Source organism: Glandiceps talaboti, chromosome 7 (assembly GCF_964340395.1).
Source record: "Glandiceps talaboti chromosome 7, keGlaTala1.1, whole genome shotgun sequence".
In the NCBI taxonomy this organism is placed as follows: domain Eukaryota; kingdom Metazoa; phylum Hemichordata; class Enteropneusta; family Spengelidae; genus Glandiceps; species Glandiceps talaboti.
In genome coordinates this window covers 10,113,266-10,382,588 of record NC_135555.1, presented here as the reverse complement: position 1 = coordinate 10,382,588, position 269,323 = coordinate 10,113,266, and the positions used below count along the sequence as shown (strand labels likewise).

Below are 269,323 nucleotides of genomic sequence, written 5' to 3'. Positions count from 1 at the left end.
AATCTCTCTCAAAACAGATTAAACTGAATGCTCATGCAAATGTACGGACAGATTAACTGAACCGTCAACATTCCCTTGATTTCAAAGTATGACTGGATTCTGTGTCCTCTTGGTGTTTTCTAGAAGAGCGCCACCTAACGACAGAAGTTCCCACCCTCCCATAGTCATGTTTTCGTCAGATAGCGAGGATGAATTTGAAATCATCGTCGTTTCATTATTGTATGGAAAACTAATGACTGTTCCCCGTACGTCTGATGACGTGGAAATAAAAAAAAACACCAATAAATGAATATTTCATTTTTAAAGAAAATGTTAAATGCAAAGAAAATGAATGAGTCACATAAGAAAAGGATGAAAGCCATGTACACAATCCGACACGATACAATTAAACATAACACAACACAATCTAACATTTACAATATAAACAACTATACTGTTTTCTTTTTGCTTCGCACTTAGCTCTACGCTTGAAAGATCTTTACATGTAAAGTAAGTTTGTTATGAAAGCCCGTCAGATATTTAAATTTAAGAGACACCGGGGATGGAACAAAATGATGGTAACGTGGTGTGACTATTCGTTCCTGCCTAACAATACCAGTTACGAACTTCTTATAATATTATAACTTCTTACAATTTCTCGGTTTGGAGCCTGGCATTATTAAAATACAACGACAACGTCTTCTCCACTCTCCACTTTTACACTGTAAGCTTACTCATGAGTCAACACACCACAAGTCTGTGTGATTCAAACATCATATGAAAACTGAATCAGATGATGTCATGTTGCAATGGGTAAAAGTTTTTACAAGGTAGGGCATTTTGACGAAGTTGGTATTCGGAAACATTTGTCACAGAAACTGTCTGTTTTGTCGACTCAGAGAGACATTTCTTGTTGCGTAAATAGATGTATAAAACCACCGTGACAGTCCTGTTATACTTTACTATCAGATAGCGGGACTACATGTCATAAAACCTTCAAATGCTATTTGCAATTTCAATGAATTTTGACAAGAACTTGAAGTTTGTGATTTTCAGACATACCGTGAAGTGCTAAGTATTTATCGAGTGTAATTTCCATCAACATTTGCAATGATATATTGTGCCCTAAATGTCATAAAGATAACAAACCACAATAGACCATGGGTAAAATGTGACAACGTTACCCCATAGACCATGGAGTGAATGTCCTTGTTTATGATTATCCACTATGCGGAACCACATTAGTATAGACAGGCTGAGGGATTTCCAGAAAGGGTGCGCCTTACACCGTGCATATGTGCTGAAAAAGAGAGTTTTGCACAGGACCATAAACTTCAATCGAAACTGAAAACTGAGTCGAATTTTAATAGTACATTAATACTCAAAGTTCGTTTTCAAGTTCACGTAACCTATATAAGCTTAGTACTAAGCTTTTACGACGAGAATATTAAAATATCGGATACTTTGTTGGCATCGGACGTGGAACATTGAAGTGTTTTTTTTCTTCCAATGACCCCCCAAAGTCACGTAATATATAGGTTGGTTTTTTACAGGAAAGAGCTATCACCGCCATCGTTCTCTACCCTGTGAACTTCCGTAGAGTTGAAGGTCACAGACTCGTAGTCGAAGCTAGCAACCCAGGACGACTTAGATACCCAGACAGTACTTATACCATATTGGGAAATGTATAGCGCCCTCAACCGAGTGTAAGTGTGGAAAGGTAACTTATTGCTATTCTAGACATGATGTCATAGAAATGAGTTCGGCGAGACGATATCCTTTAAAATAGAAAAATACATGTATAAGTCTGTAACGTTATAGTAACGAAGTTCGGGGATGCGGAACACAGACAACAGTATTCAATTTGCCGAGTTTCATGAAAATTCGCGATTAGCCCAAATTTGATATTCTCCACGGTCAGATAGGAAATTAGAGGAAGCGATAGCATCGAAGTCTCAAAGACCCCGACCACGAAAGTGGTTGTTTGCAAGCATGACGACCGGCATGGCCAGATTAAAGTTTACTGAAAATTATGGAAAATTCAAACTAACAAACCGTGTTGTAAGAAATGTCGTCTGGAAATATCAAATAGATGTACAACATTTTATATTAGTAATCTTTTATTTTATAAACGTTAGACGAGAAATTCAACACCTGTACGCTTATAAAATGAAATCGGTAGAAGACTGTTTCTTCCCTATGGTCTTGAGAGGTACCATGTATTTCAACCCCCTGTCAACGCATTCTATAAAACAAAGAATGGTTGTTTTTCTTAATATAGCCATCTTCACCATGTAGTTAAAATGCAGGAAAACTCTCTCTCTCTCTCCCCCCCCTCTCTCTCTCTCTCTCCCTCCCCCCTCTCTCTCCCCCCCCCCTCTCTCCCTCCCCCCTCTCTCTCTCTCTCACTCACTCACTCACTCACTCACTCACTCACTCACTCACTCACTCACTCACTCACTCAAATAACTTCAAAAGACGAACTCTTTATACAAAGTCAGGGTACAAAGTGTATACATTTATTGCATACATGCGGGTGGTCACGTATTACGTTGTTCACTACAGGCTTCTAGGAACGTTGTGTTTATATATGCCCTCATGTAATCAACCTTTGCTCCGTATTAAAAATCATATAATCGTCGAGAGGATGGGTATACGAACATACATATATAAACCAATCAATCAAAACACACTCAAATTTAGACACAAGCTACTTACACGTGATGACAATTTAAGACAAACCTAGCGACATTTGTACTGAACTTAAAGAGCCCGGGGTGAAAAGTTTCATCGCCTAAAAACCAGTGACCTGAGATGAACCTGGTGTACATTAGTTAAATGGCGGTTGTGACCCGGTAAATCAGGAGGTTGCTAATCCGAGTTACAACCCATGCGTGACATGTGTACCAGGTATTCATTCGGTCTAGACATGTAACTACCGCCGTCTCAACAGATTGAACGTTGATTCACCTGTGACGTTTACGCATTATTCAGATTCGAAGTGTCATGTCATACGGCGGGTTTCATTTTCGTTACAACTTGGCAGGATTCAATCATGTCAATTAACAGGAATCGGTCAAGAGACGACGAATCTAGTGCTCACTTGAACTTTCGTAGAAGATCTAGAATGAAGGTGCGAACGCAGTTCCCAAAGCACTGTGATACAGGGGATGTGGTACGAGAAAGAATGAATACGAACATTGCAAGTTAGGTCACAGACCGACAAAGTAAATTCTTTACATGAAAGAAACGACAGAACAGTCAATACATGATGTATATTCAGACCACTTCTATCTTTCAAAACAATCATTTAACATACAAAGCGTTAGCGAATAGGATATACGTGTACATGTATCAACACTTTTTTGAGACTTGGCATGTTGATATCTACACCATCAAATTAAAAGCCCCCTCCCTTAAAAAAAAACCGCCAATCACGTGACTAAAGCATGTGTCGTGCAGTACGTTCTTTCTTTCTTTGAAAATAATGTTGACAAAATCTGTATCAGGCATATTAGTAGTATATAATGTGCTGTTCGTTCCATAAAAAAGTGACAGGGAAATTATCGGGTGTTTAAATCATCGTAAATTTTTAAAGCGACATGATATTGAATATTTATTTTATACTGATCAATATTTACTCCTTAAAAAATAACAGATTTGATAGTTAAGTAACAATATTCTGTTGCCTAGTTGACATTCTCAGCGAATGACGAGTGAATTTATGCAAAAGTTATATCTTTAAGTTCATACGTACGGCTAGGCTTGATTTCTCTATTTCCTTCGCATATAGTCGCTTGTTTTCTATTTTTGTTATTTTTGTTCCATGAGTGAGCACCTTTTCCACGCTCACTCACGGACCAAAAAATCGAAAACAAACGACAATATACAAGGAAATGGAGATAGATAAAGAAATTAAGCCGTAAAATCCTACGAATGCATCGAGGTCCGACGGCAACGGAGCCGTATAATCCTACCCGAATGCATCGAGGTCCGACGGCAACGTTTCCTCATGCACACACCCACCCACATGTGTGCACCATGCACCGTGTGCGCTGTGTTTGAAAACATGGGGGAAATACACAAGTTATCGCATCAAATTCTTTGAAGACTTAGTTGGATTAACAAACCCATAAATTGTGCAAAATTGTCACAGGTGGAAGCAGCTTTCGCTTATGTAATGCCCCGTTGTGATGTACATTACATAAAATAAAACTATTGTTCGTCCATCTATATACCCTCTAGCCAAAGACATATACATGTCAGACATTCGCCCAAGTCAAGCCATAGTAAAATATCTGAGCTATATATACCTGTTTTTAGATTGACATACTAAGTACTGTCTCTTTGAGACTTTGTATCGGGGTTTAGTTTAGATTGCCCATCGCTGTACATATTGATAATTATAATATCAATAGTGAACGTTCAATAATTTTGTGATAAAGTAGCCCATAGCCAATACCTTTCAGTGACCTTTTCCTCCTGGTGAATAAATGATGTAATATTTTCATTTCACACTGACCTATAAACCCAACTACATTGTATGTTACCGTGTCGGCAAAGTGTCAGGCTGTGACTGTCATTATTTCATCTCAGAACACATAGGTGGCTAGACGGTATACGTTGGAGCGACGTCTGCAAGTCACCAATTATGTTTAAATATCATACATTTCGTCACTTTTCGTTTTAAAATATAATTTTCGGTACGTAACCGTAAAACCGCATCCCTGAATTCAACTAGTACGGTACTGAACATGTGCGCAAAAGGCGCATCCAGACGTCAACATTTTAGCACTCATAACTTTGCATGTAGCACTCTGATGTATCACTTGGATAACCAAGGTGAATTACATTTTTAGCAGTATTGGTTACCTTCATGTGAAATTTTCGTTTTCGTTTGTATTTTGCAAGGGTAATGCCATCATTTGGTTTCTGTGTCCTTACCATGTAACGGTACTTTGACCTTTTATTTGCCAATATTAACAGTTCAAGCTCAAACAACAAACTCACAACGACGAGAGAACGATACATCTTCCGCCTTAAAGAAGACGATAGCTTGATTTCCCTTGTGTTTATCACTCAAACCGACCCCGTCGACATTTAAACGCGCAAATGCTTTCCAAACAAATCGTAATGCACATATGAACAGTTGACCGGGTGTCGATTTGCGGGTCATTTCACATCGCTAGAAAGAATTCCAGAGACATCTAAATCATACACAGACACACAATGCTCAATTTACAAAATCGATAGCAAAGCTTACTCTTACAAATAACACTAAGCAATTTATAAATAGACATGGGATAGGCCATCGATGAAGCTATGATAACATCCCATTCGACATTGCAGCAGCAACAGTGTGGTGGTTCTGTTCACTCCGAGCAGCATGCGTAAACCAAACAGCATAACGTTCGCGTTCAGCTTTCCACAATTGCTACTAATCCAGATTCACTCTTTAGTTTCGTAGATAAGAACCATTTCTCAAAATCTTGGGCTAATATACACAGTAACACACGGGCTTCTTATATGGGTTCCATTAAACGTAAAACAATACGATCTACATCGTCCTTATGTAAGTTCGCAGGTCCCATAATTTCATTACTTTTGATTGGATGAAAGTTAACGGTGCAAACAAGTGATTTGCATAAACAGCTTTCGATAATGTCGTTTAAAATCCTTCAAGAACCTAACACAACATGTGAGTATTCATAGCTCTGTGTCTACCTACATTCGCTTGGCGTCTTGCATAGGACCTACAAATGTCTTGACATGTACACGGTTCCAGACATGCTACATGATTACTCATTTCACGAAGAATGTACATTTCGCCGGGAGTTAAAACTATATATCGCTTTAAAAATAATACCGGTATGTTGGAAATTAACCGCAAAATGTACATGTATATATATATATATATATATATATATATATATATATATATATATATATATATATATATATATATATATATATATATATATATATATATATATATATATATATATATATATATATATATATATATATATATATATATATATATATATATATATAGTCTTGGCGTCCGTTCAATAGTGTAAAACTCGTGGTGATGTCCACAATATTAACGTTCATTATGTTGGTATAGTAATAAGTAGTTCTGTATCATGGCCAGGGAAAAGCCAACAAACGGATAGTTATACAGCAAAACGTCACTCGTAAGTAATTAGAATGAGACCTTGGTTGTGATACAAAGAAATAATTATAGTTACTAGTTGAGACAAGCTTCCAATTAAAGCTTACAACCAAACTGTCAACAACAAAAGTAGCACATCCTTTGTTTTATCTTACATAAGCCTAATTAGTAAGCTCATTTTTGTCTTCATAATTACTATTGTTTTGATCATAATTACTACTGTTTTATCGCAACTATTATGATGGGGATCATAATTGTTACAGCTGTAATTATTAATATTGTTTACTCAATAATATCGTATCTGACTAACAATATTTATCACTCACTGCAGCTGTTCGCTGTTGTTGTGCTGGGGCGTTGTCATTAATTTACATGAGGTCGATTAAATACGGTAGCAAATACAGAAAAAGACTTGAATGCAATCGTAGTGCAGTGGCATAAACTGTTTATGTCGAAGTAGCTCTGGATGTATATGCTACGAGGTTCGACACGTCTTCCCTCTCCCATGTCAAACCTCGTAGCATATATATCCAGTGCTAATGTCGAAGATGTGAACATTTGTTGTGCATTGGCCATAAAGGAATTTTGAAAGCTTTTCTATAGTTTCTCAGTTTATCTATCTATCTATCTATCTATCTATCTATCTATCTATCTATCTATCTATCTATCTATCTATCTATCTATCTATCTATCTATCTATCTATCTATCTATCTACCTACCTACCTACCTACCTATCTATCTATCTATCTATCTATCTATCTATCTATCTATCTACCTATCTATCTATCTATCTATCTATCTATCTATCTATCTATCTATCTATTTATCTATCTATCAATCTATCTATCTCTCTGTCTGCCGCCCGTCTATCTATCTATCTACCTACGACCTAGGCCAATATTTTACTAAACACATACATACATACATACATACATACATACATACATACATACATACATACATACATACACACACACACACACACACACACAGTCACTGTACTGCTAACGGGAGACTTTTTACATAAAAATGGGGCGACGTGACGTAGCTGATACTTGGTCAACTGTAAACAGTAACTTGTCAATTGATAGAACACAATAAGGATGGAAATGGTGAAATTGTGGTATCGTCGTGTTTTATTCTTTCCTCATAATATGGTCATGGGTTCTGATGTTGATTTCCCTTGGGTTCAGTGTCACGTCCAGTGTTTATTGCATTTTACATTCATTTCCGTTGTTCCATAACTGGGTGCATAGTAATATGTTTCATGTCGTCATCCACGTTGTAACCATGGGAATAATTTACATAAAAATTATCACCCCACACAAACAACTTGAATTTTTATAGTCAGGCCATCATTACCAGTCGATATGGTAATCTCTGTTTACTTGGAAACAGTTGTTTTAGCCGTCAAATTAAACAATTTTGAAAGGAAGATAACCCCCCAACACACCCCCCCCCCCGTACACACACATAAAAACGTGTATTCGTAGCTGCAGTAGATTTGAATTGCAAATGAAATATGACTAAAAAATAGCTGGCTTGTGGCAATACCAAAATGAGCAAAAAGTAGGCGCACCCACTCACATACACAAATAACACACACACACACACACACACACACACACACACACACACACACACACACATACATACATACATACATACATACATACATACATACATACATACATACATACATACATACATACATACATACATACATACATACATACATACAGAGACAGTGTATTAGTAACAGTTTTATATTTGAAAAAAAATCATAGAAATAAGTAATTTTAACAATTCACAATACACCATGTTTTGTGCGTGGGTTTCTCATCACGTGGTAATACGGAGGCCTGGACTCAAACAAAAGTCGCTATCTTGAATGCATAATTTTCACCGTTCCGTATCAATGGTTTTTCTACCATACAGTACTTATTCAAATCAGTCTGAAATTACTGAATGATTAAAGTATGACTATCTGTGGATGGACAGAAAGTACACAAATTAAAATCGCCACAGTGCAGCGTTGTTCAATATGGCGTGTATGTAAACAGCCCTCCCGCCATTTGTCATAAAAAATGAATGTAAATGAACACGACAGCGAAGTCAACAATGATATATGCATGGCAACGCCGGTAAGATGTGAGGTTTTTAATAAGCACTAATCTAAACTGTAAACGTTGATATTACGTAAATATATTATTCAATGGATCAGATAGCTTAGCGTCTTAATGTGTGCGATACGGCTTTCTGGAAGTTACAAAATCGGGAAGGGAACAATCATTCATCTTATTCATCATAAATTTTTCTCTCTCTCTCTCTCCCTCCCTCCCTCACCTCCCCTCTCCCTCTCCCTCCCTCCCTCACCTCCCCTCTCTCCCTCTCTCTCTCTCTCTCTCTCTCTCTCTCTCTCTCTCTCTCTCTCTCTCTCTCTCTCTCTCTCTCTCTCTCTCTCTCTCTCTCTCTCTCTCTCTGGCAGTCTGCCTGCACATCTGTAATTTAAAAAAAAAATCGCCATCAAATCGTTTACTTTTTTACTGGGAAAGGCACGAACATCTCCACGAAGCGCGGAATTGGGAACTTTAAAATGAAGAAGCGATTTTACATGTAAATAACAACAAAATTGTACTTTAATGTTAATAAGTCAACGCTCAAAACAAAACACTCAGGTCAGTAGCCAATTTAGATTTATATAAAACGAACTGAGAATCAGCAGTGAGATGCACCAACACAACATAAAATCCTAATTTCGGTGTTAGCTTCCGAGTTTCGTTACGCGACCTCGGGGGAAATCTTGGTTGCTAACTGACATACCACCAAGTCCAGTAAAAGGTCTTTAACTGTTATTATCCCCTTTTCTCTCCTTGCATCTCTATAACAAACTACCAAGTACATTCAAAATGTTAAAGTGATTCTTCATATGAAGCTCATAATAATATTTTAAATTCCAATCATATTTACAGAAACCTGAGCCCAGGCCGTAATGCTAATGGTTATTTCGTGTCCCCTGAAATTCAGAGAAAAACAATGATTAAAATTTATGAATAGAAATCCGGCCTAGCAATAGTTTAATTTATATCAATTGCATTGGAATACAGTATCGGATATAATGTGAGACAAATGCTGGTAGAGCGGGTTTTTTTGGCCATTGTCAATGCCAAGGTTGTCAACATGTTTCAGTAGGTGTGTAATATATTGGCGATTGGCAGTAAATACCACGCTATGGGGGGATGAGGCGGGGTTATGATAGTTGCCACGACAACAGAGATTGCCGACTTTTTAACGAGCGCATGAATCTACACAGTCCGAAGTCATTCGGCCCTCAACGAAACTACACCTTGTGGAAACGTTGATAGGCATTATACATTTGTTGGGGTAGTGGGGAATTGTATACATACGTAAACTAACATGTAAGATGACAGAGTGGTTTCATTTTTGCTGTGACGTGGGAAACGTTAAATGAGATGTTGTCGTGGTCTTATTAATCGTTGTAAGCCTCCATGTAGGCGCAACGGTGTTACGTAATCGTTATGACTAACGATTGGAATGTAGCCAAAACTTCCAAGTTGTTTAAATGTATTAAATTTCAACACCCGCTTTTTTCCATCGATGGCGACAGATGTGATTACATTAAATATTGTACATGCAATATCATTGGACACATGTTTTATGGCGATATCATACGAAAATAACCCCAAGTTTTTTCTCGAGATATTTTGGATGTTTGCGGTTACTCGTAATGTGTGAAATGTAAATCACGTAACAAACGCGTGACGTATATTTGACATGGGTGGTACAAAACGTGATGTGATGTGTCAAAATCCTACACCGGAAATCAAATGTCCTCTGGAAATAAACTTTTTGTTGTGAGTCATGCTTGATGTACCATACGCGTGCATTAGTCGCAGTCAGTAACGGGCAAGTTGGCATCAGAATTGTTCATTCAATGACTTTTGCATGTACGTGTGGGCGATATGAATGAGTGCTGTTTATTCAAAAACGTTATCTCGCACTTTGGCAATTGTTACTTCTTCATAGGGAGTAAGGGGTAAAAAGGAGGTACTACCCCATATTATGTACGTCCACTAAAGTGTGCCAACTTTATCAATGACCTACGGTTGACATCAATAGCTGTGACCTAATTTCAACGGTTTGTATACACCGTTACTACGCATTTATTTTGGTCATAGTGAAGGTGGTAATGTGTCGGAATTCTGCCTATTTTGAAATCGAACTTTTCTTGACCTTGCCATTGACTTTGAACTCTGTCAACCCCCCCTAAGAAATACCTACAACAACGACGTGAATGATTGACACCTGCTAACAAGACATAGTGCGCATGTGCATGTCGTTGTGCCGTTAGTTCTCCACCCACTGCATAGACCGCCTGTATGACGCGGAGAGAGCGATACAAAGAAACTTCCCCGGCCTCCATGTTCAGTAAATACTGGTAGGTGACAATCTCTATGTACTCCCGAACCCATCGAGTAACTCAGGGTCATGTTGGTACTGTGTTAGGGAAGCAGCTGGCAAGATATCACGGACAACTTTGAACGGGTTGGGCGGGGAACTCCAGCAGGAACAGCAACACGACCAGCTGAGGCCGCAGGAGTTTCCATGGCCGTGGTTGGAGGGGACTGAACAAGCTGCACAAATTGACCCAACTTTACGTAACAACTGGAATAACTGCTTAACCGTAGCGTCCAACGCCCTGTTTACTGTCGACCCATGTTTCACATCATCGATGGCCACGTTTTCGGACGAGCTGAATGGACAGTTGTCATGCCCTATATGTCTAGATCGTTTCCACGACCCGAAAGTATTGCCCTGTCTACACACTTTCTGCCGAAGATGTTTGGACGGGAAAGCTGAACCCGGTTTGCTTATCTGTCCGTCATGTCATCACGAGGTGCCCCTGGGTGACACGGGGATTGACAGCCTGCCTTCCAATTATCTCCTTAATAACATCTTGGATGTAGTGGGAACGCAAGAAGACGACACAGAAAATGGCATCGGTGACTTTCCCGCTAAACGTAGCTCGTGTAATTCGTGTGATGACGGTCATATGGCGACATCGCTATGCAGGGACTGTAACGAAAATCTATGCGATCGTTGTGTTCTCGCCCACCAGCGAGTTCGCCTTACGAAAGATCATCATATAGTACAGCTGAACATCGCTTTTCAGTTCAATTCTAGGTCAACGTCATTGCAGACTTCGTTTCTTACTTCGTCACTCCAGGCTCTCGCACAGCCACTTGCTGACCCACAGCAGAGCTACTGTGAAGTTCGCGGACATGAAAACGAGGTGCTACGTTTATATTGTGATACATGTTCGAAAGCAATATGTCGGGAGTGTACCATGCTGGATCATCGTGGCCATAGTTGTGTTTATTTGCAAGACGCCGTGCAGAACTGTAAGGCGATCACTTCACGATTAGTTTCCGACGCGAAAATGGGAGTGCGGGCAATGGAAGAAGCGATTACAATGGCACAAAACATGGCAGAACGGGTGGAAGTACGAACGCAAGCAGTGGCTACCGAAGTTCGAGCTACGATACGTCGACATATTAGCGCACTGGAAGAACGCGAAAGGGAGTTACTTCACAAAGTAGAGAAAATACGTCAAGTGAAAGGGAAGTCACTTCATATGCAAGCTGAAGATTTGAAACAAACCTTGACGGCAATGACACGTTGTTTAGAAACGGTGGAAGCGGTGCTACAAACTGGTAATGACATTGATATTTTGAAAACCAAAGATCGAATGGTTTCACAGCTGCAAGATTTGAAAGCTTTGCGTGGACACTTACAACCACATGAAGACGACTCGATATTATTCACACCACCGGATGCTGCACTACATACCGCTTTAAGCTCAATGGGTATTGTCAGTAGCAGTGCCTATGCATCCAATTCAACAGCCACGGGTGATGGTGTTAAGAGAGCTCTTCGAGGCAAAATTGCCATGTTTATGGTACAAGCAAAGGACCACCAGGGTGAACCAAGATGCGTAGGTGGCGACCAAGTTAGTGTCATCGTCCAAGGCCCAGAGGGTGGACTTTATCATGCTGAAGTTATTGACCGACAGAATGGTACCTATACAGTCAGTTATAGACCCCAACTGGAAGGTGAACATCGAATCACTGTTACCCTACGTGGAAGACACATATATGAAAGTCCTTTCAGGGTACAGGTGAAAAGTGGACGCAACTATGCCAATATTGGTCAAATGGTGAAAGTGTTTGGGTGTGAAGGAGAATCAGAAGGTCAACTTTGTCGCCCCTGGGGTGTGTGCACAGATAGGGATGGTCGCATCATTGTCGCAGATCGCAGTAATAATCGCATTCAGTTCTTCGATACAAATGGGAGATTCATATATAAATTCGGGTCTGCAGGGTCGCGCAATGGGCAGTTTGATCGACCGGCTGGGGTTGTCGTTGACAACAAAAATCGCATCATCGTTGCTGATAAAGATAACCACCGCATACAAATCTTCACCATAGAGGGCCAGTTCATGTTTAAATTCGGAGAGAAAGGTGTGAAGAATGGCCAGTTCAACTATCCCTGGGATGTTGCTGCAAGTCCAGAGGGAAGAATACTTGTATCTGACACGCGCAATCATCGGATCCAGTTATTCGCTCCTGATGGCACATTCTTGAATAAGTATGGCTTCGAAGGTGCCTTGTGGAAGCACTTTGATTCGCCACGTGGTGTCGCGTTCAACCATGAAGGGCATATGGTGGTCACCGATTTCAACAATCACCGGTTGCTGGTCATTCATCCCGATTTCCAGTCGGCTCGTTTCCTAGGGTCAGAGGGCAGTAGCAACGGTCAATTCCTACGTCCCCAGGGAGTTGCCATTGACCCCGAAGGCCACATAATCGTCGCCGATTCGCGCAACCACCGCGTGCAGGTGTTTACACCAAATGGTAACTTCCTGTGTAAGTTTGGATTACCAGGTACTGGTCCAAGTCAAGTGGACCGTCCATCGGGTATATGTGTGTCGCCGGATGGACTAATAATTGTTGTTGATTTCGGCAACAATCGAGTGCAGATCTTCTAAAGCAGCGGCCTAGCCAGCTGAATGTTACGTCTCAGGGAATCTACCTCATACCAGCAGTGGGACTGATGACAAATGTCGTCTTTTAATTAATCAGAATACGGGTACCACGGGCTGAGCCTACATATTACAGAGAGAGAGGCAAGCCTCTAAACTACTACTAGAGAGGGTGCCAGTGTCCTAAGCAGTTGATCTCAGTTTAAATTAAGATTAGAATACGATGGCATTTTTGTAGTGTTGAAATTTCCGTTCCTTCACCAGGCCTGGCCAAGGTGATGGAAAAAATACACAGTAAAATTTTACTATATACATAGCTAGGAAATTCAAAATTTCTCCAATATTCAGAGATTTTTTCAAGAGTCCGAAAATTGTTTAAATCCAAAAAAAATTATTGTATAATAATTCCAGTGAAACTTGGATGAACATTGCAGCTGCTCTGTGTTTTTTGGCATTGAAAATGTCAAATTGCTTACTTGAAAATTGTATGTTTGCAATGCATGCTTTGCCGCAAAAATTGTGAAAATTGCTTGCTTGCTTCAGGGGGACAGTGTCCTCAATGTGTTGCTTGCTAAAATGGCTTTATGTACAAAAGCTTCAGCTTTGTTCCAAGAACTAGCAGTATTGTTGGTTGCAAATTATTTAGTTTTATTTTTTAAAAATTGCACTGGGAGATAAACCAAAGTTTTCTTTATATTGTCACATCATTTTTGTAGTTTTTTTTATTTTTATTTAGTTGTGATATCTGTAAACATTTGAATGACATTTCCAAGCAAAATGACCAATGGTCAATGTGCTCTAAAATGTTTTGCTAGAAAATAGAGAGAGGGCCGTTATTAGACGGTACACTACCTCAATTCGACAAATCTACCTCACCGTGATAATGTGCACACATGTATAATAAACTCAGGTAGAAAAACAAAAATTTGGCTTCAGTACAGTTACGCTCCACACTGCTATTAATAATTTGCAGGTATTTTTTTTTCTTCATATTTTTTGTTTGCTAGATTTTATTGTGTGAAGTTGTGTACAATGATTTACAAAATAATTTGCTGTCTAAAAATGGCTAAGTAGATTTGATTTTTTGCAGATTTTGCTAACATAAATGGCATATTCACACAAAATTTTATGGTGCAAGAGAAATTTTAAAAAGTTTTTCAAAACTAGTTACATAACTAAGAGCACAATTGAAAGATGGTTAAAGTTGAGCATTTTTACCATTTAGTTTTCCTGGCGTGATGTATGTGTCCGTGTTTCTAGCCAAGTGTTTCTAGCCTACAACTTGGCGAACAAGTGAACTAAAATTACATAGTATTTTTTAGTATCTGGTCACTCTTTTACGAGAGATTACAACATCTCTGCTATCTGAAGTTATGCATTTGCTGATAAAAACTGAATTTTGTTTGTTCAAGCAATCTTATTCAGTCAGTGGTCAATATGCAAACTGCTAGAGCTTAACACAAAACAGCCATTACACAAGAGAATGCAACGATTTTACCTCATTGGTGAATGGCTTTCCCAGAACAACAGATACTGTAGTATCACCACCACCAACAGCACAATTCAAGATATTTTGATGTGTATTTTTTTTTAAAAAGACATCGAGCAAAATCAATACATGTATACCTCAATGTTATGTTTCAAAGACAGTCATAGTCGACAAAAAAAAAATTTGTTTTGCTCCTACGCTGCCAAGAATCAATTTCTGAATACTATACCAAAGATGAATGATAATAGGGTGCTGCATATCTTTTTCTCCTTCTTTACAAGCTTTGTATTTTCTTTGTATCTTCTGACAAAAAAAGAGAAGACTTTTCCAGTTTTCCTGCGTAAGTGATGTTTTTTGTGAAAATGTATGTCTATGCCGAAAATTTAAGGAAAATTGGGAAAATCTTTGCCTCGGATGATTTTGTTGATCAAAAATGAATAGATGTATGTCTGTAAGGTTATTGTCAAAAAGTATACATGTTGTAGTGTAGTGTCTAACATTGTAGCTGTGATATCAAAGTTTTGTAGATGATATAAAAAAAAACAAGCCTTAATATTTAGACTAATCATTCTGTGTTATGTAGTGCTTTAGAGTTAGAAAAAAAAATTTTGTTGTGTAAATTTTATGTAATTTCAGTGTTGTGGTATTATGAATGAAAATTACTACTACAGTGTATAATTGTTCCGTGACTTCAGTCAAACTTCTTGATATCCAAAAAAAGAATGTTATATATTTGACATGACTTAACTTCCGCGAAACGGTCTAAGACCAGCTTGCTTTTCAAATTGGACAAAATCCGTTATTTGCCGTTATTTTCCTTGTCATACTTCTTTTCGCTCAAAGCGAAATGAAAATTTTGGAAGATTTTATCCTGTGATAATAGTGCATCTTCCCCTAGTACACTGTCAAGTCAGGTCAGTTTAAAATTCCAACCAAGTGTAAACACACATTTTTAGTATTGTCATTTTTTTTACGAAAAAAAAGGTATATATAGTATACTTTCTGTTGTAAGCAGAATATTCAACATTGAAAAGTACATGTAATGAGCTCTCTCTTTAGAGAAAGTTCATTACTTTTTTTTGATACCTCACCTCATTTGGTCGCTAGTATAAAGTCCCAAACTTGCAATTTGTCTACACCTTAGCAGTAGTATTAAATAATTTTTTGAAGTGTAGATAAATTCCAAATTTGGGCTCAGCATCCATTGCATGACATTTTATTGCAAGAAACTCCATAATAGTAACGTTTTCTAGAATTTTGGTAGAAAAAAAATCAGTCATGATTTTACATGAATTTGGGAAAAAAAAGAAAAATGGTCGTATGTGAAGAAAATATGGAGTTTCATGATTTTGGAAAATAGTTGGATATTATTGGAATGTCGAAATTTGCTGAAAATTGTATGCTCAGGAAGAAACCCCCTACTTTCATGCAATGTTGTTGCGCCATGAAAAATTTGTTGCTCAGGTATATCTGCCATAGTGGACATTGTGAGTGAAAGGCTTGCCTTTCCTTGTTTGCAAGGCATTACAGTAAAACATAAATAGGGGTTTTTCTTTTGGGTGGGGGGGGGAGGTGCTTTTGAAGGCAGCTACATGGCTGAGTAGTAAAAAAATAAAGAATATATAGATGTAGTACTGTACTAATAAGACAGTGTGAGATTCCTGTACGATTACTTGCAAATAAATGCAACCACATGAACAGCGTTGCACTTTGCTAATCAAATTGAGATGTCTGGCATGTTTCATTGTGTGTTTGTCTCCTTTCCCAAATTCAGGAGGTGTAATGCAATTGATGACAGCAACTATCATGACTGGGTCAGTTTCACGGACACACGTGGTCAAAGCAATCACTTCCGATTTTTTTTTTAATGTTCCAAGGACAAGGTCTGATTCTAACGGATAAAACCTAATACCCGATATTCAATTTCTAACAAGAATTGAGGTGCATGAAAATTTGTATTTTGTTGGCAGTCCCGAAGACAAGGATACTGTTTGTCAGATTTTAAAAAATTCAGTGAAGTTAATTGAATTAATAGCCTTTTTTGGGGCCGTTTTATCGTTTTGTGAGGGACATAACTCTGCCTCTTTTCAAGCATAAATCAGCTTCACTGGCCCTTTGTTGTGAAGTCATCCCCTAACAAGCACATTTCTTTTGTAGGAGACCCCTTTGTGTTGCGTCATCAATTGCTTGCCCCCTATCAATACCTATTTGTGTAAGGTGCCCCTTCACAGGTGGGAATCGTTGACCTCTTGTTACTTAGGCAATTAAAAGCAAATCTTGGATATCAAGACTACCAAGCCAGGCATTGAACGGCAGAAGCCAACATGGACACAAAAATGACTTGTGTCCTGTTTCACATTATGGGCACACACTGCCAGCATTGTGTTTGTTTGAGTTGTGTATTCATGTTGAGTGTCAATGGAATGGTATGGCTGATTACATAACCACCAGTTAAGCTGCTCTAAAAGAAAAACTGCTTGGATCTGGTTGTATCTTTCCGAATAGCTTAATTTTTCCAAATGAGAAGACCAGACTTCCCGTAATTCCACAAAAACGGAGGATTTGCAGTACGACGATAACCAGACGTTTGCTGTTATCCCTAAATTTTAATAGTATAATTTTAAAAATTGTCAAGTTTCCTGCTCAGTTTTAATCCACTTCTTGCTGCATTATTCTGTTTGAACATTTTCAAAACCATGGATGGCTTCGTGAACTCTGTAATATATCCGTGGTCAAAACCTGAACAAAACATTACAATGTACAGCTTGTGACAGAAAATTGAAGGAAAAAACAAACCAAATATACTGCAAGTAGCATCTCTCATACCAGACACAGACACAACAAACGTAGCAGTTACCGATACTGACCAAAATCTCCTGCTGAATCCATCCATAACATGAATCAGGATTGAATTTGCCAACTTTAATATGTAACCGTTTGAGTTGGACTAGATTGCTTTCAGGCACAGAATCAACTGTGTTACATTTACAAATTGAATACAAGAATTATGGCAAAACGAACCTTTGCAGAATTAAGGAGAAATGAAAAAAAAATGTTAAATAATGAATTCACATTCAAATGTTTCCAATTTTATTGGATATAAAAAATATGACAACAAATTCAGAGTTTAGCTATTTCTAAATACATCCCGAGCGACTACATTTTTCTGCCAACATCATTTATTTTTATGTTTTGATCTGATTAGATGTGAGCGATTCAGATTAACTCCGCATTCCAATCATAACTGTATGCACAGATAGAGGTGCACAGATACCCATCATCCTTTTTCTTCCCATAAAGAACTGCTGTTTGACTACCGAGGAATGAAAAACTGGCTGCAAGGGTGCGGTGTGTAAGATGTTGATGTGTTATGAGTGGGGACTAGGTGGTACAGTACTTGTGTATGGAGACGACAAGCACTGGAGGTGTTTACAACATCTAAGTGTTACATAACAAGCCTCTGATAGGTCGGTTAATGACCCCATAGTTTACATTGTGGAGTGTCACAAGAAAGGAAAAAAAAACCAGTAACAATAAGTACGATGATTATACAAGTAAAAATGGCTCTCATATTACTCATATTTGCCAGTGTTGTTATGAGGAAATCAGGCAGACTATAAATTATCAGATTTTTTTGCTCAGATTAATGCAGTTGTTTATCTAAATATCACAGCTTGGTATTTATTTTTCACTTTGTAGGCTTCTTTTTATTCTGTTTCCACATATAAATTGACCTCTTCAGACTGACTACCAGACCACATACTATATATCTGATGTCCATTTGATACTTTACAACTCGTCTTTCTCTCACCCAACTTTACTAAAATTTCACCCAAATAGTATTTATAAGTGAATGTTCTCACCACTCCAAATTTTTCACATTTGGTGATGACAATTTCATGATTTTTCTTTGTTAATTGGTATTTTGATCATCAAAAATGATTTAAGGGACCTAAAAAGAAAGTGAAATGCTGAAAGAATGTACCCAAATGTCGGCAAAATTCAAAGGAACAAATTTTCCTTCTTTCCCCGTTAACCTTCTGTGATTTTTTGAATTTTGGAAATTAAGAAGATGGAGTGGGTTTAGCAATGAATTATGTATGTACAGATGTCATTTTTACTTTGCTTTTTTAGAGTTGAAAAAAAGTGGGGGCGTATCCAGCAACATCTCCTTCCATTTTCTATTTCCAAAGATTGTCAATGGGAGTACTTTTTTTCATACAAAGCCAAAAATTTTAATAAGTCGGCTCTGTATGGGGTTTGATTGTGAGTTGAAATGATGTTTAGATGATAAATTACCAAAAATGTTGTGAATTAACAGTAAAGAGTAACTCTAACAGAGAATTTCGTATCTGACTGTGATAACCCCCCTCCTACACAAGTCTACTGTGAAGACTACAAACCCAACCACAAACTTTAAATGTGAAAAGATAGCGAAACTGATACTGGCTTATGTTCACATCTGCCGTGGATAGAAACAACCACTTGGTGCAAATCTGCCCCAAAGATTATCAAAATTTAAACTCTGAAAATCCTTCTAATTTTCGAAATTGTTCAGGTTTTCAAGGTTATATGATAGTTTGCTAATGGAAAGATCTGTGATGGCGTAGGTGTGAAGGCTCAGCACATAAAAAAACATATTGTGTGTTCGGTATGATTCATTCTATTTTCTGTATTGTTGTATATTGGCAGATGGCACAAACAACAAGCTTTAACAAAATCAAAAACAAAAATTGCATAAAAAATAAACTCTTCCTTAAATAAAACTATTGTTTCGACTTCTTCTAAACAACCATAACAGGAAACTTATAAACCTTACAAAATTAGGAAAAATCAAAATACAAAAAAATGGACATTCAATTTGACAATCGAGAATCTCATATAAATTAATGTGAGAATGAAATAAAGTAGTGATTTGTCTCGGTGTTGATTATTTTAATCCACCAGCTCACAATGAATGAGGACCAACAAGGTCATTTCAACTATTGTTCTCTCAAAGGTTGGTTCGACAGTTCGACAAACAATAAATTGTTCATACTGAATTTGAAATTTTCTATCTCTTTTGACTATTCTCATGAAATTTTTTGAAGGAAGTATAATCCAGTCAAGATTTTGCATTTTTGGGAGTAAGTCTCAGCGAAGATTTTCTTTCGCTTTCTTTTTTCCCCAAAAAAGGCTCTCTTTTACATTCCTTCCTTAGCTTGTTCTGATACAGGACTCAAAATTTAAAATATGCCCCCAGTTTCAGATGTTTTTCATTTCTAAATTTGGAATTGGCAAAATGTGGTTCAATTTTGACATATTCCAGCAGAATGCCTTCATAACAAGACTATCATTCCCTAATTTTTTCTTGACTGCATAGTTTTAAATTATTTGCTATGTTTATTTATTTATTTGTTTGAGTGTGAACATTTACTTCTAACCCTTGGTTCTTTCTACCACTCCTCCAAATCACTGAAAATGAAGTCTGTAACAGAAAAAAAACGACAACAAAAAACAATATGTCAAAAACAAATAAATTATTCTTTTTATTGTTAAATGTTGGGAAAACAAGTACGGTTTTTTGATAAAGAATATGTCTGGACTTTGGCTTCAAAGTAACAAATCAAAATTTCTACTCCAATTCAAAATAACTTTTGGTCCATTTTTTGGAAACGAGTCGCAAATTTTTGCTGATGTTTCATCAGTATCACCAGGTGTGTACTACAGTTACAGGTTTAGTCATTGAACATCAAATAAAATTGAAAATATTTGGTCAAGTCATCTTGAAAAAAAAACCAGCTTCCAAAGTTTTCACTACAAGTCTGCAACATCAATTAAGACATGCTGAAAAAAAAGACAAATGACGTCGGTCTGTGGCTTAACACTCTCTGATCAGTTAACTGGTCAACCGATGAATTAATTTTCACAAGTTTTTCAAATGCAATGATCAACACACAAAGACATGTCTTCTCTTTTAAAAAGAATTGAATACACTGTTTAAAAAAAGTTAATTTCCAGACTGCAGTTATACTGTGTTTAATCATATCATTCACTCAATAACACACGGTGACAAAAAGCAGTTTTTACTTTCCAAACGAGGTGGAAATTTGCTGAGGCTTGTTTAGGAAATTACAAGAACTAATTTTCATTGCAGTTAATTTGGGTATTGATTGTGACTTTCGATGGCTTGGGATATTCCTTCAAAATAATCTCTGTTTGTGTAGTTATACAGTAAAGGTACATCAGATATATTTTGAAAATCTGTGAAAAGTGAAAATGCAACTCTAAAATGAAACAGAAATTCCATGGATAACTCTGTGTGATGTGAGTTGTGCCATTGAAAAGTATTAAAATAAACTTGAGTTCTATTCTGAAAAAAATGGCTCCCGTTTACCTGATTAGAACCTGACGGTCATTTCTATGCATAATCAATGTCAAAACCTAAATTAATACCCTAAAATTAGATCTGAAAAGAGCAGATGAAAAAAGAATATATGGAAAGTGGGAATTTTGAGTCATTTTGTACTCTGATATACTCACAATGTATTGAATGTAGTACACGGATTAGAACAGAAAGAAGCATGATTGCTTGAAAAATAGAACCGAAGAAGAAACGAAACAAAGGTAAAATAAAATGGCATATGAACACCAGTTGAATAGGGATTATAAGCCTAATGAGTGGGCTTAAATGAGGGGGAGGAGAAGAAAAAAGAACTGGTGGGGTATTTTTTACTGAACTTGTCTATCCAAAATTGAACAGAGAACACTTGTCGGAGACACTGTACACAACTACATCCCTGGCTAAGTTGCTAGTTGCTGAACCCAGGAAGGAAAGCTTCCAGCATGCATGCAAAAAATTTGATCTGTAAGAAGACCCTGAAATGGAAGCGCAAGGTAGGTTTAATTCTTATCATTAACTTGAGATAATTTTAGTTGTTAAGCTCCTGTGCTGTTGTTTGTCCTGTGTGATTAAGTTACTTCTAGGAGGTAAGATGCTCTATAAGAATCAAACAGATTCCAAACACACACATACCAAAGTCCTTCTTAATCTCTTACATTGGAACACATTTTTTTTGAAGTTAAAAATTGAAAATTTTGATATGAAAATTAAAAAAATGTTTATTATTTGCCTTAATAAATGTTCCAAAGTCTTGATTTTGTCTTGCCATTGGTGTTCTTCTCGATGTGTAGGCCGTCGCACAATCAGAAAGAGTACAGCCGACACGCATGGCATTGTTCATGCCAGCCCACTGGATACATTGTACCTATACAGCGCTGCTTGAAGACAGCAAAGTGATTAGTACAGTGTAGTCGACACCAAGTAGCACATGTCTTTTCAGTGAATAAATAGACCAGGATGAGAATTGCACTTATATACTTTGTACTACAGATTGCCAAAATTAGCAAATTTAGAGAGAAAATTTGCGATAGAGTTCAACAAAAGATGTCTAATTTTACAGTGAAAAGCGGGTACTTGTAGCACGAGTTGTTCAGTAGCAACTGTATTGTGTAAATTTCTGTCCCTTTTTCATAAGGCTGTTCAGTTTGACTTGCATTACAAGGTGAAGGTCGAGGGTCATAAATGAACGATTTAACCTTGAATGGGGACGGATTGGATTGATTACATGTTCCACTGCAATGACGGTGAATTAAAAGTAGGCGGCTGTAGCTATATAGCTATAAATGAGAAAGCATGGGTATAACCTTGAGTCTTACTGTACAAGTGCAACTGTCACGCTGACGGAACAAGTTGTACATGAACTTGATGCCACGATTTAAGATATTTGGATTTAAGTCACCACTATCAGCCGACCAAATCTGTGGATAAATGAAAAAAATAGAAGATTATGGGTTATGTGAGTATATAATTTCTACTTGACCAAAAAGATCAATCTATTCAATGGGGGGTTTCAAATTGTTCTGACTCATGTTCAAAGCTATACCTCAGCCAAGTTAATATTAGAGCTAAAAATTCATGATATCACTTTTGACATCATGTTTTTGTGCATCGTAAAACAGTATATTATATGCGCATATGTGGCACAAGGTCTCTTCCACACAGTGAATTGAAATGTATAAACTATCATTTGTTTGCAAAACGACCTTTGTTATCTCCTGATTGCAATCACATTCTTGTTTTTTTGTAAATTTTCCCGACAAACTGTAGAATATGGAAAAATGAAGCAAGTGTGTTTATTTGGTAGAATTTTGTTCCAAATTGCAAGGTAGATTATGTAGTCTTTGTACATCGGCCTCCATGTTGGACAAACCATTTGTCTATTGACTTCCCACACTGCGATGATGTAACCAACTCAAGGTCAATTAGCAGAGTCAATAAACTCCCTTTGGTTAGATTATAAAATTTCTACAATTTTCCCTCCTCGTTTAGAAATTTGTGTAAAAAACTAATTTGACAGAAAATGTTCCAAATAATGTGTAAAATGACACTGAAAGCAAGGTGAATTCAATGTAAATTTCTGCTGTTTTGAAGGACTTCAAAAACTGCAAATTGAAATCTGCTATCTAAAAATGACAAAAAATATTCATTGTTAAAGGAATTATTATATTTAGAAAATTACTGATCACTCCGTAATTTGAATTTTAATAGAGAAAGTATTTCCTGTTTCTCAGAACATAGCCTTGAGTTAAATATTTCCATAAAATCCTTTTTTTTTCTTCTCAAAATCAAATTCTATCAATGATAAAAATGTATTCAATAAAACCAGAATGGGTCACAATTTTTCCACCTTTTCAAATATTTGAGTCAATAACTTTAAAATGTCTCAGCCAGGTATCTTTTAGAAAATGAAAACACAGAAAAAAAGAGCAATTTTGTTAAATTGTTGATGTGTATTGATTCTTCTGTAAGGTTTTAAATTTACACAAATATTAGAGCTGTTGTTACCTAGTTACAGCTTTTGAAATTATTTTACGCAAAACACTGTCAGTGCTCTTAGAAAAGGCAAGTTTTTGTATTATCGTAAATGAAATGTTTGAATAAACCATCTGATCTGTATCTTATGTATGGAATTTCACTGAAATTACTGTATTTTTATACAAAAAAGAAACAGGTAAATGATTAAATTCACAGGAATTACAGTCAGGCAGATAGATAAACATTCTTATTTTTTCAAAATGTTTCTGTGGAACGTGATAGGTACGTAAAATCTACCAGAATTTCACATTTTGTCGGTTTTCTTTCTTAAATCCTAGTGATCGGGTATTGTAACACAACAAATTTCCAAGTTCTTTTCCCACTCTAAAATTCTAATTTCTACATCAAATTCACATGGCTTTAAACAATTTGTTATTTTAAGATATTATTTATAAATTATATTGCAGTTAGGGGCACCAGCAAGATAAAATATTTTTCATATAAATGATCATTACAAGCATATTTTGTCATTTTTTTTCTGTTCTATCTCTTGTCAATATTTGACTACACATGCATAGAAACACTGTCATTAGTTCCCTTGTCAACAACACAAAAGGGTATCAGAAATATTTGCTAACATGTAAATTCATCAAATCTAATAAAGTTTCTTATATAACCTGATAACAAGAAGAAAACTACAAGATGTTCAGATGACTAAATTTAGTGCAATGTTATTAGGTTATGTCAAACAATAACAAGGTCGTTGTGTAAGACTACAAATATCCCAATAGCAAAACAAGGACGTGTTACCCGACATCTGTACTTTTCAAATTTTTTCCCATATTTTTTCACTAAAGTTGCATTTTTTTTAAAATAAAAAGCTGTAATTACTTATAGTTTCTTTGTATTTTAGTGAAATTTGTTGTAAACTATCAAAAATTACTAATTTCCAGACAAAAATTTGAAATCAAAATGAAGTACACATACTTGTGAATTACATATATTTTCCCTCCTACGTACTAGTGCAAAAATTTACCTTAACCTGCTTATATCTTTATTCTTTTCTCTTTTTTTAGTATTTTAGTGAAATTTGTTGAAAATTATAGAAAAAAATGATAGAACTTAATAACTGTTTCCAGAAAATGAAGTATATTGTTTATATGGGCTTGAATTACATTAGATTCCTAGAGCATTTCCAGATGCAAAAATTTACCTACGCCTGTGCTTAGATCTTTATTCTGTCTGTCTCCACCTTTCTTGTTGTTACTTTCAAAATTGAAAACATTGTGCACATTTTGTGTGGATGTAATTTTCTATAGCAGACAACAGTTTGTTTAGCCATCGCAAACTCTATCTACATGGTGTTGTCATCTTCTATTGTTTCCATTTTGCCTTACAATAGCTACTTAACAGAATTCTAAACATTTCAGATACAAATGTCGTGAGTTTTTATTACCTTATCTCTTCTTTGTCTAAAAAAGCCACAAAAATCAGAAGAAAAAAACCCAAAATTTAAACAAGGAAAATAGTATGTACAGAATTCAACTGATGTTTTTGAGGTTGCAAGTAACAGATGCAAAATGGCTGTCACTGTTTCATTTTCCACTTATTTGGTGGTGTTTGATTTCCACAGGAAATTGTTTTCATAAAAGAGTAAAAAAGGAAGGAAATCACTGATTTTAGGACCAATAATTGCAAAATAAATATCAAATGTTATAAAATATGTAGAACTAATGACATACCCAGGATGTATTTGATAGTTTTACAAAAAACAAGATGGTTGACAGTGCAGTTTGTTTATCTGGCTAATTCTAGTTTTTTCTATTGACTGTAGACACATGTTGTTGGTATGGCATCATGTTATCACATATTTGAAATACTCATAAAAAATTTGATTTTAATCGTGCCTTGATTGTTTAGTTACTAGTATTATTGGTGAGTGTTAATACATGTAATTATAAACTTCTTTCCACATTTTGAACTCTGATCACTCAAAATACTGTATAGTTTACACACTCCGACCTACACATTACCAGCCATTTTCTTAATAATTTAGCCAATGCATGTTTTATACTCTAAAAATCATATAATATAAATATGAACCAAAATTATTATATCAATTCTGTACATATTACTGACATTCTAGATAATTATCTGTTGAGTATAGAAAAGGAATTTCATCTCAAACAGTAATAATAACAATATTTTGAATATAATATTTGCGATGTTTGAAATGAAAGATTTATTTGTTTGGTGCCTCTAAACTGTTTCTGATGATTTTCAAAGTGATTCTATTTTTTTGAGTTTTAATGAGGAAGGAAAGGAATGAAACCTGCACCTTTTTTAAATAAAGGAACATGTACACTGAAGTCCAAGCCATGTTGTTTATCCCTAAAATTAGTATTTCCTTCCTTTGCTTTAAGGAATAAAATTTGTGTGTAGGAACTACGCAAATGAAGTAAATAATAAAACATAAAATTCACTTTTCCTAGTCAAATTCAGAAAAATAAAAATTTTCCACCAACTTTAAAATTTCACTTATTTTTGTTGTCAAAAAAAAGGTGGAATTCTTGCTCCTGTTAAAAACAGTCGGAAAAGTCGGATTTGAAGCTGTTAGTGTACAGGATTAAATGGTAGTACCTGAGACAAAATATCGGCACTTTCTGCCGTGATTTTCAACACAATCATAATGTTTGGGAAAATTTTCATCGATTGCACTCAATTTAGTGTATCATTGTCGGATTAATCGTTGAGAATTTAATTTCGCACCTTGTTGAATCTTGGCATTTTCACCTGCGCTGTACTAATGACATCTCGTTACTCTTTCAAACACAGGTCATGTTATTCAAAGTGTATATTTCTAACGGAATGTCCAACTCTATATACTCGCATCATTTAAGTCAGTGGCATTTTCAAGCCTCCATCTGTGTGACCTGTTTGATAGAGTTTAACACTATCTAAAGATGGGGAGATGAACTGAATATATTTCTTGATGCGAGGGTCTAAAAGGCCGCGATTTTAACGTTTAAGAGTTCATTTGTTTTAAGCTTGACTGATCTTTAGTTGGAAGTGAAGGCAGGGCTAAAGTGCTGTGTTGTCATTAAAACAGTATTCAAATGTAGTCTTACTAGCAATGTGAATATGGACAAAAAGCCATGAATATTTAAGAGGGATCAATTGTAGCCGATGTTGAAAAGACCTGGAGAAGTTGATACTGAAGTAGAAGCCCATTGGGAGGTGTTGCATTAGACATGGGAATTCTTCACCGTGAAATAGTCATGAAAAGTCCTTGCAGACAGAGGAACCTACAGCCATGCTAACAAATTACAGCACATGCAACCAGCACGCGTAAAGCCCAATGAGAAAACAGTATCAATTCAAAACTTTCCTGCGGCACGATGGAGCGGCACGTGCGCATTGTGTAAGATTATGTCAGTAGCATCTCAGATGCATTGATCCTTTGTGGACTTATTGAGACCATGCCATGTGTAGAGGGCACTTTATTATAGCGTATTATGTAAAGCCATTTTGTCAAGCCATTCTTGTGTAAATCTAGATAGAAAAGAAAGTTTAGCAATTAGGGTGCCTATAGGAAGGACTAAGGGGTTAGTCACACAGCTGTCCTGTACTACATACAGTTCTGCCTATCTGTTCAGTTGATAACTATAATCTGTTTCAGTCATTCCATCATTTTTTACACTTCGCTGATTTTAACCTGTTCAAGTGAAACGTTTCTGCTTCTTGTCCTCGTGGCAGGCGTTTTATTACTTCAACTCATTACTACAAATTAAGCACAAACGTCAGAATGATTCGGCATTTCTCTTCCACTAGTGTGCGTTCTAGTATATGTCCCGATATGTGATCTGACACTGAATGTAGTCCACTTTACAGTAAGATCAAAACTTTTCAAGACCTTATCACAGTTCACAAAATACTGATCAGAATCGATTTGGAAATGAAACAAAAAGTTGTCACAGCCAAACTTTAACCCTGCAATTATGCTGTCAACATTTTCAAAAGATAGTTTGTCAGTAAAATTCCAGGCTTTTTTTTATAAATCATTCTTGTCAGCCAAAGTAATTTTTCTACTCTCGGGAGTAAATTCACATCAATGCAAAGCAGTGGCAGTTTTCTGACAAAGGATCCTAGGATCAAATCGAAAAATATTCCACCAACTTTTTAAAATTTCACTTATTTTTGTTGTCTATTTTTCAAAACAGAAATACAAGACTCAGTGTTTATAACAGAATTTAAAAAGGGGAAGTCCAGTAAAAAGTGTCTCTTCTGTATGTTTATGTTATGAAGTAAAAAAAACCCAAATACAATCCTTCACAATGATGGCACTTTCAATTTCATTTTCAGACCACTGTTTTCAGTTTTACTATGTTGATTCGTTTTCCTCTAAGCAAACATAACTTGTAAATTTGGTCCTGGAATGAGTTGACTATAAATTTGTTTCAGGGATGAATTTTTCATTCCAAAAGCTGGGCCTGTATTTTTCAACAACTTACAAACAGTCTAAGCATCTGTCCCCAAAGTCAAAGTATCAAGGCCACATTGTGATACAAGTCTTTTTGTTTCTTTTATTCGTTTGATACGGGTGTATTTGATAAGTGACGCTTTACAGAATTCTTCATCATTTGTCATGAAATGAATAGTTCTTCTTTTGGAAACTACTTAAAGTATTAGAGTCGGGTCTTGGCTGATGAAATGCATGGCTTGCCTCAATATGACTCCATGCAGGCAGCAGTATCAGTGGTTATCATTGGGCTAATTTGATTCCTCAATGTTGTCTTTTTTTTTAATTATCTCTTGTTTTCAGGTTTGTAGCTGATGACCTACTGTTTAATTTTCATGCTGTTATATCTAGGTAGGATAAACATGTTAACAAGCGTCCCAAAAGACACTGAATACATCAAGTCAATTCAAGCCTATATAGTCATTGATGAACAATTGTTCACATCGGACAATGAGTTCTTCTTTCGTAGCCCATCATCATTTGGTATCACTTTTTTTAGACTGCATAGTTTATTACTGCATTTTCACACCTTTTGAAGACCTTGGAGACAACTTGGAAATTTGTGCTTTATAACAAAAGAACTCGATGCAAATTTCCTCAGTTGACGGTTTCTTGAAGATGTGTTTGCGCATTGATGTATTGATTGGTGCCAACATTGCATTGTAAACTGTCTGAATTAGTAAGTAATAATAGTGAATCGGTAACAACACAGAAACTAATTTCCTTCAAGAAGAAAATTACGATTTGGATTTACAAAGAATTCAGCTAAATTTTAAGAAAGACACTCAGATTTCTGACAATTAACAAACAACGTAAAAAAAACCCAGTACATACAGTATTATTCTCACTTATTTGTTTTTCACTGTTTATAGTGCTGACAGGGCTGTGATTCCATAAAAAATTCAATTTTTTTTCAAATATTTGAACACTAACATAAACAAAAGATCTACCTAAATGTTCAACTCATGAATTTTTGAGAATTTTTGTCACCAGAATAAAGTCGTCTGTTAGATGTAAAAAAAAATTGTGTGGTTTCGATTACATTCAATTTTACAATAGGGTAGGTAGATTTTTTATTTTATTTTAAATTTTTTTTTGATATGTGAGTGTCTAGGTCAGGTAGTTATGTTTTCCGTTGTTTTCCATAAGGTCTCTGTGTTATTGGTTTCTTCTCATCAGATGTACAGCCATTACAGATTGGAAGAATAGTTTTATATTGTCTTTTTAAGTTGATGTCCACTATTTCTTGAGAGACTGCACAATTTTCGTGATTTTGTTATTTTTTCTCTTGAATACATACAAAAAAGTTTAGAGTCATCAGTGAAAAAATAGGTGGGGGTTGGGTAACCGGAACCAAACAATTTTTTTATTAGGCCTTAGTATGGTGGCACAGACAGCAATGAAGTTGTATAATATTATGAAGGAAACTGTGATTCTGAATCAGTCTTACCAAAGTTATTGGTATTTCTGATAAACGACACAAATGGAATAGAAATCTCCATTCTGTTTCTTTCAAATCTGTACTGTTTTGTTATATTGGAATATATTACAGTTTCCATGGAAAGCTAAGTGACTACTATTTCTGATGAACTGCACAAATTGCACAGCATTTTGGAGCCTGTTTCTTTTGTATCGTTTTGTGGAAAAACCTGTATAGGTGTGAACATAGTTGAACAATGAAAATGTTTGAATGTGTACTCAACAGTTTAGGAGATATTTGAATCCTAAACAAAATCAAAGTAACAAAAAATAAAACAATGTAAAAAAAAAGCCTAAAAAATCCTTGAAATGGTTGGACTTTGAACATGTTTTTGTAGTAAATTACAACAATTATTGAACCCTTAAAAAATCAAAGTAACAGAAAACGAAACTGGTGAAAAAAAGTATAAAAATCCTTGCTTAAAAGCGTGTAACTAGCAAGGCATTTATTCGTTTTTGTAGACAGTTTACAACAAATATTTAAATCATTTACAAAATCAATGTAATGGAAAATAAACAGTGCAAAAAAAAGGAGAAAAAAGCAAAAACAAACATCCTTTATAGGACAATCAAACTATTTTATGTAGTCAACTTGATTTACAACAAATATTTGAATCTCAAACAAAGCAGAAGTTCGTGAATACAGTCACAGTAATGGGAAATAAAGCAGCTAAGAAAAAAAGTGTAAACACCCTTGACAACATTTAGACAGTAAATTGAATGAATAAGCTAAGGTCAGATGAAAGGTGTCTGTATCCATTGATAGAATTGGTCATCTACAGTGACAGATTGCATTGAGGTAGCACAGGTATACAGTTGAATGCAATGATTATAGAACCGTATCCCCAGGCAATCACTCTCAAATGATACAATCAGGAAGTCCTGCGGGTCACTGAGGAGGGTTAAATCAAGGGGTAATGTCACATGGCGAAAGTGTGGGGTAGTGTGGAAGGTATTTTATGAGAGGAGAGTGCCAGAAGGCCAAAATTATGGGGTGTATACAGTGCTGAAGGGCTTCGATACTATGGATCTGGTATGTGCAGGGTGTCAAAATGAACGTCTAAAGTGTTGTTGAAAATGATGAATTGTGAAGTCGTGATGAAAGACTGAATTGTGTGAAAGGTTAAGTTGTGGAGTATAAGTGCTGGAGGGTTGAATTGTAAGGTTGATAGTCACACAACTAGATTTTGAGGTATATTAAAAGCCTTGGAGAGGGGACCTGCTCCCGGGGAGGGCCTACACCATGGAGATGTCACATATAAAGCTAAATTATGGGGCATTTCTGAAGGCTATTAAAAGAGAAGTGCTGAAAACTAAATTATGGCCAGTTCTGAAGGTATACTATGCCCAGAATCTACTGACAATGTGTTGTCCTGTTGGGGACAGTTTCGATTACAGGGCTATGCAAAATGGCAAAGTTGAAGACAATGATTATAAATCAGTGTTACATGGCAATGGTGTATACCAAGTGTTTGGGAATACATTTATACCATCATAGTCAGAAGTATACAGTTTGTTCAAATCGTAACATGAAATACTTGCATTTTCACAATCTCAATATTTTTGTAGTATAAAGTATATCATTTGTATTTTGATATCTTTTGGGTTTTTTCCTTGTTTTCTGTATCTCTTTTAGGCTTTTAAAGCTCTTCCCTTCAGTTTCTGATTCAGTGTTGCGTAACATACTTTCCATGATGCTCTGTTTCTGTTTTTGAAAAAGTGATAAAATTTAGTCTTCCGAAAAATAAAACACTTTATAAATAAATATACAGCTTCAAAGTCAGAGCTATATCAGTTGTTCACACAGTAACATTGCATTCTTACAATAGTTATTATCTTACAATTTTCATGAAAGTAAAATAGTTTGCATTCCAGTATATCTTTGCTTTATTTTCTTCTTTTCTGTGTTTCTTTGAGGCTCTTCTGTTCAGTTTTTGTTTCAATGTCATGTAACTTTGTGTGATACTCACATTCCCTTTCTGAAAAGTGATAAATAATTCGTCTTAACAAAAAGCAAAATACTGAAAGTCGAGAAGGTGTCTCCACACATTGTGTTTAGCTGCAGTTGTATGATATTGTTACTTTTGTGTTAGTGTTTTTCTTGTTGATGCACTCAAATACTATGGCGACTGAGACAGCGGTGGGTCTTTTGTGTTTGTCTGTTTTGTGATGACACATTTCACAAATTGCTGACAATCCTTCTACTATCATTATTAATACCCGTAACACTATAAACTTCACAATACTCCTAATTCCAAAATATTTCTAAAGTGTTAAAAAATTTATTTTCTACATTGAAATAACTGATACCTATCACATCCTGCACACAAAAACGGAGTATTCAACATCATAATACTTCACAAATTGTAGAAAAATTCTGTCTGCCATGTTAATTAGTCATACAATGTGAGAACACAAAAGTCGAATTTTTCACCTGATTTTCTATAAAACTGTCTACCAATACAAACAATACCTTGATGAGGCTCTTGTTATTGGAATCGAAAGATTTCTTTTGTGTGTACGATTGATGTTTTGTACAGACGTCTGGGCACCATTCAACCTGAACTTGGAACAACAGTCACTTTAGATCATTAAGTGCTAAAAGAGAGTAGAACATTTGGGCAATGTAGTCATCAACTTGGGTGATTACCTTGCAGTTAACAATACACAGATAAACCTAGACTACAAAAAAGGGTGTAACAACAGAATTCGACCTTTGATACCATCTGTTCCACTGTGGCCAAAACTGTTTGTATCCTTCTCAAAAAGTGACAACATTCGACAAAATATTTTTCTGAATGTAAACTGAAACCTACAATTCAACTTATTCGAAAGTTTGGAAATATACACACTACACTATTGCAGACGATATTTCTATCTCTCTTCCTAAAATTGACAATATTCGATAAAAATGCATACTTTTATGTGAGCTGAGACCCACAACATATTCAACAATGTTGAAGTTTGCAAATGCTAAACACTACACTCTAAAGATTGATATCTTTTATCTTTCTCGATTATTCAACAAAAAGTTATTTCTGATGTGAAGAGAAACACAATATTCAGTTTCTTTGAAGTTTGCAACTACTAAACACCACAGTAATAGTTTGTATCTTTTCCCCCCAAAAGTGACAACATCTAAGAACAATGTATTTGAAATGTGAACTGAAATCAGCTTTAAGTTTGCAAACACTAAACCTGACACAAGTAAGGATGGTAGTTGGTATCTTTACGTACAGTGACAATATTTGACAAAAATTTAATTCTTAATGTGAACTAAAAACCTTACATTTCAACATTTACAAACAATGAATACTACGAACGACTCTGTTAGACCTAAAAAAATAATTGTTTGGTTCCATTTACCCGAGCCCACCAAGCTTTTCACTGCCGACTCTCAACTTTTTTTTACGTATTCAAGAAAAAATAAAATAAAATTGCAAAAATTGTGAACTCTCACGAGAAATTGTGGATGCAGAAACTGACATCAACTTAAGAAGACAATATACAACTGTTCTTTCAATCTGTAATGGCTGTATATTTGATACAGTGATAGAAAGAAATAAACACAGAGACCATTTGGAAAACCTGAACTAGACACTCACACTGAAAAAAAAATAAAATAAAAAATCTACCTACCCCACTTATTCTAAAATTGAGCGTAATCGGAAACACACTTTTTTATTAGCCCTTAGTACCTTCACCCTAAATCACAATACTCACCAAAATCCACCACAATTTAACTACCATACTGTGGAATTGTGTCATAAACAATAAACATGACTTTGTTTGTCTCTTCCCCATAAATGACATGAAACCACCATTTTCACTTTACATGTTTACTGAAACCCACAATTCAGCTCCATAATTTAATGTTGTGTGGCAAACAATATTCAGTATACACAAATGTTTGTTTGTACACACTCTCTCTCTCTCTTTCTCTCTCTCTCTCTCTCTCTCTCTCTCTCTCTCTCTCTCTCTCTCTCTCTCTCTCTCTATCTATCTATGTCTTTTTTCGCTCTGTCTGTCTCTGTCTTTCTCTTTAACTCTGTCTCTGTCTCTGTCTCTCTCTCTCTCTCTCTCTCTCTCTCTCTCTCTCTCTCTCTCTCTCTCTCTTAAATAACAACATTCAACAAAAGTTCACTCTAAACATGGACTGAAACAGTAATAATTCAAATAACTATTACATTTCAAACATGACTAAAGAACAAAATGAAGCAAATAGTCAATTTTCCCATCAGAGAGCCGAAAGAAAACTTCTATTAAGTTTCTACAAAACCAAGAGTAGATGACAATTGCATGAAATGGCAAATTGCTTTAGAGTTACCGATACAGTTGTTTAAGTACTTATTTCAAAATATCCACGGCAAAATGACCAGTCCTAGATTAAATTTGAAGTGAGGTTTATTTTATCTTTTTACTTTAGCAATCAACAAATCTAAATCAGATTTACTTCATCATTCCACAAGAATGACAGTGCTCTCTCTCTCTCTCTCTCTCTCTCTCTCTCTCTCTCTCTCTCTCTCTCTCTCTCTCTCTCTCTCTCTCTTGCCCTGCCTCCTTTCTTTCATTCCTCTCTTCTCTTTCTTGTTCTCCCTAACTTTCTCTTTCGCCCCACCCCACTCTTTCCTTTCAAAAGAAAGAAAGACAAAGCAGAAGAAAAGAAAAATTACAAAAATAAAACACACCATTTATATTGTACACACTATAAACTAATATGTGAACATCATCATCACATCATAAAAAGCAACATGGGAAATGTAAACAAAAAAGTTTTCAGGAAACAAAACACTTACAAAGTGTTTATAAAGGTAACTGAAAAACAAATGTTCATACTTTTAACATTTTCCATCTCTTGCATAGAACTCGATTCCCCCGTCCTGTCTGTCACAACCTTCACATGATTGAAAAGGGGGACGACCTTCTACAATTTACAATCGCAGATAGCAGTTTTTGGTGATTAAAAAGTGTAACCAGTCAGTGATCCAAAACTAAGGTCTCTACTAAGTAGCTTCATCAATAAGAAGGTAAAGGATGGTTATCTGTTGGAGACAGACAATAAATGCGGAGCCTAAGCATTCATCATTTTTTTTATTTTTGGACCATGTTGATCACGAAACAGACAAATGAGAAATAAAAATTGATTGATTCTGTGGAACAACACACCCATCACTGTCATATAATGTCGTGTGTGTGGGAGACAAAATTGGACACTAGAGAAAATGATTTCGAAATGCACTCACAAAGACCATTAGGATTATAGCGAATTGTAATGGAAAATTTTCAGGAATGACCACCCTAAAAAGAAAGTATTAGAAGTCAAGTTTATTTGATATATAGATATGAAGCATATCCGTGAATGTATGAAAAATTACCTTGGTTGTGAAATATAACTATTTTTCTCTAGATATGAAGCAATTATGTCTGAACACTTCTTATTTTCGGAAAACTTTACTGGAAGGGGTCATTCTCAAGGACGTCTTTCAAAAAAGGGAAAATTTCTTATTTTTGTTGTGGATATCTCTTTAGAAATATATGAAAAAATTCAAGTCATATGTTTTCTTTTGAGGAAAAGTTAAGGTGGAGATGAAAAAAGGGAGATGAAGTTAGGATGAGAGGAAAAAAAGGGAGATGAAGTTAGGATGAGAGAGGGGAAGGACTTGAAGAAAGAAGGGGGAGGGGGAGAGAGTGCATGGGCATTGGAGTAGAAGTGATTGAGAAGTAGCCCAGAGACTTGACTATCTATCTGGCTTGACATACTGGTTCAAAAGCTCTTGTCAAGCTAGTCAGCTATTAAAAGTCTTTGGGCTAAAAAAGAGAAGAGAGGAAGGGAGACCGAAAGCCTGGATAAAGTCGTCATAAATGTGATGTGAAGTCTAATTTGTTAACTTCTCTTAGGCTAAGTAAAAATATTGTGTGGTTCTGATTATGCTCAATTTTAGAATAGGTGGGGTAGGTAGGTTTTTTATTTTATTTTATTATATTTTTTTTTAAATGTGAGTGTCTAGTTCAGATTTTCCATTGTTTTCCACATGGTCTCTGTGTTATTTATTTCTTCCTATCAGATGTACAGCCATAACAGATTGGGCTGGCAGTTTTATATTGTCTTTTTAAGTTGATGTCAGTTTCCACATCCACTATTTCTTGTGAGACTTCACAATGTTTGCGATTTTATTATTTTTCTTGAATGCGTTAAAAAAAAAGTTTAGGCTCGGCAGTGAAAAACTAGGTGGGGTTGGGTAACTGGAACCAAACAATTACTTTTTTTAGGCCTTGCACTAAACGTAGTCTGTCACTATTTCACTAGCGTTCATTTCAAACAATGTAAAGTAAAATTTGCTAACTTTTCTTCTACACAATGTAGTCCATCACTATTTCACTAGCGTTCATTTCAAACAATGTAAAGTAAAATTTGTTAACTTCTTTTCTACACAATGTAGTCCATCACTATTTCACTAGCGTTCATTTCAAACAATGTAAAGTAAAATTTGCTAACTTCTCTTCTACACAACGTAGTCTGTCACTATTTCACCATCGTTCATTTCAATTGAATTTGGAGTAAAATTTGTTAACTTCTTTTCTACACAACGTAGTCTATCACTATTTTCACTAGCGTTCATTTCAAACAATGTAAAGTAAAATTTGCTAACTTCTTTTCTACACAGCGTTCATTTCAAACATTGTGAAGTAATATCTGTTAACTTCTCTTCTACACAACTTAGTCTGTCACTATTTCACCACCGTTCATTTCAATTGAATGTGAAGTAAAATTTGTTAACTTCTTTTCTACAAAACATACTCTATCACTATTTCACTAGCTGTTCATTTCAAACAATGTAAAGTAAAATTTGTTACCTTCTCCTACACAACGTAGTCTGTCTTTTTTTCACTAGCATTCATTTCAATTGAAGTAAAATTTGTTGGCTTTTCTTCTGTTACACAACCTGGCAACCTGCTTCACTGTTGTTCATTTACATGTCAAACGATGTGAAGTGAAATTTATCATTTCAAATTCTCGTAGTCAAGACCACATGTCCTTCCTGCATTGTTTTCACACTTGCTAAGAGTTTATATTTTCACTCGAGGCAAAACTCGTTTCCCGTTCTATTTTCCTATTTCCCTACTTATTCTGAGTTAGACTTTTGACAATCTATTTCAGACCGGAAATTCACAACAGGGTTTTCTTTTCACTCTGAAATGCTGACTTTCCATTTGTAATTGGTCAATTTTTTACCTGAAGTGTTGCAATTGAAATTCATTTGTTACTTTCATGTCGTATTTCAAAATCATTAACTCATGCCAGCACATCAGTGTTTCTAACTTAGCGCAACAATAAAAATGAATGGTATGGAACAAAGAGGTATTCTGGCATTTTCATTACGTGCATTATTAAGTTCTCCTTCTTTTATTTACAATCTTTATTTGCATGTTGATTAGTGTGTCCAGTAGGACAGAAATCTTAGCTAATGAGATGGTACTCCGTACCGAAATAGACAACACCTCAACTCTATGTATGTGACATGTCATTGTAAATTACAAAGAGTGGAAATTTATTATGATGGTCTGTTTTTCAGCCTGTCATGTCGTTGCTTGCTGAGGAGATAAATAACACTCCCTGTTAAATATATATAGCCCCTTGTACTGTCTGTCAGTTATCGATGTCAGACCAGGCTAGAATTTAGATTTAAAGTGCATGTCCTGAAAACAGAGTAGGGCACTACAAATAAAATTTACATACTTGTAAGTTTTTTGTTGTGTTTTTTTTTTTAAATCCCCAAAAAACAGAAACTCTAAAAAAAATATGAGGTTGATTATAGCCAGAATTATCAGCTGTTATCTTTTTGACAACTATCAAGTAATCAGAAAGGCAGATATATTAAGTGAACGAATAATTCAATAAGTTGATAAATAAAGTCATGAAATTTTTTTTATCAAATTAACCGGCACACATAATGAAGTATCTGTGTTTTGAAATAGAATCAATTCAACAAGAAATAGTTGCCGTTTTGACATAGTTCTGAGATATTTTAAAGTACAAATATGTTGCTATGGAAATAATAAATTTGAATCAAGTGAATGAATTTTTCAATATTTTTCTATTAGTATAACATTTTATAGCATAACTATTGCTAGCAAACTGCAACACAGAAAATGACTGCCATAATCATGAAACTGTTATTATGTTTTTTGTATGTGCTTAGCCTGGACTACATGCGGATGGGTTTTTTAAATTTTGGTAAAAAGAAAATTCAAAATCCATAATAGCCTGGATTCTAGGCTAGTGTATGATATAAGATAAGATTAGATTAGATTAGATTAGATTAGATAAGATATAGCTTTTTTACAACCCAGTATATAAAATTGACAATTCTATTTGGGTATATATACATAAGTGTACAAAAGATATTATTAAGAACACTACAATGAAAAAGGCTAATATTATAAGTATGTAAGTAAAATAATTTAAAGAAAAAAGTATAAGGAGATATAAAGAAAAGAGTTTGATGTTCTGAATGGAGGAGATCAAACTTTCATGTTTTTAGTGTGTGATATATGAAAAGAGTTTTCTTGTTGTGATAAGATAATGCAAGTTAGGCAATCCTAAAAGTGCCGGTAGTTATAACTTAAAACTATATTATTTTGTGTTATTATATTTGATTTATTTGTATTGTTGTATGTAGTAAAGCCGGTGTATGATTGTCCAGTGATCAAACCTTATCAGCTAAGCTTCTCATAAACCTACTGTTCGTTGACAAATTATACCTCTTACATGATTACTTATACTCGGACAGATGCTAACTTTTACTTGAGTATCATCACTAATCAAGTAGCAATGGTACTGTTAAAACCTACATATTTTCACCACTAGAGTGAAAATATTGCAATTTTACTGTCTTCAACTACTTCTCAAAAGACTAATTTTTATGAATTACTAAGCCTGGTGAACTGTTTATGTACAAAGAAACATTATAACCACTAGTTGTTTTTTGAGTTTTTTGTTTTCTAGTGAAATATGCGAAAATGAAAATAAAAATATGTCTTTTGTGAAAATTTCCAGGTTTACAGAATAGAAAAGAAACTTGAGGGCATCCGTTAAGAAAACTACATTTCTTCATTGGATTTTCTGTAATAAAGTTTTGGTGCTAAAACAAACTAGTAAATATATAAACTAGAGTAATAATAGTTAACAAAAAAATAACAAAATAAGGTTTATATGAAAGTGTAAACTTTAGGTTAGATAAATGGAATGTATATTTTTTTTAACTCTGTAGAATGTCTTTCCTTTTGATAAGTGCTGATTTTACTAACTTTACTGATATTAGTAGTTAGTGTAGTAACTCAGCTAATCAGAATGATTGAAGCTTTCCTCATGGGGTAAATCACTATTTGGCCTGAGGAAGAATCCGGGACAGGACGTCAAACTGTTGTCACTCAAATCAACGGACAAGCACAGTACAGTAGATTGTAATTAGTTCATTATTAACTTCATACCTGGATGATCAAGAATGTTTATAAATTTGAGTTCCTAGCAAAGTGATTTTCTACAATACCTTAGTCAGTAGCATACTAAAAGTACCCTTTAATGTGAAACAAACTTTACCCCTATAAAAAAAGAGAAAAAAACAAACAAACAACAAACATTACCCCTATAAAAACCAAGAAAGAAAAACAAACACACACACACAAATAAACAACAACAACAACAACAACAACAACAACAACAATACATAAACTTATAAACTTAGCTTCCAAGGCAATTTCATTTAATGTATTCCAGTCTTGTCAAATCCCAGAATCTCAAATTATCTTACAAAGACAGGAAAACAAACCTCCTCCTTTCCCCCTAATTTTCAAGAGGGGAAAAAGTACCATCAGTGATTTACATTGCCTATCATTTCCTTCACAGTGTATTTTGTTTCACTTTCCTTTTGCATTGAATCTTTTATTAACCTGGTGCACAGTGGTCTTTGTCAGTGCCTTAAACCATCTGAAAATTCATAAAATAATGAACAGTTCTAAATGTTACGAGTTGCCATTGGCTAAGCGGTTGGGATAAAGTGATATACAGGAGAAAAGATTTATTGTTCAATTCGTAGATTCTCGACGGTGAAAAGAGTTGAGGTTGTTAATACAGTTGTAAAAACAGTACATTCACCATTTTGAAAAAATTGAAAATTTTGTAAAAGTTGTTTTCAATACACTTGATGTTTTTGCAAAAGTTATATAAACATTGCCTATCAATATAACCATTTGAAAAAAAATTGTGATTTTGCAAATGTTGTAGGTAACATTTCTTTAGCCGACACTAGCTGCAACTGGGAGAGTTTTTTCATCATGTATTAAACCAAAGATATATTCACTAAAAATTGGTCAGTTACAAATAAAAAGACAATGTATCTGTCTGTTAATTAGTGGTCAATGTTATCTGTAGGTAGTGGACTGGCATTGAGTGAAAATTCAGTTTTGAATTTATGTCATGATTTTAAAACTATACTGCATATTTGTATTAAACTGGAGTATCACTTTTCGCTCAGACAACCATACTCACTGAAAATTTTCAAAGCAATTAGAGACATTGTGCATGTTAATCAGCGGTCCATAGTACAGAAACAGGTTGAAATTATGATTGCTGTTGAGGGTGCTGATTTTTGGGTGTGGATCCTAAGATCATTTTGATTTGATTTATTGTGTATATACAGCTACAAAACTATATGTTCACCGACAGGTGATGCCAACTGTTCACGGTGTACGATATTTGAGTATTAAAGTTATTGTACCTAACAAAACATTTTCAAAAAAAAAAAATCATTCCAGTTGCATGCAGCTAGTCAACAGTAAAATCACCATTTTGAAAACAACAATGGAGATCTTGTTTTAGTTGTTGATAACGTAGTCCCTAAAAATAAGTATCGGTAACATCACAATTTGAAAATGTTGGTGATTTACTAATTATGAGACTACATTGTCGATAAATTTTGTCCCCCCCCTTTATTTATCAGTCTTTAGCAACATTTTTGATTACATTATGACTTTTAGAGTCCAGATTCTTCAAAACTAATGTAATATAATGATTATATAACATATCCTGCAAATTTTCATGAATTTTTTGAATATTTATTTAAAAATTCAAGTTATTTTTGTTTTCTTTTAATGCAAATTATTTGCAGTAAAAGAAAACAAAAATAACTTGAATTTCTGACTAGTTTAAATTTACAAGTCATGTCAGTATGCTTTTGATTCAAATATTGAATACATTTTCATTTATTCACGTTTATTGTAATTTCAGAACTGTTTTAGCCAACTATAGGCCATTACTCCAACTATTCTAATATAAAGTGAAAAATATATCTCCGAGTATAAAATGAAATGAAAAATGTGTTGCTTTTTTGGGTAATTTACAAACTTGAACTTAAAACTGTTTTTTTTTGTATAATTTAAGGTACATTTTCATTTTAATAATATTCACTTGTTATTTTAGGCAATAGGCAAATATAGCCAATATTCATACTGTTTTTAGGTGAAAATTACACTGAAAAATTTGGCCCTTTTTTTAAAATTACAAACATGAAATCGAAGTGTTCTTAAATTTACCATATATTTTCATTAATTCACTTTTATTTTAAATTTAGAACAGTTCTTGCCAACTATAAGCCAATACTGCGACTATTTTTATTACATGAAATAATATCTGAGTATGAAAATGGAATGAAATTGTTTTTCATAAAAGACAAACTTGAACTTAAACAATTCCTATCAATATCTGACAAGTCCATCTTCCATCTATGCAAGCACTATCCAGAACTCTAAATGTAGCAATTCTGAGAGAAGAGTTGATAAATTTTTGAAGAAGGTGTTCAAAGTGAAAGTTATTGGTAAAGGTCAAAGTAAGAGTTATACATAATAGAATGTGTACACCGTGTTTCAACCGAGATTGTTCACATAAAATAATCATCACAGATAAAACATTTACTCTCTAAAACATGTTCAATTTGAAAACCAAGAAAAAGTTACGATAAGGATTTGAAAATAATTGCTGCATTATTACCGATAGACCTTTTGTTTTTTTGTCAACAGTTTTTATTTGCAGGCAGAACGATATTAGGTAGAAAAAAAATAATTGTGTGTTTCCAATAACATGGCCTCAGAAAATAGGATAGGTAGGTCAGGATTTATTTTATTTTGTCGTATCTTCTTAAGTGTTTTTATTTCGAAAAATATTGCTTCAACCGAAAAACAAACAAAATGTTGATTAGAATACCTTTTCTGTGATAGTTTGATGAAATATTACAGACATCACCGGGGAAAGAAAACAAACGTTCATGAAGGTCAAGAAGACAAATAATTTCTTATCATTTTGTATTAAATGTTTCAAAGAATGTTTAAGGTTGGCAGCTTAAACTACGGTCAGTTGTGTTATTGGAAATACACCATTTTTATTATTTGGCCTTACGTTAACTTACAAAGATGAAAACAGGAACACCTCATTTAAAAATGTGTATTTGTTTATGTCAAATTACAGATAACAAAGTCTTTTTCTTTTTTTCCAATATTTGCATATCTTTTAAGAGTTATAATCTTTTGAAGTTGATTTCATATTTTATCGGTAGTTTTTACAATTTGTAAGTGATAGAATAATGATAATCTTTGGGATGGGTCCTCGTTTGAAAGTGAACCGTCAAGGAGTCCATGATGCCCTGTTTGAGGCAAAACACAAAATCCAGAATTACAGAAAACAAACCTGGAAAAGTATCATGTAAAAATTTATACATTTATACATGTAAAATCTGTGTTTTTGGACTCACAATTGTAAAATTTAAAATGGTGCACCTGTGCCTACAGCATAAAGTTAAGATTTTGTCGAAAGCAAATATAAGCGCAATACAAGAACAACTATTGTCGACAGTTGCGAGTCTCACATTTATCATAAAACATTTAGGAATACAGTGACGTCAATATTATGACATCATTTGTTTGAAGGATGTTTTCAGAATAAACTAACTTTAGTTTAAAAAAAAATTTCTCCTCATATTTTTCTCAAATGCACTAAATCATTTGCAGTCACTGAAAGAATAAATCAACTTCGCAAAATATTCTAAAAACTTTGTGATTTTCAAATTTGTAATAGTTTTTTTTTCAAGTGCATATTAGTTGCAGTCTGAAAGAGAGCTGAACAATTCAACTTTACAAGATACAGTAAACCTGGAATTTTTTGCTAAAGATTTTAATTTTCACTTATTTCACTGGAAAACAAAAATGACTAAAATGCTTTCTTACACATGAACACAATATACTAGTCTGGTAGTTAGTAAAAATGGTCTTTGAGAATTAGCTGAAGACTGTAAAATTCTGAAATTTTCTAGTGACAATATCTAGGTTTACAGTATTCCATAAACTTTCCCTGATTTCCCCAGTAACAAAGCGGGGATGAATGGAAAGTTCAACAAAAGCTACGTTAACTGTAGCAAACATTTTGCATGCAGCAACTATCACAAATTGACAGACTGGTTCATATTACATCAATTTTGTAACCGTTATTGAAAATGACCGTCAGGTCTGTGAGGAAATTCAGATAAGAACAACCCTTGGGTTATGTTACTATAAAACAACTTTAGCATACAAATGTAGTTTGACAAAATGTCAGTATTGGACATGTAACATTTTTCTCACAAATACAGTATAAACATCAATGAATTATCAGTATTTAATCATACATTTTGAAATCATGTATGTATATGAGGTTGTTGGTTGTTGTTTTTTTTGGGGGGGGTGTATATTTTTTATATCTATGCACCTACCTTTCAGAATTTGAGAGTTACAGTACCTACCTTTCCGCGAAAAAAAATGTTCATTCGAAATACGTCCACAATCACTTTTTTTTCCATTAATTACCACACTGGTCTGGAAATGTGAACTGGATTGACAAAGTGAAAGTGAAACCCAATGAAACTGTGAATATATCTCTCGTGCATCCTATCCTCATCCCTTTACTTCACCTCAAAACAATAAATGCGAGGCAAAAATGAAATATTTCATAGACAATATTACCCAAATAGTGATCTGAAAGCTCCAGTTCAGGTTAGGATTACATGTAAAATTTCAGTTTGAAAAACAGTCATCTTGCAAAGTTTAAAAGGTTCTGAACAAAGTAATAATCTTGTATAACCGATGTAATCCTTTTATGGATCCACTAAAGACAACTGATTTGAGAAAACTTGGGATTGAAACTCTGGCCTTTAAAGTAAATAAAAAATAATGATATTGGAATACACTAAACATAAAGTATCAACATATTTATGCAGTGTGAAGTTTCGATATATGGCGAAGCGACAGATACATGCACAGACAACAGGACATAATGTGATTTCTTGTTTGTACCCAGTTTATTTACAAATCACGTCCTGTATATACAATAACAAACTTTTTTGTACACATTTTATTTTTTACAATTCACTCATCAGGTGACAAAGATACACGTGTTATGATGTTTCTCATTGTTTTTTCAAGGACTAGAAACACATAGTATAAAAGCCGTTGTATTAAAAATCTTGAACAATTACTAATTTCTCATCCATATGGCCACTTTAAAAAGAGAAATGAGTATTTCAAGGTTCTTGTCCTGATTATTGAAATTTCACATAATTATAAAAAAAATTGCCATCCTCAAGGTTGTTGTTGCAGTATGAAATCAAAGCAGTGACAAACAGTGTCCATTTCTTGGCAATATGCCAGGTTACACAACAAGGATGTGCAGATATTTAAACAACAGCTCATTGATATTAATATGGGATGGAACAAATGACTGGTCATCAAAAAGAAAACCACCCACTGACAAATAAATTGCTTGCGACATCTATGGATGGCAAGGGATTAATGTCATTATTAAGAATGACAGTAATCGGGTATTTATTATTTGGCGAGGTGTCCATATGTCGCTGACCTCAGCAGGGTGGACGAAAGAAAATAAAATAAATGGTGACCTTCTGTTGCTGTGTGTGATGATATATGGTGTGATATAATCACAAGCTGGTTTTATGTACCATTGTAATATATCAAACCATGGTCAATTATTTTTTGGTGTTTTTTTGTCTTACATGAGAAAAGAAATCATATTGTTCATATTATGTCTGACAGAGTTATCATTGTACAGACGAGGCCGCCTCTTTGAGTCAACTGTAAAAACACATGCCAGTAATATTTTTCATTTTCATCTATTTAAAAAAAATATGTGTTGGTTAGTGAATGGGCAGGGTGGACAAAGAAAAAATCCAAAGATACATCATTCTGTTTTTGTGATTTATAGTTGATGATGGAGCAAGTCAAAGTGTTTTTACACTACCCTTGGCACAGACCTATAACAGCACACCCCTTTATACTTCCTCAACTCCTTGGGTAGTATACAATCCATTGCAGCCTCTATTAGCACATAGGATTAAAGCATTCACATTGCAACCTTTATCCTACCAGGTTCCCAATTATACAGCTGGGGTGACTAAGGCACAATCATGGTTCAAATCTTGCCCAAGGACTTTAATCATTCAGAAACAACAACAGCAGTGGCCGCGAGGCGCGAAGATTCAACTTGCAGATGGCCATTCTTACTATTTGACCATCATGACTCCATCATGGTTAACATTTCAGATAGATTTATTACATTGACATACTGTACAAGATATTTTACATTAATCTTACCTGGCGAAGAATGAGATATGATTGTGTTATTTTACTGCATTCATATCATTTATAGTTGTCCTTTGTTTAAAGGGAAACACCAATGAATTTTGTAAACTTTTGGTTCTGGAGAGTCATTTCTTGATTTCAATGAATACTCATGACTTTCTATCTGAACGTAAAAAAGCACTTAAAAGTAGTGAATATGCATAGTTCATCTAATGCATATGTATATCTGCAAAGTCCCATGATGCAACAGTGGACTACTATGAGCACAATAAAGCTGAACTAAAGTTTCAGTTTGGTATGTCTAGGTAATCGTGCAAAATTTATGATAGATATCAAATGATTCTCCAGAACACAAAGTTTATGAAAATATGTTTATTTCCTGGAGTGGTGTTCTCCCTTTCACCCTATTTTGAACATTTGCCAGTTGTAAGATTTGACATTTTGATCTGATCAGATCTTAGTGCATCGTCATAACCACAGCCTCTTTTACGACACCGTCCAAGACACACAGTGATGAGATTCTTTACTCCATTAAATGATAGTAGATGTGATATCAACTAAAATTACACTATACTTGCATCACTTCATTTTGTGTTTTTTGGGCCAGCCTTGAAATTTTAGGTTAAACGTTCTACCACAGTAAGAGCTGGATTTGAAGTGAGTCTAGTCAACAAATATTGTATATTTTTACTTGATCGGTTGGTATGACATCAACATTCTCAAGAAAGTTTTCTTTCAGGTATACTCATTCTGTAACCATGGTAACAAATAATACCATGTCTACATAATTGTGCAAAATATAAGTTTGGGGTATCAAAATGCATCTAAATTTGATATTATTTGTACCCATATTTTTTTAATTAATTTTGTTTCATTTATTGTAACGCATGGTAATTTTTAAACGATAACTACTGTTGGTGTGCAAAGCATATCAATATTTGATAGAATTATTTTTCACTTATTCTTTTATCTATTTATTTATTGTTTATTTATTTGTAGTTTCATTTATTGTAATGTCCGCTATGAATACCAACCCTTGGTGTAGTGATAAGTCCTGTATGTTGTATTTGTTTTGATTCCAATCAATTCCTGTAGAGTTCCATACAACACCTCCAAGTAAGAGATTTATTTCCGTACTCTGTAATCTATTTCCTTAGTGCGAATCTTATCTGACTTTCACAATGAGCCTGTATCACGCCTTGACGACATTCACGCAAACCAAGATCACACATGTGTATAAATTATGCCTCAAACTGAGAACTAGTAATGGCTGAAAATCATTCATCTTCATGTCTAGCCTGATGTTGGGAAATTGTGTCACCTTGGGTCATTCACAATAACTGTCTAAACGAGGTGTTTCAAGGACGCACTTTTTCTACCTTTATGTAGACTATGTCGCATTTTCCTCTGGAAAAAAAAACATGATTTGAGCATATCCGTGTTATTGACGTCAGTCGTACCACGCCAGACAGGTTTCACAAAATACCTGAAATATCAAAATTATTGATTTCTAAATTACTTGTGAAATACTTATTATGACATTTATAGATGATTCTAAAGCTTGAAAAAATTTCCAGAGATATGTTGTTATATTTTACAGTTCAATCCATCGTATTTACTTTTCTATTAGTACTAAGACCTTTGACGGGGGAATTATGGCTAGCAAAAATTGACAGAGATGAGATCATAACTGGCAAGTATTCGATCTGCTTTAAGCTTACATTGAATATAAATTGAGAGACAGTCCATACTTGTTATTCATACATGCACTCTCACTACATATGTTATGCTATCATGCCAGTTTCAATGTTTGACTTTATTTGTTGGTGTTTGTGTATTAGATACTGCTTCAAATTGCAGTTTAGGTTTCAAATACAACACAATATATGTATATTCAATGTGTTTTACTTTTAAAAATAACAAAAAATTGTATGAAATTTTCACTTTCTTTATCCATCCATCCATCCATCCATCCATCCATACATACATACATACATCCATGTACACACACACACACATACATACATACATACATACATACGTACGTACGTACGTACGTATATGTATGTGTGTGTATGTGTGTGTGTGTGTGTGGGAGGGTATGTATGTATGCATGTATGTATGTATGTACAAACGTACATAACTCCCTCCCTTCCTCCATCCATCCATATATACATACATACATACATACATACACATACATACATACATACATACATACATACATACATACACACACAAATACATACATACATACATACATACATACATACATACATACATACATACATACATGCATACATACATACATACATACATACATACATACACAGACAGACAGACAGACAGACAGACAGACAGAAACAGACAAATATACATAAGTTTGCCATATAATCAGTGTAGCCTCCAAAATTATTTAGTTCAATAGTTTTAGTCATAGCACTTTTAAATGTCAACTTCTGATAATTTGGTGAAAAAAATTCCAAGGTTGCCAGGATATGTAAAACAAAGGAAGAATAGAATATTATTGGCAAAGAAAGTTTTACACTGACCTAGATTTTAAAAGTTTGAAATTTAGTCATGCTTCAAAATCAGTTTTATATAGGGTTCAAAACAAATCAATGTACATTCATTTCATTGAGATTCTTCCTCTTTCAATCTGGAAATATCACTTCAGTAGTGTGATGTGTTTGAATTTTTCGTGATAAACTTGTCTGTGGATGTCATGAAACAAAATATTTCCAACATCAAATATTTTGAGCCGCTCTTCTTCATTGGGTATAATTTAGTAGTTCTATTGGTGTTGTTTTTCTGTGTTTTTTGTGTGTTTTTTTTGACAGTACTTGTGAATTACTCAAAAAAGAGGGGTGCAGTGCAGTCAAATACTTAGGCTAAAAATGTATGGTTTCATATATATAGACAATTTCTCAGTGGAAAGTCATAAATCTATCCAGATTAATCCGTCTTAGGTTTAGAAAAGCGATCTTTTGAAATAGCAGGACATATCAATCATGATGTGTGTTTTTTGATAGTGGACCAAAACACACATGCTACTGTAAGCATACAATGGGGTGTTGAAGTTATCAATACAACTCACCCAAACACAAAGCTCCTGAGTCTTGTACTCTGAGTAATACCCTAAATATTTCCAGACGTGTACTACAGTGTAATACATCGCCTCTTGTCGGACATTACAACAACGTTATTTGTGCTTGAATTCATTTGAAAAGAAGTATAAAGAAAGAAAGTACGTTGTACTCCAATAATGTATTGCCTACTGACCTTCACACTTCAAAGTAAGTCAATTTACTGCAAAGTATTTAAAGCATTCTGTCTCGAAAGTTTCACAGTATGACTGAAAAACTCTCCAGATTAATATTTCAAAATAGAGATCCCCATAATCCCATTTACACTTTGGTAGACTATTTTACTTACAAAACATCATACACTTTGAAGTTGTACGTAATTCCAAGGTTATTGGCTGCCATAGAAAGTGTTAAGCGCAGCTAAGGTCATCGTCATACAGAGGGCGCACTGACCTCAATTTAGTTTTAAGTTTTACTATCAGTATACATTCTGTATGCTGTTGATAATCTTTTACAATTCCACAGCCTGAGGAGTGACCTCAATCCATTGTTAGTGTGCAGAGTACTTTGTAAAGTAGTAACTGTGTCGTTGACATGAAACTGTAACATGCATTGAACCCGCTGATATTAAAGAGATTTTTAGCAAGAAACAGTTTTATTACCTTTTCAATATTTGATTCGCTGACAGACATACAACTCTGCAAAGTTAAAATTTTTAAACTCTTAACTTCAAGGTACTTTAGAATCAAAAACTGTAACAGATGATGAACCCATGGAAAGGTGATAAAAAACAATAAAGAAAGTTTTATTGCTTGTTATGGTATTTTCAAAGTTCACACTCTACTAAGACACGTAAAAGTTCAATCTTTTCTCATGATATTTTAGAATCATAAAGTTACTATATAATATGCAATGATTGCATTGAACCCTCCAATATAAAGTTTATTGCAATGCCAAGAAAACTATGATTCAGCTGCCATTTCATGACATTATCAAACCCAAACATGCACTCTTACAGGCCTTGTAAATTCAGTTAAGCTAAAAGTTCAAACAAACTCTCAAAACTATAATATTTGATGAACAATTTGAACCCTTCAAAGTACAGGAGGTTGAACATTGCCAAGACACTTTTAAAGTGGCTCGTTTTTATTCTACTCATAGGAAAAAACTCGTTTTTACCTAGGACCTTCAGTTTTATCAATACCTTGCAAAACGTTGACATATTTTCCAGTCTCAGTAATTTTACACAAAAAGTGTCCCAAATGAAATAGTTGATAGGTGAATTTAACGAAGTTTTGGTAATATTCTCATACCTATATTTTCATTTTTTTATTTCTTTTATAAATATTGAATGCATTTTAGTCTTTTCCAATTTCAGAGTGTCTGTAAATGGGATAATCCTGTAGACATCTCAAATAAATAAATAAATAAATAAATAAATAGATAAATAAATAAATAAGAAAACTATGATTTTGTTGCCATTCCATGTACATATATCATCAAACTCAAAATGCACACTGTAAGACAATAATGCTATTTTGACACGTTCTGCCACTGGTGGCACACTTACGCTAGGTAGGACGCAGCCACTTCCGATTTGCGATTATAATCGATTGCAGTCATGGCGGCAAGCGGTACATGATATAGCAAAAGCAACTATAAGTTCCTGTCTTAAAAAATATGCACCTATCATGATATATAGAGATATATTAGTTGTATTCAGTGTTTCAAAATGAAATAATCTTGAGCAATATTGTGACGAAGGTCATACGATCAACTCTGTTTTCTGAAAGTATATTCGCTGGATCGCATACCATGGCAGGCACTATCGCAGACGTGATTGATCATAATCGCAAAGCGGAAGTGACTGCAACCTACCTAGAATGAACGTGCCTCAAGTGGCAAAACAGTTCGAAATAGCGCCATTTAAAACCTTGTAAACTAAAGGTTCGATGTTTCAATTGGAGAGGTAATTTTATAATCAAAAATACAACTTGTGGTGATGAACTACTTGATAAAACACGCTCTTACAAACACAAAATCTTTGAGAAATCGATCTCTCAACATATTTCAGAAATTATCAAAACAGTAACATACAACGATCAAGCCCAGATCTGTTAAGGAGTTGCCATGCAGTTGATGTAATTTTCAACCTCAACACTTTTGCAGGCAATATAAGACCTTTAAAGCTAAAAATCCAATCTCTTGCCACATTTCAGATTTTAAACTGTAACAGGCAATGAGCCCTTTGATAGTAGAAGGTTAAACAAGGACATGTCTATATAGTTCTCCACGCATCATGATTGGTCGTGTGCCTTTTTATTGCCGTCTCAAGTCTTTTCAAGCTTGACACTCTTAAAGACATTAACCCTTGTCAAGTAAAAAGTTCAATCTCTCAACAATTCTGAGTTGAAACAGTAACATGCAACCCCTGATGTATAAAGGTGACACAATATAATTCACCAATTAATACTGTCTAGATGACTGTCACACATTTCATTCCTTTCCCCCCCCAAATCATCAACACTTTTAAACGACTGGCTACTCTCAGTACAGACATTAATGTATTAATTTCAAGACTGCTGTCTCAATAATTTCTCAACAGACAGATTATCGGTATTTTTACTGTCATTTATTTTCTATTTTCCAAGTAGGGTGAGATTTCACAAAAGAAGAAAAACATTCCTGCTAATACAAAAAAGGAAAATGCAAGCAAAATAAAAGGTGACAAGATTGAACTGAACAATTATAGCCATCATAGACATCGAATTTTAATGGTCCTTCCAATCAGGGTTAAATTGTAAATGTGAAAAGGGGTTGTTTGGCTACAGAAAAAAAACTTGGAGAACAGAACAAAAGAATGACCCTATGTAATCCTTATTAGACCTGAACTAGCTGAAACTGGGACATTTTTTTCATCAAATGACTGAAGATATATTCACTAAAAATTGGTCAATTTAATACTTATAAAATACATTGTATCTGTTAATTAACGGTCAATATTATCTGTAGGTAGTGTAGTGACAAGATTAAATCTTGAGCGAAATCTTGGTTTTGATCTAGCCACCTGATGTTAAAACTGTACTCGTTGTTAAACTGGAGTATCGTGTTTCGATCAGACAACCACAATATATTCACTGAAAATTGTTAAAATGCAAATAATTAGACATTGTACATTTTAATCGGTGGTCGATATTATCTAGAAACAGGTTTGAATTGCGATCACCGTTGAGGGCGCTGATTTTTGGGTGCAGACCCAAAAATGAATTTGATTTGATTTATCACATGTATATGTTTACCCACAGGTGATGCAATACTCTTCACAATGTACACTATTATGAATAAATTGTTGTGTCTAGCAAAACACTTTAAATAAAAACAAAAAAACATTCCAGTTGCAGCTAGTGCAACTTTAAGATAATATTAATACAATGACCGAGGACTGACACACACCCCTTTAATCAGATTCATAGAGAACTTAAGGTAGAATGATTGGGAACTTGGATTTTAGCAATACCACCTGTACAAAAATACTTGTATGGAAATCTGTCTCTATGGCTGGTGAATTCAAGTAGAATTTTATACAGTAAACTGCTTGCAACAAAAGTTGATGATGAATGATTGAAGAATCAATGACAGTAGAATTCACTAGCTGGTAGAGACATCCAGATTTTAATGACAGGGGTATTGAATTTGCTATTTTACTCCTCAAAATGTCTGGTACACATGTAGAATGGTAGAATTAATTGTATAAATTCCTCTTACTTACAAAAAACTTGATTTTATTTTAGTATTCTGAAAGAATGACTGTGTAAACTATAAATGTGTAAACAAAAAGAATAAACAAGAAGTAAACAAAAAGAATAAACATGTAAACAAAGAATCAATATATAAACAGAATATCTGTGAGAACAGGAAGAATAGATATGTAAAAACAATCAATGATCACTGAGAACAAGGTTGAATTTACAGTAAACTCAAGACATTATCAGCGTTCCCTGGTAGAATGATTGGGGAACTGATCCCTGTATAATTTACGATAAACAATTCAAAAACACCTGAGGTTGAATCGTCAGTGACATTTTAGTCCATCCGATACTTTGTTTTGATTTCAAATTGATTTTGATTTTTGTATGTCTACCTAAGCAACTATGAATAGTTCACTTCCATTATAGAATTTATCATTCTGACAATTTACGTGTATTCAATCTCACTTTACTTCATGCTGTTTGAAAGCATTGTATTATAGTAATGACATCCTATCCTCAGTAGTTAAGTGAATGAGACACCGTGATTGAAAAATCTGACTCACAAAAGCTCTAAATTTTCTTTTATTTTATACCATGTTTAATATACCTCATAAGTTTGTTCTTTGTGTCTCGTGTTGTATGGTTATATTACATGGAGAAGACAACAAAAGTTCTCAATTTACCCCATTTCATGTCTCATTATGTTTGTCGCACGTGTCTTGTGTCGTAGTAAAACATGGACCTGATGTGACGTCATCGAACTATGATGGCCTGCTGGTTGAATGGTTAGAGTGTATTAAACCTGGTTTCATATTGTTATGTACATGGTGTCAATTTGAACCACAACTGTTCTCCATTCGATCCAGCTGTATAAATGGGGACCTGGTAGGATAGTGTTGCTATGTGAAGGTTTTAATATTACATGTTTACAGAGGATGGGGGTGTATGCTCTACAGTCTGTCCCCGTCAACCCCTGCTGTATTATTTATTGGGGACCTGGTAGGATAGAGGTTGCTATGTGAAGGATTTAAACCTACCTGCGTACAGAGGCTGCAGGAGTATACTCTCCAGGGATGTGACAAACCATTACTGGCCTTAGGTGCCATTAGAGGTCTGTGCCAGGGGTAGCAATTGTACAGTAGTTTGAGAACATGTGAGAGAGTGCTATTAATGCACATTATTATTATTATTATTGTATGAAACACAAAAGATGACAGAAACAGTAGATGTGAAATATTTGTCAAATTTCATTTCCCAGACTATATATTTATATTGCTATCATCTTCATAGTCTCAGTTACCCAGACTCTTGCTGCTGGAGGCTCTGGGGAAACGAGATTCCTACTCACCCATGCAGAAAGTATCTATTACAGCAGTGCATGCTGGGAAATACTTCAGGTCTAAACATTGTAGGCTAAACAATTTAGGTACTCAAGTTTCGCAACAATTTTAGTTATCATTTCTCAAGCAAGTGATACATCTAAATACAACAAACAGGCCTCGTCAACCCATTTTTTATGACTAGGAAGAAATGTACTGTGAAACTGCCAGGGTGGGGTAGTTGAAACATGGTTTTCTCAGACTCTCGTCTGGGTGATCTCGTAGAAGAGCCCCCAGCAATGAGAGTCTGGGTAACCCAGACTATCATATACATCTAGTTTCTGTGTAATTCAACTAAAACTTTACATTCATTGTATGCATTTCAAAATCTTTTTTTTTGAGCTTTGTTTTGAAAACCAAATAGGTGACACTCAGAAATGTAATTCCTTGAGTCATGACATGAAAACTCGCGTTTATTTGTCACATGCAACAGCTTTACCCATCTAATAGATAAAATCAAAGATAATATATACTATTATCATCCACTAAAGTAAAACATGGAATTTTGCCTTGGGCACCAGGCGATAAAAGCAACGAAACTACTTACAAAGGCAAATGAGTACCAAAACAAACAGAATAGAACACACTACAATTGCACATTGTACTAAACAGTCCTTCTAATATTAGTAACTAGCTAACAATTTCGAGTACATGAGGTCGGAGCCCTGCCCCCCTGTGAGTGATTTAGACATGTTCATATTTAAAACAGCAACAGCCAACGGGATAAACGATTTCCTGAAGGTGCTTTTTTCAGCCCTAGGCACATGCAAACCGTCAACCTCCAGCAGATCTGCAAACCTGTGACAGCACATCTGACCAAAACCTTATGGAAAATATTATATGCATGTGCAGCCCTAAAGTTATTTTCCAGCATATCCATGGCATCAAGATGGAAATTGACAAGGAGGGAATTCAGACCATCACGTTGTCATGGTAACCACACAAGGAAAAGGTCCTTGGAGACAATGATTAAGGTTTTTTCCTCTTAATTGGTACTGAGTTTGAGCTGACCAGTAGAATTGCATCTATAATACAAGAATCTGTGCAGGCTTCGCTATATAATGATACTTGGAAATATAAAAGTGGGAAAAAAAGAGCCATGATCTTTTGAGTTGAAAAACTGTACATTAAGCCACTATGGAACAATATGTCTTCTGATTAATTCGTTTTACTGATAAGAACTTTCATTAAATGATCGTTTTTACTTCTAATGAAGTGATTTATATAAATAAAGATGTTATGTAATTGACAAGATCAGGGTATTTGTCGCCTACGATTTTAGACAGTGATGGATGACCAACACGGTGCAAATTAATTTACGAGATTTACTTCCTGATCTTGTTCATATGGTTCACAGATTGGGGTTTAATTTTCAACTGACACTGACTTTCTCACAAAGTCTGAAATCTCGTTAGACTAATTTGATACTTGTTTCTCAGTAACTGCAATGAATCTGAGAGTTTGCACTGATTTGAAAACATCTGAACTGCGGAAGAACATTTCTCAGGCAATAACCAACCCTCTCGTAGAAATTACCATTTGATAATTCTCAGACCAAAATGAGTTTAGAAATGTATATAAGAAAACAATCATAACGGTATCTAATAGACAAAATGGTTATTTTCTTTGTATGACCAAGTGACTGACTTACTATTATGAAGTTTTGACCATACAAAACAAATATGAGCACACTGTCGCCATGGTAATGATAATGGTGACATACGGAGAGGAGGGTAGAGAGGGCGCTATTCATGTTTTCGATAGCAGAATAGTGTATTTTTAGTAGCCTTGGATGACAATCATATGAAGTCTACTGATAACAAGTGAGATTTGAATAACCTGGTATAATGACATTCAACAAAATTTACAATTTCCCTAAACTTTTGAAACTGCAACCTGGTATTTTTTTAATGGCTACAAAAATACTTATTGGTGCAAAAGTAAATTTCAAACATTTGACCCTTGACCCTAGAGTTGACAGATTAGTGAGTTTTGATGGTGAATGACACTTAGACAGTTTCCATTGTATATGTCGGTCATATTGTCAATGTTACGGCTGTCTTTAAGTTAACCAAACATTCTTTACAATTTTTCAATGTTAAAATGTCTTTTGATGAAATGATGAATTTATCCGAAGCATGTCTGTTGGATTATGAGTCTTTAGCAATGTTTGAAAGGACAAAATCAATTTGGTAAAGCCTGAGGCTCATTCAATTTTACATTTGAAAGGACTTTTTAAACCTTAGATCTTGCTTCTGTTCCTGAAAACAGTGGAATTCATATCAAAATGTGACTCTTACACAAAATAATTTGGACCCCTTATTTTCCTACTACAGCCATTCTATTGTTGCTAGGTTAACACCCATTTTGCATACTATGGTCATTTACTGTTGCTATGGTCACACCTACATTTAATTAGCATATTGTGGCTCATGTGACATTAATTTGCATACTGTGGCTATCTATTGTTGCTATGGTGATCACACTGATTCATTCAAGTTTGTGTTTCTGAGTAAAGAAATGTTTCTATAAACAAAAGTCAATAAATTCATTGGAATTTCTATTGCTTCGAGTTTTTCCTATATTTTATTAATTTTTGCGGATAAATAGTTAAAGAATAATGGTAACTATACTGTGAAATTTTAATAGAAATAGTTGTAATAATGAAAAAGTTAAACTGTTAACTGTATTTTATATTCTGTATTCATGCATATATTTTGTCTCCCAGGTGGATATTTGCAACAGACAAAAAAATATGTCAATCAAATAGAAACATAGTTCTATGAATGACAATGTATTAAAATAGGAAGCAAACCATAAACAGAATTACTTTCTACATAAAAATCTTTTAAAAAAAATTTAAAAAAATAATTAACAGAATTACTTTTTAAAATAAAGAGGTATTCTACTTTCTAATTGTTTACTTGTTGACAAGGGTAGCAATACTTGGAATTTTTTACTATTAGTTTTAAAAGTTCCAGAAAATGGCTATATTAGTAGAACTATACATTTTCATAAATTTTAATTATTTTCAATTTATTTGTTTGATTTGTAAAGTATGTTATAATTACCTTGTGACCAAACCCCGTCCCCTAAAATTCATAATTTTTTGACAAAAAAGTAAAGGATATGAAATATTTATTCATACAGTCTGAGTGTACAAGCCAGTGTGTACAAATATATCTAATACAAAAGTTATTTAGCTATTGAAGGAAGAGAATATGTTTTTGGTGTATTTTCCGAATGACAAAAATTAATGAAAAATAACAAAAAAGTTATAGCGAATCTAGCTTTAGTAAGAAGTAACATACTGAATTCTGATTAAGTGAAAAAATATACAATAAAATAAAGGAATTTTTAATACAATAGAGACATGAATTTTTGTAACAATAAAAAAGCTGAAAATTTTTTATCTCTGCTGTCTCACCTACATGTATTTCTAGCTTATGTATACCGGTATCTCTGATAGTGATTGATAGCTTTATATACAGTACACTAAAATTCACAGACATATGATTAAGGTTACCACTTTTGTACTTATAAATGTCAACTGAAATCCCGCTAACACTTGGATCTACTTTATAGCAACATATATGGTACATGTAATGTAATGTGTCATTCTAAGTATTGATCAATTCCAAAACACACTGATATAGTGTTAGCCAAGATTACATCAAATCTAAAAATATCAAGTCTGAAACAAAGATAACCTCCCAAGAGGGATCCACACCTGTGCTGATGTATGCATTTTTTATCCATTAATTTCACACAGGTTTCACTAAGTGGAATAATTGATCTCTTTAAGTGGAGATGTTGACTAACATTTGCAAAGTTTGTAAACGGTTTCCCTCTACAACATGTAAATCAAACTTTGTGCACGTATGTCATTATGTTAAAGTCAAGCACAGTATGGCGGTATTAAGGTGAAGTCTCTCATTTACATAATTACATATATGTATGATGCATTAATTTTTTCACCAATGAAACTCTAATGTTATTGGTATGTTTTTTCCCTAAGCATTTTTAATTGAATAAAGGGAAAACAAATTCTTTTTTTAGCAATTAGTTAGATTTATGAATATTTGCATATCATTAGTGCTAATTTGCATATCCATACATAAGACAAACTCAAAATTTGCATAAACCATAATTTTTCGTGTGATATACAGAATATATTTTTACTGTTCTTCTATTTGAAAAATATGTTAAACAGCGTTGTAATTCAATAATTAAAATTTTCTACATATATACCCCCAAAATTATGTCATAAATACATGTTTATTCTGCTGTCACTTGCTTTACACCTTGTGGTTCAACATGCAATAGTAGTTTTAACATAATAATATTTCGACACCAAACAAAATACATCAAAAAAATCGTAAATGATTGTGCCTATTTCAAAACAGTCCTGTCATATGATGAAAAATTAATTAATTATATATTGTTTAGGTATAACAGAGAAATTCTATGAAAATCTATGAGTATTTACAAGTGTCAACAGAATATTTGAATTACTTCAGATGTCTTCTTTTTGAGAACTTCTTGGCTATTTTTCACTTTTTAAAGTTGTTATCAGAAAAATTTCTCCTCCTCCAATTCTTACCTATACTTCTCCAAACTTTGAATAATTACATAGAAAATACTGAAATTGAACTTGTTCCAACTCCAGTACTTTTTCTTACAATCTCTCAAACTGTTTCAGCTATTTACCTCTAAAATTGTCTCTCTCAGAAGATTTCTTGACTATATCATAGTGTTTAACAGTTTTGTTGCATATCAAACAGCTAATTTGCATATGTAATGAAGTATTTTACATATCTTTATTACAGATCTACTTTAATAGTAGAGTTTTTGACATTTTGTAATGATAAAGTAGTCCTCCAATTGAAAAAATTACCTTAAAGCTGATAGAATATTGTTTTCTTAAAACCATAACTGTAAAAATTTTGAAATCGATATTGTTTTCACATTGCCATGAGTTTACAATCCACGGCGATGTATCAACAAGAGCCATGGCAACCATTTGGCTGTCGTGGCAACCATTTTGTGTTAAGAAATATGTAATTGATTTCAATGTAAACATTGATGATAGCAATTAGGAACATGTTTTCTGCGTTTTCAGTTTCGTAAATGGATATTGAGTATGATGACATTACATTAGCCACTCAGGTGACTCGCTTCACTTGAAAATCACTTTCAGAAATTGGAAAGTTATGATAGATATCTGACCGTGTAATCTGCATAGAAACCAGACAGTGTGGCACATAACCTAGAGATGCTTTGAGTCTGGACAACAATAAGATTGATTGACTGTAGTGTGTGTCTGATCCATATCTGTTGAAGTCTCATGATGATATTTCTGTTTATAGTACCATGGCAATTTGAGGCTGTCATGACAACACGTTGTGAGTGCGTACCTACTTTAGGGTGAAAGACCTGGGGAACTTAATATGAAGATAGATTGGTTTGCAGAAAAAACTTGCCTGCATACAGTGACATCACTAACTTTAAAAGTAGCTGGTCAAATGTAACAAGTAGGTGGCAAACATCTACAAAGGAGACCCATCATTTGCCTAACAATGAAAGTACACTGATTGAAACAGAATTTTTGTCAAATTCTTTAAAAAAAGTAGCCAGCAAAACATTGAGAAGTAGGCAGTTGTTTTTGCTCTTGAAGTCCTTATCTACATCCCTGGCATAGCACCCACAAAAATATGAATTCATTATCTAAAACTTGTTAAACTTTATTGTTCTATCATTTCTCAATGGTTCATTACTTTTATTATGAAAAATATCAGTCTGTTTGCTGAGACCACCCAATTTTCTGTATTTCTACAGCACATAATAGTATATCCTTCCACGGAGATGTTTGTCTGTGATAAGGTCTCGGGAATAACGATAAGTACATAAATTTAGTATTTACATATAACAATGACGATAAGAAAAGATTAGCACATGTTGATTTCCCACAGAAATCTCCAGGATGTTAATATTACAACGTTCGTAAGATATGTATAACTTTCAGAGTACAATGTCCCCACTCTTCCTGCCCATACCTATTCATTACAGCTGTACTTTTTATTGTGTACCTTATTTACATACTGAATCAAAAGGTGATATATCAAGGAGATTATAAGTACAAAAACCTCAGTCTTTCTTTGTTCATAACAATTTATTCTGGCAATACAAACATTGTATAATTTCATCTTGTCAAATTAATGCCTGATTATTACCATATATCAAACACTGCGCTTTTAAGCCAAGCTTTCGTATGCTATCAATTCATGGGGCTTTAGTGATGTGTCCATTTATATTTCTTTACTTGTGTAAGTTGTAATCTGTTTTGAACAGTGAGTATAGGTATAGCTGTAACTAGAACGGTGTACTTTTAGTTTTGTGTTCACTGATCGAGGCATGTATGATTGCCAATTGTAGATGAAGGCTATAAGCTTGTCAATGAAATGTAGATGTAGAGCCAGTTAGGAGACGAAATCTCATCTACTGTAGATGAAACTTCATCAACTGTGGATGAAGTAGTGCCTTGAGAACTTGGTAGATGAAGTGTCTTGTCGAGTTTTCATCTACTGTAGACAAAAATGAGATCTACTGCAGACAAATTTCATCTACAGTAGATCGACATTTGGTAAGCCAAGTGATCAAACCCTATCTAAGTGTATGATTTTGGGTGATAAAATAGCTTTTCCCTAATTTGCTAAACTTTGAAATCTTGTAAAGAAGCCCTACAGCACTTGACATGTATTCAGTCATTTTGGGGATTTCCTGCAAGGGATTATGGGAAAACCACTGGTGATGACATCATGAATACCTTACCTCAACTTAAATACATTTAGAATATCAGAAGAAAGATGAGCACAAACCTGTTGAAATAAGCCTGACTGGACTTTTTCCCTTTAAATACATTTCTGAGTAATAAAATAATTATTTACGTCAATATAAAATTAAATGGAAAGATATTCATATATGGACTATTGCCCTATCATAACTCATTGTCACATCATTTACAGGTATTTACAACCTATAGGTTACTCCTGATGCTCCAATTTTGAATTTTATTCTCGTAAAATAAAAGTTACGAAATCAAACGATATTTGTCACGTAATTAACAACTACTTTGACCCCAGAACATCTTCTGTTATTAATTTTTCTCAGAATACATATATTTTTATGCTAACATCTTTTTTATGAATTTAATATAAAAACCATATATTACACAATCTATATACTATTCGTGGGTTGTAGTTTTGTAATTTTGTAGTCATCACCATAAATCACAATATACTCTTTGCTTTGACTGATATTTCCCTGTTGATTTAAAGTTGTTCAATTTTGAGATCGAGTTTGAAGTCATAAACCATTCATCATGCACATGACAGTGTGTAGGCACATGATAATTCTGATGAAAACACCTGGTCATGATAATCAGCATTGCGGATGAACTACCTCAGGAGTGCCATAAATTTCTGATTTTTACAAAAAAAAAATGTTATTATTCTGACAACAGCCAGACTGCTGAGTTTGAGAGCAATGTACTTCCTAGGGAAGGAATTGTGTAGACATACAACATAGCTAATGCATACAAACATCATACACTAACTCATCTAATATGAAATTAGTGTTTTGTATGATTACCTACAAAAATAATCCTTAGAAAAAAAAATGGGTTGAAATAATAAATATAGACAAGCTCCTTTTTCAATATTAATGACAAATGGATAAAATATGATGATTTTACTAAGTGGAGGATCAATGAAGATTTGTTTTGAACAAACTTTTTGTAAAAGTATGAGTGAATTTATGATCATGCAGTCAAGCTGTATGGTCATGGTACATGTTGGTCTGTTTGGCTGTCTGTCTGTCTGTCTGTCTGTCTGTCTGTCTGTCTGCCTGACTGCTTGTCTGTTTTTTTGTCTGTCTGTCTGTCTGTCTGTCTGTCTGTCTGTCTGTCTGTCGTTCAAGACTGTCTGTCTGCCTGCTTGTCTGTTTTTCTATCTATCTATCTATCTGTCTGTCTGTCTGTCTGTCTGTCTGTCTCTGCATGTGAATGTATGTGTTTTGTGTGTCTATATGGATGTGCATTTGTAAATGTAAGGTGTGTTTGGAGGGGGCAGAAGAGAGATTAAAAGTTTGTTAATTTGTTTATGATTCAAACTTTTAATAATGTGAAAGTAAAACAAAGAGAGGTATGCCAAACAGTATGGTATGTTTTGTACTAGGACATCAAACCACTGACTCAGAAGTAAATAGTGTTGAGAGAAATTTCATTCACTAAAAACTTAGTTTTCTTTCTTGTAATCTTGACTAAAACGTTTAAAGAAAGTCAGTTCATATGTGATATATATAATATATGTCATAAAGTGAAATAAAGGTCAAAGGTCAAATTCATGTTGTAGTGATTTACAAAGACATATGAACTGTTTCAATATTTCTCCAAGATCATTCAAAGCAAACAAAACAAAAACAAAAACAAAAACAACAACACTTAATTTTCCCCTGTGTGAATTGTTACAACTGGAAACATCTTTGCTATGGTGGATTGTTAAAAAAAATAATGGGCACAGCTAATCAGAAATATATAGAGAGAAAAAAAATGTAACTATTACAAATAAAGGCCTTATATATAGAATTTACTTAGAGAGGACCCTCACATGTTTGCCATCTGGCTAGGTAAGTAAATAATTTATGAGAATTTTGTGAGTGAGTGCAGTCGTGACATATATCATATTTTGCATGATCTAAATATGTATACCATCATAGTCTACAAGTTTATACACAAGCTGCTTTACCAATGAGGCCATCATATCTTGTGCAAAGCATGTAATGTGGGGTCACAACTACCCCAGTTTGCGTGATTAGATCTCTCAGAGTGGTAATTTTATATATGCAACACTAATATTCTTTTAAGTACCAACCCTTCGCCAATTTCATGCCATTATACTCAACATTGCGCGTGACCAATTTTGTGTTGCCACGACAACAGCTGGTGTCCCTGACCAATGGCGACCTTACATACTTTGCAAAGTAGCTGAGTCAGCAAAAATGGCAGACATGTGATGTAATGTCCTTCTTAAGGTCACGCCATTTATTTTCCATTAACAGCGTTCCTTGACCGACACATCTGTTGTCTTGGCAACTGGAAGGGGCCCAGACCACTTACTCAAATATTGTAATATCTGATTGTGAGAATTCAAACTTGGAAAAATACAGGGAGAATTGAATGCAAGGCATTAAACTTGGTTATTTGGCTGATAACATTAAGAAGTCACTTATTTACAACCACAGTTTCCAGTATCCAGTACCCTTGTAAGTAAAATTTTTTTGATAATTTTGTTTCTGCTATTTGACTTATTTGTTGATATATTGTGGTATTTTAAATCCTATAATCACTGTATCAACACAAAACAAAAATTAAAATTTGTTGACAAATGTTAAAATTGTCTAAACAAATGCTAATACTGTTTACACATGGACATCAATTCAATGCACATGGTACCATTGATGATACACTAACAGGCAATTAATTCAGCTGTTTTAAAGACCCAATGAGCCAGTTGAGGTAATAGTTTGGTGTATTTTTCAATGAGTAAAATTTATGAAAAAGAAAACATTTTAGTAGAAAAGACTTAGACATTGGCAAGTCATTTCAATTTTTGCAGAACAGTAGTAATTCTATGGGCCCTTTCACACATGTACTTTTTTTTTTAAATAAATAGATTTAAGAAATAAATGGACGTCTTTGGAGAAGATTTGTGATTCTTTGAAGGCTCTTTACAAGTATCCATTTCTTGCAGAAGATTCGTGCAATTTCTGTGAGTTATTTTCACTTGAAACTAAAACCTTAAACAGACCAAAAATTCCCCCATTTTGAATATCATCCAACGAGCCAAATGAGAGAATACTGTCAGAGATTTGATAAATTTGATGAGATCTTGACACTTGATCTATCTACCTTGACCTTATCTTCTACTGACAATAAATTAATTGATTAATTATTTGATGTTAATTAGCATACAGTGGTCAAATCACCTGGGTCTTCAGATAGCAATAATGATGAAGTATCAGACGTCATCATTTAGACATTATGCTAAAAATTAATCAAAATATTGTCATCTTGAAAGAGAATGGGTAGAATTTCATCATATCAGGATGTACAAAATAGCCGGAAAATGCAAAAAAATACCCCTACCCCCTCGCTGCAACCACATTCAAATATCACCTATCAAAACATTTTTCCTTTGTCACAAAATTTTCTACATTCCTGCATATGCTGAATTGTTAAGTACCTTTTTGGTGAAACTTTTCCAACAGGACAAAAATTTACTAAGAAATTATATCTGCGATAATGGCATACGTATCCATGTCTGTACAGATAAGTAGAAATTGTATCCTTTTTGAAATTTGACAATGATTACTGGAGTAAATAAATAACAAATGTTGGACCCATCGTACTGTAATTGTACCCACTTCAGATTAATCTTATCGGCCAGAATATTGGGTATAACCCAAGTTAGGTACATTGTACGATGAACGTACGTGGTTACTTTTAAAGGGAAGTCATCTGTATGGCTGAGGATATTGAGAAAAAGACTGTAAATTCTCATATTTTCAAATATACATTACGATTAGGTGAATATCTGTTAGTTTACTAATACAATGACTGAACTTAAGCAAATATATTCTCAGAGCAGATCCACATGTCAAGTTTTCAAATGCACTATTTTTGGATTTTTACTGTTCCAGCAAGGGTGTGATATTGTCAATTATTGCATGGCTGTGAACTCACTCACTACTGAAGACTTATCCAATAGCATATAGAGAGTTAAACTCTAAATGAGGAGATTTTCATCAAGGCAAATTTTCACTTGTTTCACGAAGGAGTGGAAAATGGAAAATCTGTTATAAGGCATTTTGTAACCGATGCGTTGTATAAAATGTACCAACTTGAAGTGTATAAAATTTAGTCTCGGGGAGTCATTAATTTCAAGAATTTCTGGTATAAAAAAATGAAGATTTACACTGCGACCCAAACTGTCTGTACGATCATCCGTTATCCCTCACTTCTTGACAGTCAGAATTGAGTCCCGCCTAAATACAAATTTGTCTGCAAGCAGAATTAGATGGCTTTACATTCACATATCAAGCTATCAGATGACAATCTGTAGTTGGTACACTTCAATAAAGAGGAGTAAAAGTCAACAATTGATGACAAACAAATACTACCATAGCCAGGTCATCTCATTCCCTAAATTAAACGACAACTAATTTAAAGACAACCTTGACCAACTCGCCATAAAACGGAGAGTCATGACGCGAATGTTTAAAACTATACTTGTTCAGTTTTCTCTCCCAGTTTTTGCTCATTTTCTTTCAAAATTGTATTTTTATTTTGAAAAAATGTTGATCCCTTGTTTTATAATAAATAATACACTACATAATGTCTACAAATTCCTATGTAATTTCATGTGACCATATCAATGATATATTCAAGAAAATCACAATATTACATATTTACAATTTATTTTTATTTTCAAACCTAAAATTCTGAATTTTGTGCTTCATATTTTTTTTTCTCCTTCTATTTCGTGTTTATTACATAAGTATACCAAGATAATTTGTATACACAAGTCAAAGCTTAATGGCCCATAATTCAATCCCAGGTTCTCACATTATTGGTATGGATTGGCCATGGATTACACAGGATTATTCTTTTATTCAGGACCAACTCTTTCTACTGTTCTGTAGATATTAAACAGTTGTTTTTTTAAATTTTAAATTGTTACTTTGGTGAAAGAGTAGTACCAAAAATTGCCGTTCTTAGACTTTAAAGTGGCCATATGGATGAGGATTGGGTATTTATTTTGGATTTTTAATTTACAAAACAATTTTATAGTAGCTTCCTACTTGAAAAATCAATGTGAAACAACATATGCCAAGTCTATGTTTGTAACTCAATATTAAAATTGCAAAAGATTAATAAAATGTGTAAAATGTTTTTTATTGTACATATAATAACAAACTTCTTTTACACACTTTATAGCTTTTTGCAATGTATTGAGTTACAAAAACATACTCTGTCAATGTTGTTTCACATTGATTTTTCAAGTAGGAAGCCATGATAAAATTGTTTTATAAATTAAAAATCCAAAATAAATATCCAATCCTCATCCATATGGCCATTTTAAGATGTCTTTATATCAATAATTTTAATAGAAAGCATTTCAGTGATTTTCATGGTTTATACACTTAAAGTTAAATAAAATTCCAGGACTTTCCAGGAATTTTTAAAATCAGTTTTCCAGAGTATTCAGATCAACTTTGGTAATTTTCCAGGAATGTTTACCAGCAAAACACATGTTTTTTTGTCAACACAAAAAATAAATGAATATGTATTCAATTTGACTTACGTGAGGTATAATCTGTAGTATTAACTATCCTATTACTCATAAATCCAATCTCATTCTGCACAAGGTAGGAATTTGGAGTACTGTTACTAACATATCACATAGAATTGATCAACCTTTCTGAGGACTCATTTTTTTTTTTAACTCTATGGACAATTTTCAAAATGCTGAGTTGTTTGGTGATTTTTAGGAACATTTTAAATGATTACTTATTTTACCATCATTCTAGCAGTCATGGTGTTTTTATTTGCGTACCGGCTCTGTAAATAGCAGTTAAATTATCTTTTTCCAAACCTTAATTGGGGCAAACTGTTGGTTCATAAAATGAATGAATGAATGAATGAATGAATGAATGAATGAATGAATGAATGAATGAATGATGAATTATGGTGAAAGATAGCTAGATTGATAGATAGATAGACAGATAGATATATAGATAGATAGACAGATAGACAGATAGATAGATAGATAGATAGATAGATAGATAGATAGCTAGATTGATAGCTAGATAGCTAGATAGATAGACAGACAGACAGACAGACAGACAGATAGATAGATAGATAGATAGATAGATAGATAGATAGATAGATAGATAGATAGATAGATAGATTAGATAGAAAGAAAGAAAAAGAAAGAAATATGTGTACATGTACATTGTATAGGTCACACTGAAACGAGGACAAGGTCTGATGTTTGCATTAACTACTGCTGGCTAAGATTTCCTTTAAATATGCATGTATCAGAAGGAATAAAGGATTTATCAAGGTATAAGAACCATGTTCATCTGCATTTTCCCTGTTGTCGCATGCCTGGAGTGCAGATTTATAAAAAGAAAATGAGGAAAAATAAATTTGTTCATATTAACTAATGCTGCAGATTTCCTGTATCAGAAGGACTTACACAAATCTGATTAGTTAAGATAGATGATGTTTATCACCACTTTCCCAATTGTCACATGTTCATCATGACCATAAAATGAGGACAAATTTGCAGGCGGATTTCATTTAAATATGCATGAATCTGAAGGAAGTATCCGTTAAAACTCAATTCCAATGCCATTTCCCTATTGGTTCATCATTGTACTTGAACTGACTACAGTTTATCATGTCAATATGCTCGACAACAGACTCATTAAAACTGATTTGTCAAGGCATGATGACCGATTGTTCACCAGTTTTCACGTGTATGAGAGGAGCTTATCTGAAGAAGTTCATCCCAGTATTTATGTTATGCACGCTTTGATAATACAATTAATATTCTTAAATCTTAACTGCTTTTGAGAAGAAGTATCTGAAAATCTTCTTTCTCCATATTACTTCACAGTGTTTTCCAGAATTTTCGTTTATTTGAAAATTACTTACTAGTATTCTGTGCAACCAAAAATGTTGTTTCCTACCTTACTTTAATATTGTGGATGTACTAGTCAGTAAGATTTGATGTGTCATGTCACACTATCAGGTATTAAAATCACTGATAGCATAGAAAGGCTGGTGTCATGGTCATGTTGACACCTTTAAACACATAATTACATTTGATTGGCTGCAACCAAATCTGGTTGCACTGTGCTGGGTAATGGGTCAGTACATGGTTGACAAGCCTGATGGCTGCTAAAGCAAAGATGTATGATTCTAATTCTGTAGTGATCAAACTCTAAAAAATACAGTATCCTTAGAGTTTACAATTTGTTGACAAATGATTTAATGGTCTTGACTGTTTAATTAATTGCTGTTTACACATGGACATCAAGCCTGTGTACATATCGTTACCATCAATGACTAGTAGACAGGTTTTTCAGCAAATAAGAAGGCTAAGAATGTTCCTGACCAGTAAATGTTTGATCTCAATGAGCACTGAAAAAATTAACAAAACGTGACAAAAGGTTGTGACTATACTAAGTAAAGATTCCAAGCCATCCATTTGGTCAAATTTCTCTCATGCAGGGCTGACGAAATAGATGAACCTAAAATCCAGCCAAAAAGTTATTTCTCATTGTTAAGTTGACAACAATAGTATACAAATCATGTACTGAATCGGCGAACCATCAAGAAAATAGTCCATAGTACATTTTCACATTGAGTATTCACATGTTTCAATTTCCCTAAAAAGGTCATTTGTAATCAGACACCCTTAAAGTCCTAAGGACAACGGCGAACAATACAAGATTAGTATGTATAGAAAAATTAGGCTGACAATGAATCATGGAATTTGGCGTCATTTTGCAAGTACAGGTCACATAAGGGGAGACCTTTTTTATTTTTGTGTTTCTCTTCGTACACCTTAAACCTGCACTAGCTGCAACTGGGACTCTTTTTTCATAAAATAACCAAAGACATTTTCACTAAATTATTTATAAAAAGTTATTGTATCTGTTACTTAATGGTCAATATTATCTGTAGGTAATGTAGTGGCCAGTTTAAATTTTTTAGCCTGGATGATTTAGAAATAACAAAAAGGAAATAAAAAAAAAAAAAAATTTCAGGGATAAATCATAATTTGCACCAGATATGCACTTGTGATGCCACTATCTTACCGTAAGACATTGTAATTTTTCTCTTGTTATATCATAGAGGGAGTCAGTTTTTTTTTTTAATCAATCAAAGAAATATCGGTTTGTGGATCATGAGAAACTTAAAAGTAAAAGAGATCGCCCTAACTATAAACTTGCAAGTTCTTTTCATTTGGTCTCCATTTAATTTACAGACTTGCCTACAGGCAGAGATGATATGTCTTTTGAAACAAAGACATCTAAATGCTAGCACAATGACAGTCATTGGTTTTGCATAACTTTTAGCAAGCCGGCTTTAACAAGATGCAATTATAGACTGAATGCTATCAAGTTTATCCGATCTAAGTCTTTGTCCATATTGGACTATATCTTGAGGCAGTTTTAGCTCAAAGTATTGATGCATATATCACCCTCATTGTACCGCTAACAGTTCAGTCAAAGTACTTCAATGTATGCAAGGGAACATTTTGTGCATGAATATGATGTTGTGTGATTTCTCTCACCGCATGATTTTGCAATTGCCAAATATGTCCAGAAGAATTTTTTGAAGTTCACAGTTTTACGTACAGTATATATACCTTTGTACATTTTCAATAATAAAATGTAGAAGTCCACGATAGGTGATTGGTTTAGATAAGTCGTGATTTTCACAATTGTTTTAAAACCATATTTCAGGATTTTTTGTCCATTGAAATTTAAATTTCACAAAAACTGAGAAATAAGTATGTGTAGTTAATGAATTTCCTTTAAAATTCAAAACATCATTTCTAGATAACTTAGCATGTAAACCAGGATTTTTCTTGACATAAAGTAGACCAAACATGATTATTGTTATAAAGGAAAATACTTCAAAAAAGGTAGTTTTTTTCAAATGCCACCATAAATGAACAGAGCACAATGCCATAATAAATGTTGACAATTTCATTCAAAATGGCTGCCAAACTAAACGTATCTCTCCATCTTGATATAAAGAATTATTCATTTTCCGAACGTTAACACCTTATTTATTTTTATATCCCTACCTAAATCTTAACACCCAAATAAGTTTTGGTGTTTCTGAATATTGTTCATAAAGAAATTGGTAAAAATTCAGTCCCAAGCTTATAAAAATGGAGAAGAACGACCAACATTTCATCCATTCTATTTATATCTCCATTTCCTTTCAGAATAGGCAAAAGTAAAATTAAGATTCTAGCACAACCCTGCATAGATAAATAAACCACAGAAAGTTCACACTTAACCGACTCGTTGTGCAGTGTCATTATTAGGATAGGAAGTGAGTTTTTGTAGAATTTCAAGCAATTTGAAAGTGATGAAAAAGTGCCATTTGATGGTCATTATCAATTCATGTCAGAAGTCTCAAATGAGATTACATGGCCAGTCTGGTGCCATTTTCTTGTGTGGCAACCATAATAATCATGTCCATTATGACAATTTTCATGGTCAGACTTCTGAGGGAGCTGTTGTTATTCTAATGAAAAAGAAGAATATCTGATGACCAATTCTGATGCTTTCAAGTTTTTAGTCACACTTTCAAAGCTTCTGTTTAAAAAATAATCCTTCTTAAATACACTGTTTATGAACATGAAAAAAACCCATTAAAATAATCTTTTGCTGTTTTATTTATTTCATATTGTATAGTTTATATCCACAATCTTTAAAAAATGGAAATCTTTGTGTAAATATTACAAAAATTTGTATTAAAAAGGAAAAAAATATACATGTTGAGAATTTGCTAAATTTCGCCTTTATTTCCATAAAACTTTTATTTTTAGTTCGTATGATTTATTCAAGGAATACAACATCCCTTTGGCCATTAGATAAATAGATTTGAATATATCACTTAATGTAGTGTATACATGACATGCCTGTGTTATATTGATATTAATCTGTACAAGAATAATTATAACACTGTCTGGGTATGAATTTTGTAGATTGAAGTTGTATGCTATAGATGTCCGGCTCCACATGGAAAGAGTTAGTGAAGTTTGCACATTGCAACTTTAGTCAGAAAAAACACTTATTTTGATCCTGGTGATAAATAATTTCATCATTCAACATATGATTATTATGAGGAAAAAATTATTTTGCATTTTGTTATTAAGAAATTTCAGATAGAATATTTGATTATTGTTAACCTAAATTTTTCCTACTTGCAATGTTTGTTCAATTTAAATTGTTCAGAAAATATTTTGCACTTTATTCAGTCTGGTGCATTGCATAGATGTAGAATTTGACAACAAAAGAGATCATGTGTTATCATATCTTTCTTTTTTTCTTTTTTTTCATGAAATATACAAAAATTTGTCTTCAAGGAAAATTTTAAGGTTAATTATTCGTGGGCCATTTATTAATTGTTTTTCTATATTTTCATTTTAGATGCATAAATTATTTGATATTTGGACATCAATTTAAATGGTGCCAGGCAGAGCACCAATGGATGTACCATTGACATGTACTGCAATTAGAGACATACCAAAATATGATATTCCCCTATTTCTTACAGTGGTGATATTTGACTCTATTGGTCTGCTCAGTAAACAGGTGTCCAATGCCTTCACAGTAAGATTACACAGATAAGCAATTAATATGTGTAAGATGATGGCTACTATTAATCAAAAACCTTAAGTTGGTGCTTCATCAAAGAAATAAGAATGTGACTGTCTACAGGTTTTTGAACAGTTTACTGAAATGCAACTATGGGATTGTGACTGTTATTTAATTCATTATCAATGTTTTGATATTCTGAACAGTTTACTGAAAAACAACTATGACTGTTACTTAATAAGAATGTTTTGATACTCCAAACAATTTACTGAAATGCAACTATTGGATTGTGACTGTTATTTTAAATAAAACTGTTTTTGTTACACTGAACAACGTACTGAAATATCTGTAAGATAAGTTTTAGATGCTTTAAACAACAAAATTGTGGCTATTTTTCATACACACTGGTACAACTATATCTGAAAAGAACTGCAGCCAGAGAAGCATATTACATGTACATGGCTATAAGTACAGTCTGAGCCATGCCATACACATTCCTAAATTGAATATACCGCGACAAACATTTGAAGGAGTTCCAAATCGACAGCCGACCCTTTCTTCTTTTATGTACATGAGTGCCTCTAACCTCACGTACAAACTGTCTGGCTTGTAAAAATGTTGGTTATGTTGATCTAACCAGTTATTTATAGCCAGTCTGAAATAACCTACTCAGACTGAGGTCATGAACCAAGAGTTCAAGGGTCATGATCCTGCAGGCCAGCGGTATACTCCGAACACCTCAAAACATGTACAGTGGATGGACATTTTCCTTAGACGACAAAGTTAACTCAACATAAAAATGTGACATCACATATTTCACATATTTGTTTGTGCTGATGGTTGAAGGAAATTGCACTATAACTTTGGCTTGTATGTAGTTATTTCCAAAACTCAAAACAAGTTAATAATTAACACTTTCACAGAATTTGAAGACAACCCTTTCCTGATAACTGTGATTTATTTCATGATTTATTTCCTGTACATTCAGCTATCAGCTATCATTCAGGCACAGAACTTCTGCTTGAACCAAGTAAAATGTGTGGAAACAGGCATAGAAGCATATTACAGGCATAGAAGCATATTACATATATATATATATATATATATATATATATATATATATATATGTATGTTTCAATCCCAGGTCACCGTATGTGTGTAATCTAATCAGTGGAGCCATGATTAACACATGGGATAATAGTTTTGACTTTACCCATCAGTAGTACAGTAACAGGTTGAATTGTGATTAATTGGGGGTGCTGATTTTTTGGTGTGGATCCAAAAATTTATTGGATTTGATTTACTGCACCGTATTATGTTTACAGCAACAACATTTTGATTTTGAAGATATTACAAATAAGTAGAAATGTTTCACCTGCAGCTAGCACAGCATTTAAGTGATGATTACATAGAATAAGAATGACACATTTTATACAATGTGCAAGTTGAACACATTCAAACAAAAAATACAAGATTCATACCCTGGTTGTTCTACATCATGACAGCATTTGTCTATAAATCAGTCATTCTGCAGTGTTTGGAATTTGATTGAAATATTCGAAATTATTTTATAAATTTTTCATAAATTATGCTCACACAGGTATACTTATTTTATTCTTATTAAGGGGTTTGTCGCTACCCATCTTTAACTCATAGTGACAAGGCCCCTTAGGTCACACATATTTTACTTGGTTGAAAAATATTGGAGAATAACATCTAAAAGTAAGGAAAAAATCATGATATGGATTGTGTTCTCCTGTAATGACATTCTGCTTTTAATGAATAATGTATTTTGAACTACACACTTTAATCTTCTTTTTTTTTAAACAGGAATATACTTGAGAAGAAGATGATAGCAGATATGTACAATCCCGTTTTTATCCATCTTTGAATAACTATTGAAAGAGGAGATTATCTTTGAATGTGAACACCTCTTCAGCTACATGATGTATGTGTCAACAGATAGTTGCCAGGTGATTACCACTCATTTGCATTGTCAAGGGCAATTCATTTGCATATTGATAACTTATTTGCGTATTAGATATATCTTGATGTTATTAGTTGAAAACTAAACATTCTCATTGAGGAGCACTTTGTTCTTCTACCTCGTAGTATTTGCATTTGCTTCTGACTTCTGAGTCATTATTCCTTGTTGATAAATGAGTGAAACAGATGGTTGTCAGGTGATTACAACTCAATTGCATTGTCAAGGATAATTCATTTGCATATTAATAACTTATTTGCATATTAGTTTCATGGCTCACATTTATATCATGATACTAGTCATTGAGAACACTAACCCATTCTTAGTGAACTATTATTACACCTTTTTTGTTTATGCCTTGCAACATTTATACTCTTAAGACTTGTGAGTCAACTTTTATCTAAATAAATGTGTGAACAGATAGTTTCCAGGGGATTGCCGCTCATTTGCATTGTCAAAGATACTTCATTTGCACATTGATAACATATTTGCATATTAGTTTCATGGATCACATTACTAACCAGTCTCAGTGAGGAGACATAATGTTTTTGTGCCTTGAAGTATAATTGACCTTTAACTTGTCATTTTACCAGACAAATATGTGAACAGCTATTTGCCAGGTGATCACAGCTCATTTGCATTATCAAAGATAATTCATTTGCATATTGATAACATATTTGCATATTAATTTTCAAGGATTACATATATATTATTTTTTCTACAAAAACAAAACCTTCATGTCTTTACTGAGATAGCTTAATCACATTTTACACCCATGCCATGTAGCAGTTACCAGTGAATTAAGTTTTTATCTACCCTTGGGCTTACCGTCATACAAGACAACATCATTTGTTTGTGTCATGTAACATTTTTGTAAGTAAAATACTACCTTTTTCTTTATTTATAATTTATAGCATTGGTTCAGTCTCTAAATTCATTCTTTATTGAATCTTTATTACTGTCTTTATCAATATATTCATGTTTATAGTGTGTATTATCAGTAATTGTATTTTCAACTTGTTTTGTAATTTCTTCTTTCAGAGTCCAGACTCATAATAATGTGACAAGTTTGAAGTTCAACAATGTTGTGTGAACTTTACATCTTCAGCTGTAGCTATAGACTGGTAATGCCTTTTTTTCAGCAAAACTGAACTGATATGGTTCAGTAGTGCTATAGGCATGGTGCGATGTGTGTGTGTGTGTGTGTGTGTGTGTGTGTGTGTGTGTGTGTGTGTGTGTGCAACGTTTTTTTTTAAATGTCACCAGAATGAAGAACTGTAGGGTCAGTCATGAAAAACATAGAATTAAGTAATGTCTATCATAATCTGAGTGAATCTAATTTTCACTTTAGTTTGTCTTGAAACAGCAAATTTCTTGCCGAAATATGACACTGACACTTTTAGATGATTTTGGTATAATTTTCCCTTTATCAGCAATATTTGCCTTCAAATAATAACAAATTCTACATTCTAAGCCGTATCAAAACTTGAGTCCCCCCCCCCACCACCACCACATGATTATAAAAAAAAATTCACAAAATCAATAAATCACTAAATCAAAAGCTTTATAATTAGTCTAAAATTTATTTTGGAAATATTCAAAAAGTTCCAGAAAAGAAGAATTTTTGATCAGCAAGTTTTGGCGGGAAACCAATCTTCTTTTTCAAAAATCTTACACTTTTGAGTACAAATTATTTCTTTAATTTAAGTAAACATCACTTCACTCCTTTATCTCAAAATTGTAAATAATTTAAATGTATTTTATCAAATTAAATCACAATAAATCTACTGAAATTAAATCTATTTATAAAACTACATTGCATGATCACTATCATTTTAATTTCATCAAGTCGGTGTCTAATTCTTTCTAGTAGAGACCTGTTTCTATTACAGCAATGTGTCATTTTTCAATGTGATCGGGTAAAGGTTCCAGCTAGTTGTGTGTGTTGAAATGTGTCTATCTTGGTGTTAAAAAGCATCACATCCCACGAGTGAAATACCAAGATAACTTCAAATTCTTCTGTATTTCAGCATTCTCCTTCCATGTCTATGTTCTTGTTAGTGTTGCAATTATTGACCATTATTTTGAAGTTCATACTCAACATGGATTTTCAAATATTTTTGTTTTATACATTTATGATATCGTGGAAATCATTAACGTACGGGAGTCCTTTCAATTACATATTAAATTTCATTTATGGAGAAGTTTCGATTTCTTTCGCTATTCTTATTTTGCTTGTACTGGGCTCCGCTAGCTCTTGGAATCGTCAATTTTTAGTCATATAGAATCCGTCAAAATTCATAGTGAGAGCGAAACTATATGAACACGATTTCCCCTGTATCACGTATCACGTATCACGTCTTGGGTGATAAAAACAGCTGAGCCTAGCCTTGGAATAAGGACGTTGTTAACGAAGGGTCAAGGCCCTTTCCGTAAATTTTCTGTTCGTACTGAACCGTGAACGCCTTGTTTTATACGAGTGCGGTTTACCTACTCAGTAATGAACGATGTCCGTGTAAACGGAGTATTATCAACTGAATCTGGCGACAACACGTGCATAAAAGTATATCAAAAAATAACCGTACGTTTGTTACAATGGTATATACTATACGGGCACCGACCGACAATACAGGATAAATTTATTTGAGAGAGAAACAACGCGCTGACTCATCGCTAGCTTCATCTAAGTGACGATTCGTGAAAATACACTCATTTACTATGGAGTTACAAGTGACATTTCCTAAATAAGAAGTTTTTTTAGTTTATCATTTTGTCAACTTTTCTTACCGACGCCAGAGTATGGTTTTCGAGTATTAAATTTTCAATTTTTGTGTGAATTGGCTTCGATTTATCCGACATCTTTCGGACTTACTCCTACCCCAATTTCGCTCTATATTATCTGTAATATCGACGGCGCGGCCTCTCTGTGACATTGGCAATAAATTACCAATGGAAGTAAATTGCAATGCAAGTTGGCTGAAGACGCTACGACAAGAATAACAATATAACGTGGCTTACTGTGCATACTGGATTTCCTCTTCTGAAACACCGTCTGGTTATCCACTGTATTTCAGTACATTGAGTTCATGTCACACCCTTGGCCTTGGAAATGACCTACAATTTACTGATATTGGGTCAAAGGTTATACAATATGCAGTATGGCCGCTTTGTACGTATATTTCGTTACAGTGTATTTTTTTTCCAAAATAAGGGCGGTATAGGGGAAGTTTATAATATATAATTATATATTTTTCAAACGAAAAAAAAAGTGGTTCTTTATTTCTATTTCTCGTAAATCGATACTCAGTTTTTTCTTGCTCAGTTTTGTCTGACCAGATGTACATGTAAAAGTGCCATGAAGAACAGGGCTACAGCAATCTCGGAAATATACCTGTAGCTGGAGTTATTATTTTATTTTTTAGTCTGTTTCTTTTTTTTCTTTTCTTTTTTGTATTTCCCGTAAACGCAAAAGTTAAATGAAAATATTTAAACTGGCGATTTTGTTAAGTTTTTAATTTGAAAGTCTATCATTTATAAAGCTTTTGAGTAGGCCAACGATCGCAAAATTTGAATTGTTAAAGTTCGCGAACTAATAGTTTACATTCGTAAATGGCAACACCTACCTATGTTTGCCCGCTAACATGACGAAAGTTATAAAAAAAAACATTTTCACTGTGAAATACTTGAAAGGAACATTACTCATTGGTTTGAGTTGTACCTCAGCCCGGTTAAGTTATTTTAGGAACATAAGTTGTCGGTTAATGATATTTATTACACGTACACCTATTCCCAAGTTGGCTAGTAGGCCTCCCCATTTCAAATTCAATGACCTTTCAAGAGCAATCGTTTTAGGGCTTAGGCCTGCGTTCGGTAAATCATAGTCTTGTAGTACGTCTGTTGTCTGTCATTTCCACACACATAATCACTAGGCCTAATGCTGTTTTACATCTTGGAACCAAAGATAGTTGAACACAAGTAACCTATAAAACTTTACCTTGATTGAATATCACTACTCTGCTCTCTCTCTCTCTCTCTCTCTCTCTCTCTCTCTCTCTCTCTCTCTCTCTCTCTCTCTCTCTCTCTCTCTCTCTCTCTCTCTCTCTCTCTCTCTCCTCTCTCTCTCTCTCTCTAATGATTGAACGTACTACCAAATGCTACTTCTATTCTAAGCGTTATCAATCGGTCAGTACAACCATAATGTCGCATTTTAGCATTTGAACCATTGACCAGAACACGGTAATATTGAAAAGGGTAGCATTTGTGGATGCCTACTTTGAACCACTGTACATGAACATGATAACACTATAAATAAAATAAACACTCGAAACGTGTGGAAAAAGGAGAATATACGTATTAAAGCGCTCTCCGTGACGAGTCCTTCTTTTTAATAAATCCATTTTGATCATTTGCGTTATAATTCGATAAAAGTGGTACATTTTCCAGTATTGATGTGTTTGATTGAGGTGTCGGTAAAAGTTTTTAAAGTTGTTGTCGACCTCTTTTATTAAATGTCTTCCAATCGTCATCGTAGTTGAACTGGACTGACTGCAGTTATTATGACAAGCTCAAAGAAAGTTTACACCATCAGCAAAAAAATTCCCAGTGTTATGTTTCATCTAATACATGTAACTTAACCTGGTAACCTTTATCTACGAAAAGGATATGGACTGTTATAGGCCTAAGCCAGGCTATCCGCTTCTCAGGTACTATATACAGAGATTAAAACTTGGAGCAAGCATGGTTACTTGTACAAGTAACAAACACGAGTCGCTTATTCTGATCTCCGTCTGGAAAGAATAGGCACGTGGTTGCTACAGAAATTAGTGTCAAAGGTCACATTAAAACTGTAAGCGTCATTGAGTGGGCGTGATGTCTGTGTTCGCTTTTGAATAGTTCATTTTCCTTTTTTCTTTTCTTTTTTCTTTTTAAGTTTTATTACCCAGAATTAAGTTAATGGGGTGTAATACATAATACCCAATATTCTATTCGCGCTACAAGGCCGGTGTTTTATATATAGTTTAATTCACGAGTGATTTAAGTTATTAAGCTACTTACAATGGAAGTGCATTGAACAGTTCTTTTCAGCTTCACAATGATTCAAGCTGGTACTACTGGTAAAACCAAGCAAAGAAATTGTGTTGTTTTAATATGTAGTCTGAAGAAAAAAAATCAAAATGGTATGAAAATCATTCATTCTGATAACATAACAAAAATATAGAGATAGTATACCCCTAAACAAAATTGTCATCACCTAGGTTCTATACATTTTGAATGGTAAGTGCATAAGGACCTCACAATTCGAGGGAGAAACTTGAAGAAGTAGGGATTCTACTGACCAGGGTAGTGTTTTTTCGCACTCTTTGGAAACAGTTGTCGCAAAGTTGTCTCTGTCTATCTGTCTCAGTTTATACAGACATATTTATCATGTTTATAATAACATTATCTCATGGCCTTACCTTACCTTACACTATCGATGTATCCCTAAAACTAGTGACCCTGCTGTCTCACATACTTTGGTTACAAGCACACACAGTGATACACACACACGACTTGTTATCAGGTACTGTAATCAACGTGTCAAATTGTTAGGTTAGGGTTAAATGTCGTTGATCTAAATGTCAATGACCGGTATTTGACCCCTATATCGTAAAAACTGTGACAATAACCAGGCTACTTGTTGAAGAACTGGATCATGATACAGTTCAGCCGTTAAACTTCCTTCCTCAACAGATTACTTTGATACTGTGCAGCATCCCCATAGCAACTAACGTATGTGATCCTGTTGGCGGCGCTCTTAAACGTGACGAATCTTTAAAGTAAAGTGGTGATATAACTTAAGTAACGGTAAACGAAAACGTTACAAACCAAGTACACACAAAACAATATTATGTACGATACTGGTAATAAATTATTGAATCCTGATCGCTGCTTAAAAATAACATTATTTTTTGCTGAAAATAAATTTACAATGTAATTTGGTGTTCAGGGATATTTGCTCATTTCTCAGTAGCTAGTGACGTGATGCATGCATAGAATGGCGTCCTGGGAGTGACGTATATGCTGTAGTGTATTCAGTGTCGTACACTCCTGCATAATTTGCCTTGCGGGTAAACTCATTAAGCACTTGGTAAAATTATATATGTCCTGGGTCTAAAGACTTATCAAGTGCGAAAGCAGTCGCTAGTCCCTTCCCGGCTTTCGTAAAAGTCCCTTCCTGGCTTTCGTAATCAGCTTTTGATTTAGACCATATACATTTCATCTTACCATATTTTTTTACTATATTCTGGCCCTTTATGTAATTCTAAGACGCAATAATTGATCACTTCAATGATATGATTACATCATCGAACGATCTTGTAACTTAGTGCTTATAATGTAATATTAAAATGAGGGACGAGGTTTACTGTCAATCTACGACAGACAGCTTACAAACCACTCTCCTCCCCAACAGGAAAAAAGATAAGCGTGATACCATGAAAACAACAGGCCCTTGTAAATTGATCGAGTGAGGGCGGTATGCCACTCTGAACGATTATACTTTAAAGGGGCACAATACAATACTGTGAATCGCAGTCTTGTGATCCAGTCATACTCAAACGAAGCTTAAGAAGTTTTTTTCTGGCCAAACAATGTTTAAATTGATCATGACCTTTTAATTTTGAGAAATATTTTTTAAATATCAAGAATTATAACAGATACGAAACAGAGGTTGTTTTTTAAAGGTGAAGTTGGAAGTGTCAACGCTGTCTAGCAAAAGATAAATAAAACCTGTTGACCATCATTAGAGTGAAAATGTCATGGTTTACTGCAGCTAAATATTGGTGTTACGCCCCCCCCCCCCGGGGGGGGGGGGGGTAACGCAATATGGAATCTTCGTCACAAATGTTCTACCGACCCGATGTCATGAGCTGAAATTTGAATATTTTCTGAAATTGCATATACTTTCTCAAAGCTTTGGGGTGTCGTTTGCAGGCTGGTTTGTATATAGCAATATTATACAGTTATGTACTACTGTGAAGTTGTACGCACAGTAGGTCGCAATCAGGGTCGCAATAACACGTCAAGGAATGGTTAGTCCTATGTAGTCGATGAGGGCGCACAGTACAATGGTATTAGATAGAGGAAGATAGCGTAAAATTCGGTACATACAAAACATCCTGCTACAGTGCTAGCGACGCTTCTGAGGCTTTGAGAGAGTCTACTACCCCTAACGGTTAAATTCTAAACTTGTCTAGTATCATTTATTCTTATATCGCATGTTACCATGACAACTGACTAGATCGTAGATTTACATAAAATGCAATAAGCTTAAATCGTGAACATCTTAAGTTTCAATTAATAACGGACTAGTTTTCACTGTGGGTGTAAACCAAACTTGTAAACCAATAACCGTCTGGTAATCTGTCCTGGAGATCAGTCACTATGGATACAACTTTAGATGAAGAACTCACGATTCAAACTCACATATTTTGCATGTGTAATTAAAATACAACAATACATGCATTCTATATACGAAATAAACCATTTTCAATTCCTGAAAAGCAATGTTGTACGATTGGTATGGTAGTCCAAAGGAGACACGGGAACACTAACTTAGTGGAATACATAATTTATTTTTGGGAGCAAAAACGGAAAGGTTTTAATGTTTACAGCTTATATATAATGGTGGGATCTCCTAAAATGGCGACACATGAAGAAAATGGTGTGTGTAAACCAAATTATTTTCTCTTTGCCCCCCCCCCTCCACGATATCACGTCTGTTCACCCCCTTTCAGTTTACCTAAACACTCCTGTAGTTCATAAACAAATGCATCATATACGATAAACGTGTGTCATTCAAACTGAAATGAATTTACAAAGGACAAATCACTAGCATATTTTCCATTGAAATGCATCTTATGTATCCTTTATCAATGCAACCTTGAATATTTATTACTTTTAAAAGTAAATGAAACAATTAATTCCATCTCCGTACTTTATATGTATACTCGTCACGTTACACTGGAAGTGACCTGTGACCCCAGCTGGATCACTCGTCTTTTTCCACGCCTTGTAACACTGACAGCACGACGTTGTATTACTAGTATATTAAAAGCCCGTGAGCTTCATTGAAAGATCACGTGTACATATTGTTACTACATAACTCTACTTTGAAGTGAAAATCTGTTTTCGCGAGAAGTCTAGTCTACAAGTAACCCGGTAAGTCTTACACTTATTCAGCATTGGTGTATGAGTGCACCTACAAATCGAATCCCAGTGTCCCGAAATGCATGCCTCGACTGGCCTTCTGTCAGTGATATCGTGGTGATTTTACCTTCTTGCGAATTTAGCCATATCATGAGTCATGGCTTCATTGCAGACAGTTCTGAGATGTGTTTGATGATTAAAAGCTTATATATGGCTGCACGTTCATGAAATAACATATATCATTCGTAAGTAGAAGTAGTTTGTGATCACATTGTACTGCTAGGACGGTCCTGTTTAGCAGACCCAGGTATACGTCGGGAATCCAAAATCTTACTTCGTTTGCAAGACAAGCAAAGGGACAGTACCTCAACCAGTCCAGACTCACTCTGTCTTGGACAGTGCTAGACGGTATACTGCCAGCTGACGGTATTTCCCAGGGTTGAGTAATCTCAGTCTAATAGTATAGTCTAAGACTTTAGACTTGAAATTACATGTAAAGACACTCAATGTGTGGCCCTCAAAGATTATAAGACGATATACCATTATAGATGACATTCAAGACAACACAGACAAGTGTAAAAAGACAAAATACGGCAAAGGTTATCGTTTGTTAAAAATTTCATTAGCAAATTTCCTCAGGTTGTTATTAATCCATCTTTGTTATTTGATATTTTTTAAAATTATTGTTGAAACATTCCCATCACATTTAGTGATTGTGTTTTAACAATTTGGTTCTAGTATTATTAATTATTTTGTTTTGACCCTTCATTACTCAAACCTGAGAAGTGTATGACTGGGTTCATCGCCAATTTATATCCTGATTGGTATGTATAGTACATTACAGTAACGACGTGAAAACAACCGTCTATAATATTAATTTACCAACACGTATTAAACTGATTTCTCAGTAATTTGCCGGATTAATAAATATCGTATTCCATAATTTTCAAACCCAAGAATGGAAACAGAGGTTGATTTTACTATTAAAAGGCTCGTAAAATAGGAAAAAGAAAATACATTGTCTTTGGACTCTCATTTGTCAGGGCGGGGAAACACAAAAAAATTGTTGCCATGAAGATGTTGAAAGTTGAAACCATTGAAATTGAATTTTCGTGCGTGTCTCTGCCAACGGCAAACGGTTGGTAACAAGGAAAACATGGTTTTGCTAATTTTAGAAACTGTAAACATGATGAAATATGTATCTTTTGTCAACAGCTGGTATGAAAGAGATTGTGGATGGCAGGGGAATAGGATTGTTTTCATTCTTTTTTCAAAATTAAGGAAATCTATATTCTCTGTCTGTCTGTCTGTCTGTCTGTCTGTCTGTCTGTCTGTCTGTCTGTATGTATTTATGTCTGTCTGTCTGTGTCTCTGCGTCTGTCTCTGGATGTTTGTCTCTGTCTGTCTGTCTGTCTGTCTGTCTGTCTGTCTGTCTGTCTCTGTCTGTCTGTCTGTCTGTCTGTGTCTCTGCGTCTGTCTCTGGATGTTTGTCTCTGTCTGTCTGTCTGTCTTTCTCTGTCTGTCTGTCTGTCTTTCTCTGTCTGTCTGTCTGTCTGTCTGTCTGTCTGTCTGTCTGTCTGTCTGTCTGTCTGTCTGTCTGTCTGTCTGTCTGCATGCATGCATCACTGTCTCTGTCTGTATGTCTCTCTGTCTCTGTCTCTGTCTCTCTCTCTCTGTGTCTCTATCTCTCTATCTCTCTCCCCTCTCTCCCTTCCTTTCCCCCTTTCTCCCATTCATACATCTCCCCATCCAGACATACCAGGTCTACATAGTATGAAAATCCGATCGCGAGCTGCGACCTGCGACCTGCGAGTTGCAAAACTGCGACCTGCGACATACGAGTTGGAAAACTGCCACCTGCGACTTGTCAGCCTCAATTTCACATTTTCTCGTAATACTAGAGATTAGGGTATTTATTTTCGACATGGGCGATTTGGCCAAGTGGAATATACCATGCAGTTTTATCCGGACACGAAGGAGACTCGAAAAGCTATTTATAACCCCGTGAGCTAGCTTTTTACTGTACTGTTCGTATTCTCGAAGTGATCTGTGACCTGAGTGTGACCTAGCGTTGGGTCAACACACTCTCTGTGGAATGATTACCAGTACACATGTATGTTTCGCTGTGGGGGGTCACTCAAAAACTGGAGCGAGTGAAAGGGGGTTACTCCAAAATTGGGGAGTGAAAGGAGGGGGGGGGGGGCTACTCAAAATTTTACATGTTAAAATAGCACCAGAAAGCATTCTTTTAGTCCTTGAAATTCAAAAATCTCCCCACTTGGCTCCCTCAAACTTTGATTCAACTAATACCACCTAATTTCAAATTTTACCTATGGTACTACTTTGGGAATAAGCTGCATTCATTGTTATCCCTTCCTCTTGAAATATGCTACATCCATAACGTTATAAGAAAATTCAAATTCAAAATAAAAATGTACACGTATGTATGTATGTATGTATGTATGTATGTATGTATGTATGTATGTATGTAATAATGTATGTATGTATGTATGTATGTATGTATGTATGTATGTACACGTACGAACGTACGTATGTATGCATATGTATACATGTTTGTGAGTCACGGTGTGTGCATGTGGTGTTTCAATGGAACACTCGACCTTAATTTGGATAATGTTTGTTTCGCACCATTAACAGTTAATGAGTTATGATGACGGTAAAATGGTGAGGGGGGGGGGGTTATGAAAAAAAAATTGTGTCAAGGAGGGGGGGGTTACGAAAAAAAATTCAAGCCAGGTAGGGGGGTCACTCAAATTTTGTGGATTTTCGAAGTAATTCCTCCGACCCCCCCCCCCCCGGGTCGTAAATAATGACGGCTCCCTAAGCACGGCGGGGCAGCCATCTGGCTTTTCGCTGGATCGGCAAGTCATAGAAAAGTGCGCACGCCAGCGTTGCATATAATTATACGGGAATTAAGTCGCAGTTTTGAATTGGCAGTCGCAGCTCGCATGTCGCATGTCGCGATCGGATTCCGATTACTGAGTATACATGCATTCTCTTCTCAGAAACGGCGCTATGAACAATAATGTTATTACAAGGGGTATCCTGTGGACAGCACCACGATGTCGTTCGACAGTATTCGAACGTTCAATGAGAACACTCGAGGACATCAGGGTCTTTCATGAATACTTTTCCATATCAGCTTATGCGGGTGAAGAGAAGTTTTTTCAGCGATACACGAACACAAAACCGATGACCAATTTCAAATTCAGTGACGTAAAGAACCTTTATGAAGGCAGGTTTCCTGGGTACAAAGGTGTGTTTGTCAAGGATATGGCATATTGTATGGTTGGTAAGGAAGAACATATACCAGAGGGTTACAACCACGCTATCCTAATACGCAATCCTGTACATGCCCTCACTTCACTGCATCGCACAATCACCGAAGGAGACATACCAGAATGGGCCGACGGTTTCTTCCCTGAAGAGGCAGGTTTCCGAGAATTGTGGAATATGTACGAACATCTGACAAACGTCAAAGGAATAAACCCAACGGTCATTGATTCTGATGATTTGTTAAGCGACCCAGCTTCCATGATGAAGAAATATTGTAATATTGTTGGTTTCCAGTACACAGATGATATGCTACGATGGGAGCCAGAGAACGACTGTGAGAAATGGACGTGGGAGACAGATCATTTTACTTGGGAAAAAGATTGGTATGGCACTGTGCTGGCCAGTAGTGGTTTCATCAAGAAATCCAAAGAATCGATGAAAAAAACTATAGATGTTTCGTCACTTCCGGAATATGTTCAAACTGCGATACAAGATGCACAGCCATTTTATGAAAAACTGTACAAATATCGTATTGTACCATAAACACAAATTCTTAATTTCATACACAACAACTATCTCATAGCTGTGATCTTTTGCCATTCCCCACTTCTTCATTCTTTATTGTTCACGAACTTTCACTGTTCAGCAAAGAAAGCGTTTATTCTGAAATAAGTCACCATGAAGTACAGTCTGTATGTGTTTCGTTCAAAGGACACCCAGAAAACTTCATGTCGAATTTTGACAAACAGCTGTATTTATCACAACTGAGGACAGGACATTGTATGGAAATTCAGATAATCTAAACGTACAAGCTGTTATACTTTGAAATATTTCAACAGAATTTACAAACAGTATCATACGAACCACACTACCTTCGTGTAGTGATGTACTGATATTACGTGATACAACCCTTCTCACTTGACAGATACAACCCAATTCAAGATGGCGGTTTTTAAGTTTAGCTTGTCAAACAAAACATGACGGTATGGTTGATAATATTCTGCTAACAAACAGTGAATTGGTTTTATCAGTGCTGTAAATATTTCCATTAACCTTAAAAATTGTCTTTTGAACTAAAAAGCAAAAGAATTTCTAAAAGTTGACTGAAAATCGTCGTCTGATAGTATAAATGCTGACAAATGCTATGTGCACTGCATGATGGGATCATTCATGGAATCGTAACAGTTCATTGAAAAGGGTTGTATAGTGATTTCAAGTGTAGCAATCACAGTGGTATGACTTTGATCTGAAATGACTTGATTTTCGATTAAAACAAAGAATATGCAAAATGAATACTTCTAACAAAGTACTTTATCATGTGTTACTACTAATTTATAAAAAAAAAGTTATGATCACTGAATTAAAATGAATTATACCAAGAAACAATATTTGAAAAAATTATATACTACTTTAATATTCGAAGTAACATTTCAGTGCACAGCATTGTTCTCCCAATGAACACTATTTCGAGATGTACTCAAATATATCATGAGAAAATGTGATGCAAAGGGAAACACGTCTTTCTGTGTTTATTGTATAATAAGGTAGATTTAGAATAGTGGTATCCTACTGCATTGACGTTGGATTTACGTATCATTATTCACATTGGAAAATAAGCAGCTGTATATAACTCATTTACATATTTACTGATCAATGTACTAAGGTTACTCTTCATATTCATGACGTAATGTGTACACGACATCAGAATTACCCTTTGGGGTTCGTCGTAAACATTACTCAGAACCTACAAACGTCCATCAGTAGAACATGGATGAAAGATAGGGTCGTCATTTTGTGCTAAGGATATATATATAAAATAAGCTTTCCTTTGTTTATACATTGATTTACGCAATAATTATACAACATCGGAGTCATTTCGTGGTTTCGTCAAAAAAAAAATCCTCAGACCCTAGAAACATCCATTTTTATAAACACGGATGAAATACAGGGTCATCGATTCCTTTTGTCAATAAAAGGTATTACGATTACATACACCCTTATTGTCGTCAGAAACCAGTCAACAATTCAGAGTTGATGTCAGGGGGCCAGAAAGCAGTTAGTTTGAAATTGCTCTCAGAGAGAACTTCAAAATTTTGATATTGTTCGCAGAGACAGTCAACATTTGGAAATTACTCTCAATGAGCATCCGAAATATATGGATCAACCTTGTTGCCAGACTAGCCAACATTTTGAAATTAATATTCAGTACATTAAAGGCATCATGATATAATGTTATCATAATGACCAGTAAAGTACACGATAAATGAATAAAACAGTTAAAAGTAGAATTGCTGTAATGGCTTTAGGGTATTGGATGTTATTGATAGTGGTAATGGAACAGAATACTTTATTTCTGTATAATTATGTAAATTCTGTCTTAAAAGCAATCCATCTTGTAATAAATCATTATATTAATGTTCTGTTTAAACTTTGACCAACTGGAGTCGTACATGTAGGCAGACTGAAATAGAATGATTCAGAATAAAAAGTTTCCATCTCATTTAAATGTCGGATTACGCCTTACTATTATGTTGAGTTGATGATGAACGATTGTTTAGAATGAACCTGGGTCAACGCTTATTTTGTTTGTGAAACGTCTGAAATGTTAACTTATCACACTTTTTGTAGAAAATGATATCGTGGAGCGCCCGCAACGATGAAAATTAAATACTAATGACAAGGAGTGCGTAACACTTTATGTATGGAGAACAAAGGCGCTGCATTTCTGTATGAAGGACCCCGGAAAGTCATTTTCTGAAACTTTTATTTTCTCCAACCTTCCATTGTGCGACTTCTCTCTAAAAAAAAAAGGGAAGTTCTAAAATTGGCAAACCTGACCTGCTGCACTATTCCCTTTCTAGGGAAGCAAAGTTAGGAGATCCAAATCTCCAAATCTCTCACCCTTGCCCAAGGAATGACGAGGCTATTGTTGAAGAGATTTTTTAGCCCCTAATTTTGTTTCTATCCCAGAATGCCCCATTGCACAGAAGGCCTCTTCTGAGAGAGATTCGCCAATTTTCACAATCTATATCACAGAGGTTGTGCCATGCAAAATTGGTGAAAATGATTGTTCTGGATATCTCTAAGTATAAATATATGCAGCTCGCCATTGTTCTCCTTTACAGATCATTTCAAATATAGGTCAAGACAATGGGGAACTTGCAAACTCGCCATCTTGAATGTTGCATCATGGGAAATATGATGATAAACATGAATTACCCAGTATTGCAAACAATTGTGTTACATTGTTTGTACCCATAAACAATCTAGTAATGGTTATCCTGACCATTGCAGGAGGTGTATTTCATCAATAGCTCCAGATTGGGTACTACGATAACTACGGACAATCCCATAGTCCTTTGCGTCTGAGCATGCTCAGTCTGGATTGCAAGTTCCCAATTGAAGTCACAAATTTAAGTGTCCAAAATTTTATTAGAGCATTAAAGACTATGATTCAGAAATTTACAATAACATAGAGGGAAATATTGTAGTGTCAAATGTACTGAAATATATTGAATAACATCGTGACGTGTAAGTAAAGAAATATTACTTATGGGTATGTTAAAGGGGCACAGTCTGTTACTGGACGTATACTTTCGCTTTGAATCAGTGTAAAATTGCAAACACAGAGGAGACTTTTAAACTCGTAAACGTGAGCCTACGTAGACGTAATGTGACAGGGGTGGTTATAATATATGCACAGGGAGGCTTGGAAACCGAGACTTCGGGGATTTTAAAATTTAGTGGTAACCAAAATATTATGTCATAATGGCAGTTTTTATATCATCTTATATCAACCTGTCTCATCAATAGTTTTAGTTTGTGTCTATTTCACTTAATTAACTGGAAATTCGGTTCTTCTATTGTCATAATATATGAACTGCATTGACACATGGACGGAAACAGTAGGTAGCATTCGTAATAGTGTTAAAATAGGTAGATCTAGCTTTTATGCGATGGTGGCACAACCTGAGATAACAACTTGACAACTTGACATGGTAGGCTCCTGCCTGCAAGGAAAGAATGAAATATCGAATGGTAAATAAGAATAATTAGTATTGAAGAAAGAAAACATGCAAAGACCAAACTCGGCATAGATAAAAAACATGTCAGTGTATGGTTCTAGTAAATGTAGGAATTGAAGTCATGTTCTTATTAAATGAATCTTACCGATTCGTTGTTTCTTTTATGTTACGGGACTTCCCCATTGTCTGACTCGGCTCCCTACTTTAAAGGTGAACGCCACTCATAAACTATGGGTTCTGGAAACTCATCACCTACAATTACTTGCGATTTCAGGGGAACATAAAATTTGAATATTCATGATTCCTAAGTGTTTATCCTTAGTGTAATAGTTTGTTCAACCATGAATTGTTATTTCTGAAATGTGACCCACAGCAAGATACCCTATAAAAGGCACAACATCAATTTGACGTTTCTCTGAAATCGCACGTAATTGTAGGTGATGTAAAATCGTGAATGACTCTCCAGAACCCGTAGTTGATAAAATGTCTCTATTTCCTGGAGTGGAGTTCCCATGTGACAAGAGTGTGATTGATTGGCTGGTAATTACACTGGGACAAATAATGTTTTCATTGCAATATAAATCCAAAATCATACATTAGTATACTGTTTTTTTTCTACGACCTCCATTTTAATATAGTTACCTACTTGAAGACGAGATTTGATGAATTTTGATTTTCAGAGAAATTGTCCCCGAGGCACATTTTAGTACCGTTAAAGTAAAAATTCTAAAATGTTGGTAAAATAAAACATTTAAACTTACGAGATACTCTCACAGGCGTGGGTTAAGATAATGCCGATAACACTATCATCGCCAAAATCAGTAATTCAGAACATTTCGAAATCTTGACGCCAGATTTTTCTAAAAAAAAACCAGAAAGATGGTTATTTACGGTCAAAGTAATTAGAATTATACAAGCAACAACAAAGTCTTCAAGAGTGGTTTGTATGACATGGCTACATAAGGACACGTAACTGAACTGGAAATAGGCCGCCTCAACAAACCGAAATAAGTTCAATCTGAATATTTTGGTTGTTTAGCTTTCCAACTAACTAAAGAACAACAATCATTTTAAACCACTGACGTAAGTTTGTTGTCAATCACACAATTGTACACCATTCCGCAATGTTTTTCTTTGCGCCGGGAATGGTGTACACTCACACAATAAAAATACGAGTGGCATAAGGGGCATTGTCGCACCGACGAGTAGTAACAAAACTCACATATTACGAGGTATTTTCCAAATGAGTGATGGAAAATACTGGCGAGTTATATAATTATACCCACAAAAGCATAATTATTAAACATAAGGGAAACCACCCGGTTTATCGTTGTTGGCAAATTTACATGTAAAACCGATTCATATTTTAATATTCATCTTAGGTGCGAAACCGGTTGGTGGTAAAAGTTTTTGATTCAATTGCTATGAAAGATATTTGGAAACTGTGTAATTCTTGACTTACCTGTCGGTTTTAGTGTTGTAGGCGGTTCTTCTGTTGTTGTTACAATTACTGAAATGATCAAGTTTTAACAAGTCATGATTGCATCGATAGACATCATTATAAATGTTTAAAACCTCGAACCAAAACTCGAATATATATACAATAATTATGATCGTACGTGGGCTTGCCCTCAATAAAGGCAAGGAAATGATATTCATTATATCAGCTATCTCCATGTATAGTATGTGTTTAGGCTTATAATTATGTAAATACAATGTATTTAGCAGTTTTACGAATGAAATGTAACTAAAATTTCGATCAAGCAGGCCAACTTTCCTTCAGGTATATATTACTTAGGCTAACAATAGACTGTAAATTATACGTTTGTCGTGTCGTTCCGCCCTCACCAGCCACATGCCCGGGCACGTGTTATTGCTTAGATTGCCGTTTTCTTCGAAAAAATATCGTACGAATCCTGCTGCTACAAATGTATCAATCTCTATACTAGTAGAAATATTAAACTGAGGTTGTTATATTTAGTCTGTAGACCTGGAAAACAACAATCTATGAAACATTACACGCCCCTATGTCACAAACCTCCTGAGGAGTTGACAGACGTGTGAGGGCGCCCGTCATGGCATACCTTACAGACTTGGCTATCAGATATAATAAAACACTAGTTTTCTTGCTGTGCCTTAGATTACCGTTTTCCATCAACTGAAGTTACAAACGTGTTATCTTGTTTCCAATTATCTTTCAAATTTGAGACACGTCGTCGTCGTAAAACCACATGCCTCTTAAAGCACTGTCTTAGACACATCGCGACTTTCTGAAAAATATATATGCCCCTGGTTTGCGAGAATTGATGTAACAAAACAAAACAAAACAAAACGTTTCTGTACAGACTTCGGGATAATATATAGATAATACACAAGATAAGTTTTTGTCATATTACATAATAGTGTGCTTATGTAAAGAGTTCACCCACATGTAAAAAAAGGTGATTTTTCTAATTTTCACCAGAACACCTACCATCACATGTTGGCACTGAGTTGTCCCACTGTCCGACAGTACATGTAAGTACACCAGGACTACTTAACTCATAGCCAGCATCACAGGTATACTCTACAGTCGATCCATGGGTATAGTCTGATCCTGCTTTTTGGCCATTTTGTGGTGCTGCTCCTGGGTCAGTGCAGTTGTTTCCTGAAGAGAATCAAACAGAAACATCACACATAATGAACTGAGAAAACAGAAATGAAAAAACCCACAAACCCTTCCAGTAGTATCTTATCAAGATTTAAATATGTTGAATCGTTACATGACATTATATTTCAAAATGGTTGGCGGCCTCTGTATTCGTCGTCACAGTTCAACGTTACCACCTTCTCCACAATAGAGCTTATTTGTACTAGTATGAAGAGGAGCTTTCTGGTTAGACAATACGTTGCAAAATAGTGACATATTTGGTCGTGTGGGGGCGTGATACATAAAGACACCACATCAATGAAAAGAAGTCGAGTCGGAAATTCAAGATGAACTCTAGATAAATCACGTAGTAGCTACATACCTTCACACGTCGGGATATCGTTGTCCCAAGTTCCGTTTGACAAAGTCAGATTACTAGGTCCACTCAATGTGTAACCTTCGTCACACTGGTAGACTTCATAGGCCCAAATCTTTTGACCATTGTCCGGAGGTGACCTTGGATCACAGTCAGCTATGTGCGGTATTAAAAAAGAATTACATTCTATATTTCTAAGTATACTTTACACTGTAGGATTTACAAAGCATCTCCACCTTTTCAAGCATCTGAGAAAATAAAAACGTTTTCAGACTTGCTTCGCTTTAATATGGTAAAGGGTCGGAAGCACAGGGGCGTGTATTATTGCTTAGATGTCCGTTTTCTTAGGAAAATATCATACGAATCTTGCTGCTACAAATGTATCAATCTCTTCGTATACTATAAATATTTACCTGTACAGGTAGGAATATATATTCAAAAGGTTGTTATATTTAGTCTGTAGACCTGGAAAACAACAATCTATGAAATATTACACGCCCCTGTGGTCGGAAGGATTTTAACAAAAATTGGTCTCCGACGCTCTCCTTACATATAAATACAAATCGCTCCCGACGCAATAAAGAACATATACCAACAAAAGAGCGCCCACTACTACGAATTTCTCAATCAACGTAAAAAAGGTTCCCAAGCTTCATTCTTGCAAGCCAGATCACATATTTCTTCTGACGCAACGTATAGACCTGTTGCCAGTTCCAAGATGCATTGCGCGTCTCAGGTTGGCGGGGACGTTTTGGATGGTGCCGTAAAGGGGTGTGTGGTTGACGACGTTTGATAAGCTTGAGAGGTTAGCAAGTAATGTCTATGGAATACTCATACTGAAAGTAAAGTAAAGTGGATGATCTCATTCTGATTTACAAATTTAGAATCCATCATATACATTTATATATATACAATATCTAGGGACATACAGGGACAGTGCAACTGTGGTAAAAACAAACATTGATGCAATAAAAGTCAAACGGTGTCAACATTTTGCGACATTCCACTCTTTAGATTTTTTTTTATTTTGAGCAAGACTGGTTTATAGTTAAATCGATTTTCAAAGTTGTACTATAGTGGTACTTTGGGGGAACTAAAAAGTGTTTTCTGCAAATGTAAATTAAATGTACCCGGATATGTCTCCGAGCATACAACATACATTTAGCAATTTACTACACGTCCGTTTCTATTATTACGGTATATTACCATAAATGCTATGAAGGTATAATATACAATGGTTGTCACTTGAAACAAAGCTTAGAGACCGTCCTCGTATAGGAGATTCTAAAGCTGTAAAATGATTTGCGTCGACCCGATAACAATTGGATTTCACATGAAGAAAATGTAACAATAATGTTTGAACGATTTTTTTTGGAACCAAAAAAAAATGTAAGATTTTTGTCGAGTCAGCAAACGTTGTGTTCAGATCTGACATGGTTTTCACTGTATTAGGTGAAACTAAGGTACAAACTTCCCTGGCGGCCATGCACGATACAAGCATTGATTTTTCATTTATACTAAGTCTTCCAGTGTTTATATTTGTTTGTCGTGTTGTTATACATCTTACCTCCAGTAGCTTGGTCAAAGTAGAAACATATCAAGATAAGAACCGGTAGCATTCCAAAGCCTCTGCGCAGAACAACACAAAATACAGCAATCAGTGACATGTGTTATATTTTGCTGACGAAAGCATATCTAGCTATTAAATATGCAAACAGAGCAGTATGATTTTCATTTGAAACGTCTGAATGTGGCCGTTTTTCTGGTAAAAGAGACATATGTAGATAAACGCTTTGACTACAGAAACAAACTACTAGTAATTTGTACGATGCGATGGCTTGCTTATTAAAATCCACGCCTTTTTTATTGGATCTCAGAAACTGGCATTGGGACATCAGAGCGAAGGAATAAACTTCAAGTTCGCTTGTTTTAAGCACGGATGTCAGTATGGCGCCCATGCATGCATGGTTGTTACTTTGCATTTGAGTAATCTACTTGCATTGAGTTACATATAAACTCCTTAACCTATCAACTTCAATTGTAGGAACTTGTTGACTTGTTAGAAATCTATACTTCTGGAATGGTTTCACTCTGTAAACAATCCCTGGACATCAATCTTACCATAAAGTGGTATAATACAAATATATTACGAATTCGAAACTTAAGAAAAATACAGTCTTAATACGAGAACATGCCAAGCCCCAACGCAGAAACTTCGTCAACTGACGGAAAAGAAAAGGGATAACTTGAATGTACTAAGAAGAGCTTTGACGTGGTTGTGTGACCTTCAACAAAGTGTCGTAAATTTTTGTCTGACAGGTACACGGTGTACACAAGTTTGTTTGTTATTTATATTCAATGTTTGCTGTTGTACGACAAGGAGGCCAAGAATGTCACAAAGTCACATTTGTCAAATAAGGAATGAATTTCAGAAGGCAAAGTCATATATCATGATGGTTACAGGTTTTATTTACACCTATAAAGTGGACAAAACCAAACCAGTTCACTACAAGTCTATGCCATACCATTGTAAAGTAGTAGAAAACAAACAATTTTAATTTTACTCTCCTACTATTTCCCCTTCCCTTCCCATTTGTTCTCTTTCCGTTTGTTTCACTTCCTCTATTTCCCTTTCTTCCTGTTCTTGTCTTTCCCTTCTTTTCCTCTTATTTCCACGCCCCTATACCATATTTTCGTTGTGTGCACTGTGACGACGTGCGAGTGCTCAGACCACTATAGTGTGGTGGTCTGAGGTGGGAGGTGTGTAAAAACATAACTTGAAATAGCTGCTATGTTTGGTAACTGCATTATTTGAGTTACTTATCTACGATCATCTGGAAACCTCGTTGGTGGATCCGGCCGGACAAGGATAAGTCCCAGGTGTTATCATGCATATGATTTCGATTATGTGTGTGTGTGTGTGTGTGTGTGTGTGTGTGCGTGTGTGTGTGTGTGTGTGTGTGTGTGCGCGCGCGCGTGCATGCACGGATGGTTGGTTGGTTGGTTGGATGTAAGGTAGATATGTATGGCACGTGTTTGCTTGTTATGTATGTAACATCAGTGTTTTTTTGGTATATTTCCTTGCCAATGTCACTTCTTGTGTACACGGCTTAATAAATAAATAAATAAATATGTATGTATGTATGTATGTATGTATGTATGTATGTATGTATGTATGTATGTATGTATGTACATGTATGTATGTATGTATGTATGTATGTATGTATGTATGTATGTATGTATTGTAAACAAATTTACTTATTTAGGGTTAGTATTCACCCAAGGAGGTTCTTTTGAGGAGGCGCAACGAACATTGGCAGGTCAAGCACAGAAAGCAGTTTTTCAACTGAACACATATCTTTATAAGTTTGAAAATCTCACCCTAGGCATGTTTTATATTTATTTGACACTTTAGTTTCTCCTATCCTAAATTATGGGGCTGAGATATGGGGTTTTGCTAATGCTGATGCTATTCAGACTGTTCATTTGTCATTCTGTAAAAAGCTTCTTGGCGTTAAGCAGAGTACACAAAATGATTTCATCTATGGTGAACTTGGTAGAGTCCCATATCGTATAGTGCGCTTTTATAAGATTGTAAAATTTTGGTTGAAAATAATATGCTGTAAGCCAAACAAATATATAAGGAGAATTTATGATGTTTTATTGACTGATCTGCAACAACATCCCAGATGTAACAGTTGGGTGTCGTCAGTAAAAAATATTTTAGCTGAGTTGGGAGTGACGTATGTATGGTTGCATCAGGGGGTGGGGGATGAGTTTAAATTCTTGGCTTTAATTAAGCAGCGACTATTTGACAACTATATACAAACTTGGAACAGCAGATTGAACGATTCATCCAGAGCAAGACTATATAGACATTTTGATACTTTTAATTTCAAACCGTATTTAGACATTGTATCTATTACAAAATTTAGACATGCTCTCACTAGATTAAGAGTTTCGTCACACCCACTGCAAATCGAGGCTGGCCGTTGGACTGACCAGGCCGAGAACCTCACCTGCGGATAGGGTGTGCAGCAACTGTGGGGTTATTGAAGATGAGTTTTATTTCGTTTTAGTGTGTACAAAATTTGGTCTGCTCAGGGATAGGTACATACCACGATATTACTGGACTCACCCCAAATGTGTTCAAATTTATCGATCTGATGTCCTCTGACAAAACTTCCATTGTACAACGACTAAGCCTTTATATTTACAAGGCATTCATGATTAGGCATAATGGCCAATAATTGCCACTGGTGGCGTGTTAACATGTGAACATGTAATCACAAATTTGTATCTTCTCCACTAAGTTATGTAACAAATGTATAGTTATTGTCTATGTATTTTTGACTTGTTAGCTCATGGGTCAGTTGACCTGATGCAATAAACCTATATATATGTATGTATGTATGTATGTATGTATGTATGTATGTGTGTGTGAGTGTGTGTGTGTGTGTGTGTGTGTGTGTTTGTTTGTTTGTTTGTTTGTTTGTTTGGTTGCCTTAGCAATACCGACTGTCTCGATTGCATGACGTCGTCATAACGTGACTCTGGTCGACTGGCATTCTTCTCCACAACGAAGTATGACATTCCAGTCTTCAGATCAATAAACAAGACAGCTAACACAATCACAGTTTTTAAGGAACTTTTGGGGCCCACAACCAGAAAATACAAGTCTTCAAGAGTATGGCGTAAAAAAATAGCGTGTGAACGCCACTGACATCTTCTTTAAACTGTAACTTCCAAACTCAATGAAAACAAAATAAGTTTGTTTCCCATATTCATTATTTTACAATAAGATGGTTTGTGTACAATATTATATTGTAAATGTTTCTCATCAAAATCGATAGACATCGTCAATGGAGTTGAACGAACAAGAAACTTCTAACTACATGTAGTACTGCTAGCTATTCACACTCAAAATAGTGACCTGCGTCTCGTACATACAGTTTGATTACCTACGAGGGGAGGCATCAGGACAGCAAACGTGTTTTACCGTAAAAAGGTTTTTTTTCACGACAATGACCTCCACCTGTAGTGCTAGAGGTTTGATTCGAACCATCGGCGATTTTACTCCTTTTAGGAACTTCGTTACCTACAATTTGGCACCCCTAGAAAACTACTAAGGATGTGCAAATATCATGGAGAAAGAAATGTCACATATACGGTACGTTACATTGCTTACATGACAAAATAGAATTGTCAAAGAACAACTTCTTAAGTACAAACCTCATTTTGACGACGACAAAGACAACCACAGAGACAACAACAACAACAACAGACTTGGCTTGGTGCGTTACAAACTGCAAAGTAGATAAACTTGTCTGAGGTAAAAATTATTCCACTAGGACGTAGACTGGTGTGATAGGCTACCAAAATTATTTCATCGGGATTTAGGCCAATATGATTGGCTCCGACACACATTACTTCATTGCAAATACTACAATTAGATTATACATGTACGTCACATCTGACTCCTTCAGTGACCGTTGAGTGCGAGTTTCTAACTTTGCTGTAAAGCGAAAGAATTTGGGTCGCGTACACAAAACTGTCATGTCCAATCTGTACTTCTGTGTTGTAAAGGAGATTTATGACATCTATGCAGGCAACCGTGTATAAGCTTTATAACTGACAACACACACCCATAGACTTGGGTGTTTAAAATATAATGATATATGACGAATATGAATCATAACTTGTCTCGTTATCTTGCTGCATAGTCTCATTATTTGTAGCAGTGACTAGTACAGACAAGCACACGCTGCACTGATTTGAAATATCTGTTATTAATCAAAATTGCTTTGCCCATTCCCCGGATGTAAGGTCAAAGCCATCATATATGAATAGCTAAATTCTACAAGGACCAATGTTTTATATAATTATATACTAAATAGTACTATTAAATCCGATTATGTAAATTGAAACCCGTACAGTCTGTCTGCAATTCAACACTCGAATTTTTTCCCAATGACATTTCGGATCCTCATTATGAGGGGGGTCTTATGCGTCGGGATCACATACTTGTCGCTTGTCACATGTAACAATGACTGACACACAGAAGTAGCTTGATCACGGCGATGTGTATGTTGAACCGTAGCTGTTCACATGGTACTCCCGCTTCTATATGGATTCAGGCTCAGAAAACGCCATGTAAGGACGGTAGAACAATTTTGGGGAACATTGCCCCCCCCCCCCCGAATATGAAGAATAGAAAGTGCGTTAATCAATCAATTTTCATCAAAACAACCAAAATACTACTGGTTCATTGCTCCTTCATGTTTTTTGTTGTTCTGTAGCTCTACAAATTAGTGAAAGCACACAAATGCTTAGTCAGGGATGGGTCACATCTTATGGGACTGATTTAGTTACCTAACTTTGCATGTTTTTGTTATTTGACATCCCATCATCACCATCACCATCACCATCACCATCACCATCACCATCACCATCACCATCACCATCACCATCACCACCATCACCACCACCACCACCACCACCATCATCATCACCATCACCATCACCATCACCATCACCATCACCATCACCATAGGGCAAAGCCATTGCCATAGCCATCGCCACCACCACCACCACCACCACCACCACCACCACCACCACCACCATCGCCATAGGGCAAAGCCATTGCCATAGTGATCGCCACCACCACCACCACCACCACCACCACCACCACCACCACCATCACCATCGCCATCGCCATAGGGCAAAGCCATTGCCATAGTGATCGCCACCACCATCACCACCACCACCACCATCACCATCGCCATAGGGCAATGCCATTGCCATAGTGATCACCACCACCACCACCACCACCACCACCATCACCATTGCCATAGTGATCGCCACCACCACCATCACCACCACCATCACCATCGTCATAGGGCATAGCCATTGCCATAGTGATCGTTACCATCATTTCTCTATCTATTATTTAATATCAAACATATTAAATACGCTACTGGCGACCATGCTGCAAAGAATCGTTGTTAATTGTGGTATGAGGAGAGGCGTTGGTCTCACGAGAGAAGAGTAAATATTGTGGTAAGACACTGAGGATTTGGAGCAGTGCACAGGGGCACGTATTATTGCCCAGATTGCCTGCTGCTACAAATGTATCAATCTCTATACTACTAGTAGAAAGAACCTGTTTTTCCTCACAGGTAGGAATATATAGACACATGTTGTTATGTTTAGCCTCTAGACCAGGAAAACAACCATCTAAGAAATATTACATGCCCCTATGAAGCGGTGTAGACTCTCTCACAGCCCTCGGAGCTTCGCTTTACTAAAATTAAAGCTAAGCGAATTATTTTGTGTGTACCGATGTCAGCTATATATTAAAACCTTACTCGAATATCCTTGTACTTTGCGCCCTCATCGACCATGATAGAGATAACCATGAACCATTCGGGCTTCGCGAAAACACGGAGCGTCGCGGTCACATGTCAACGAATAGTTATCTCTATGTGGTCGATGAGGGTGCACAGTACAAGGTTATTCGAGTACGGTCATGGAATACGTTATGGAGATGGTATCGGTACAAACAAAATAATTCATTTAGCGTGAATTTTAGAAGCTCCGAGGACTGTGAGAGAGTCTAGGAGCGGTGATATCGACCCTAGTCCAGACAGTGTCGGAAGAGAACCAGTAAAGCACCCGTCTATAGTCTTAGAAGAGCTCTGGCAAACGCAGGGATTAATGCAATGCCTTTACACATCACTGTCACAGTGGAGATAATAGTGGGAAACAACCAATGTCATTACAAATATCGATCGATCCTTTTGGCAAGGGAGGGGGTAATATTTAGAGAAAGGAAATTAAGGGAACCTCGGCCAATTTTTAGAAAATGGAATTGGGCGAGTGTCTAGGTCCTCCTCCTTTTAAAAACATCAACACCGTCCCAACCCCACGATATCACCAAAATCATTATATTTGTCACTTTGGTATGAATATATGGTATTTTTCACCATCACCATCGCCATAGGGCATAGCCATTGCATAGGCATAGTCATCGCCAACACCACCACCATCGCCATAGGGCATAGCCATTGCAGTAGCCATCACCACCAAAAATATTTTACTATAGCACCACGCTACCAGTGGCAATCGACCAATGTGACCTGGTGTGAATGTGAATTCCTTTGACAGTTGGGTACATAAATTAAAGGTCGGTTTCAATTGTGGAATTTTTAACTGTGTCAAAACAAGCGTGCTTGATGGATATGATATGATATGATATGATATGATACGATATGCATTTTGCAAGTGGGTACATGCATGTTCTTTCAACAGATGTTTTTTTTATTGACTCGAGAAGAGCAGTGTGGCGGATTTTCACTAATAGCAAATTGGATCATACGTTATCTGGCTGTGTCGAATGCTAAATGTCCAATGATAATCCAACACATTTATTAGTATGTCACTTTGACAATGATAAATTTACTCTTAGGTTATCTCACATAGACAAATACTAACACATGGCTCTTTTCAGTAATTCTTCCTTTGAGCCTCGCCTCCTGTGCAGAGTTCACATCCCTATCTGGGCATACAGCGATTCGTATTCCATAAGTTAGTACTGCTTGTGAACAGTTTGAAGAAGAAAAGGAAGGAACCACAGAAGTAATATCAAGTTCTACATTTGAGTAATAAAGGTGAGTATACGGCAGAACTTGTGTAAATAACAGCTATTACATGGGTTTATATGCCCAAGGGCCAAGAACAACGTACACAACGGATGTAACATTTGCACTTTGAATTTGACCTTTTCCCATATTGAACACATAATTGCACATGCACAGTTTGGCAGTTTTGTCTTCTTTACACATGTAGCTAGCCACAGAGAACTCAGGCTTAGATAGTTATGCTTACGGAAACAAACAAACAAACAATACAATAAATAAATAAATAAATAAATAAATACTGACAAGCATCAGCAAGAGAGTAATTACAAATCGTTATCAACTACAAGAATTACTCTATGTTTTCCTATATGCGAAATGGTCACAATTGTAGGGTATACGTACGTAGGTACAATTGCAATCTGATTAAAATCCGATGTAGATGTCGGCTAATCGGAGGCGATCGGGATATAAACGTAAACATGTACCACGAAGGTCAATTCAGGCAAAATAACGAAGGTAAAATAGCAACGAACGATTAGCCGACATCTACATCGGATTGTAATCAGATTGGTACACTTGTGACCATTTCGCATATATGAAAACATATAGTAATTCTTGTAGTTGATAATGATTTGTAATTACTCTCTTGTTGATGCTTGTCAGTATTTATATATTTATTTATATATTTATTTATTTATCGTTTGTTTGTTTGTTTGTTTGTTTGTTTGTTTATTTATTTATTTATTGTTTGTTTGTTTGTTTTCGTAAACATAACTAACTGAGCCTGAGTGTCCTGTGGTGTAGCATGCAGACACTGGGGTATACTGTACACTATGCTTGTATTGTGGCAAATGAACGCCGTGAATTAGAGTTATCACAAGCTTTAAGAGTTATTACAACAAGGACCAAGTTGAATATACTATATCATTTGCTATTATATCGTTTCAGAAGCATGGGTGTGGAGAAAAATGACATACCTAAGTCCATCCTTTGGTCAGCTCTCAGATGTCGATCAACTGCATTTGAGCGTGCTATCAGAAATCTAGAAGGTGTCCGAGTATTTCACGAGTATTTCACAGTCGCATGTTCCTGGGTTTACTGGTGTCTTCTTGAAAGATATGGCTCACTGCATGGTTGGCAAATGGGATTTTTTACCTGACGGCTACCACCATGTATTTCTCATTCGCAATCCTGTAGATTCACTCACTTCACTGCATCGTACAATCACCGGTGGAGGCATACCAAACTGGGCCGACGGTTTCTTCCCTGAAGAGGCAGGGTTTCGTGAAATGTGGGAGTTGTACGAATATTTGAAAGACGTAAAAGGCATTGATCCGATGATTGTTGATGCTGATGATTTGGTGAATAAACCTGCATCTATTATGAAGAAATACTGCGACAACGCTGGTTTTAATTACACTAATGACATGCTACGCTGGGAACCACTGATTGATTGCGAATCATTTAAATATGGAACCGAAGACTTCGACTGGGAAACAGATTGGTATGGTACAGTGTTGAGAAGTACTTGCTTCATCAAACCGTCTGAGAGAATACCCATAGACGTCTCAACTCTCCCAGAATACGTCCAAGTGGCGATAAAAGATCCACAACCATTTTATGAAAAGCTGTACACGCACAGATGTCATGTGGATTAATAGCTATCATCTCACTGTACAACACATCAAGATCTTGAAATGTTCTTTTAAAAACAAATCACATATTTCTATGTATCTTCAGATGTTGAATCTATAGCTGCTAAGGTTATCGGCGAGACTAATCTTACAGAGGTAAAAACGTACCATCACATCATGTAGAATCAAGTTGACGTACAATCAACGTTTACTATGGAAAGCCATATGACTGTCTTATGTGGTTGTTATCCAATATATGAAGCCCCTTTCCCCCTTTCTCAATATACGGTGTTAAAATATTAATATGGTATAACATCATTATATAATGGTATAACTTCATTATATGGTGGTATAACTTAATAATGGAGAAGGGGACTCCGAACACCGTGATACTATGAAGCTGATATGTTTTGATTTCTTTAAATTTTGAAATTTGAATAAATATTTCTGAAAACATTGCTGTCATAACAATCCTTTATTTAATACATGCTTTTGTTTATTTATAATATTTCATCTTGTTTTCACGTTCATTTTTACATTCATTCATTTTTTTTGTTTTCATCATTTGTGAATTCACTCAAAGGTGTTATGAAGGCTAAGCGTGCCACACTCAATGGTGTAAACCACAGGCCTCTTACAGGCACCGTTCGAAACATACCTGCCAAGAGTACTTCATTTCTTCAGCAGAAATACGTGCTTTAGCTTGCGCATAGGACCTCCACCCACAGGATACGCAACGAGAATGACAACACGGTATTTGCGACGAAAAATCAGCCCATGAGCACATTTTGGCTATCTTATTGAACACAATTACAGTAATGATGACGTGGCAATGCTGAAATCACGTATCATTACATGTAAAAAATATAGTCATTGCAATTGGCCACAACGTTCGTACTGAATCCAAGGCCAAGCTATATTTCTAACAGGGAAAAACCTACTTTCACGCCCCTCCCAAGTTCAAAGATTACATATCTATGCAATAAACAACGTCGAAACCCTGTGTTCCACTTTTCATGCCAAACTACTAAGCTTAGCAACATGCTTAGGGAACGAGAACTATTAATGGCAGGAGGCCAGCTGAAGAGAAAATACGTGGTGGGGGCGCTGTAGTGTCCTGGTATGTACTTGCGTATGCTCATGGCATTGACTGTGACATCTATATATTCCATGATTTAATAGTTGAACACAGCTGACGAAATAGCAACAAGTATCCTCCCTTTCTCTGAACCTGAATATGTCAAGTACATTAACATATTGTACAGTAATGATTCATTTGTACATTGGTCCGAAGACTGTCCAAGAACAACATGCACTGAAGTTTTCACCGCACCGCACGAAACTGGTCATCTATGCTATGGTACTCAACCAAGCAGTAAAGAACCCTTTTGTGAGTAGACTAATACAGCTCTCTGGCGATGTTGAACTAAACCCTGGACTGGACACTCGCCAGTCAACATTGACTCCCACACTTCGTCCAGCAGAGTCGAGTGTAGATGAATCTGTTATGAGGGTATTACGAGACATACCAATCTGATTAAAATCTGATGTGGTGAAAGCGGCTAGATGCCTTTATTTACCCATATTTCCATCGTTTTGTGTCGTTTGTTTTGTTCCGGGTGACATAGAGGTAAATAAAGACATCTAGCCGCTTTAACGACATCAGACTTTTATCAGATTGGAGACATGCAGAAATCATGTGTATGAGATCTAAAGAAAGACACGAACTCCATAAACAAGAAAATAGATAATCTCAACTAAACAATATGGAAGAAGCCTTTGATGACGTAAACAAACGACAGATGAAAATAAAGAAAAGCTGAAAATATTAGATACATCTACATATTATATAGTTCAGAAGAGGAGATTGCCCGGCTCACAACAGTAACGACAAGTTCACGTGCATCAAACTCGGAACTGGAGGATCGGCCCAAACGATGTGGCTGAAGATGAGGAGAGGATCTAGGAGATCAAACAAACGTGAAGAAAAAATAAGGCTCTGATAGCAGAGAAGATGAACGTTGATGATGACATTGAATTAATAATAGCCCATACAATGACAACGGGGTCAAGGGTCAACAGTTCGAACATCGTGATGTGCTCTAGAAAAGTTCATATCAAAGGGCAAAGCTTTGCCCGGGACGAACATTTACGAACATTTATCTAGGTAATTCATCAATTGGCTATTTTTAACACTTTTCTCAAAAATTTTCAATAACTAAGATTGGTCTATAGTTACCCAAATCGTCTTTGTTACCTTTTTTGAAAAGAAGCTAGATTCGAGCGATTTTGAGGTGATCTGGGGATTTTTCGAAACAAAACGATAAATTAATTATGTAGGCAAGAGGAATGGATATCTCATCTTTGGCCCGTGGCTTTATGGATATCGATATCTCTAATAATTTGTTGGACATCATATTGTGTGACTGGCTTAAGGAAAAATGATTGGGGAGATCTTGGAATGAGATATGGTCATTATGAGGTATTTTGTTTGCCAGATGCTCACCTACTTGAACAAAGAATTGAATGTGTTAAAATCTTGTACAATGTCCTTTAGTTGCGTATGAACTTCCTCAGTACCAGTATAGTTGTGAATTATCTGCTTTGGCGTGATAAATTGCTTGTGTTTTGTTTTACCAATAAGTCCATTGATGACACCCCAAGTCTCTTTCATATTGCCTCTACTTGAAGACAGACGTATTGAATAATATTCTTGTTTAGCCTTCCTAAGAATGTTTGTGACGATGTTCTTGTACTTTTTGTAATTGATATACAAGTCTTCATTAAAATAACTTATGATCAACTTCTTGTAAAGTTTATGTTTTGTCCTAATTGATTTTTTTAATTCCGATAGTCATCCATGCCTTTTCCTTCTGTCTTTTTTTTGCTTTTCTTTCTACGTTTTAGAGGGCATGGATTTCACAGATGTCAAGAAATTTTGAGATGAAATTTTGTAGCTGCTTGGACATCGTCACAAGTTAACATCTGGACCCATTTTTCAGCTTTCAGATCAGTTTTGAGGGCCTGCGCATGGAATGTAGAAAAGTCCCTAAAATATGCATGATCTGTAGCCTGTTGTGTCTGAATTGATTAAAAACATGCAAATATAGGAAAATGGTCTGAGATATCAATTATAATTGTACCCGAATCGGTGTTTATAAGTAGTCTGAGCCGAAATTAAAAATTGTTATACTAGAAATGTCAATAAAGAGATCGTAGAACTTAATTCTATTCCTCCAAGATCAGAAATGTATTTTATAAGTGTATGGAATTTTCAGTACAGCAGCGTGGCTCATGATTTCATTTAGTTGTTGAAAATAAGGTGACCCCCCCCCCTTATTCCTTCTTTAGTCCTAAATTGAGGTGACCTCTCTGATCCCCCCCCCCCTCGCCGTAAAAAGCTGATCGCTCACTTAGGCGTCTAGGATAATAATCCCCAACCCATTGAATAAACATGGTTCAAACGGCAAGCCATGGGACCAAATACAATCGGCAATATAATGAAGAATATATCATCAGAGAGCGCTCGCGGAACTCGACAAGAAACTCACCCATACAAGCGCTAGGAAATACTTGTTGCAGAAATTAAACGACAATGGTACCACCAACGCATACTATGCAGAAAAAAATTATCCTTATAATGGAAGAAGAAGAAGAAAAAGAAGAAGAAGAAGAAGAAGAAGAAGAAGAAGAAGAAGAAGAAGAAGAAGAAGAAGAAGAAGAAGAAGAAGAAGAAGAAGAAGAAGAAGAAGAAGAAGAAGAAGAAGAAGAAGAAGAAGAAGAAGAACTAGGACTATAATTCCTGCTACAGCCATAAATAATTTTGTTAACTTTATACATAGTGACTACAGTTGGTGAATGTACACAAGTAGAAAGTGATAGTGTACTTGTTTGTGAATGCCAGGAAATGTCTGTGAACTTTTTTGTCACAATATATATGTAGCCACCCCCACTTGGCGCCCTCAAACTTAGATTCAACTAATACCACCTAATTTCAAATTTTACCTATGGTACTACTTTGGGAATAAGCTGCATTCATTGTTATCCCTTCCTCTTGAAATATGCTACATCCATAACGTTATAAGGAAATTCAAATTCAAAATAAAAACTTTGATATTGTATGTATGTATGTATGTATGTATGTATGTATGTATGTATGTATGTATGTATGTATGTATGTATGTATGTATGTATGTATGTATGTATGTATGTGTGTGTGTGTGTATGTATGTATGTATGTATGTATGTATGTATGTATGTATGTATGTATGTATGTATGTATGTATGTATGTATGTATGTGTGTGTACTGTATGTATGTATGTATGTATGTATGTATGTATGTATGTATGTATGTATGTATATGTGTGTATGTATCATTGTATGTATGTATGTATGTATGTATGTATGTATGTATGTATGTATGTATGTATGTATGTATGTATGTATGTATGTATGTATGTGTATGTGTGTGTATGTGTGTGTGTGTATGTATGTATGTATGTATGTATGTATGTATGTATGTATGTATGTATGTATGTATGTATGTATGTATGTATGCATGTATGCATGTATGTATGTATGTATGTATGTATGTATGTAGGTATGTATGTATGTATGCGTGTATGTACATGTGTGTGAGTGTGTGTGCATGTGGTGTTTCAATGGAACACTCAATTTGTGTAATGTTTGTAGCGCACCATTAACAGTTAATGAGTTATGATGACGGTAAAATGGTGAGAGGGGGAGGGTGTTATGAAAAAAAACTGTATCAAGGTGGGGGGGGGGTTAAGAAAAAATGTCAAATTTTCTGGATTTTCGAAGCAATTCCTCCGACGCCCCCCCCCCCCCAGTTCGTAAATAATGACGGTTCTCTTGGGAGGCAACATGTTGGGACAATTAATGGCAGTTATGATTTCATTTGGTAAAGGACAATGGACCACATTCTAGACCGAGCAAAATAAAAAATAACGCAAAGTGGACCCCATTTTAGACTCTTCAGCTCGAAAAAAACAGACCCCATTTTAGACCAAAGGGCTAGAAATCGCACCCAGGGAGGCACATATACGTATACTCAAATAAGGGGAGTAGCCCCCCCCCTAATTATCCCTTCTGAAACTGGGGAGTTGTGGGTAATTTTTGAGGTCATGGGTCCAGAGTATTAAACACTAGCGGTACGTACGGCGGCCACGTACACGCAGGAACAGAGCAGAGTTACGCTCAGCTCCGTAAGTCAAACTCTCAGTTACGGAACGGAATGTACTGGTAACTCCTCTACACTGTGAATAACTCGGCGGAGTGTACTTCGAAGCAATTCCTCCGACGCCCCCCCCCCCCCCCAGTTCGTAAATAATGACGGTTCTCTTGGGAGGCAACATATTGGGACAATTAATGGCAGTTATGATTTCATTTGGTAAAGGACAATGGACCACATTCTAGACCAAGCAAAATAAAAAATAACGCAAAGTGGACCCCATTTTAGACTCTTCAGCCCCCCCCCCCCCCCCTAATGATCCCTTCTGAAACTGGGGAGTTGTGGGTAATTTTTGAGGTCATGGGTCCAGAGTATTAAACACTAGCGGTACGTACGGCGGTCACGGTCACGTCCACGCAGGAACAGAGCAGAGTTACGCTCAGCTCCGTAAGTCAAACTCTCAGTTACGGAACGGAATGTACTGGTAACTCCTCTACACTGTGAATAACTCGGCGGAGTGTACTTCGGAAAAATAGATGTACCGTTGTACCAGAGAAGCTAGCAACAGCGAAGGTACACGGGAGCACAGGCACTCGAATCAATGTCAAGTACGTACGAATTAACCTTTAAGGGGTAGACCATTCGATATCCTGGGGGGGGGGGGCTTGGAAGATTGGTGGAGAGTCATTATTTTTTCCCCACCTGCTTGCCTGAGAATTATTTTTTTTCTCCTTCGCCTATGCTGGCAACTTTTTTTTTCTTTGCTTCTTTGAGATATCCGGATTTTTTTTTACGTCAACGTTGAACACCTACATTTGTTGCCACAATTTTCTGTTTGGTTTTCACACAGGGTAATACAGAGAGTAAAAAGATGCTGTTCTATCACACACATATTTTATTTAGAAAACTACATATTTCATACATGTTTGATTTTCAATTAAATAAACATCATTGACAGTTTTTATGCCATGTTATGATGACACACTGAAAATACAAATCGGAAACTTGATTGGTGAGATCAGACATTCAGATAGACCGGTCAGTTTCTCCAGCTTGGGGGGATGGGGGGTGTCAGTGTTATTTTCCATTGGGCCAACAAAAAGTCACTGATCCCGTGAATAAAGTTTCATAGCATCTGACAGTAAGCTGTAGAGGGAAGAGCTTTGAGACTGGGGGGGGGGGTGAATGTGTGAATGGGGGGGGGGGGGGTTCTAGGGGGTCTCCCCCTAGAAGCCCTGGAGGATTTTTACTTCTAAAGGCAATGTTTAGGCCATTCACAGACACTTTCAGACAATAATTTACAAACTTTACAAGACAGCTCTAACTTTTAAAAAGCAACTATGTGAGGTTGAAACATTTTTTAAATAAAGTTTCATAGCATCTTGACACTAAGAGGTGGAGGAAAGAACTTTGATTTGAAACTGGAACATGTCTACCTCTTATGTGGGAGGGGGGTTGTAGGGGGTGTCCCCCTAGAAGCTCTGGATGATTTTTACTCTTAAAGCCAATTTTCAGGCTATTAACAGACACTTTCAGACAATAATTTGCAAGCTTTACAAGACAGCTCTAACAATTGTAAAAAGCAACTACACATGGTTGAAACATTTTTGAAATAAAGTTTCATAGCATCTTGACAGTAAGAGGTGGAGGGAAGAACTTTGATTTGAGGCTTGGACATGTCTACCTCTTATGGGGGGGGGGTCCTAGGGGTCTCCCCTAGAAGCTTTTCAAGTTTTTTTTACCAATTTTGGTGAATCTTATTGTTGGTTTAACGAATGAGTGGCCTCTGGGGTGATGGAGTCCAAGGGGTCTCCCCCTGCCAGATCTGTAGTTTTTTGTTTCTATTTAGGCAATTTTTAGGTTATTCATAGCCTCTGAGATATATATTGCCAAGCATCGAAAAGCTAAAGTAAATATAACCTTTTTAAATAGGTTTTCCATGTTATAAAGGTGGGCCTGTAACATTTGTATAGGGGCATTGATATTGCATGTATAGTAAAGTTACTGATGTGTTAGAGCACTTTAGGAGGTCATACCTAGTGTACAATAGAAACTTGAATTTGAGTTGTGGTGTCGATACATGTAGTGTCTGAAATAAGAAGTATATCATCCCTTCTGACAAATTCATATTGAAGAGACTAGAACTATTTAGATTAAGTTCTTTTAACTATCCAATAGTAATAGTAATAGTATGAAGATTACCATTACAAAACAGTCAAGTTCACTTTTGCCCCAAAGTGCAAGATAAGTGAAGCACTGATTGTGAAACAGCCAAAAAATTACATGGCATGTTATGTAACTAGTTTGGTAGCTGGGTAATACATGTATTATATGTATAATTTTATGTATAGTTATATTTGAACCCTTACATGAAGTAATATTTAAACCATTTATGAAAGAAACAGAGACAAGAACAAATATATATATGTACCACAGGCTAACGAAACTGACTGGTCCCTGACATGTGTTTGAAACTGTTTGTCATGATTTGACAAGTGTCCTGGTTGGAGAGGAACGAGCAGGTTGAACAGTATACTTGATCCTGTGCATCATTTCCCTGTCAAGATATTTTTTTTCTAGCAGCAGTGGTCCATCTTTTTTTTTCCATCACCCACTCATATCCGGATTTTTTTTTTCAAGCAAATCCACTTGGCATCTTTTTTTTCCCGAAATCTTCCAAGCCCCCCCAGGATATCAAATGGTCCACCCCTAATGGCGGATAGGCATAAGGCCAGAAAAAAAAGTTGTTCACTTCAATTTAGTACATAGTACATGTAACAATATACATTTGAGTCAATTCCAAATTATGTACTATCAGTGGTTTACTTGGCTCTGATGATGCATACAAGCATGAATTGAGATAAAATTAAACTGTTGCATATCCAATATTCACTAAACGAAATGAGCAAAACTTTATGACCATGGGAAGGGCAGTCATTGGGCCATCAAAAGTCTGATAGTCTGAAAGTCTTCAAATGTTTTACTCTTTCTTTATTCATGATTTTTTTGGAATCAAATTAAAGTTCAGGAGAAGTCATTTACCACATCTGCAAAATATCTTTCAGCTTTGCCACAACAAAATACACTTCATAGCCAGATAAAATGTACTGCATGTCATAATTGTCTCTCAATTCTGGTATTTTAAAACCACATTCAAGCTTTGTAAGACTTTAAATTATGTTTTTTGTTTGATATTTTATGCCTCTAAATGGCCTCCTATATTGTCTTATTTTCAAAAAAGTTTGTATTTTTGAGGATGTATCCTTCCAATGAGTAGCAATCACGGTAATAATTGTCTTTCTCCCAAAACAAGATGGAAGGTGGCTGACTAAGTACCTCCCTTCATAGGTCAGAGCTAATTATGAGACATCTCCTTACAAGTATCCAATGTGAAATGCACATCCTTTGTCAAGTAATATCATTTGGACTGTTATTGTAGTTGATTATCACTTATTTTTAATGCATCATTGTACCTGTGCTACCATATATAATTTTATATCTCCTCTATAGTGGAGGTGACAGAACGAGTGGCTAAAATAATTCTGGAGTTTCATTTAGCGGGTCTTAACATATTTTGAGAGGCGCTACAAAATATGTTTAACCGTAAATTGTGCACATTTCCTAACTAGAGCTGATGGAAATCAATTGCCATACAGACAAATTGCAAGAGATAAAATCAAAATGAATGAATAAGTACAATGTAAACTCAACTTCAAATGTTTTGCCATCATTACATGTGGTTTGTTTTTAAATCCTTTGTAAAAAAAAATCGACCTACCTACCCAATGTGTCGGATTATGTTGCCCGTTGAACAGCTTTTTTTTTCTGGCCTAAAGTACAAAACAAAGGAAAGAGAAATAATGAACACACGAACTAGCGTTCATATGACATATAACCTAGGTCGTTGTGTGATGGCGGTGTATGATTTAAAAAAAATATATGTATGGTCAATAAGACTTATTTACCATACATATTTTTTTTTAATCATACACATCGGATTCGAGTGCTTGTGCACGGGAGTTACGAGTTAGCTAGAGTTACGCTTGTGGGGTGCAAACCAGAGCTGTTATTTATACCGCTACACTTCGAAATAAATCAGTGGGGGGGGGGGGGCGTTGCCGTGAAACAGGCCATGGTTTACGACGATGGGAATTTGCGTTTAATATGCGAAATGGTCACAATTGTGGGTATGTACAATTGTGGCCATTTCGCATATATAAAAACATATAGCTTGTTGTTGATAATGATTTGTAATTACTCTCTTGTTGATGCTTGTCAGTATTTATTTATTTATTTATTTATCTATTTAGTTATCGTTCGTTTGTTTGTTTCTTTATTTTGTTTGTTTGTTTGTTTGTTTGTTTGTTTGTTTGTTTGTTTTCGTAAATTGGGAGCTTTACCTTTTTCACAACAAGGACCTAGTTGAATATACTATATCATTTGCTATAATATCGTTTCAGAAGCATGGATGTGGAGAAAAATGACATACCTAAGTCCATCCTTTGGTCAGCTCTCAGATGTCGATCAACTGCATTTGAGCGTGCTATCAGAAATCTAGAAGGTGTCCGAGTATTTCACGAGTATTTCACAGTCGCATCTTATGTTGGAGAAGAACGAATGTTCCAACGGTACAAAAACCTTAAACCAATACCGAATTTCAAATATGGTGATGTAAAGGGTACCTTAGAGGGCAATGTTCCTGGGTTTACAGGTGTCTTCTTGAAAGATTTGGCTCACTGCATGGTTGGCAAATGGGAATTTTTACCTGACGGCTACCACCATGTATTTCTCATTCGCAATCCTGTAGATTCACTCACTTCACTGCATCGTACAATCACCGGTGGAGGCATACCAAACTGGGCCGACGGTTTCTTCCCTGAAGAGGCAGGGTTTCGTGAAATGTGGGAGTTGTACGAATATTTGAAAGACGTAAAAGGCATTGATCCGATGATTATTGATGCTGATGATTTGGTTAATAAACCTGCATCTATTATGAAGAAATACTGCGACAACGCTGGTTTTAATTACACTGATGACATGCTACGCTGGGAACCACTGAGTGATTGCGAATCATTTAAATATGGAACCGAAGACTTCGACTGGGAAACAGATTGGTATGGTACAGTGTTGAGAAGTACTTGCTTCATCAAACCGTCTGAGAGAATACCCATAGACGTCTCATCTCTCCCAGAATATGTCCAAGTGGCGATAAAAGATGCACAACCATTTTATGAAAAGCTGTACACGTACAGATGTTGTGTGGATTAATAGCTATCATCTCACTGTACAACACATCGAAAGCTTGAAACGTTCTTTTAAAGACAATTCACGTACTTTCGTGTATTTTCAGATGTTGAATCTATAGCTGCTGATGTTATCGGCAAGACTAATCTTACAGAGGTGAAAACGTACCATCACATCATGTAGAATCAAAGTTCACACCATAACACCACGATACTATGATATTATGAAGCTAGTGTCTATATTGTAAAAGACAAAGTTTTACAGTTGTTGAGGATGAATGTCATTTTATATTGTTTTGCCCCTTATATAACGACCATAGAGTAGATTTTATTCCTCAAAGATTTAGAGTTCACCCCACGAAAGAAAAATATTTTTCCTTACTGGCATGCAAGAATGAAGTAGTCCAATACAAACTATCAGTTTTTGTTCATAAAGCTTTCAAAACTCGTACTAGTTTTGTTCAGCAAACATAGATGTATATGTTCTCCCCTGTCATATTTTTACCTTTAATTATTTTTCCGTTAATTATTAGTAGAATGATATTCAGTTCTTTGTTCTTTTTCTTCTCTGCTGTTATGTAAAATGTTTTGTGCGATGGGCTGAGGCCTTAGCATTTGAAATAAACTACTACTACTTAGTTATGAAGATAGTGTGTTTTGATTTCTTTAAATTTTGAAATTTGAATAAATATTTTTGAAAACGTTGCTGTGATAACAATCCTTTATTTAATACATGCTTGTTGTTTATTTTTAATATTTCATCTTGTTTTTAGGTTCATTCTTACATTCATTCAAATTTTTTTTTCATCATTTGTGAATTCACTCAAAGGTGTTATGAAGGCTAAGCGTGCCACACTCAATGGTGTAAACCACAGGCCTCTTAAGGGCACCGTCCGAAACGTACCCGTCAAGAGTACCTTCAGCAAAAACACGGTATTTGCGACGAAAAATCAGCTCATGAGCACATTTTGGCTAACTTATTGAACACGATTACAGTAATGATGACGTGGCAATGCTGAAAATACGTATCATTACATAAAAAATGTAGTCACTGGCCAAAAGGTCGATCCGAATGACAGAAAACGAATGACAGCATTTCCAGTATGTAAACAGTGGAATGACACCCTTTGTACATGGTGGAGGGTCTATGATTACTAGTATGACAGTATTACGAGACATGCCAATCTGATTAAAATTTGATGGAGTGGTGGAAGCGGCTAGACACCTTTATTTACCTATTTTTCAGCTCATATGAAGATCTATGTAAAATTAGGGGTGTTTTTTTTTTTTTTTAAATGTTTACCGTTTCTTTTGAATGGTAACAGTTGTGCCCTTCATCCTTAAACCCTAGTCTTGCTGCTAGACGTTCGGGCTTTCTTTCGATGCTATAACTATAAGCGAACGAAGTTCGCATGTGAGGGCAGCAACTCAGACAAGGAATTGGTTATAACCCGCTACACAAACTTCAAGTTAATATTAGCTCCGGTAGAGGACTGCTAATCTTGTACATGTCAAACACTGTGTCAACTTTGACAGCTTATAATGGGTATAATATTATATAGTTCAGAAGAGGAGATTGCCCGGCTCACAACAGAAACGACAAGTTCACGTGCATCAAACTCGGAACTGGAGGATCGGCCCAAATGATGTGGCTGAAGATGAGGAGAGGATCTGGGAGATCAAACGAAGAAAATTAAGACTCTGATAGCAGAGAAGATGGACATTGACGAGGATATTGAATCAATAGGAGACCATACGATGGCAACGGGGTCAAGGGTCAACAGACCGATCATAGTGATGTGCTCGAGAAAAGTTCCTATCAAAGGGTAAAGCTTTGCGCGCGACGAACATTTACGTTCAGGGAATTTTCTCACAGCACATCAGTTACATATAGTAAGAAGAAAGTTGTTTGCGAAGAGAAAAGAGCTGATAAATAGAGAATATATACTTTTGTTAACTATAAACTCGTGAGTTATGAGGAAGGTGGGAAATGTGTGCATTTATGTAATAAAAGTTCAGTTTATGTTGCCACAAAGGGAAATGCATCCATTGTCCTATGACTGTCGTGTTAGTTTGAGAAACTGAATCATGTGTGTGTGTGGTGACTCTTAAGATATATCCAAAAATGTTAAACATGGTTGCACATTTAGGAACAAACAAACATACGGTAAATTGTACAATACACATGTAGCTCCTATATGTGATAGACTGTCTTGTTTAGTAGCCCCGGGTTAAGACTCACGGTAAAGGCGACACATAGTCCAACCTAAAGTAAGCCAGCCACCTGTGACGTTAATCGATGTTGACGTCTCCACACCCTGGGCATCATAAACGACATTTTGCTTCCAAGAGAAGGGACTGATCAGGTAACTCTTCTTCCTTCTGTGTTTAAACATACATGTAGTCAGTATCATTTTGACGATAGGTTCCTTCACACGAAATTAAGTCGTGTTGTGACGGAAACAAAGCGAATTTGGCAAGATAATTCCAGGTTTATATTGGCAACCATTGGAAACAACAAGCTGGCAAGGCTCTAGTGTATTGGTATACTTATAGATATATCACGTGACGTGATACTTACTTTAAAAGGTAAATTGTGTGGTCTTATGTATTAATATATTGCACATGTTCTAAATACATGGATTAACAGTATAACAGTTACCATGGTAAATAGTTACCACAATGTAAACATGAACTTTGACAGAGTAGTACATTTGTTTCTGTTATAAAGCGCTTTCACGCAAGTACGGACCAAGTTGTATGCCCATTTACATGATGTCCGTCCGTTAAATTGTCTCCAAAAAATCAGTTAAAAAACAATTTTGGATTGGTGAAATATGAAAATTTTAAATGTTTCAATTGGTCATAAGGACCGACAGCTAGGCAAAATGGTTGTGTTGGTTCGACGAAGAATTAGTATGCCTCGGACCGATGGCCCGTCGTTAAATTCGCACGTTGAACGTACTTTTAAACATTTTTGGGCATTGCTAATAGCATGTAAATAGTATCTGTACTGAATGTCAACCTATAATGATAGCTGAGCTGAAAAAGAGTGGAAATTTAAAAACATTTTGAAAAATTAATCCAGAGTTGAACATTGTTGTCTTAATGTAGACGTTGCCATTACAACCATTGGAGGGTATAAGTCACGTGCTACTTGAAACGGCGTACACTTGATTTGTTGTGCTCTAAAACGTGTGCATTTGGCAATGCGCACCGGTCAATTGAAGACGATCTTTTTTGCGTTACTAAAATTAGTTGCGTATAGTTGCAATCGATCACGTATATCACTGAAGTCAAAAGTTAACTTCATATAGTACAATAGCAACTTGTCGAGCTATTCAGGGAACATTACACGAACTCTCCGCAATTATGCCATCGCCTCCATCAAAGTAACTATATTTGTTATGAAAGAGGAACGCTACTCCAGGTGTTTCTTGTCAGTCGAACGAAATTCATGAGATAACTCTCCAGAACCCAAAGTTTACGAAAATACATCTATTTCCTCGATGGCGTTCCCCTTTTAGGCAAAATCCGTTATATTTAAAGATTACGATAAGGAGAAGTAGAATGGGATAACAAGCATATAGAGAGTACCACTTTCAATTTTGCTACCAAACGAGATGGGTGTAAGTTCGAATCCATTGTTATCCGATTTTATCATTTTCACAAGATCACAAAATGTAGAAGACGTCAGAGCGGAACTACCATGTATAACACGAACGTGAACAAGTAGTCTACAGTCAGAAAACGAACAATGATTACGAGAACGTTAACGTATGTGCAAAATGGAATTGGAAACTGGCTACACAACTCGCCAGCTTACAGTAACACCGTGACTGGTATTACATGTAACAATTCTTATTGCCTGTGCTGTCACAGAGGCAAAAACAAATTCCTGAAGCACTCAGTTATCATCGTTGATAAATTGGATCTCAATTTACGAAGACAGTGCATATGGGAGTTGCATTTTTTGAATAAAGTTTTAGTGAACAGCATGGTCTAGTACATATAGTAAACAGTTCATGGTCGTGTTTTTTTACAAACGGACAGTTGCGCTGTTGACTGTATGGTAATTTCGTCGGATCTTTTTAGTTCAGTTATTTAGTTTTTTGTTAAGTTGACAATGATTTTTCAGATCATTTATCCATTGTATCTAGATTTGAAATTGGTTTCCCAACGAGTACTTTACAAACCAATGCGAGCCACTGAGGAAATAATGCAATCCCGAGCAGAAGGATGTCTAATTCAGATAAATGGGTTTGCGTAAAGATCTGCCCTAGATCGATCAAATACTAGTGCTGCTGTCAAGTGTCAGTATTGGTGAAATGTTTGATCCTGCAGGTTTGGATATGAAAATCAGACAATAAACTATTAAACAAATATCACGTGGTTTGACTTGGAATATCAAGTCTGAGAAATGTAGCAAATTCCATAAATTTCGTTAATCTAATGGTGAGGAAGATCTCCCATGCATACAAAGAACGTAAAATTAATTTAAATCATTGCCTAAACAAAAAGTAACAAAACATATCAGGATGAGATCAAATAAACACTTCTAGCAGAGGGAAAAGATGCTCATGGGATAAAAATAGACAAATACATGTACTTGGAAATTCCGCCCTCCAAATGGTTTGAGATACTTTGAAAATGAATTTCCAGAGGGTTGGTCGACGGGAGTGATAGTTCCCCTCCACAATGCAAGTCAGGTCATACCGTGACAAGAATGGCAATAATCATAGAGGTATTTATCAGTAAATTGAAGTTATTTACTACTCAATTGAATTGAAAAGCTCACTCGGTGGGTTGAAAAATTGTCAGCATACCAAGTTGGTTTAAGAAAGGTTTTTCTACGGTTCACACCACTTTCGTCCTGTACTCAATAATACAGAAACATTTAATTAGAAGTATTTTATTGTCTTTGTTGGTTTTACGAAGGCATTTGATACTATATAATCACTCTCATTTAAGAGTCTGACCCATTGTTAGAGCATGGTTTATGCAAAGTCTACAAATTCATACAGGCACCATTGCCGATATCGATGAAGCATAACTGGCGAGTGTTGCCTTGGGCCTAGGTAGAGTTTATGGAGAGGAAGGCGTCAGTCTGTGTTTAGAAATTCAACCGGGTATAGAGTCTGGTTTAAAAGTGAAATTTTGGAGTGCTTAGTAGCGGAACAGATGCGGTCATCGCAAAAATATGAATTTACTCTTTGGAAACGTTTACTATATTACATTACGCAATTCTGCCAATTCAATTAAAAAATTGCACCTAAAAGTTGCTGAACGAAAATTTGGGTAGTATATGTATGAAAAAACGTAAACCGTACATAACACAGTACACCCTTCTGCGTTTCAGTCCTCGTCATTCTTTATCTACGTCATGTATATTTTCTGGCGGCAGGTGCAAAAGTGTTGCCTTTGGAATCAGTTTCAACACGAACTCGAAAATATTACATTTTGAATTAGAGTTGGATCCACTCGAGGGATCGCAGGCCCATGGTTAATCGTGCATGCCAGACAGCGAAATTGCTGTACACACAGACTTTATACGTCGCCTGGCGTCGTCTAAAAACCAACCCACAAAGTGGACGCGATCACTAACAGTAGCCCCATCTACACATAGGTAGTTCTACCTGAGGCAGTCCCAAGTCCTACCTGAGGTAGGATAGATTTGTGTCTACACGTAGGAAGGTTGCGGCGTAGATGTCGCGCGTTCCGTCTTGACAGTACGTACATAGGACGAAGTCAGGAGGGTTTCAGGAAACCTCTCAAAGGTGTCCTAAGTCAGGACGGTTTCAGGACAGGTTCAGGATGGGTTTGCGACTACACGGGCTTTAAACTATCCCGAATCCTACCTCAGGTAGGATTTTTAGTGCCGTGTAGACGGGGCTAGTACTAGTTTACACTATGATGTAATTTTTAGTCTGTAATTCGTCATTGAAAACGGGTGAGAATTTTTTTCGCTCTCTTTGATTTTATCATATAAATTTATAAATCAGCTATATATATGTGTGTGTATTTTCAAATTAAAATGTAGAGATACTATGTTGTTTTAGTTTACGAATTTGGACTATGAGTTCTACACACAACACGTTCATCGAACTCAAGTATAAACACAAACTTACATGGCTGACGCGCGCGTGTTCCACGCATCGTGATTTCCTATTCTAGTTCCTGACAACCGTATTCCAATTTTACTCTACGTTATCTTCATACATTACTAGTCTAGTTCCTGACGACCGTATTCCGATTCTATCTAACGTTTATCAAGGTAGGGTAAAATCGGAATACGGTCATCAGGAACTGGACTGATAATGTATGGCGATAACGTATGGTAAAATCGGAATACGGTTGTCAGGAACTGACTCAATCTGATTAAAATCCGATGTGGTGAAAGCGGCTGGATGTCCTTATTTACCTCTGTTTCCATCGTGTTATGACGATTGTTTTGTTCCGAGTGATCGCCGCGCGCCTTCCCTTCCTTTGGGAAGGCGGCGATCACTCGGTACGAAAACAAACGACACAAAACGATGGAAATAGAGGTAAATAAAGCATTTAGACGCTTTCACCACATCGGATTTTAATCAGATTGGAACTGACTATGATTTACCGACCCGTCTCGATAATTTAGAACTTTTCAATTTTGAAGTCTATGACTACTGAAAATGGGACATCTGTTCTCTAAAAATGTGTAAGACGTTTAGCTTTCGTCCGCATTTGTCAACAGTGTAAATGTCAATGGTACCCCAGACTACTAATGTTAGTGGTCCGAGATGATACATAAGGGCTTACGGTGTGTGTACTACTACTACATGTACGTACTGCGCGACACTTCAGTTTCATGTGCATAGCGTACTAAATACTACTGAAAATTGCTGATGGGAAATGCTTACAGCATAGACTTATGTGTACTAATTATCAAAACTACTCGATTTTGTTTGTCATTAATTACCATTTCTCAAGATTGAAATATTATAGCCATCTAGTATGCTGCATAAGTTTGACACTGACAATGTATTCTCAGAAAGGACAGTCAGTTCGGAAATGACGGTGTGACACCGTGACGTATTTCTCCAGTCTTGGTATTTTTCTTATAACTTATAACTTGTAGATGGTCACAAAAAGGGAGAATTTTTTTTCAGACGAATGAATTGACCTTCATTTAAACAACATGGCAAGGCTGATAGCTTGACCCCCTTGACAACCGTTGTTAGGCATATTTGTATATCTCGCGAGATCTGCTGCGTGACGGAGAATACTTTATTGTTCTTTGCAACAGGGAGTGAAGGAAAAACAATATAAAAGTTGTTTGCCCTTCCGGAAAGCATTCAGTTTACATCTGGTGTGTTCTGTGTTTCCAAGCTGACTCAACTCTTGGACGATTTACCAAGTGATTACTTGACCAGCACGGTAACTCAACCAGTTATAAAGAGATATTGCTTTTAAAAGAATTACAAAACATGGCGTGTGAAAATGGAATAACAAGTATAGCTGCAACCTCAAAGTCGGACAGGTTAGTTCCATAGATTTCTTTTACCGTGCATGTCTTGCTTAGAACTGCAAGACTCAATGATTTTCTTGAATAATTATTTATGTTTACAACGCTATTGTTGTACGTATTGAAGCATGCAACATTTATCTACCAAAGCATACTTAGTCATCAGTGAAAGGTAGAACAACATTTTGTTTACTGTCTTTGTATTATATGAGAACAATTCTGTTTTGATATAACAGTTCAAATTTGAAAAAAAAACATCCTTGGCTGATGACAGAAATCGAAGGATGGACACCTGCTGAAATCTGAGAAAAATACAGTGGTGTTTTGTTTACAATTGGACAAATATTTGTTTTTCATTCGTAGAATGAAAAGGGGGGCAACCAGATATTGGTAGATCATCATGGAAACATTTGAAGAAAATCGGAAACTAAATTGTTTCCTTACGCTAAATCTAACAGGTCGGACGATAATAATGGAACGATGCAGTTTTAACAGTTACGAGTAAAAGCAGTATAGAGACCGACTCTGACTTGTGAGAATGGTGGAGATATCAAGTATTACAGTAATATATTTACTATAACGGACCTCAAAATTGTATACATTTGTATAATGATTCGAATTATCCTGAATAGAAAATTTGAAAATTAGTGTAACCATTCAGTTACATTTACACACAACATAAATATCTTATGCAATTCTTATTTTTATAACTCTTCCTTCACTGAATTACTTCCCCTACTTTTTTGTGAATGTGTTTTCAGTATTGTAAAGGCTTATGGTGCGAAAACAGCAGTGGATGTAATGAACGAGATCATAGCCGAAAATCTGTCCGGATTCAAAGAAGCGGGGATCTGGAAAGCAGAGAAGGTTATATCAGCCAAACAAGGGGTTGCCATGCAAGTAGAGGGAACGCAAAATAGAATTATCAACTTTTGTTCCAATGATTACTTTGCCCTATCAGTAGGTACAATATTGTTACATAAAAACGCCTTCTTTCCAAAGTATTGCAGCCAAAACCCCCAACAAAATTAAGACCGATCACTTTCAAAGTAGTTCATCTGAGGGATAAGTTAGGGCATTCTATTCACAGCATCGTAGTTTAAATTTAAATAATGCTTTGCATGTGTGATTACAGATTACTTGGGTCTGTGGGTTATACAGATTCTCGGCATGTCTGTCATTCTGTGTGTGTGTGTGTGTGTGTGTGTGTGTGTCTTTCTTTTTTCTGTCTCATAAGATGGGGTAGTTTAACCCAGTTATGCAAATTAGACCCACAAACGGTCGAATTAGAACAAATTCAATCATCCATCACTGCCCGTATCAATCTGTGTAATGTCCCACTGGCAAATTTTCTGTTCATGTTCATAGAGTCACCCAGAAGTCATAGACGCAACTGCAGCAGCTCTGTACAAATATGGAACTGGTAATGGTGCAGCCAGGTTCATGTGTGGTACACGAGTAAGTAGAATATGACATGTGACGATGTGACGTCATCATGCAATGTCAATCTACACAGCCAAGTAAGAAGACGTGTCTGTGTATCTACTCACAAAACTTCGACTGTCAAATGCCCTGATGTTTGTATTCAAATTAACAGAACAACTCAAAATAAGGCTGGAATTTAGAAAACCAAGTATCAAAAACACGAAAAAAGATGTATTTGTTAGACAAGGATATTTGTCAAATTATAACGATGTGTTTTTACTTTGTATCAGGATATTCATAAAGAACTGGAGAAGAAAATTTCAGAATTCCACAATCGTGATGACGCTATTGTTTATACAACTGGTTTCCATGCCAATATTGGTATCTTTGAAGCTCTACTGACACACGACGATGCAGTGTTCTCTGACGAATTCAGTCATTCATCCATCATTACCGGTATCAATCTGTGTAATGCCCAGAAACACCATTACAAACATAGAGATATGAAAGGTAAGTCAAATCTGTGGTTACTGATACACTTTTGATTATATTTCATTCCTAAGTGGTAATGTTTCAATTTGACACACTTCAGTATTACGTCAGACATATATAGGGGTGATGCTGTACAATATCGAAGTCTCCTTCAAAGTTTAGCTGCTAGACCGTCGGGCTACCTTGTGTCTTCTACATTGCAAAGTCACAATGCGTCAAGGGCGCAAATGATGGAATACAGTCCTATCTCTGCTCGATCAGAACTGTATTATCTTCCTTCGGCTTTCATTCGGCAAACGTCGGACCACAGACCCGAGGTCTCACGCCAAATTACATTTATTACACCATAGACAGTGGAGGGGAGACTGTCTATGATTACACCATCCGCAAGCCAAGTTGTACGCGTTCGATCAGAACATTTATTTGTTATATTCGAAGACGGTTTCTCACATATATTGTCTTGCAATTTTTTTGTAGATCTTGAAGAAAAGCTGAGTTCATCCAATGCTAGAATAAAGCTGATAGCAACAGATGGGGTGTTTAGTTTGGATGGTACCTTTGCCCCTTTGAAGTAAGTATGCTATGTAACCATTTCACAAATTCAGCCGACTCAACGCAAATACAAAAAATAAAGTTGCTGATCCATTTTAATAAGTTAGAATACATTTTCTAATTTTTTTTTTTACCAAAGATCTGATACGTCACACTCTTCATTAATAGACAGTCGGATACATATAGAAAATTCATTTGATATGTCTTTTTGGGGTGTTGGATTTGACACGGGTTTCTTTTTTTTTCAAGCGAATACACACATAAAGAGAGTCACACATTTTCTGCAAGAGTCCATTCAGGTTTGGGACTATGTGACAGGAGTCACACAAAGTCGCCCTCGTGTGGTGAATGAGACACGGTTGAGTGATACAACCTGTGCATCGAATCTGTAGAACACTCACCCTGGGTTTGGGTCGGTCAGAAAAATCCCCTGTCTCCACACGTGTATACTATGGTTTATCTCAGATCCAGATCAGAATTGGAGGCCTGGACTCAGATTCACCCCCATAGAGCCCCCATAGAGATATTTTGAAAATCACATCTTTTAAACTGTGAATGACGAAAGAAATACACACTTCATGTTCATGATCTTTTGATGACAGGGAGGTATGTGACCTTGCAGACGAGTATGGTGCTTTGGTCTTTGTAGATGATGCTCATGGAACTGGGTGCGTAGGTGATACAGGTAGAGGAACTGAGGAATACCTTAACGTGCAAGGAAGGCCACACATAATCAATTCGGCACTCAGCAAAGCACTCGGAGGGACATTGGGTTAGTAAATATATTGACATAATTCCCCCAACATTCGATCGAATAACATGAACAAACTTCAATTTTAATAGGTCTCGTGGAGTCGGCTTCTGTTAATAGTTTGTGTGCCTGTGTGCGCGCGCGCGTGTGTGTGCATGCGCTCACGAGCGTATGTGCGCGCGCGTGTGTGTACGTGCGTGCGTGCGTGCGCGCGTATGTGTGTTTGCATTTAAATTATAAACGTGGAAAACGAAACTTACACTGTAAAATACATCGCAAAGAATGTTCACCATAGGTCCTCTTTGTGGAAAGAGGTGAGAAGGGCGCCCACAACGGCTGATCTTTCAGTCTAAGCAAAAACTATGATCAGTGTGATATGACTGTACCTGTTACTGACAACTTGTATTTCATCTTTATTTATACTAATAGGTGGTTACACTACTGGACCTAAGGCTTTGATTGACTTCCTAAGACAGAAATCCAAACCATACTTGTGTTCCACTGGATTGCCATCACCAACAGTTGCAGGGGCTCTTCAGGTCAGTTCATTGTTAATTACTAATATAAGTCAGCTAGTAAGTCAGTTCCTCATTTCAAAGACAGTCACTGTGGAGTACAAAGATCGAGAATGATAGTCTACCATTTAGTATACAGAAAATCCCTCAGTGCCTTATAAGAATTGAAAGTGACAGAGCTAGAACAGAAAACCGTTGAACGTGGAACAAACTGAGTCTATAAGCTTTTCACTCATTACAAGTGAAATTACGTACCTTGGTTAAACTATTGAATGTCGATGTATGCTTTCTATAACATTATAATTGTCTTCTGGTGTTGTTAAAACAGTTTATTGCAAAGTAGGAATTTTTTTGAACATTTTGATCCGTATGATAAATTACACCATCAAAGATATTTCAATATTGTACACCCTTTAGTGTATGGAATCATGTGTAGGTAAACGTGTGTGTTTATAACACAGCAAGAGAACGTGTACTTTACGGTACGGACACTAAAATCAGTGCCACCATAGACCAGAACACGTTGAATTTGCTCATAAAACTCAATCATTAACGAAACACGCCATGAAACAATACATGACGATCTCTTTCGAATACCAACTAAGAGGTACAATTCCCACAGTTAAAGTCAGTTATCTCTATTTTGGAGTATTGCCTACTAGTTGCATAGTAAGCAAGTAAGCAATCAGTGTCCTGTTTCTTACAGGTTTTTGATATACTTGGTAGAGATAGTTATCGCTCTCTCCGTGATAAAATTACCGCTAATGCTAAGAGGTTCCGAGATAAAATGACAACTGCTGGATTCACTATTACGGTAAGAAACACACACTGTGTACACACTGACAGAATGAACCGTGACGTGAACGGTAGCAGTCAGAATGTTCGTAAGGCACAGTTAGTATTATCAAAGATAGGTTTAAGTTTTCTATACGCCATTACAATGCAAGCTGTAAGTGATATTCGTTGAATGCAAAGTCTTCAACTTTCATTATATTGTTGGTAAACTGAACAAAACAAATTAAGCCCGCCATCCCTGAATTTGTATATAGTACATGTATATACAAATATAAGTTGTGGTAAAACTGATAGGGAAACAGTTAGGGTTCTTGGCAGGTAACTCCATCCATGTCATACACTATGTTGTTGAGCCATGCATTATCTGATGGCTGTTGATCTGTGTGGCCCAGAATTAACACCGCGTTAGAGTGATTACTGGTCAACTTGTGGTTTGGACTTTAACACTTTTGTCGAATGAAAACTAGAAATAGGAATCGCCAGAGACTACATTAATATCATATAAATATAAGGGGGTATTACTTTTTCTGTTCCATATACAATCACGAAAATAAAATATGTTAACAGTGATTATTTCTAAATAAATAAACAAGTTCACATTATGATAGCAAATGTATGAGTGACCAAATAAATATGGCACTATGTAGGACTATCAAGTCGAGTAATTGTCATCGCATCCCACTAAAGGACAATTTTTATGACATCAAAACAGATTTGAGATATTTCCCAAACTTTACTGATATATTTACAGTGGATATTTGCATATTTCTCGAACATTTCATTTTGTTGTCTCCTAACCAGGGTGGCGGACATCCTATCTGTCCAATCATATTGGAAGATGATACGTTGGCTCACAAGTTTGCAGATGAGATGTTTAACAGAGGCATATATGTCGGAGCAGGTTATCCCACCTCTCAAAGAGGTAAAGAGAATTCTAGTATACCTCACCGTATATTACATTGATATATACCTCACCGTATATTACATTGATATATACCTCACCGTATATTACATTGATATAAACCTCACAGTATATTACATCGATATATACCTCACTGTATATTACATCGATATATACCTCACCGTGTATTACATCGATATATACCTCACCGTATATTACATCGATATATACCTCACCGTATATTACATCGATATATACCTCACCATATATTACACCGGTATATACCTCACTGTATATTACATCGATATATACCTCACCGTATATTACATCGATATATACCTCACTGTATATTACATCGGTATATACCTCACTGTATATTACATCAATATATACTTCACCGTGTATTACATCGGTATATACCTCACTGTATATTACATCAATATATACCTTACTGTGTATTACATTGATATATACCTTACTGTGTATTACATTGATATATACCTCACCGTGTATTACATCGATATATACCTCACCGTATATTACATCGATATATACCTCACCGTATATTACATCGGTATATACCTCACCGTGTATTACATCGGTATATACTTCACCGTATATTACATCGGTATATACCTCACCGTATATTACATCGATATATTCCTCACCATATTACATCGATATATACCTCACCGTATATTACATTGATATATACCTCACCATGTATTACATCGGTATATACCTCACCGTGTATTACATCGGTATATACTTCACCGTATATTACATCGATATATACCTCACCATATATTACATCGATATATACCTTACTGTATATTACATCGATATATACCTCACCGTGTATTACATCGATATATACCTCACCGTGTATTACATCGATATATACCTCACCGTATATTACATCGATATATACCTCACAGTATATTACATCGATATATACCTCACCGTGTATTACATCGATATATACCTCACCGTATATTACATCGATATATACCTCACCGTATATTACATCGATATATACCTCACCATATATTACACCGGTATATACCTCACTGTATATTACATCGATATATACCTCACCGTATATTACATCGATATATACCTCACTGTATATTACATCGGTATATACCTCACTGTATATTACATCAATATATACTTCACCGTGTATTACATCGGTATATACCTCACTGTATATTACATCAATATATACCTTACTGTGTATTACATTGATATATACCTTACTGTGTATTACATTGATATATACCTCACCGTGTATTACATCGATATATACCTCACCGTATATTACATCGATATATACCTCACCGTATATTACATCGGTATATACCTCACCGTGTATTACATCGGTATATACTTCACCGTATATTACATCGGTATATACCTCACCGTATATTACATCGATATATTCCTCACCATATTACATCGATATATACCTCACCGTATATTACATTGATATATACCTCACCATGTATTACATCGGTATATACCTCAACGTGTATTACATCGGTATATACTTCACCGTATATTACATCGATATATACCTCACCATATATTACATCGATATATACCTTACTGTATATTACATCGATATATACCTCACCGTGTATTACATCGATATATACCTCACCGTATATTACATCGATATATACCTCACAGTATATTACATCGATATATACCTCACCGTGTATTACATCGATATATACCTCACCGTATATTACATCGATATATACCTCACCGTATATTACATCGATATATACCTCACCATATATTACATCGGTATATACCTCACTGTATATTACATCGATATATACCTCACCGTATATTACATCGATATATACCTCACTGTATATTACATCGGTATATACCTCACTGTATATTACATCAATATATACTTCACCGTGTATTACATCGGTATATACCTCACCGTATATTACATCAATATATACCTTACTGTGTATTACATTGATATATACCTTACTGTGTATTACATTGATATATACCTCACCGTGTATTACATCAATATATACCTCACCATATATTACATCGATATATACCTCACCGTATATTACATCGGTATATACCTCACCGTGTATTACATCGGTATATACTTCACCGTATATTACATCGATATATACCTCACCGTATATTACATCGATATATTCCTCACCATATTACATCGATATATACCTCACCGTATATTACATTGATATATACCTCACCATGTATTACATCGGTATATACCTCACCGTGTATTACATCGGTATATACTTCACCGTATATTACATCGATATATACCTCACCATATATTACATCGATATATACCTTACTGTATATTACATCGATATATACCTCACCGTGTATTACATCGGTATATACCTCACTGTATATTACATCGATATATACCTCACCGTATATCACATCGGTATATACGTTACACCAACAATAGTACTGCTTCTCTGTAATAAAAATTGATTTGAATCGTAGTGTCTTTCACAGCTTTTCTGATTGGTATAGATTGCAAGAAGTCGTTTGTCACACAATGTTACTGTTTTTGTCTTACAACGCTGTTGTGTAGGCCAATTTACACTCTCATTGTACACTATATAGATGTTGAGTTGTTTCTTCTAAATTACAGACCACGTGATGTTATGTCATATTATCACGTTTAATCATTACTGGCCTCTGTTGTGTTTAAGATACGCAATGTTCTGGATTTGCAGAAATAACTGAAATAATCAAAATGAGTGAATTTTAGTATACGTGCCTTGGTTTAATAGTCCTACACACAAAACAGTATAGCTACTTACAAAACTCAATCACATAATTTTAAAGATTTTTGTACAGTCCTTTAAATGCGCATACCCTTAAAGCAAACAATTCACATGGATGGTTGATTTGATTTGATTTGATTTGGCAAAAAAGTATTCGGAAAACCACAAACTATAACGGAGATACAACACAACAATCACAATATCACTATCACTTCATGTATAAGCTCGAACGTACTTTCTCAGACCACTATGAAAAAAAGAATTGGTCTGATCCCAACCCGTGTTTGAGATGCGATACAACTGTTCCTAAAAACCTCCTTGTTATCTTATCTCAGTCCAACGAAATTAGTCCCTCTGTCTAATATGTCGTGTGTGTGTGTGTCTTTACAGGAAAGGCTAGCATCAGGGTGTCCATGTCTACAGCCCACTCTGAGGAGGATATCGATAGTGCTGTTGATACATTCATCTCAGTGGGCAAGAATCTTGAAGTCATTTAAATCTGCACTAGCTGCAATCGGGACATTTTTTTAGTAACCAAAGATATATTCACTATAATTAGTCAATTACTTGAATATAAAAAAGAAATTATATCTGTTAATCAGTGGTCAATATTATCTGTGTGTAGTGTAGTGTAGTGTAGTGTAGTGTAGTGTAGGGTAGGGTAGGGTAGGGTAGGGTAGGGTAGGGTAGGAAGTGTAGTGTAGTGTAGTGTAGTGTAGTGTAGTGTAGTGTAGTGTAGTGTAGTGAAAAGTCTCAATCTTGAGCGAAAGCACGGTTTTGAATCCGTCACCATGTTAAAACTGTACTAATTGTAACTTGAATATTTTGTGATAAGCCAACCACAATATATTCACTGGAGATTGTTAAAATACAAATAATTAGACATTGTACATGTTAACCATTGATCGATATTATCACAGACAAGTATATCTTCTTAATTGTCTGTGATATTATCCATAAGCAGTACAGACACAAGTTGAAATCATGATGGCCGTTGAGGGCGCCGGTTTTTCGGGTGCGAGCGCAAAAATGATTTGATTTTATCGTGTGTACAGGTACAGAAATACATTTACCGTACCCACAGGTGATGTAATACTGTTCACGGTGTACAGTATTACGAGTAAGTTATTGTACTAAACAAAACATGGACAGTAGCAAATTGCTAAACTCCCATCTTGCAATTCTTGCTAGCATAGCTGAACAAATCAAAATTGTTTACATGATATTTCGTATTCGTAATAGGGGAAATATATCTATATAGGAAAAAAAATACATGCATAAACATATATTTGCTCCTATCTGTTGAGTACCTTTAATTCAGCTGATATTTTCAAAATAGACAGGAAATCGTACTCTCGGGTTTTAGCAAATTGTCTGATTTTAATCATTCAATTGTACAAAGTGATACTTTCATGTTTGTTAGTTTGTCTGTGCGTACGTTTGGTGAAGTCTGAAGTGTTTAGACAGACTTAAGCATGTAACTCTATTGTTCAACTATTTTGTGAAATGTGATTAGCTTAGTTAATAGTACGTTGTGGAGTATTTGGTGTCAGGGGATTTTCCTCTAACATATTCGATTCTCTCCTTTACCTTCATTTTCTATACATATGCATATTTTTTTTCTGAATTCAACATAAATAATGATAACAATGATAATAATAATAATAAAATGGGGATGTTGTGAACAGATAAATGTATTAACATGTGACCTAGCTTGTACACAGAAATAAACATTTATATATATATATATACATTGATATATCTGTCTTTGTTGTTGACCTGTTTGTTCGCTTATTGTAAACAAGCATTGTAATGATAGATAAATACACTAATTTTTCATATCTCACCAAAGGTATCTACTCTATAAATTCAAAGTTTTGATTGAAATTGAGATAAAAAACTTTACCATAATTTCTGAACTGATGATTTATCGAATGTGGAGACGGTGTTACGTTTTATGCCATAGAAAGATTGTTATCTGTATTATATTCAGCATTACTTTCTTTATAAAGTTAAAAAGTCCTCAATTATGTGGGCTACATTGAAACTATCACCTTTGTAAATTATACATGTTTTCTTTGTGATCCTAAAGGTCATTTGTATTTTGAGCTCATGCAAACTTTAATTGTAAGAACATGTCGTACACACACACACACATGCACACAGACACACAGACACACACACACACACATATATATATATAAATATATTATATATATATGTGTGTGTGTGTGTGTGTGTGTGATATTGTTTCAAAGCTATAGTGTCGAGCACACCTACAGAGAGAGAGAGAGAGAGAGAGAGAGAGAGAGAGAGAGAGAGAGAGAGAGAGAGAGAGAGAGAGAGAGAGAGAGAGAGAGAGAGAGAGAGAGAGAGAGAGAGAGAGAGAGAGAGAGAGAGAGAGAGAGAATGTCATTAGATTTTCAACACAGATAACTGATAGCTGACCATTCAAAATACAATTCATGTGTTCAACTTTGACCTGTACATTTCGACATTTAAGTTTACTGGTAAGTTTCCGAACTGGATAAGTTGACTCCACTTCACAGGAATTTGTCATTACTAACAATGTCCTCCGATATTCTCTTTCTGCGTGCTTTCATGTATATTATTCTGGTTTTTAAACACAAATGGCTGATTTATATGTCATTATATATGTGATTACCTTCTCTTGGTTATCAAAAGGTAAGTTAAACAAAGGTAATACAATGTACTTACTTGAAGCTCTGCTTAGAATCAATAGAATATCACAGCAGATAACACCATCATGGAGATTAACCAAAGAGAGTATTTGGAAGTGATGGAGCCAGTGTCTAAAATGATAAAGAAGAAAAGAAGACTTAGTTTAGTAGTTTGTTTGTCATCATCAATATAAACGAGGCGATTTAGAATAAGATTGACAAACATATCACATTGGTGATTGTGATGGTAGTTGTCATGGTTACATCATGTTATTATATCAGGTCATTTACTTTTTTTTACTTGCCTGGCTTTGATTGTTCTGTTTTTTTCGTTGTTGTCGGAATTTCTGAAAATAATGAGAAAAAAATGTAGTCATACACCCGGATGCAAAAACGTGTGTCTTTATGGGTCCCAAGAGTAAATGGAATGCGAATAAACTTTGTGTATACAAATGTTGCACACTAGTGGATATGATAACCACACAACATTACGTGTAGTGGATCTCACACCACCCGTTGAAACTTGTCACGGTGGTCTGTCAGTCCGGCGGTCTGTCACTGCACCGCTCGATCGGCGATTAGCGCCATCTGTACTAACTGCCAAGATACTTTCGTTTATGTTAGCAATCCATTCATTCGTTATTTGAAGATTTTGATTTGAGTGCTTTCTCTCGGAGCTGACAGCCAAACAAATTACCAGTTTGGTTTGTTTTTTATCGTTTTACAACATTTTACAATATGTACGTTTTCAAAGATCGTTAAATATCTTTCTGATGATTTCCCGGTATTTCTAACCAAAACCTACCTCTAGCTACGCATTTAGGTACGTCGTCGTTCCATTTTCCAGCCATACATGTCAGGATACTAGGCCCATATAACTCGTAGCCAGAATTACAACTGAATTCCACAGACGACCCATGTTTATAAAACGTAAGTGAATCTGATTTTTGGCCATTCACTGGTGCCAGTCCGGGGCTAGAGCAGTTATTTTCTGCATTGTGAAAAAATAAAATCAAACCTTTAAATTTTGAGAGACGTATTATAATTATGTTAGGGAAAGAAAACTGCCATCACATGCACACCAAAAGGACAGTTCCATTCATTAGCATGTTTTTGCTGACGCACGGCGGGGCAGAACTGCCGTAAAGTGGACAGTTATTTAAGTTTACGGCTACGAAAATTACCTTCACATGTTGGTATGTCCCCGCTCCAGGTTCCATTGGAATATGTCAGATTACCAGGTCCACTGAGCGTGTAGCCTTCATTACACGTATAGACTTCGTAAACAAAAATTCTCTGACCATTATTAGGAACTCCTCTGTCATTCTCACAGTGCCCTGCTGTGTGAACGTAAAATAAGAAAGACCACTAAAGTTGTATTGTGTTTTAATGGTGTCTTAGTGCTGTAAGGCGCTTTGAGATGTTTTTACATGGAAAGCGTTTGTCTTTTTAAGAAATAAATATTATTATTATTATTATTATTATTATTATTATTATTAAAGTTCAGGGGTTAAAATGAAAGTAAAATTAACTTGTTATGTATGTATGTATTTATGCATGGATATGTTTGTGCAAATCTGAGTGCAAATCTGTCTAAAAAATATTCCATTCCTAATTGATCGACGTAAACAGTTTTGTGTTCAATGTCAACTAGTTGTCCCCGAGTTGACAATGGAGTGCCTTTTTTACCCCCTCCTTTTTTTTCGCAAACTTGTTTATGAGAAAATGTTATTGGCACAAGAAGATAGTATTCCTAACTATTATGATAACACATTGGCTCAATATGGACGTCAAACTATCAAGTGCGATCTTTGACATAATTCTTTCATCTCGTCTCAAACATGTAAAACAAATTGTGTAAGTTTTACTAGGGGCATATGCTATAATTAGAGAATTATGTACCATCCGCTCAAACAAAGACTGTTAGTGTTATCACTTTTCGTTGTACCAAAGGCCAAAACCTACATGGAACTCGCTACCACCAAGTAAAACAGCCCAACCAGATATGGCTACTTTAAAAGCATCTAGTCTGTTAAAAGTTAAATAGGCATGAAGGACTGCACGTGTATAGCCACCTGTGGCGTTTCAAAGTCACACAGTAACAAGACAGAACAAGACAAGCAAAGACAAGGTACGTCTTGAATAGGGAACTTGCAAACCCGCCATGTTGAATGTTGCATCATGGGAAATGTGATGATAAATGCTAATCAATTAGTGTTGTAAACAATGTTGATACATTGTTTGTAACCACAAATAATCAATTTATAATTACCCTGACAATTGTGGGAGGTTAATTTTATTAGTAGCTCCAGATAAGGTATTACGATAACCACAGACAATCCCATAGTCCTTTGCGTCTGAGCATACTTAGTCTGGATTGTAAGTTCCCAATTGCAATGATTAGGAAGTTTATACTCGTAAGTTGTTGTTTGTGTTTGTGTTTGTGTTTGTGTTTGTGTTTGTGTTTGTGTTTGTGTTTGTGTTTGTGTTTGTGTTTGTGTTTGTGTTGTTGTTGTTGTTATTATTATTATTATTATTATTGTTGTTGTTGTTGTTGTTGTTGTTGTTGTTCTGTGTTGTTGCTACCTTTTTACAGTACCTTTAACTTGGTCCAAGTACAAATACACCACTGCCAAGGTCAATACTCGTCCTATAAACCTGTGTGTAAAAGCGAGAGCTTTCAGTAAAATAGTAAAATACTCGCATTTCCTCGCTAATTACACATACATCATATACTCTCTAGCATGTTTTTTTTTTCTTTAAAATCTGTATAAAACAGACTTGGCGTCTATTTATGGACTTTTGTGGTGATTCTGTGGAAATGAAGTCTGTAAAAGACGATGTGTCATGCCGCCCTATCAGTCGCCACTGAAGACGTCAATGAGGGCTAATCGACACGACTTTTTATCTAACGAGAAGTGCAGATATTTTATATTACAAAAGAACGTATATAATAGACACGTACAGTGTGGTGAAAAACAATGATAACTGATATACGATAATGATACCGGAATATGACTCAGTAATTTTTTTCCTTTCGTTTCTGTTTCCCTATTGTCATTATTATTGTATCTCCATTTACCATGTACAGTATATAGAATGTGCTCGTCATATTATCAACGTCAAGGGAGTTTTGCACACATTTGTGTTTAGTGAAAGTTTCGTTGTGTGTAATCTAAAACCAACTTGCTACGGTACGGTGGATACCGACCGCAGTAGTGCCGTTGTCACAGATACGTTCAACCCCTTGTATTCCTTCACATGTCACACATATCTCCTATTCAAATGACTTCAATTCTAGAGGGGGGTTATTAGTATTAGTAGCGGCCATTCGCATCTATACAAGTATTCATATATTAGACCAAGTACAGGTCATCTAGAGTTCACCTTTTATGTCGGCCTTATTTCTACTCAACAATAATAAACTAAGCACCATTTATTCTGTTATAAATTTCTCCGAAAAGCGGAAACAAAGAAAAGTTTAAAGGGGTTGTGTCATACGGCGAAAGGATGAAAATAGAAAGTTACCGAATTCAAATTAAGGTAGGTACTTTCCACAAATAATAAAGGCTCGGAAACGGTCTTATAAACTGAGGGGAGGGGGGATGTCCGGGAAGGTTTCCGCTTTTATACTGAGTGTGAATCGAACATAGAGAAAGGCTTGGAAACAAGTAAAATCAACGAACGTAACGCAATAACGAAAACCAGTTTCAAACAAGTCCCAAGTAAAAAAAAACGAAAGTTAAACGTATATAACTTAAGAATGACTTGTGTGAAAGTGTGACGTCATGCTTTAAAACGAAAGTAAAAGAATTATATAAATAACGATGAAAAAGGGCAAAATTACATCTCATTTTAAAGAATGTCATATTTAGATGAAAATTGGAAAGTAAAATCAAGTTACGAAAACAAATTGAAACCGTGTTGTAAAAACAAAGTGATCGTATCCCTCCATCTTGGCTATCGCAACACAGACTGGTACGTTCTCATTGCCTTTGAATTTGTTATCAAGAATGAAATGAATTTGTATCTCGCACTTAATTATCATAAAAACGGTGATTAATTCTGTTTATCCTACACTTCTATGTATTGATGATGTAATCGTTTAGGGCATCAGAAGTACACATAATGGTTAAGCACACACACACACACACACACACACACACACACACACACACACACACACACACACATACAATAAAACAATATATAAAGGCATATTGTTATCTTGAACAGTTGGCGTACTAAGTTATATAGAGATATACAGACCTCATATTGCCGACAGCTAGTACAAAATGTTTCCGAATTGTTAAGTAGCTTCGTGATCCTTCAAGTTCCAGTAAACAGTGTGCGTTTTTCCCCGAAGTCGGAGATGACAGAATAATTTATTTCTGTTTTCTTTCCCATTGTTGCGTTGCCGCTGGCTGCGCACTCATGTAGAACAGCGCAGCCAACGTCAGTGCCCGTGAATGTAAGCATTGTACAAAACCATCTTTTGCATCATCGTAGTATACCCATCGACTTTATACAATAACAGATAACATACACAACTGGCCATATTGTCACTTTTATAGTATATGCAAATTGAATAGACTTGTTTACCGCCAATCCAGCCATCTGACGGGCTAATAATCTAATTCATTACTAACTGATTTACATGCATCGTAAGCACACAGCCGTCTGGTAGTTTATGATAATTCACAACTAACCAATTTATATACAAAGTAAACACTCTCTGATTTACATACAGAGTAAACAAGTTTGACCAGAGGTCAAACTAAAGTCAATGTCTGGGTTAATATAGTTTTTACTAAATACATCAAGAAAACAAAGAGAAGATTTAAGAAACATAACTTCATTTAATGAATATAACATACAACACCCTTGACTATCTTGACTTTGGATGTGGATTTGATATTTATTTTGGATTTTTAATTTATAAACCAATTTTATCATGGCTTCCTATTTGAAAAATCAATGTGAAACAAAATAAACCAAGTCCTTGGTCCATGTTGTTTCACACTGATTTCAAGTAGGATGCCAATATAAAATTGTTTTATAAATTAAAAATCCAAAATAAATACCCGATCCTCATTCATAATGCCACTTTGATATAATCGATGTAGAATGGTTTCAATAATTTAACACTTCAATAGTACAGAAATACGAACAAACAAATACCTCTTTATACATGTACAGTAAAGCTATGCACTATTCGACCGGTGGACACAAAACTTCTTTCTAAATGTTTACGATTTGATTTGTTTACTCCATACTATGTACATTTTTTTTCAAAATTAATATCAATGACTGTAGATCTTAGATACGCAGTAAAGTAAAGTAAAATATGTCAAAAAAGTTGCAGTTCGGGCCTAAACCCTACGTCTTTTAATTAAACTAATTTGTTCGTTCTCCAGACGAGTTTGAGGTTAACAATAAAAACGTATATAGTCGTAAATCCACAGCCTCTTTTACGTCACTACCAAAGACGCACCGTCAAAAAAGAAAAAAAAATAAGGTCTGGTTCGAGAATGATTTTGCGTGATTTATATATTATAAAATTTGAAAAATCATAAGTAATACATGTATATTCTAACGAAGAAAAATGCTATAAATATCTACATGTATGACCTTCACCTGACAAATATGATTTTTTTTGAAATTAAATGAAACAAGCGTAGTAATAAACAGTAATAACATGTACAATAATATATTAATAATTAACTTTCTCTAATTAATATAATTGGCAATTTACAAATGTAAATGGAATTTAGCAAATTTGAAAATTGTAATAATAAAGTCATCATTTCATACTAATTGTTGAAGAAGAAGAAGAAGAAGAAGAAGAAGAAGACAACGACGACGACGACGACGACGACGACGACGACGCTGATGATGATGATGATGATGATGATCAAATCTTGAGGACAACTCGCGAAAAAAAGAATGAAGACATCCAATATAATACAATATCTCTCCTGCTATAAATTACAGTTCAAGTAAGCAGTGTATTGCGATTTACATTTCTGCACGAGTCCTAGGTTTCTGTGATTAAATAATCACATGTCTGTACTTGTCTGTACTTGTGAAAACTGTACAAATAAGGTTTGATTGCTATATGTAACTAAAGTCTGATGCAAGCAATCCTAGGTAATTGAAGCAATTTAAACATGCCTTTATATAATATACAATGTCACACGGCCACAGCATGAATGACTGATATATACTATTGTTCAGATGAACTGTAATAGCATTGGCTCACACCTACAGAGGGAGAGAGAGAGAGAGAGAGAGAGAGAGAGAGAGAGAGAGAGAGAGAGAGAGAGAGAGAGAGAGAGAGAGAGAGAGAGAATAATGTTTGTTATCAACATCTACAGGTTACATTGATACATTATATTGTAAAGTTTTCAGTGTAATAGTGACATATTATAAGTATAAGTTTATTGCGACTACATGAACGGATTATTTCATTGTTACGCTTTTTTCTGGTACGACATCCTATTCGTCTGTGTTTATTTTAGTTTATATTTGGACACATAACATATGCCATATAAATGAAAGTACTGCAATAACTAATGTGATATATCTAAAGCTACGTGAAAAGTAGTACTTACCCCATCCTTCGTCAGTTGAGAGCCATTGCAGACAGCATGACAACAAACAAAACAGAACATTTCGAAGGAATGGAGACTGTGTCTACAGTGAGAAAGAAATTGTTGTCGTTGTTACAAAAGTGAGATGATTTAGAGCCATGATTTTGGCTGCGAGACATGTTTAAAACTTAATGGGAAGAGTGTTATGTGTATACTGAGTTTAGTTCAGTGTTCTAGCTCGTGTAACATGTAGAGTGTGTAAGGGATATACTAGTAAGAAGAAAAAAACACGATAACGAGCAATCATAACCGCAACCATAACCACGCCCTAACAACGGCGCCACTCGGCCTATAGTGTCTTTGGTTGAAGGAAATGAGAATTAGGCCAAAACATGACGTTCAGAAAACTACTGTAGACAGACAAGGTGATCGTTACTGAACTTTCTAGGAACTACGACATAAACTTTAGCATTTGCGATAAATACTGTTGTTCTCAGTAGCACTGTTGTTTTTTCACAACAACTGTTTCTGATTTTGATATAGTGGTTGTAACGTCTTTGTAATGTCACGTGATTGTATACTTTCACAAAACAACAAATATTCACTTGCCTGATCCGCTTCCTGGTGCTTTCGTCTGTTCATGTGTTGTGGTTATAATATCTAAAGACAATGAAGTAAAACGTCTAGTTATTACTGGCTAATAGGGAACTTGCAAATCAAACTGAGCCTGCTCAGACGCAAAGGACTATGGGATTATCTGTGGTTATCGTAATACCTAATCTGGAGCTACTGATAAAATTAACCTCCCACAAAGATCAGGGTGACTATGAACTGATCATTCATGGTTATAAACAATGTAACAATATTGTGTACAATGCTAATTGATTGGTATTTATTATCACATTTCCCATGATGCAACATTCAACATGGTGGGTTTGCAAGTTCCCTTTATATCTACACACGAACATACACCTGTTCAAATCGACTTTAGCTAGACTCCTAGCAAAGGCGAGAGACAAGGATAATGTAGTGTTATATTTTATCAATTAAAAATACCCACAATAAATACCTGATTCCTCACCCACATGGCCAATTCAATTATACTCACTTCTGGGTTTTCAGATTGATGTGCAACATTTCACGGCATTAGTAACGAAGGAAACTGAACGTCTCCATGGCAACACAGAATAGCAGCGTAGTTGCTGTTGTGTTGAACATAGACACCCTCGCCTGTGATATTTTCTAACGAAGTTGTTGTTTGAACTCTTTTGAGTGTTCTCCTCGCAGAAATGACAAATTTTTTTTATATCAGAATGAATTATTTCCAGTTTCACTATATCGACTCAATCAACCAAAAACCTACCGTTACATGTAGGCACTTCGTTGTCCCACTGCCCCGCTTTACAGGTAAGTACACCAGGACCACTTAACTCATATCCAGCATCACAGGTATACTCCACAGTCGATCCATGGGTATAGTCTGATCCTGATATTTGGCCATTTTGTGGTGCTGCTCCTGGGTCAGTGCAGTTATTTGCTTTAGTAAAAAAATAAAAAGAAAAAGAAACTGTAGTAAAGATTACATTTAGGAAAGGTAGGCATGGTGCCCTTATTTTAATCTAACTGTAAGACTAGATCTCCTCCATGGTTACTCTGCACCGACGTTGGCGTTCCCATGGGTGCAACTAGGTATCGTCGTCCTTCGGCTTTGTTCGGCAACGTTCGCAGCAGCACTCCGAGGTCTTGTGCAAGACAGCACTCTTCTCTGTGTCACCTCAGACCACGTTCTGGGGTGTCACCAATGATTTGTATTTATACGTATTACAACGATTAATTTCTTATTCATTGTGTGGATTCAACAGAAAATTGATGAAACTTGAAAAAAGAATCTGCTACACACGACATCATAATATGTGGATACCTATACATGTTGGTATTTCCTCGTCCCAAGTACTACCGGAATATGTCAGATTACCAGGTCCACTCAAGGTGAAGCCGTTATCGCACTCGTAGACTTCATAGGCATAAGTCTTTTTACCGTTCTCAGGAGCAGCTCGTTCATCCTGACACTGACCTATGTGAATTGAGAATATTTAGAACGATTGTTTAGAAATAGTAAAATATAATAGTGTGTGCCTGTGTATATGTTTTTGGCTCTGAGTGTCAAATTGTGTCCCGGGATGTGTTTGATTGTTGTGAACCAGTACTCTCGTCTACGTCTTTTTTCTCCACGAACAAAAAAGTTATCTCTTTTAAAGCAATATTAAAAGATAAGAAGAAAAAGTTCACAGTATACAATTGTCAGAGAAAAAAATACTGAAACCTACAGTTCACATTTACAGCATTTGTAATCAAATGTTTGCAATATGTTGTTTCTTCTAGACATGAATTGATTAGTTAGAAATCTTTCTTCGTATGTGTTCGAGAGCATAAGTTTTGAGGGCCTAGGGAGCCCACTTACTATACACACAGGTCAAGTCCGAACTTGCCATATCAATCCCCCTCCAAAAATGAATTATAGCTACCAGCCAAACTCTGAATGCATCAAAACCAGATTAAAAAACAAAAGCTATGAGTGCGTACCCTGCCTATTATAGAAAAGTGAGGTCAAACCTGACATTAAAATAAATAACGATTAAAACGAATGGCGACAGGGATAAAACGCATTTTCGAGTTACTTTTCACTACAATTGTTACTGACTCGATCTGACCCCGTGCCTTTGTTGTTGTATGTTTGTATTAATTGTTTACCCCTACTTCAATCAAATTTAACCTGACCTCAGTTACAACATAGACTTTACACGAAATGTGTATGATCTATGGTGACGCCATAGAATGTAACTTCGACTGTGAACAGTTATTGTTTAAATGCAATTTTAGGTTTTAAAATGCCCATTTTCTTTTGAATGAACGTCTAACGCGTTTCCAGTTTTAATTAAATGAACTAATGATTGCGGAATTGACTAATTAGTATAACAGAATTATGTTAATGACTCTCAACGTAAATCGATTTATGTTATATCTTAAGTTTTTATAGTACCTTTTACTTGGTCGAAATACAAACATGCTACTATCACCGCCACCAACGCCGGTACTCTTCTCGTAAATCTGTAGGTAAGAAGGGAAATGTGGCCAGAATGAGTAATGTACAAACATATACATATAGAGACTGATAAACACACATTTCTAAAAATAGACATGATACATGTAATGCTGTGTGGTGATGACTTCCCCTAAAAACTTGAAATAATTTAGAAGTTGCGAAGTATAAATATAGTCTGCACAACTCTGTGCTCAATAAACCTGAATTCAACATGTCAACCTGTACAGGCAAAATTTTTTTTTTTTTGCTGGCAATAGTTTTTGTATTTTTCGATGTCGCAGACTAAATTTAACCATTTATTTGTAGTATTTTGAAGGACTCCACACTTGTTGTTATGTTGTGTAGACGTCGCAGTCCTTAGCGGGTAAAGAGGCGAACGGTATGGGCGTGTTGACCGAAGGTACACACTATAAAATGTGTTGTTGTTTTTTAAAAGTTGTTCGAGGTTACACTAAGAACACCACTCTACTTCACAGGTGCTTGTGTCCTACATGTGTCACATATCCCTTGCTCGGAAACCATCCCTCCCATATATTGCAAAAACAAAGAAGATGAAGAACAAAGTCTGTCTGTCTGTCTGTCTGTCTGTCTGTCTGTCTGTCTGTCTGTCTGTCTGTCTGTCTGTCTGTCTGTCTGTCTGTCTGTCTGTCTGTCTGTCTGTCCGTCCGTCCGTCCGTCCGTTCGTTTGTCTGTCAGTTTGGAGATTTTATTCGAAAGCGTAAGTAAATGATTTGTTCGACCTAAATCGCGATTATTTAGGCTAAAAGTGACGTCACGGCTATTTCGATGTCAATTACAGTGACTGTCATTGTTATGCGGGTAATACGCGTTTGATGGCCTTCAACTTAGGAAAATGCCTGAAACACTTAGCTCTTTCCAACCATGTTAACGCGTAATCCCTTTGTTCAATCGTGTCGTTGTCAACTGAGGTCAAATTCTTAGTCTTTCATTGTTTAGTGTGTATTGTACGTGAGCCCAAAGGTATAATTTTGTTGACGACTAAATGTATAGCTACGTTCTCTTCAACTTATCAAATATAAGGAAAAACTGAACTCCAGATGTTCAAGAATTTTATTTTTGTAAAATATACCACCGGAATTTAATCCAATTAACGCAGCTTTCTATTAAACTGAGCACGCGTCATACCTCGCATATAATACATTATGTGTTATCTCCCGAGATCGACGACGCCTAACATTCAGACCAAAAAAATGAGGTTATATACATTTCATCGAAACGTTTTACTTTCAGCGTCGTCATTTTCGCAGTCAGATGTGACGGTGTGAAATTAGACGAAAAACGGAAAATAAATCGCTTATGTATACTCAAACCACTCCTACTCAGTTTATGGAAAAAATAACCAAATGTTAAAAAATGATATATACAAACCTCATTTTTTTAATTTTTTAGGCAGCTCCTACGAACTGTTGCCCCACTCAACCAAATGCTACCTGTGCATGCAGTTAATTGTAAACTCCTTGCCCCGAGATAACTCTCAAATCACGTGACATTGAACACAGCAATGCGATTGGTTAATAACTCATACAACGCGTACTCTCACTGTTGATCGTCTCCTTGTTTGCCCTTCATACATTCGATTGTGACATATTTGACAAGGTCGAGGTCGGTTCAGTGTTAGGGAGCGTTCAATTTAATAACGGAGGGGAGGGGAACAAATCTTAAGTTCGTTATCGCAAAACCTTAAACCCCTTTCAACGTTTTAACAAAAGAAACTGGTCCACTGACAAATAATAGTAATCGTAATGAACAACCCCACACATACAAATGACGGGGAGAGGGTATTTGTAATTTCGTAAACACAACAACTGGTTGGTTATGGACAAACTATACAAACTTTACTGTTTTTTATTCCTTATTCTCTCTGCCTGCCTGTCTGTCTTCTATAAAGTGTGCTCTGCATTTGAAATGCTACAAGCACTCTTAGAATTATCCATGAAGTTTGTTAGCTATATCAATGTGGACAACTCATGCAACTCATCACAGTATGTGTTTTATTGTGTCACTGTATGAGACAGACCCTTCTTTAAAATATATCTAAATATGTACCAAACCATGCAATTTTTTTCAGCTTTGTGAAAAAAATTAATCAAAAAGAAATTCCACAAACAAATCTTTTGTATGTCAGTTCTCTTCCAGTACCTGCAGATATTATGTCTTGTTATGCATGATGCAACTATTTAATTTCTAAAGTGTCCTTTCTGTAAATAAGCTGACACAAACCCTGTTACAAAAAAAAAGGCGAAAAAAGTGACAAGCCACTGTATTGCTGAAACAAAATGTGACCCCCCCTCCTTATTTGCTGAGCTCACCCCGTCCACAAATATTGAACGATGCCTTAGTCGCTATGACAACCAACTAGTAAATCATCGGTCCATGACAAAACAGTCTGGGTTTTAATATCACCAGTGCAACTCCCGGGTGCAACTACTCCGAGAAAGGGTACAGGCACTTGATTCGGTTTCCTTTTTTTCATCTATTTACGGCAAAATGATGTCGAGCAAGGCATATAAATTGGATGACTCTCAGACGTAAATATCATCGGTCTTACATGATGAGAAGTTTTAACGTTATATCAAACTTTTCTTGGTAAAAAAAGGCCTATGAACCCATAATTCAGAAGTGACCTTTCAGTGACCTGTCAGGTGGAATATTTAGCATGGTCGACCATATGTTTTAGCCTAGAACATTGCGTTCTTCAAACCTACTTTATGTATAACTATTGCTACGGTCCAAGTAGCTGCAATAATTGTAGCGTTTTGCTGCGATTTTGAGGGTTTTTTCGTCTGTTTTGGCGACTTTTTAACTGCACACACACTAGGCTCTCACACAACAACAACAACACGAGACTGTTCGTTAAGTTTTGGTGTTTAACCCGCACCTAACGCTACAATTCACATCGCTTCAGCTGATTGGAATCCCTGCATTAGGAATTGTAGCGTTAGGTGCGGGTTGAAGGCCATCAAACAGACGAAAAAACCCTCAAAACATACTGTTCAAGCAGACTCTACATTCATTACAACATATCACTTCATTTGAGACCTTTCTATTGATTTGTTTATAACAGAACATGGCTACTGTTTGTTTATGTATGCCGAAGCATTATGCGTTGTATAAGGTTATATGGGGTCACCAGACTTGCTTATTGTTTCCTTACTTTATTTGATTGTTGGTGTGTGTGTTTTCCCTTTATGGCTTATTTATCATTACTTATCATGAACCAAAATGACACTCGTCAAAACAGTTATGTATAAGGAGATGGACTGAAGTTTTAAAAAAGGGCATTAATGGACCTGCTCGACTACAAGTGAAACAGAAAAAAAGTAAACACTGGGCTCCTACGAGCCGCGTGCACACGTACAGCTCCTTTGTTTGTTAGTCAAAAAGGTCACATTCTCAGGCTATCATAGCAGAGTTTACTTTCACCATCGTCGTAAACCACTACACCCTTTTACGGTATCGGCCATCGCCAACTTTAACGTACTGTTATCTTTCATTGATAAGAGTGACTCAAACACTCATTTATTCATGACGTGCAGGTACCCGCTTATTACCCACTTTTATTTCTGATTTTTGACAAAGCTCATCCAGTCTGTAGAAAACAATACTGTTTTTTTCCGCCTAACTTGCTAGTGACTGACGGTGTTTGTTATTTACAGTATGTTTCGTTGTTGCTATTTACAATTCTAATGAAGTGTAACGTGATCGCCCCATCGCACTTCCATTCCCGTCTGTGTTTTGGCGTGAGTATGTTATAAAATAACATAGTTTAGATCACAACCCTGCAGTAACATATTGTCGTGTAAGCAACGCCGTCATGATGTTGTTGGAATTTCCCAGTACACCTGACGTATACCTGTTCATCGAGTCATGCCAGTTCACGTGTCTGTTGGTTATATACATGGTTTCGTGATTTCATTGTTCTGGTCACGACAAAGAGAAGGGTAAAGAAATCTAGATTACACATCACTCTCGTCATTCATCATATAGCGTCCCTATACAGGCTATACTAGTCGTTTGAGATCACACACATCCTGGGTTTCTACTGGTAGGTCCATTGACCTGATCATAGATTATCAAAAAACGACGCCTTATGTCGAATATGTAGCATTATAAATGAGTCTCAAACAATCGTTCAGTGACAACAAATCAGTGAAGGTTGCCATGACAACTTTATATTGTCGTGCAATGGAAAACACAAGTAAACTGTACTTGTCAAGGGAATGAAAGAATAACACAAAGTGTGACATACCTCATTTTGCCGACAGCTAATACCAAATACTACCAAGTTGGTGAATTTCTACTTGTGTAGTGAGTTAAATATTGAGGGTAACTACCAGTAGCTGTCACTACCAGTATGCAACTTTGATGTGATTGGTTGATAACCACGTTTCACCCTTTTTATTTGCTGACCAAGTCCCTGTTTGTCACAATACATTATATACGTGACTTGATTGGAAAGGTTGACTCGATCATCCGTGCAGTTTTCGTAACAATGGAAGAGGTAAATATTCGGAACACTACGTTTGTTGTCTGAAAATAAAGCTGCAGATAATAGAGTCCCCTCCCCCCGCCCCATTGTTCATGAAAAGACAAATTCAACGTATAAGTTAAGTGTGTTATATTCATAATAACATGGTCAGCGGAGATTCCAAATACATGGAAGACAAATCTTCAGTAGAGACCTACCAGACGTGTAAAATTTTAGGAAAACTCAGACAATACCATGGAGACAATGACATTTGAGTTTGGCGTTCAAGGTATATCAAAGTTGAACTTGTCTATTCTCTGGGCCTAGGCCAAGGTCATCGTCAATTTCTTTATGCATTGAATAGTGACGTTTTAGGGGTTTGCGCAATGAAAAGAAACACGCTGACGTGTATACCGTATGTGAAGTACGCCTGAAAGCATTTCTTTCTGATATCTGATATACTCGAGCTCCATTATATTTTCCGACATATCTACATCTTTTCATCATCTTAACTTTATAAGACTACAGAACAAAGTAGTCTAGAAACTATCCGTGATTTCGATCCTCTTCGATTTCTCTCCACGACGAGAAGACAGAGATTGAAGGTAATCGAAACCCCGGATGTCAATTCAACACGTGTCACCATTAGAGCTGCAACTGGGACATGGTTTCATCAAATAACCCAAAGATATGTTCACTATAATTGGTCATTTACTTATAAAAAGAGTCCCCATTGTATCTGTTAATTAGGGACCAATCAGTTTCTCCCCCGGGGAGGGGGGGGGGGTAGATGTTTTCCGTGGGCTTACAAGTCATTGGTAGTCTCTGTAAAACCGAAAACATGCTGACCCCCTCTCACTTATTTCTAAAAGATGATGAAACCCCCTCCCCCATTTTTCAGCAAAATGCGTCAATGTTATCGATATTTTATCATATTCGGAAATATAGCTCTGGACATAAGTGTCTATGGTACGACATTAGGGATAGATCATTCGATATCCGGGGGGGGGGGGGGCTTGGAAGATTGGTGGAGAGTCATTATTTTTTCCCCACCTGCTTGCTTGAGAATTATTTTTTTTTCTCCTTCGCTTATGCTGGCAACTTTTTTTTCTTTGCTTATTTGAGATATCCGGATTTTTTTTTACGTCAATGTTGAACACCTACATTTGTTGCCACAATTTTCCGTTTGGTTTTCGCACAGGGTAATACAGAGAGTAAAAAGATGCTGTTCTATCACACACATATTTTATTTAGAAAAGTACACATTTCATACATGTTTGATTTTCAATTAAATAAACATCATTGACAGTTTTTATGCCATGGCCTGATGACACACTGAAAATACAAATCGGAAACTTGATTGGTGAGCTCAAACATTCAGATAGACCGGTCAGTTTCTCCAGCTTGAGGGGATGGGGGGGGGGGGGTTCAGTGTTTTTTTCCACTGGGCCGACAAAAAGTCACTGACCCCCGTGAATAAAGTTTCATAGCATCTGACAGTAAGCTGTAGAGGGAAGAGGTTTTTTACTTCCAAAGGCAATGTTTAGGCTATTCACAGACACTTTCAGACAATAATTTGCAAGCTTTACAAGACAGCTCTAACAATTGTAAAAAGCAACTACACATGGTTGAAACATTTTTGAAATAAAGTTTCATAGCATCTTGACAGTAAGAGGTGGAGGGAAGAACTTTGATTTGAGGCTTAGACATGTCTATCTCTTATGGGGGTCCTAGGGGGTCTCCCCTGGAAGCTTTTGAAGTTTTTTTTTTACCAATTTTGGTGAATCTTATTGTTGGTTTAACGAATGAGTGGCCTCTGGGATGATGGAGTCCAAGGGGGTCCCCCCAGCAGATCTGCAGTTTTTTGTTTCTATTTAGGCAATTTTTAGGGTTATTCATAGCCTCTGAGATATATATTGCCAAGCTTCGAAAAGCTAAAGTAAATATAAATTTTTAAATAAGTTTTCCATGTTATATAAGTGGGCCTGTAACATTGGTATAGGGGCATTGATATTGCATGTATAGTAAAGTTACTGGTGCGTTAGAGCACTTTAGGAGGTCATACCTTGTGTACGATAGAATCTTGAATTTGAGTTGTGGTGTCGATACATGTAGTGTCCGAAATAGGAAGTATTTTCATCCCTTCTGACAAATTCATACTGAAGAGACTAGAACAAAGTTCTTTTTATAAACTATCCAATATTATGAAGATTACGATAGCAAAACCTTCAAGTTCACTTTTGCCCCAAAGTGCAAGATAAGTGAAGCACTGATTGTGAAACAGCCAAACACTTACATGGCATGTTCTGTAACTAGTGTGGTAGCTAGGTAATACATGTATTATATGTATAGTTATGTTTGAACCCTTACATGAAGTAATATTTAAACAATTTATGAAAGAAACAGCGACAAGTATATATATGTACCACAGGCTAACTCATATCCGGAATTTTTTTTCAAGCAACTCCATTTGGCATCTCCCCCCCCCCCGAAATCTTCCAAGCCCCCCTCCCCAGGATATCAAATGGTCCACCCCTTACGAGTATCTGTATCATAGCCGTAGAAGCACCGATACTGGTTGTCGCGTACGAAGTCAAGGGTCGCATGTGGAGCAACAAAAGTACATGTATTAACGTTATTTTAAAAAAACTGTTCGAGTTTCAGCGAGTGCAACTTTACTTCATCAAGGGGATCATGTGGTGAATTTTACGTAAAGCTCCACTGCTGTCAGGAGCATGACCGTGGCAAAGTTAGTCTGCTCTGACATGGATCTATTATGGTCTGCTCCAGGTTTAATTTTTTAGGTACAACAATGTGCTGCGTTTAGAGCGCCACCAAACGATTGAGTATGAATTTGAGCACCAGTATTGCATTTGAGGAAACAAAAACAAACTATTTTAGCAGGCACATTGATAGCTGCAGAAACGAATTAGGATCTTTCTGCAATGGAAACAGAGGCTAGAGGTATGGTACCAAGAAGAAACATTTTTTTTTTCAGTTTTCGTAATATACAAAATTAGCACTGAGATCAAAGACAAGACAGAATTTTTTCTCAAAGTGCTAGGATATCTGTGAAAGTTACACACTCGTGTTTCAATCATTGCGATCGTGTGAAGACGCCATTTTGCATTGTACTTTACATTGTAAACATTGTGGGTTATACTTCACATGGTAATACTGTGTGATGCGATACTAAAGGGGATAGATTTTGATTTTGATTTTATTATTTATAATGCTACATACATGACAGCATATAAGAGGGGAGAGCAACATATGGATAAGACAACCACATTCAGTGTGATTCTAGCAAGTCTATTCCCATGCATGTGTATTATGTAATACCTGACCTGGTCATGGACTAACAAAGACTGCACCAGGGCAATGGTGTTTACATACATGTACCTGTCAATCCTCAAGTACCTTTAGTTGATAAAACTGAAAGACATGTTGCAGTCCTTTGAATTATCTAACATTACATCTCTTTGATGTTGATACATGTATATATATATATATATATATTAGAGACTTGAAGCCAAAGAAATTGTTCACACATGTATACACGTTTGAAGACCAGTACAGCAGACCAACAAGGAACCTGATATCCACTGATGCTGTAGGCATTGACTTTTATATCTTTATTAAGCTCAGACAACATGTAGACTTCATGTATACAAGTGCAAGAGGATGTCCACATCCTTTGTGCGAATTTATAAAAAACACACTTCTAGACACGAAATATCCAAAATCTCACATTTTTTATGTAGATGTGGGGATATGATGCAAATAAAAACGTGCACAAACTACAATTTTGTGCACCACAGCAAGTTTTAACTGTGAAGTACATGTACCAAGAATTATCATGACTTACTGTACTCTGATGGCCAGGAACTGCATTGACTTACATTGACTCCTTGTTCTATCTCAGACTAGATTGTGAGTGCAAAAGGATGTCCATACACCTTGTACAAGTTGATAAAAAAAACATGTCTTTGTCATAGTGAAATATCAAAAATCACATCTCTTTGATGTTGATGCAAGGATTTGGTGCAAAACAACTGACATACCAGTAAGTTACAAAGTCGTGGACCACAACAATTTAGAACAGTGGATTACAAACAACAGCCTTGATGTGCACTTATCACCAGGGCATTGATGTTGACGTCATCCCTGTCAATATATAGGAGTGTCGAAAGCTGTCAGTACCCACTCCTTTGAGTTGATAAGAACACATATCTGTTCTTTGAAATATCCTAAATCTCATCTCTTCGATGTTGATACATGGATATGATGACAAAAAATGACACAATCTAAAAAAGTTTGTGAACTGCAAGTACAACTACCTTTACAAACAACAATTCTGACTTGCATGAATACCTGGAGCATTGACTTCTAGACTTTCAAAAGCAAAAGGTTGTTGATACATTGGACCACATGTTTGTATAGATAAAGATTTGCCTCTGGCCCTTAAAATATCCAATATCACATCCAGTGGATGTTGATGTGTGGATTGTGATGTGAAGAATCCTACAAAGAACTTGAGCCACAACTTTTGAAGTCACTGCCACATCTGTTAGACCTCCAGCAATGATGGTTTCAAAATGACACTGAAGACTTGTATGATTAACAAGGCTTACATGAATGGTGTGATCTAAAGCCATTCACCATCAATTCATTGAATGCTGTGGAGTTTGGTGCTCTATCAGTTTGATTGATTGAGTTATCTTCATTATTACTCAATGCCATTGAATTGGCAAATATGTACTACGATACAAGCAACAGACTTGTAACCAATAGCTATGATGACAAGGCAAATCTGTCTATTACATATACATACAGTATAATAGTGTAATTTTGCAGATGCTGAATGGTCGGAAAACAAACAAACCATGGCCTCTTCAGGGAATGGGAGGTTGTATTGTTTTAGTTTTCATTCAGATTTCTTTTTACATGTACAAGTTATGCCACTTTTTCACTCCAAACTTCTAGTTGTGTACTTTAAAGAGGTATGGCCAACTTCAGACATTATAATAATGTGGCAGCAAAGACCAGCTCCACTACGAGGTATGAGCACAACTACCAAGTGCCGCGTTCCAAAGATTTGGAAAGTGCAGAAACTCAACAAACAGGTGTATGGTAATCAGAGCTGACACTAGCAACATGGTATGGAATACCCCCCAATTACGTGAACAGGGCAAACATAACCAACATCATTTATTTATGACAGTTTGTAACAGGTATGGTCCCCAGTACTCTGTCTAGATATGCCACTAGTTTGCCAGTCACCTTGAATGAAAGTCATTTTGTTACATGTCATTGCAAGTTATTTCAAGTTACACATACTAGCAATAAGAATGTGATTGTCAAATAACATGGTAGTATAGCAATACTGTATTTATATAACTTATATGTATAAAGGAGCCTGTAATTGGGACTTGTTCCCGTTGATCATTGTGTAAATAACACAAATAAGTAAGTAAAATAACTTAGATTGACTTTCTTTGGTGTGACCAGCAAACTGGTGCATTGTACTGATTGAGTGCTAGGTACATGTAAGTGGCAGCTATCATGTCATCAATATAATATTTTTTAAGAATAACATGGTATCTTTGATGATGGTCTATTTGTTTTACAACCCTATGTAGTACATCATGTATAAGAGGAAAAAAGTGTTAATAAAACAACCACTGTTAACTGCTTGCATGGGTTTGATTCTTGCAAGAAGCTGAAAACATCCTGTCTCATTGGAAACTTTATTCTTAATTTTGGACCAACAATGAAACCAGCCTTATAATACTGGTGCCTAGGGTAGTTACATTGACATCCCTTTAATTAAACCTCAAACTATACATTAGGTCATAATAATGGCCATCAATGCCACTCCTTTGAGTTGGTGAAAACATTACACATTGCTGTTCTTTGAAATACAATGTATCTGGAATCACATATCATTGATGTTGATACAGTTTGATACAGAAATGATAAAAAAACACAAGCTACAGGATCACTAGAAATTAGGACATTGGTCTAAGAATGATCCCAGCTTTGCAGTGACACCTTGGGCACTGGCGTTGTCATCCCTGTCAAATCTCCAATTTGACTACACATAGGAATGGCTGTCAATATACCACTTGTGTGAGTTTATGAATGTATGTTACTCTCCTTTGGAATACATGCATCTCAGTCACATCCATCTCTTTGATGTTGATATAAGGGATTCAGTGTAAAAATAAAAAAAAGAAGCTAAAAACTGTACCACTGCCAGTAAGTACAGTAGACCCAACAAGGATTCCAATGTACACAGATGCCATGATGTTGACATCCCTGTCAATCGCTGACTAGACTCGACTATACAATGTAAGTGCAAAAGGACGTCCACACTCTTCATTCAAGTTGATGCATGATATCACATCTCTTTCATGATGATGTTGATACAGTGATTATTTGATACAAAGATAAAGAAATGAAAAACTACAAGTGCACCACTGCAAGTCAGTAGAGTGGCCCAATAAGGATCTCGATGTACACTAATGTCTGGAGAAATGATGTTGACATCCATGTCAATCTCTGACTAAAGTACCAATGCACCAGGCACAGGCTCTCCATGCCTCTCTATGGGTTGATAAAAACATGTCCTTTGATATGTTTGAAAATCACATCTCTCAGATGTTGATACAGGGATTTGATTCCACAAACAATTGTCTTTATTGTTACTCAATGCCATCAAGTTGGCAAATCAACATTCTACAAATAGCATGAAACATCATAAGAAACAAGCTCTCAGATTGGCTTGTACATGTAGCATGGAACAACAAACAATCTCTCTGATTGGCTTGTTTGAAACAAGAAACAAGCTATCTGATTGGCGGGTAGCCACCAGCTAAGACAAGGCAAACCTGTCCATCAGCCTTGTTTAAAATAAACCCTCGCATCTCCAGGAATGCGAGTTAACATTTCCACACACAGGAAAATGATTTACGACAATGGTCTTTAACTGGTGCTGTCCTTCTGTAGTCAAGTCTCAACTACTGTCTGATAACTATTATCAGCATTTTAAACATTATCATGACAAGCAAAACATTCCAGACGTATTTTTTTGCCAAGTAAAATGTTCTGCACATTATATTTCTTTGGCATTTATCACACATATTTGATCTGGTAGGTCACAGCAAAAATAACGTGAAATATTTTCAAAAGTGTGTATTTGTGTTCAGTGTGGCTTAAGTTTTAGGCTAGTCTATGGAACTCCTATGCTGACAAAATCATTTCTCCATATTGAATTTTAATTGTAATTTTCCTTTCTCCTTGCAAGTTATGTAACTTTTTCACTCTAGACTTTTAAACCTTAAATTTAAAAAGGTACATGGACCAAGTTTAGACAGAATTTTGTCGAAATGAAACGAATAAAATTCATCTAGAATTTTATGTTCATGTCAAAGTGACTTAAGTCTATAATCTCCAGATAGCATTGATAGGTTTATGCATACATTTGTGTGTGTGTTCATTTTGTAGTTTTTCTATGCATGATTGTGATGTTGATTTCTTTCTTGGACTCTTGAGAGTCCCCCAAAATGACGTCATTGAATAATCCATTCTGTTTGCCTAACTACTCAATGCCACAAATCTCACAGTTACATGTGATAATCAAACATCTTTCAGTAAGTACAATAACACTGAAATAATTTTTTTGTCTGAAATAAAAAGAACACAAAAAATGTCCAAATCTGGTCCATGTCCCCTTAACCACTTTGTTGATAGAGTTAGTTGATATTCAGTGTTCGTCTCATCAAAATTAAGAAAGTGGCAATGAAGCTGAAATCCATGTTATGCAAAAATGGTGTGAAACATGAGAATCCGGATGCTCTCCTCATGGTCTAAAACCAATCTCCTAGCTATCATATTTGTGAAAATATTTGAGGGAGAACACTGGGTCATGTGATACTACTACTGATAGTGAGATAAAACAACACACTGAATAATGTTTCATGTAAATAAAAGAGACAGCAGTCAGTCTTAAATATGGTTTATCTAATTCACATGTGTACCAGTAGCGGTAATTGTACTTTTATTGTGTAAATACATGTTCTGCATCTGTACATGCACACTGCAGACCCAAAGTAACACATACAGTTCTGTCAATATTAACATGTGGTTGCCTTATTATTGTGCTACAGGTTATGCAGCTGACGGTGAAAGCGCAGAGCTGCTCTCTGCGAGACAGATGAAGGCTACGATGGAGAGACAGATGTTAGCAGCCAGCTTTGATACTGGATCTGCAGAGCAATACAAAGATGCTTACACCAGTCTATGTGAACAGATTTCACTTCTTGAAAATCAAGTCGATTTTGGGGAGGATGATGGTGAAGAGGAACAGAGCCATACTTTTGACAGGGGTGGCTCTAGTGACTGGCGGTCTCAGTCAATGCTAGGGAAAGGTGGATACCACAAATGGCAAGAAAAAAAGCAGCACGGAGGAGGAAGCACCGGAAGGGGCGGACGTCAACGGCAAGAGCAAAGACAACAAGGAGGGGGTAGCTCTGGGAGGGGCAGTCGTAGATATCTACTAGAGACTCCTTCAGAATGGAGTTATCCTCAATCGTCAGACCAAAGGCAGCGTGGAGAAAGAGGAGGGGCCGGTAGAGGTCGTGGTAGGCAGCAAAGTGGAACATATGGAAGTGGTGAGTCTGAATGGCAACAGTATGGACGTCAGAAAAGCCCTGGTAGGGGAGGTCTGCAATGGCAAGGTCGCAGAAAAAGCCAAGGTGGTGATTTTGATGATGGTGATCAATGGGAAGATCAAGGACGCCATCAGCAGAGTGGCTCTGGGAGGAGTGGACGGCAGTGGCAAGGTCAGAGACAACAACAAGAAAAGAGTAGTGGACGTGGTGGTCGTCAATGGCAGGAAGATCCTCCAAAAATGTTGCCCACCAGAGGAAGACCTGGTCAACGAATGGATAGGGGAGGTAATTTTTCAGGCCAGTTTTTGAGAGATGATGCACTGGATTATGAAGAATCTGAAGGTTTTGAATTAAGAAGTATACTACAATTGGTACGTCGCCTTATTTCTAAAAGACCAGTGCCTCCAGGACCACAGTTTTATGAGAGTGAACCTAAGAGACGACGCCCAGATTGGATGGAGGTACATTTTGTGTTTGTTTTCATCTTTTAATATCAAGTTGTACATGTATACAGTATAGCATGCATAGCATGTTTAACAGCTGCATCACTATTCAATTACATATATATGGTTTGCCAGGGCTCAATTTAACTTGTACTGTATTGGTAATCAGATCTAGTCCAGTGAACTGTTTCAGTACATATATTGTTTTCCACTGGTCTAACAGACCACCACCTTATGAATTTGGTGGTCTAGATATGGTGTTTATCACTGTATGTGTCTTGGACTACTGCTAATTTGGTGGTCTAGATATGGTGTTTATCACGCTATGTGTCTTGGACTACTACTAATTTGGTGGTCTAGATACGTTTAGTTCTCTATGGGTCCTACACTACTACTAATTTTGCACTCTGTTTATACATTTGTACATGTACCATTACTTGAAGTAAGTAGAGAATTAACAGTCAATGTTTGGTTTGTTTAGCCACCTAGAGGACCTAGGCCATTTGACAGGCCACCAAGACCACCACCACTACTACCATCACCCCCATCACTACTATCCCCACCCCCACCACTACTACCCCCACCCCCACCAAGAGATATCCGACAAAGACACCTACAGATGAGAAACCGTGAGCGGGAAATGTTTGAACATCAACAGGCGATGAGGGAGAGAGAAGCACTACAGAAAAAGTTCCAACATAAAGAGGATACCATTAAATATTGTGAGATATGTGGTGTAAAGGCTGTAGGTGAAATAGTAAGTGATGTTTTCCACTACATTAAAATCCTAATCCTGCAACCGCCATTATCATGTACAAGGACTTGGCCTGAAGAGGGTGAGACCCTTGTAGTATAATGAGTATTCATTGATTTTTTTGACAACTTTTTAGCCTCTTTTTGTTTGGTTGGATTTTCTACTTGTGTATGCAATTGCCACTGATTGAGCACAGTGTGCGTGTATTATTGTATACAATTAATTAATATTGATATTGAGTGTTTATTGCATCAGAACGCTCATAAAACTGTAGAATTGAGTTTTAAGGAGACTCTACATCTCTTTTTTTTATTTTGTATACAGTGGATTTACTGTTTGAATTAATTGGAAAAAATGAACAAACAAATCTTAGACAAAACATAATATGCAGTAAATGATATCTTGACTTGTCTTATACTGGCATGTGTATGGAGTATTGGTCACTCTTCTAAAATAAGATGTTTTTTTTTTTTTTGGGGGGGGGGATTAGAGAGGGTGTGCCACAAGCCGAGTTAATAATTTTTTTACTTGGGTAAAATACTTCCATAAAATCCTGTACTGTTAGATCGAGGCATGCTTTGATGGTGTTAGAATTGTCATCTGGCATTGTTGGTGCAGTTTATGGCTTATGGAGGGGTTTCCTGATTATTCTAGTGTTTTTATACTTTAATACAGAGATCTACTTTGGATTAGTATTAATATAAGGTTGTTTGGTAGCGCTATAGAAAAAGCTGGTTCAGAACAAAAGAATCCTTATTAAGAATGTGATGACCTGGGATTGTTCTCGAAAAGTTTATGTGGTATGTCCGAATACCAGGTTTTAGCTCTGCCAAAAGCAAGGCTTCTTAGTTCGTACACCACCTCATGCACAATTACCTTTTAAAATATAGTACAGTAAAAATTACCCCAAAAAAAGGTATTAACTCCAGTATTGCCTCTCTAAATATGTGTGATGTTAAACCCTTGTATTCTGTCAGTGTTGCAGGCAGCGACTTTATGGTGATGAATTATATTTGTTCTTGCAGAGCTATAACATGCATGTCTCTGGAAAAAAACACAAGCAAGCCGTGGAAATGGTAATAGCGAAAGTCAAGTATCCAGAATACGGGGACATGCCAGTAAGTACTTGAGAAATATTTACATATACCTAGTGATTGTTGTGAACATTGACTGAAGCAGTGTCCTGTGTATAGTGTTTCTAGCTGAGGTTTTAAAACTACAAGTAAAATTATGGGTGTGGGGGGGGGGGGGTGAATCATTATTTGTATCATGTTGTGGTACTGTACATTGTATATCTTTGGTTGGAAACGTATCAGTAGAAATCACATCAGGTAATTTTGACCAATTGATAACCAATAAAAAAAGACTGCTGTAAAATTTGGTTGATGAAAACCTTGTGATAACAAACTGTATTGGGGTATAAGGAAAGTCTGGCATGATAATGTACTATACATGTACATTGATGAAGCCCACATGTATTTAGCCACCATCGAAAAAAGTTTGGAATTTTTGGGGCAAATATGATATCATATGCAAGAATTAGAAACATTAGATTGTGTGTGTTCCTGTAGGTATCAGCCTCTTCTATTTCTTTTCTACATGTCAGTGAAATTCACTGGTATTTCACTTTGCACAATGATGATCTCTCTTATATAGCTTGGGTTGTGATCTTATTTACAGACAACTGACAGCCATTTCTGTCTGAAACAAAATGTCAACACAATATAATTTTATATAAAACATTGTAGTTGTATTTTGAAGTAGTTCTTAGTCAAAACTGAAATAATTGACGTACTAGTAAGTTAGTTTATTTAAGCTAAATCGCTTGGTCTTCTTCAGCTCTTACTGCATACATATATGATTCAATAATCGATTTTCCGGTTCCAAGATGCATTGCGCGAGAGGATGTCGCTTATGTTGTTACATTTAGTCTTGTTTTGTTCTTATTACATTTAAAATAACATTTTCATCTGGAAGTGATGGAAAGACATGTTGACGTCTTAGATTATGAGTTTTATGGAGCAAGGACTTAATGCCATCAATGACAGACAGTGATTTTACAGGTGAACCCAGGGTACTGTCAGGTGACAACCATCCCCTGAGTAGCGCGTGCAAACCCCTCAGTGCGTACACAATACATGGCATTGTATGGAGAGATGCACAATGCATCTTGGAACCGACAACAGGTCTATTACATAGATTTCATATGACTGCAGGAAAGCGTTGTATACTATTCTGAACTGTAGACGTACATTTGTATTGAAGAAAGAGAGGTCATGCCCACTATGACCTTTATAGTCAAGGTCAAATGTCATGTGCTAATACAGCAAGCACTCTTGTTTCAACAAGTCAACAAGACTTGCAAGTTGTTGTTGGCTGTGACACAGAATTGATATATTTATCATCTTTGTAACAGGAAGAAGTAAAGCAGAGACATGAAGACAGGAGAAGAAATACGGACGAATACATGAAAACTTACAAGAAAAGAGGAGAGATCATCCATGATCTCGGTGACCCAGAGAAGAAAGAAGATGCTATAAAGAGAGCTGTGAGTTGTTATAGATTTGTGTGACTTATTAGTAGAGACCATACACACAGTCTTCTCCCCAGAATACTTCACGTTAATATTATTCTTCGTTCTGCCAATGTTATAATATGAGTGAGCTAGGGGGCCTTGTCACTATGAGGCAAAAGACAGGAAGTGATAAAATTGTTAGGTCATGGGTATTTTCTGGCTGAATGAAGAAAAGTATGGGGAAATAATATAAGCATAATTTATGAAAAATAAGGGAAAGTAATGGTGATTTGGAATGTTTTTATTCATATTGTGAGTACCAAAGAACCAATGATGTGAATGTGTGTTGTTGTATCATAGAATTGCCAGGTGTAAATTGTTACTCAAAATAACAACAATCACTGTATCTTATGCATGTTTTCTGGGACCATAGGTTGTTTATATTTAGTCTCGCCATTGCACAATAATAACTGAACTTTCTCTTTTTCTCATATTTGTATATCTTTCCAGGATGAGGTTGAAAAAAATATTGGGAAGTTTTCAATTGAGAAAAATTATTGCTTCATATGTATCTGTGATGTTGGCAAATCAGTAAGTTTTTAAGATGAGTTATACATTTCATTTTGTAATGTGTTCCTATCAGTGCATTGTATTAATATGCCTTATGCCAGGTATCAGAAAAAAACGAAAGATTTTATAGTTTGGCCAATGAGGGTGCTGTTTAGAAGTACTTGTAGATTTAAATCAGACATGAGTGGGACTGCATTGTTCTGTACTAAGGGATACTTTTTAATGCCTGCTGTTTCAGCATATGATTTTCTTAATGTTGATAAAGTCTAAAATTATAGCAGTTATACATTTTGCACCATAAAGTTCATCCTCACTGGTGAAGACATTCCATAAGTTCACAGATTATATCATAATTTCCTCCTACAGAATCATGATAAACATGTTGCTGGATATAAGCATGGCAGAATGAAGGAGATGGCTGACGTGATTGTCAAAGCCCGGGATGCCGTCAAAGAGGAGGAAATTGATAAGTTAGAGGAATTACTAAAGGTGAAATGGAATATTTACATGTATTTTAATAGTTTCCACTCTTGAACTATCACTTGTTGATTTCTACCCGTAATAGCAAAGTTCACTGTAAACTTTTTGTAAGGAACTCTTTGGGGTGTAATTTTTCGTCTTTTGGTGCTGCATGTATAAGTACAAACAACTACTGTATGTCTGCAGTGTTTTGCCAATTTAAACACTTTGATGATTCAAGTTGCACCATCCTCTTAGCGACAGACCCTTGCAGGACAGCTGTCTTTTAAGCACCCAAGATACATGTAGCTATAGATATTCTAGTCTTGGTTACCCTGACCCTTACAGGAAGGCTATCCTTCCAATCACCCCAGAATAGATATTACTAACCAGGGTTCTGCTGACGGTGGTCTCCATCGGTCGCAAGCGTCCGGCAGTCAGATTTAGCAACCACAACTCAAAGGTTGCCGACCACGACTCCTACTGTCACAAAGGTGGCATGGACCACCTGCTTTCAAAGTCAATTGTTATAACATACACACAAACAATTGTTTAAAATGATAAGGAATTAAAATATTTATTGGAAACTAGTGCAGGTGGTATGTTTTTAGACCATACATAATAGGGAAACAAGGGACAGTAAATACTACTACAACGAGGTGTCAACGTGCTTTCAGATACGTAAACAAAACACAGAGTTAACTTAACATGATGCCGACACCACGTGTAAATTACACGCTCTGAGGTGTTAAACGTCCGTATGGAGATCTTCAATGGGACGGTAAAAATCAAAACCAGGAGTACCCCCAGTATTACCAACAAACGTAAAATGTTACATATGAGTATTGTTTCTAATGAATGAATGATTGATCATACGTTACTGATTTCTTTCTTTTCCTAAAAGCAAAATGAATCATATGCAAGAAAAAAGTTTAAAAGCGACCAAAATTCAACTGTTTGAATCCATTTTGTGATCGACAACACAAGTGACACACGTTCCTATAGCTTCCTCCAGTAATATATTTTCAAGTAGCATTCAAAGTATTCAGTCATGTCGTTAGACCGTTATTTTTCTACAACGAAACGCAAGGTGCCTGGTGACGAAAACGAAAATCCCGCCACCATTTCGAAGAAGTCAAGACACACCGATGCTTATTCTCCAGCCACGAAGAGGAAGAGACAAGCAACTACCTACAAAGAAGAATGGGCGAATGGTTGCAAGACATGGTTGTACTTCATTTCTAATGAGAGCATGTATTGTAGACTATGTCAGAAGTACGATAAGTGTCCCTATGACAGAGATGTGTGGAACAAGACACCATGCAGACGTCTTCATTTGGTCAGCGTCAAAGAGCATGAGCAAACCGCCGCCCACCGTGATGCCATCAAACTAGAACTGTTGAGCGCCACAACACAAGACATCGGCGAAACCATTCAAACTGGCGTGAAACATGACGCCATAGTCTCTGCTTTCAAATGCCTGTACCATCTAGCGAAACGTCGCATACCACATACAACAAACTTTGAACCGTTACTTGATTTATTGACTGAACTCGGCTTGTCTGTCAAAGATGACCTCAATATTTCAAAGAGTGTCACATACTGCAGTGACAAATCCATTCAAGAGATGTTGAGTATTCTGTCAGCCTTACTTGAAGATGAAACCATCGAACAGCTGAAACAATCTGAGTTTTTTGCGATCATGCTCGATGAGACTTCTGATGTAAGCGTCAACGAACAATTGACTTTGAACTGTTGTTTTCTTGACCAATATGGGCAGCTGTGTGTCAAGTTTCTGAAGTTGATTGAACCTTTGAAATATGATGAAACCCTGGACGAGTCACCGACAATTTCACTAAATGCAGAGACACTCACCACCCATGTGACATCATTCTTACGGGAAAAACAAGTAGACCTTGACGGACTTGTTGGGATAGGAACTGATGGGGCAGCGGTAATGACCGGAAAGCACAACGAAGTCGTCAAACGGCTTCAAGAACTTGCACCAACTACATATAATCTAGTCTTGGTTACCCTGACCCTTGCAGAAGAGCTATTCTTCCTATTTTCCAAGAGTAGGAACAACCCATAACACCAAAGTAAAGCGTTTTCTGTATGTACCCCAAATCGTTTATAGCAACCATATCAAGTGTAAAAGTATACTCTTTCATTTGCTAATTGACCACATTAGAAAGGCCACATGCTAGGCTTGTAAATAAACCAATTCAAACAGTATACTTTTACACTTGATCATATGAATGCTATAAACGAGTGTAGCGCTCAGAGAAAGTGCTTTACATCAGTATTACCCGTTGTATCACCACAATTACTAGTAATTCTGTAGTCCTTCAAAAGAGTTTGTATAGGAAAATTGGTATTGGAAACCTGAATGGTCTGGTTTTCCCAGAAAAAGTCTCAGAATAAACTGACATGTTTTGAACATTATTTATGTAATATTTTACAGAAATACAAAGGTATGATGAGACACAAGGCAAGCGATGAAGATAAGTGGCATTGTCCTATATGTGATTCAGTATTCAACACTGAAGTAGTAAGTATTAGTAATTCTCATTTATAATTTACAACCTCTAACATGTAAGTGAAGTGATTCCACAATGTTCCGCTTTTGCATTTGTGATTTACAACCTGTAACACATAAGTAAAGTAATTCCACCATGTTCTATTATGATTTATAGTATTCATTTCAAAGGGTAAAAAGTATAGTGTTTTGGACACTGTGAATGACTGGAACAATCTCACAAATAGCATTGTCTGTACTCTTATCTATTGAAATATTCAAAGAATTGTCAAAACAAATTAACAGTCTTCGGGGGGGGGGGGGGGGGGTTCTAGACGAATGATGTTAGTTTATTGAGCTTGTGCAAACATTGTGCGATTGTCCCTTATCTCATGTAGGCTTATGAAGACCATGTACCAAAAGTGACACACAAAATGAGATGGAGATGTTTCGTAGTCATAGAAGAAAATTTGCAATCTTTGTATGAAGCCGCGATGCATGCAGCAGGCAAACCTATTCCAGAGGAACTGCAAGATACTGCAACTACAGAAGACAGTTCAGACAAAACTACTGAGGTGACAACAACAAAAGATGATGAGAAGGAAACAAAGATGGAAGAAGAGTCTGACTTAAATTTCACAATTACGGCAGCAGATGATGCCTTACTGCTAGATGATGATGAAACCAAGCCAAAAGATGTTGCCATGGATACAGAAGAAAGTGGAAAAGATGAAGTAAGTCTAAGACTCGAGTAATAGAATTGTGTGATATCCATCACAGATTGTACACATTAGTGTGGTAAACAGGCAGCACTGTGTATTGCTCTGGTATTTATGTTTGCAAGTATACATTTTCTTGTATATAAAGTCTCCAAGTGTCCAATGTACAAGTGTGAACTTTTCCTAGTTAAAAAAAAATCAAAAACTACTCTGAGACTCTTTCCTAAAGAAATGGAGTCCCTCACACCGTATATAACATGAGTCTTTTTGTCTTATGCGATGAGATTGTGGAATGTAACCAATTAGAAAGAAATTATTTAAGCAATTATACTCCCATTAAAACACACAAAAAAAGTTTCCAAGTGAAATGGGGATTGTGGTCATGTTTTGATTATAAGATGATGTATGTAAACTTTGGTAGGTTTTGCAATTTACTAAATTGGTATGCTTCATTGCTTCATTGGTGACTTTAATAATGTGTTTATTGTTAACAACGGAGTCAACTGTGTGTGTGTGTGTGTGTGTGTGTGTGTGTGTGTGTGTGTGTGTGCGTGTGTGTGCGTGTGTATGTGTGTGTGCATGTGTGTGTACATATGTGTGTACGTGCATGTGTATGTGTGTGTATGTATGTATGTGTATGTGTGTGTGCATGTGTGTGTACATGTGTGTGTATGTGCATGTGTATGTGTGTGTATGTATGTGTGTGTATGTGTGTGTATGTGTGTGTGTGTGCGTGTATGTGTGTGTGTGTGTCTGCAGTAAATGTATGAGTGTATGTGTGTGTGTGTGTGTGTGTGTGTCAGTATGTGTGTGTGTGTGTCAGTATGTGTGTGTGTGTGCGTGTGTGTGTGCTGTGAAGGTCATTACATTTAGGATGATTAGAGTTCTTTTGAGGCTCTTTTGATGTGAAGAATATCTGATATTTTTCCAGGTAAGAGAAGTCGAGATTTCTTGAAGGTACTGAGCTAGGTCAACTCTTGTATTTGTTTTGTAGGAAGGAAAGAAACCAGATGAAGCCACAGCAGAGGAAAGTGCACCAGAAGAAAAAACAAAAAAGAAACTGGAGAAGTATGAGAAATCCTTGATTACTTGTGAAATCTGTGGAGTTAAAGCGCCAGGTGAAATTGTAAGTAATTGTAATCTATCGCCTAAAGGTCTCTCTTTTACAGGTACAGCTGAAATACAAAGTTTAAAATACTATGTATTGTATGGTACACCCTGTCTGCCAGCTAACAACTACAAATGAATGTGACCCCTCCTCCCCACTACCCACATCCCTACCCCCACCATTTACTTGGTATGTACTGTATTGGTTTTATGTCCGACGGTACCCACAACAGTTGACTAATACTATACCAATACAATGATTAACCGAGTATGTGATACTATCTACTATAAATGTATGGCTCCTCCCCCCCCCCATAACTTACACTGTATATGTATTTTAAGTGTATGTTATTTTAATGTATATGTTATGTTTGTATCATTTCAATCATTTTGTAAAGTAAAATATGTATTCATGTACAATTAGAAAATAAATATCATCCAAAAAAGTCAAGTTCCAAAAATTGCCTTTATTTACAGAGTTATAAGAATCACTTGGCTGGAAAGAAACACAAACAGGCACTAGAATTGGCTGAACTAAAAACTAAATATCAAGACCTGAAGGAGATGCCGGTAAGTATATGTCATCACTGTGCATTCCCTAGACTCTCTTGGTCTTACGATTTGTATTTGTCAAGACCAACAGAGTAGGGTAACCATGATGTCATCACAGGTTTCCTATAAACCCTTGCAAGATATCCCAAAAACGGTCCCTGAACACATGTCAAATGAAGTAGGTGATAATAGTAAACAATACAAGTGTAATTAAGGTAGAAATAAGTCTGACTGGATGTTCCTGTAAGTTGATAGCAGTAATCAATACAAGTGTACTACAGGCAGAAATAAGTCTGACTGGACTTTTCCTTTAAGTTGATAGCAGTCATTAATACAAGTGTAATAAAGGTAGAAATAAGTCTGACTGGATTTTCCTGTAAGTTGATAGTAGTAATCAATACAAGTGTACTACAGGCAGAAATAAGTCTGACTAGACTTTTCCTTTAAGTTGATAGCAGTCATTAATACAAGTGTAATAAAGGTAGAAATAAGTCTGACTGGATTTTCCTGTAAGTTGATAGTAGTAATCAGTACAAGTGTAATAAAGGTAGAAATAAGTCTGACTAGACTTTTCCTGTAAGTTGATAGCAGTAATCAATACAAGTATACTAAAGGTAGAAATAAGTCTGACTGGACTTTTCCTTTAATGCACTCAAATCAACAATTCCATTTCTTAGGAATTGCTATGTAAAAAATTAGTAACACTGACTGATTTGAATATATTTTGCTGCATCAAAACAGAAAGATGAAAAGCTGAAGCAAGATGACAAAAGAATGGGTACTGAGGTATTCATGAAAGGTGTCAATGAACTGGGTGAAATTATCAAAGATTTAGGTGATCCACAGAAGAAAGAAGATGCTATACAAAGGGTTGTAAGTAGATCTACATATTTGGATGATATAAGTTGTATTTATCAAGTGATACATCAATGGCAAATCAACTTTTTGCTAGATTACATTGGACGCAAACTGAACCTATTGTTGCAACTAGTTGTTATAAGCTGTCAGTGGTTGTTGATGTAATTACACTATCAGTAGGACAGCATGTCTGATGGCAAGGTTTTCGCTAGGTAGTGGCACATTCAACCTCTTCAATCTTGCAGTAAACATTTTTAGGAGCTTCCAGTGTTTGTGCCATCTTGATTTCAGGGTGATTATATCTGCCTATAAACCAAGGCACTGCTTATAAGAATGTGTGTATTTATGCTGCACGTAGGTGCTCACAATTGTTACCCAGGCACATATCTAAAGTGCTTTGTAGGGAGGATTGAACAGAGAGTGCAAAAGTGCTATATAAAATATGGGGGGGGGGGGGGGGGGGGGCTACTATAATCTCCCCCTTATGTAGTCCATTATATGCAATAGCAATAGTTTTTGTTTGTGTTTATCTTAGTTTACTGATAGCTTGTTTTCTATCGTATTATGAAACAAATACATAAGTTGGTAAACAATCTTTGGTCGATCATTTAGGGAAAGTTTGATCTTTCAAATTCTTCAAGGGCAAGTTAGGATTGCTCAAGTTAATGGGAATATTTTTGTCTTGTATTATCGGTATGTGCTGCACCTGAAAATGAAGCCTGGAAAATTGTCAGTAGTTATAGCCTTTGCTGGCTCCAGTGATTTATTTATGTTTGTGCTTCTCAACAGGATAAAGTCAAAAAGAACTTGAAGAAGAGACCAGGAAGAGGCAATACTTGTGCAACATGTAATTGTAACTTTGGAAAATCAGTAAGTATAGCAATGTAATATATGCATACATGATACACATATACATACATTCACATACACACATGCAAGCACACACAAACAAACACAGACAAGTACATGCATACCTACCTACCCACCCAACCACCCACCCAACCACCCACCCACCACCTACCTTGTAGTCTTCACTTCCAAAATTGGTCCACCAGGGACCATAACTGGAAGGTTCTGACGAGAGTAGTGGTGGGCGTTTAGATGGACCTTGTGGGGTGCTGGTTTCTTATGTGGATTTTGAATGTCTCACAAGATTGAATGTCAACAGTACTTTGTGGAAAGCTGGTCCATAATGTTGTGGCATCCGGAAAAAAAGAATGGATGAAGGGGGTTGATGTGTAGTGGCACATTTCAAGTTGTTTGTTCTTCTATTTCGCGTGGTTTTGGGCCTGACATAATTTTCAGAGTTGATGCCTATTTGTTGTTTAGGATTTTGTGGAAGACTGTGAGCCATTGAGTTTTTCTTCTAACTTCTAAAGAGTCCCATTCTAGTTTTTGTAGCATGTCTGTAATACTTGATTTCGGTTTGTAATCCCCAAGTACAAATCTTGCTGCTTTGAGTTGCACTTTTTGGAGGGTCTCATTACTCTTTTGTGTTCCTGGGTTCCAGGCTGCTGATAGTGTGGTTGGTTTGTGGATACAACCACATGCATACATAGATAGACAGACAGACAGACAGACAGACACAAATCACTACATTTGAAAAAGAACACACATTGTTTGCTACCACCATCATGTTGTTTGTTGATGTTCACTAGTTTCAGGATCATATTCTAAATTTTGTATCCACTCATACAGAATTTGAAAATTCATCTCAGTGGATATAAACATGAAATAATGAAAGAGTCATCAGAGCTGATTATCAAAGTCCAGGAAGCTGTTGAAAAAGATGATACAGAGATGATAAAGACATTATTAGAGGTAATGTGAATTATTTGTTTTGACACTTGCATTATTTCAGAGCATTAGTAATCGACATCTGCTATTGTACTACCAGAAAGAGAGACTGGTACATGTAGATGATCGAAGTTTGCATGGTGCCTTTTGACCCAAGTGAAGGAAGTCATAATTATGATCTAGAAGTATAACTGTGCTAGTCCTTTGCATTGTCTTTTGTTTACAAATTGTATACACAACAATCATAGTGTGACAGAGTCTTAGTTGAAGACCCAATGATGAGAGGGAGGTGGGGGTTCAGTCTCCTTCAAATGTTTGGTGTAGAAATGTATGGTCTGCAAATTGCAAAGATATTATTTATAGATAGAATCTCATTGTAAAGCTGCATTATGTTTTTATATTTTGATGATAAAACAAGCCTTCAGAGTGAATTAAAAGGCCAATCTGTTTTCCAGTACATTGCCACTGAACTCTACATTGTAGAGGAAAGTGACACTTTATAAAATTAATTTGATTTATTGATTGATTGATTGATTGATACATTGGTTGAAGGTGGTCACCTGACATTTAAACAAAAGAGAACACAAGGGACAAGCATAAGAAATAAAGCAAATTGAGCCCTCTCATTGATCAGATTGTAATCATATTGATCCTTGTACATGTATATCTATCATGCTAATACCATGCTTATATCATGCTCATGTCATGCTCATACCATGCTCACATTGCAACACAATTATTATGGTAACATGATAAAGAGAATCTTACTTGTTATTTTTCATCATATACAGGAACACCAGGCAATGGCAAATACTAAAGCCAGCAGTGAAAACGAGTGGAAGTGTCACTCATGTGAGGTGCCATGTGACTCAAGTACAGTATGTATCACTCAAAAAAAAATCAACAGACAATACAAAATGTTGTATGTTAATGTTTGGGGATAAGGCCAGATAACATAGAAATTAGAATCATTCTTTGTATAAGAACAACTTTCTATAGCTCTGCCAGACTATTTTTTTCACATCCAAAATGTTATCCCAATCTGATATTGGTCTTTAAAACAGTAAACTATAATGTTCATTTTGAATTTGTCCAATTATAGATTTTAGAAAAGTCAATGTTACAGGCCTAAACCCTTATTCCACCCTAAAGGTTACATTGTTACATTTATGTTATCATTAAATAGAACATGGATGACATAGGCATAGCTTCTTTATACAAGTATGTGGTATGATAGTCCAGGTTTTTAAAAAAAATAAAATAAATAGTTTTTGATTTGTTTTTGCTTCCTTGTCAGGAATATGACAATCACGTCACAACTGTTGTACATAATGTACGTAGAAGGTGCCTCATTATCAAAATCACAAGTTTGCAGTCCTTGGCCAAGATGTATGGAAAGTCTGAGGAAATGAAAGTTGAACCAGAACAGGCGGATGACACAACAGCTGCATCCGATGATGCCAGTAAGAATGTAAACACAGAGTCTGGGCAGGAGGAGGGTACAGAAGTGCCATCTGATGATGTTGGACAGGAAGAAACTGAATCAATGGAAGTTGAAGAAGGGGAAGGGGACAAAGAGACAGAAAAGGACAAAGATATAGAAAAGGATGGGGATGCAGAAGGAAGTGACAATGATCAGGATGATGATGATGCTGGCAGTGGAGAAGATAAAGAAGACACATCTTTCGTGGATGAAGTTGGAGATGAAGTTCAAAAATTCAGTGAGCAATTTGCCGATGGTTACACAGAAGGTGTAGTGACAGGTATGAATGATATTCCATCTACTGTTACATTAACAGTTATTAAAGCAATAACACATACCACTAAAGGGCAATATCACAATTTATTACCTGCTGTAGGGTTTGTCATCTTTACTATATTTAGGTAAATAGTGTCAACCCAAAGGCATGCAAGGAATAGTTATATTATTTGAGTGTATTTAACCAGTTATCTTCACTGAATAAACAATTCAGGTTTGTGCGCTTGACTGAAGGAGCAGTTGCTGACTAAATGATCAAAGTTGGGGGAAGACACTTCGTTATGAGCAGAACTGATGTGCAGTAGCCCAAATGACATCAGCAGTAAATAGTGTATTCAGTGTCACATGATGCCATGCTGACCAATGGCAATGTGTGTATGAAGGTTGAGGTGTATAAAGAGGTATCAAGATTTACCACAATGCATTGCAATACCAGATCGTCTTTTACCGTATATTTTATATATTTATGCAGGTCAGAAAACTAATTTTGCTCTTCAGTCTGTTATCAAGATATTCAGTAACACTCTTTTTGATGAATGCAAGTTTTGTACAATTTTTGTGATATGTTGATATTACAGGGCAGACGTATATAAGTCCAGGATTTTATTGCCTGGTGTGTGAAGAATTTTTCAAAGATCCAGAGTTTGCATTTGATGAGCACTGTAGATGTAAATACCATTTTGCAAAGTTAGAGGTACGTACCATTTACAATTGAAACCAGTAAACATGAAACAGAATGTTGTCTATCTTGCCGAAAATAATATGACTTACTAAATAATAACATTTTCTTGACTGGGTTAATGAAAATCTTAACAACATTACTATATTTACTTAACGTGATTTGTCAAGGTAGAGCGCTAGAGGTAAAGTGTTTGAGACCCAGTCAAGGTATAGACGATTTTTTACAAACATTTTACTGAATAACAGGTGCAGACTTGGGAGTGGCAGCATGTGTGTTTATGGGTTGTGGCATTGTTACAGGTGACGTGGTGGAGACAGTGTCATAGAAATGGTTAACAATAGTGTGAACAGTTTCATTCACGGTTAAAGAGTGAGGACGCTTTTATTGTGTAAAAAATGTCCTGTTAACTGAAAAGGTGTACACTAAATGAAATTGAGAGCTCAGTTGAAACAATGATGATGAGATGGAGAGAAGTGTAACTGCTAATATACAGTTCTTAATAAAGAATTGTTTCAGTTTTGATGATAAAAAACCTGTGTTTTGAGTATTACATTACGTTTGACCGAATATCATGTGTGGCAGCATCATTACCACCACTAGAGGGCGTACTTCATCATGTGCACTTGTTGGGTGAAGCAGATAGTAAGTTTTCAATCTGTCAGCGACAAATATGCAGAAATACAAGTATTATATATATATATATATATATATATAAAACTTGAATGGAACTCCTTTTCATAATTTAGCTGTAATCTCATGAAACAACTCGTATTTCTTTCCCATTATTTTTCAGGTATATGAAAATAGGGTGAAAGAATTTGAAAGAGCGCCAAAACGTGGGAGGAGAAAGCTACGGCAAGAACGGATGGAATTCATAGAACGTATGCAGAGAGGGGCTTTCCAAAGAGGAGGTATGCCCATGGGAGGTAACCAAAGGGGAGGTGGAGGTTTTGGAAGAGGGGCAACACGTCCATTTCAAAGACACATGCGTGGCGGTGGCAGACCACAACAGTATTGAAGATTAAAGTATACTGTGGATGACTAAGTATTGTATTGTATTGTATTTGTAATGTGATTTTCAATGGTTTAAGTCTTTAGTCCCTAATGATGGTAGACAATGGGGATATTTTACTATTTTTGTACAACCTCTGAGTCTTATGTCCTAAATTACAGTGTTTGTATCCCAAACAATTACACCAATTATGAAGTGGAAAATGTATTGTTCATGGTTCAAGGAATCCAATTGGACAGTGAAATGTTATTACTTTGAGCACACAGTGATGTTGAATATGCAGTTTTGAATTGCTGGTTATCCCTGAAGAAGGTACCAATTGCATAGTTTAGAATTTGAAGTCTTGTCAGTTGAGCTTGAAAATTGTGATACTCAATACAGAAATTAGGTCATTGATTGATGTGGAAAATTAACTTACCAAAAGTAAATTTTCAACAGTTGAATCACTAATAAGCTGTATACAGCTCCTGAAGTGGCTGAAGTCTTGTTATAGGCCAGGGATTCAATCCCAGGTTCTCACAACAGTGTTATCTTATCAGTGGTGCCATAACGATTATAGAGGATCATTCTTTTGTTCTGGACAAACTTTTTATCTAAACTCTGCCAAACCATAGATTTGCACACCTAGATTTTAATCCTCATCCGAAGTGATCCGACTCCTTTAAAGGCCAGGGTTTCAATCCCATGTTCTCACATTATTGCCATCTTATCAGTGGAGCCGTAAGGATTACATAGGAGCATTCGTTTGTTGTGGACCAGCTTTGTTCTAGAACAGACAACTGTTTTTCACACCAAGATATTAATCCCAATCAGAACTGGGCCTATAACATGATTCATAGATGCCTACAAATCATTTCTTTCAAGTTAAAGTGTTATATTATTGTCATTGTTTGCTATTTGTTGTACATTACTCTTGCTAATCGAAAGGATTGGGCTATTTTAAAGGAACTGTAATTTTCAATGACCAAACGTTTAACAGAACAGAGAGTGAAAAGCTAGAAATACTGGAGATTCAATTGTCAACTATGTAACAGATGGATGTATTTGTAGATGCTGTAGTCTCGGTTACCCAGACTCTTGCCGCTGGGGTCTCTGCCTACGAGACCTCTTGTCTGGGTGGTCTCGTGGATGAGCCTCCAGTGGTGAGGGAGTCTGGGTAACCAAGACTATAAATGCTTTGTATTGAAGTGTATGGTAATCTTCCTTTACTACTGTTTTATAGGTAGCACTCATTATTCTCCTGCTGATTGGACTATATGTACCTTAGGCATTGAAAAAAACTTCGTTGCAAAAGTTTGACTTAAAAGAAATATTCTGTAGTTATACTTTTTGCTTTTGTTGTATTGATCAATCCAATTCCTAGCATATGTCATATCAAGTTCATTCATAGCATGCATTTTGTGTTTATCCAGAAAAAGAATGTGCCATACAAAATTTGAAAGTATCTGTCATTTCATCAAGCCAGCTCAGTTACATTGTTACAAACATGTAACTCAATTTGGGGAATCATAGATTTTACACAGCATTGCAATTTGTTCTCAGATTTGTATTCCTTCTCAGTATACAAGTGTCCTGTCATATTAGATTTTAAGAATAAACTTTTAAAACTTAATTTGTCATGTGTTCTCTTTCATTTTATCTCGATATTATGTGCATGAAATGTACAGAAATCTGATGTAGAAACAAGATGGCTTTGCAGTACTTGACACCAGTGCATTTGTGTGTGTGTGTGTGTGTGTGTGTGTGTGTGTGTGTGTGTGTGAATGGAAGAAATCATTCAAATATGAAACATGAGGTTCTCCAAAAGTATATGAAACATGAGGTTCTCCAAAAGTATATGAAACATGAGGTTCTCCAAAAGTATATTCATTTCTACCTCTATCAATTTTGGTTTAAAATGTGCAATAAAGTATGAGATTTTATTTGTGGAATGAATGAATGAATGAATGAGAAATTAGTGTGTGTAGGGTATGATCATTGGCAAATGAAGTCTGAATATATGAACTTGGATTAAAATAGTTGTTATGGCATGAGAGTATAACATCACAGCCTTGGTATTTCATCAGATGCACAGGAGGCAGATTAGACAACAGGATAAAGTTTTATGTTCTTGGCTTGTTGCTCCAAAGGTCTGCACGTGAGGTATTGTATTTGGTCGAGAATCAAAGTAAACAATGGCTGGATACATGGCTATGATATTTGGTGGAGCTCAGTTACTGTATGGGTGGGGATTGGGGGTTTGTAAATATGAGTAAGCCAGAAAATGAGCATAGCACAAACCACACAAAATTCCTTAACAACCATGAAAACATCCATAGCAACTGAAAAGCTATGGCTATCTTCAAAATTTACTGTTGTATAACACTTGCAGAACATCATGACATTGTATTCGCTAAGGTTAGGACGTGAAAAGTTTGTCTAATTCGTACAACTTGTAGCCAAAGTAGAGTATACGCCTGCTTGCATGGCCTGCTTCTTGTAAAACCACAGGGAGCAGCAAGCATGCAATCCAGAATTTAATTTTGTATATGGAATAAAACAGATTTTTCTGTTATACCCAGTTGAATATAAAGTTGTATTTGTCCAGTCTCATCAAATCCCTGAAAACAGTTGTGAGGTATTAAAGTGGCAAAAGCAGAGTTTATGTGCTTTTTACTCTCGTGAACATACTTATAAGTTATAAAAAACTGCAATTAAACTAGATCCCAGTATAATGTTTATGTTGATGTATGTCCTCTATGACATTATAATTTGTGTTCTGGCATTGTTAGAATTGTTGATTGCATAATAGGGAGTTCCTGTACATTTGTTGATAAGTATGATAAATTACGTCATGGGATTGTTAATAAGTTATTCTAATGCACAGGTTTGAGTTCAGTCAATTGCAAGTGTGTCTCAGTAAGTTGAACACTGTACTGTGAGTTTTAATAGGCAGAAAAAAAATTCCACCCAAAAAAACATATCAATTCAGCTTGTGCCCCTTTAATATGTGGAATATCATCAACACCAGTCAAACACCCAATGCACGCTGTAAGCAGACTACCTCCTGATTAGTACTCTTCAACGATTAGCTCCCTAAAGCATCAATCGCTAGGGCGGTCAATATTCTATCGCATAAAGAAAAAAGAAAAAAATATTTAAGTTTTCTTGAAAAATAAGAGATGATTCAGTTATATGGTATTAAGCTACTGACAGTTCACCTATTTTAATTTGAGTTGCTATAGCAACTGAGCTCCATTAAAAACTGTCCCATAAAAGTTTGTCTAATTGAAAGTGGTTCAACATTCGACACTTGTAAAGCATCAGGTCATTTTGTTTCCCCTGAAGCTCAGAGACAAATTTCTTCCTCAGCTCTTTGGGGACGGCAACATTTTCTTTCTTCGCAAGTCCTCACTCCCCGGGCCTTACTCCCCACTAATCAAATGGTTTCCCCCTTAGTGTTGACTGTACTTCCGAAAGTTTTATTTAGTCAATAAAGGAAGAATAATATGCAACTGAAACAAGTGCGAAAGGAAGAAAACAACAGAAAAAAAACACAAAGTTTAAAAAGAAAAAGGGTCTTCAATATCTATGCCATTTGCTCGCATCCCTCCATGGCGTAAAGTGAAATATTCGTCGATGTTTACAATCGGTGCGCACGTACGAAGTGGTTGAAACATGCGAAACATTCGCATACGTACATATATATGACCGCGAGTGTTCGGTGTAGTTCACTGGAGAGAAGTATTTACAAACTCAACAGCGACATACAAAATGGCGACGAACAGCCTAGCTAGCCTTGCTGAACAATATCAGGAGTTTATGTCCGAACTGGAAATATATGGGGCAACAATTGGTAAGCAAGCTTTTCATTATAGCTCTGCAAGATAACGAGACTGCATTCACTGCTCAGTGCGCTATTGACCAGGGTAAACTTGCAAACACAACGCGCTGTTCCTGCACTTGCCATGTGTATTGTGTATCTTGTATCGGCATTGATTTATTTTATCACAACACTGTCGACTCAAAGCCTCAAACAGACAAACATTTAAAGTTAAACGTTAAAATAGGAAACTGTTCAAGTCTCTGTTGGCCTCAACAATATCAATAACTGATCTTCTGTATAATCATGATAATATATAAACGAATTTCTGGCTCCAGAGTTCAGTATTGCTCACAGTATACTCTGGTTGGTTGATTAATATAACTGTCGACGCAGTGTCGTGGGGTCAAGGGTAGCTGCAATATAACTGTAGCTTTCTTTTTCTTTACAATACTTTTTTTTATTCCTTTTTAGCACAACTGAACTTGTTCAGTAGTGCTATAGGGATCGCCCGGCGTCTGTCTGTCACAGATGTGTGATTTGGGTCAAAAAATGTGATTTTTGGTCAAAAAACTTAAACTCAGAAACTACTGGGCAGATTCGTGCGAAATTTGGTGGGAACATTCTTAAGGTGGTGTAAAGTAAGATTTGTTCATGACGGGATGATTCCATCAGTGATATGCAAATTAGGGCTAAAAATGTGTATTTTTGGTTAAAAATCTATAATTCTAAAACTACTGAGCAGATTGGGCTGAAATTTAATGGGAATGTATCTAGGGATGTATGGACGAAGAAATATTAAGCTTACCATGATTCCATGAGTGATATGCAAATTAGGTGTAAAAATGTTCATTTTTGGTCAAAAACTTATATCTCAAAAAGTACTTGGTCAATTAGTCTGAAACTTGGCGAGATGTTTCTGAAACTGTTATTCTGCAGATTTTCTTGAAAACATTTTGACAAAATTGGCCCTAGCGACCATGACCACGCCCTTAGCAACAACCAAATGGCAGTATATTTTGGTCAAATAACAACATCATCTGGTAAGCAAGTGAGTAAACATTCAAAAAATGTATGCAAATACCCTAGCAAACATGACCACGCCCATAGCAACAGCCAAACGGTGGTGTATTTCACAAAGATAACAACAGGGTTTAATAGATAATTGAATAAACATCCAAAAAATGTATGTAAATTTGCATAGCAACAAGACCACGCCCATAACAACAGCCAAATAATCACGTATATTGCAAAGATAACAACAGGAATAGAAAGACAGATGAATTAACATTTAAAAAATGTATGCAAATACCCTAGTAACCATGACCACGCCCATAGCAACAGCCAAACGGTGGTGTATTTCACAAAGATAACAGGGTTTAATAGACAATTGAATAAACATTCAAAAAATGTATGTAAATTTTCCTAGCAACAAGACCACGCCCATAGCAACAGCCAAATGATCACGTATATTGCAAAGACAATATCAGGAATTCATACACAAGTGAACAAAAACATACACAAATGTATGCAAATATATCTAACAACATGACCACGCCCATAGCAACAGCCAAATGATAGCATTTATCGTAAAGATAGCAACATGGTTGGATAGGCAACTGGATAGTTATTCAGCAAATAAACACCTATTGTTAGCATAGACTAGCATATGGATAAACATTTTTAAAAACTACAGTTGTGCTACAACGCCATTGGCGGTATTTTTATATTTTATTTTGTATGGCTCAATATTTTTCGTTGACTTTTTATTTCTTGCGGGGTTTGCAAAGAAAAACAGCGGTTCTAACTTCTAGCGGAGGACCGAGAGCGAAACCGCTACAGACTGCATTTACTTGTAGGTCAAGGGTTAAATTGCATGAAGAGCTCAGAGTTATCGTTCACTTGATTCCATACTTCCTGTGGTATAGCTGTTGTAATGTGATAATATACAAGTTCCTGGTGGGTGAAAGGGTGAAAGGTTGAAAGGTTGAAATTATAGGATTGTCATGTACAGTACAAGATAGTTGCTAGTTTAATATTATTCTGTCCGTTTGTTTTTGTTTTTGTATGTTTTTGATATTTTTTTATCGGACATCTTGATGGCCTGAAATAAAGAAATAATAATAAATGAAAATTATTGTAATAGAGGGGATATAGAAGATAAATACCATTTCAGTCTGGTCTGCCCACTGTATGCTGATTTGAACATACCTTCATACTTCTACAAAAATTGTACTTCCAGAAATTTCTTCTCCTAAAGCAGATGGAGAACATTAATGTCATACGATTGGTGAAATTTATTCTCTATGCAAGTAATCATAGGGAAAGACATCAAGTTGATGTACAGTAGAGTTATACTGTGTCTTATTTTTGAGTATTTATTATATAAACCCTCCTGTGTCTCTATATGATTTTATTGCTTACTTTGTACTAATAGGCCAGGGAGAAAACGCTCAATATGTACTTTATGGTAATAATATGCATTTTCTACATAGCCATTGGCACAAGATGTGTGTTAAAAAATTGTACCAGTGATGTTTTTAAACATGTATTTCTCATTTTGTTGCAGGTAATGCCTCTAGACAGCAAGATCCGACCCTGAGTTCACATACCACAGACAATGCTGAGAATGGTATTCCAGAACAAATAGCCCAGAAGCTTGGTGAACAGGTGTTACAATTGATGGATGAGAATTGTCAAAGTGAGCAGACAGTGATAAAAAAACAGTTGCACCAGTTGATGATAACGTTGCAGGAGCAATTCAATGACCAAGTGAAAATACACCAGAAACAGCGTAAGGCACAGCAAACATCACTGTCACCACCTTCACCTCAAATGTCCAGAGCAAGTATGTTCTCACAGCCAGATAAAACTCAACACCAGCCTGTTAATAGTGCCATCAAGCAACAGAAATCTGTTATTGAGCAGGCATTTGCTCGTGGGGGTGTTGATCTGGCAAGTACTTCTCAATTGAGAGAGATTCATGCTCAACTGTCTCGTTTGGAAGCTGTACAGGACCAAGAGGTGTTTGATTATGGCCATGGTTCACAAGACAGAGGAGGACAGTTTGGTGCTGATGGCACACAGTTACAGTCTGCAAAACAAATGAAAGATATGACTGAGATGCATCTGACAGCGGGAAACTTTGGTCCTGAAACTGTGGCAAAGTGCAATACTAGCCTTTCTGAACACAATACCAGCCATGAAGGGAGGTATAGGGGAGGAATCAGAGGTGAAAAGTCTGTTCAGGAAATGTCACAAACTGCTTCACCTTTCACTGGTCACACTCTCACTAGAGACAGGCCTCATGAGAGTTATTCTGAAATGGTGCCATCAGCTAGTGGGCATGATGCTCACCAATGGGAAGGTCATTCTGGAATGGTTTCACTGGCTAGTGGGAGTGATTGTAACCGTTGGGAAGGTCATAATTATTCTGGAATGGTGCCACCAGCTAGTGGGAGTGGTAGTCGCCATTGGGGAGATCGGAGTCATTCTAGAATGGTGCCACCAGGTAGTGGGCATGATGGTCACCATCAGGAAGGTCACACTAATTCGAAAACGGTGCCAGTTCACCAGTGGGAGGGTCACAGGCAACACCGAGTCAATCAAGCGTTATCTCCTAAGCACAGTACAGATGAAAGACTGTATGGAGAAGGTCACTTTCTGGTCAGGTCAAATCGTCCAAGGTTTCCTGACCAGTTTCTAGGAGATGGTATTTCCAAATATGGAAAACCTGAATCACAAAGCTTCTCCTATGGAAGCTGGGAGCAACAAGTATGCCATATCTCTAAACGATCAATGGAGTCCAGAGAACAGAACATTCAACAGGATTTTAAGAGGCTTCGACAAGATCGGGTACAGTTCAGTTTTCACTTCTTTTTTCATTGATAGTAGTAGTAGCTGCTGCTATCAATTGTCATCAGCCATCAATTCACAGTGTTCTTGGTATGCATATTACACCCACCAATAGTGCTATTTTGAAATGTTTGCTGGTGACAACATCCTTTTTTTAAGGGAGGTTGCAACCACTTTTTGCAGTTATAATTGCAATTGCACACAAACAACATATATTTTTTGTAAACGTACTTTCTGAAGACTGAGTTGAGTGTATACCCTAAGTGATTGTTATTGCCACATGATCTAATTTGCATACTGATTTGCATATAAAAACAAATTACAATCAATGCCGACCTAAAACTCTTCTTTTTTATTAAAAAGAAGTGTGCTGGGATTTGCTACCAGTCATTTTCCTTTCTTTGCAGACACATATAAATTCATAAACACAATCACACATTTCTACAAAAATCCATTCAGATTTGGGACTATGTGACATGGCTATATTGCACACTTCATATCACGTTGCTGTGGAACTGTCAAGGCTTTCCCAGTCAATCGACAGCTAACCCTGTCACCCAGACCCTGCAAACATGTAAAACGCATATAGTCCTATGGTAGATCTAGCTGTCTTTTTGTGGGTTTGTAAATGTAATTCTTTTTCATCTGTTGCATTCCCCAGAATTCTTTCCTTTATATGAGCTCATTATTTACCCAGGAAATGTTTTGTTTGATTGATTGTAGTCACCCACTTGGAAGGTGTCACCAGTCATATCACCTAACACTGATGCAAATAGACAGCAAGAATTGCCAAGACATTATGATCAACTAAAACAACCTACCCATGAACCAAAAACTGTTGAATGCCAACAGTTTATCACTGAAGATCTGAATATGACTAGACTAGGCAAAAATATGGTACGATGCAAAATTTGTGATATTGTAACCTCAACTATAACGGTGAGTGGTTTAGCTACTGAAGTCTATTAGTAATAGCAGGATCATTTGATCATATCCCAGACATTTCACCTGCAATTGAAGGCGGAGTTCAACTATGACAGAAAACCCCATGATTTGAGAGTGCAAGTGTGGTCTACTCACCGTCTCACGGTGCATGTGTTTGCACTATTTTGTGGTGTTCTCTTGGCCATGCAGCAGAAAACACTGCAAACATGTGTTCAAATATCCCCAAGTGTCCACACTAAGTGCCCAAGCTATTATTACATATTTATCTGAAACAGCAAATTTCCATTAAAAAATTGTACTCTGAGACCATGTAATTCCATTTACAAGGTATTTGCATACTCATTTGCATATCATTTGCATATATAGCTATAATCTGTAATAATATTACTGTACTATGTATACATTCTAGTGCAAGTAATCAGTGGTATACCTATATAATAGGAGTTTTCCACACAATATTGTACATAATAATACTGCTGTCTTTGTGTACTTTTTATGCTGTAATGTGTCAGTAATCTGATCACTCTTGGCAGCAATATATCTCATGAAGTCCAGCATCAATGTGATTGCTGAAATTCATTTGTGCACTTCTAACCAAATTTCGATAGAAAACTTTCACTCCTTCAATGACAATAGCTTTTATATTTACTATTGAGATGTTGTTCAGTTGATAAAAATATCTTCTAATGCGAGATATGGTGCTGGGTTTCTAGTAGTATTTTAATATGTTTACAATCATGTTTTTACATTACATCGATGGTAGTGCTGTGACCGCTACAGTTGTCATCATAGGTTACATAAAATATAAACGTACTTGTGAACCTTCATTTAGGGGAGGGGGAAGGGACCTAAATGAACAAAGTTTGCTCTCAATGTTTTTAAACATCATGTTGTATAATTTTAGTACGTCAAATTTGAATATATGTTTATCTCTTTGCCAGAGTTATCAACAACACATCCGTGGCAAGAAACACAAATGTGTAGTAGCAGAAGTTAAATCAAAATTTCAAGTTTTGGATTACATACCAGTAAGTATCTTAGCAGACTAAAATAGCTACATGTAATTCTATTTTGAACTCCTCCAAAATATTTAGTATTCACACCCCATTGAAAACTTTGAACTAAGTATAATGCCAGTGACAATCAGTCTCGATATGAGTAATTAATCTATTTTCTAGAGGGGGTGGGATGGGGTGGAGGGTATTACTATATCTTTGTACACAAAAAACAGGATTAATATGTCATACTTTGAAGTCTCACAGCACCACATATCGATAAAAATGTTTTGTAATAAAAATATTTCCATATATGTGCACCTGATATTTGTAACTTCCTCTCTTGCAGGATACTATTGAGGCAAAGTTGAAAACTGAAACCTTTAAACTGGAGGATGGCAATGAACTCTTCTGTGCTATCTGTGAACAAAAGTTCCTTGCCTTGAAGGTAAAAAACAGTTTGTGTAGTTTGTATTTTGACCCAATAGTTCTTGCAAGTATATTGATATAGAAATGATGAAAAGAGTGTTTTGCTAAGGTTAGACTTAGAGGAAGATGGTTTGTGTTTTTGTTACATTGTATGGAAATGTATGCAACTTTTAACTTGCCCCCACCCCACAGACACAGACAGACAGACAGACAGACAGACACACAGACAGACACACACACACACACACACACACACACACACACACACACACACACATATGGATCTCAAACCAAGCCTCCTAAACCTGGGTGAAGATACTATGTAAAGTTTGTATGTTTCACCCTTGATCAAATTTCAGAGAACACTAGCAAGACACAGTTTGTAAAGACTGTATGTTTCACCACTTACCAAATTTTAAGTGAAATCTTACAAATATATGAAACAGATGAAATCATTTGTTGATTTGATGATGTGGTATATGTTTTATTGAGGTCTAATTACAACATATTTAATATCAATATGTATTAATGTGTACAAGCCAAAATGCAAGATTTTGTTGCATTTTGCAAACCAGACTTTTCAAGCAGATTATTCTAGACGTGTATGAATATTTGAAGGTGCTATCAAGAAAGTGTATTTGATCATATAGTACTTTGCAAGTACTTTTTATGAATGACATATTTTTTTATGACATACAGGGTATTAAAGCCCACCTAGTGGCAATGGCTCATTTGAAGAGAAGAAAACAATTGATAGATTTCTTGGCGTATAAAAATTCTCCTGGAGGCTTTGACAATGAAGTAAGTGTTAGTCTTTTTTATTTCTTCATCCATTTGACAGTTGGCTTTAGATTGCAGAGTGGGTTATATTTAGTTTAGGGATAATTTCTGTTACATGGTATGTACCTCTGCTCTAGCATAGCTTCGTTACTACTGTAGTGTTGGATGGTAACTGAATTGGCTCACTTCTCAGCTTCTGAAGCGAGATGAATTTACTAGATTACTTTACAGGAAAAGTCCAATAAGGCTTATTTGTGCTTCCAGTACACTTGTATTGGATACTGCTATCAACATACATTAATTATGTTAATTTTGGGTGACAAAATAACAATATGATATAAAATGGTATTTTAACAGAATTTGTATATATTTTTCTTTGCTAGCCACCAATGAAAACAATTTGGTGCCTTTTATGTGATATTGACATTGATGTTAAGGTAAGTACTTCAAATGACACCATATATATACACTAGAGATAACTTGGATCAGTATGTGTGCATACTAGTGGTATTAGCACTGCAGTGAAATGCCGAAAACACTTTTGCATATCAGTAAGCAAAATGAGTGTGTGGTCATTCCTTTTACCTGAAATTGTATGTGATTGCACATTGTAATAGTAAGAGAACTCCATGACATGCAAGTGCCAGTGTGGATGCTTGAGATGTGTGTGTGTGGGGTGGGGGTGGGGGTGGAGGTGTATTACATTTGTGTGTGCAATGGTTTCTACTGCACTTTCATTCGCTACGTGCATGAACGTACAGCTGCAGAAAACAACACAAACACTCAATGTACATCACACTTACACTCACATGTCAAGTTATTTTTTGCTAAAAAGGTGAAGAAACCACGAACTGAAGTTTAGTCAACACACATAACTAGCACAGACCCAAGAAATTATGAAAAATATAGAAATGAGTAGGGTTACTATTTACACAGGCCTGTATTTTTTGTGTAATTTTATTCTTAATTTTCATAACCAGAAATATGAAGAGCATCTCCAAGGGAAGAAGCATCATACCAGTATAAAAAGACTTGTGGAAGAAGATACCAAAGATATAAATGCTGTAAGTAGTCAAGAGAATACACTTATGAAAGATGACAGAAACATTGACTACTAGCATTTCATATTGGTACTCGTTCTAACATTTCACATTGTCCTATATGTTTGTTAACTCAGACGATTGCCAGTAATATTTTTTATAAATCAGGGAAACTATTGGTAATTTTGAGAATTTTGACTCATTTCAAACACAGCAGAACCAATTACATAGACACATATTGTTGTGACATAGACGCACATTGTTGTGATGTAGAACAACCAGAGTGTATATTCCATATTTTTTTGTTGAACCTGGCTAGTGCATGGTATAATGGTGATTATTAGCCTAAGGGTATTTAATTGTGGACCTGAATTAGTAGTTATGTTTCAGGTAGAAATCAGTTGAGACTGTCGAGAGCATGACTGATCAAAGCTGATGTGTTGTAAAAGTTCCTCAAATCTATAGTAACAGTAGTATTCTTAAAATTGCAGGAACCTGAAAGACTGACTGAAGTAGAACTTGGAACACAAGAGATAAAGTCACCTGATAGTTCAGCTTTTAACTGATGTAGACGATAGTAAACTACATGTAGATCCAGAGTTGGCCCAAGAAGGAAAGAACAGTACAGAACCAAGAGAGAAGGCAGACAACACGTTCGCTTATGCCGACTATGCACAGCTAACAATTGTGATTCCCGATGATGATATTTCGGTAATATTTCAATATTCAAAATATATTCAAAATAACATGGGACTGAAGTTTGTTGTTGATGTATCTCAGATAGGGAAAAACCAAATCAATGGTAAACACATGTGAACACAAATCAACATCATGATGTAATATAATTATAACCTATCCTACTGGACTAGCGATTGTTTTGAATGGCAACAGTTTTCCTGATCACATGACAATTCTACTCCCTCAGGTGTCGCCAACCATCTGTCATCAGATCACCAGTTGGCCTGAAGAAGCTTCCAGGATAGGACGTGAAACTGTTACTTTTCAAAACAACAGCTAGTCTCCAGTAGGATAGATTATAATTATATTATGTTGTTATTAATTTCTATAGACTTATTGTAGAAAGATTGCACGATGCTTGGCTTGGATTTTTAAGGAAGCTTCACTATCTTTTATATTTGCTCTTCTTTCAGAAACACCGTATATGAATTACACCGTATATGAATTCAGGATTTTACTGCTTGCTTTGTGAAGAGTTCTACCAGGATGTACATTATGCATTCAGAGGCCAATGTATAACTTCATATATGAATTCAGGATTTTACTGCCTGCTTTGTGAAGAGTTCTACCAGGATGAACATTATGCATTCAGAGACCAATGTATAACATTATATCACCGCTGAAAGCTTGCAGTACGTATGAACCATCCGACACCTATACACTATCAGCTGATTATTGAGGAGTGTGTTGAAACAACATTACGGCAAATCTAACATGTTTTATATGATTCACCTTAAAAATGATGAGTCAGTTATTTGATTGAAAAGAAAGACAAAAGAAGCAAGAGTGTGTTATTATGTTGGTGATGCTTTCAATAGTTTTACTTTAGTAGTCTGGTTGCCTTAGATGTGACAATCAAAGTCTTAAAAAATTGAACCATTTTTCAAACGTCTTGTTCAGCAAATGTAAATTTTTTCAGACTCATAAAGTATGATTATGAACAGAAAATATGATTACGAAAACGTCACCAAAATTTACATGGACACTTCATTTTTTTTAAATGTCTGCAATCTACCAACGGACAGACCGATCATTTTGACGGTGTCACAGTGAACATAATAATAAGTAGGGTCACCCTCAGGATAATATAGTCAAAGTTTGTAATATACCTGTTGCGATAAACTTTAGAATTTGTGTTGTGAAGCTATTACAAGGTTGCCACTGATTGGAAAACGTCATATACTTTATCACTCATTGACAATACAGCCTACAGATGTGCTTGTTTCCTTTGTTTTCTAACCAATCAGAATGAACATTATAAACTACTTCACATTATCTGAACAATTTGGATGTGGCTTGTGCTAGTTCATTATATATTCATATATGCAAATTTCTGGTATATATTTCAAACATGATTACAATGTAGGAACCATTCAATCCTAAATTACTTGTTGAAGCTTATCAAATGTGTGTTACTATAAAACAAGCTGCAACAGCTCAGGAATGATACTGTTTTTTTGCAATTCTTCCTTTTCTTAGGAGCAGTCAAAACTGGCCAAAACATTTGAACTAACAAAGCCAAGCCAACAAAGAAGGTGATAAGAAGTTGATGGTCTAAGAAAGTATGAAAATAGAGATTTGACCAGGTCAAGAGGAAAGGAAAGGAAACTACTACAGCTCAGAAGGGATACTCTTTTTTGCAAATCTCATGGCAAACAAAGAAAAAGATCAGTCTACTATGAGGTGGTCACAATCACACATGGTAACACAGTAGTTCATGGAAAGGTCCAGCAAAACATGTTCTTTCCTTCAAAATCATGTGGATCGTCATAGTATAGTATGAGTACTACGGTGGGATAATACTCGGATCTTATGAGTATTATCCCATGCCCACCATAGTCCTCATACGTATACAGAGGTCAGAAAGACCATGAGGAACAAGTCAAGTCCCATTTATATTGGGAATGAACTACATGGAACACTAGCCACATCTCTAGTTTATAGAAAAGAACTGAACAAAATGGAATTCAATGTGACAGGAATGCAGGACAGGAGGACCTATTATTACTCTACAACTCCTACTGTGTGTACTTGGTACTTTGCCTAGCCAGGAGGGCATAAAACTGCCATTCCCATGAAGGCTGTTTTGTAGTGACTATTTTTCAAGGCAGCAAGCTTAGGGAAATTGTTGCAGCATAACAGTACAGGGGTGATATAAATGGTGTCTTGTGGCCAAATATGGCCAGACAGAGTTATTTAACACCTTAAATTCTCAGGTATTTATCACAAATGATGCATCGCTCAGGTGAGCTCTTGCATACAAATCATTGACTGAAATCTTGGATCTACATTGCATTTCTTTTTTGATGTGTGCACCAGAAGGGAGGTTTCTGTCATATAAATCTGTATTTCAGTACTACTATGGATTTGATATCGATGTTTTTAGTATTAAAGACTGAACATTTACATTTCATTGCTTTATGGTTATACAAAATGTTTTTTTTTTCACAATTAAAAAATGAATATTGTAAAATTGCTTCTTTGAATGAATCCCCTCACCCCATTAAATATAGTAGGTGCTTGTAGGCTGTAAGGAATGATCAGTGGGTGACTAGGGTAGGGTAGGTGTTGTGATGTGATTGGGAGACCGCTGAACACATTGGAATTAATTTTGACATGGAAGAAAAAAGGAAGACCAAATAGTATTATCATGCTGGTAACTTCAACCATGCATAGTGGCTATTTGTGTGTGTGTGTGTGTGTGTGTTCGCATGCACATGTGAGAAAGACATACAGACATAGTTCGACACACACAGTGACACACACACACGCACTATTCTGGGCCCCACTGGCTCTCCAAGTCATTGATGGCAGCCAATATTGTGGAAGACAAGTCTGGGATTGCTACCATCGAAGACAATGATTCATACACACAGGTAGTTTCAACTTGAAATTTCCATAACATTTATTTAACAGCCTATCATACTAACTACAACAACAACTCAAGTTTTAATATATAATTGTACTGTACAACACAAACATTATCATGCAAATATTAAAATCACTGTTTTAAAGGGCACGTCAGCTTAAAGTGTACCTGAAGTTGTCTGAAATGCATTATTGTTGAACTTCAACCCATGTAAAATATTGATGTGTATTTGTGGAATGTCCAGTATTTCTAAGAAATGAGTTGTGATGAACTTGGATATTAATGACATTCGTTTGTTTGTAACTACATAACTCTTGCTAAGAACATAAATATGCAAATGAAGCACCAACTGCATAAGCAGGAACAAAAGAAGTGCAACATGATATACAAATGAAGAACCAACAGACAGGGTTCCACTGAATATTGTCTGCTGAAAAATCCAAATTACTCCTATTTTAAGAATAGATACATATTGCATAAACACAACACAATATTCTTCTTAGATTGTAAAGTTCCTAAACATATTTTTGACATTTCATGAGACACTAGTTCCTCCATAAATACAAACTGCCTTTCCAAGTTTTTATGGATGCATCTGTTTTCTACAAAATATGAGTAACTTTTTTATTCTTCCCCAATACTAAAATATAGTTATACCAGTGCAAACTAAGAAACAAATGTGGAAAATGACAAAACTTTTTGACAGTCACTTTACACTCTGTAAAACCATTGACATGGGCATAAAATGACTTGAAAATAAATTCTATCCATTCTGTTTTTACCAGGCAATTTGGCTTGATTGTATAATGTGAAAGTATCATATGCTTAATATTGGCACGAAAGACTGAAAAATGTAGGTGTAATGTGTCTAAGCAGGGATGCTCATATTCATGCATTGATTGAAGAAAAAGTTCTGACTTTAATACCATTACTCAAAACAACATGAAAAAGACTACCAAAAGTTGAACATTAGTACTGACAGCAAGACACCTACAACGTTATGTGTCATTTCAGTCATGAAGTGAAAATTTCCACACAGTCCTTCACATTGTTTCAGTGTGAAAAAGTGAATACACATTATGTTTTCCACACAGACACTCAAATTCGATGGAAAATTTCATAATGCTAGTCACTTGTATTTCCCAGGTAAAATGAGGAAAGTATTTCAAGTTTATTTCACTGACAGGTTATCCTTCCTTTTTTGTGTCAGTCTGTAATTTGCCAGTAAATATACAAAGATAAAAAAAAGGCTATTCTTCCACAACAATGTCCAGTTTGTATTCCCAACAATTTTACTAAAAATGTGGGCATGATTTTGATCAAGCTGAATGATCTAATGGCTAAAATATGACATATAAATCAAATCATCACATTTTTGGAATAACTATCCTGGTCACATGCATATTTAGAATAGTAACTTCAAATTCATTTTTTCTTGCCACATGACAATTGAATAGTACCTTCTGGCTTCCTTAATTAAGCAAATAATTTACTAGTACATTTACATGTAAGTTTAACAATCAGGTTCTAAAAAGAAGATATAAATGCTGGTGATCTTAAACCAGGCAACTCAACATCAAGTCTTAATCCCATTGTCAACTAAGCTATGGAATTACAGATCATTAAAAGTAATCTATTAGAGATTGAAATCTCCAGACAGTGAAATCCGTTTTCAGATTTCTTTTAAGCTAGTGGATGCTTTCCTTGGACAACCAGTACATTCTCTTTTTTTCCCTTGCCATTGCCATCTTCCTTTTAGTTTCTCCACTGTCCACCTCTATTCTTATTACCCCGACGACCCCTTTTACTACCTTTTGGCCCGTAGCTATTGCCACCTTGGTTGCCTGGTCCTTTTCCTGCATTGACACGCTGTCTCTGGCGTTTTCCACCACGTCCTCTTCCGCCACCCACTTGACCACCTCTATTTTGCCATCTTCCACCACCTCCTTGGCCACCTGTATTTTGCTGTCTTCTGCCACCCACTTGACCACCCCTATTTTGCAGTCCTCCATCACCCACCTGACCACCCCTATTTCGCTGTCTTCCACCACCCGCTTGACCACCCCTATTTCGCGGTCTTCCACCACCTGGTTGACCACCCCTAGTTTGCTGTCTTCCGCCACCTGCTTGACCACCCCTAGTTTGCTGTCTTCCACCACTTTGGTATTTTTTCGCTCCTTTAATATTTTTCACCAGCAATTTTTGCTCCTGAAATTGAAAATGTGTATAATAATTATATAATTTCGTAATTGTTTCTTAATTTACAATAGATACCCCTTGTGTGAGTTCTGGGAGATTATCACATTCTACTTGAAGGCTGATATCACATTTACAGAAATGCCATGAATATAATGACTCAGCAGTAGCAATTTTCAATGATTTTTTTTCACATAATTTCAATAAAAGCACTTACATGAAACCTTTCAGATTGGACAATACAAACTACTGGGCATTTGATTCACAAAATCATACATTATAATATGACATTCTAGGGATTCAACATTACAAACAAGCTCTACAATAGTCCATTAGTGGTCAATTAATTAATATAGGATGGTCAATACTTACAGTAAACTTTTGGCAGTGATAATTTGTTGTACAATGTTCTTTGAATGACATATCTACATCAGGATAAAACTCTTCACATAGCAAACAAAAGTATCCAGGACTGACATATATATTTCCTGGAAAAAAGAAAAGAAGAAAAGTTAGAAAAGAAATCTTCTGTAAGTATACCTTTTAAGTTTTAATGAATTCTTCATATTCATTATTAATTAAATGTAGACTGGAAAGATCAACACTTTTATGGCAAGACGTTACAGGAGGTTATAACTTAGATCCAAACATGGCCATGGGACAAAAAATGCTAGGCTAAACCCCAATGTTTGAATCCCATGGTTTGAATTAGTACTGTCTTATTTTATTTTATCTTATTTCATTTTATTTTATCTTAATTTAATTTAATTTTTAAATTTATGTATTTCCCCATTTTTTTACAGTATTGAAAAGAAATATTTTACATCCAAAACGGTAGAGAGAATGGAAAATAGCAAAAGCTAGACCAGTTCGTCTCCTAGTTATTAAAGGTCCTTATAAAAGGTTGTAGGGCTTATAAGACATATTGGTAATTGGTTGGAAACTTACTAACATATACAACTGTCTAAAGAAAGAGTTACAGGAATGAGGAAAAGAGATTTCACAGTCAAAATCCCTTGATCATTCTTGGACAAGTCAGTATATGTATATTGTATGTGTCAGTATCGTATCCTGATAGCTTACAAACCTGTACTTTTCCCTGCTACATAACCTTCAGCAAATTTCGCTTTGTCCTTTGAGACTGCTTTGTCATGATCTTCTTTATCACCAACTTCATCCATGACAATAAATGAATCCACTTCTTCACTCCCCAGAGAAAAACCGTCTTCCTCTCCATGCATTTTCTCAGCTTTCTCATCATCAACTTCCATAGGATCAAGCTTTTCATCATCTAATTCAAGTTTCATAGGATTCTTATCAACAAACCATGTCTGTTCTTCTTTGTTTGTTGTTTTCTCATCAAGATTGTCTCCATCCTCTACATTAATTTCCTCTCCGATAACACCAGATGGCACATCTTCACTACCCTGTCCAGACTGTATGTTAACTGTCTCACTAATTTCAGTCAATTCCCTCTCCTCTGTTGCTATAACTCCTGTATCTTTACTCTGTTCTTGTTTAGTTGCAGACTGATCAGACTCAGTTTGACCAATTTCTGGTATGTTATCAACTTCCATTGATTCTTTCTTTTCTGTTTCACTTTTGACTTCATCTTTTCCTTTACTTTCCTCTCCAATGGCACCAGATGGCGCATCTTCACTACCCTGTCCAGGCTGTATGTTAACTTCCTCAATAGCTGCAGTCAATTCTCTCTCCTCTGTTACTGTCACGCCATCCTTAGTTTGTTCTTGATCAATTGTAGACTGATTAGGTTCACTTTGACTGGAGTCTGGTCCAACATCAACTTCCATTTTTTCAGTTTCTTCTGGTTTGCTTTCCTCTGTGACTTCGACTACTTCATCGTTTGTCTGTTTAGATTCAACTGTCAACTGATTTGGCTCAATTGTTTCTTCTTTGCCAGCATGACTGCCAGTGACATCATCTGCTTCACTAGAACAAGACTCTTTTGGCATAACTTCTGATGTTGGAGAATCTTCTTTTTCTGTTATTCCTTCTTTGACCTCTGGTTCAGTCTTCTCTCCAGTCTTTAAGGCCTCATACAATAACTTCAGACTTTTATGTATAATGATGGCACACGTCTTCTTCACATTGTGGACTTCTGTAGTATTATGTTGGAGATAAACCTGAAGAGAGAGGGAAAAAATAAAATGTCCCTGGTTCAATACCTTTATATTTCTTTCCAATGAAGCTAATTTATAAACAGTAGTGTCTGCTAACCCTCTTTCTACCAGGGGAGTATTTGTCTGTACACACAAAAAAAATACAAGTTGGGCAAGACAGCAAACCAGTGGACTCTGTACTGTGTGCACTGTACGAATGATACCATCACAGCTGTGATCATATTTTGCTGTCAATGAGATTTAGACAACGTTTTATGACACCTATGTTGATTCTCTAGTCATTGGCTATTTACTTGCTTTGCACTGCTAACATTGTTTACACTCTAGTCAATGACAATTTACTTGCTTTGCACAGGTAAGTTCTATTTACAGGATGGATAGATTTAGAGTGACCATATACCGGACTCATAATTACAGCAAATGAAGTGGAGTTATTTTAATTTGATATAAATACTACTATACACACTGTCTGGCTATGAGGGCACTAGTAGATGTCTATTACCTGAGGGCTGCTAGGCACTTTTTGAAGCCTCAGGAAATGTTGTTACATGACTTGACAATAGATACTATGGCGTCTAGTGCCTGAATAACATCAGGCAATAAGTGTTTTATAACACATGACATTCTCAGGCATGCATTCTTTCCAAAGTCAAAACAAATGAATGGTAGGACTCCCATGCTACTGTAATAACACCCTTGGGGAAAACAGAAAATGTATATTGCCTTCTCTATGCAAACTGAGGCCACGATTGTCACTAGTCCATACAAAGTGAGACATTTAAAACCAATCACTGAAGAAAATGATGTTTTATAATAACAATTGTCACTTTACTTTGGTATTACAGCTTGTAAAACAAAATATTACATTGGATATTAATATTATTTGACTATTTTGAATCATGTACCCATGTATATAAAGTACATATTAAATCATCTAAATCAATAATCTTGAAAATCTAAGCACAGAATTTCTTACCACCTTTGACTTGTAGATATATTTTAATAATTTCTTTCTCTCATACCATACTTACCTTCTTAATTCTAAATGTTGTCTCGCATATAAAGCAAAACCATCGATTATCGTCATTTGATTTAAACCTCACATTCATTCTGTATCTCTGAAAATGACAAGAGAAATAAAAAATAGTTACACTGTAACCCATTCATTACTCCTAAGTGCTTATTGCCTTTAAGATATATAATCATGAATATTCAGTGTGCATGAAATACATGTGACTGTTAAGTCCCATGATGCAATAGTGGAACAGTGTGAGAACATTAAAGGTGAAAGAGTTTCAATTTGGTGTTTTGGGGCAATCACACAAAATTTACCATATGACTCTCCATGACCCAAAGTTTATAAAAATACATATGGTGTTCCTTATTAATTGAGAAAATAAATAAGATGTAGTAATATTTCTAACTAGCTTTTTTACAATATGACACATGTAAATATGTCTATGATATTCCTACATAATGTGTCTCACACACACACACACACACACACACACACACACACACACACACACACACACACACACACACACACACACGCACACACACACACACAGACAGACAAATGCGCTGAGTAAAACACTCAAAGCAAAATTACCTGAGCTGCTCTTCTGATAGGATCAATCTCATTATTTGTAACTGCATCTTTGATCTCAACCATCAGATTTGCTACATCTTCAAAAATACAATGTTTATATTCTCCAATATGCTTTTCCAAACCCTAAATATGAAATAAAATAGCAAAATGGCATTGTAGCATAACTAGTACAATATATGACTTTCCAGAGAGTCTGATTGGTAGGACGTAAGTTAGTCTTGGAAAGTTGATTCATACACACAGAAGTTGTTATCTTTCCAAAAAACACTTGCTTGGTTATTGCTATGGTGTGTGTGTGTGTGTGTGTGTGTGTGTGTGTGTGTGTGTGTGTGTGTGTGTGTGTGTGTGTGTGTGTGTGTGTGTGTGTGCACGTGGGAATATGTATATCTGTGTGTGCATGCATGCATGTATGTATGTATGTATGTATGTATGTATGTATGTATGTATGTATGTATGTATGTATGTATGTATGTATGTATGCATGTGTAACACCCAATCTGTGAAATTGCCCAATTCATGAAATGGGTAGGTAACTTTGCCCAGCTCATGAAATACTCAATCGTGTTGCCCAGGTTATGAAGTGGGTATTGTAAGATATGCCCAGTACATGAAATGAGCATCTTTTATAGGACACACACAAAAAAGAATAAGAATCAAACAACTTTATTATCGTGTATTTACAAACTCATCACTTCACAATTCTTATTTTATAATAATTCAGTGAAGCTTGTTTTTTTAAAAGAGTTTGATAATCAACATCCCAGTTCAAAACTCTTCCCCCAAAATTTAATTTCGCTCCTTTTAGATCATAATCTATACTCTCATTTACATAAGGTTGACTATTTCAGGAATTGGGCAAAGTTACATGAACATTTCATGAATTGGGCAATTTCACAGATTGGGTGTAACATATGCATGTATGCATGTGCGCATTGATGGATACACTGATGTGATGCCTAGAATACATACAACTAACTACATCTATACTTACAATACTTCCAGGATGTTCATAATCACATATGGCACAATCAAGTTCTTGATCAGATCCCTCGATGGGTTTTGTTTTCATCACAATGTTTGCTTTGACTACATTCTGGTAAGATGCAACAAAAAGTATGAAGGTCAAAAAACAAGGTAATGGAGTGAAACAGTAGAAATCCTATTAGCCACGCATACAACCATTTAGAAACATTGGCATTCTGGAGTAGAATTCATGATGGAACAAAGCAACCCTACTTTTTGTCAGTCCACATATCAGGTACCATAGTCTTGACAGACATATGGAACAATCTTATGAGTTTTTTATGACTCTTTTATGATCTAAACAAATCGCACAATAACACTTTGTTTAATTTGGCATACTGTAAACCTAGATATTTTCACCTCTAGAAAACATTGTGATTTTTACAATCTTCAGCTAGTTCTTAAACTCTAACTTTACTAATTACCAGACTAGCAGATTGTTTTCATGTACAAGAAGGCTATTTTTGCTTTTTGTTTTCTAAGCAAAATTAGTGAAAATAAGTCTTTGGCGAAAATTTCCAGGTTTACAGTATTTTGTTAATTCCACTATGCTGAAAGGCTAAAAAAGGTTAATGACTTTAGCTTTTCATGCTGAGGAATAGAATACTACACTCAGGAGTGGTGTGTGTGTGTGTGTGTGTGTGTGTGTGTGTGTGTGTGTGTGTGTGTGTGTGTGTGTGTGTGTGTGTACGTGTGTGTCTATATATATATATATATATATATATATATATATATATATATATATATATATATATATATATATATATATATATATATATAACTCGGTGAGTATCAATCTGCTAAGACACATATACATACATATACATACATATACATACATATACATATATATATATATATATATATATAGATAGATAGATAGATAGATAGATAGATATATATATATACAATCAGTACAGATAAAATGCTCAATACATAACTATAAATAATAATATCAAGCAAGCAAGATACCGAGGAGTTGTTACACAGTGTTAAACACTGTTACGATCACATATTTATAATAATATATGTAAAACACGATACACATGACCCATCACTTGAATTGAATTGAATTGTTTATTCACCAGATACAAAACAGAAGAACATTTTTTATGTACTTACAACTCTCTGTATGGCTTCCGTTCTCTTCACTGGGTCACCAAGATCTTGGATAATTTTGCCCAATTTGTCAATGCCATCTAAGAAATTCCAGATAATTTTATGTTGATCCTTGTACAAAAGTTTTCTCACAGGGTGCTACATCAAAATAGATAAATCCAATAGTATAATTTTTGTAACTTTACAACTATGTATAAAATACCATACTTTACTCATAGAATACTTCAATAATTTTTAATTCATTAAAGTTATTGAATCAAAAACTCTGAAAAAGCTCAGTCTTTCCATTCTAAAATTGCACAATGGGGTCAGTTCCTAAATAATTTTAATAAAGCAACATTTAACCTACCCAACTCAAACAGCATTTTCACTATCTGGTAGTCTTGAAAGAAAAATTTGACTACTTAAAATACTCAAATTTGCTTAAAATTCAGAAGAAATGCGAGGAATTTACGATACTAACTTTTAATATGTATGATGTACTATTGTTTGGTATCCATATGGGTTTGGGAAATTTAAACATCAAAAAATTACCGTAACATAAAAATCAGGTTTCTCTGTTACCCGCTTCACATCAGATTTACTACCAGTTTGCTTTGGTGTTTTCTCTCCTTCATCTCCTGGTTCTGAACCTTTCTCTTCTTTCTGGGCCGATTCTTCTGTTACTGTGTTACTCTCATCTTCACCCTGTTTGTCAGCTGATTTATCAGGTGACTTGGTCTCAGCTGATTCATCAGGTGACTTGGTCTCAGCTGATTCATCAGGTGACTTGGTCTCAGTTGATTCATCAGGTGACTTGGTCTCAGCTGATTCATCAGGTGACTTGGTCTCAGCTGATTCATCAGGTGACTTGGTCTCAGCTGATTTATCAGGTGACTTAGTCTGCTCTTTTACAGATTCTTCAACATTAGGTTTTGAAGGCCCCTGTAATTTAGGTGAACGTGAAGATAATTAAATACTAATGTGGAAATTACATGTTCAAGGCATGGTCCCTCTGCATTTCACAATCAGAGTAATGTTAAGGATGTTATCTGCTAAATCTACCCGAGTGCCCCAGTCACTTTTATCAGCGGTCCCCTCCATATTGGAAACTACGTCAGTTTCCTGAATTTCTCCCTTTCTGTTACCATGGTCCCCAACCCTTAGCCTAAGCACAAGCAATTAATCTTTGCTAATATTCTTGGAGGAAACAATGTCTACCTAAATTCCTGTATCTTTTACAAAGGCTCCCCAACAAAATTACATGGTCCAAGTCCTTAGATGTTTAAGAGGTTGGTATATTGTAGTAATAATAGTTTTTGTGACACAACAATTCTACTGATGGTTTTTACAACCACCAGTAGTTCCCTGACATTCCTCTAGAGAATCTGATTGGTCGAATACATAATTAGGCATTTATAAATTTACATATTTAGACTTTGTGCATGTGTTACAGGGTGTGACTTAATACAGGCAGATCTAAGGACTGTTTGTAGACATGGAGTGAAAATACCAAAAATCAAAATGTCAGTTAGGATAGCAGAAATACTATAGCAGCATTAGTCCTTCAAATCTACAGGTAGGCTAATCAGGAACTGTGTAGTCAATGTTTCTGTCTTTCTAGTATTTGATAACCTGTACACTCCAGAATACTTACTTTATCTCCGCTGAATTTTGCACCCCCTTTCAGTAGTCCTCCTTGTCTTTTGCGATGCCTGCCAAATGTTAAATGTTTTTTGAATTGCTGGCAAAGTAAAGCATGACACAGTATTATTGAAACATGAAAAAGTGATATAATCCTGTCCACATGTAAACAACTAGAGAATACATCTTGTAATACAGTTAAATATATTATGTGCTTCAATCTACGATTTGGAAATTACTGACAAAGAGAAACAACCTTGTCCACATCTAAATTCTAGAGAACATGTTTTGTAATACATGAGAAAATTTTTTTTTTTTTAATTACTGACAAAGAAAAACAAGAAAAAAGTATTATTGAAATGCCAAAAAGTAATTAAATCTTCTCCAAATTTTATATAAATTCTAATGAACATAACAAAATCGTTTGTCTCTATGATTATGAAGTAGTTTGACTACACTTGACACATAAACTGGATGATTATCAACACTATTTATTGAGTGAATAAATAAATCAAATTGCACCAATTGCTACAGGCTCAGTTTCTCCTTAAACCTACAAATATGAAAGGTGCATATGAAACACTTATTGCCTAGCTATGAGGGCACTAGTAGACATCTATTACCCTGAGGGTGGTTAAGGTTATGCAGCAACCATTTCCTGAGGCTGAAAGCTAAGGCAAATAGTTACTACATAGCAATACAAGGGGTAATATGATGTCTTCTAGAGCAATGAAAAAGGACAGGCAATAAGTGTTTTATTACACAATGTATTCCCTGGCATGTTTTCTTTCCAGTCAAGCAAAACACATACAGGACTCCCATTTCACTGTTATAGTGCCCTAGGTAAACTAGAGAAAGAATGTGCCCTCTATATGCAAATTGAGGTTGGGTCACTACATTTAGTCCATATGGTAGTACTTGACACGATCTAAGCTAATCACGGGAGGCTGTATGGAAATATAATGAGAACTCTATGTAGCAATTGCAATCAGTGAGAGGCTGTGAGGTACAAGCTACTAGCAAAAGCCATCTCCTCCTGAACATTATGTACTCCATCAACAAGAAATCACCAGTGTGTGTTTTTTCTTTACAACATACTATAACAATTTCAAATACTTACTGTAATATTTATATGAGTATCACACAGAAAGCACCACAGTTCTTTAGCACTTGTCTAGGAAAAGGAAAACAAATGGATTCAAGTTAAAACATTTGATGTCAATATTCAAAATATGTCAGTGTCATACCTGATCAATTTGCAATATGGCTGACATTTAATGTAGAAATCAGGTCGTTCTTCAATACAATTTTATAATTACATGTTTACATTTTCATTTTGATAATGCAGGATCTTACCGGGAATATATAGATGAGCAAGCACCTCTACGATGAAAAGTATAGTCCACAACAGTCAAACAATAATTGAGATTAATAGATAGATGCTTGTCGGTTGATGTCTTCATTTTTTTCATCTTCTTCTTCTTTGATAGACTACTCAACATCCCTAATGGAACTAAATGAGTAGGACGTGGTGTGCGCAAAGGATTGTTATTAGTCCTTGATGTTGCTGTCCTGTGCTCTGTTGAATGTTGATAGTACTTATTTGAATTGTTCTGAATGTTATGTTGGTGATATCCTGTGGTAAACTGTTCCAGTCTCTGATGGTCCGTGGAACAAATGAGTATTTGTGACAGTCTATTCGTGCCTGGTGTTGCAGGAAGCTTTTAGAGTGTGTGTGCCGAGTTTGCCTTTGAGTTGGTGACAGGTAGTTTTGTACCGGCAGCGTCAAGTACCCCAATGGCTTTGTGCCATATGCTGAGTTTTTGTTTCCAGCAAATTAGAGTTTCCTAGTATGTATTTGGTGATAATTTCTGACCTTGATGATGGAATTCATAGTACATAGCTTTTGTCTGGATTGAATTTCATCTGTCACTTGGTTTCCCATTGAGATAATGTGTCTGGATCTTCTTGGAGTGTTTTGGTGTCATGTTCACATTTGATGTTTTTATAAATTATGCAGTCATCTGCGAACAGTCGTACAGTTGAGTGTACGTTTTCAGGTAGGTCGTTGATGAGAAACAAAAGTGATCCAAGTACTGTTCCCTGTGGGATGCCAGATTCCATATCTGCCCATGTGGAATGTTCCCCACCAACAACAACCTGTTGTTTATGTTCTTTTAGGAATGAAGTGAACCATTTGTTGATTTTACCATCTACACCATATTGTGTTAATTTGAGAAGAAGGAATTTATTGCCCCCTACATGTAGTTGTACCCGTTTAGTACGGGATAACTAACACAGATTATCCTATCCCTTCTTCCCCCAGTGATCCCGTATACATGTACAGCGGGATTGGAAATTCCCATCGCACTACTCCTCCTCCTCCTCCATATTCTTAAATTCCTCCTGTTGTCGTGGTGTCAATTCACTTACAGCGGCAATGAGTACCCGCCAATGCAGGAGTATGGCTGGTGAGTTTGGTGGGTGAAGATGGAATTCATTTGGTATAACCCATCCCATTCGACTGGACACTTTGGTAAACAATGAAATGTATTCTGGTGATAATTTTACTGTCTGTGGGATTTGTCTCATTAAGTTTTTCTTAACAAACTGCCACAGGTCTGCAATTGGCATGTCTGGGCCTCTGAGCCATGTTGTTAACTGACGTAGTCCCTGGTAGATTGGCATGATCTCCTTGCCATCGAGGCTTTGGTCCAGGCAGGTCTTCTCCCACATAGGCCTTGGTATGTGTTTGCTAAAGCAATGCAGCTTTAGCTTCCTTGTCCAGGTGGCACATCCAGGGATAGGACAGAGGGATGAACGGGGTGGTCTGTCAACCTGGACTTGGGAAGGTAGTCTGGCTGGCTCAGGCTGGTCTGGATTTAATAACCTATTTGTCTTTCCCTGCTGGCATGGTCCTGTAGTATCACATCTGGTGTCCATGGACTGGCCAATACCCAGGTTATGAGAGTCACCCAGTTTTCTCTTCTTTTCAGCTGTAGCACTAGCATTAATTAGTCTATTTGCCTTTCCTTGCTGGTGTGGTCTTGTGGTGTCACAGCTGGTTTCCCTGGACTGGCCAGCACCCATGTTATGAGAGTCACCCAGTTTCTTCTTGTTTTCAGCTGACTTTGTGGCTACCAATGTTTGATCTACTCTGCCTCTGGTGCGGACTTCTCTTAGAAGGTCTTCTGCCATGACGCTTCCTGTCCAGGTAGTAGGGAGTGGCTCCTTAAGTTTTGATTTTGGCTCATACTTGTGTAAGTGGAATAGAAAGGATGATTCAAGCGAAACTAAAGGTAACAAGATTGAATAACACAACTGGACAATTTTATCAATTTAACCAGGTTTGTACATAAGATGGTCATTGTTACTGGGCTTTCCTTCTGCATTAGTATTCCTATAATCATCATGTGCAATATGACATCTTGTGGTTCCTAAAGTTCCAAAAATTGTAAGGATTGTAAGAGGGTGCCAACAGATTTGGTGAAGTATGGACTAAAATTTGGTCATGGCCACTGAACTCTCTGAATTCTTAAAAAAGCATTACATTAGTGGTTAGGCATGTTTTCATTATCGGTAGTTGCTAATATTAAAAACACGTGAAAACATGGAAAATGAGTGGTAACTTGGAATCAGCTATCTTTTCACATTTTGAATTTACACTCGTCTATTCTGGCCCCCCAAACATCTTCCGAACATCACTCCTAGTGGCTAAACTATGAAAAACTTTTATCTCTCTGATAACTCAGGAAATATGGCATTTTGCACTCAAATGTTTTATAGGATATTTATCAAACATTTTCAGGTCTTTTTATTCCCATTACGAAGACATGGATTAAGTTCCATTAGAATTTAGGCAGAAGGTTTTGAGATATTGTGTCCATAGACAGAGAGACACACACACATACATGCATATATACAGACATACAACACTATAACATTGCCTTCCCTTACAGAAGGTAACAAAATGTTCATACTCCGTAATGTGTTTATGACAGCTTAACTCCATTTTCCTACATTATGGTACTGTACAGAAATCATTCCTACACATAATCTGTTCTGTGACTTAGACCCAATGGTAATTGTAGGTTATATGAAGAATGTGCAAAAATTTACACTTACAGATTTGTCTTGGCCACCACGCATATCTTTCCGTCTAAGGATTTCTGTAAACTGTCTTCTTCTGTGCATATGACTCTGTCCAATTATATGATCACAAATAAGCTGTAGATGATAAAAAAATATGATAATATACTCACACAAATATTTTGAGTACATGAGGTTGTCAAATACAAATTGCGAAATAACACCAGCTCACCTGCTTGTTCATGACAATCTGGAATAAGAAAAGGTTCATGCAAAGCAATACAATGTTATTAGTGTCAGTAACTTGTCAAAGCAAGAGAAGCATGTGATCCTAGATCCAGTACACTAATGAAAGTAAGCTGTGCAGGAAAAAAAGTCACAATGGATACAATTGTTGCATGTGTCTGTCTCTTACAGACAGAGATTTACAGTACAATAAACAAGGACTACATCATAGCCACCACGCATCCCAGGTAGACGATGTACATCCCTGGAACAATTTTGATAGACAAAACAAAACATGCTTCATTCAGAATTCTTCTCGTGGTCTGAGCTTCATTCAAGTAAATACACTGGTGTTTTTTGCTAGTTAAGTTGTAAATCTGTGATACCTCTGTGTAAAGAGATGATTCGATACCATATGTAGCATCTAGACTATATTACTGCTTACAAATCACTTCAGTGCAAAGTTTAATATAATTAAACATTACCTTTGTAGATGCATATCTTTGTTCACATATTGCACAGAAGACTGCATCTTTTAGATGCTTAACAGTAAAAGTTTCAACTGTGAGCTTTTCTGCTATGGTACTCTGTCAGAGAGGAAGAAAAATGCATGTACTTAGAGATGGCACAAGAGGAAATTTAAACCTTGACTACCTGTGTGCACACACAGACAGATCAAACTATTTACACTTGCACTACCTGCAACTGGGACATTATTTTCCATTACATAACCTACGATATATATATTCTCACTAAGAACTGGTCCATTAGTTATAAAAAGACATCATGTCAATACGTTGTATTATCTAAAGGTAGTGTAGTGGCAACTTCAAAAGTTCAGCAAAACCTTGGGTTTGAATCTGTCACCATGTCAAAACTGCACTAGTTGTAACAAACTAACTGATGTATCATTTTTCGATCAACCACAATATATTCACTGAAAAACAAAAGTTAAATTCAATACTATTGTTTACCAACACAGATGAATTTCCATTTGAATAGTCACTGAAAATTGTTAAAATACCAAAAGCTGTTATCATCAAAGGAGTGAAAGTTTTCTGTCAAAATGTGGTTAGAAGTGCGAAAATGAAGTTCGATAATCACATTGACACCAGACCCCATCCCCCTAAATGAATGAAGTTTGCTTATTGAGCTTGTGTGACATTGTGTGATCGTCCCTAAAGTTTGTAAAAATTGCCTAAGGGTCTATTAGATAGACTGCATTTCCCTTCAACAGAAATAAAAACAATGTAGATGTACTCACTGGCATAACTTCCAATACAGGACGACGTGATTCACTAAGTTCCACTGCAAGCATGTGTCTCCTGCCACGAGTATGAGAGTCATAATTCTGAGAGAAGGAAAAGAAGTTACTCATTTAATTTGACAAAATGCAAAAGATTGTTCTGGATGGTAATTTAATGATACGTTTTTGTATAATGATGTTCTAGATGGATTGACTGGGACACTTTTTCTTACATTCCAAATTGCCATTATTTTCCTTGATTTTTCATTACTTATGCTTGAGGAAGAATAATATTATTCCCCAATATTTTTCTTCATTCTGCAGGAAATTGCCAGCCGAGGGGTTGCATCACTATTTACACAATTTATGGCAAAATTTGGGTTTCCTTGCTAAAACTTTATTCATCTTTTAGCTGCTGGTTATAAATGAGTGCTTATAGCATGTTGTCTTAATACATTGAGCCTGTGTCTGCCACTTCTGTCCATGTTACGAACTTATACGTTGACTGTCAAGTTATAGTCCAAGTGGATGTATAGTTGACTGCCAAGTTATAGCCCAAGTGGATGTGTAGTCGTATGCTAAAATTGTCACCAGTCTAGTCATTATGTGTTCACGGTATACTTGAATGTTGTCAATGTTAGTGTTTTTGTACCTATAAACCCCCCTGCTTATTTGATGTTTTGTTTGGTCAATACCTGGTTTGAGTTCTGCTTATGTATCAGGTGATGGTGAAGGAGAATACTACTAGTACATGTTATTTGAACATGCAGTTCAACTTGGGCCCCCACCTCCCTTCACCCCCCACCCCTCAAAAACATACAGAAGAAAGTAAACTGTGCAAGAACAAGCGACCTATCGGTCAGAATAGCTCCGCTGTTTTTTTTTTAATTTAATTTTTTATTTTGGTGACATGTAGAAGTGGTTCAGGTCTTCAGCTCTTCGAGTCACTATGCAGTTTTGTTTTAGCGATGCAATAAAGTGGTTAGTGGTTTCATATGATGTCTCACTATAAAACACATTTTACACAGAAGTTGGTAATGTATTGTACTTTTATACCATAGTCACCATTTTATAACAAAAATCTACTGTTATGAAAAATTGCACAAAATCTCAGAAAAAAATGACTGGGAAATGCACACAAGAAAAAGAAAAAAAGAGGATTTTGAGGTTGGCTATAAGTAATTCCAGTGTCTTACAGCTGTAACCCTGGAAAATTTTAATGAAGAATGAAATAAACTAGGGATCTAAAATAATTTTGAGGCAATTTGAATTTCAATTTTCTAACAAATTTACAAAGTCAACAACATTCAACTTGTTCTAGTTGTGGTAGATATATATAGGGAAGAAATGTATTAATCGCCATCTTAGTTTCCGTACGGCGACAATCTCAAGTACCCGGAAGAGTCATTCTCAGCCATACGTTACAGTGGTAACACTCGTTCATGTTCGGTTACCTTTCACAAAGAAAACACAACGAAATGGTTGAAATGGTCTTTTTTTAATTTCTTTTCATCACAACAACAAAATCTGCGTGATCAAAAGTGTTGTAAACTAAACCAGAAAGAATTATCGGACTGGCTAAACTTCCCGATGAACTGGAAGGTCCTACTACTTCCAAGTAAGCCTCGATAGTACTATAGTACGTGAGAAAATCGTCTCAAACTAGCGATACAACTTTCAAAATATAACTTGACATGTCTTCATTTGTTAGAGTTATACAATTCAAGACGGGTTTTCACTCGAAAACAACAATTCTGTGAATAATGACACTCTGAACGCAGCGATTTCTCGGACGATGTTACCACTGTAACGTATGGCTGACAACGACTTGCTTCCGGGTTAGTCCCTCGTGCATACGGGTGGATTGTCGGCGATTAATACATACATGTACATGTACATCGTCTGATATTTTAATTCACAGTGTTTTTTGTGACCGGCGCCTGTCAGCAGACTCTGCCATTTTTTTCATCATTCCATTGTATTTAAACCTTGTACTTGACATTTCGCAATATTTATAATTCTCAACAAAATACCTCAACATGCCTCACTTCGCTCGTACTCAAAGCAGCCCCGCACGTAGTCCTGCTTGCATACGGAGGAATTCGGGACTCGATTCTGACAATTGTCCCTCCCCCTCCGGTGTTTAGAGTCAAGTCAGTAATACAGACTCGTGCACCCGAGGACTACCCCGCGCGGTATGATCACTGACACTGATGACATGATGAGAGAGAACCTTTTCGGATTTACATGTAAAACGGGGAAAGATACGCAAAACATAATGCAAAGTCTGAAGCCAAATTAAAGTTGTAATTATTTTAATTATTTTTACTTGCCAAATATTTGCATTTTGGAAAGGCAAGACACGTTCATGTCGTTTAACTTTACATGTGAACTGTCGGCCATATTTAAACTTCAACCGCATGCCTGGCATGCCCTTCCTTACGCAAGTTGTCTGAATTCTGGTTCACTGTCATTCCAAATTGCACGACAATATAGAATTAACCACAAGTTACATGTTATCTGAAAACATCACACTTTTATAGTGGGCCTGAAGTGTGATTTTAGTGAGTACTAAGAACGTCCCGTGTTGATACTCAAGATACTTGCTGTGGAAAATCGCTCGGTCGAATGAGGTCACCTTCAGCTTCTGGTCGAATCAGGATAGAGTATGCAAATGAGGATGTTGCGGATTGGCTGATAATGTAGAAGGGTGCTGAATTGGATTTGAAGTTTACAACCCTGTTTCGAACAAACGCTTGTCATTTGGGCGCCCAATGCGTAGAATTATGACTATAGCACATATTACATTGCTTGTTTGACGTCAATAGTGTCTTTTGAAAAGTGGCAGTTTACTTAAAGTCTCGTCGACTGATTTCCAATATGGCGTCGGTCATTATGCTCATTAACATATTCATTTTTTTTTCAAATTACAAAAAAAAAATCATAAAAAATAAAAATGAGGATGTGCTGACTTGAAATTAACAAATCTGAGTAAGCTACCCCCTGCGCATCAACACGCCAGATATCAAAGCAATCTAATAAGAGGTTTTCAAGGAGTTGATGAAAATGACATTTTATGAAAAAAAATCATAAAAAATTGAAAATGGCACAGATCAACTTGGCATGAACAAATCTGAATAGCCTCCCCCCAGGGAACATGCACACCAAATATCGAAGAATTCCGACTGTCACTTATGGAGTAGATAGTAAAAATATAAAAGTTTGACGGACACCTATGATTCACTCTACTCTCTATACCTCAATACCCACCTATACCTAAAGCTACGCTTTCAGCTTTCGCTGACAGCGGAGCTAACAAAAGTCAGAATAGCCACAATCGCTGCTTGTGCCTATTTCTGACAGAGTGTAATTCATATAGTAATACAATTGTTGCATTCTCTGTCTCTTGTCCAGAGTGTAATTACTAACCAAGGACTACATTGTACATGCAAGACAGTATGCACCATGTCACAATTTTGATGGACAAAAAATGTGTCACGTATTGCAATGTATATAAATCAACTCTGCAAGAGATACATGTAGAAACAAGCAACAATTGTACTACAATTTATATAAATCATTGTCTGCAAGACTTAGAGATAGACACAAGCTACAATTGTATCCGTACTGACATTTATTCCTGCACAGCTTTGTAATACTTTCTGCTGTATAAACTATATTTCATACCCCAGTAACTCACCACTGCACCAGCAACTGTGATTTCACAAAGCTTGCAATCTATCTTAGTATTAGTCTGTTTTTTGTTTTCTGAGCCTGTCTGCTGGCCTTTGACAGATTCTGGTTTGTCGGTAGTTGCAGTGGCAGTGGCAGTTGTTTGTTTTTGCTGAACATTTCTCCTTGGTGATGCTTTCTGATTTCCATGTCCACCTTTTTTAGTATTTGGTGATTTGAATTGTGACGCCTTTCCTGCGGGTGACTACAGTAAAACATAACATTTTCCGAAAGTAAATGCCAAGCTCATACAAAGTAGGTATACTTTTTTTTTTGGGGGGGGGGGGGGGAGATCAAGATACATGGATCAACACCTATTTGCTACTGGTAGGCATTCAAAATCATGACTTGGACAGTTTTCATACACAAAGGTACATTTTGTAGTTCCAATTTGCAATTGCAACACCTCCACTGGACTGTAAGATATGCCGTGTCCAGGCACCCTTATACATTGGGCCACCCCTTCAACAGTTGGAATGAGCAGACTGAACGGCACAACATATCTTATAGTCAAAACCTTGACAACCTTACCTTTAATAGGAAGACTGACAGTCAAGTGACCACAATAATTATACTCTGCTCTTTTGTGCAAATTAGTTATTTAAGCTGTCTGAAATATTCAGCAGAGAACTATGCAATTGTCAGCTCTCATGGTTCCATTGCATGAGTTGAGTTGAGTTGAAGATGTTAAATTATTTCATTAAATTCTGATAAAATGGCTGTCTGGTTTTTTTTCAAGATTTTGTGTATGGTGATGAAAGCCAAGAGGTATGTGTTGATAGTAAACTGACATTGCTTTCAATAATCATGTTCATTGCATCATGTGGTGTTGCAATTTAACTTGGCAACACAAACCAAATTGAGATGCAGCTAGTACTATGTCTGTACTATACCAGTGTTTTTGCTATGGTTTGGCAACCCCAAGAACAAAGGGGTAAATTTGCACCCATTTCCATACCTTGCACCATAAATTTGGTGTGGAACCCTGGTAAACACCTGGGTACCTCACAAGGGTTTTACATGTAGATTTTGTACCTACAAATGTACTTACATGTACTGCCATCCCTAACAAACACACTGTATCAACACACTTTTGCTGATCCCAAGCATCACACATAGGTGAAAAGTAATAGCAGTTGCTAAGATAAATGAAGGAAAGAAGTAAAAACTGAAACTGTACCCGATCTTGGCGGCGTCTCTTAAGATCTTTATGATAATTCTGTTTTCCAGACTCCATTGGTCTTTTAGAAGCGCGACGCTTCTGTTGTTGCATGCCTCTAGAGGTTTGGGTTTCAAATTTCCCATAATTGGAAACACCCCTTCCTGGAAACTGGCCAGGAAAGTTAGGACGACCTGCCTGGTATTGACCCTTTCCATACATTCCGCGATCACCAATGCGTTTTGCAGACAATGGTGGAGGTTCTCGGTATTGCCTGCGACCTTGTCTTTGGCGACCACCACTCATCACAGGCATCATTTCAGAATAATTATCATAAGGCCTGTTTCGGCCAAAGGTGTGACCAGTGAACTGTGAGGCAGTCGGTGATACCATCTGTTCACCTCCGAATCCTCCCCTATACTGCCCTTCGTACTTGTAAATGTGTTCAGAAAGGCTGGTATAGGCATCTCTGTATTTTGTCGCTGTTCCAGGATCGATGTTTCCTGCTGCAAGACGCATCTCAATGATATCTTTCATTTGTTTTGCAGACTGTAACTGTGTGCCATCAGCACCAAACTGTCCTCCTCTGTCTTGTGAACCATGGCCATAATCAAACACCTCTTGGTCCTGTACAGCTTCCAAACGAGACAGCTGAGCATGAAGCTCTCTCAATTGAGAAGTACTTGCCAGATCAACACCCCCACGAGCAATTGCCTGCTCAATAACAGATTTCTGTTGCTTGATAGCAAGCTGATTTTGGGTGTTATCTGGCTGAGAGAACACATTTCCTCTGGACATGGCAGGTGGAGGTGATGACAGTGATGTTTGCTGTGCCTCTCTTGGCTGTTGCGGTTTCGTTTGCGTGTTAAATTGATCATGCAACATCGACATCATCTGCTGCAGCTCGTTTTGTGTTACATTTTGCCCACTCTGATTACTCTTATTCATTAATTCTAACACCTGTTCACCAAGCTGCTGGGTGAGTTCTCTTGGAACACCATCATAAGTATTGCCTGCGATGGGCATACTTTGAGCATAATGTTGCTGTCTGGAAGTATTACCTGCAATAATGAGAGAAGTACAGATTAATCTAGCTCTGACAGGATTTGTGTAGACATACCTTTGTACATGTACGTTATTATGTAGAGCCAATATCTGTCTACAGACATATGTATGCATGTACATGTACACCACTTGTCATTTGTCTGTACCTATAGTACATTGGTTCAAAATCTGCAAACAACAGTGGCACTGGTTTTAGCTTAACACTCCTGTAGCTACAATCATAACATCAACTGAAACTCCTTTCCATTATTGATACATCCCAACATGATTTCTCAAGAAAGATCAGGGAGGTTAGCAATATCAGATGCTAGTACAATCCCAAGATCAACAGAGATATGAATGTAGGGGTACTGCACTACCTAACATATACAATCGGCTGATTATACCGCCATGGCACCTACATGTAGTGGCAGTTGTAGCCATGAAACTTGTCATTCTGATGAGGATCCTTGCCCAAGCAAGATCAAAGCTCAATGCTAAAAAAATTTGAACTACTTCTGTGTTATAACAAATGTAGCTAATTTGAAGTACCTAGCTGATGAAATTTGTGGTCAATACATGTAAAATAGTATTGTAGACATTTGCCCATTACCACCAAATCTACTTCTCTGTAAATAGTTCATACAATCTTTGATTTACAAACTGAAAGATGTACAGCCATGCAATGTCTTGTATCACTGAACAGAGAAGGATACATGTACACAGACTGAAATACCACTGTGGACCACTCAATTCATAGCACCAGTCTCCAATTGTTGTATAAAAATTCAGAGCTGTACTAAATTATACATGGCACATTTCCTCTTGTGCACTGCTTATTTTGTGGCATATTTCTTGTTTTTATAATAATATTTTTTGTTGAGAAATCAACCACTGACAAGCAATTTAGTATACATGCAATTCTTTGATGTCAAGTAGTGTACCTTCACATTGCAACATTGGCCCAGAGACTTACATGTAACTATCTGGCTAGACATTGTGGAACCAGATAGTCAACTCACTGGGCTACACAACAGTCCTGCTGGCAGACAGAATATTTGGGACTCAATTCTGACATTGTCCCTAAACACCATCCTATGAAATTCTATACAACAAACTTATTCTGAGTACGCAGGCAAAATGTGAAGGGTCATTCGAACCCAGTATTTGAAATTAAGAAAATTTCAATTTTCGTGACTTTTGGGTCATCCAAGTCAGGACTTCTGTAGTGAAATAACTGTCAAATGAGTCGATAATTGTGTCATCGATATACCCTTGTATTTGACAGATGGGCACGTTATATTATGTAATTATATCATTCTATATTTTCTGTTGTTTAATACCAACATTTCTGGCAAGCCCCAGTTTTATGCCTGGCTCTTCGCCGGACGGAGAAGGAAAGGGATATTGTCAGAGTGGAGTCCTGAGTCCATCTGCAAGCAGTACTACTAAGACCATACCACATGTAGCTATGTGAGGCATTTGCAACAATCGTGCTTTATCATCCATGGAAGTATCACCAATGATACTTCCATGATTACGATGATACATCTTACACATGTGCAGTTTATTCTTATGCTGAGCAGAGGGCTGTCTGTACTTTTGGATTGCTATAGAAATATGTTGAAGATAGGCTAACCCATAACCAAACATACTAAACGGCTGAACATAACAACAGAATCAGAAGAATACCCTATATTGTCTATGACATACGTGATACACAGGTACCGTCTGTACGTAAAGCCTAAAATGTGACGCCCAGTGCAGTGTATCATGACATAGTCCTGCTTGCATACGGAGGAAGTCGTCCATTCCTACTCCGTTGAGCGGAACGCGTGCACCGTCTGCAAGTAGGACTAATCATCACAAAGCTGAACAAAACATTTGGATTCTAGTCACATTCACAATACAGAATTGTCATTCGTAGCATGTGGTGTTAAACTCGATTTCCCTGAGCTTTCTTCACTGACTTTGCATGCCTCCATAGCTGCAAGATGGAACACTTATGATTATAGAAATACATGATGATCGTACGAAACGACGAGCTCGAGTTGTGCATGCATGTATGTATGCTGCATCTGTGTGTACAACAGCAAACGCCATTTGCGAGTGCATGAACAACGTCCGGCATATACAGGCAGTCTTCTAGAGCATCCCTGTTGTGTGAAGTTCTGTGAAAAGACTCACTACATTGTAGAGATATACTCGGCAACTGTCTTACCAGAATTACTCATGCCCTCTGGCCCCAAGCCGGGCATAAATTCCTGGTAGAGATCTCCATAGACTTGTTGGGACGCCATTTTGTATGTCGCTGTGGCGTTTGTCAGTTATTTCCTCCAGTGAGGCAATGCTTTTTTAAAGGGACACCAACAATCTCAGTTTATACGCGTTTGGAGCGTAATTTTTGTTGTAGATTACAGTATAACCTGTTTATTCTAATTAATGAAGCATTTTTAACCATCTTTTGATTTTGAAGAAAGTGAGTTTATTTATTTTCAATAGACCTACTTTCTGCTTCATTCACTTGTATATTGTCTAGTCTGTTTTGTATTTTCAATATCATTACAAGTCCCTTGGCACAGTTTTGATGTTAGAGGACAACAATATTAATGGAAATAAGTCTTTTAAAACTTTTTTGGTGCCACCATCATCAAAGATAATGTATTTGTTGTTGTTGTTTTTGTTTTTTTTGCCAAATAAAATTAATATACTTATTTTCAAATTTAAAAATCAGCTTTTGCAACTAGATTAGATCTTAGTGCTTCCGATTTTAGAATCAATAGTTGGGGTAGGTAGATTTTTTAATGTTATTTTTTTCTTCATGTGTGAGTGTCTTGTAACAGGTAATTAGCAAGTTCGAATGTGTTGATGACAGTCTGGTTGTTGGTGATTTCTCTACTCACATCGATGAGCGAGCAAGCATAGTTGAAATCATGGAAAGGTAAATATATGAGGCGAGTTGATTTCTTACATTAGCTTTCATAAGATCAGTTGTTACTTGGTGAAACATTCGTGGTCTCAGCCTTTTGTCACAACCGAGGTCTCTTCATGGTTGCTCAGTGCTAGTGTCGGACACAAATTAGATGCTCAGTGTTAGACTCAAAATAGATGCTCAGTGTCAGACTCAAATAAGTTGCTCAGTGTCGGACACAAATTAGATGCTCAGTGTCGGACTCAAAACATGCTCAGTGTCGGACACAAATTAGATGCTCAGTGTCGGACACAGATGCTCGTGTCTGACTCAAATAAGTTGCTCAGTGTTGGACACAAATTAGTTGCTCTGTGTCGGATACAAATTACCTGCCTTCCGACTGAACGTAACACAAATATTCAAATTAGTGCATGTAAAACCGTAACAACAGTTTTCAACGCTCTAATTTGGCTGTTACTATGGGCGTAGTCATGGTTGCTAGGGGTATTTGCATACTTTTTTTGAATGTTTACTCATAAAAAATGTTTAGGGTCGCAGTGAAAAAATAGGTGGGGTAACCGGAACCAAACAATTTCTTTTTCTTTTAATAGTTAATAATAGGCCTTAGGGTTACAAAATAGATTATATAAAAAGTAAAATAGTTTTTGTCGGATGAGAACTAAACTAAACGCGAAAATAAAAATTCAAGTCAACATTTCCGACATATCGAGCCCTCTAGTGTGCACTGATGACATTTGTTTGAGGAAAGAAATAACACTCAGCATATAAAATGGCGAAGAGACGGAACTTGGACCAAACGTACGAGGAGTTCCTCGCCGAATTGGACTCAGAAATGAGAGGTAACATAAATATGAATGCGTAATTCTTTACGAATCGTTATCAAAGGAATACATTGTGGACGTAATAATGTTAAAGAAGCCGATTCCGCGAGATTTATGCCGTACACGCGGTTTTAGACACCGCAGACAGTGTGTTGTGCCATGGATGTATTATCACTAATACATATCCATGGTTAAGTTGTGCGCAGCACATGTTGTCAGTCAACAGGCGTTTTCGTTCGTTCGTACGCGTACGTCTAGTCTGCGAAGACGCATAGTGTCACTTCAGATGTGAAGCACTCGAAGAACATAAATAACTATAGAACATAAATAACTATAGACTAATGTGCAAAAAATGAGAATTACTGTCAATGTTTTATTTTAGGCCGAGTCTGCTGACAAGCGCTTGTCACCAGAACAATATGCTGCTGACAAGCGTGACCTTTGACATCCATTATGATGTGTTTCGGCGTCAAGTAAACGTTCTTATTACCCTTGAAATTGATTGCACTTTATCACTTTATCAAACACCATCAGTTCTTAAAACTGTTAATTTACGTGTGATAGCTCCTGTTTTTTCCAACAACCGCGAAGTCCGTCGCGTACACACATGGCCATGGCCGCATATGTGATGTAGTACTACGTACAACGTGTAAAGGTAATTAATCTAAAACAACTAAAGTTTGTTGCATCAATAACATTCATTATTGTGAAGGACAGGTAAAACGCGTATAGTTTTTGTGGTGTTGCATGGTCTTTTTACTTGTTTTATCCCATGTGCAATGATGGCCTCAAAGTAATGACATTTGACCTGAACAGCTGACGACAGCTCACCGGCCGCGCAAGTTAAATGCCGAATCGTGAAATAAACATTAAATCTCAAGTACTATTAAAACTGGGGTGGGAAACTTGAAACTACTACAGGAAAACGACTCGGTGGCGGTGTTACTCCATTCCAGGACTTAATTGTGTCAAAGGTACGGGTCAGTAACTACTAGCGCACATGTTGACGTCGACCAGGCTGTAGTACACACGTACACCCGGCGCTTGTCACGAGAACAATATGCTGCTGACAAGCGCTGGTCACCAGACACTCCGTTTATTTTAATAATGGAAAGGTCGTAGGTGCACTGAACCTTTCACCCATCTCTGATGTTTATGTTGATTTGAATGTAGGTGTATATAACTCTCAATTTCTCAAAATCATGAAAATGCATATGATTCAAATGGCTAACTTAGCTACTATCACATCTTGCACTGGACCTTGTTCAAGTTGTCGAGGAAGTCACAACATGATTTAATACTATGTTGTAAGTGTTGGCGTGTAGAGTTCAAGTTTATTCCATATTTCACTGAGAAACAATCCTTACGTAACTCATTTGTTTGTTTATTTATTACATCCGAAGTTTCGACCAGGAGCTCAGCTTACTCAATATTACAGCTGTACAGATGGGGAAATTGCAGATTTTTTAACATGAAAACAAACGAAAAAAAAAAACCAAACCCACACCAGACTGACCAACAAACTTGGAAAGGAAACAATGCCAGTTGATATTCAGAAAAAAAAAATTGAATTCTTTTCTCTTTTCAGTTGCATCAGAAAGAAATTGTTGTGACAAGTATAATGAAAAAAAAAATGTTTATTATTTGAAGCAGGGTCCTGGGAAGTACATGGTCACTTTTTTTGAGGTGTATTGTTTACCCAACAAGATTGTTGCATTTTATGCTCACATTCCAGCCAGACAAGAGATAGTAGGTGACATAGGTGCAGGTGTAAAACAATCACCTACATACAACCCCCCCCCCCCCCCCCCCAAAAAAAAAAAAAAAAAAAAAAAAAAAGGGAAGAAAGAAGCTACTTCTCTCTTACAAATGAAGAGTTCTACTAATTTTCAATTGTAAATTACTGTGAGTCCTGAGTCCTGAGTCCATGTCCATAACTTTTATCCATCAAAATTTGTATAAATACACAAAACCATTTTGTTGTTATTTACACAATCCTTCAAGGCATATCATGTTTTCTGAAGTGAACTGTAAAGTAATCTATAGCATTTCCATTGGGACAGCTAGGACATGAAATCTATCAAGTTTATCAGCCCCCTCCCCCATACAATTTACCCAGCTTTAGATTGTGCAAGAGCTGTCATTGTAATTGCTACATATAGAATGTACAGTGCTGCTAAAATGCACAGTGGCTGATTTGTTCACTACATGTACATGTGCATACCTCTTAAATTTCAAATGGCCTGCTACAACTACACCCTCAGCATTATCAATAACAATAACATTGACAGGGACTTTACCTTAACATCAGTGGTGACCTTGAGATAAAGCTGTTGACAATGAACAGCTCCAAGAATATGGTAGCCAAGAAAAATAATAGCTGCATTAAATTAATGTCCAAATAATGTACATGTATTTCCAATTGAAAGACCTTTCTATAAGCTAAAAATGAAGACCAAGAACTCAGTCCATAATGCCGTTGCAGTGGGAACCATCCAGTTTATTTTGTTTTGAAATTGTGTCCCAGTGTTAAATTTACTACATTGAACCAAGCGATATGTACCTGTATTTATCCAAGTATTAACCTTTGCATATGGGGTTGATGGATGATAGTTGTATATCCAGTTACACTGCTCATTTGTACAACCATGAAGGAAGAGTTACCAGAATTATTCCCGGCAATATCAAGAAGGGTTTGTATCTAATCTGGCTAAACCATTATAAATTAATTGTTCCATGCACATTTTGTCCTCATTACACAAAGTCAAATATTATTTGATATTCCTGTGTCACACATAGCATTATCAATACGTTTGACTATGTGTAAAGAAAGATGTGTATGCAGTCATACGCTAACATTGCTTCATTAACTTATCCTTCTCTTATATAATTGTAGGTCATGAGTTTGGTCAGCGTCGTCATAGTCAAAATTTACCCAGAGAAGACAGAGGTAATATCCTCGATTCTGTTCCAAAAGAACTTGCCCAACAGCTTGGTGAACAACTAATCAATATAATGGCTAAAAATAGTCAGACAGGCCGGAATGTGTCACAAAACCAGCTGCAGCAATTGATGTCAATGATGCAGCAACAGATGGACAGCCGAGTGGCATACCAAGATCAAGACATGGCCGAAAGACACGTACAATCCCACCCTCCTCCTGATATTTCACAAGAGAGATTTCTCTCTCCACAACCTGAAACATTACAGTATCAGCAAAGAGTCGATACCAAAGATCAGCATCAAGAACAGCCATCTCGGTTTGAAATGATGCAAAGAATGCAGCAACAAAAAGACTTTTTAGAGCATATTCTTGCTCATGGCAATTTAAGTAGGGCCAATACTTCTCGTTTGAGAGACCTCATGTCTCAGTTGTCAGAGTATGAAAGTCCACAAAATCAGGAGGTATTTGATTATGGCCATGGCTCACAGTCACATGATCGAGGTAGTGAGCGCAATCCTGGTGAAGATGGTAACAATAGTTCAGAGTTGAAGTCAGTAAAACAGATGATGTCGTTGATTGAGATGAGGATTGCAGCAGGAAATGTTGATCCAATTACTATCCAAAAGTACAAGGATACTTACTATAGCCTTAGTAAACAGGTTGAACTCCTTGAAAGACAAAACCAAGACAGGGATCTAGGTCTACGTAATCCTCAAATGCTGTCACCAACAACACAACAAACTATTGAACAAACCTTTCCCCGAGATATTTCTAGTGCTGTAAGTCCTCAAATGATGACAAATTATGGGCTTGATAGCCATAAATTACAAGAACATAAGGAGGGGAAAAGCTCAGAAAGTCATCGTCACCATTCACATGAGAGACACTCTGGGAGTGGTGGCCGAGAACGACAAGAGCGCAGCCGACAGCAAGGGGAAAGCTTGAGAAGTAGTGGTCTTCGACGGGAAGAACGAAAGCAACAGCAAGAGAAAAGCTCGAGGACAAGTGGCCATCAAAGGCGAGAACGTGGCCAACATGAAGAAAAAAGAAAAGGGAAAATTGAAGAAAAGAGAAAAGAGAAAATCGTAGGAAGCAGTGACAGCCATAGGCAGAAACAAAGACAACACAAAGAGGTTAGCTCTACCAGCAGTGGCCAGCAATTACCACACTACTATGGACATATACAAGAAGGTACGCAATACTTACAGCCTAGTGTAGGGATCAGTGCCCACCAATGGCAAGAGCAGAGGCAACAAGTGATCCCTCTGAAAGTGTCATCTAGTCATGACACAACTTTCAACCCTGGTCCAGGATTATTAGGGGAACCTCCTACTCATCTCATCCAAGCAAGCCAATTAGGTATGGCTGATCTTGTCCCTGGAGTCAATATGCCATCAAATGTGCAATCTCAAATGCAGATGATGGTGCCTGGAGTCTTTAGTCAATCTGCTGTACAACAGATGTATGAAGGTGGAAGCAATCGACAACAGTCCCGAGTTGGGACTAAAAGGTCAGCACAGCCTGAAGGAAAGAGTTCAGTCAGTGATTCTAAGAGACGACGACAAGATCGGGTACAGTCACATTTTTACTTCTTCTAATTTTGGTTATAAAGTTAACAGATTTTAAGTCCAGGAACCGTACATATACTGCCAGTAGACTTCTAACATAGAAATCATATAATAATCAGAATCATAAATTGGACAGACCCGTGTATGCACATGTTAGTCCCTTCTTATTTTTGTCAGGAAAGTTTTCTAAAGTATGACGACCTAGTTTTGTGGACTACTTTTCAAAGCATTTCAGACTTATTCATACCTCATACCATTCATATCATTTCATATGTGAAAATTACCCATATTGGATGCGTGCTTTTGTGAAAACTGAAACATTTTCACATAGACAGCTACCAATAGGGTAATACCACCTTGTTACTACCCCAAACTCTAATATGCCATAGTATTCTTGTTATCAAAAATATGAAATGATGTACAAGTCTGCCGTTTGAATTATCTAAATGATTGACCTGCAATGAGAGCCAGTATAGTGGGATAGTTGAGCTTTATTTTAAAATGTCTTCCCAACATCTAGTGATACAAGTTACAAATGAAAACAAAGTAAAACAATTCTTTGGAAGCAAGTGCCGAAATTTTTGCTGTGTTGTCAGTATTGATATGTCCGCAAACATTTGGGATTCGTGTCCAAGAATCTTTTGACACTATGAGTATGTGTAGTTATGAACCCAGAGTCTACGAACTACAAGGGGTATCAGGGGTGAACAAATCCACTGGTCTTGGGTCCGGGTCTAGCGATTTTTTTTGGGGCGGACCACACAAATTTTACCTTGTCTGGTCCGTCGGACCAGTACCTTACTGTTAATAACTGTGTTAAAAAGTTGTCTGAATATACAGATTCATAGGTAAGATTTAATGTTTCACATTAGCGGGACCTGGGACCACTTTCTTTCAGCAGGACCACTGGATTTTTTAAGGTACTGGTCCGGCGACCACCTGTTCACAAAATGATTTGTTCACCCCTGGGTATTCTCTATTTACTACGGTACCTTTTCATGATTTTAATGCTCATTTGCTCCTACGTTTTTTTTTGCATATGTACATGTATTATATGTATATATTTTGTTGACTACTTTCACCCAGGATTTTACTAAGGGCAGTTAGTAGGTAAAATCTCTGAGAATTCTCTGGTCACTTACCAGGGTTCCAAAGAAAATTATGGTTGCATAACTTGCAATGTATGTGAAACTGCCACTCACACCCTTTTTCCTACCAACCTTATTAAATCAAACGATTCAATGAATATGCATGTACATGTACTGCATAACTAATATTGGGTGTTCTCACGTGGTTCTTCTTTAAAAAAAAAGTTGCAAATTGAGTAAGTGGAATATTGTACTGATACAATATGGACATTTGCATCTGAGGATCAGATGATAATCCTACCCAATACAAGAAAGGTGGATAACTTCTTGATTCAAAGACATAATGGCTATGTTTATGCTATAGTGGTTTCGTAGGTGCTCATTACCTTAAATTTAAGCAATCATGACTATTTATGTTCTGCTATTGCGTATGGATGCATGTCTGCTAACTCCCATGACACAGTGTGTTCCCATGGCAAGGACTTGCAATGAACAAAGTTTCAACTTGGTTTGTCTTGGCATTCATATTCAATTTAGGTAAATATAACTTAAGGGAAAATTTTGGAATGATCCTACAGAACTCTAAATTTACAAGAAATGCCTTTATTTCCAGGAATGTGGGTATCTACATTTGTAAGTTGATACAAGATATAATATATATATTTTACAACTATTATACCAAGCTATTTAGAACTAAAAATATGGAATATATACTCTAGTTCTAAGTTACGACAATGCACGTCCATGTCACGACAATGTGTGTCTACGTCATTGGTTCTTGTGTGTTGGAAATTGGAGTCAAAACATTCAAAATTACCATTACTTTCCCCAATTTTTCTGTGATATTACTGGTGCTGGCATAATTATGTTATTCTCCAATATTTTTCTTCATTCAGCCACTGGTGTCACTAGACTCGTAGTGACAAAGACCCCTTAGGTCACAAGTCTTTTCCTTGGCTGAACGAAGAAAAAAATTGGGGATAACATCTAATAATTTGTTTTATTGTATAGCATCAAGCATCCTCTGGAAAGACAAGTCAGGTATCACAGGAAGAATTACCTAGTCTGCTTGACATCAAACCAGAACCACGACGTGATGTCAAGGAAAGAGTGATGTTGGCAGAAAGAAAGGCTATCAAAGAGGCTAATATGAAGCTCCAAGAGGAGAAAATTAGAAAGGAAAGGGCACACCAGAAGGCTATGGAAGAGGCTACAAAGTATTGCAAAGTTTGTAATATCACAGCATATGGAAAGCTGGTAAGTCACCATCTCCGATAAACTATCTGGTGTCACAGTTACTTTGCTAATACCATAGTGCGACCAATGTGACCTGGTTTGAATGAAAATTCACATGTATATGTTAAAATGGAGATTAGGATGCAGTGGTGTAATGAATATCATCAAGTCGTTACCACAAAGGGAGCTATGGTATTGGTACTAGTAGACAATGAAACTTGGTACTAACACACCTCATTATATTTCGTATTGAAGTTTTTGAAAGTTTTGTAACTTCAGAGCTAATGGAAAGCAAATAAGTGACAGATGAACTCTCTAGCCTAGTATTTACCATTCTCAGTGTGTTTGAATGATTCATAACACTAGCTTATGGAAAGCAAGGAAGTCACAGATAGTTACGCCTCGTTATATTTCCAATTAAAGTTTTTGAAAGATTTGTAACTTCAAAGCTAATGGAAAGCAAATAAGTCACATCTAGACTCTCTAGCGAAAGAATTTACCTAATACTGAGTATTTAGTAACCCTGGTAACAGGAGGGAAATAATAGTAAGTGGTTTATAAAAAACTAATTTTGTGACCATTGGCACACCAGAAAGTTGTTGTATGAGTTAATTTCATTTGTAAAAAATTTTGTTTACAACCAATTCCAAATTTCTCTTTCGCAGAGTTTTAAACAACACTTGGCAGGTAAAAAACACATGCAGGCTGTGAGGATGGCAGAGTTGGATTCTAGATATCCAGAACTGGAGGCGATGCCAGTGAGTATACATTTAGGAAGTTGGTTTGTCTTAGTACCAGACTCTCGGGTTGATCAGTATTAAAAATTCAAATTGGTGACACAGCAGGGGACACTTAGTTGACTTTGTACCAATCATTAAAAAACAATATAGAAGCCTGAGGTCTGGTAGTCAAGATGAGGTAGTATATTGTGCCAGATTTGCAATCTTATTCACTGAAACATTTATACAATGTACACGTGTATGTACAGAAAACAACATTTTTAGCACAACTAAACTGAGGTTCAGTAGTGATAATGGCATGTTGAAATGTGTGTGTGTGTGTGTGTGTGTCTATGTGAATGACTTTGTCAAAAACTGCCTGACCGATTGCCTTGAGATTTGATGGAGACATTACTTTTGGGTGTCTAGATGAAAAATTGTTCAAATGAAAACTCTGATCAGTGGTTTTCAAGATTTTTGATCAAAACAGTCCTTCTTTTCGGAAGTCTATGAGGTATGGTTATATAGTGTTACATAATCACTTGGCTAAAGCCCATGGGATGTTCTATTATCCCATAGGGGGGTTTTCATGTTTAAAGTGTGTTTCTCTCACCGCTTGTGTATGTCAGACATTGGATTTCTGTTGTGCACATTGCCATTGGCAGTATTTTTGGTTGGTGTATTTATGTAATTTTTTTTCAGTTTCTATGAAAAGCAGTGACTGAAGTTAATATCCTAATTCTGATTGTCTGTTTAACCCGTTCAGATAACATTTTGACTTCGCACATGCCAGGTTATGGAATGAGGAAATCTTATACTCTCAAACATCACAAAATTTAACATCATCCTCACCTTTCCAATACAAAGGGCAGCCCTCACATATGCTAATTACTGGGGTACTTACTAAAATAATTCGTATCACATGCGAGTACACATTAGATTACTTTCATTCTGTAGTGTTCATTTGATGTTGTCTTTCTACTCACTGAGAATAACTGTCGATTCAAGCTTATTTAACATTTAAAACCCATGTAATAATTGTTTTAGTTGTGTCAATTTGTTATAAAATTCATAGTTTACCAAATACGTACTAATATTTATGGTTTGTGACAATCCCATAATTTTATTTGTTACTTTTTAAGGTAATCGCTCAGCTATCAACTCAACTGATTCCAGTTTAATCTGACACTGTGAAGTGTTTTGACTGAGATCGACTTTGAACTTGTCATTTGAATATATGTCAATTGTCTGTCTGTCAGCAAGCACAGCACACAGTGAGGGAGGACAAACAGGTGTTCCAATGTTTCCGATCCTTACCAGAATATATACACAAGAATTATGATTCCCAACAAAAAAAAATCTTATTTATTGCACAACTCTTTCAAAATTCCGTCGATGTTACGACTGAAAAGCCAAGTAAACAACTTCACCATGTACAGAGCTACTTCTACTGCACTGGCTATGGTGTCAGCTGTGAACGCTCATGAATATTTATTAAAATATGTCTTCATCTTTGACATTGCTCGGCTTGATTTTTCCACATTCAGACTAATCCCACATGGAAATTTTGACTCAATTTTGCTGGTTAGTGGGAGGTAACCGAATCCTAATGTAATCCTCTGGTAATTCTCCGACATCTGACCTATCGACGTTTGCTTTCCATGATTTGATCAGACCAATCATTACTGATTTCCACAATTTACCTCATGAGTTGAAAATGATAAGATTTTATGTCTGAAATGAACCATTTTCATATATTTTTAATGTGAATTAACAGGACACTGGCTTATTCTTATCTAACATCGGTCCAATGTTATAAATTCTTGGTTTGCACAATTCTTACTGATATTTTATCGAACCGATGTTAGACAGGAAAAGCGAATGTCCATAATAATATATGAAAATGGTTAGTATGTTGTTTTGAGTGTGTCTAGGTTACATTTCTGTGTACTGGTATATGCATAACACATTTACAGGCAATGCTTGGCAATATTTTCACTGACTTATTTCCAAAAATATGACCAAATTTAACATTTTTTTCTAGAATCTGTCTTCCACCCAGCAATAATTTTTTCACTCATCAATTCACTTAAGTCTGTGATGAAAGTTTCATGTCAACTGAACAGTAAATTTCCATATGAATGATCTGTGAAGTCAACGATGTATGTTATTGCTGTATGGACCTCACACGGGCATTGCTGGGCCAGCAATTTCTGACCAATTACCTTAATTATTTGTGAGAACAATTGACAGTAGAAGTTGCTTACCATAACATGATGAAGACAGTAAAATACTAGATGCTGCTAGACATGTGGTGATTGTTATGAATTTTTGAAGGTAGTTTTAGCTTTTCCTCATGGATTCATGACAATTGTTAAGCATGTAATAGGTACACACTTTTATTGTGCCCATGGTTAGGGAATTTTCAGACGGAAAGGTGGACCCTTTTTTTGGCTCATGATTTTCCCAAAAGAAGTGAACCATTTTGGTGGCACATCCCCGTTCACATTCGTATGAAAGTATCCTGGGGATTAGACCACTTACATGCAAATCTAGTCTGTCAGTACTTGTTGAGAAGTGTCGCTGTTTGAAGGTACTCGACATTAGCAAAATGAGAGCTGAAACTTTGTTCAGGCATGTCAACCACATAGCATTACACAGGGTTCGCTCGGTTCTGGAAAGCCATGGAACTTCAAAGCCTCTCTGGAAAACCCTGGAAAAATGCTCCCTACCCCTGGAAACCTGTGGAAAATGATCGTGATCGATTGACTTCGCTGTCTGTACTCTAGCCACCCAGTCATATGATTCAGAACACTCGACATGAGCAAAATGAGAGCTAAACCTTTGTTTAGGGATGCCAACCACATAGCATTACACAGGGTTCGCACAGTCCTGGAAAGCCCTGGAACTTCAAACCCTACCTGGAAAACACTGGAAAACCCTGGAATTTCAAACCCTCTCTGGAAAACCCTGGGATTTCAAACCGTCCATGGAAAACATAGGAATTCCAAACCCTCTGTGGAAAACCTTGGAAAACCCAGGAACTTCAAACCCTCTCTGGAAAACCCTGCAAAAATGCTCCCTACCCCTGGAAATCCCTGGAAAATGATCGCGATTGATTGAATTTTCTGTCTGTGCTCTAGCCACCCATTCATATGAATCAGAACACTGGTATGTGAAATAGCAAAACTATTTTCAAAGTCTTTTGCCACGCTGGTGAATCAAAATTCTCGCCAACCCAGACAGTCAAACAATCGTTCCGTGAGATAATTTGCCCACAAAATTATGTGCGTGTGCAGTTGACTGGGCGCTGCAATGTTTGTTTTGATCTTGCGTACTATGTATATTGCTACTGTACTTCGGCTGTCATTTCGGCGACGCAACAATCATCATACATTGTAACAGTAGGTCTGTTAGTACGATTATTGTAACATTGTAACAAGTATCAAGGCATCCTGACATCTCGTCCATGACACAGAATTAGATGTCATTGAATAAAAGATCAACACCCCTGGAAAATGACCAAAATCAATACGAATACCCCTGGAAAACCTGTGGCAAGCCCTGGAATTTTTATTGCTCCAAGTGTATGAACCCTGATTGCAGAAAGTGCTCAACAAAAGCATTCTATAACGACTTTGGAAGATCCTACGGAATTTCACCATCAATAACAAAATAATCAGAACTATTTGGACTGGCTAAGGATGTCAGTGACTTCAGCTGTGAAACACTGAGAAGTGGCAATTTTTCAAATAAGTCTACCATGGCTCTTCTCTCAGGTCAAAAAATGTGGTGCTCCTACATGCTTACTTTTACAACCTTTCATCTTTATGAGTACCAGCAAGTAGTGTTTGCATGTCATATGTAGCAAGAATTCTAAACATGAAAACCTAGTTAGTAACTAAGTATGCTCAAGCAAAAATTTGTTTCTTAGCAGAAATTTATATGATTTACAAAAACCCTTCTCCTAAAGTAAACTGTAGCATCATGCAAATAATCCAAATGTGGTCAGAACTTGTGAATGGTAAGAACTTGCACCAATAGTTACAGAGTGATTTTAACATGACACATCTTGTTTGTCAACAGACATACATGTAGATCGCTTCATCTGGACTTGCATATGGGATGACCACTGAACATTTGCCTTGTGTCAAGGATCAGTTGGCAATGACTTTTGTGAATACAAAACAATACATACCAAAGCATTTACTTTGGCAACAAACAAGGGCAAACAGAGAGACATTTCTGCATGTACTGTTTACTTGATATTTCATCATACACGTAACATTTAACTATAGGTTTTACTAAGATTAATAATTCTGCCTATCTGACAATGTTTTATTGGAATACTTCAATGAATATGTTCATGTTACAAAGGTCTTTTCTGTTATCATACCCAGTCTTCAGTTGATACAAACTGAGCACTATATGACATTGTCTTTATTTGATGATAACGAATGAAAATAAACCTCTCTCCATTCTTCATTCCATAACCATTCAGGCAGGTGCACAGCCGGAGATGCAACAGATTGGCGAGAACCCAAGCCAGCAGGACAACTATGAGAGCAGCTATTTTGAGAACGCAGTGCCCTACTCTGAGGAAACTGACAATTACTATCAATCATGGACAATGTCCAATGTTTCTCATCAATCTCAAGACGTACGATCCAAATCCAGAAGCAGGTCTTACTCACCAAGGCAAAGGACGGTCTCTGGGCAGCATTCACCTGTACCACAGAGGAATTATCAGACTAGAAACCGAAATTCTAGGTCAAGGAGCAGGTCCAGGTCACAAAGACGAGGGAAACATTCGAACCACAGATCATCACAAAGACGTACTAAAGGCAGAAGCCAGCAGTCTCAGTCAAAAAGTACCTATCACCTACAAAAGCAAGCAAGTAGATCTCCAACACCACAGCAGCATTATCAGACTAGAAGTCAGAAATCTGTATCTAGAAGTAGCTATAGTCCACAAAGGCAAGACAGACACCCATCAAATAGATCCCTGTCACCACAGTGGCATTCACAGTCAAGAAGTCAGCGCTCTATGTCTAGAGGTAGCCATAGCCAACCGAGGCAAGAAGAATACCCAGTTAGTATATCCCCAACACCACAATGGCACCATCAGTCCAGAAGTCAGAGTCATATGTCCAGACCTAGATATAGCCCACCACAACAAAGGGAAAACTCAAGAAGTACATCACCGACACCACAGAGGTATGATGAGTCCAGACACCAGAGATCTATGTCCAGAGGTAGATATAGTCCACCACAACAAGGGGAATACTCCAGGAGTAGATCTCCAACACCACAGAGGTATCATCAGTCCAGAAGCCAGAGATCAATGTCCAGAGGTAGATTTAGCCCACCACAACAAGAGGAATACTCCAGGAGTAGATCCCCAACACCCCAGTGGCATCACCAGTCCAGAAGCCAGAGGTCTGTGTCCAGGGGTAGCTATAGCCCACCAAGGCAAACAGAACACTTGCGGAACAAATCCTCAACACCCCAGAGGCATTCCCAGTCAAGGAGCCAAAGGTCTTTATCTAGAAGTAAATATAGCCCACCAGTGCAAGAGGAGTACCAAGTTAGTAGATCCCCAACACCACAAAGAAAACAGCAGTCCAGAAGTCAGAGTCCTATGTCCAGAGGTAGATATAGCCCACAAGAACAAATGGAACACGCAAGGAGTAGAACCCCAACAGAACAGAGGTACTATGAGTCAAGAAGCCAGAAGTCCATGTCCAGAGGTGGATATAGCCCATCAAGGCAAGAGAGGTACTCCAGGCATACATCACCAACACAACAATGGCAGTCCCAGTCTAGAAGATCGAGAACACCACAGAGGCTTGATAATATGTATGATGAATTCTCAGAAGAAGAAAGACAACAGGATTTTGAAGGTACTACAACGACCACAATGTGTCCTCTTCCTGAATGTCATGGTCATTGTCCAGAGAGGCTAAAACTTCATTGCTTCAATGAACACATCCCCAAATTCCTATGGGAAAAATACTTTTTAGGAAAAGAGCTAGAGAGAGAGGATGTACATCTCATTCTGGATGGACTACAGTATTTGACTGACTATGTAATCAGACCAGGGGCACCTTTAGAGGAGCTGTGGAAGTATGTTTACCATGAAATACATGTACAAGATGAGATCCCAGGCAACAACAGGATCACTCTAGCTTACCAGGAGCTAATGGACAAAATGTCAAACTGGATGGGCTGGAGCATCCCAGCAGAATTCAGACTTGATGAAATCAATTCACCAGCTGTTTTACTACACTGGCGTGTGCTGATCCAACTTACAACAAGACTTAATGAGGAAGAGCGAGCGTACTTCAAACATCTGGAGGAAACATTGCTCACGCAAGAAATCCAACCACTTGATTACTAGAGTATATGGTTGGAACAACCTGCCCCAGTGGAATCCATCAGCCATAAAGATTTTGCAAGATTACACAAATGCAGCTGGATATTACTGAGGCGGGTATACAAGTCCAAGACTGTTTCCAAGATTTTTGAATTTTCCTGTATGATTTATGCATGGAACTACATCCTCTGAATGGGGTACCAGACTACAAGACACCCCATTCAGATCGCTGTTGGGCATGATGATGTCATGGCCTAATACTTTAGAAATGAAAAGAAAACCTGCTATACATGTAAATATTTGAAGAAAAGAAGGGATAACATATCCCTTAATCAGTGTGGAAGAGGGATAACAAGATGAACATATCTATTATTTTTAAGATATGGAAGAATAAAGTAGAAAGGGATGCCTCCTGATTACCTCTGAAGTCTATATGGTTTACCCAATGATGTCAGAAGAGTAGAGTAGAAAGGGTTGCCTCCTGATTTCCCCTGGAGTCTATATGGTTTACCCCAATGACGTCAGAAGAGTAGAGTAGAAAGGGTTGCCTCCTGATTACCTCTGGAGTCTATATGGTTTACCCCAATGATGTCAGAAGAGTAGAGTAGAAAGAGTTGCCGCCTGATTACCTCTGGAGACTATATGGTTTACCCCAATGATGTCAGAAGAGTAGAGTAGAAAGGGTTGCCGCCTGATTACCTCTGGAGACTATATGGTTTACCCCAATGATGTCAGAAGAGTAGAGTAGAAAGAGTTGCCGCCTGATTACCTCTGGAGACTATATGGTTTACCCCAATGATGTCAGAAGAGTAGAGTAGAAAGGGTTGCCTCCTGATTACGTCTGAAGTCTATAATGTTTACCTCAATGGTGTCAGAAGAGTAGAGTAGAAAGGGTTGCCGCCTGATTACCTCTGGAGACTATATGGTTTACCCCAATGATGTCAGAAGAGTAGAGTAGAAAGGGTTGCCTCCTGATTACCTCTGAAGTCTACATGGTTTACCCCAATGATGTCAGAAGAGTAGAGTAGAAAGGGTTGCCTCCTGATTACGTCTGAAGTCTATAATGTTTACCTCAGTGATATCAGGTGATTGTGTCCCATTGTGTTTCTAAGTAGAAGCTGGATTTGTTCTCCTCTTCTTGAAGATAGTTTTGCATTCATATTTGAAGACACCATTTTGTTGCAGCTCATCTGAAGGAATAAGAAAGCTCAAAGGCTTTGTTAATGTTGTGGTTCATTGAAGATAACAACAGTTCATAATTAAATTATGTACATATCTGGATATAGGTTAAAGCCATCAAATTTGTAGCTACTGTCTAGCAGTATACTGCCAACAAAGGAGTTGACGACGTTGAAAAATAGATTTGATGGACAGATGGAGATCAAATAGTTTTGAAGAATAGATTTGATGGACAGTTTAGGATTTAATGACTTTGAAAAATCCTCGAACAAATACATGTATATCCTATTTACTGTCAAAAATATTATATATAAAGGACAAAACTGAGATTTGGAATAATTATTTCTGAATGGAATACCACTTTCACTGTATGTGCCAGTCATCGGGGGAGCCTATATGTGTAGAAGAATTGTAGAAGTGTTTTGAAAAGTACAATGGACGAGATCCTTTGCCAGGGCAAACTCACATCGACATACATGGAGGTGATGGTTGTGATTTCGACCTGGATGGTCCAGAACATCCATGACAAATATATATTAGACACAATTAGTTTGCTAGCTATTCTACGCATGAACTTTTCCTCATCTGATGAGACACAGTTGTACTTCAAGGATCTGAAGGAACCAGTTCCAATCTGAGCAGCGACTTTATTCACCCAAGCATAATATCCTGCTCCAGTGTGAGCATCAGCAAAAAATATTCGTCGAGATTACAGATTTAGCTGGATATCAAAGAAACAGGTATACACATCCAGAATTGATGTCTGCCCTAGTGGGATCCATCAGCAAAAAGTTATAAGATTACAATTTCGCTTGATATGCCAAGACAGGTTAAAAAAGTCCAGAACTGACTCATACAATGCTTCGTCAAGGGCTTATGCTTATTGTGTGAATGCACATTCTTGAATTTGGACTGTGAGACACCACATGGCATTCTTTGATGGGCAGGATGATGTCTTCCTTCACTTAATATATTCAGATTGAGAGGAAAACGTGACCCTTAACATTTTAAGAGGAAGATGGACGATGTAGCCAGAAGAATAGAAACAATCAAATGAAGAGATACAGTTTAGCCAGAAGAACAGGAATAATCAAATGAAGAGATACAGTGTAGCCAGAAGAATAGGAACAATCAAATGAAGCGATACAGTGTAGCCAGAAGAATAGGAACAATCAAATGAAGCGATACAGTGTAGCCAGAAGAATAGGAACAATCAAATGAAGAGATACAGTGTAACCTGCAGAATAGGAACAATCAAATGAACTTTATATTTTTAGAAGAAAGAGTAATATAGCAGAAAGGATGTCACATCTCCACCTCACCTTTGAAATCTCTGTTGTGTACCAATGATGGCAAATGGTGAGAAGCCTGGTCTGTTCTACTGTCACTGTTACTGTCACTGGAGATAGTTTGGCATTCATATTTGAAGATAAGACTTTATTGCAGCTCTTCTTGAGGAAGAGAGATGTTCATATGCTCTGTTAATATTCCGGCAAATTCCAAATCGGAAGTTTACAAGAGTTCAGAAGTCATTCTTTTGAAAAGCCAAGTTGCACTTGATCTTGAGGATTGCAGAAGTGTATGTGTTACTTTGTGATTTGCTGAAGAGCCAGGAAAAGTGAATTTCTTGATCAGGTACTACTATGAGCTGATAACTGGTAAGTGTACCTTTCTAATGGCCTTTTCAGGTGGTCTGAAAAAGTGTATACATCAGTGTTGCATATAGAGTGTTCAGAAAGACAATTTTGATTCAGCTGAACCATCAGGTTTCTGGTGGTCCACAGCTGGACTTACGTACCAACATTGTAGTCTATGTCAGGTATTGACATCAATAAGCCATATTCTTGTTACTGCACTAAAAATATGCCATATAGTGGATACTCATTTTGCTGTCATTTGGAATGACGCATCGCATCAAGGTGCTCCTTAGTAAGGAAAATTAGCATTGCCAACAATGCCATCCTGGATGCCAATCCATGGTCACATGACTGTGAATTGGTCAACAAATGCATCTGTTAGTTCCTGACAATAACACCATCTGATACGGGAAAGAGATCAGTGTGAGTTGGTTGAGGAGGACTTTTGCTCAAGGAAATGGCACTCAACTACTCTCTCCCTCTGTCCCAAACAAATAGGAGTAGTTCATAATGGCCAATCTATATTTTTACGTTTTATCTTTCATTAACTTGAATATGGCATATTGGTCCTTGTTGATGAAACAGTTTTAACTTGTACTTGTGTTTACATCTACATGTGTGTGTGTGTCACTGTGTCTATGTGTTTACAACCATACATGTGTATATGTATGTGTATAAAGGGTTGGGGGTATTCATTCATGTGCATTGCAATACATTCTTGCATGCTGTATGGTTCATATATATGCTTGTTCAGTGTGAAGTTCAGTGTTACCACCAGAATGTCTTTTCAAGTAATGTTATTTATCAAACAGGTCTTGTCATAAGCTTAGGCTGTTTACAAAATGTATGTCAATGTCACACAATCTGACACTACAAACAGCACCAGCCCAGTTAATCACTCAAGATTAATCTCTTGTTTATCCCATACATGTACCCTATCAAGCATTCAAATAATGGCGTCCATGACACAAAGAATAGAAACAGATCTGAAAATGCTAAATATTGTATTTACGGACAAACTCTTATATTCATTATCTGATTATAGTGTACATGTAACTGTATTGTCAGGTATTGCATCTCCAACATCTCTCAAGCCAGTCACTTGCACTCTTAAGTAATATCAGTATCAGTGATTAGAACTGTAACACCAATACTCAGGTCATAAAGATTGGTAGAATAATGGTTTACGTAGCAACATTGGTATACTTCAAGTTCACTTTAGAGATCGCTGTTAACATGAAATATAGCGTCTTAAAATATTTTTATCAAATAACGAATACTTGAAACTAAAACAGCCAAGGTCCTGCAATCAATTGTAATGTGAAGATGTGAAATAATATATTTCTCTTTTCTGTAGGTAATGGTGAATTGATTGATTTTCCATTCATTCTAAGTATGGTCTAGGACCTTCTACAAAGGAGAAGGGAAAAAAATGGCAATTTTCTGTGGATCAAGTCTTAGATAAAGTTTCAAGCACTCCTTGCACCATGTCAGAATACTACAATCCTGATATAATTAGATATATTGAAATGTTATGTTTCTTTCTTGAAGGTGACCATAAAGGAGAAGTTGAAATATGAAGCCTTTAAACTGAAAGGTGAAAGGGAATGGTACTGTTCAATATGTGAAGATAAATATCTTGTCCCACTGGTAATAATTATCAACTTTTAATATTATCTCTAGCATTTTGAATAAACACAAACTCATTTATCATGTACAGTAGCAGAGAGATGATCAGTGTACAGTGGTGTCCAATAATCTGCATAAGACAAAAGGTCCTACCCCGGTATGCAGTGTATACTGCAAACTATTTACTACACTGGCATCCTGTAGCCTAGAATCCAGGTGATGGGAATAGGGAAAACAAAATTCAAAATCCCCATTGCCTGGATTCAAGGCTAGGCCACTGGTATGAACATTTCAAGTAACGTTGCTATCAGTAGTGTCCTTACTCATGTATTGGATTTGTCACTGCTGTTAACAAATAAAAATATAATTGTGTGCAATTTCCTCTCATCAGATTATCTACAATACTCATAACCATTGAAACGGAATAAATATTGGTAAAACACTGTGTTAATATCATTTTGTGAGAAAAAGTATTGTATATGTTCACACTATATGTACTGTATGCTGCCACTTTGTTTAGAAGTCACAAACGACCCAATTAGAAATCAAATATGGCCGCCACCGATGGCAGCAATAGTTATGGGCAACTAATATTGCCCCGCCAACTTTGTTATTGTGTATGTATTATTTATCCGGTTATATATCTTCATTCATTCATTCATTCATTCATTCATTCATTCATTCATTCATTTACTCATTCATTCCTCAATTCTCCACTATACAGCCCATTGAGCCACATCTATTAGGGAAACGGCATATGCAAAGAAAACAACAGTTTAAAGATTTGGCAACAATACAAGCAGTTACTGGCTCTGATGAGAAAGCAGTAAGTCACATCTTTTCTTTTACCACAACATTGAGGGAAGGGGTGAGGTATGGGGTTGAGGGGAGGGGTTGGGTATGGGGTTGAGGGGAGGGATGGGGTTGAGAGGAGGGGTGGGGTATGGGGTGGAAATTGGAGGTTAAGGTAGAATAGTAATGGGCTGGAGATTGGTTTAAGACTGGAGGTTAATTTGGGTGTAGGGAATGGGTTGGCAGATGTGTTGTCATGGGTATGATGAAATGAATTGGGTATGGGGGATGGGTTGTGCAGCTGGAGGTCAAGTTTTGATACAGATGTGTGGGAATTAGGTTGGGTATAGGAGATGGGTTGGGTATTTTTAGATAGGTTGGGAGGCTACGTTTGTTGGGAAATAGGTTGTGTGTCTCAAAGGGGTTGGATTGATGTGAGATATCATTGGCTAGTATTTTTTTGCCATGTTTGACTATAATGATCAACTTTCAAGGAAGAAAATGTTCTTTTTTATTTATATGGTTGGCACTAATAGAGTATTATTTTTAAGAGGGAGGTACTTTATATTGATGGACACCTGATGAACAGTTCAACCATTATCATGATAAAGTGTAGAAATTAGTGTCCACGATTCCTTGTCCAAAATATACTGAGATATTCAAAACATGCTGATACAAATGTAATGTTAAAAAATCCCTCTCAGTTGAAATGTTACTTGGCTCTGACCATATTTTACATGATGTTTGCATGAAATAGACCATGGCAATTACCGTTCTATATTGTCAATCACTATTTTAATAGTCGAGTTGAACTCCATTGAATTGTATTCTTATTATTTATTTTTTGACTAGATGTCAGTCCAGCAGATAAGATGTACGATATGTAAAATAGAGTTAAAGGGCATTGCAGTAAGTTGACATACATTGTATATTGATTCGGTCACTGTCACAGTGATAATAAGAAGTGTTACATAAATGAGAGTGTGTTTGTGTGTATGTGTGCATAAATGCAGGTTTATGCGTCTCTGCATACATGCATGTTTGTATCTTGTATGTATGTTCGCATGCATGTGCATACATGTGTGTATGTTTGTGCACACATGCATGATTGTTTATTGAGTGTCTGTGAATGTGCAGCGTGCTGTGCATACATGCATGTGTGTGTGTATGTATGTATGTATGTATGTATGTATGTATGTATGTATGTATGTATGTATGTATGTATGTATGTATGTATGTATGTACATGTATGTGTGTGTATGTATGTATGTATGTATGTATGTATGTATGTATGTAAGTGTGTGTGTATGTATGTATGTCTGTCTGTCTGTCTGTCTGTCTGTATGTCTGTATGTGTGTATGTATGTATGTATGTATGTATGTATGTATGTATGTATGTATGTATGTATGTATGTGTCTGCATACATGCTTGTGTATGTATACAATAATACAATATGATATCTAATTATTCTGAATTAGTTCCTTCTACATTTGTATCAATACTAAAATTGCCTTTAATACATACCATGCATGCAATTTATCCCCTCTCAATGAAATTGTTTGATTTTTATGTATTTAACATTTGTTATGATTATGTTGTGTTCCCTGAAGCTAATAACATTAAGTTAATTATATGCCTCGGAAATTAGAAATAAACTCTTTGAAGTTCTATGGCCCTTACTTTGTTCAAGGAAACTTAACCCTTTAACAGTTTAATATTTGATGTGTATAGATTCAAATCATCATTGCATCGGATCTTTTTATTTTGATTAGGAATTTGAAAAGCATCTACAAAGTAAACAGCATGAGAGCAGAGTTCTATTTCAAGTTGGTTGTACGAAGATAAATGATTTCAAGGTATGTACATGTACCTTGTATTAATGTACTCAAGACTGTTTTTATTCCTTTTGTGAATCTTATTGTGATTGTGAGAATCCCACAAATGACATCATGAAAGTACATGTATCAAAATTATTATTATTATTATTATTCAATATGTATTGTATTACTGCTAGTATCATATTCTACATACATACATACATACATACATACATACATACATACATACATACATACATACATACATACATACATACACACACATACATACATACATACATACATACATACATACATACACACACACACACATACATACATACATACATACATACACACATACATACACACATACATACATACATACATACATACATACATACACACATACATACACACACATACATACATACACACATACACACACATACATACATACATACATACATACATACATACATACACACATACACACATACATACATACATACATACATACATACATACATACATACATACATATGATACATACATACAGACAGACAGACACAGAGACAGACATGCATTCATACATACACACACACACACACACACACACACACACACACACTCGCATACATACATGCATGCATGCACACACACATATGTATGTATATACAATTCCCACTGATGGTATCCATTGTTTTTTAGATGACACTAACTTGCATATTTACGTAATGTAGGGAATGTTAATTTTATCACATGTTCTTTTCAGGAAAGGAATGAGGTAATAGCGGATTTTCGAAAAGCAAAAATGGATGAGAAAGCACTATTCGAGTCAGCAGTGAAAGCTGGTGATCAACACCCCACAATGCAAGAGCCAAATGTGGGTGTAAGTGTAAGTACAGCCTTCACAGTTTGAGCTCAGAGACAAGTAATCTGATGTCAGTGAGAGGATTCATAAGTGTGTTACTCTGATAGGTCTCATGTCCACTGCTTGTAGTAATAACCATATCAAGTTGTTACTATGATTTTACAATATCTGCCCAATAAGTTGGTTAGTCACAGTTGGATTTCAGACATAATTATTCAAATGAAGTCATTATGTAAATGAACATGTATGCCTGTGATGAACACAGGAGTTCATTAATGAAGAAGTAATGCAAGTCTCAATTATGACTTAGTATTGCTATTAAGTAAATAAACATTATGGAAGTGGAGAAAGGATTCTTGCACATACTTTAATAATTAGGTAACACCAGAACATTTTAAGCCTGTGTTAATGAATAGTAGAGTATTCATGATATTGTCAAAAGAAACCTTGGCAGGAAATCACCGAAAATGGCCGAACACATATCAAGTGCAGAAGTGTTTCTTAACAAGATTTCAAAGTTGAATAAGTTATCAAGGTGCTATTCCACCATTCAAAATCATTTGTAAGTTTATAACAGTATTCTATGTAGGCAGAAATAAGTCTGACTTGACTTTTCCTTGAAGTTGATTGCAGTGTGTCATACTGTATATATATATATATATATATATACATGTTATACTTCCTTGTGTACCACTTCAAGCCAACCTATTGACCAGACTAAGCTTCAGTCATATTTCGTCATTGAATTGAGAATTGGTATTCTTGTTAAAATTTACAGTCATGCTGTAATGATGTTAACAACTTTATTTATAATTTCGTTTTGAACAGAAAATTAAAATAGTGATGGACAAATTGGGTACAATCATTGAAGATATTGGCAACCCCAACAAAAGTATTAAAGAGAATGCCATTGACAGAGCTGTAAGTAGTGATTAATATATTACATGAACAGTGGTTTTATGTAAAATGATACAACCTTGTGTCTTCAATGAGTGGTAAATGTCTAGAGATTGAAATTCTCTGTACCTGCAATTAGCATGTTACCTCGTGCTAGAGGGTCAAAATAGAATAAGAAGGTTGACTTATTCTCACGTGTGTACGTGTCTATAGTAATGCATGTGAAGTGCATTGATCAGAAGTCATGCCGTCTACCAAGACATTAAATGTTCTGTGACACACCTAAGTGGTCAAATTCTGTTCGACTATGATACTTACCTGTTGGCAAAATACTGATGGGTAACCCGCATTAATTCCTCCAATCCATGCCAAGAAATTTTTGGCCCCGCCCCCTCCACCATACCTGGCTCCATATTTGGTTAGCTTAGTCTCCCGCCTAAGTGGCAGTTAGCGCATGCGTACTTGTGTCTTTTATCGCATGGCGTACAAGTGTGTAGACGGATATTGTGTTTGTCTTCAAGTACCTCCCTCCAATTCCATTATACACACTGGTTTTTTCCACTTGGTTGGCTCTTTGGTTACCCTAAAGATCCTAGGATTACAGCTAAGTGTCGATTTATTGTCTCTCTCTTTGCGATTGAGATTTGTTGTGTGTTTTTCTTCTCCGTGCAGACGTCCCTTATATACGGACGTCATTGCCTTACCGTGTTGTTGTTTTTTCAGTCATTCGTTTCGTCATGACTAAACCTAAGAAGAGAGGTGTGTGTGGTCATGACATGCCTAAGCAGGATTGTCATTCTGTTTGTCTGTCTTGTCGAACGTGTTCGCAGTCCAAACCCTGTGAAGTTTGTTCTAGTTGGTCCGATGAAAATTGGCGTAAACTAGGTAAACAGTCAGACAAACAACGGTCATCTAAGCCGAGTGCTTCTGTCACTACTCCTGCGAGTGTACGGTCTTCGACTTTAACGGTAAGTTCTTCTGTCACAGCGGAACCGAAGTCAGGTAAGCTTTCTTCTAGTTCTGTTGTTTTAAACCGTCCTTTTCAGGACGAACTGGGTAGTAGTGCTAGTGGTATGCGGTCCTCTCTCGGAGAGGGCTCGACGACCGTAGACACTATACAGCTATCACCCCCTAGTAACGTTCCTGGAGTAGCGGTCACTTCTCCCTCTCCCCTGGGGGAAGGGTTGAGTGTACTTGACGAGTCGTCACAGCACTGTGATTCTAATCGTCATAAGGCTACGAGTATTTCCGAGTCGAACGCTGGTCCAACTCGTTCAGTCGGTCGAGAGATCTCCTGTACTGACGTAACCGGGCCTGGTGTAGCTACTACCCACGTACCTCCTCGCTTTCCAGTCTCAGGCTCGCCAGCTAATCGGACTGATTGTATTGAAGGTACGCAGACTGGTTTACACACCAATCTGGGTAATTTTTCGAGGGTCGATCAGAGTATGAATCGTCCTCAAATTACCAATTCTAGTGATGTCAGTTCTAGACCAACGTTGTCTGCTGGGCAGAGAATACAGCGTGGTCTGGACGATTCCACTTTGTATAGGGGTTCGAGGGTTTATCCCCCTCAAACCAGAGCTGAATTTCGGAATCCCCAGTTCATGCCTATGCCTACTGGTGGTGTTTTTTCTGATCCACAGCAATTTTCTGGTGACTTTGGTTTGCCTCCTGAGACACCATGGGGTGTTTTTAATCCTCAGGTTGGTTGGCCACAGCAGTATTGGCAGTACCCCTGGCCATCCCACCCTCCTTATTACAGGGCTGAGGGTTCAAGGCCTACTGATAGGAGGACACAGCATGATTTCATGTCTCCTACTAGGGATTCTCCCTCTCGTTCTCGCAGACGTTTCAGAACGCAGAGGTCAAGAGACAGTTCCCCTTCGAACCAACGGTCTCCGGTCCCTAGAGGGCGGAGTTTCCGTTCACGTTCAAGATCTTCTTCGTCCTCCAAGTCGAGTGAGAGTAACCGTTCGAGGTCACGTTCTTCTGAACGTTTTGATCGGTATTCCAGTGAGAGGTCACCCAGGCGTGAACCCAGTCGACAGGAGGTCTCCCCAGTTCGATCTAAGCGTCGAGCCAGGAGAGACATAGACGAAATGTCATTAAAGGCTCCCAGTGATGCCTCCTTTGGGAGAAATGAACCAGATACCCCCAGTGTAGTGGGGAATTTGCGTTCAACTTCCCCTACTCGTGATGAGGAGTTCTCCTTCCACGAGTGCATTCAATGGGTTTACAATCGGTACCCAGACCGTTGTCCTAAGCCACCGCCAGCTCCCACTATGAAGTCGGAGTTTTGCATGGCTTTTGAAGAAATGGAAAAGTCTCAACCGGTCAAGGAACCGTCTACTCTTCCACTTTCTTCCATGTACTCAGGTCAACTGGACAAAATAACGTCAGAAGTTTTAGGCGAGGGCAATAAAGCTGCTGCGTTAAAACCTGGTCATTTTCCATGGTTAAAAAGTCGGTCTCGTGCATACAAGACTCACACAACCGACCCATGGATTGGTTACCCCAGCCTAGACACTGATGCCGAGGCTGTGGATGCCAAAGCCAAAACTTTCAACTCCGTGTCTATCCCTGGTACTCAGTTAAAGCAGTTAGGGGAGATGCACGCAGAAAGTATTCGTGCATGTTCTGTCATGGATTGGTTTCTAGCCGTAGCAACGTCTGAACTACAGCAAGAAACCCCGGAGATGCCTAAGGTTCTGAGGCTATTGCGCATTGCAATGAAAGGCCTCTACCATGTCTCCGAATCTTCAGCGAGAGGACGGGCAGCACTTATTTTGATGGAGAGGGATGCCTTCCTGAAACGAGAGTCTAACTCGTTAACACAGGAACTGAAACAGGAAGCAAGAGGCTCCTCGTTTTCCACTTCCTCACTGTTTGCTGGTAATTTGACTTCCCTGGCCAATTCAGTTGTATCTTCTCGCCCTTTGGCGACCCAGTTCGCAACCAATCAGCACAATGGTTCCAATTCGTCCAGTGCTGAGGTTCCATTTAGAATGGTGGCTAGACCAGAGCAACCTTCTAAAAGGCAAGTCCATTTTGTACAGTCACACGGATCTGTCCCTGTACACGGATGCGTCACAAGAGGGCTGGGGAGCTCACCTAGACAGTCAGATGACAGCAGGTGTCTGGAACCCCCAAGACAGCTCTCACCACATCAATTGGCTAGAGCTGAAGGCAGTTTTCCTAGCTCTGCAAGACTTCGAGATGCTAGTGACAGGGCACAGTGTTCTAGTCCACTCGGACAATACCACCGTAGTGGCATACATAAACAAGCTAGGGGGAACCAGGTCTCCAACACTGTGTTACCTCTTATGGGAACTGATGTTGTGGTGCATAGACCGAAAGATCCTTCTGTCAGCACGTCATGTGCCAGGGAAACTGAACGGCATTGCGGACGCTCTATCGCGTCGCAAGAGAGTTCTTCCTACAGAGTGGGCAATCCCTGTCAAGATTGCTCACCTTCTGTTTCTGCATTGGGGAGAACCGACTGTAGATCTGTTCGCCACCTTCATGAACAGAAAACTGCCTCTCTTTGTGTCTCCGATTCCAGATCCGAGAGCAATGGCAACCGACGCTGTGTCAATGTCTTGGAAAGGACTGAGCGCGTATGCTTTTCCCCCCTTTGCACTTCTTCCAATTGTACTGAGGAAAATCCAAGAGGAGAGTTCCTCAGTCATTCTAGTAGCACCTCTGTGGCCAAACCGAAGTTGGTTCCCAGTATTGCTATCCCTTCTGGTAGACTTTCCAGTAGTTCTCCCAGATCAAGAGAACCTATTGTCTCAGGGAAGGGGTATTGTTCACCCCAACCCGAGCTTGTTCCACCTTCACGCGTTCAGATTATCGAACGATCCCTCCGTTCGCAGGGATTTTCTGAACAAGCTGCCTCAGTCATTGCCAGACCACAAAGAGACAGCACCCTCCATACCTATGGAGAAAAGTGGAAAAGATTCTCTGATTGGTGTCGTGGAGGGCAGAAGGATCCTCTCGATCCATCTCCCCAGACAATAGCAGATTTTCTCTTATTTCTGTTTGAGGAGAAAAAGTATGCAGTTAAGACTATTATGGTGTATCGCACGGCGATAGCCAATACGGTCAGAAGCATCGGGGGACCAGATTTTGGTCAGAATAAGATCTTATCAAACATGATCAGACATTTTCTTATTCAACGCCCTCCTAAACAAACGCCACTACCTCAGTGGAGTTTATCCTTGGTTCTTAGAGCACTGAGAGAACCCCCCTTTGAACCACTTCATTCCATCTCGCTTAAAGCCCTTACCTTTAAAACGGTTTTTCTCCTAGCCCTTGCATCAGGCCGGCGTAGGAGTGAGATCCATGCATTGGATACTCGTTCGGGTTTTATTCAGTGGAGAGGGGATCAGGTGATCTTGCGCACTGACCCTAGGTTTCTGGCCAAGAATCAAGTTCTAGGATCCTTGGCTCAGCCGATCATCATTAAAGCTATTGATTCCTTTGTGGGCTCAGACCGCTCAGAGCGTCTTCTTTGCCCCAAAAGGTCCTTACTTTGGTACCTTAAACGTATCAAACCTTTTCGAGGTAGTAGGACTAGACTTTTTTTGCCTATTCCTCCATCATCCTCTGACATTTCTCCAGCCATTATATCCAAATGGCTGGTAGAAACTGTGAAGTGGACTTACAAAGTAAGTTCCAGCTCTGCTTGTAAGTTAGAGAGAGTCACTGCACATGAAGTCAGGGCTCTCTCGGCATCATGGGCTTTGTTCTCAGGGGTACCGGTAGCACAGATTCTACAGGCAGGAACCTGGCGCTCCCCAAACTCCTTTATAAGTTTTTATATCAGGGATATGACACAGGAAGCTAGCAAGCTTCAGTCATTAGGTCCCTTAAGTGTCGGGCAGTCGGTAGTTGTAAATCAAAGATTTTCAACTAGATAGGATATGGTGGTAGACTCCCACCTCCTTTCAGTCTGACACATTCGGGTTTTTACCCATCAGTATTTTGCCAACAGGTAAGTATCATAGTCGAACAGAATTGAAGTTTCTACCGAAACTAATTTCTGTGAGACATGATACTTACCTGTTGAGCTCCCTCCCACCTTCCCCACAGTCTCCTTGTGAAATTTTTGTCCTCTTGGAGCGATAAAAGACACAAGTACGCATGCGCTAACTGCCACTTAGGCGGGAGACTAAGCTAACCAAATATGGAGCCAGGTATGGTGGAGGGGGCGGGGCCAAAAATTTCTTGGCATGGATTGGAGGAATTAATGCGGGTTACCCATCAGTATTTTGCCAACAGGTAAGTATCATGTCTCACAGAAATTAGTTTCGGTAGAAACTTCAATTCTGTTTCAAGTACCTAGAACCGAGTACAGATCTCGAGAAAGATCACCTCACAGGGCTAGTTTAATCCTTAACTGATTTTACAGTAAATGTTACTAAAAACTTGGTGGGTTTAATAATTAATGATGCTGACTGATATAGATCTGTAATTCAGGAAAAGAAAGAGTTTACATATCAATATAGGTTATCCTAGTCAAAGCAACATTTGTACTCAAATATATATGCCATTTTAAATGTTGTTTCGGGATATTGAAATTCAGTATATTTCATAGAAAGGAGTATGCAGTGACCATTTCACTTACCTGTATATTTACTATTTTTCTCCTTTATTGTGTATCACACCAGAATGAGGTGAAAAGAAATGTGATGTTGCGTACAGCTGGAACTAGTTATTGCCTTATATGCAGTTGTAATGTAGGACTACCGGTATGTATAGTAGACCGTTCTTTCTTATGCACTGTAACTATTAAACCTAAAAGTTTTGTTGTGGAATCATGTATTTTATTCAACTAAAATGAAGGTTCTGTGATGCTATAGCATAGGCATAATAAAGTCATTCAGTCTGTCTGTCTGTCTGTCTGTCTGTGTGTATGTAAATTATATTAATGACTCAAAATCTGCTCAATTCCTGTACTGTGCAAAATGTTACAATGGATCATGTTGAGAAATCATTTAAACCAAGAGATTGTGCCAAAGATATATATACCCATTTTGTTAAAAAAGTTGTTTAGTGGACAAAAGATTTAGAATCTACTGGTCCAACTGCTGTGATAGTTGGCCATGATATTTAGAGGGATGTCTGAATGAAAAATTATGAAATATGAAATGATGTATATCTGTTATGATTTTGAAATATATTGTACTTGCATTTCATTTATGTCCCAGATGCAATGTATATATCTTCAAAAAGAACTTTATACTGTGTATAATCATGTTGTATATTTTGTCTACCAAGGTGCTATGTTTGCATTTGTATGTACACATATCTAACATATTTTATTTTTTATAATTAATGTAGAATGTCAAAGTGCATGTGCAAGGATTAAAACATAATGTAATAAAAGAGTCATCCGAGTTGGTCATGAAAGTCCTGGCAGCGATTGAAAAAAATGACATAGAGGTGATAGAGAAATTAGTTAAGGTAATTTTAGTGTAATTTTCTGTTCCTGTGAATTCAAACTTTATCTTGTCTTTCCAGTCTTTCCATGTGTTTCAGTATGTCCTTTAAGACAATGTGCAATGCCATTGATGCACAGTAATCTCTTATGACTCGCTAGATTTATATTGTCCAATCTCTTTTATATGTTATGACTTAGTGGTTGCCCAATAATGTGTTAACCCTATGGATGGGGGAATTAAAGATTGTCTGTTTCCTTAAAAACCTCAAATTTTGATTATTTTATGTGAATAGGATTTTGAATATTTTCATATGGCAAAGTTTGGAGATATTGTATGAACTTTGATTTTAAGGGAAATTGCTTGATGAGGCACATTCCCTACCTTACTTTATCTGGTTTTGGCCATATTTATGAATTATTTGTTTGAAATGTATTCACGGAAGATAAAATGTACAAATTGTACACTAAAATCACAGTCCCTTCTATTGTTCACATGCACCAAATGTACCTTTTCTTAATGAGAAAGTCTGCTGTATAATTTGTTCTTTATCTTACAGGAATACGAAAAGTTGGCTAGTAAACCAAGTGAAGAAAATCAGTGGTTCTGTTTCATTTGTGAGAAAAAGTATGATGACAAAGAGGTATGTGTATGTTGTTTCTTTATTTGATAAGACACAAGTAAAGTGGATAGGACACTAAACAAGTACGCACCTTCTTAGAAGTCTGGCAATCAAAGTCTTGATTTACCAAGATAGACACAAAGTGAAACTCATGTTCTAAATCTATTGAATGGATGTTGGTTTAAGTGTACTCGCAGTAGGTTGGCGTTTCTGATGATATCTTTGATCGTGCAGTATAAGTTTTTGTGGTTTGACTAAATAGAAGGAATAAAAGTGACAAGGAAAGTATAGTAAATCTATGTTTAATATCATCTGTGAGATAAACTGAAAGAATTCGTCATAAATTTATTGAAATTTCAAACGTGTGTATGTCAAGGTTGGTCTTTTTAGTTTTAGAAATGTGTGTGTGTGTATGTATGTATGTATGTATGTATGTATGTATGTATGTATGTATGTATGTATGTATGTATGTATGTACAATGTAGAATGGTTTGATATGTGCATTAAAAGACAATTGGATAATGTCAATAATATCAAACTCATTATTGTTTGACTTGTGAATACATCTTGTGATTTTTGTACATCTTGTGACTCCTATTGTGAGTGATTTCTATCTCTTTTTTTATGTGCAGGAACATGAGGCTCATTTAACAACACTTCCACACAGTATGAAGAAAAGATTTGTTTCAAGATTGCTCACAGGTTTGCAGTCATTGTACAAAGCATTGGTGCCTGTAGACAGCAAGGCTAAACAAGAGGAAATGCAATCTACATGTGTGTCTGAATCAGCTGAAGAAAAACTACATAAGGGTGAACCAGACAAAATGCAATCTAAATCTACACACGTGTCTGAACCAACTGAAGAACACTCACAAAAAGGTATACCAGATGAAATGCAAGCTACATGTGTGTCTGAACTAACTGAAGAACAATTACACTTCAACAAACCAATGATACTAGAAACACTTACGATAACGTTGACAAATAAAAATATTGCCAGATCCCCACCAGAGGAGGATAAAAGTGATCAAACACGTATGGAGGTTGTTGACATGATTGAGGAAACAGACGAAGGCAGTTCAAGACTTCTTGAGTCAACAGAAAGTCTGGAACTGAAGGAGAAAGACAGTCAAGATAAACCAAAATCAAGTGAGGAAAGGAGAGAGTTTGTTGATGGGAAAATATATGCTAACACATTTGAAAATAGCAAAACAGAGGATGCAGAATCAAGAAAATCAGGCATTAGCGAGGAACACTGTCAACATTTTGATATTTCAACATTTGGAAGAACAGCTAGTGTAGCAGATGTTGGGACTTGTAGGAAATCTGAGAAAATAGAAACAACTGAACCCAGCCAGTCAGTGGGTGCAGTAGAAATTGAGAAAATAGAAACAACTGAACCCAGCCAGTCAGTGGGTGCAGTAGAAATTGAGAAAATAGAAATAACTGAACCCAGCCTGTCAGTGGGTGCAGTAGAAATTGAGAAAATAGAAACAACTGAACCCAGCCAGTCAGTGGGTGCAGTAGAAATTGAGAAAATAGAAACAACTGAACCCAGCCAGTCAGTGGGTGCAGTAGAAATTGAGAAAATAGAAATAACTGAACCCAGCCTGTCAATGGGTGCAGTAGAAATTGAGAAAATAAAAATAACTGAACCCAGCCTGTCAATGGGTGCAGTAGAAATTGAGAAAATAAAAACAACTGAACCGAGCCAGTCAGTGTGTGCAGTAGAAATTGAGAAAATAGAAACAACTGGACCCAGCCAGTCAGTGGGTGAAGTAGAAATGACTATGGTTAAAGTGACTGAAGTAACAGAGGAGAGAAAATTAACTAAGATTAGTGAGAAATTTAACATGCTATCCAGACAGGATTGTAAAGATGTGTCATCTGGTGTTATTGAAGAGGAAATCAAAGGTGAAACTAAAAAGAGTGAATTGGTGGAAGATGATGTCATACCTGGAACAAGTCAAACAGAAACTATGCAGTCCACATTTGAACAAGAACAGAGTAAAGGTACAGGAGTTACAGTGGCAGAGGAGAGAGAATTGACTGTAATCAATGAGAAAGTTAACATACAGTCTGGACAGGGTAGTGAAGATGTGCCATCTGGTGTTATCGGAGAGGAAATTAAAGTTGACAATAGTGACAATCTTGATGAAAAAACAACCAAAGATAAAAAGGCACAGATTGTTGACCATAAATCTTTGAAAGTTGAAACAGATGTTGAAATACAATTTACTGAAAAAGTAGAACCAGTTGAACCTGAACCAGATCAATCTGTGCCTTTCATCACAACACTAGCTTTGGATGTCATTGAAGATGAAACAAAAACTCTATCACTGTCTCATCAAGGTGCCAGAATTGAGACTGACAACCAGGAGGAAAAACTTACTGAAGGAAACAATCACACAGAGAATGTTGAAGATGAACATGAAAGATCTGATGGTGAAGAGGAAATGGATGTTGGTGTTTTTTATCAAGACAGCGATGAAGAAGGTTTATTTGTTGTTATGGATGAAGTAGGTGAGGATAACACTGATGATGATGATGATGATATTGATGAAGATGGTGATGGTGGTGATGATGATGTTGATGACGGCAGTGATGATGGTATTGGCAATGATGGTGATGACCATGTGGGTGATGATGTAAGTCCCGACGCTGGAAGCACCTCAAAGGAAGAAGATGACTCAATGAAGGATGAGGACTTTGCCTCTGGTTATGAAGAGGAGAAAGCTATAGGTATGAAACTTAAAGTATAGAAATATAGTTTCAAATTGATATATGTAAATATATTTAACAAATTTGACATATTCAACAAATGTCTGTATTTATTTGAACAAATAAAGTTTATTATTGTATATGTGATAGCTGTTACAATACTTTTGCATTTTGACTTTCCTTTCTCTACAAGAAACAGTATGGGTCAGAGGAGGTTTGCATGGGTTTTCCATTCATAAAATGATCTTTGTAGCTTACCTTGTCTGTGAATAAGAATGATGTACAGTAGACAGACACAAAGATGTGCAACAATAAGATGTGATTGTAGTCAGGGGATAAACTTATCACTGGTAAAATAGCTTATACATAGTTACACCTCATATAGTAAATAACTTAAATACTTACTTAGAACCTTGTTTCTTTGTACTTTAGGTCAAAATTTTATAAATCCTGGCTTTTATTGTATGGCCTGTGAACAGTTCTTCATTGATCCAGAGTACGGACTCATTGGGCATTGTCAAACTGCAGGTCACTGTCGAAGATATATGGTATGTACCATCTACAAATATATGTCCACGTATATAAACACTTCTTAGCCGTATGTTTTTATCATATCAATAAATATCTTTATTAATTGACATGCATAAATGTGAGTATGACTTGTGTAACCATTGGCACTTCCTCTGCAGTAAAGTAACATTGGTTTACCTATTTTCTTCATATCACTTCATTGCGCAGCACAAAGTCAAGGATTATACATAGACTTGATGATAATCCATAACTTTCCATTCATTCATTCGCATATAGATATACCGTGGATGTAAATTGCACTAAAAATGTGTTTTAAAAAAATGTAAAAAATGTCATTTCAAACTGCTACATACATAGACTAGATGATATACTCAAGAAATCTATAATTGAAACTTTATTTTTTTTGACAGGAAAATGTAAAGGATATGAAGGCATTTAAAAGAGGAAATAAAAATCTTGGAGCAAGTGGCCAGAGTGGACCTGGAAAAAGCAGAAATCATCGAAACCATCCAACTAACCAAAGAGGACTTGGGAATTCAAACAAAAGTTCTAATCAACACAATAGAGGTAGTCAAGTGAGTCGCCAAAGAAGATTTAATGCAAGGTCAAACATTGAAAGTCATGGTAAGCCAAGGGAGGGTAGTGGTGGTTGGGGTGGGCGTGGTAGTCCAAGGAAGAATAGTGGTACTGGAGGTGGACGCGTTAGGCCAAGGAAGGGTAGTGGTACTGGTGGTGGACGTGGTAGGCAAAGGAAGGGTAGTGGTGGTGGTCGAGGTATTCCAAGGAAAGTTAGAGGTAACAGAAGGAGATAATGGTCTGGTGAGAAAAAACAGCTTCAACAATATTGAATGCCATCAAAATAGACAGTGGCTTTTCTTTGTAATAGTACTCTTTATCATCAGCAGTGTACTTAAAATAGAAAACTCTTTGAAGCAGTCAGTATTTGTTTATTGTAATATTGTGAAGATCATCATTACCAAACTAGAGAGACTTTAGAGACTTATTGTAATACAGTCGTGGTCTGGATGTATAGGCAAAGAGTACAGAAGCTATCTACATTATGGAGCTCATATAGCACTGATGGAGGCCAAACTATCGACAGCTGAGTAGAGAGGAGTTCCTTATTATAAAATTATCAATATTTTGGTTCTTGTTTTTGAAAACTTTGATTTGCAACTGATAAACTACACATTCAAATCAATTTTTAATAAATGTGTAGGAGCAATTGTAAGAGGTTACCTGGCCTCTGTACTACTACTAATGCCAGCAGCATCAAGTGTCAGAACTTGGTCGTTGAAAGTATGTAATAGTTGTTTTTGCATGGACTATGGGCAAGTTATGCCTGTGATGATAAAAACAAAACAAATTATGAATTTTGAATGGTTTAGGATTTGCTGCAACAATAAGTTGTCTTCGTTATGTGAATTTTACTTTTAGATTTTGGAAAAGAAATTGTTAAAACTGCAAAAATAAAGTATTATACAGTATACAGCTTGTTTTGTCTGTGACATGTTAGTGTTTGTTACAAGGCTTTTATATCTCAACTCTTTCAACATTCAGTACTGCTGTACACATAAAGTTTGTGTCTGTACACCTGACTCTGTGTGTGTGTGTGTGTGTGTGTGTGTGTGTGTGTGTGCGACTTGAAATCACTAACCAATTGCCTTGCTATTTGTCTAGTGTTTGATGGGTCTTACTGATTCTGCCCAATAGCTCCCTGAGTCTACCAATTTGACCAAAAAATAAAAAAATTTTAGAAATAATTTGCATTAGAAGTTTCGCTAGATATGGTCTGCAATTTGGAGGGGCATGTTTCTACAGATATCTGAATGTAGCATTAGTCATTTTTCTCTCCTCTGCTACTTCAGTCAGTTACCCAAAATGAAGCCATTTTTTGCATGTTGAAGACAATCTGTAGCATTATGTGTGTGGCCATCGTCTTGCAAAATGATGTCTGCAGAAAGAGAAGATAATACATGCATTACAAATGTACTTATGGTACTCACAACTTTTAACTGAATGGTGGCCATATTTGTAGTGAACAATCATGATTTACTGTAAGTCAAAAACTTTAATACATTGAGTCCATTCAAGTGTCTATCCCTATAATATTAGGTGTAAACTTTCTTTTGAGACCTTGACCTTTGACCTCAGGATCATTCATCAAAATCCAGCCATACCAGACATTTTAGTATTTCTGTGTTGCCACAATTTTTTTAAAGCAAGTCACCTACAAGTATTTGAGGTGCTGTGTCATCTATGAAGACTTTTTCTTTATCGTTTGGTTCCACTGTCTATCAATGTTGTACAACATTCTGTGTGAGAAACCAGATCAGTAGCCTTATTTGTACTTACGTTTGAAAATTTATTTATGATATGAAATGAGAACACTTCATCTTGATGCAGTAAGTGAAACAACTATTATGCTAAAATGAGTCAACAAAAGCATGTAATAAAGTTCTCATCTATACAGTTGTGGGGAAAAATAAGATTTCATAAACCAATGCTCACCTCACGTGAGTCAAATATATTACTGTGCAACTTGACAAAGTTTTTTTTTACATATTTCTCTTGGACTATAGAGTGTCATGCTCGTTTTAAACATGCAGCAAAAATTACATCCAAAAACATGGAAACTCGGCTAATACCCCTTTAAATAGATATAAAAAGATAGAAATGGTTTCTAGAACAAGTTACTTTGCATACAACATGAATAAAGAGAAAGACATTGTATCAAAAGTGTGGGTTTCCATCACTCTGCTTGTTGCCTGAGTTCACATAACTGATGTCTAAGTTTATCCACAATAGGCTGGTAATAGTCTCTGACTTGTTGCTTGGTAAGCTCTGTAATCTCTTGCATTGTGTACTGAGAGACAAAAAAACAAAAACAAATAACCATTCAATCATTTAATTTGGAACTCACTAGGACTTTACATCCATCAGACCTCCAGAATTCAAAGTAAAATTGTTCAACAAAGCATATGGTGTGATCTAACCATTCAACACCAATAAACAGAACAATGGTCTTGAGTTTGGTGCTTTACAAATCTGATTAGATGATTGATTGGTGATAACCCCCCCCCCCCCACCACCACCACAACCCCCACCACCACCACACACACACACACACACACACACAGAAAAGTCTTAAATAAAATATCAAATGCATGGAGCCATTAGTGTAGTCTGAATTTCACCTTTGTGCTAGATTTGCATTACATAGCACAGTTGAGAAAAGGTTAGGAACAAATCCAGCAATGGCTGAAATCCAAACTGGAGTAACCACTTGTAACACCCGTATTCAACACAACCTCACATCCATAACAATCTTGGAGGGGACCCCTCCAAGATCTATGCCCCATCCCATTACTCTCTGGAGGTCTCCATGACAAGATAAATGTATTAATAAGATCCAACATTACTTACAGTGAATAAACTTGCTTGTCTTCTGAAAAATGCTCTGCCTTCTTCATTTTCAAAAATAGGCGGCAGTTTGAGATCTGCTTTTGTGAGCTGTTCATTTTGTGGATGACTGATGTCATAGGAATGTATTGTCACTTCGATAACATAGTCACTCATAACAACACCCTGGAAAGTAGCAAATATATGAATGGACTATGACAAGGTGTGATTGAAATCGGACATTGTGACAGGAAAACTTCAACAGACTTCAACATGTGACTGGAAAAAATATCATACCCCTGTGTGATTTACAAACTACCGGTACACACACTAAATACTACCACAGTGAAATATCAAGGCAATTTGCCTAGCTGTTTTTGGTTTGAAATTGTTTGCTCTCACTCATACATACAGACACAGACATATACACAGTCACACACATCGACACACAGACAGACAGACAGATGCACACACACACACTACCATACCTATAAAATGCTTGAGCCTTACTTCACTTGTGCTAAAAAACAATACATCATTATTATGACTAGTTGAAAATCATGGTTAATTTTCATCCAAAACTGTTGCAATAATAATTGCTGAACTTAACATGAATCACTACATTTGTCAACTGTTTGGTATATTCATATCATTATCTGCAGGAAAGACTGCACCATTATTGAGACATAGGGGTGTGATAACGATTACTAACCACATTAAACTGAGCCACAGCATCTTTATCACACCAGCAGTATTCCTTGGTTCTGAAGACATGTGGTTTCAGTCTTCTACTGTCATTCAGAACATCAGCACTGGAAGAAAGTAAAGAAATTTACATTTTATCTTTAGTGAAAGGTGTAGAAATGAATGGTGGCAGCCTAAAGAAAATGAATGAATGAATGAAGCTATCTATCTATCTATCTATCGATAATCTGTTTATCTATCTCTCTCATATACATACCATCTTATTGGAATATATATTTATATTTCGGTTTGCTTGTTTGTTTTGTCTGTTTGTTTGCAGGATATCTTTCCAAAAATTACAGACTGATGTAGATGAAACTATGGAAAGAGTGCCTATGCTGTCTACTGCATGCCCTTTGATTATTTTATCAATACTTGTGTATATAATAGTATATATGTATCAGAATAAAATACGATACGATTACCTTGCTTCGGGTGAACACTCCTCACTGAGATTTAGACAATCTTTGTCTACAATTGGCACAAACTCTAAATGCCACATATGTTTAGGTACAGGTGGATTAAATCTACTCAGTACATCTTCAATACCTAACACGATATGATCTTTTTGATACTGTGTAAGTCGTATGCCTTTAACTGTACCATCGTCAACTATACCAAGGTATACAGTGCCACCTTTAGTTGTGTTCAGAAATGCACACAGTGCCCTGAAAAAATATAAGACAGTTGTTAGTTGCACCATAGACAATATTGCCTGTGCATGCCTATACCTATGCCTGAGTAATATTATCTGAAAAGCAGCCGTACAATACTTAGATATTGTTCCCCATCGTCGCAAACCACAGCCTGTTTTACGACACCGTTCTTAACATGCCACCCCACTTTTATTTTGAAGTGCAGCGGAAGAAATAACAGCTCTGGTTTGCGAGAATGTTGTTCCCCAATATTGTTCTTAGTTTAACCATAGACCTTTCTGTAGGGTCTATGGTTCAACCAAGGAAACTATGAGTGACCCAAGGGGCCTTGTCACTACGAGGCATAGACGTGAAGTGACAAAACTCCAAGGACAGTAGTATTTGTTGGCTCAATGAAAACATTTACTTTGGAATATATAATCATACCTCAAGTATAATTTATGTTAATTTGGGAAGGATAATACAGAATTTGAATGTTTGGACTCGGGTTTTTGAGTACTGCAGAATGAAAGACAATATCAGGCTGTAGAATGGCCAGAGTATAAATATCATCTTCTTAATATTTTTGTTCAATTTGGCCTGTGCTAGACTGAAAGACATGTCATATCGATCACTCCACCTTCACTGACCTGCTCTATCTGTGAAAAGGGTAGACTGATGTGTGAGGGCGCCCTGTCGTGGCATACCTTACAGAGTACGCCTGCGTCAGGTATAGTTACATATCATTCCCAATATTGTTCTTTGTTCAGCCAAGGAAAACACTAGTGATTTATGGGGCCTTGTCACTGTGAATAGCTAAACATGTGATAAACCCTTAGGTCATGAGTATTTTCCAGCAGAATGACCAAAAATATCGAAGAATAATATAATTCAATTGTACCTCCTAAACCATAATTTATGAAAAGTGAGCACCACAGAACCATTGATGTAGACACTGGTTGTCATGACGTTGAATAACCTGGGTATACATCCGAATCCACATTTTCTGTTCAAAAACATATCTTGGTTTGTGCATGGTATTAATACATTGTACCATTCTCATACCATACATTTTTCATTGATTGCCTTACTGTGACTTCATACTATCATACCTAGATATTGGTCTTCTTGTTCTTCTGCCACAGCCTGACTGGTAGCTCCAGACAGGCAAGTCTTCCATGCACAGATTACGATGACCTTTGAACTCGTGGGTAAAATCTTCTTCAAAGGGTACAACTGAATATCGTACATAATACCGTTTTCTTGATTTCAATTTGACAGATTTGTAACTTGTGATAACATGATTGTCTTTGTGAGCGTCTGCCATTTCTGAGGGGTGTCTGTATTTGAATAGTAGAAATAAATTACTTGATGAATAATCAGAATGAAGCCTTATGATAATATGAAGGCATGCATGCCGACAACTATGAATGACAACGACCATTCGCCTTGCAGGACTACTCGGCGACGAGACTTGAGTCTGATCCGGGGTTTGACCTCGCCCAAAATTCAGGACTCAAAAATCCAAAGTCCCCGACTTTACCTTCTTGTCGGCAAGACTATCTCACCTTTTGACGAGTCTTGATTTTCCGACCAGGGATTTCCGACAGTCCTCAGAAGTTAGAGCTTCTCCCACAAATGACCTTGGTATGACCCAAGAATCAAACATAGAGAGCGCCCCCATTTGTCTCAAAACCATAAATACACAAGTTCTTTTCACATTCGTAGGCTACAGATTTCCTACAAATCCGAGGAAAGGTCGTGAACCAATCAGTCAGCAAACGCACACGACAATGCGTCCAAATATTACTGTTCTTGATAAATACCAAAACATCACCTCAGTGAATTAATCGCAACTTCACATTTTCTTAGACCAGTCACAGTACAGCCTGAGATTGGGATCTGTACTTGCTAGATAATAAGAAATAGTGTGATAAAGTCATAGCCTAGGTATACGAATTTGGTAACATCACATTTCATGAGCTGTATCTTTTCTGGTCTTGCAAACACTTTCTATTTTTCTACTCTTAGCTAAGCCATGTGGTTAAGTTTTACAGTGACTCGATGTCGGAATTGGACAAAAAAGAGATAGTTTTAAACAAAAAAGATAACAAAGAAGACTGTGGTAAGCTAGCTGTCAATGATTCTGAACTACCCTGAACAACTGGAGGGGGGGGGGGGGGTTCATGAAATTGACATTCAATACCAAGTTCCTACTGGAATCAATTTCAAAACAAAGCAGTTGTGTTTGTGCAGTCAGAGGGCCTGGTTCTAATAAAAATATTTCAATAGTGCACACATACTGGAAAAAGATTGATGGTATGGGCACAATCCTAAAAAAATTACCGCATGCAAACTTTTATCTCCAGAGGGCTCCCTTCTGTGACAACCTACACATAACAAGGACATGCACATGGTGAACGCAAACACACTGTATATCTTTGTTACTTTGTCAAATGCTAATTTATGTCACACATCATACATTCATAAAAGGCAATAATTCTTTTCTTAAAGAAATAATGGCAGCTTTATTGTAATCACCAAATGTCCCAATACACATTTCAGAAACAAAAAAAAATCATTTTCTTCTCAATACAGAAACTGAGAAGTGCTGAATCTTTTAAAATGTTGATACTGGTAACCTATAACACCTGATAAGTAAAAGTTATATATGGTAATCAATTTTCTTTTGAAATAAATGTTCAAAAACAAAAGTTACACGAATGTGTACGTTGAGGGCGCTGTATCACGGCGTACTTCTCCTTCGTCGCTTCCCAGTATCAATAATGCTATCACAGTTGTGCAACTGGGTTCCAGCATTTCTCTCCCTCTAGAGTTCCAGTGATGTTGTTTTGGGTAGTCAACTGCAAAACTAAGCTCATGGTAACAACCAAGTCCAGCACTATATATTCTCTATGTTATCGTGAGTACATCACTCTGCATTTCATGACTGTGTTGAGTTTGTAGATCACTTAGTTTCTTCTTCAAAACATTTAGTCCTGACAGTACAATAGTTTCTGGTCGAAGTGCACCACATGATTCCACATTTATATAGAATTTATTCGGTTTGCTGGATGGATCAAACTTTGCTTGGGCTGAAGGTAAAGAAACAAGAAACACACATTTATGATTATTAGACCTCTCAAATAAGTAACAATAACATAATACAGATTTTACATAACACTGTCCTTCAACAGGCTTAAACCATTGTTCAAAAATCACTCCTGACACAGCCCTATGCCAGTACTGACATTTTTTAACAACTTCACTATAGCAGAGGAACATTTGAGAATAAGTCAACCTTCTTGTTCTATTTTGGATTTCAAGCACACAGTAAAAATAATATCAAAGGTACTGAGAATGACACATGTACTTACACTGATCTTCGTCTATTTCACTGTATTCACTCTTTGGCCATTCTTCTGGTTTAGGATACACAGTGTGTCTGAAAGCGTTATCAGGATCATATTCAAATGATACCCCAGCTGTTGGATTCCACTTAGCATGTTCTTTGGCAAAGCCTTTCCTGGCATAGGCTCTTAGTTTCAATTCTTGTCCTTTTCTCAGTTTCACAATTAGAATATCTGCAAGGTACCGTAAATAAGAAATGTACTGAAACTTACAGTATGTAGAAACATGCGAATCTGTAACCGTTATCAACAGTTTTTCTGCAAAGATTGTAGTGCTACATTAGAGAGGATAAAATATAGTAAGATCTACAGTTTCCAATACATTACAGTAACACATACTTTTACAGATTAACATATAAACCACACAACAGAAAGTCAATTCACTGTAGTTAGTTCATAAATGATACTCCTCAAGTAGAAAACTATACCAGTATGTGAACCTGAAATCTACATACCATCACTGTCACCATAGTCACCAGCTTCATCATCTCTATGTCTGGATGTTACCTGTAAATAAACAGTCATAACCTGAGTCACAAGACTGTTGATATTATTACACATACTAGTCAGTAAGGTATGCCATGATGGGGCGCCCTCACACATCGGGCAACCCCTTTCAGAGCAGATACAGCATGCAGCAGGCCAGTGAGGGAGGAGCAACACAATGTACCTTACAGTCTATACACTTGCATACCATAACGAAACAGTCACCATTGTCGAGTGCAGTGATCATACAATGTAACATCAATTCATAAATCTCAGAGTTAGAATTCAGAAATATAATGCAACCTTGCTATCAGCAAATTTTTGCCATAATAAGGATCTGACATGTCCAATAGCTTGAATAAGAAATGATTAACTTTATGATAACAAAGATAGTTATAGTACATGTATGTGCACTGCATATTCAGGTTAAAAGTTTAAACTCTTGACAATGCTAGCGAGACATCAGCCAAACTTTGAGATTCATTTTTTTTTCAAGTGTTTTGAGCGAGTAGAAATTTTTAAAAATTACTATTACAAATTTACATCTTTTTGTAATAGAGGTTTTGTTAAATAAACAGATATGTTGCAATACCAACAGTTTCTTCAATTTTGGACAATATATTATTCATGGTTCCATGAATCAATAGGACAGTACAATAAAGTTATTTTTGGAACGGTAAATTGGAAACCCTTTCTTATTCTAAAGTAGGTCCGTAGCAGACAGATCGAAATGTTGCATTGTTTCCAATTTACTGTTCCAAACTAATTATATTTTACTGTCCTTCAATTTTGTATTTTCAAATATATTTACTCAAGTATCATTTAATCTTAAATCCCTTTAAGCAGTCAATCTGATCCAAAGATTGAGCATTATTTCTGCTGCTCAGATTAACTTATAAGATTAACTTACAGGTACAACTCTAGGATTAATAGACATCAGATCACGACTGGTAACATGTCTGGTTGCATCATCCGTACACTTGACATCTAAAGTGAAGTCTATTGAACAATCCTGGCAAAACTCATCACATGTACAGTCCTGAAAATAACAATCACAAATTAAGATTAATTAAAGATATGTACATGTGTACATGACACCTTGTTTGGTCACTGTACAAAGAATCTATAATACAGGTATTCTAATAACATCAACTTCAGTCAGTCTAGCTAAGGTATCGTCATATTTTTTTGACCTCCTACAATCAGATACCACAAGGGGCGTTGATTGTTTGAATTCAACTTTCCAATGAGTGTAGTTGTTTATATACAGGGGTCTTCTTCATTGAGTTTATCTTGAAAATCACAGTTGTATCCAATCACTTATTCATGGATTTTGATTTCATATATTTAATCTACTAATCTATTACTTTGGTCTATCACTACAGAAAACAACACTATTAAAAGTAATGCCAGTTACAAGCCCAGGTTTGGATTAGCAGTTAAATTAAGGTTTGAAAAACAACTGTCAGGTAGAGATGTAGGAAGAAGTGGATCCAGAACAACAGAATGATCATATACTCATTATAGCTGCTCCATTTACAAGGTACAAACCACAAGGTACCACCTGGCATCAAAACCATGGCCTTCAAAAGTTGACGAGTCATGATGTAAAGATGTTAGAGAAATAACACATTTCAGATAACTTTTTTGTTTAAATTTTCATTATTTCTTTTATTGTTCACTGAAGGATGAGCTTCAATTGAAATTTTTTTTTCAATACAAATATCCAGCCATTAGTTTATATCTTCTCCCTAAAAATAAAATGTTTGTCACCTGTGCTTTATGTCTGTAATCCTTTCAAATTGCAAAGTAATGCCAAGATCTATTGACTTACCCTGGAATACTGCATTCTGTCAACTGTCTCATCACTAGTCAAAGGAATCAAACCTAGTGTATAGAAAAAAATGTGATTGTACTGTTAACAGCAGTTTGTTTAGAAACCCTACTTTGTCTTTCAAAAATATACATCATAATTGTACATGACTGTAACATGACGCGATGAACTTTGAAGAGATTCAAATAGTGCTTGGTATCCATCAAGTGCTGCTCACTGGTGCTTTACAATAAACACTGTCACAAATAAAGCCATGAATGCATTGATACATGTATCTTAAAGTGGCCATATGGATGAGAATTTGGTATTTATTTTGGATTTTTATTTGATAAAACAGCTTCACTATGTTTTTCTACTTGAAAAAATAATGTGAAATAACATATACCAAGTCCATGTTCACATCCCAATAAACGGCAAAACATTAAACAATGTGTAAAATGTTTGTTATTGTACGTACAATAACAAACTTTTTACACTTTTTGCAATGTATTGAGTTATGAATATGGACTTGGTATATGTTCTTTCGCATTATTTTTTCAAGTAGAAAAACATAGTGAAGCTGTTTTATTAAATAAAAATCCAAAATAAATACCAAATTCTCATCCATATGGCCACTTTAAAAACTGCAAAAATTTCTGAACTGAAAGCCAACAAACTTGGGTATTTTGGTTGTCGATACTGTCACTGTTTAACTGTACTTAAACGTATATCACACTGATTTCACACTTATTTGTGTTACTTGAGAGTCACTCACCTACTCTGTGTGAAATAAACTCATCATGTAAAACTGAGGAGTTGGCTTCTATCTGTATCCAGTCAATGGCTATAGTTGGAACTTCCGCTATGAATACTCGTCTCAATGCATTGGCAACACTGAAATACAATAACACCAAAATCTAGGACTTGTCAGCTATCCATACACAGAGTGTGATGTGTAGTGTTCTTCCTCACCACACAGCGTTGAAAACAGTTACTAGTATGGTCTCTAACTTTTCATAGTCATGTTTGTAGACAGAGTAAGTCAGAGGTCAATTCTGACAAGGTCCCTAGAACTGATGGTAAGAGACATTCTCAGAATTGGGTCCAGACTTACTCCATGCAAGCAAGACTAACTGCTTAAACTAAACATGCACATGTACATGTATATGTATATATTCTATTTTGGTATGAACTGAGGTGGCTTGCAACATAATACATGTGTATTTATTTCAATAGATGGTGTCGTAAATTTGCAAACATTTAAATACTTATTGTTATTATAATAATAATAGCTGAGCTTGATATTTTTTGTTATTTAACAACAAAAGATACCAAACCCAGCTGTTATCATCATCATCATCATCATCTTGATAGTCATCTCACCTCACATGATTACCATGTCAAGATCATGAAACATTGAAAGATACTATTACCAAGCTAAATATTCATACAATGATTTTTGTATACTCTGCATTTCAAATTACTTAGTACGTGTTAAATATCCGTATCCCTAGTTTGTACTTTTTGCCACCGAGTCGGTATTGACTATTGTGCTGTAACATTAAAAGTTACAGCAGTCAGAATCGAGTCCTGTATGTCTGCATGTTTACTGTATGACCATCGATGACATCACATGTACCATAGAGGTAGGAACCCTGCCTCCGTCAGTCAAATGTACCTCCATGGTCAGTCCATGCATGCATGCATGTAAACGAAAGACGACATAGAGGACGTCGACCTCACGAACAACTTGTGTGTCTGGAGCTCACTAACCTTAAATCTGTGTCTTCTACAGAAAACTTTACATTATCATCAGATAGGTCTGTGATATGAACTGACGGCTGGTTAGCGTACGGCATGACTGAACCGTGAACGTCGTTTGCCTATCACAACAACACAACAACGAATTTGCAGTTTCAGCATGCGAAGTGCTAATCTCGTCAGTTCTCGAACGTAAAAGCGCCCTCAATTAAATTCTGAAATACAGCACTAAAACCTTGTTATTAGCAAAATACTTGTAAAATGAACGATAAGATGGGGCTTGAGAGTAGCTTATACGGCATTAGACTTATAACAAATGTCTGTAATAGTTTCGATGTCAATGGCTTGGTTCCTTTCGAAAATCAAACTCTCCTCTCGGATGTAATCTCGTTTGATATATCAGTACTGTCGTAAGAGGGCGAACTTATTATAGCTCCAGACGCTTCATGGTGCAAGCACTTTGTGGGCTTGCGATTGTCCGATCGAAATGTCCTCATTTTCCGAAAATGCACTGGAGGAGAAGCTGAACGGCATCAGCAACTCCCAGCAGAGTATCCAAACAATGTCCCTGTGGCTTATTCATCACAGGAAGCGTTCTGATCCGATCGTCAAAGTGTGGTATCGAGAGCTTCAGAAAGGTGGGTGTGCAGAGTTACATGTTTGTAATGCATGTACCGTGTACGTATTCTCTGGCTACCAGCTGTTACAAGTGCAAGTTAATTGCATGGGGAGTATGATTGTATATGCATGATTGCATTTAGAGAAATGCACAGACTGTTTTCAGTATACAATATATTTCAATCACAAAATCAAGAATCTGATAGCATGTATTATAATTTGTAACATAATTTTATAGCAAATTGTACATGTATGATGTACATGATCATCAGTCCCTGGGACATTGATGGAACTGAAACCAAAGATTTATAACAACATACATTATCATATCACAAGTATTTTAAATGTTTTCTAATAGCTGCATATACTGATAGCTTTCTCGCTCAATAGTTTGTGGGAATGTTATCATATTAGTCAAGGAATACTGGAAAGTCATATACAGTTTAAATTTCCACCACCACTATTATAAATTGATTCATTGTGCCAAAACAATTCGCATTTCCAGTTATCCACTGTCAAAAAAAATATTTGATATAATTATGGTGTGTACATCATCTTGCAACTAAAATATAGAAGGGGCATTTGCCTGGGGTACCTATGTCTATAAATGCCATATAAAATACATGTGTACACAAAATGACATTGGTATCTGGAAAGTCCAAGATTTCTACATCCAGCAACATCACACATGTTACGGTATGATGTATCATATTGTGACAATGATAATTACAGCATTTGTCGACATAGATTGTAAGATATCATGTTGTGTTGTCCAGTCCTCATTGACCCTCTGAGAGGGGTAGGTCAGTGTGTGAGGGCATATCTTGTACATGAACCATAATTTCAATTGGGAACCCCAGTAAAATACTAGGATTTTGGGTATATGTTTTGGTACACTGGGGCTACTTACCCATTCTTGAAAGCGTGTTTTTGTGTCAGGGCACCCACATGCATCAGCCAATCCCTCATGTCTGCAACAAAAATTGTTCAGAGTACTACAATGCTACAAATGTGTACAGTCGGAACATGACATACATGTAAACCACAGATCTGCCAAGTACAAATGTACTCTTACGGTAGTTTTGAATTTTATTGATTTGATTATTTTTTTTTGCAGTGAAACCTGCCAAAAAGCTAACATTCATGTATCTATGTAATGATGTCATTCAGAATAGTAAAAGGAAAGGACCAGAATTCAGTTCTTCATTTGGACATTACTTGGAACATGCCTTTAAACATGTTGGAAGGTAAGACATTATTTTTAAAAAAAGGCTTGATCTAGTAAATTTGACCTGCCTATCTTGCAAGTTACATATCTTTTACAAAGATGGGTATAGAAGAAATACTGAATAATCATGTACATGTATCTAGTATGTTATTGTTTTTCTCCCATTATATTTCCATAATCTTTATTACATATGTACCACTTTGCAAAACAACTGTTTTCCCACCTACATTATAATCGTAGTAATTAGTTATCCACTTTGGCATTTAATTGGGTCAAATTTAGGAAAAAATACAAATACTAAATAGTGGGACCTTACTCATACATTACTATGTATGTATGTATGTATGTATGTATGTATGTATGTATGTATGTATGTATGTATGTATGTATGTATGTATGTATGTATGTATGTATGTATGTATGTATGTATGTATGTATGTATGTATGTATGTATGTATGTATGTATGTATGTATGTATGTATGTATGTATGTATGTATGTATGTATGTATGTATAATGTATGTATGTATGTATGTATGTATGTATGTATGTATGTATGTATGTATAATGTATGTATGTATGTATGTATGTATGTATGTATGTATGTATGTATGTATGTATGTATGTAAGTATGTATGTATGTATGTATGTATGTATGTATGTATGTATGTATGTATGTATGTATGTAAGTATGTTGGCATGATAGTTACATACAGCACAATACAGGTTGTGACTTTTCATAACATACATGTACATTGAGTACACATTATCACATAGAAAAGTGGATCACACTTCACAACACACCTATGTTTGACAAATATTTTCGATGTTTATTAGATCAAATATATGTATTTCCAGTTATTAACATATACTATTAACCAGACCCAAATTTAAATGCATCAATATATTTATCATACAGTTTCTAAACTGCGCTACATTCTTGCCCATACATCTTTTATAGAATGTAAATCATTGATAAATAATATTTGTCAAATCTCATAATTTGTTGAGTATTTTTGGCCACACGTCACATCCCTAAGTAAGCAGCCAAAAGTCTTACCAAGTTTTCCTAGCAACATAAATCATTAGAACTGTTACAATAACTTGACTAATTAAAAAAAATTAACACTCAGTCACTGTACATTTTAGTGTTGAATGATCGGTAATACCATATTCAGCAAAGTACTACATAACTTATTTATTTACTTATTTTTATATTTGTCACTGCGATAAAGAATATATATAAATAAGAGACACATAATCACAAGATAGAAAGAGACACATGCTATATATCTGAAACTACATGACTAGGAACTGACAAATAGCAAAAACAAAGCTACTCAGTGGCCAGTTCCCATTCAGAGAGTGTTACAGGTAGGATTTTGTGTGTGTCTAGCTACTAGTGGTGATGAGATCAATATGAAATACCAGCTGTTTATGGTGAACAAACCTTCAAAGAGCATATGATAGGGGGAAAGCATATTCACAACATATCCATTTCTGATTGACAATACTTGTGACCATGAAAAAAAGTAACTGACAATGAAATAAGTTTGTCTTTGAATAAGTAGTGTTTTTAGAGTGTTTCAAATTCATATGTATTGGTATTTTGGCATCAATAGAACTGTGACCATTGTGCTCATGACATGATATACTAGTACATGTAGTACATGTGTATAGGTTTCCACATGGTGTATACAAGTGGGTGATTGATTGTGTTAATAATCAACAAATGCAGTGACATGTAGAAAGTTGAACAAATGCAGTGATGTGTAGAAAGTTGAACAAATGCATCAATAGTACAACATACTCTTTGTTCATCTGCAAAACCTTTAAAAAACAGTCATGGCTTGGTGGACATGCCAACTCAAATGCAGAGACTGGAAAAGTGCTGATAAAACCACTTGTACCCTTTCCATTTTGGGAAAGTGCAGATAAAACCACTTGTACCCTTTCCATTTTGGGAAAGTGTCGATAAAACCACTTGTACCCTTTCCATTTTGGGAAAGTGCAGATAATAATAATAATAATGTTGGTTTCTTATATAGCGCTTTCCCACTCCGTGCTCAAAGCGCTTTACAATTATTACCCCTGGCTCGGATCAGAACGGCACAACGGCCCTTTAGTCTTCCTCAACTCCCCGGGGAGCATACAATCCATTGCAGCCATTTAAGCGCATAGGATTAAAGCCTTCACATTGCAACCTACATCCTACCAGGTCCCCAGTTATACAGCTGGGTTGACTGAGGCACAGTTGTGGTTCAAATCTTGCCCAAGGACTTTAGCCATTCAGAAACAAACAGCAGGCAGCGACGGGGCTCGAACCTGCAACCTGTAGATTCCAAGCCGTTCACACTAGCCATTCACCCATCATGACTCCTGATGAAACCACTTGTACCCTTTCCATTTTAAGGTTGAAAATATTCTATCTGTCATGACACATATGATATATGTAGTTATAATATTTCTATATATTCATTTATGCTGTAATAATCTGTATGCATGTATTTGTTAAGTTTTTGTAATTCCAATAACAGCGATTAATACAAATCATATCAGTTGAAAACACACATACATGCATTTTACTTTGTGTTGTTGACATAGTTAGTAGGTGTACGACCTATTTGTGACCTTACCTGTACACGTATGATGATGTACATGTCATGTAGATTTTACATACAAAAACCCACCCCTATAACAGAAAAAGCACTGTAATGTCGTGCATTTGTCTTGTTTACCTACCAGCATTGCATCTGAACTATAATTCATCCAGGCTTTGTTTATGTAAGCCAGTACCTGTCATGTATTTCATTGGGTGAAAGGTCATTGCAAAAGACCTGTTTAACTGCAGCTGTTAGTTTTTAACAGAAATCCATACAACTTTTATGCATGGTTATCTTACGAGTTTTACTATACATGTATTTCTTTTTATTTCATTTCCGAATCCCAATGCTTTTAATTTTTTAATTGTTATCATTGTGCTCTTTTGAATATTTTTTATAATAGAAAGGGTGCTATAGAAAATAAATAAATAAATAAATAGATTTTAAATGTTACGCCATATGACACATTTTGTCATAAATTATATTTTAGAGATTGAAGGAGACCCATGGAATTATGTACATGTACAGATATATAAGTTATAACATCTAAACGTAAAAGGTTAAATTTCTCATGAAAATAACAACTATGTGGTAGCAAAGTACATTACGTTGGCATGATTGATGTCTTGATGGGCAAATGGTTAAGTGTGAGCCAGGCTGGTTGGCTTGAAATCTGCAAGTTGCAGGTTTGAGCCTCTCTGCTACCATTTATTTCTGAATAGCTAAAGTCCTTAGGCAAGATTTGAACCATGATCGTGTGCATCTTACCTGTATGTTTGGGAACCTGGTAGGATAGAGGTTGTAATGTGAAGAATTATTATTATTTATTATTTATACATGTAATCAAGCAAATTATGATATGGTAGTAATATTTCCATTTCTTGTATTTCAGTTCTGCAGATGATGCCACAAAGAAGTCCTTGGATAGGATATTAAATATCTGGCGAGAAAGACTTGTTTATGAAAGTGACTTCATAGATCGTTTACGAGTTGCACTTGGGACAGCATGTAAGCTTTCTCTGTTGTTTCTACGCATTCAATCTATCATTAAAAAAGTCTATCCATTCTATACTTTCTTGTAATCAGTAGAAAGTAATTAACATAATTGTTATTATTGCCGCTATTGCCAAAGAAATTTAAACTTTGTACTCTGATGACCAAAATGCTCAAATGAAACCTAGCTTTCAATCTGAGTCCTTGGGTCTTCCTAAGTGATGAGAAGTCATGATGTGTACACATGTTGTCATGGTTATTCAACATACTCATGCTTTTTGTTTTCAGGGACGTGCACACATGCATGTACACACACACAGTGAAACATACACAACAGTGCAACCACTAAGTTACTCGTGGTTCTTTATTTTCAGGGGAAAAGTGGAACAGACGCAGGCAGACAGACACACACACACACACACACACACACACACACACACACACACACACACACACACACACACACACCACACTAACACTAAGTTACTCATGGCTTTTTTCACGGGAAAATGATGGGAAACACAGACACAGACATGCACACACACACAAATACACACATACATACATACATACACGTACACCATTACTACCCAAGTATTATAATAACATAACTTGAAGGGCACCATGTAAAATAATGATATTACTGGTAAATTTTATAAGCACTTTTACAAATACATGTATTATTATGACCATCAGATGAATTCACGATCTTTAAAATTTAATGATTAAAGTGAGGCATCTGTGAAAATCCTGTAATTTTAGCTAACTCTCACACTTGTACTTTTTGTGCCCAGCAGAAATTAAATCCTACAAAGGGTGTATGCATTCACAGTCGTATCAGATTGTACCTTTAATATAGAACTCAACACTTTGTAGGCAGGTATCGCAGTATGACGCACAAAACTATCAATTATTTAATCATTTGAAAAAAAATGTGAGAATAATTCCATTTATTATAAATGATGTACAAATGTAATGTCCTAGATTTCACCAGTACCTTGAGAATAAACTAAATCCGTACAAATGTGAGAAATCTAGTATCATAAGAATCTAGTGGTTGTTAACAACAGTCCCTCCAAACCTGATATAACAGTTTATGTGTTACTCCTATAAGTAGAAGTGGTACAGACCGCTCTTTTCAAAAACAGTGGGAATAAACCAAAATACTGTAACTTTGTGGGGGTGACCAGGTAGGGATTGATGGCATTTTGTTCAATATTTGTCCTATAATAATGTGTGTATAAATCCTGACTCAAGCCAGAAAAACAGAAAATCACAGTATGGACATTTACAAAGCATCCTTTCTACTGAACTGTCATATTATTTTCATACATTAGCATATTTATTTGCCTGGTTAGGAGTACAACACTTGCCGAAACAATGCTGGGTCAATGAAGGGATTTTGTGGGTACCTTATTTACATAAATTAGCATGTTTTTTTGTCTGGTTAGGAGCACCACACTGGGTCAATGAAGGGATGTGACGTTCTAACTTTAGTTATGCCATACTGTAAATCTGTTGAAAAATTGAAAAGTTTGTCATACCATATCACTACATGTAGTTGGGCTGATACTTATTTGTACTATGAACTCTAACTTAGTTCACCTCCCTTTGTTCCAGTGTACAGCTGATGCCAATCTTGCCAATTTCTATAACTGTATTTTAGAGAGGTTGTGTGATCAGCAAGATGGTGAACATGATTTTTCTGACTCCCTTATGATTAAAAACATGCATAAAATCAACCTCACACCCTTGTTCCAAAGGCACCGCTGTAGTACATACATGTATACTAACATTATATTAAAAAGTCTAGTCTCGGACTGTCGTCGTAGCCTAAGCAAAAGAAACTTCATGCATTTGCAAGGTATTATACATTATAGATGAAATAAATATACACTGATACATCCATGAAATTCAATATTTTATGCGTCATATGTTTATTGCCAATAGCCATATTGTGCATTACAGTTTAATAATGAATGTAAAATGCATGCAATACAGTCAGATAAAAACCATGGTATTTAATACCAGCAACAATTTGCTGTTGCCAAGAGGTATCTGGTTACCTAGGAAATAATGATGTCAGATATTGAAATCAGTATCAAAAATAAATTATTTGAAATAATTTTTAATATGCACGTAGCACACAGCTTAGAGACTTGTTATTTTACACTCTGGTTACTTAGGAACAAATGACTTTTAGACATTGTAATGGATAGAGAATAAAAGAATATAGAAACAGCTTAGAAGTGTGTTATTTTAAAACTCCTGTACATGTAGAATACTGTAAATGTAGGTATTGTCACCACTTACCTAGATATTGTCACCACTTACCTTAATATTGTCACCACTAACCTAGATATTGTCACCACTTACCTAAATATTGTCACCACTTACCTAGATATTGTCACCACTTACCTAGATATTGTCACCACTTACCTAGATATTGTCACCACTTACCTAGATATTGTCACCTCTTTGAGAAAATTTTTGCAATTTCACAGTCATCAGATAATTCTCAAAGACCACTGTAAATTAGCAGACTGGTACATTATTTTCATGTATAAAAATGTATTTTAGTCACTATTTATTTTTGCATTTTAGTTTTCGGGTGAAATAAGCAAATATTTTAAGGCAGAATGATAAAATCTTGGAGAGTTTATTTTACAAAAAAAATGGGGAATATAATGACAATTTCGACTTGTATTTCATGCATCATATTTACAGAACCATAGAATGTACAATGTAGATACCTGTTGTTGTGATATTCAGGTGAAGTCCATGTAAAAGATAGTGGCCAAGGCAGGATTAGCATATAAATCTTGTTGTTTAAATGGGTACAACTTGGCTTTAGCATGGTCTAGTGATAACACTATTCAAAGCCTTAAAGGGGAACACTCCCTTACATATGTACATTTAAAGCAAACCTGTATTTGATTCATTTCAGCACCGGTTATACATACACCAAAGAAGAAAAAAATTGAAATTCCAATTGAGTTTGAAGATGACGACAATGATGAAGATTCACAGACACCAAGGGAACCACCAGATGTAAGAATAATCTAGTTATATGAAATGAAAATCTTTCCTTCTTTTGCTCTTTTTTTTTGTTTACTGATGTGTTTGTTTGTAGTTGTTATTGTGGTATAGGAAACAAATGTTTTAAACAATTTTTACTTGAAACAGGTAAAGAAGTGACAAATATAAAGTCATGAATGATTGGTGAAGTAGAATTAACAGTACATCAAAGCATATGTTATACATGCACATTGTATTTAATTGATTTAACACTTTGATCGTGAATTACAAGTATGCAACACTTATCATGTGAATTACAAGTATACACACACTTTGATCGTGAATTACAAGTATGCACACACTTTGATCATGTGAATTACAAGTATGCACACACTTTGATTGTGAATTACAAGTATGCACACACTTTGATCATGTGAATTACAAGTATGCACACACTTTGATTGTGAATTACAAGTATGCACACACTTTGATTGTGAATTACAAGTATGCACACACTTTGATCATGTGAATTACAAGTATGCACACACTTTGATTGTAACAGATCATACACTAATTTTGGTTGTTTTTATCTTACCAGCCTGAAGAACTTGTAAAAGCACTACGAGAATTAGAACAGTCTGCATCAAGCGACGCAGCTGTTCGAGAAAAAATAGCTAGTTTACCACAAGAAGTTCAAGATGTGTCACTTTTAGATAAAATAACAAGTAAGTCAGATGAAATTTCAAATAGGCACATATCTTTACACATATATATATACTTCATATATATTATGACATATACATATACACCAGTAATTATATTTGGTACGTGCACATACTGTTGGTATTTGTGCTGTTGTGCAATACCAAAAATATTGTGCAACTGTCGACATCAGACCGTTAACAAAAGGAACCTGTTACAAACAAGGAAAGTAAAGAAATAAATGGATTAATAACACATGCCACAGGAGGTTTGAACAGCAGAAGCTTGCATTACATTTCTTGGTTTGATAAGAACAGTTTTGTGGCCTCTTTATGTGTGCATGAAATGCCAGAGGAACTGATTTGTTTGTGAACCTGAACTATTACATGTAAAGTGGCCATAAAACTGTTCTTATCAAATTATGGAATGTGGGACAAGTCTTTATATTTCCAACATGCTGTGCCAAGTGTTATTAATCCAATTTAGTTGTTTACTTGCCATGATGTTTGTAATAGATTCTGTTTGTCCATGGCCTAATGTCAACAGTTGTATATCAGCATGCAATGAGTGAGGAACGTTTTATGATGTATACAACATGGTGTGAAGGCATAGTTATACTTTCATGAAATTTGTTATTTTGGAAAAATATGCTGTAATAAAACAAAACTGCTTGACATGCGAGTCCCAGTGTGGGTACTCATGTTTGTGATGTTTTCTGCTGCACTTTCACAAGTGACAGTTGTAGAAGATTTACATTTTTTTTTGTAAAAGATTGAATTCCAGACATATAATAAGCTGGCTCCACAGTGTAATCCAAAACCATGGGATTCAAATATTGGTCTTTCAAAACATTGTATTGTTTGTATTCCAGACAAGGAATCAGCTGAAAGGCTATCCCGTATGGTGGATGAAGCTTGTATACTGTTAGCTGATTACAATGGTAGACTGGCAGCTGAATTAGAAGATAGGAAACACATATCAAGAATGCTTGCAGATTTTGTTGCGGCACAAAAAGAAAAATTAGCAGCATCAGAAGCAAAACTTGAAGTATGTATGATTTATGTTTGTTAGTTCATCTAGTCCAACACTAACTCAATCTCTGTCATGTTCCGGTTACCCACCCACCGAACAATTTATTTTATGGCTCATGTCCCAAATGGGCATGAGAGAGAGTGGAGGCTGAAATCAAAATGCAGTGCATGAAGAAGCCAACAGAATGTAGCAAAAACAACTTCTTGAGTTATGAAAAATTCAGTGGAAATAAAGTTAGTAGAATGTTTTGACTGTTTGAGAATGCATCCAACTTTCGTCATGAAAAACTGCAAAATTATGATTCTTTCAAAGGAGGCTTAGTACTCGACTATCATGGCCCCAACTTCTGGTCCAAAAGCCGCTTCCCAACAGCACTCCTAGTGGCCAAACTATGCAATCTTTTGTTTTTCTGATCACTGGCATATGATATATTCTTGATCTGTATCTCAGTTCGCCATGTCCCACACTAGCTCAGTTTCAGTCAATTCTTCTGTTTCTTAGTTCATTTGGTCCAACACTTCAAACCACTGCACTCCATCACAGGAGCAGTAAACATACACCATAAATAGTTGTACAGAAGTCACAAGTCTGGTTTTGATAACTTTCTTCACAGTATTCTAAGACCATTTCAGATACAGGAACATGCATATAATATTATGTTATGTTATTTTTAAAAAGGTATTCTTGCCTCTTGCAATTTGTTTGTTTGTTTGTTATTTAAGTGATGTGCACGCTGATCTGAAACAATTTTTTTTTGCCTTACCACTGTCTTTCTTTCAATGTATTGTTTGTATTGCTCTGTGTGTATGAAAGTATAGATGATATCTTCATTTTCTAACCACTCCCCCCCCCCCCCCCCAAGTAAGTAATCGACCACTACATGTACGGTAAATGAAACTCACTGACACAGTGTAATGTGTCTGTTGTTATCTTATTGTTCTTTCAGGAATATAGACAAAAACTTGCAAAAGTGACCCAAGTCAGGAAAGAACTCAAATCACATCTACAAAATCTACCCGATCTGACTCTATTACCTGATGTTACCGGTGGCCTTGCACCCTTACCATCAGCTGGTGATCTCTTCCAATAATAGCTGATGTGCAAGTTTCCCACCCCTAAATTTCCCATCGTTTGGAATGGTCCACTTTGCTTCATATAGTATGGCCAATCCATTTATGTAGGAAATAGGTTTAAAGAGTTGTCATAGAGACTTGTTTGCTAGACCTGGAGTGGTGCCTTCCCAAGTGACAGACATTGCAATAATGACTAAATATTCCACCACAGTATACTCTGCAAGTAAGAGGTATATACACATCTTATATGGCTACAAGTACAAGTTTGATGGTTTGATTATGTGTGCCTAGTAACCTGAGCTGTGCAATGCAGATCAACGCCTTGAACAAATGAGACAACAGAACATGCATTGTGGGTAGCTGCAAATAGAAGTAATATGGAGCTTATGGATTTCCCAATACCAGATGCAGTATGGGTCCAAATATGCCTGTCTCCATTGCGATGGATCCTTATATGTATGTCTCCAATGCTATGGATCAACATAAGCTTGTCTCCAGTTCTGTGGATCAAGATATGCCTGTCTCCAGTGTTTGTTTCAAGATAGGCCTATTTCCAGTGCTACACAGACTATGACTATACCTCAACCAAGCCAATATGTGTACATTTGAACAGAAAATGCAGAATTTATACCATAGACGTTCACTACACATTAATGTCATTGGTTCTGTGATGCTCAAAATGTGAGTCCAAACATTGAGAATTGCACTTCTTTTCTTAAGAGAAGTAAACCCAGAAATAAAGGTATTTTAATAAACTTGGGGTTGTGGAAGGTCATTTCATGCTTTCACATCACATAGATTTCACTCTGTTGCCAAGAAACACTAAATTTATTCACCTCTATTGTTCTTTCAGTGGTACATACATGAATGTTGATTAGATGAACAATGAATATTCATTACCTTGTCTGAAGGAAATGAGCACTTAGGAGTCGTGAATATGTAATGTTCATATGTAAAGGAGTGTCAATTTAGTTTTTTTTGGCAGTCGGTTGAAATTTGTGCAGTGTGAAATCATGAAATCACTCCAGAATCCAAAGTTTATGAAAATAACTTTACTTCCTGAAATAGCATTCCCTTTACTCCTGTTTTTTCCAAACTTGTAGCTTTTTTATGAACAAACGAATATCCCTTTGGTAGAAAGATGACTAATCTAGCTAGCTCTAGTATAGTGATATAAATCTTCAATATTTGCTTCATTCAGTTGGATATTACCCGTGACCATGACGTTTTGTCACTTCTTGGCCTTGACTCGTAGTGACAAGGCCCCTTATCCCACTCTTGTTTGAACAAAGGAAATATTGGTAAATGCTAGAAGTGATAAAGTAGGTAGGGACTGTAGTTCTACTATGTGTAGTTTCAGTAACTGACTATATAAAAGGCCTCAACATCAAGTCACGATGTCTTAGTTTGTATACCAGTCATTTATATTGCTGTTACGCATCACTCTACAGGGAAGACAACAATATTTCATGGTTATTACAGTAGTACAGGTATTTTAGAAAGAAAAACAACTTTTGAATACAAGTGTAAAAAAATGCTAGACCCTGTTTTCATGTCAGAGATGACATCTTTTTCACTATTGCTAGTTTCAAACAGTACAGATCATCTTTCACCACAAGGTAGAACATTTCAAGAGAACTGTTTGGATTTTGTGCATAGCAAATGTATTTTTATTGAAGTGGTCAGTCCATGTGCCTGATACAGCATTTGCTTGTGCTTGAATTTTTTTTAATTCTCTCAATATTACTTAACTTTTTATTTAAAAAAATACAGGGTTACAAACGATGTTACAGTGCCCTCAGTGGTAAAAAAGAGAGAATCAATGTCCTTCCTTGTGAATTCAACTTGTAACCAACAGCAGGTGAACACTAATGTGCTACAAACATAATATCTTGCTTTTTTTGCCATTAGAAAAATTTGTACTGTTTGTTTCATGGTAGCGTTCACTGGCTCTGTTTGATACAACCACGCAGAAACAAATAAGATTCTATACATGCTACACTTTAAGACAACAAGATTGAACGACCACAGTTTTTGCGACCTTTTGTCTATTAAAGAAAATGAACCAACGTGTCACCATACAGACAGACATCAAAATATTGGCGCCTGCATGTCTGTGTCTCTTTGCAATACGTTGAATATTTTATTTCATTTAAACAAAGTGTGGCAAGAAATTACGATCTTGCTGTCTTAAAGTGTAGAATGTGCAGTTTCTTATTGGTTTCTGCACGGTTGTATCAAACAGAGCCAGTGAACGCTAACCTGGAACAGGTGGTATTCTCGAAGCTATAACTCGTCCCAGTTCAATGTCCTTGGGACTTGTCGTGGATTTTTTCATCAAATATGGCCGCCATTCAGTAAAAAGTGATGTGAGCATAAAACAGTAATGTATGCATTTATTTCCCATGTTCTTTATTACCTGTTCACAAATTTGTTGTACAAAATTGCCACATTTAATGGCAAAAAGTTTCTGCAATGTGCAAGAAACTACTTGATTTTGGCAACTGATGCTGAAGGTAAAGAGGTCTTTAAAAGCAAGCTTGTGCCTGAGAACATGGTGAGAGACACACAAATGCATATGGACAGCTCATTTAAGAAAAAAAATGGACATTCTAAGTTTCTTCGTGAAGCTTTGCAGCATATGATTGCATTTGAGACAAATATGTCCTGTATCTTGCATAATTTCACCTTTTTTTCAAGAAGGCGTGTAATTGTTTTCATGTTTTTTAACTATGAGCAAATTCAGAAGTTAGTCTGCTTTTCCCTCACGTATGCTGCACCAACTCTAAAAGTACCAAATTTACAAAAAGAAAACAATAAATTAAAATTTATGATATTGTGTCAAAGTAGAGTGAAATATTTTCAGTAACATTTGTTCCCCTCCCAAGTGGAAAAAAATAATCAGGTATACTATTGAATTTTATTCTGACAATGCAATATCCACGATGAAGTAACGAATAAGCATTAAAATTGCCATATGACATGTTGTACTAGATTATTTGAAAAAACTTAGAATATGTTGAAGTCCTCTTTAGCATACTTTTGCACTTTGTACTTTGAATTTTATAGATGCAAGTTTTTGCAAATTTGTAGTATGGAAATGTTCATACAAATGTCCTATAGTACCTGTAATAACGTCACTAAAACATTTAGAATA

The 269,323-nt window shown here is 36.3% G+C and overlaps 13 protein-coding genes across 16 annotated transcripts; 9 read left to right on the top strand and 4 right to left on the bottom strand.

Annotated features, from left to right (window-relative positions):
* Positions 1-10,908: 10,908 nt before the first annotated feature.
* On the top strand, positions 10,909-13,224 carry LOC144438243 (E3 ubiquitin-protein ligase TRIM71-like). The gene has a single exon (XM_078127290.1). The coding sequence runs from the start codon at positions 10,909-10,911 to the stop codon at positions 13,222-13,224; it is 2,316 nt and encodes a 771-aa protein (XP_077983416.1).
* A 70,909-nt stretch (positions 13,225-84,133) lies between these two features.
* On the top strand, positions 84,134-84,937 carry LOC144437903 (uncharacterized). The gene has a single exon (XM_078126935.1). The coding sequence runs from the start codon at positions 84,134-84,136 to the stop codon at positions 84,935-84,937; it is 804 nt and encodes a 267-aa protein (XP_077983061.1).
* A 16,244-nt stretch (positions 84,938-101,181) lies between these two features.
* LOC144437902 (uncharacterized) lies at positions 101,182-101,721 on the top strand. The gene has a single exon (XM_078126934.1). It carries the CDS (start codon positions 101,182-101,184, stop codon positions 101,719-101,721), a length of 540 nt encoding a protein of 179 aa, XP_077983060.1.
* Positions 101,722-111,353: 9,632 nt separating this feature from the next.
* LOC144437901 (uncharacterized) lies at positions 111,354-112,157 on the top strand. The gene has a single exon (XM_078126933.1). It carries the CDS (start codon positions 111,354-111,356, stop codon positions 112,155-112,157), a length of 804 nt encoding a protein of 267 aa, XP_077983059.1.
* Positions 112,158-119,595: 7,438 nt separating this feature from the next.
* Positions 119,596-128,368, top strand: LOC144437900 (2-amino-3-ketobutyrate coenzyme A ligase, mitochondrial-like). The gene is made up of 10 exons (XM_078126932.1): positions 119,596-119,648; positions 120,395-120,593; positions 121,002-121,091; positions 121,349-121,568; positions 122,028-122,121; positions 122,705-122,874; positions 123,283-123,392; positions 124,075-124,182; positions 124,965-125,085; positions 128,262-128,368. Exons 1-10 carry the CDS (start codon positions 119,596-119,598, stop codon positions 128,366-128,368), a joined length of 1,272 nt encoding a protein of 423 aa, XP_077983058.1.
* A 421-nt stretch (positions 128,369-128,789) lies between these two features.
* LOC144437120 (apolipoprotein R-like) lies at positions 128,790-134,958 on the bottom strand. Of its 3 annotated transcripts, XM_078125979.1 has the most exons (7): positions 134,822-134,958; positions 133,152-133,210; positions 131,737-131,892; positions 131,358-131,543; positions 130,858-130,899; positions 130,590-130,684; positions 128,790-130,147 (listed from the first exon to the last, which is right to left on the bottom strand). In XM_078125979.1, exons 1-6 carry the CDS (start codon positions 134,824-134,826, stop codon positions 130,608-130,610), a joined length of 525 nt encoding a protein of 174 aa, XP_077982105.1. In that variant the 5' UTR covers positions 134,827-134,958; the 3' UTR covers positions 128,790-130,147; positions 130,590-130,607. The 3 variants fall into 3 exon arrangements, with proteins under 3 accessions (XP_077982105.1, XP_077982104.1, XP_077982106.1); XM_078125978.1 differs by lacking the exon at positions 128,790-130,147 and having other exon boundaries at positions 130,258-130,684; XM_078125980.1 differs by lacking the exon at positions 128,790-130,147 and having other exon boundaries at positions 130,258-130,684; positions 131,737-131,889.
* A 1,528-nt stretch (positions 134,959-136,486) lies between these two features.
* On the bottom strand, positions 136,487-144,624 carry LOC144438256 (C4b-binding protein beta chain-like). Of its 2 annotated transcripts, none has more exons than XM_078127305.1 (7): positions 144,519-144,624; positions 140,186-140,253; positions 139,067-139,219; positions 138,509-138,682; positions 137,755-137,805; positions 137,167-137,248; positions 136,487-136,816 (listed from the first exon to the last, which is right to left on the bottom strand). In XM_078127305.1, the coding sequence occupies exons 1-6, from the start codon at positions 144,521-144,523 to the stop codon at positions 137,178-137,180; spliced, it is 522 nt and encodes a 173-aa protein (XP_077983431.1). In that variant the 5' UTR covers positions 144,524-144,624; the 3' UTR covers positions 136,487-136,816; positions 137,167-137,177. The 2 variants fall into 2 exon arrangements, with proteins under 2 accessions (XP_077983431.1, XP_077983432.1); XM_078127306.1 differs by lacking the exon at positions 144,519-144,624 and adding an exon at positions 141,638-141,683.
* Positions 144,625-147,640: 3,016 nt separating this feature from the next.
* On the top strand, positions 147,641-170,692 carry LOC144437899 (uncharacterized). Its single transcript, XM_078126931.1, has 18 exons — positions 147,641-147,701; positions 152,909-153,873; positions 154,337-154,612; positions 155,635-155,727; positions 157,026-157,157; positions 157,635-157,715; positions 158,061-158,183; positions 160,618-160,704; positions 161,070-161,405; positions 162,385-162,516; positions 162,975-163,067; positions 163,791-163,922; positions 164,697-164,777; positions 165,606-165,728; positions 166,496-166,582; positions 167,002-167,467; positions 168,042-168,157; positions 168,939-170,692. Exons 1-18 carry the CDS (start codon positions 147,683-147,685, stop codon positions 169,161-169,163), a joined length of 3,567 nt encoding a protein of 1,188 aa, XP_077983057.1. The 5' UTR covers positions 147,641-147,682; the 3' UTR covers positions 169,164-170,692.
* A 2,218-nt stretch (positions 170,693-172,910) lies between these two features.
* On the top strand, positions 172,911-181,081 carry LOC144437898 (uncharacterized). Its single transcript, XM_078126930.1, has 8 exons — positions 172,911-172,992; positions 175,529-176,814; positions 177,538-177,753; positions 178,701-178,787; positions 179,104-179,202; positions 179,883-179,984; positions 180,347-180,400; positions 180,944-181,081. Exons 1-8 carry the CDS (start codon positions 172,911-172,913, stop codon positions 181,079-181,081), a joined length of 2,064 nt encoding a protein of 687 aa, XP_077983056.1.
* A 3,591-nt stretch (positions 181,082-184,672) lies between these two features.
* Positions 184,673-208,119, bottom strand: LOC144437897 (uncharacterized). Its single transcript, XM_078126928.1, has 16 exons — positions 208,041-208,119; positions 204,797-205,836; positions 203,585-203,821; positions 199,903-199,989; positions 199,124-199,225; positions 198,450-198,551; positions 195,445-195,498; positions 194,338-194,424; positions 193,236-193,625; positions 192,705-192,839; positions 191,551-191,652; positions 190,560-190,682; positions 189,979-190,065; positions 187,894-188,950; positions 187,179-187,294; positions 184,673-186,818 (listed from the first exon to the last, which is right to left on the bottom strand). The coding sequence occupies exons 1-16, from the start codon at positions 208,117-208,119 to the stop codon at positions 186,366-186,368; spliced, it is 4,251 nt and encodes a 1,416-aa protein (XP_077983054.1). The 3' UTR covers positions 184,673-186,365.
* A 1,401-nt stretch (positions 208,120-209,520) lies between these two features.
* LOC144437896 (uncharacterized) lies at positions 209,521-244,102 on the top strand. Its single transcript, XM_078126927.1, has 16 exons — positions 209,521-209,590; positions 212,469-214,087; positions 216,184-216,429; positions 217,074-217,166; positions 227,871-227,969; positions 228,673-228,774; positions 229,593-229,649; positions 230,514-230,597; positions 231,334-231,456; positions 232,261-232,353; positions 238,005-238,085; positions 238,678-238,800; positions 239,335-239,418; positions 240,030-242,139; positions 242,551-242,666; positions 243,060-244,102. Exons 1-16 carry the CDS (start codon positions 209,521-209,523, stop codon positions 243,459-243,461), a joined length of 5,502 nt encoding a protein of 1,833 aa, XP_077983053.1. The 3' UTR covers positions 243,462-244,102.
* Positions 244,103-249,959: 5,857 nt separating this feature from the next.
* On the bottom strand, positions 249,960-255,065 carry LOC144437615 (DNA-directed RNA polymerase II subunit RPB3-like). Its single transcript, XM_078126591.1, has 7 exons — positions 254,913-255,065; positions 253,915-254,033; positions 253,161-253,213; positions 252,237-252,365; positions 251,296-251,347; positions 250,808-251,014; positions 249,960-250,525 (listed from the first exon to the last, which is right to left on the bottom strand). The coding sequence occupies exons 1-7, from the start codon at positions 254,996-254,998 to the stop codon at positions 250,344-250,346; spliced, it is 828 nt and encodes a 275-aa protein (XP_077982717.1). The 5' UTR covers positions 254,999-255,065; the 3' UTR covers positions 249,960-250,343.
* Positions 255,066-255,387: 322 nt separating this feature from the next.
* Positions 255,388-266,270, top strand: LOC144437768 (regulation of nuclear pre-mRNA domain-containing protein 1B-like). Its single transcript, XM_078126789.1, has 7 exons — positions 255,388-255,538; positions 256,636-256,765; positions 260,241-260,356; positions 263,289-263,392; positions 263,958-264,084; positions 264,933-265,108; positions 266,040-266,270. The coding sequence occupies exons 1-7, from the start codon at positions 255,388-255,390 to the stop codon at positions 266,181-266,183; spliced, it is 948 nt and encodes a 315-aa protein (XP_077982915.1). The 3' UTR covers positions 266,184-266,270.
* Positions 266,271-269,323: the final 3,053 nt, after the last annotated feature.

Excerpts from the sequence above, each read along its gene's own strand:
- LOC144438243 (XM_078127290.1), top strand. The coding sequence starts at position 10,909 with ATGGCCACGTTTTCGGACGAGCTGAATGGACAGTTGTCATGCCCTATA.
- LOC144437903 (XM_078126935.1), top strand. The coding sequence starts at position 84,134 with ATGAACAATAATGTTATTACAAGGGGTATCCTGTGGACAGCACCACGA.
- LOC144437902 (XM_078126934.1), top strand. The coding sequence starts at position 101,182 with ATGGCTCACTGCATGGTTGGCAAATGGGATTTTTTACCTGACGGCTAC.
- LOC144437901 (XM_078126933.1), top strand. The coding sequence starts at position 111,354 with ATGGATGTGGAGAAAAATGACATACCTAAGTCCATCCTTTGGTCAGCT.
- LOC144437900 (XM_078126932.1), top strand. The coding sequence starts at position 119,596 with ATGGCGTGTGAAAATGGAATAACAAGTATAGCTGCAACCTCAAAGTCG. Across the intron at positions 120,594-121,001 it reads ATGATTACTTTGCCCTATCA|AGTCACCCAGAAGTCATAGA; the intron begins GTAGGTACAATA and ends TCATGTTCATAG. Across the intron at positions 122,875-123,282 it reads AGCACTCGGAGGGACATTGG|GTGGTTACACTACTGGACCT; the intron begins GTTAGTAAATAT and ends TTATACTAATAG.
- LOC144437120 (XM_078125979.1), bottom strand. Across the intron at positions 131,544-131,736 it reads GGACATACCAACATGTGAAG|AAAATAACTGCTCTAGCCCC; the intron begins GTAATTTTCGTA and ends TTCACAATGCAG. Across the intron at positions 130,900-131,357 it reads ACCTAAATGCGTAGCTAGAG|AAATTCCGACAACAACGAAA; the intron begins GTAGGTTTTGGT and ends CATTATTTTCAG.
- LOC144438256 (XM_078127305.1), bottom strand. Across the intron at positions 137,806-138,508 it reads CGAAGTGCCTACATGTAACG|ATATTATAACCACAACACAT; the intron begins GTAGGTTTTTGG and ends CATTGTCTTTAG. Across the intron at positions 137,249-137,754 it reads AGCACCAGGAAGCGGATCAG|ACACAGTCTCCATTCCTTCG; the intron begins GCAAGTGAATAT and ends TTCTCACTGTAG.
- LOC144437899 (XM_078126931.1), top strand. Across the intron at positions 154,613-155,634 it reads TAAAGGCTGTAGGTGAAATA|AGCTATAACATGCATGTCTC; the intron begins GTAAGTGATGTT and ends TTGTTCTTGCAG. Across the intron at positions 164,778-165,605 it reads ATTGTAACTTTGGAAAATCA|AATTTGAAAATTCATCTCAG; the intron begins GTAAGTATAGCA and ends CCACTCATACAG.
- LOC144437898 (XM_078126930.1), top strand. The coding sequence starts at position 172,911 with ATGGCGACGAACAGCCTAGCTAGCCTTGCTGAACAATATCAGGAGTTT. Across the intron at positions 179,203-179,882 it reads AAAAGTTCCTTGCCTTGAAG|GGTATTAAAGCCCACCTAGT; the intron begins GTAAAAAACAGT and ends TATGACATACAG. Across the intron at positions 179,985-180,346 it reads CTGGAGGCTTTGACAATGAA|CCACCAATGAAAACAATTTG; the intron begins GTAAGTGTTAGT and ends TTTCTTTGCTAG.
- LOC144437897 (XM_078126928.1), bottom strand. The coding sequence starts at position 208,119 with ATGGCGTCCCAACAAGTCTATGGAGATCTCTACCAGGAATTTATGCCC. Across the intron at positions 193,626-194,337 it reads CAAAATTCAGCGGAGATAAA|GGGCCTTCAAAACCTAATGT; the intron begins GTAAGTATTCTG and ends CCTAAATTACAG. Across the intron at positions 187,295-187,893 it reads TGTAGCAGGGAAAAGTACAG|GAAATATATATGTCAGTCCT; the intron begins GTTTGTAAGCTA and ends TCTTTTTTCCAG.
- LOC144437896 (XM_078126927.1), top strand. The coding sequence starts at position 209,521 with ATGGCGAAGAGACGGAACTTGGACCAAACGTACGAGGAGTTCCTCGCC. Across the intron at positions 209,591-212,468 it reads ATTGGACTCAGAAATGAGAG|GTCATGAGTTTGGTCAGCGT; the intron begins GTAACATAAATA and ends ATATAATTGTAG. Across the intron at positions 242,140-242,550 it reads TGAAGAGGAGAAAGCTATAG|GTCAAAATTTTATAAATCCT; the intron begins GTATGAAACTTA and ends TTTGTACTTTAG.
- LOC144437615 (XM_078126591.1), bottom strand. The coding sequence starts at position 254,998 with ATGCCGTACGCTAACCAGCCGTCAGTTCATATCACAGACCTATCTGAT. Across the intron at positions 253,214-253,914 it reads GTTTATTTCACACAGAGTAG|GTTTGATTCCTTTGACTAGT; the intron begins GTGAGTGACTCT and ends TCTATACACTAG. Across the intron at positions 252,366-253,160 it reads ACAGAATGCAGTATTCCAGG|GACTGTACATGTGATGAGTT; the intron begins GTAAGTCAATAG and ends TGTTATTTTCAG.
- LOC144437768 (XM_078126789.1), top strand. The coding sequence starts at position 255,388 with ATGTCCTCATTTTCCGAAAATGCACTGGAGGAGAAGCTGAACGGCATC. Across the intron at positions 255,539-256,635 it reads GTATCGAGAGCTTCAGAAAG|TGAAACCTGCCAAAAAGCTA; the intron begins GTGGGTGTGCAG and ends TTTTTTTTGCAG. Across the intron at positions 265,109-266,039 it reads CATCAGAAGCAAAACTTGAA|GAATATAGACAAAAACTTGC; the intron begins GTATGTATGATT and ends TTGTTCTTTCAG.